The sequence below is a fragment of the Oculina patagonica genome, chromosome 12 (genome assembly GCF_052425735.1).
Source record: "Oculina patagonica isolate OP01 chromosome 12, crgOcupat, whole genome shotgun sequence".
Lineage (NCBI taxonomy): Eukaryota > Metazoa > Cnidaria > Anthozoa > Scleractinia > Oculinidae > Oculina > Oculina patagonica.
The window spans coordinates 26,276,275-26,564,632 of NC_135769.1; the positions used below are offsets into that span (position 1 = coordinate 26,276,275).

The 288,358-nt window shown below is 39.1% G+C and overlaps 15 protein-coding genes, 1 long non-coding RNA gene, 1 other non-coding gene and 1 pseudogene across 27 annotated transcripts; 3 read left to right on the top strand and 15 right to left on the bottom strand.

Moving 5' to 3' along the window:
• Positions 1-5,769: 5,769 nt before the first annotated feature.
• On the bottom strand, positions 5,770-7,348 carry LOC144633525 (kelch-like protein 2; annotated as a pseudogene).
• A 5,713-nt stretch (positions 7,349-13,061) lies between these two features.
• LOC144633526 (kelch-like protein 40) lies at positions 13,062-13,565 on the bottom strand. Its single transcript, XM_078492375.1, has one exon. The coding sequence runs from the start codon at positions 13,563-13,565 to the stop codon at positions 13,062-13,064; it is 504 nt and encodes a 167-aa protein (XP_078348501.1).
• A 4,386-nt stretch (positions 13,566-17,951) lies between these two features.
• On the bottom strand, positions 17,952-28,246 carry LOC144633911 (nuclear distribution protein nudE-like 1-A). Its single transcript, XM_078492838.1, has 8 exons — positions 27,981-28,246; positions 27,731-27,884; positions 27,401-27,549; positions 25,573-25,618; positions 24,629-24,719; positions 22,926-23,212; positions 22,427-22,527; positions 17,952-21,842 (listed from the first exon to the last, which is right to left on the bottom strand). The coding sequence occupies exons 1-8, from the start codon at positions 28,088-28,090 to the stop codon at positions 21,773-21,775; spliced, it is 1,008 nt and encodes a 335-aa protein (XP_078348964.1). The 5' UTR covers positions 28,091-28,246; the 3' UTR covers positions 17,952-21,772.
• Positions 28,247-32,139: 3,893 nt separating this feature from the next.
• Positions 32,140-52,179, top strand: LOC144633099 (uncharacterized). Of its 5 annotated transcripts, none has more exons than XM_078491892.1 (5): positions 32,140-33,423; positions 47,550-48,819; positions 49,421-49,615; positions 50,106-50,163; positions 50,637-52,179. In XM_078491892.1, the coding sequence occupies exons 2-5, from the start codon at positions 47,562-47,564 to the stop codon at positions 50,653-50,655; spliced, it is 1,530 nt and encodes a 509-aa protein (XP_078348018.1). In that variant the 5' UTR covers positions 32,140-33,423; positions 47,550-47,561; the 3' UTR covers positions 50,656-52,179. The 5 variants fall into 5 exon arrangements, with proteins under 5 accessions (XP_078348018.1, XP_078348014.1, XP_078348017.1 ...); XM_078491888.1 differs by lacking the exon at positions 32,140-33,423 and adding an exon at positions 40,448-40,872; XM_078491891.1 differs by lacking the exon at positions 32,140-33,423 and adding an exon at positions 40,448-40,854.
• Positions 35,646-40,302, top strand: LOC144633527 (uncharacterized). The gene is made up of 5 exons (XM_078492376.1): positions 35,646-35,845; positions 37,169-37,752; positions 38,288-38,479; positions 39,596-39,653; positions 40,136-40,302. The coding sequence occupies exons 1-5, from the start codon at positions 35,646-35,648 to the stop codon at positions 40,152-40,154; spliced, it is 1,053 nt and encodes a 350-aa protein (XP_078348502.1). The 3' UTR covers positions 40,155-40,302.
• Positions 52,180-53,099: 920 nt separating the features above from the next.
• On the bottom strand, positions 53,100-68,664 carry LOC144631527 (coiled-coil domain-containing protein 57-like). The gene is given in 16 exon segments (XM_078489970.1): positions 53,100-54,193; positions 54,935-55,210; positions 56,057-56,242; positions 57,015-57,138; positions 57,838-58,038; positions 58,431-58,531; positions 58,948-59,130; positions 60,077-60,443; positions 61,519-61,681; positions 62,384-62,542; positions 63,306-63,445; positions 64,018-64,110; positions 64,112-64,312; positions 64,732-64,867; positions 65,674-65,789; positions 68,019-68,664. Coding segments are annotated over 16 exon segments (3,291 nt in total). The 5' UTR covers positions 68,391-68,664; the 3' UTR covers positions 53,100-53,720.
• Positions 68,665-69,714: 1,050 nt separating this feature from the next.
• Positions 69,715-72,968, bottom strand: LOC144633528 (uncharacterized). Its single transcript, XM_078492377.1, has one exon. The coding sequence runs from the start codon at positions 72,966-72,968 to the stop codon at positions 70,035-70,037; it is 2,934 nt and encodes a 977-aa protein (XP_078348503.1). The 3' UTR covers positions 69,715-70,034.
• Positions 72,969-72,978: 10 nt separating this feature from the next.
• Positions 72,979-75,314, bottom strand: LOC144633529 (uncharacterized). Its single transcript, XM_078492378.1, has 3 exons — positions 74,212-75,314; positions 73,468-73,918; positions 72,979-73,321 (listed from the first exon to the last, which is right to left on the bottom strand). The coding sequence occupies exons 1-3, from the start codon at positions 75,293-75,295 to the stop codon at positions 72,979-72,981; spliced, it is 1,878 nt and encodes a 625-aa protein (XP_078348504.1). The 5' UTR covers positions 75,296-75,314.
• Positions 75,315-76,696: 1,382 nt separating this feature from the next.
• LOC144633893 (putative polyglutamine synthesis accessory protein MT0602) lies at positions 76,697-79,682 on the bottom strand. The gene is made up of 2 exons (XM_078492819.1): positions 79,285-79,682; positions 76,697-79,060 (listed from the first exon to the last, which is right to left on the bottom strand). The coding sequence occupies exons 1-2, from the start codon at positions 79,447-79,449 to the stop codon at positions 77,939-77,941; spliced, it is 1,287 nt and encodes a 428-aa protein (XP_078348945.1). The 5' UTR covers positions 79,450-79,682; the 3' UTR covers positions 76,697-77,938.
• A 48-nt stretch (positions 79,683-79,730) lies between these two features.
• On the top strand, positions 79,731-85,952 carry LOC144633922 (N-alpha-acetyltransferase 60-like). The gene is made up of 5 exons (XM_078492853.1): positions 79,731-79,982; positions 82,361-82,490; positions 83,578-83,674; positions 83,982-84,215; positions 84,962-85,952. Exons 1-5 carry the CDS (start codon positions 79,879-79,881, stop codon positions 85,105-85,107), a joined length of 711 nt encoding a protein of 236 aa, XP_078348979.1. The 5' UTR covers positions 79,731-79,878; the 3' UTR covers positions 85,108-85,952.
• On the bottom strand, positions 85,014-132,688 carry LOC144633927 (uncharacterized). Of its 4 annotated transcripts, XR_013567119.1 has the most exons (12): positions 132,621-132,688; positions 131,639-131,706; positions 131,096-131,133; positions 130,765-130,876; positions 130,499-130,557; positions 130,043-130,100; positions 129,725-129,801; positions 129,472-129,518; positions 128,932-128,966; positions 97,584-97,625; positions 96,655-96,758; positions 85,014-85,135 (listed from the first exon to the last, which is right to left on the bottom strand). It is a non-coding gene; the product is annotated as an uncharacterized LOC144633927 (long non-coding RNA). The 4 variants fall into 4 exon arrangements; XR_013567122.1 differs by lacking the exons at positions 96,655-96,758; positions 97,584-97,625 and having other exon boundaries at positions 85,120-85,135; positions 132,621-132,684; XR_013567120.1 differs by lacking the exons at positions 85,014-85,135; positions 96,655-96,758; positions 97,584-97,625 and adding an exon at positions 128,584-128,681 and having other exon boundaries at positions 128,924-128,966; positions 132,621-132,684.
• Positions 100,413-102,415, bottom strand: LOC144633896 (transcription factor SOX-9-like). Its single transcript, XM_078492824.1, has one exon. The coding sequence runs from the start codon at positions 102,290-102,292 to the stop codon at positions 101,078-101,080; it is 1,215 nt and encodes a 404-aa protein (XP_078348950.1). The 5' UTR covers positions 102,293-102,415; the 3' UTR covers positions 100,413-101,077.
• Positions 131,214-131,286, bottom strand: LOC144634103 (small nucleolar RNA SNORD52). Its single transcript, XR_013567159.1, has one exon. It is a non-coding gene; the product is annotated as a small nucleolar RNA SNORD52 (small nucleolar RNA).
• Positions 132,689-138,089: 5,401 nt separating the features above from the next.
• On the bottom strand, positions 138,090-176,091 carry LOC144633878 (structural maintenance of chromosomes flexible hinge domain-containing protein 1-like). The gene is given in 29 exon segments (XM_078492784.1): positions 138,090-139,924; positions 140,594-140,890; positions 141,146-141,429; positions 141,613-141,724; positions 142,767-142,845; positions 142,847-143,071; positions 143,457-143,567; positions 143,942-144,264; positions 144,974-145,137; positions 145,792-145,969; positions 146,457-146,592; positions 148,106-148,692; positions 151,068-151,427; positions 152,145-152,492; positions 152,884-152,995; positions 154,080-154,304; positions 154,776-155,028; positions 155,466-155,602; positions 156,200-156,403; positions 157,902-158,102; positions 159,364-159,486; positions 160,735-160,815; positions 161,871-162,044; positions 164,100-164,209; positions 164,763-164,874; positions 165,555-165,644; positions 169,274-169,443; positions 171,298-171,846; positions 174,831-176,091. Coding segments are annotated over 29 exon segments (7,755 nt in total). The 5' UTR covers positions 176,077-176,091; the 3' UTR covers positions 138,090-139,160.
• Positions 176,092-195,954: 19,863 nt separating this feature from the next.
• Positions 195,955-210,776, bottom strand: LOC144631959 (uncharacterized). 3 transcript variants are annotated; one of them, XM_078490548.1, is made up of 5 exons: positions 210,329-210,776; positions 207,999-208,064; positions 206,986-207,367; positions 204,444-204,526; positions 195,955-196,311 (listed from the first exon to the last, which is right to left on the bottom strand). In XM_078490548.1, exons 3-5 carry the CDS (start codon positions 207,265-207,267, stop codon positions 196,092-196,094), a joined length of 585 nt encoding a protein of 194 aa, XP_078346674.1. In that variant the 5' UTR covers positions 207,268-207,367; positions 207,999-208,064; positions 210,329-210,776; the 3' UTR covers positions 195,955-196,091. The 3 variants fall into 3 exon arrangements, with proteins under 3 accessions (XP_078346674.1, XP_078346675.1, XP_078346673.1); XM_078490549.1 differs by lacking the exon at positions 207,999-208,064 and having other exon boundaries at positions 204,454-204,526; XM_078490547.1 differs by lacking the exon at positions 207,999-208,064.
• Positions 210,777-222,995: 12,219 nt separating this feature from the next.
• Positions 222,996-253,037, bottom strand: LOC144633880 (structural maintenance of chromosomes flexible hinge domain-containing protein 1-like). The gene is made up of 27 exons (XM_078492787.1): positions 252,844-253,037; positions 250,979-251,138; positions 249,591-249,680; positions 248,711-248,822; positions 248,096-248,205; positions 245,916-246,089; positions 244,338-244,418; positions 242,404-242,526; positions 240,741-240,941; positions 240,221-240,424; positions 239,581-239,717; positions 238,302-238,554; positions 236,923-237,150; positions 235,967-236,078; positions 235,213-235,560; positions 234,141-234,500; positions 232,609-233,195; positions 231,788-231,923; positions 231,123-231,300; positions 230,326-230,489; positions 229,293-229,615; positions 228,803-228,913; positions 228,102-228,390; positions 226,543-226,654; positions 226,081-226,364; positions 225,528-225,824; positions 222,996-224,572 (listed from the first exon to the last, which is right to left on the bottom strand). Exons 2-27 carry the CDS (start codon positions 251,099-251,101, stop codon positions 223,809-223,811), a joined length of 5,901 nt encoding a protein of 1,966 aa, XP_078348913.1. The 5' UTR covers positions 251,102-251,138; positions 252,844-253,037; the 3' UTR covers positions 222,996-223,808.
• Positions 253,038-266,063: 13,026 nt separating this feature from the next.
• Positions 266,064-268,548, bottom strand: LOC144631267 (uncharacterized). Its single transcript, XM_078489659.1, has 5 exons — positions 268,140-268,548; positions 267,834-268,051; positions 267,488-267,578; positions 267,237-267,362; positions 266,064-266,940 (listed from the first exon to the last, which is right to left on the bottom strand). The coding sequence occupies exons 2-5, from the start codon at positions 268,026-268,028 to the stop codon at positions 266,417-266,419; spliced, it is 936 nt and encodes a 311-aa protein (XP_078345785.1). The 5' UTR covers positions 268,029-268,051; positions 268,140-268,548; the 3' UTR covers positions 266,064-266,416.
• Positions 268,549-280,101: 11,553 nt separating this feature from the next.
• LOC144631266 (uncharacterized) lies at positions 280,102-283,431 on the bottom strand. Of its 2 annotated transcripts, XM_078489657.1 has the most exons (6): positions 283,050-283,431; positions 282,738-282,958; positions 282,371-282,461; positions 282,079-282,147; positions 281,698-281,847; positions 280,102-281,383 (listed from the first exon to the last, which is right to left on the bottom strand). In XM_078489657.1, the coding sequence occupies exons 1-6, from the start codon at positions 283,162-283,164 to the stop codon at positions 280,863-280,865; spliced, it is 1,167 nt and encodes a 388-aa protein (XP_078345783.1). In that variant the 5' UTR covers positions 283,165-283,431; the 3' UTR covers positions 280,102-280,862. The 2 variants fall into 2 exon arrangements, with proteins under 2 accessions (XP_078345783.1, XP_078345784.1); XM_078489658.1 differs by lacking the exon at positions 282,079-282,147 and having other exon boundaries at positions 282,738-283,087.
• Between the last annotated feature and the right edge of the window lie 4,927 nt (positions 283,432-288,358).

Consider the following 288,358-nt stretch of genomic DNA (forward strand, 5'->3'; position numbering starts at 1 on the left):
CGTTTTGAAAACGCTCCAATTTTTACAGCGTTTTTAAAACGATCTGGTTTCAGTTGTGTCTCGATCAGCGCCGTGTAAACGAAAGGCGAAACCGCATCGAAAGCGATGCGGTTACAAAAAAATACTAGCCAGCATAGCTTGGCGTTCTAGTCAGTCGGGGAGAGCGAGAAATCGCGCGCGCGAGCAAAGCGGCGGCGGAAGACAGAATTGAATTGGCTTCTTGTCTTTAAATGGAAACTCTTACCTGTCATTGGAAAAGAATAAGTGCTTGGCAATGAAAAGTGGCAAAACTGTTTAAAAAACAATTAAGTCTTCCTCTTTCAACAAAGTGCTGATGTTCTAAGTTCCTTTCAATGAGGAAGCAAGCGAGAGTCCAGCTGCTTAATTGGGCTCCAAGTGGTCTGGGATCGAGTTTAACATTGGCGATGGCGAATGGCGAATACGCACGCGCAATGTCAGCTACTTCAACCATTAATGTCGTTTACATGCAGCTTAATGCATGCTAACAGCTTATGTGTTTATTTTAAGTTTAAACGAAAGAGAATGAAATCTATTTTACAGGCTTATGTAGAGAAATGGCAGGCGACATATCTGTGAAACGAACCTGCGAAATATGCAAACCACGCCTTCTTCAAGCCTGAACTAGTATCCGTATTTCTTTATTACATTTGCGTGTAACTCACCTTAATTATTTTCAAAATGACTTGATATATTCATTAGTATATTGCGCACAAGATATCAGTCGACTGAAAGCACGGACTATTTTTCACTTCGTTTTCTTTTTTCGACCAAGAAAACGATATACTTCGAAAATTTCAAATAAAACTAAAAAATCAACCTGTTTTGAGACTGACGGGAGTGCGCGCGATTTCTCGCTCTCCCCGACTGACTAGAACGCTACGCTGGCTAAAAAAATACGAAACGCGGCCAATATTGAAAAGCGGTAAACAAACAATAATACATAAGATCAGAATGAAATTTTTGTTTCTTCTCTACACAAGTCACACGTAGTATTACAAACATTAGAAGACTTAACTTAAGTTAGGGGTCGACTGAACTTATTTGGGGCAACATAACTTCAGTTTTGTGGCGACCTGACCTAAAATGGGACAACGTAACTTGGGGCAACATGACCTACATGCTCTTGGAACACAGTCTATACTCCGGGTGCCGGAGATTTGTCTTACGCAGCTTTAGGCTTCGGTCAAGTTTGAAAAAGAAGACGAAAAGAAAAAATGAAGGGAATGAGGATCGTGGACTGAAACGTTTGCAAACAAAGTAAGAATTTCCAACGTCTCACACAATGTACAAAGTTCACTGTGAATTACTGTGCTAGTCTGCATCACACTGCAGCTGGCCGGTATCTGATTAGGACGTAGGTCACTAAACATTGGTCGCTGATTGTCCATGTAATGCATGTCTTCATTCGAATGCGGTAGTTCCGAGGCGGTTTTCCAATCAAGAAATGCAGACGGATTCCTATTCGGGGCTACCAGCTTGGTCACAGAATGAAGCATTTGCGTTGCCTTCTCTCGTTCATAGAGGCTTGTTTTCTATTCATCGCTTGTAAGCGAGACGAAGACAAGGCGCACGAAGAATGAACGGAAGGAGAAGCCGTTTCCCGCGTGTCCTCTTTCTCCTCATCATAATCGAGGAATCCTTTGAAAATCCTCATTGAGCAAGAGTTGATAATATGATTCATTTTGGAAGGTATTTCAGTTTTCTGGCTCCATTCTTTTTTGTCAGGATCATAGCATTTAACCTTTCTCTGAAGTGGAACTGGTCTGTTATACAAGGTTTCGTCATACATGGTCAAGGTTTGTGCGGCCAGAACGTACAGCTTGTCATCCACTGACAGGAGTTTGGGAATCGACCTAGGATGTATGTCAGACCTTGGAATAAACTGCCACTCATTTGTTGTTTCATTAAACACTTCACATTCCCACTCATGCCCTTCCATTTGTTTAATTCCACCAGCAATGTAAATGTTTCCGTTCGCTGCTGCTCCATCAGCACATCTCCTCGCTATCTTAATGTCAGCAATTTTCTCCCATTGGTTCTTGTTAAGGTCATACCTGTCGACATCATTAAGGGAAAAAAGCCTTGGTTGATGCTGGGTGCTATACCACTTTGCACCGCCAATAAAATAATGTATTTTCTACTGGTATGCAGTCAATACAGTTCATTAACAGGTTTTTGGTTATTTATTTCGCTGTGTATGACACGCCGCTTGGGCGTGTCCCTTGGGTATCTCTGATTGGTTTGATAAGGTATTTATAGACTGTTCAGAGTTGTTCAGTCCTCTCGCTTTCGCATTCCATGCTGACATTGAAGTTGTAAACCCGCCCGCCCGCCCGCCCATTTCGTTTTTGTTATCTCGTCTAATTGATTGCTTGTCAATTTTATACATGTTTTTTTGTCCGAACAGAATGTGTTGCAGGTGTTAGTTTTTATTTCAAACGGCGGAGAGTGGGCTAAGGACTGCAGGTTCGGAAACTTTTGCAGACTGCAGTAAAACTAAAGTAGTTGAACTTCCCATTAATTACTGGAGCAGCGCCGCTTCCACTAAGCCCGCCGGCATCAGGAGCACGCAATGATGGGGCATCGAAATGATATTGGTAATGTCGATCTGTTTGACGAATTGAATGAGGTAACACAAAAATCAGATTTGAGCGTGAAGTTTCTACTAGACCAGGTGTGTTGCAAGTTATTAAAGGGCAGTCTGGGAAGAAATTTTCATTTCTGTTATTTTTAGGCGTCTCAGAGATTATTGTATCATTTGTTTTAGATGGTTTTCGTCTTCCTTTCAAGAAGATTCCCTCTGAAATTTTTCAAAAGCTATGTGTCATCTTTGCATCATTCTGTATTTGTAGATAAGCTATTTAGTGCCTTTACATTTTACCGGGTTGGCAGAAGTTAAGGCTCCTTCTTATATGGTTTACCCTTTAGTGTTTCGAATTAACCCTATGGAAGAAGAGATAAACATTTTTATGAACAAGGATTTAGTGCGTAAACGGGAATATCACTTTGCCCTATTCTAAAAGGGAGTATTTATGGTTTTGTTTGGTCCAAGTGGCTATTACCTATCACCTATATAGCTATTCACACCCTGATCATCGCACATTTATATTGTTAGGTTTTCGCTTGCTTTTCGTTAGGTGACGCTTAGTTTAGGTGTTTTTCTGTTTACTGTATTTCCTTTTGGGTTGGATGTTTATTCCATGCCTCAAGTCGCTCGAACTGAATATTGAAGGATTCAAGGGGGTCAACATTGTTCTATTCCTGGACGAGGAGAAGTTGATCCATATTGATTATTACTCTTGTGCAGTCTTAGATCCAGTTTACGGAAGTTCAGATTTATTTTTTAGCTATGGCGGAAAGTTTTAGTGGACCCTTGTTAATTTTCGAATGGTATAGTATAGAACACTATCTATAGAACAATTCCTATTTCGGATAGACGGTTATTTTTACTTCGCATTTCTGTATGTCTTCATAATTGTTTCAGAAAAAAGTTTATGGGGAATTGTTTAGCCTGGCTTGGGGGAATTTGTTTACATTGGTGTAGTATTTGAGGACATTTCCCGAATTATGACTAGTTATTACAACAAGGACATTGAGGCTGCGCAGGATTACGATTTCACTAGACGTTTACTTTGGCCCAATTTATTCTCTAAGAAAACATGTTGAGTATTGAAGTGGACTGGACAGGATGAATTTGAAAAGTCATTATGGATTGGCCCGTCTTATTGTATTGTTAGCTCAGATGCTAGTGCCACAAAATGTGGCGTCCATTTAGGTAACAGTGAACAAGTGCGCCATAATGATAACTGGGTGCATGTATACACGTTTGTGGTATGACTTGTCTGGAAAAGTTTTTGTCATTTCAGCAAGGCTCTTATGTTAAGTTGGTTTTAGATAGTTGTTCGTTTGCAGAGTATTACATTCGAGTAGCACGAAGTTGAAGTTTACATGTTATATAGCCCAAAATTTTCAGCTCCTATTGACAGCGGTGTCAAATTGTATGCTATGGTTTCCCGTACGGAGCTCGTTGTGAGGATTATAAAGTCGCATTATTTATACATAAATGGTTGACTAATTTCAAGTCATCATGTTTTCAAGCATTGAATATGGGTGGGAATCCCATATAGTGGTCTACTTTGTCAGTTTGGCAACAACTAGGTATGTTTTCACTTTAGTTTTTGAAACCCATGCAGGACTTACGGAGTGGATTTATTAATTCACTAGGTATTCACTTCTCGTGTACATGCAAGGCCATTACCACATTTATCGTACTGTTCTGGACCTCGTCTCGTTTTTTCCTAAACTTTCAGAATAATTGCTCGTTTTGCAATAGATGGCAAGCTGTTTATAGTCTTTATAGCAAGAGTGTACTGGAACATCGGCGAAATACTGTTTTACTTCGAGCAGATTCTTTCATTTCAACATTGGTAGCTGTTTGTATAAAGTTTTCGCTGATTACAAGACCGCTGGGCCAGTTTCTATTTATGTTTGGTTAAGATTGATTGACGTTATCAGAAAGGAGGTGCTGGCCTGACTTTGGGACGCTTGTCCATTCACTCATCAGAAGGAGGCGCTGGCCTGTTTTTGGGACGCTTGTCCATTCACTCATCAGAAGGAGGCGCTGGCCTGTTTTTGAGACGCTTGTCCATTCACCTTTCAGAAAGGAGGCGCTGGCCTGATTTTGCAGAGCAATTTGTCTGCATTCAGCTTATGTTAGTTTATTTCAGTTTATGTGCTCGCTCGCTTCCATGTAGGTTTATATGGATACAAATGCCTGTCACTTCTCTTTTTTCTTCATTATAGATGTTAACTATTCAAGGTTATCAGAGGAGCCCCCAGCTAGCAAGAAACCAAGCACGAAGGACGTCCTGAAGTTGTTTATGAAGGTTACTTCACAGCAAAAAGATATTCAAAAAAAAAAAAAAAAAATCGTCAAGTTCTTTATAAGATGCGGTATCTTGTCCTCATACTGTCTCAGTTTCAGTTGTATCGCTTTACAAGCCGCATGCGCATCTTACGTAGTTTCAAGTCTTATGCTGCTTTTATTTTGATTCATGTCCGCATTATCATTAATCATTTGGCCGGATAGTTCAATTTGAAATAGTTTTTTAATAGCGGTTCAGCGTTTGTTAGGGTGTTTATCTCTGCTAATAAAATCAACAAGCCTGAAGGACTTGCGCTTAGCTTGCATATGTTTGTTAGGTAGCGAAAGATTCTTCGAAATGATGTATTGAATAGTTTGTTACCTTAAGCTTAGCTTTTGGCATTTTGGCTGTTCATTCTAGTTATTTGTTCCTTACGTACATGTGGAAATCTACTGATGTTTACAGTGAAGGGACTAATGTTTAAATTAAGAGGTTATGTAACTATATTATCTCGTCTCAACAACAGCTTAACATTATTGGATCAATAAGTTTTTTGTGGTTTTTCAATACCGTCTAGCAAAATGGTACCAAGCTGTTATGCGCAAGATGTAGGGAGCTATTGAAGAACTGTAAAGGATCTTGCTCTGAGTATTTTATTGTCATTGATAGCATAAGTTCGAAGAAGCTACATCCGTGGTTAAAAGTAGCGCCAATTTATCACAACGATTACTTTTATTACATTGTACATATAATTATTTTGAAATAACTGCTCACCTTATCCTAACTGATTTAATAAGTATTTTGGTACTTCTATTTTTTCTGGTAGGCGTCAACATTAGCTCCAAACGTTCCTTTTTCACTGTATGAAATGTATCAATAAATGTCAGCTTGGATTGCCTGAGCATCCAACCATCATTCCCTTGGTGTGTATTTTTTGCAGTATTGAAGAAGAAAATAATTTACGTTCGTTTGAGCGTAGCGAATTAGAACGTAAAATAAAATTGTCTTTAGCTACAATGCAAACGTCTTGTCTTAAATTGAAATGACGAAATGACGATATGTCTTCCCATGTGTTTGATTCCGGTTTGTACTTTGTGATGAAGGAAACATGATGATCCTTTTCACAGAGCACTACCTGTAGTTGAGGAAGGCAATAACCCGGGACGCGTATCAAACGCTGACTTAGTTTAAAACATCTCCGGCACTCAGCACACGGTTCAGAAACCAATGCGTACATTTCATCATCATTTCCAAGAAATAATTGCTTGAAATATCTCGTCTCATTGAAAGGCAATGGCATCCAATCGTTAGAGTATGGATTATAGCTCACCATTCGGCATCCATGTGACTGGTTTGCGGCGTTTGCATGCCAGGACTCTGGGCAGTGAGATGCAATCTGTATACCATAGATTTTACCATGACACGGGACAAGGTAGCTATCACCGAAATAAAATGGCATCTTTCCTAAGCTATACCACCGGTCCTCCTGAGGAAAAAAACACTGAATATCTTGACCTGTATATAAACTAAACGCTATTAAAACATGAGTGGCAAGCGACTTTCTAGGGGGGATAGAAAGATAATTGTAGTTTCTAGATCCAATTAAGTTCACAGCGTCAGCCACAAGAGCCAAACACTCTTCGCTGTCATTCACGAGGTCATTTGTCTGGATGTCACTGCACTGCATAGAAAGTCACGCGACACATAAACCAGTCGAACGTGACGAAATAACTCGGCGAAATATTTCTTTCGCTTGCTTTTGTCATGATTAATCCATGCTAGGATGATCTTGAACACATCTTCTTCGGCGGTAACATTTATTTCGTCACTTGAAATCCACATTTGGACTTGTTTGCTCGACATATTCAGAATTTCTTCGCGGCTGGCTGCGCATACGGTGCTGAAATTGGCATGGATGAATTTTGTGGTCTTGGAAAAAAGTTCTCTGCATTGATATGTTTCGGAAAAGTAGTAAAAAGAAATGCAATTTGAAGTGTTCAGCTTCTGCAGTAAAAATCCCTCAGCGAAAGATTTTATGTTTTGAAGGAATAAATAATCGGCAATAACGATCAGGTCTCGAGCATTGTCCTCGGTCACTATCTGAACATTATCGGTGTAGATAAACTCCAGTGTATTTCCCACCACAGACTCGGAAAACATCTCCAGCCGAACAACTCCTTCTTTAAACTCTTTCATGTCGCTGTTCAGCAGCTTTGTGAAGAAAGGACTTGCCTCTGAAAGAACTTGTCTGTGAGCTTTGAATTGTTTGCCATCTTCGACTACCAAAATAACATCGCAAGGCTGATCGAGTGTGTCTTTCGGCATAAAGACTTCACTGGAAACTTCTTTGCTTTGAGTAGCACGCTCAACACTGTCTGCAGGTAGCAAGGTTGCCATCTTAATGCCAAAACGATCTTCGTTTAGTTCCCAAAAATAAATCTTAGCTTGTGATGGCGTTTATATCGTTGCTACCACACGGCGCTGAGAGCGGAAACCACACGGATAAATTTCAAGTGGTACTTAAAGCCGTATTGAAGGACCATTTCCTATAGCTAGATGTTTGAAAATGAGTTTTGATTGGCAGAAAAATGATAATTTTTTTTATAATATGGAGCTTTTTAACATATCAAAGGTGCGTTAGGGTCATTGAATCTTAATATTGAAGGCGCGAAATTGTGGCCTTAAGGCCTTAAAAATAACTCAACAGGTATTGATTTGAATGTTCTTTTCGATTTTTATCCTAGAGTATCTACTCATTGAATACCTGTGAGCGGCGTTGCGGAAAACAGAAGTTCAACTTGTGAAATTCAATCAAAGGGCTTTTGAGCCAGCTTATTTATGTAATGGCTAATTTTGCATTGTCTTCTTGTACTTAATAAAATATTGGTACAGTTGGACGCTGCTTTTGTAAACCATGCTAAAAGAAGAAGTAACAGCACAGGCAGCCCAAGCGATGGCTTCGTTAATTATTTGCAACAGTCGTTGTCGGTTTGACTCAAGCGATCGATAAAATATGCCCCATAAATCGATGGATTTGAGATCTTTCGTTCCTTAATTACAATAAACTGTAAGCCAGATAAATAAAGGTCACTTACCTATTGTTGATTGTGTGTTATTATTCGATGCAATTTTTTCTTCCTTTTCATTGGCCGATAGCCCACGACGTGATCTACCGATAACTGCCTACAAATAATGGTCTGCTCGTGCGCATTAGCGTCTGACAGTGATTTTGCTACAAATAATATTCTGCTCATGCGTAGTTGTGTCCACTTCCGAGAAAAATGGCAGCTAGTTTTTCAGAGATGAAGAAGGGCGGTTGGATTTGTCTACTAGGTCCGAAAAAACAGCGAAGCTACAAAGAAGGCAATGGAATTTCCTCTTATTGTATTTCGGCAATATCTGAAAGAAAGAGAATTGGATGAAGACCAGCTCGTATTATGAAAGGCGAAGTTACGCTTTCGTCTGCATTAATTTAGCAAGATATAGTGCGGTTTCCACGCAGTTCCTGAAGGTACTTTGTGCGAAACAAATTCAGTGATCAATTATTTGCCGAAGCCGAAGTTGAAGTAAGCGGGAACTGCAGGGGCTGTATTTTTGTCACTGGTATTATTGATTGCCTGTCTGTGTTCAGTGACAAGTTTCCGAAAAGTATGTTTAGTTTCTTCTTCATATTGTTTATTACGGTTCACTTATGTCCAGGATTGAACGCACCTACAATAAGTGGACATATCTCATTTTTTTTTAAGATTGAATTGAGCGGCGTCACGCAAAAAGCAAATTCCGCAGCAAGCAAGGTCGCGGCGTACACGGCACAATAAAGGACCATCGACATCAATAATTAAAGGCGTCAAATGGACTCCACTTATCTTAGATTGCTGTAAAAAAAATATACAACGGCGGGGGCAGCTTTAATGACAACTACTTCTAGAAAATAAAATTTCAAATGTGAACCAAATGATTGCCTTCAAGTCATCGAGTCCAAATCTTTTAAGTTTTGTTTTTTAAATATAAATCACGGCGTAGCTTTTAGCTATACAGGCTAAATAAACTCTGCCTCCGAAACTGCCTTTGTTAAATCTTGGGATAGAGAGAAGTTCGTCAAAGGTCCCGGTGTACAGTTGGTAGGATGCATACGAGTAACTGAAATATGAATATTGGCGCCACGAGTCCTTTGAGCAGTATGAGGCGAATTCCTAGAACTAACATTACTTCCTGGAGCTAGTCGATAGCATCAGAAGTTATTAGGTTAAAGACGAGACAGTTTAATTTGTTGGTATCGATTAATTATCTTGGAAAGCAGTCTATATCCTGGGTTCGAGACCTTGGGTTCTAGTCTCGATAAAGTTTGAGAAAAAAGTCGTCAGTACAAAATATATAAGGATCGTGGGCGAAAACTTCTACAAACGACCGGAAATAGGCCTACTATCTTAGCCAGGGTCGAACCTACACTTTCGGACACTAACAGCAATGCATAAACCGTTAGGCTACAACGCCTCACCCAATGTATATAGTTCATGGTGAATTTCCACCCTAGTTACACACTGGGCAGCATCTGATTTGTCCTCATATCAATATTAGGGCGACGAAGTTAACTGAAACTCCGCCGTTGTCGCTGATTGTCAGTGTCTTCATTCAGATGCGACCTTTGTGAGGTGGGTGTCCAGGAAACAAATACGGATTCCTGTTCGCTGGCTACCAGCTTGGTCACAAGATGAAGCATTTGCGTTGTCTTCTCTTCTTTAGACAGGCTTGTTTTTCTGTTGTCTTTCAAGGTGATGAAGGCAAGACGCGCGAAGATTGGGCGGAAGGGGAGGTCGTTTCCCGCGTGTCCTCTTTCTCCTTATCATTATCGAGGAGTCCTTTGAAAATCCTCATTGAACAAGAGTTAATTACAGGACCCACGCTTGTCAGAGGTATTTCAGTTTTCTGACTCCATTCATTTTTAACTCGGAAAATTCCGAGTTTTGGTGAGTGGGCCCGATTTCACTCCTTCCCTCCTTCACTCCTTCCCTCCTTCACTCGATTCCTGTAAACATTTTAATTGAATTAATTAATTAATATCAAATTGAATTAATCAATTAATCTTGTGAAGCGGGTAGGGGGTTGGCTAAAATGCGAACTTTATCCGTGTTACTTTATATGAAGTACACAAAGGCTATATATTTGTTTCTGAAAACCAAATGTTCTCCTTGTGGTATGCATTCTTCCAGGCGTAGACCCAAGCACACGGAATTTTGTGCTGAACGCATGCGCATATATGAAGTACACAAAGACGATATATTTTCACCAAATCTTACTGAGAACTGGTTAAAATTCAACAAAATTTGGGGTTCGATTTATCGCCGAGTATTTCCGAAAAAAAATTAGATGGTACTAGAAAAGAGTGCAATTTGAATGAAATAATCATCTATAAGCCGAGCGGTCATCAACAAACGAAAATTAACAAGCGTTTGTATTTATTCTTGGTCATTACCTTTTATTTTAGTGGCGGCTCCTTAAAAGCCATTTGGTTTAATGAAGCAACGTTAGGAATGAAGTTTTTATTCGTCTTTTCTTCGCTATTTAGGCTGGAACTCGTCCTCCACCAGCTCGCACTGGAATATTATTTGTTTTGTTTGCGTATGAGATCGTCTTTTGAACTGACGAGGGAATTCGAAATCCCGCATGTCGTAAACAATGTCCTCGCAATCTCTTCTACAATAATTATTTCTGCCTGAGACTGTTTCTGTTCCTTTCCTTCGGTTCCTTTCTTTAAGTTTAGTTAATTTGCAGAGTCACTGCTAACGTGACTTTTCAAGAGAAGAAGGGTCAAGAAGGAATCGATCTATTTGACTAGCTGTCGCGACACCAAAAACTGGCCAATCAGAAGCGGTCGTTCTCACGCGCTTGGTAAACATTGTAACACGATCTGACAGAAATCGGCTGCATGTAATATTTTTGTTCAAAAGCGAAAACTTAAAAATACCACGACTTCTCTGCTAAAAGAAACCACTTCAGAAGAGTTTGATTGAATTGAGGATACTCGACAAAAACTGGTAACAGCACATGTTTCGTTTTGGTGACATTTAAAGTTCACCCGCTTGACCTGCTTGATCTTTTCGCTGGCGAATTGCGACGAACTGAAGATTCACTGAATCATCAGGAATCATCCCGTATTCTCTGGCAATTTTGCAGTTGTTCTGAACTGTTTCTACCTCGGCAACAACTTTCAACTTGAACGTTTCGTGATAAAACCAGTAGCTTTTGGCATGATGATCGATAACTGCTTAATTCTTCTGAAGAATGCGTGATTGTTTGAGATTGGATTCTGAACTCAGGTGAATGTTTTGTCACGCTTGTGTACGGTTCTATTCAGTAAATTCATTCTTTGTCAGTGATTTGTTGTTTTTCAATTACATAGTTGTAATTTAGCGATATGTTGATTCGCTGCATGTGGACTGTTTCATAGCTTGAAGGAAAAATTGGGTCTAGCTTATAGCTGAGTGATTTGGGTTTATTTTTTGTCAGTTTAACTGGTTCCAAAAACTAAAAGTCTAGGGTTTCGGCTAATAGCCGAATAAATACGGTACATGCATGCTTTACTACCAGCCGAAATATTGTATTAATGTCAGTTTTCTTGAAATAGACCAAAACTTATTTTTTCTAATGATATTATTATTTTGCCTAACCTTCAAAAACAAAAAGGAAAAATAAAAAGAAAGAAAACAATTTGCAACCGATGGGAACTCTATCACTTGCCCTTTCGGCCTGCTCTCGATGAGCAGCTAGATGACAATGAAACTAAGTGAAGTGAACTGAATTGTGGAAAGTTAAGCATCATTTGTTTTAGCAAATCTCTATTTGTCAGTTTGTTGTTTTCGATTCTTGTTTCATAATAAATTTTCCGAGTTTAGTGGCTCGTAGCCACTTTGAATAGTTATTGTCAGAGTCATAGCATTTGAGCTCTCTCCGGTACGCAACTGGTCGGCTGACCCAAAAAATGTTTGCCCCTTTGACCAGAACATACAGCCTGTTACCAACTGAAAGGAGTTTGGGAATCGACCAAGAATATAAGCCAAACTTTGAAGTAAGCTGCCACTCATTTGTTGTTTCAATGAACACTTCACATCGCCAGGCTTCAGGCAAGCTTCCCGTGAGATTAGCGCCATCAGCAATGAAAATTTTCCGTTTGCCACAGTACCGATAGCAGAGCTCCTTGCGATTTGAATATCAGCTACTTTGTCCCACTTGTTTTTGCGAAGGTCATACCTGACAACATCTGTAAGGTAAGTGTGACGCGCGCCTTTCTACACCACCAATCAAATAAATAAAATTGTCCTTGGCTACAATGCAGACATCTTGCCTTAAATTCATGTGATCAAATGATGTTATGTCTTCCCAAGAGTTTAATTCGGGTTTGTACTTCGTGATAAAGGAAACATGTTTTTCCTTTTCACAGAACTGTATTTCTGTGTCGGGAGTGTTGCACATGCCCGGTCGCAGTCCATGTACTCACACGGTTCAGATACCAAAGCGTACATTTCATCTTCATTTGCAACAAATATTTGCTTTAAGTCTCTGTCCTCTTTGCATGGTAATGACATCCAGTTGTTAGTGTATAGATTATAACTAACTATTTGGCATCGGTGGCACCGAGATGCAGTCTGTTTACCGTAGATTTTACTGTGACAAGGGGTAAAATTACTATCCACAAAAGAAAATGGCATCTTGCCTAAACTGCACCACTGGTCCTCACAAAGAGAATAGCACTGAATTTGATGACCCTTTAATGGACTACAGGCCACTATAACAGTGATCTCAAGCCACTTTCTAGGGGTGACATGGAGATTGTCGTAGTTTTTAGACTCAATCAATCTTATAGCTTCCTCCACAAGATTCAAACAGTCCTCATTGTCATTCACAAGGTCATTTGTCGCGATATAACTGCGTAAAACTGAAGTCAAGCGATAAACCAATCGTACTTGACGAAATAACTCAGGGAAAAATTCCTTTCGCTTACTTTTGTCATGATCAATCCATGCTAGAATGATGTTGAACACATCTGCTTCGGCGGTAACATTTATTTCATCACTTGAAATCCACATTTGGACTTCTTTATACTCGACATATTAAAGACCTGTTCGCGGTTGGCTTCGTATAAAGTGGTGAAATTTGCAAGGATGAATTGTTTGGTCTTTATAAAGTGGTGAAATTTGCAAGGATGAATTGTTTGGTCTTTGAAACAAGTTCTTCGCATTGATATCTTTCGGAAAAGTGGTAAGTGGAAATACAATTTGAAATGTTCAATTTCTGTAGCAAAACTTTCTCAGCGATATTTTTTAAGTTTAGAAGGAATAAATAATCCGCTACAATAATCAGGTCTTGGGCACTGTCTTCAGTCAATATCTGAACATTACCGGTGTATATAAACTCCAGTGTATTTCCCAAAACAGACTCGGAAAACATCTCCAGCCGAATAACTCCTTCTTTAGATTCTTTCATGTCGCTGCTCAGCAGCTTTTCGAAGAATGGACTTGCCTCTGAAAGAACTTGCCTGTGAGCTTTGATTTTTTTGCCATCTTCGACTACCAAAATAACGTCGCATGGCTGATCAAGTGTGTCTTTCGGCATAAAGACTTCACTGAAAACGTCTTTACTTGGAAAAGCATGCTCCGTAGCAGAATGAAACAAAGTTGGCATCTTTATGCCAAAATGATCTTTGCTCTCAAGTCAAAATGATCTGTGCTCACGCGTGCACATTGGAACTGGATCTGTCATCATGAACGTTGGTCATGCTCGGTCAGGCGCTTATATATCGACTAGATACTTTTAAATAGCGTCAGATGTTTAAACCTGGATAGCTTTCACAAACCTAGTGCCTTGAGAGAAAGAAATGCTTGCTACAATGCTTTGCAAAATTGTTGAGAAACTCCTTCAAAATTGTTGCCCTCTATTTCGTAACCCTTTAGTCCAGACTAATATAACAGATTCTTCTTCCTTTCCCCTCCCCATTCCAATTAGGACTGAAATCAAATATCTACCTTTCGATTGTCGATTTTTCCCGTTGAAATAAAACTCCACCACAATAACAACCAAGAGAAAGATCTTTGAAATATAGTACATAGGAACTGAGGTTTCCGCACAGCTAAATAACGTTTTACTGAAAAATTTCGCTTGCTTGCGTCATTCGCACCACTTAAAAAAAAGGCGCTTAAAACGGCCCGCGCAGGCGAAGAAATGCAACAATTGAGTCGATAAACGTTTCATTCAACTTTATTGAGATATTTAGAGCGAAATGTAGTTTAGATATGTAATTTCAAGAGCTTTATTTCAGTAGCCCTTATAGATTTCAAAATTTCTTTTGTTCGTCTCGTGTCAACAACAATAATTAACTACGAACACATAGGGTGGTCTGCCTGTGATGACAGTAGCCGCGTAAATATCTTATGTCAGCGGTATCTCGTAGTCGCTTGACACAGTAAATAACCATCTCAACACGTTAGCAATAAATGCATAACATAGCTGGACATAACAGCTAGGTAACAAGAACGTTTGCAATTCAATTAGACCACTTCGTTGTGAAATACGAATGCAGATTTGTAATCGGCTATATTATTGTCGTACACTTCTGTCAATATGCCCAATTCAGACAATGCCCAAAAACCTGATTTCCTAGCACAGTTTTCCTATACGTTGTCAGTCTCATGTAAAATAGTCCTTAAAAATAATCACATGTTATATGCAAACATCGCACACTGTTGCATTAAAATCAGAATGTTCTAACTGCAGATAGTACAGTAAATGTCTCCTAGACAATGCTTTGCAAAATTGTTGCCCTCTATTTCGTAACCCTTTAGTCCAGACTAATATAACAGATTCTTCTTCCAGTGTTGACCACTGGCCCCTTTCTCAAGTTAAAAGAGATAAATTCAAGTACATAATGAAGGATTTTTTTCCAAAAGAACATTCGATCACGCAGCAGTGGAAATTAACAGAACGTTTCGCTGTCCACCCCCATACCTAAAAAAGCGCACATGTTCGCTTTAGAAAAACGAAATGTAAATTGGAAGGACCAAGTATGATGAATACTGCTATTTCAGCTCCACCAGTAGACAACATGTACAAAACCATTAGGTTTATTTTGGCAGTTTCGGCCGAGCATCTGTACTATAACAATACGTTATACTACAACTTCAAGTAATACGTATTTATTCGATAAAACAGCTCCCTCGAATAAACGCCGCACTTTAGAGCAGAAATATCAATAAACGCGCCACTCTCGAATAAACGCCGCACCATGATGCGTTTATTCGAATAATAGACGCAAAAGGCAAATGCAGTAATAATCAAGTTTGAGCACAGTAACAATGTTTTAAGATACACATACACATGTCAATCAAAAACAAATTATTCTCCAACCTCATACCCAGGGTCTTTCTTCCAGGCAACGAGGTTAGTTATTTACAAAAGAAATTTTCCTAAAAGCAAAGGTTATTACACTTTATTCTGGTGGTAAGAAAAACGGCTCTCTAGAGCTAAGCCTGAGGGCACAAGCTATCAATGAGGCATTTCACGTAACACCCATGAAAAAAGAACACATCCAGAGAGGGAAATGAAGCAGCAGGCTTAGATAGCAGGTTTGAGATACATGCAGATTCCCTTGCCATGTGACGTGATCAGTTAATAAACGTTTCAGCTCACTGGAAAAAACACGAGTTCAAGACGGCACGTTTTTGTTTCGCGTCACGTAATGTGTCACGTCATCCGTTTTATCTTTTTGAGGCGAGCAGAAACACGACGTGCTCAGGTGCATCTTTCTCTCAAATTTCATCGGCTGCTCAAAAATAACGCTTGTCGCTGTCCGGTACGTATATAATATACGTGTAGACAAAAAAGTAACTTAAAACGCAATTCAGCGCATCCCAGACAGTTAAAAACATATTCAAAGGTTACACTTTATTTTGGTGATGAAAAATACAATTTGCGCTACGAAGCCAGAGAGCGCAAAAAATCAGTGAAAAAAAAAAACGAGAGACCGTTACAATATTGAACGCTTATTTGGGAAAAAACGGCTAAGGACGGCACTTCATCGAATTACCATGAGGTTCCTCAAGAGCCTTTGATTATATCTCGCCTCGCTTGTATGGGTAGGTACCTTAGTCTATAGCATCAGGAATTTTCGATGTTGACGATGTGTTCCCGGGTACGACTAATTTATACTCTTGGAACACAGTCTATACTGGTGTTTTTTTTTGTCTATTCTTCGGGTGCCACAGAGTTGTCTTTCGCACGCAGCTTCAGGTTTCGGTCAAGTTTCGCCAGTAAGGGGGACCTTAGTCTATAGTATGAGGAATTTAGGTTAGCTAGACAAGTTAATGTCTTGGTACGACTAATTTACACTCTCGGAACACAGTCTACACTCCGGGTGCCGGAGGTTTGTCTTACGCAGCTTCAGGTAAATTAAGTTTTAGTCAAGTTTGTCAGTGTCCCTTTCAAGGTTATTTCCTTTTTGCCCCCGGGTAGGGGAAAGCGCCGAACAGTCATACAAGCTGCATTGTTATTCGGATACAAGCATAATATGTGACATGTGCTAATCCCAATAGAGGTAACACTTTTCTACCTTTGGGATTCTCACTAAGCCTGAAGAGAAGTGAAATTTCTCAGTTAATTAATAAAAGACAGTGCCACGATAAGATTTGCGTATACTATGCTATAACTATGAGGGAACACACACACTGATCAACAAAATAGTTATAACCCGTCATAAAATAAAAGAAAGGCATAAATTCATTGTCAATAAACCGTAATAAATGGTTTTTATGTGATTTTCTTCCAAGTAACACTGTCAACTTGAAAACGTCGGCCCGACGTTTCCAAGTTTGTAGCCAGTTTCGTCCATAGCCACACCCCATTTTAACAATTTTTACGACTAGGACAGTACGTATTAGCAAGGCCAGGCCACTATTAGTGGATTTCCAATAAAACAACTTCATTGGATTTGCATGTAGGACTTAATCTTCGAAACATTGCCCTTCTAACGCTTATTATGCTAAGCCCGGATTTTTCCGGGTTTCGGAGGAATGGCCATTCAACCAATTGTGACGTCACCAATTTAGATTTAGATTCTTGAGATGTGCGCCATAGTAAAATGACTAAAATATTGTTCATTTTTACGTGGAAATTTTATCCAAAATTTACTGCAGTGTCAGAAAGGTATTTCTAGCAAAGTTTAGAGAAATTTAGCAACGAAGCGCCCAAAAAAAAATAAAAACGTGTTTTTTGGAGTAATTTCAGCCTATTAAGGGTTATTGTTTTAACTAAAACTCGACTCAAGGTCGTGATCATGATGATTTTAAAAAGGCAAGGAAGATGGACTGCATTGTTTATGTGCCACAGGAGCAGACCAAGGAGAGCACACCAACTTTAATAGTCGGAAATGGGGGTACCTTCCCACACCTTGGAAAATTCCACAATCTATGTTTACTTTGAAAGTTGAGGCTCGTATATTTACTGGAAATTGGGGGTGGGGTGACAGTCCCTCAGCCTTCCCACTCAATGAGCTTGTGTTAGTTTTTAACAAAGTTCAAAGGTCTCTGCAAGACACTCCAAATTCACGCCATACTGCATCCTTGCTAAAGAGGATCCTTAACGTGGAGGAGGGGGTATAAATCTCATTTTCCCAGCCCAAATCCAAGTTCCGAGCCTACTGTTTTCCCACTATTCAAATTCCCAGTCCCAGTTCTATTGTTTTTTTTTTTGTCTGTGATTTCCACTAGCTACCAGTGACCAAATCCCAGTCCCAGGGACCCAAATCCCATTTTTTTCTTCAATGAAAACTTGCCCAAATCCCAGTTCCCATTTAACCACTTCAGGCCCCTTAAAAAGACCTCGCTAGACTACTGGGTCTTGTCAGTTGAAGAGTTGGGCACGAAAAAAATGGCAAGTGTTGTGAGCTCCATACCAGAGTATATTAGGTCCACTAGTATGACCCTGCCATATGACATGGCAGGTTTATTTCTACTTAACAATCCATTCTTCCTTGCCTTTCCAAGGGAAAAATGGTTCATTTAACACATAAAACAGTAATCACAGTATAACAAGTTTATTACACCCAGATAATAAACTATGCACAGTCTTAGTAGCGAGGCAGTGTACAAGTCATGGGCCTTTTAACACTCATTGTTAAAGATAAATAATTAACAAAAGGCCTGCATTGATTGGCAATTACAAGGTGGACAAATAATGAAAGACATTGAAAATGGTAAATAATTTACTGTAAGAAAATGAATACTGTCATAATTATCAACTGTCACTCCGGCCTAAGAAAAGAATTCCAAGAAAAAAGAACAGACTGTGAACAAACTGTTTTTGTCATTTTCGGTTTAAAACTTTTGGAAGGCAGACATTTTGTAATTATATCACACTCAAACCTAACAGACTTGTACATGTACATCTCATCACCAAAAGATTGTGCTCAGAGTAATAAATTTAGAATACTTGTACTCGACCATAACAAGGATATTTCTAGGTTAAGTAGTCTTAGTCTGTAACTCACTTATAGAGTTTACTTATGCCACTCACTGCAATGAGTGAACAATGTTATTGTCTGATAACCAGACCAGAGTTTTTACAGCAGATAGAATAACGCACAATAATCGACTACCGGTAGTACCTTGATGATGAAAGACTCGAACTTGTAAATATATTTAATAATAGTAGGGCCTTTCCCACATTCCCTCCGGTGATCACATGCATATTAATTGTTTCAAGTTTAGGCTTAGATGGACAAAATAACTGTTTATAGTTAATATGAAAATTGTCCTTGCAAGCCTCGACTTGAAACCATTGTTCATGGGCATCAAAGAGAAAATGTGAGAAAGGTCTATTATTATGTCAAGCAAATATGATAATTTATGGCATCAAGTACATTTACTGTATACCGTATTTTCTCAATTAAACGCCCCCAGCGTTTATTTCAAACTTGGCTCCGTTGATCCGGCGTTTATTTGAATGGCGCAGTTTATTGAAGCAAAATGTTTATTAAACAAGGGTTTTAAATCATTATTTGTGACATGAATGTAATTTGCCATCATACCTAAAGCATATTACACCTCAAATAAATGCCTGGAAGGCTTACTTACAACTCTAGCTCGGAGACCCGGCGTTTATTTGAGGACCCGGCGTTTAATCGAGAGAATACGGTATGTAGCCATATCTAAATAATTGTATTTCAAAAATCAAAATACACTTCCCAAAGGCATGCAAAGCAGTTTGCTAAGGCAGTTCAAAAATGTTAATGTATTTGTTATTTTCCACTATTGCGTGGATCCAGAAAATGTCCAAAATCCCCCCACAGAGGGGATTGGAAATTCCTAGGGGGTGGGGGTGGGGGTGGGCGTTGATCTCAGAGACAAAAAACTTGAAAGGAAATGTATGAAGCTTAATTGGAATTTCCAGAGGGGTGGGGGGGGGGGGGCGGGGGGTCTTAGGAAAAATCCCTTCCGTGGGGGAGGTATCAATAATTTTTGGAACTACAATAATTGAGGTATCGATAATTTTTGGAACTATTTTGTTGACAAAATTTAAGAAAACTCTGTAGGAGCGTTTTAAAGTAAATCGAGAAAATAGTTCCAGACATTTTATTCATGCCCTCATTTTCATCGCCCTTCTGGACTTGGAAAAATACTACAAATTGGTGCATTTTACCTATTAGACTATTAAATAAGGTGTATTGCTTGTCTGTTATTTTATAGCTGGAAAATGCCTGTTAAGCACATGCCTTTGGTAAAATGGATTTCAACTTGAAATAACAATTACATACAGCCACAAAGATTAAAAGATATTTTTTTAATATTATATGGTTGTTTACATTTATTTTAAAAAATATAAAAAACTTTCTCCTAAATTAGACTACATTGATTATAACATTGGTTGCATAAATTAAAGTTACACTGCATAAAAAAACCGAATTGCAGAATTTAAATTACTTAACACAGCCTTAACTCAAGCAAGACTTCAAATGGAGCTAAATCATGACAATGGAAATACACACCAACCCTTTTTTCTGCAGAAGCTGACTTTGGTAACTTGTTCCATTTAATATCGTGAGCCCTTCTAAATGCAGTTCTTTTGACTAACCAACAAATACCCTTCACCCTCTTTGGCTTTACAACTAGCAGATACCATTCAGTAGTTCGTACGTTTTCTGCATTTTCAATGCAGAAAAGGGCTGAATTAGATAGTACAAGTCTATGATACATTTTTTGTGTGCCTGCAACTTGTTTATGATTGTCACATACGGCATGAAAAATGCCCTAGGATTTTGAAGTGATAATTCTAGCATCAGATAGTGTAATAAATTACCTGTAAATACAGTCAAACCTCTTTGATACGGACGCCAAACAGCCAGAGCGGAGATTCTGTATTATGGAGGTGGTCATACAGTCAAACCCCTATCAAGCGGCCACCCTAAGCAGCCACCCCCTTTTAAGTCGCCAGTAATCGAAGTCCTGAAAGTATTGCCACTATAATACTGACAATAAATAAAACTTTTAATATTTAGCGACCACTTCTATTAAGCAGCTGCTGCCACCTTGCGGCCATCCCAATAAGGAATTGTCTCAGTTGTTTAATTAACAACAGATAATAGTCCGACATTTGAAGTGACAAGTAATAAAAACATTCAAACACACTTATAATCGTCTTGACATGATTCCATTGCCACTAAGCTAAGTGACAACCTTTTCGTTCCCTGGCAATAAAGTGATGTTTTAACCATGCTTACTACAGCCACTTACCATTTTCTCCAAGGGTGGCTGCTTAATAAGGGTTCGGACTGTTTTATAGAGGTAGAGATAATATGAATTCTGGTTTTTATTGGCTCAAGTGAACTGTCCATAATATAGGGGTTTCCCAAAGCTGTGCACTTAGAAAATAATTTAGAGCGTGCCCAAAGGCTCTGATGTAAGAAATCTAGGGTGCCCAGCTCTCAGAAGCTTTCATGATAGCAAAGTTTTAAAAGTGAGCCCAGAGACAAAAGTAAGTGGCCTCTGGCACCCAGGCTCTGCTAGAGCACAGCTCTGGTCTCCATAACAAGAGGTTTGACTGTAATGGAAATAATTTAACAAAGTTGTACCATCTAATTCAGCCCTGTAGACAATCAAACAATGATACCACCAACTTGTTGTTGTCCATGTAGGACACAGGGCTGCACATCTTCAGACATACAGATCAATAATTCTTATCAGTGATTTTATATCTTTATTTCCAGTAAGGACTGATTAGTGTGCTTCCTGATAAAGCTCTATTGTCCAAACCAAAGTTTAAACAATTTAAAGACCACACCATATTTCAGTACATGTACATCGTACAACACCTTTCCAGATTTTTCCGGCTGGAAAGTTATTAAAAATAAATACTTGGAAGTATTGGAAATCTTAAATGACTGCAGAGTCTCTCATACAGTACATGCATGTATCTTTGCACAATTATTATTAAATATTCTTAAATGTCTCACCTTTTTAATGTGGAATTTTTTCCTGTGCTACTGCAATTTGAATCTATGTTACAATAAAATGCTTCTACAGCAAAATACAAAATATCTGTACAAATTCGACACAAATTCTACTCTGAATTTAAAACTATGGATTGAAATGACATAGCTCAAGATTAAAGACAGTGAACTGCTTCCATCTCCACTTTACTTTGTTAATGAATTGCGGAAAAGTGAAGAAGACCATCCATGGCCAACGTGGCTACTTGAGCTGTTTTCAAAACATTATTGGCTCAAATTTTATTTGGGTCAAGGCAACAACTGCAGCGACACGCATCTAGTTGTTTTGAATGTTCTTAAAGGCAGCTCTATCTGGCAATATAATCTGATTTTTTCTTCTTACACACTCCTTTTATTAAACCTGCACCTTGACCAGTCCTTGCATTCCTGGGTTTTGATAGCCACTCTTGGGAATTCTGCTCGGTCTGAAATTATAACAAAGACTGAATATTAGATAGAGAATTATGCTCATTTGTGGCCCGAACAGATATAAACCAAGCTTTTAGCCAGATGGGGTTACAGGTGTTCTATGGATACACACCTGTTAGAGATTCAAATTTATATGAATTGCTCCATTGAGAGAGGTTTAAATGAATTTGCACTCAAAACAACAGAATGTACCTTGCATGCTTCATTGCTAGGTAGGCCTTACAGAAATTTCTGGACAAGAAACCGCTTTTTAAATCCTGGCTAAAAGCATGATATACACATTGTAAACGCATTTTCTCTGCCAAGAAATGTCAACCAAAAAAAGCCAATGATTAAAAATTAGCTCTATAGGGTCAGTGATATTTGGGATTGGTTAATATGTATGCATGTGAAAGTTCAAAACTTAACAACAACCAATCCTTAGAGCTTCACACCAGTGGTGAGTACAGTCATGTACACTTCATCTTCTGTCAGTACTTAGTCGGCAGAAATTGTGGCATTGGCACTTTTCCTGGATAAGCTTAGACCTTAAACAACCAAGCCCAGATTTCAAAATGTTACTTATTTACTAATTTATTACCTTGGAGAGTCGGAGGGGCTGCTGGAGCCAGTTGATCCTCTTGGATTCCGAGGCTGATCTTTAACAAAGTTTCGACACGAAGCCAGTTTTGACTCGAGAGCCTAGATCGAGGGAGAAGCCAAATTTAATTAATGCTAAAATCAAAGAAAATTCTGCTTTACAATAAGATATCAGGAAAAGAGTACAATTGAAAAAGATGTTGCTATACCATTCCTGGGAAACACTTTTCTATCTAGCTACACATGTAGTAGATTTCATAATCACTTGCACAATGGGCAAGAAATGATTTTGACATTTAAAAGTTATGAGGCAGATAAAGTAGGCGATATAAAACACTATTCCGCTACACTCATACAACGTCTCCAAGTTCCCAGAAGGGCAAAGCTGGAAAATCCATTTTCCTTGGACCCTGGGTTAATATCAATAAAGTAACTGCTGTTGTAAATTTTAATAAAAAAAAAAATGACAAGCATATTAAGCAGAACAGTTTAACACTTACCCCAACTTTTCTTAGAAGATCTCCAACAATGTTAAGTGCCGATATTCGTGCAGATGGTGTAAGCGGTGAACTTCCATACCCAGAATGAAGCGGCGATGTTCCTATAGATGCAGTTGTTAAATTCCCATGCATGTCTGCATGGATTGTAGTTTCTGCCTTCACTGGAGTTCCCTCTGTTTTTAATGGCTCCTTGTTTTCTTTGTTACTTTCTTTATCTTTGGTGAATTCTAATCCCTCACCGGGTTTCTTTTTCTCCTTCTCTTTAACTGCAAGTTCTTGTCTGAGATCTAAGGGGAAATATCGGCATCAAATTAATCTGTTATGACAAATCAACTGAAAGAGTGCACCATTCATTGTATCATAAGTTATCTTTATGATGTGGAAAAATTGGCATTTCATTTATTATTCACTTTGATGTGCCAGAAGTGATTCGCAGACATTCAAAAACTCATTAAGAAAATACAAAGGAAATTAATCTTTAATGACAGTCTTTGTATCTGATATAAAGACACGGCTAAACTTTATGTCCATGTAATTTTCTTGGCCAAAGTAACCCAAAATCTAAATATCAGTGCAAGAATAAAGATATCTATATCAGAATTTTTTGAAGCCGTTCATGATAAAGCACTCCTGCTTGTTTATTAAACAATACAAAGATAGTTTACTTTTGACAAATGAAGGTATCATTTACATAGTTGCTTTGGTTTTGAATCTACTGCAGTGGGCTCTTTCTAAAGTCAAGGACATTAACAACTTACTTGATTAGAAGGGATGACTGTTTTCTTTAAGATGCGGTGTAAATTTTGTAAATAAATAATATAATATTAAGGAATTTGCAGTAGTACATGCAGCTTGTACCGGTAGTTTAAAATATTAGTTTGATTTTTTGGACATTTTAGAAAACAGTACAAATTTTGAGTGTAATAATCAGGGAACATTTTTCTTTTAAAAACAGACTTTGACCTTATTTTAATTATGGAAAGGAAATGTTTCTTTCTATATGAATTCCTGTTTGTGCAGCCAGGCATATGATCAGTTAACCAGATATGTTACAACACTGTTATTATGTATTGAGCCTTTGAGAATGTCCGTAGTACTCCAGAAACATCAACTACCAATAATCTCCAGCTGCATTTCCTTTTTCCCTGTATTCTTTTCATTCAAATTTCTATCATGAACTACATTTTTGGCTTGTCTTAACAATAATCTCTAAAACTGTTCATAAGGAATTAACCCCTCAGGTATTTGGGTATATTCAGCTGAACTCTCAAACAGTATAATATCCACAAATAAACAAAATATATTTCAAAGGGCAAATATTGTGATTCAAAGGCGTTTTCAACATGCAACATTATCTCTACATCAAGTGATACTTAGAAGAAGTTAAGTATCTAGTAACTCAGGCAGAGTGTGTAGAAACATTCTAGAAGGATCAAGGGGGCATGGTCATGGTTCAGTTCACCGAACATTGATTCAACAAGAATAGGTTTTATAAACTGCGCTATTCATGCATGAAAACACTAATGTTTACAATAAAAAGCCAAGAAACACGAAACATCCACCTGTAATACAATGTCTTATGTCCACTTACGATTTGCAGTAAAGCTTAAAGTTTAAAATCATTGCAAAATCATGGCATTTTATGACAAGGTTGGAAGAGCATCTCTTATATTATAAAGTAATACATTTAATAATCATCTTACCTCTTGCTTCATCTTTTAGTCTTTGAACTGATTCCTGGAGTGTTTCTTTTTCATCTAGTTCATTTTCAAGGATAGCATTTCTTTCTATAGCCTACAAAACCCAAACAGAACAAAATTTGGTCACTTATAAAGGGTAAAATACAAGCCAGGACTTTGAGGGTAACATAAGACAGGAAAATATTTCTAAAATGTAAACGTATATCTTTAGTATATAGCAACACAATATTATATAGCAAAACATAGCAACAAATGTAGAAATTTCTGTGCTGTTTAATATGCTAGCTACAGAATGTGATAGCCACATTCGAGGTTTGACAGAATAAAGGACGAGCATTCTGGACTGAATTAGAAAGATTGAAAAAAATTTAACATAGCCAGATGTGGCCATGTGGAGCTTAGTGTAGCGACAACATTTTTCCAACTACAAAATTATTAAAAGTGGCAACATGTGGTGTTTTAGTGTCCAAGAAAAAGATGTAAAATATGTCTCCAAGAATTTAAAATTCATCTCACACTATAGATTTTACAAACTTCTGAAAACCAGAACATAGAATCTTGAATTTTGACTCTGTCGCTTATGATCCAGTGAAAACTAGATTGTTGAAGCCGCAAGCAGAATCGGAAGAGCAAACCCATCACAACGCTAGTTTCATCTCACCCCATCTGAGTGCTTCCTTATTCTGCTCGTATTTCTAACAATCTATCGTTTTAATTAGATCGTAAAGCCACAGAGTCATAAGGAGAATCGGAGCTCAGCTTTTAACGCCGTCAGTTTGGATTTTCACTAGATGGTAACACTCTGCTGCTTCTGATTACAACTCTGACTGTGTTGCTAGTGAAATCAAGCCTTTAGACTAGTTAACTGTAGTGTTAGACAGTCATCAAAAGGAACTTAATAATAAAAATACCCTATTAATTAACAGAGTTGTGATCAATATTATTACCTGATTTAACTTCTGCTCAAAATCTTCTAAAGAGCATACTGTTGCCCTAAAAGAAATGAAAAAACATAATGATGTACCATATTTTCTTGATAAGTGCTGGGTACCAAACAAATGCCAGGTCTCCAAGGTGGAGTTGAAAATAGGCCCTTCAGGTATTTATTTGAGACATAATAAGCTATAGGTACACTGGCCAGATACATGTTTGTCCAAAATAATGAATAAAAACCCTTGCTTAATTAACATTGAGCTCGAATAGACTGCAGGAGTATGTAACACTATACATTGTATATCAATGATCAGCAACATTTTGACTATCTTTATAAACTTTAAAAGATAACAGAAAACAAACTGAACCACAAAGTTATTGTGTTGTCGGCCATAAAGAAATTCAAGTGATAACTGCTGTCATCCATTTAAACCACCAATACGTTTTTTGAAAAAAGGCCCAAAATATTGTTTTTCACATTTCTGATCAAAATAAATTTGAATGTGGGTTCGAAACATGGCAAGAAAATTACTGAAGAAATCCATGCCAGCAAATGTGTCAATAATCAAGATAATTTAATTATCACAATGAAATATAATTTTAAAGATGCTGTTACGTCCTGGACATTTCTCAATTTAGATTTTTCCAGGCTCAAGTGATCAGCAAAATTATAGTAAAAATGTAAAAAAAAAAAACAATTTACCAGAATGGTGTCAGAATGTCACAAAGAAAGTCTATTTCTTAGCTTTAGACGTGACATTCAGCACTGTATCAAAGACAAAATCAGACATTCTGGAAAATGCTAAACCCTGTCTACTCTAATCAAAAGGCCAAAATCAGAAATCATATTCTCTAACTTCCTACATAATTTTCAACAGACAATGTTGTCTTTTCATTATCTCATTCCATCAATTAGTGATCACAATAGCATGCACGTTTCATTAATTCTGTTTTCCTACACACACACTGAACTTTTTTTGTAAAACAAAAATTCACTAATTGCAAGTAAACACTGTTTCCCCCTGCAGAGTTTGTCATTTAAAACTTCCACACTTATGGCTAAAAATTAACTTGTAATTAAAAATGTTAACTAATTAAGGTTAATATTTCAGATTTGTTATGGGAAGTCCAACATGAAAATGCCTTGAAATATATCGGGAAATAGTATTAAAAATAGCTAATAGGCGACTAAACATGTCCTGCTTCCTTTGTAATACAATCGGGTCAAATCAACACAATATAATCCTTTAAATTTATGTAAAGCAGTTTCAAACTACATTTATTGAGCAATCCGCTCTGTAGTAATAAACGGGCAAGAGATTTGTTTTGTGGCAATAATTCGCAACAGCTATGCTTACAGGTCTGAGATCTGTCGCAAAAACTAAAATCCTATTTGTCTGAAACTTATTGCATGGCAACAGAAATTGATACGGAGGTTATTTCCTCCCTTACAAGGCCCGACCCACAAGATTGTCACATGCCAGAAATGTACTTTTCGCAAACACAAATTTAACTGATAATATTTGAAGTAAATTAAATTCGTGACATTGAGCGTTACTAACACCTTAGCGCGGAAATAGGTTTTATTTTCTGTCGCTAGCTACAAATATTACAAATGAGACTGTAATAAAAAGATATTGCAACCCGGCAGAACAACATAGAAAATTTTGCGCAAGACAGCCTGGGCAACATCAAACGCAATTAACGCGGCAAAAAAATATCATTAGATCATAACAAGAAATGGCAAAATGATTAAAACTAAGGTGTACGTGTTGTTGTTCGCTATGTCTTTAAGCTGCAAAAACAACCTAAGCACCGACTATACTTTTGTGTGCTTCATACCTTTTCGCTCGCTCAAGATCGTCATTCGCTTGTTCGAGTTCCCGAACATATTTTGAAACCTCTTCTCGAACAGCTTTTAGCTGGGCAACTTCATCTTGTAGCGACGATATCGTAAGATAAGATTCATTTTGGCTTGCATCTAGTCTCGCCTGAAACGAAGAAAAACAGAACAGTTCAAACAGATCCACCGGCTAATTTAAATCAACTCGATCGACAGGCAAGATGGCGTACGCGAAGCGAGTCTTGCATTATTTACAAACTTTCATTTAAACAACAGACGAACTGGCGTAACAAGACTTACACCATTAAAGTTAATATTCTCGCATTTACCTTTAAACTTTCATTCTCCGTTTCCAAACGTGTCTTTGCCGCTAAAAGTTCACGCTGTCTGGCTTCGGCTTGCTCTAACTGCGTTTCCAACTCTGCTTCCAGTTCACGACTACCCTCTTGAAACTCGTCGAGTTCATCCCTTGCTTCTTGAAACCTTTTTCCCACAAGAAACGTTGAAATTAAACCTTCATTCACTTACCCTTTACATCGTATAGTTGTCATCGAAGAATATAACCCCTAAAACACTCACTTTCGTTCTAAATCCTCGGCTATTTGCTTCCAGTAAATCGCCTCTTCCTTCGGGTCGGCGAATTCCAATTCCTTTTCGCCCGTAGAAATATTCATTCCCGGCTGTCGCATAAGGACGGCAAGAAGTCTTAACCCCAAAATACAGAAATATGGTCAATCTAACAATCTACGACAAAAGGAACGAGGAAACGGGCACAATCAAGCCAAAACTTAGTTTACGTTTCGAAAGCTCACAACGAAATATTATCAACAGCAAACCGTTCCCGTGATGACGTCAACTCGTAAGAGGCGCGATGCATTGTGGGACATAAAGGAAGCCCCAGCTCGCCTGATAAAATGTTTCGCGTGTTTTCACGGTTTCTCACTGAAATCAAAACGTGACATTTTTTATGGGTTAATGGGTTTACCAATCAAACACAACAAGTAAAGCTAATCGGTTGATTGAATGTTCACCATTCCATTTATAAAGCATGGTGCCCGCGAAAAGCAAATTTGTCGCTGGGCGTGTCAAATCTCATGGTTTATATTCTCGGTTGGTAAATAAAAAAAAAGAAAGTAAAAAAGTTTGTTTTCTGTATCAAACCAAAGAAACGTGAAGTGATTTACACTTGGAAATCGAACTAAGTAATTCAAGCTCTCGGGATCCTAAAAAACTTGCCCGAAGGCACAAAATTTTAAAAATGTTATTTAGATCACGAAAATGCTTCAACCCAACGCACTATTAACATAAAACGTTCACAAAAGCCAAGTATTCTAAACACTTATTGACAAAAGACATCTTCAAAATTTTAGCTGAAATTAGTCTGCTAAGAGGCCTGTAGTTCATTAGAACCGTTGGTGGTTTCTGTTTTATTAAACGACTTTCTACTCCCCCCTACAAGTAGGTCAAATGCTAAAGTCCATCGCGCTTGCAAAGGCTCGAACCCGGAGCGAAGTCTACTGATTAGGCCACCGCGCCTCCTCTAATAAACCACTTCATCTTCCACTTCAAGCATTTATATGGTTTGTCAGCAACTAAACCACTTGGAATGTTGGAAGGACTGCTCAACGTGAACTCACGCGTTCACAGCACGTGATTTATAAACTTCTTTTCGTTTTTAAAAATTTAACACCGTGCGTGCCAATACGCACGAGTTTACAGTGAAAGATTTGTTTAGTTTTTTAAGCGGTCTCGTGACACTTTTCTTCACATCAGTCAAATATGCAGTTAAACTTGTTGTGGTTACAAGATTTTATCTCGCCGGAACACTCCAAAGCGAAGTCCTTAACATACCAAAGCCCGCGAAATAAAAACGGAAGTGTCAGTCAGGGGGCCATTATAGGCGCGCGCGGTCTTAGAATTTTATTGTTTAGTGATTTATTAGGTTTCTCAGAAAATTCGGCTTATTTATTTTTTAAGTCGCCGCTTCTCATCTGTTGGAAGTAAGCGATCTTCTCCACTTTCTGCTTGCATTATATTAAATTCAGTTCTAGTAGATTTGCATTTTTTCAGCCATTTTTAGGCTGACCTCTCTCGGTTCAATTGTGCAGTGATATCGGGCTGTCGGGCCCTCGCCGACCACAGTGGAACAAATCCCGAGAATCTTAAACAGTATCATAGCTTTATCACGTTCTTTCCGCTGAAAGAGACTTGAGAACCATTAGCCCCAAAGTATCGGAAATTTCGTACGGAATGTGAATGGCATGGAGGCTAACATAGTTTTTTAATGCTTGATCGGGAATTTCCGAATCTGGAAGAAGGCTTTTGAGAGCAAGTACTCCAAAAATAATAAATTGAATATTTCGATATCCGAACTGACAAATTTAATATCTTTGCTCCGTCGTCGTTGGCTTAGCAACTCCACCCGAATAAAGTTTTTCGCTGGGTAACATGCGGCGAATTCGAAGAAATTGTAGAACAGCGAAAAGCAGATTGACTTTAGGTGTCTAAATGTAAATGGAAATTAAGTAACCAATTAAGAAAATTGCTCTCTAATATAAGACCGGAAGACTATTTTTGGATCCCACGACCAGAAAATTTCTGAATTTAGGGAACTTCTTGAGAAGTACTCCAAAAATACCAAGCGGAATATCCCGGAAGTTGAGCGGCATGCCCGAAATATATGCGCGGCTACTCAGCTCGGGCGAACCTGAAATTTAGTCCATCGTAAAATTCTAATTCGAGACCAAGGCGGCGTCAAGGTTTCACTTCCCTTTTAACACAGTCCGTCTGATTCGTGGATGAAACGGATCTCTCATCTCAATATTAACAAAATCTGAGATAGCAGGACTACAGCCAAAAAATCGATGAAACACTTACACCTGTAAGACTTATATCAAATATTGGGAAGGTCCACAAGGCTATATAATGTGATAGACATTTGGTACGTTACATTCCATTTTTGTTTCATTTGACATTCGTAGTTTCCCCGCTGTAAGGATAGCTTGCCGTTTAATAGTCTTAATCAACTTAAAAGGAGCTACGTTACAGACAACTCAAAGTTTGTCGCTCATAATCCGTCTTGATCTTCTTCAGTCAAAACCATTCTTGTTTATTTTTGGGTTTTTATTACTCTGCTGGCTATTTTGAGGTTTCCTTTAATTTAAAACTAATCTGAAAAATGACTTAAAATGCAATGGCATAGCTCTCTTTAATAGCAACACTTGACCACTATTAGATCTTTTATTACGCAGGCAGGGAAGAAATTACCAGTGTATAAGCTCAGAGGCACAGGTTCTTTGCAGAATCCTGTCACGTGATCCTCCCAGTGATAAAAATAGCTAGGTGGTCGGTGGTATATGTGCGGCAAGTAAGGTTAGCAATTATGAGACACTAACGTTTAAGTAGTGTGATAGTGGCTTGAAAGTTCGAAAAATGAAGATTGGTATCTTTCATTTACCATGGTAAATGACAATATCGACCAGCCTTTTTAAATATATTCATAGAGTCTAAATTTTTTAAACCGCAACAAAATGTAGCTTTCGCAACGTCTCACATGATTGACTAGCTACCTTTCAAGAAAACAATAAAACAAACAACATAAACAATACCCCCAGCCCCAAACGAAATGGCAGCTGCAACACTAGAGGACCACTAGAATTGCAAGCTTACGGAGAGCTCTAACACTACCCTGCTATAGCTAATTTCATCACGTTCTTTCGATCGCGTTTTCGCACTTTATCCTGTTGACAAGATAATATTAAAATTATACTGATACAAAGAGTAGCGCTAAAACGAGCTTATTCCGAAGTTCTAATAACACAAAGAGAGCTAGATTTTAAGACGCTGAAATCCTGAAGTCGGTTTCCCATCCTTCAACCCAAGCCAAAATTTGGGCTGAGAGCGGAAGACGAATGACACCCCCACCAACCTCCCCTCTTCGACCTCTTCCTTCATCCTTAGTCCCTTTGAAATCAATAATAAATAAGCACTTTACGCACTTAGAGTCCTATAGAAACGCTCTTTGTGGTCGAGAGATTACGTAAAAAGCGTCCGCGTAGGAGTCAAAATCATTCTAAAACCCGATAATTTTCTCTATGATTGAAATCGGGGAAGGAGTGGTTCTAACTTTTTGAAATTGTTGGTCGCTAAGAACTTAGAAACATAACCGTTTCTCACAGCAACGCGACAAGCTGACGTCATGACTTGCTTGATACTTCCCACCCTCGTTCCCAGAGTTCTCTCTAGTTCCCTCGAGGGGGGAATAGGGAAGACCTTGGGAACGAGGTTGGCTTCTTTCCACATCCATGGTTTAAGCCCGCATTGTGGCTGACGCCGTCATAATTAACCTTGTTCGGGGATGTCATAACTTCTTAATTGTGGGGGCGTGAGAATTTGCCAAACTGCTGTTGCACTCTTTAATTTCATTTCTAGTCCACAGTGTTTGCTTTTGAAATAGAAACGGGGTGAGATATTTAATTAGGAATGCAGTGAATTGAAATGAATAGGAACAAGCAACAATGACATTCTACTCTGGGTGATTAAATCTGACAATTGTTTAACAAAAAAAATGCTTCAGTTCAGAAGCCTGACCACTTGGGCTTCACTGACCAGTATGTTTTCGCTGTCAAAAATGTACTTTTCTCAAGAACATGCTCAATGGAAAACTGACTCTTACGAGTTAAGCATATAATTTTTATTCGACGAGACTTTTTCACCTAAACCTTCATATTGCTTCGTTAAGTTTGCTCTTTTGTATCTAACAAAGTACATAAATGTATCTAGTAAAATACATAAAGGAAATAAATGAAATATAACACAAACAATCTGTTTTATTGTTCTGACATTTTCACGGCCTCTTTGCAATGTCGCTTCGTTACAGTTTTTTTTATTAATATGGTTGTTGCTAACAACATTCATTGTTTGACAATGAATAGAGGTGGAAAACTAGGACATCCCGCCTCTGATCTTTAATTCCTATTGATACTTTAATGGCATACGTCTTTCTTTATTTGCTTGCAAAATAAACGATTTTGGAATAATATCAATACATGAGATTGCGATTTCTCATAATATTAACACTTAAGAAAAAAAACTCGGAAAGTGTAAGGTAATTATAGCCAATACCACTGAGCTTATGTCGGTGTAATTTCAAAGATCTATTCTTTTTTTTTACAATCTTTAGTCGTCACTTATTAATAACTATTGTGATACACTTTCCTAAATAAACAAGCGTGTTTTCATGCATACTAAACATCAATTTGAAAAGAATTATGCCAAATATAGGTGTTTTAACTTCAAAAGATGTAGATCCGGATTTATAATAGTAGAGAATTAATGTTGCAAATTACAGTTCAATAAGACTTTGTGTAATATCATGGCAAAATGGTGTTATTTTCCTAAAAAAAAATGTAGCTTCGTAATTTGCGTCGAATTAGTAACTTGATCGAGCGAAATTCTAATATGCAGTTAGTTTTACTAGTTCACACAGTCGAAAGCATCTGGTGTTAAAAAAAGTCCTTCTAGCCATCCTTTCCGCAATGACGAAAGATCTAAAACAAGAAAACATAATCCAGTTCAAATAGACTGCGAAATGCGAAAGAACAAAAGAACTAGACACACAGCACTCATATAAGAAATTGACAACGTCTGACCAAGTTGTCAAAGCCATTTGGAAAGGACAGCTGAAACCATTCAAAAGCGATCTGTGGTGACAGTTTCTAATGGCAATATGTGAGGAGTCGTGTTAGAATAACTTATCGCGGCAGAGAGCCGAGCCCACGTCTACAAACGCGAAATAAATTTCTATTATATTTGCTGCTTATCATCTTTCTGGCTGCCTGATCAAGCAGATGGTCTGAAGGGAAGTCGAGGCAAGTTAATTTCGTGGAAACCGAGTCCTTTTCGCGGGTCTATCGTCATAAGAAGAAACAAATCTACCTACGACACGCAATTGCTATACGGTTAAAAAAAGAAGACTTTTCCATCTTCGAGGTTTTGTAAAACGACTTTTGTTCCTTGCGAGGTAAGGGCTTTTTATGTGTAGGTAGTTATTTTTTTCAGGAGAAACGATACGAATATTACAACTAATACTGAGAACGATGAGATTGTTTCGCCGACATGGTACTAGTATATTGATTGGGCTGTAATCAGCCCTTTAATGCGCTTAAATCAAGGAAACGAATTTCTGTGACGAAACACTTTCTACATTTTTACGTGCGAGGGTATTATGGTTGGCGGTATTTTTTTTCTATTCGTTTTTCGGCCAAATGATGGACACCTTCACACTTTGTTTAAAGAGGGACTTATAAAGTCCTCGATATAGGGTAAATTCAAGCTGGAATTGTAATTGTCGTGTGAGTGTTCGCCCACCGGACAGCACTAGAAGCATCGTTAACGCTTGGAAAAATGACATATTACTGATGAGGTTGAGAATATACAGTCTACATTTGAATTAGGGTCTAAAAACTACCTCTTAAGGAGAAGGTGCTATGCTCTTTTTTTTTCCTTCGAGTACGCTCCTTTTCACTTTTAGTTCAGATTGCAGTATTTGAAATCGTTGAGGTCAAAAAATAGGGAACATTTCAGCTTGAAAAACTCTTGCAAATATATGTTGTCTGTTTTCTCATTGGACAAGCGAGGATGATCTTTTGCATTCGATCATTATTTCTCCTTGTCAGATCGTCGTAATAATACAGTAAATGGCAACTTAAGTTGTGCACTACCTCTGTGCAAAGTGATCGGTCGTAAAACTTCATAATTGCGTGCTACAGTTTGGATTATGTTACTGTTCTAGGCTAGCCGTGCATTATAAGGTTTCACAAGTAAAAAAAAAAACGAAAACGCCAATTATATTCAGTCGCAGCTGAATATCGCTGTGTCATTTACCAATCGACAGCACGTCAGAAGAAAACTATTACAGTATTAGTGAGCTTTTAGCTTAGAGCGATCGATGGCAAAACTGTTTCGTGAGCCAGGCAAATTCCCCCAAAAAAATCAACGAAACCTACATCTTGTAAATCCAATCGGCACAAATAATCGATGGTTTCTTTTATTCTTTTTCGAGAAAATGGTCAGCAACTCCCGCAGAAGAAATTTTACAAATTTGTCTCGTTATTAAACGGCTGGTTGCCTGTGGAAGTAAAATTAAAGATAACTGAAACATAGAAGGTTGTGAGTTTCAAAAGATTCACTAGTGTATATAATAAGTACGATAGAAGAATAATGCAAAACAGATTTATTGTTTAAACTCGAAAGACATTCTGAATTTCGATATCAGGCTCAATCGATCAAATGTAAAATTCGATTTATGACAATACAATTATCGGCACGGATGCCGGCTTTTATCTCGAGAAATTTAAAAACCGAAACTTCACGATTTTAATTAATAGCATGTTCGCAGAACCTTTTTAATAATCGAAAAACGAGCAAATAAAATAAATATAAACAGTTTTTAGCCGTGGCATTTTAGTAAGTCGACTTTAAAACTCTCAAGCGGCTTTGCGCAAAACTTAATTGGTTTGTGATTTTTAACAGAGAAAAATCTACTTCAAGAATTCAACATGATGCAAATGCTTTTGCTTAAGTACTCCTCAACTCTTTATACTTGGGGAGAATAAACTTAAAAGTGGCTTATATTAATTGCACTTAGCTGTAAATATGTTTCCCATCTGTTTTTATATTTTCTAAGAATTGGGTTCGCTCCGTGAAGCTGTTAAACTTAAAGTGACCAACTTTCTATGTAGGTATTATCGCTCCAGAAAAGTGCAATTTGGCTGTGGAATAATTATTAAGCATAGGTCGATGATATTTCCAAAATATACTTTACATCGAGGGTTTATGTGTGTTTTTTTTTTTTTTTCAGCCATGAGAGGTTTTAGCAGGTACGTGACTAAAACAAAACATGCATGCATTCGTATGGCGAAAACAAAACTCTTGAACTTCAAGAGACCAGACGAGGATTTGGTGCCAAGAATATGAAAGAGGACAAGACCTTTACATTCGATGAAAATCTCTCGGATTCATACACTTAACAGACATATTGTTCCATTTGCTTCGTTTTGCAGTTAAATGATCATTAGAGTAAACGATAAAATGACTTAGAAACTCGATCTACAGCTAACAAAGTTGATTTCTTAAATATATATTGTAATTTGAGGTAAATTTTAAGCGGGAAGTTTCTATGCACGACTTTTTATTGGAAACCCACCTGTACAAACTATGGTCGCATGTTTTGGAAGCGTCACTATGGCAACAGAAAAAGACCACAACTATGCCTTTGCCGACATGAAAAAGCTATTTGGCTGTCTTGTCCCGGGCATTGTGTTCTTTAGAGCTGACATCGCCGCCGACAGAAAATTGTTAATAATTTTGGAACGCGTTCTTCTACGACATTTTATAAAGGAGCTCATGGGAAAATTATCGGCGCCGATAAAAGCGGGCTGTCGGTAATAGAGTGATAAATTAATAACACAGCATGTAAACTCCAGGACACTTGAGGGTTCTAATATGCTGACTAGTGACACTTAATTTAACACCGATATTTTTTCTGAAGATGAACGTTGCACGCGAGGAAAAAAAGTTGTATTCAATGACTTCAATTAGAGTCTAAAAATAGTCAGTGTTGTCGGCTGCACATTGACATAAAACAGGCTGGAGATAAGGCATTCAACTCACAGTGTATTAAACGAAACTCCAAACAAAACGCTAGACAAAGAAGGCCATTCGAGTGGACTTTTTTACGTGCATTTAGTTAACGAGCTCTGATAATACGCGCGTATAATCACGCTACATATACTGAAGTGGCCGACTATTTTGAAACCCCTAATTATGCAGGAGATCGGTAGCCTAAACAGATCTGCTGTTCAAGAAATTGTCAAATTTTCCGCCAATTAGGACAGAACGGGAAAAGTAAATAAATAAAAGTTATTTTTTTCTTTCACATCTCTGTTAGTCAGTTTGCTCGTAATCTTCTACGGCGGACTTAAGTTTAGCCAAGGTTACCAGCGCTTTCTCTTGTTTCAATGAACGTGCAAAGCTTTGGACCGAAGAAAGGCGTGCTATTGATTTCACCGTTAAAGGTAGAGTCTAGACTCCCCTGAGCTGAGAACGCTTTGGCAATTTTTGTCGACAGCCTATTGGCAGTTCGCCACCAGATCCTCGATTGCACCGGATTCTTCTTTTTTGTGTCCGTCCTAAGATGTTATCTTAATTAAGTAGCTGTGAATACACCAGACGATTAACGTTGTAACATAGCTTTTCAGTAAGACGTCAACTGAACAAATTTGCTCTCTTTTTATTTGCAGAGGCCTACATCAAAATGGACTTATTTTTACGACTTCTTCAAATTGCTTTAACATTCACTCTAATCTGCCAGTCAAAGCAGACTACACAAACCATCACTCCATCGATTACTCCATCAGCAAGTCCCAATACCCCTTTAAAAGCAGTGATCAGACGGTCCATACTACAAGCAGTTTCCACCGGTCTTAACCATACTAAGTTATCAGCGTCCCAAACGGGATCGTTTCCCTGACTCAGTTCTTCGAAATCAGCGTCCAATCGTGAGACTATCCTCCTAAAACCAGTATCCCAACTAAAGCAGTGTCCTTACTCAGACCTACGGAATCAGAGTCCAAAACGGAAGGTGTTACTGACTCAAAACTACGAAATCAGCGTCCCAAACGGAAGTCTGTTCCTGACAAAACTACAAAATCAGCGTCAAAAACGGGAGTTGTTCCTGACCGCTAAAATCTACCGAAACACGGAAGCTTGTTCCTACCCAAACTACAAAATCAGATTCACAAACGGGAGGTGTTCCTGACTCAGCTACGAAATCAGCGTCACAATCGGGAGCTATCCTTAAAATCAGTGTCCCATACTACAAGCAGTGTTCCTACCCAAACTACAAAATCAGATTCCAAAACGGGAGGTGTTACTGACTCAGCTACGAAATCAGCGACACAATCGGGAGCTATCCCTTTAAAATCAGTGTCCCATACTACAAGCAGTGTTCATACCCAAACTACAAAATCAGATTCCCAAACGAGAGCTGTTCCTGACAAGTCTACAAGATCACTTTCCCAGACAGGTGGTGTCCCTACCAAATCGGCGAAATCAGTGTCCAAGACCGGCGGTGTCGCTACCAGTTCTACGAAGTCGGCGTCCAAGACGAGCGGTATCCCTACCAATTCTACGAAATCAGCGTCACCGACGGGCGGTGCTCTAACCAAATCTACGAAATTAACACCGCAGACGGGTGGTGTTCCCAAATCTACAAAATCATTGTTGCATATCAGCAGCGTTGCCGTAACAGCCACTACTACAATGACGAGATCTTATTTCACAGTCCAAAGTGAGTGTGACACCTTTATCTTCGGGTATCAATAGACTTATTACCCTGTGAATACAGCCGCCTGGTGTCACTTTCACATATTCTGCACATTTTATTTTCCTAAAGCGGCCTTCACACGACAAACTAAAGTTGGCAACTCATGTTGGCAAACTCAAGTTGGTGTGTGTGAACGACAACAACAGTTGGCAAACAAGTTAGCAAACTGTTTGGTGAGAATAGAGACAAGTTCTATTTTGTCGCCAACAGTTGGCCAACTTGTTTGCCGTTGCTGCGTCGTTCACACACACCTACTCGAGTTTACAAAACACGAGTTGGCCAATAGTTTGTCGTGTGAAGGCCGCTTAATAAAAGTAGTATTGAGATTTTTCAACTGAGGATGTGATTTTCTTTATTCTGACTGCCAGCTGAAATTTGTTACTCAGCTATACACAGCAAAAAAGTGGCAATTTCAAGTCTTGGTGTTGCGATAAGGGAAGTTGATCACCGCTGTGCGGATATGACTGGTAAAACTAGTTTTTGTTTTGTACTGTTTCAGTGTCGGTAAACTGGACAGACTGGTCTGTCAACGGGGACGACTGTCAAAAGTACTGTTCAGAGAAGGGTGGAACAGTGACGGCGAGTCGCCAGTGTTATTCACACTCAAGTACGCTGGAAAACAGTGTTTGTGCCATACACAACGACACGACACAAGTGGGTAATTGCGGTGAACCTCATTGTCCAATCTCAGGTTTGTACCTGGATTTGCTTCACTAAAGTCTGTAATAAAGGTCTTCTTAGTCTTCCTGACTCATATTTATACCACGTAACACTCATTTCATGTAGTGAATACTAAACAGCACTGCGGTTAGCCTGCAGCGCTCCGGTTAGCCTGAATCAGCACTCCGGTTAGCCTTAATAGCGTTCGGTTAGCCTAAGTAGCACTCTGGTTAACCTAAATAGCACTCCAGTTAGCCTACTTTAGCTTGGTTTGCTTGCAGTTAGGTTAGCTTTAATAATAGGGTTAAGACTTCTATCTAAAAACATCAAGATGGTCTTCGGTGGCTTGATACTGTCATTTCCGCTCGGCATGCAGGCGACCCGGGTTCGAATCCACTTGGTCTCAACTTTTTTTAAAAAAAATAAGTTAAGTGTGATTTATATTCGTGAATGAAAAAATAAGAAGTCCCACGACATCAACTGAGCGCTAAATAGTCACTCCCTCTTTGCGACACGACCATGCTAGCTAATCGGCCTGTAATTGCAGTGTCAAATAATAATCTGGGGCAGGTTGTTCACAACAAGATAGAGCTTTTTATCGAGTGCCGTAAAACTAAAACCAAAGTACCCTGCGAGATAGAGATCCATTTCACTTTTGTCGTGCGCGTAAAAAGAAAAGAATCTCTGTCTTGCAGAGTAAAACCAAAGTAATCACTCTGGCCAATCACAATGAGCATAGATATTAAATTCAGTAAACCAATCAAAACTTAAAGTACATACATGTAGCCGGCACGAAGCGCGGGAAAACGTGTGTGAGCGCGCCACGAGCAAGGCAACAACACCCATTTTATTTTGCCAAAATAAATAGAAATAATTATAGCATAAAATAAATTAACTATAATAGGCAAAAAAAAACAACCAGAATAGAAATGAACAAAACGAGCTGAGTAGGCCCGCGCTGAGTAGGCGCGCGGGCGCGGATTTTACGCCAAGCACCAAGCGCTGTAATGCTAAACCAAAGCAAAAGCGAATTTTGCACTTTCGACTCAAGTGAAAACCTTTTATTCAGTTTTGATGTTTTACTAAACCTTTTATTCAGTTTTGCTGTTTTAATTTACTAATTAACGTCAGTGTTTTGTTTCTACAGGCAAAGAAGCCTTCAGAAGTTTCATTTCCGTTGTTGCAGTCGGCATCTTGCTCACCATGTGAGTTCATTACGTTTTGCACGACTTTACCAATTTTCAGGACCGCGATTTTTTAATAGCGTGAATGCTTTAAGGACGTCATTGACAATATAAGAAGAGAAAACCCAGTGGGGACATAAGTACTCGTCGACCATGTTAGTTGTCTGAGCCCGCATTTTTGTCTCCGTAGTTGCTAAGCAACATGCGGTAGTTCTGATTAGATAAGAAGCTCTTCAAGTAGTTCACCGGAAGATTTGCTAAAAAACGATACTTCCTCCCCCTCCCTTCCCTCTCTCCGCCTGAATGAACAAGACCAAACGCCTGTAAGCCAAAATATCACAAACAAATTTAGAAGCAACGAACGTTTTAAAACGGGTCTTTGCGGGTACATGTATGTTTATTCCGGCGCCATCTCCCATCCGCGCTCCAACAAACTAAGGCAGCTTAGAACATCGCCATGAACTGCAAGGCTAAACTGTCATTCTCCTGTCTTCTCTTCCCAGGTTGTCAGCATTTGTTTGAAGATGAAAGCTAAAAAACTATGAAGGGTCGTTTGTTTACAAACTGAAGCAAGTGTACAGAAGTAGAGAAGCAGCATTGAACCACTGAGTCAGAGTTGTAATATAGTCTTTTTGCAGAAAAAACGATAAGAAAGATATTTGACGGTTCACTCCAAAGAGTTTTTTATCCTACGCTAAGTAATTTCAAGTTTTAAAAAACTTGAAATTACTTTCACGATTTTTCTCAGTTGAAGAAATCCTTGTTATTTAACATATTTTCCCCTTAATATGTTATTCAGATACTTCTTTTGCTGTAACATTGCATCAAACTGCTTAGAAATCTTACTCTCAAAGGGAAACTAGCATATATTTAGAGAAATTATCTTGGATTAGAAGCAGCGTTTTGGATTTTTTGGAGCAACTTTTGAGCAACTTTTATTATGAGATTGAGAAGCAACTTTTTTGGATTTTTGAAGCAACTTTTGAGCAACTTTTTAAGAAATTACGGGCAACTTTTTGGGAAATCTCGAGCAACTTGCGGAAAGCCCTACTTTTGGTAGTTTCCCCGTGTAAGAATAGCTTGTTATTAGTTTTAATCAACTTTAATAGCGACACTTGACCACTATTCGTTCTTTCAAACGCAGGCAGGGAAGAAAATACCACTGCATAGGCTCAGAGGCACAGGCTCTTTGCAGAATCCTGTCACGTGACCCTCTCAGGTGGTATGTGCGAAAAGTAAGGTTAGCAATTAGGAGACACTAACGTTTAAGTAGTGTGATAGTGGTTTGAAAGTTCGAAAAATGAAGATTGGAATGCAAGACATCGGGTAAATGACAATATCTTCGAGCTTTTTAAAATATATTCATAGAGTCTAAATTTTTTAAACCTCAACAAAATTTGGGTCAAATAGCAGGTTTCGCAACGTCTCACATGATTGACTAACTACCTTTCAAGAAAACAATAAAACAAACAACATAAACAATACCCCCAGCCCAAAACAAGTTTAAAATAGCAACTGCTACACTAGAGCATCACTGGAATTACAAGCTTACGAGAGCTGCAACACAAACCTTCTATAGCTAATTTCATCACGTTCTTCGATCGCGTTTTCGCACTTAGACTGTCCACAGCCCTCTATTTTTTCGTGTTTTTTTCGATCAATGAGCGGTGAGAACGGCGAGAGAGCTGGACGCGAGCGCAAAACGGAAGAAGCAAGGGGTTGGGGGGCGGGGAGCTTCCCGTCCCCCTCCCCCCGCGCGCTCGCGTGCTTTTTTGCGTTGAAAAATCGAGAGGCTGTGGACAGTCTATTTCGCACTTTATCCTGACAAGATAATATTAAAATTATAGCTGATACAAAGAGCTAAAATTTTATTGCCTAGCGCTAAAACGAGCCTATTCCGAAGTAATAACCTCAAAGAGATCTAGATTTTTAAGACGCTGAAATCCTGAAGTCGGTTTCCCATCCTTCAACCCAAGCCAAAACTTGGGCTGAGAGCGGAAGACGAATGACACCCCCACCAACCTCCCCTCTTCGACCTCTTCCTTCATCCTTAGTCTCTTTGAAATCAATAATAAATATGCACTTTACGCACTTAGAGTCCTATACAAACGCTCTTTGTGGTCGAGAGATTACGTAAAGAGCGTCCGCGTAGGAGTCAAAATCATACTAAAACCCGATAATTTTCTCTATGATTGAAATCGGGGAAGGAGTGGTTCTAACTTTTTGAAATTGTTGGTCGCTAAGAACTAAGAAACATGACCGTTTCTCACAGCAACGCGACAAGCTAACGTCACGACTTGCTTGATACTTTCCAACCTCGTTCCCAGAGTTCTCTCTAGTTCCCTCGAGGGGGGAATAGGGAAGATCTTGGGAACGAGGTTGGCTTCTTTCCACATCCATGGTGTAAGCCCGCATTGTGGCTGACGCCGTCATAATTAACCTTGTTCGGGGATGTCATAACTTCTTAATTGTGGGGGCGTGAGAATTTGCCAAACTGCTGTTGCACACTTTAATTTCATTTCTGGTCCACAGTGTTTGCTTTTGAAATAGAAACGGGGTGAGATATTTAATTAGGAATGCAGTGAATTGAAATGAATAGGAACAAGCAACAATGACATTCTACTCTGGGTGATTAAATCTGACAATTGTTTAACAAAAAAAATGCTTCAGTTCAGAAGCCTGACCACTTGGGCTTCACTGACCAGTATGTTTTCGCTGTCAAAAATGTACTTTTCTCAAGAACATGCTCAATGGAAAACTGACTCCTTTCGAGTTAAGCATATCAATTTTTATTCGACGAGACATTTTCACCTAAACCTTCATATTGCTTCGTTAAGTTTGCTCTTTTGTATCTAACAAAGTACATAAATGTATCTAGTAAAATACATAAAGGAAATAAATGAAATATAACACAAATAATCTGTTTTACTGTTCTGACATTTTCACGGCCTCTTTGCAATGTCGCTTCGTTACAGTTTTTTTTATTAATATGGTTGTTGCTAACAACATTCATTGTTTGACAATGAATAGAGGTGGAAAACTAGGACATCCCGCCTCTGATCTTTAATTCCTATTGATACTTGAATGACATAAGTCTTCTTTATTTGCTTGCAAAATAAACGATTTTGGATTAATATCATAACATGATATTGCGATTTCTCATAATATTAACACTTATGTAAGGTAATTATAGCCAATACTACCAAGGTTATGTCGGTGTAATTTCAAAGATCTATTCTTTTTTAAAAAGCTTTAGTCGTCACTTATTAATAACTATTGTAATACACTTTCCTAAATAAACATGCGTATTTTCATGCATAATAAACAACAATTTGAAAAGAATTATGCCAAATATAGGTGTTTTAACTTCAAAAGATGTAGATCCGGATTTATAATAGTAGAGAATTACTGTTGCAAATTACAGTTTAATAAGACTTTGTGTAATATCATGGCAAAATGGTGTTATTTTCCTAAAAAAAAATGTAGCTTCGTAATTTGCGTCGAATTAGTAACTTGATCGAGCGAAATTCTAATATGCAGTTAGTTTTACTCATTCACACAGTTGCAAGCACCTGGAGTTAAGAAAAGTCCTTCTAGCCATCCTTTCCGCAATGACGAAAGATCTAAAACAAGAAAACATAATCCAGTTCAAATAGACTGCGAAAGAACAAAAGAACTAGACACGCAGCACTCATATAAGAAATTGACAACGTCTGACCAAGTTGTCAAAGCCATTTGGAAAAGACAGCTGATACCATTCAAAAGCGATCTGTGGTGACAGTTTCTAATGGCAATATGTGAGGAGTCGTGTTAGAATAACTTATCGCGGCATAGAGCCGAGCCCACGTCTACAAACGCAAAATAAATTTCTATTATATTTGCTGCTTATCATCTTTCTGGCTGCCTGATCAAGCAGATGGTCTGAAGGGAAGTCGAGGCAAGTTAATTTCGTGGAAACCGAGTCCTTTTCGCGGGTCTATCTTCATAAGAGGAAACAAATCTACCTACGACACGCAATTGCTATACGGTTAAAAAAAAAGAAGACTTTTCCATCTTCGAGGTTTTGTAAAACGACTTTTGTTCCTTGCGAGGTAAGGGCTTTTTATGTGTAGGTAGTTTTATTTTCAGGAGAAACGATACGAATATTACAACTAATACTGAGAACGATGAGATTGTTTCGCCGACATGGTACTAGTATATTGATTGGGCTGTAATCAGCTCTTTAATGCGCTTAAATCAAGAAAACGAATTTCTGTGACGAAAAACTTTCTACATTTTTACGTACGAGGGAATTATGGTTGGCGGTATTTTTTTTCTATACGTTTTTCGACAAAATGATGGACACCTTTACACCCTGTTTAAAAAGGGACTTATAAAGTCCTCGATATAGGGTAAATTCAAGCTGGAATTGTAATTGTCGTGTAAGTATTCGCCGGACGGGCGCTGTAAAAGCATCGTTAACGCTTGGCAAAATGACATATTACTGATGAGGTTGAGAATATACAGTCTACATTTGAATGCGGGTTTAAAAACTACCTCTTACGAGAAGGTGCTATGCGCTGTCTTTTTCCTTGAGTACGCTCCTTTCATTTAGTTCAGAGCAGTATTTGAATCGTTGAGGCCAAAAAATAGGGAACATTTCAGCTTGAAAAACTCTTGCAAATATATGTTGTCTGTTTTCTCATTGGACAAGCGAGGATGATCTTTTATATTCGATCATTATTTCTCCTTGTCAGATCGTTGTAGTACTGAACACAGTAAATGGCAATTTAAGTTGTGCACTACCTCTGTGTAAAGTGATCGGTCGTAAAACTTTATAATTGCGTGTTATAAAGTTTTACGACCGATCACTTTACACAATGTTACTGTTCTAGGCTAGCCGTGCATTATAAGGTTTCACGAGTAAAAAAAAACGAAAACGCCAATTATATTCAGTCGCAGCTGAATATCGCTGTGTCATTTACCAGTCGACAGCACGTCAGAAGAAAACTATCACAGTATTTATGAGCTTTTAGCTTAGAGATCGATGGCAAAACTTTTCGTGAGCCAGGGAAATTCACCAAAAAAAATCAACGAAACTTACATCTTGTAAATCCAATCCGCACAAATAATTGGGTTTCTTTTATTCTTTTTCGAGAAAATGGTCAGCAACTCCCGCAGAAGAAATTTTACAATTTGTCTCGTTATTAAACGGCTGGTTGCCTGTGGAAGTAAAATTCAAAATAACTGAAACATAGAAGGTTGTGAGTTTCAAAAGATTCACAAGTGTATATAATAAGTACGATATTATTAAAAGAATAATGCAAAACAGATTTGTTGTTTAAACTCGAAAGCCATTCTGAATTTCGATATCAGGCTCAATCGATCTAATGTAAAATTCGATTTACGACAATATAATTATCGGCACGGATGCCGGCTCTTATCTCGCGAAATTTAAAAAACCGAAACTTCAAGATTTTAATAGCATGTTCGCGGTACCTTTAAATCGAAAAACGAACAAATAAAATAAATATAAACAGTTTTGGCCGCGGTATTTTATTAATCGGCTTCAAAACTCTCAAGCTTTGCGCAAAACTTAAATGGTTTGTAATTTTAAACAGAGAAAAATCTACTTCAAGAATTCAACATGATACAAATGCCTTTTCTTAAGTACTCCTCAAAGTCTTTATTATTGGGAAGAATAAACTTAAAAGTGGCTTATTTATTGCACTTAGCTGTAAATATGTTTCCCATCTATTTTTATATTTTCTAAGAATCGGGTTCGCTCCGTGAAGCTGTTAAACTTAAAGTGACCAACTTTCCATGTAGGTATTATCGCTCCAGAAAAGAACAATTTGACTGAGAAATAATTCTTAAGCACAGATCGGTGATATGTCCAAAATAAACTACATTGAGGGCTTTAAATGTGTTGCTTAAAGTCCTTAAAGCCTTCAGAGGTTTTAGCAGGTACGTGACCTAAAACAACATGCATGCATTCGTATGGCGAAAACAAAACTCTTGAACCTCAAGAGACCAGACGAGGGTTTGTGCCAAGAATAAGAAAGAAGACAGCACCTTTTCATTCAATAAAAAACGCTCAGATCCATGCACTTATCAGATATATCATTCTATTTTCTATTCTTTTTGCGGCTAAATGATCATTTGAGTAAACGAAAAATGACTAAGAAACTCGATCTTTAGCTTACAAAGTTGATTCCTTAAATATATATTGTAATTGAGGGAAATTTTAAACGCGAAGTTTCTTTGCACGACTTTTTATAGGAAAACCACCTGTACAAACTATAGTCGCATGTTTTGGAAGCGTTACTATGGCAACAGAAAAACAGCACAATTATGAGTTTGCCGACAGTGAAAAAGTTATTTGTCTGTCTTTGTATTCTTTAGAGCTGACATCGCCGCCGACAGAAAATTGTTAATAATTTGGCATGTTTCTCTACGACATTTTAAAAAGGAGCTCATGGGAACATTAACGGCGCCGATAAAAGCGGGTTGTCGGTAAAAGAGTGATAAATTAATAACACAGCATGTAAACTCCAGGACACTTGAGGGTTCTTATATATACTAACTAATGACCCCGCTAATGACACGTAATTTAATATCGATATTTTTTCTAAGCTGCACATTGCACGCGAGAAAAAAAAATGCTTTTTATTATAGATGATTCCGAGTCACCTAGCCTAAAAAAACCTGTCATTGCAGCCCATCGGCAAAAACAGGCTTAAAATAAGGCATTCAACTCATCTATAACAAACCTCTAGTGGATTTGACGAACAAAACGTTAGGAAAACGGAGGCTGAACTTACGGACTCTTTTACGTATACTTAATTAACGAGTTCTGCTAATACACGCGCATTCACGCTTCTTTGAAGTGGCCGAATATTTTGTCCTGATTGTGTCGTTAGCCTAAACAGATCCTATTCAAGAGTCTGTCCAATTTTCTAACGAAATCTTTGTAAATATACTAGGTCACTGGAACGCGCATAACGCATGCGTGAGCATCAGGTAGAGATGTCTTTATGGATACTTGCTCACTCTTGCGACGAGAGTGTCAAAAAGTGGTTTTCTAGAAGAAGCTTCTACTGCAAAATGAAACGAACAGGGTGCAAATGTTAAGTAATTTAAACACTCGCCACAATCGCTTAGTTTTTAACCATATAACTAGGTAGCTGGTGGTTCTTGTGCTATCTGGTACGATTCATTGATATTAAAGGGATGTCACCGATCTCAAGATTTTTGAACAGCCAAAATGTTATATTTGTGTCGTAGAAAGAAACCTAAAAATCCAAAATAATAGTCCATTCTTCTTAAAAATTGCTATATAAGAGCACTGAAACTGTTAACGAGCAACTTTGGCTGCGGATGGCTAGGCCATGGAAAAATATTGCAACTGTCTACTTGAAAAAGTAAGGCTAACGTTTTAAAGTTGTTCCGCGCGTTTTTTTTTTAATGTTATTGTTAGTCGTAGCTAGTGGTTGTTAGTGGTAGCTTGTATTGTTAGTGGTAGCTTGATTTCTTTACCGATGTTCAAAGATATTTGTATTTATGGATTAAGTTTCCTACCACTTACTTCAGGAGCAGTTTAGACCAAAAATCTGCGAAATCTCCGTGACATAGCTCCTTTAATACGGAATGAATTAGTTTCACGCTTGTCCCCACGCGTTACCTCTTGTTCGGTGACTGCCTCACCTTGGGACTGGTGGCAAGGTTACTTTTCAATGATATCAGAAGTACATGATGATATCACGGTCGCATTCAGACTCCCCCGAGCCGAGGGCTCCTGGGCAATACTGTGTATTGAAAGTGTGGACGTCAGATTCTTGATTGGAGTCTATTCTGTAATGACGACGCAAGCTATTTGGGTCACTTTATCATTCAGATGCTAACTGAACGAATTTGGCTTTACCTTTTTTTGCACAGGCCTCCATCAAGATGGACCCATTTTTGCGACTTCTCCAAATTGCTCTAATTATCACTCAAATCTACCAGTCACAGCAGACTTCCTCAAGCATTTCCCAGCCCACCAACTCTACAACGCAGAAGACCTTCACTAACGCCTCGTCGACCTGCTTAAACGTCTCGTCGACCTGCTTAAACGTCTCGTCGACCTGCTTAAACGACTCGTCTACATACTTAATTGTCTCGTCGACCTGCTTAAACGTCTCGTCGACCTGCTTAAACGACTCGTCTACATACTTAATTGTCTCGTCGACCTGCTTAAACGTCTCGTCGACCTGCTTAAACGACTCGTCTACATACTTAATTGTCTCGTCGACCTGCTTAAACGTCTCGTCGACCTGCTTAAACGACTCGTCTACATACTTAATTGTCTCGTCGACCTGCTTAAACGTCTCGTCGACCTGCTTAAACGACTCGTCTACACACTTAATTGTCTCGTCGAGCTGCTTAAACGTCTCGTCGAGCTGCTTAAACGTCTCGTCGAGCTGCTTAAACGTCTCGTCGAGCTGCTTAAACGTCTCGTGGACCTGCTTAAACGTCTCGTGGACCTGCTTAAACGTCTTGTCGACCTGCTTAAACGTCTCGTCTACAGACTTAAATGTCTCGTCTAACTACTCAAATGCTTCAGTAACATCACCAGGACCACCAGCCACAAGCTTATCCATTCGGTCAAGTTCTCACAGCTCCGGCAATAGCCAGACCACTACACTGGTGCCTCCAGTAACAACTAGCACCGCTTTCAGCGTGAACAAGGTCACGTCAACAGTGATAACTCCATTAGCGACAACCACGCAGCCAAGCCCATCTGGAAATCCCAGTACAACAGGGAGAAAAACTGTTAACCAAACCGTGTCGACCATTCCTTACACACCGGCATTGCAGACAACTGGTGTTCATGCCACGTTAACGGAATCAGCGTCGCAGACGGCGAGTCCTGGATCTCCTGCCAAGTCAACGCAGTCAACGTTGCAGACGAGCCGCAACGTTTCTGTTATGTCAAACGAATCGTTAAGTAACGTTTCTGTCGCGTCAACGGAACCAGCATCAAATGGAAGCACTGCCCCCGAGTCTACGAAAGCAACGAGCGTGAGTCTCCCAGGCTCCATTTCACATGATATGACCGCCAAATATTCGTCAAGCTCTGCTGCTAAGCCAGGTAGCGTCGCCGTTACAATCTTTGCCACAAGGACGAAAGCTTCTTCCACAGTCCAGAGCCTGACACCATCTCCAGGTATCAATATACCTAGTTTGCGAATAAAGCGGCCGCATATCATCACTTTCGGCCGCTAGGGCAGCGGGCGGAAGCGATGAGATTAAATTAGAGTGCAAAAATGGCACGAAATAGTGTTGTTTTTTTCTCACCACTAGTTGAAAAAGGAAATTTCTTTATGTTGCAACTGAATCAGAAATGAATTAAAGACTCAAAACTAGATTCGAAATACATTAGCTATATTTCAACAGTACATGCATTAGTTTCCGCAACACCATGTAATATCCAACATCAGTATATACTCAAACAGTTGATAGCGTTTTTGGTGCGCGCTGATTGGCTACTCAAATTCCGGATATCCTTTGCTATTCACCTCCGAGCAACTCGCGCGAGAAAACTGTACACGTTCAAATTAAAGGAATAAACTAGTCAAAAATCATCCTTTCGGGCTATATTATCTCAATGTTATACTAAAACAGCTATTCACCTTAATGTAAACATCCACCACTAGCAACCTCCACTTCGGTGAATAGTTGTAGTCTAGTTGTTAAAAATTGTCTTGTTGTTCAGCACTGCGCCGGAGATAACTGGTTAAACTTGTTTTTATTTTGTACTGTTTCAGTGTCGCTAAACTGGACAGAATGGTCTGTCGACGAGAAGGATTGTGAAAAGTACTGTTCAGAGAAGGGTGGAACAGTGACGGCGAGTCGCCAGTGTAAATCATACTCAAGAACGCTGGAAAACAGTGTTTGTGCCATATACAACATTTCAACGACAGAAGTGTTTAAATGCGGTGAACCTTATTGTTCAATTTCAGGTTTGTCCCTGGTTTTGCTTTGGTAAAGTCTGTAATAAAGGCCTTCAATTTTTAGCCTTTTCTGACTCAGGCCCCACTTCCTTGCAACACGATCATGCGAGATAATAGGCCTGCAATTCCAATTACAGTTTGAAATATGAATGTGTCCAGTTGTTCAAAAAAAGATAGAGCTAAATTTTTAAACCAAAACCAAAGTAATCAATGGACACAGACAATCCAGTGAAACAATCAAAACCTCGAAGCACATACATGTAGCCAGAACGAAGTCGCGACAAAACCTGCCGCAGGCAAGCTGTTTTACTTCCGGTTGGTTGAGAAAATGACGCTGGTTTCTTAAATACAGTAAATCACTCAGCGAAGTAAAGCAAAACCAAAGCAAATGCGAATTCAGTCTTTCGACACTAAAGTGAAAACCGCTCTAAAGCTAACTCCAGGATAAGCGAAAACTTTTAATTCAGTTTTACTGAACTTTATTGTTTTGCTTTTACAGGCACAGAGGCCTACAGAGGTTCCATCTTTACAGTTGCAGTCGGCATCTTACTCATCATGTAAGTTCATTTGGCACGACTTTATTAATTTAGCAACGCAATTTTTTTTAGCGTGAAGGCCGTCATTGCACAATATAAAGAGGAACACAGTCGGGAAAATAAGTACTCGTCGATCACGTTAGCTATTTGAGCCCGCAGTTTTCATCTCCGTAGTTGCTAAGCAACATGCAGTAGTGCTCGCAGTAGTTCTGATTAATTGGATAAGAAGCTCTTCAAGTAGTTCACCGGAAGATTTGCCAAAAAGACGATACTTCCCCCCCCCCCCCCTCTCTCCGCCTGAATAAACAAGACCAAACGCCTGTAAAAAGCCAGAATATCACAAACAAATTCAGAAGCAATAAGCGTTTTCAACATGGGTATGTTTATTCACCATCTCCCCTCCAGCCAGTCAACAAACTAAAAGCAGCTTAGACCATCGTCATGCGTTTGTAAGGGCCAGGCTGATCTGTCATTCTCCTGTTTTCGCTTTCCAGGTTGACAACATTTGTTTGAGGCTGAAAGCTAACTAGGACCTCTCCAGCGTCGTACATTGGGTATCTGAAGGACGTGTACAGAAGTAGCATCCGACCCCTTGAGTCAGAGTTGTAATATAGACTCAACATTTTGTAGAAAAAGGATAAGAAAGATATTGGACGGTTAACTCGCGATGGAAAAGATTTTTAACACTTGTAATTACTTAGGGTATGATAAGACGTGTACATGCGACTAGTTAAACCGGGCCACTTGTAAGAAATTTGACCAATCAAAACGCCAATAGAGAACAAAGGACTCATTATACCGTATTTTCTTAAACGCCGGATTTTCTTGGTGAAAACCATCCAGCATTTTTTTGAGGTAAGAAAAGCTGCAGTAGTAATGGCAAGATATATATATTCTCTTTTTAAAGATGAGTCAAATAAACGCCGGGTCCACCAGGTCAAGTTTGAAATAAACGTCGGGGGCGTTTAATTGAGAAAATAAGGTAATCATCCATTTTACTCGAATATTCAACAATATAACCAACTTGTTCTTGCGACAACCACACGGAAACTGTTAAAACCTGCTCAAAATTTACGATCGAAACGAACCAATCAACCTCAATTCACTTTTTTACTGGTTAACTTTCTTCCCAGTGGCCTGGTTCAAGTGGACGCACTGTAAGTGGATGCAGTTTTTTTTAATAAATGTCTAGAAACTGAAACTAAAGTGATCATAGATGCTTACGAAAATTCATAAACGGTGGAAAAAGTTAGAGCAAAATTTGATTTAAACGATGCTAGCCATGTCAAAGTTCAAATTTGATAGTAAGCTATTTTTAGACCTTTCAAATATTTAGAACGCGGAAGCGAATGTAAATACAATAAACGAAACAATAACAAAACACAGTCTAAAGTTTAGAAAACTGTATGAAATAAATGATTTTCTCTTGAATTCAGCGGTTATTATTTTACTGTCAACAGCTTCAAACACCCTAATGCAGTTTGTTTTCGCCGGGATAAGGAATGCATTAAAATAGCCCAAAATTTGTGCAGATAAAATTTTAATCTAGTTCTCGACACCGATTTTCTTAAGAAATCGTTACTTTTTAGCAGTTATTAAGGATAGGTATATTCATCTGTTAAAGGAAATTGAGTTAGGGTAGTTTATATGGTAACCGCCCTATATGATGGCAAGCGGAACGGAATGCACTATTCTTTAAGGGATTCCGTACCTCATCCACGAACTAACTATATGAAAAATAGCTTTAGTTACAGTGGTGCAACTCTCTGAAACAGCCTACCCTGTAATCTCAGGATGGTAAAATCCTTTTATCAATTTAAAAGTAAAGTTAGACACGGCATTCATGGAAAACACGATTAGTTTAATGGATTTACGTCTTCAATTTTTATTAATTAGTATTCATTAATAGTATATTTGTATTAATTTTTATTATAACTGTAATTTAGAAGTATCTTCCTGATGTTTTTAACCGTGTATAAAGAAATGTAATAAATAAATAATAAATAAAATAAACAAGCAAGTGATATCATTTACTGATTTCTTTTCCGTGGACTAATTTTCGCGATCCTTTCACAATGCGCGCAAAAATAACGAAATTTAACTCCACTTGAAAACTAAAGGCATACTGGATTTCCAGCATTTACGTTTACGTTCGGAGAGTTCGGAGGGACATCAAAACAATTAACCAGCCAATTTTTTTTTTATTCTCGTCACTTTTGTGCTTGATAATGGTGATCTTGAGATCGGAGTGCGAGATCCAGTAAGAGTACGCCTTTCAATTTTAATCCAGTTATGTCTCCAGACCCCTTACGCCTTCCCGTTGCTGAAAAGAAGACTGAGATATTACAAAACAAAGCCGCGAAAATCATCCTGGACAGACCACTTTATTCGTCAGCTTCTGATGCCCTCGTAGCTTTAAAGTGGCTTAAACTAGAATAACGTAGATTTTATCATCCCTGTATATATGTTTATAAGTGTATAAATGGACTTATGAATCACTCTACGGAGTTACTAGCTAACAGGGACATTCATAGCTATAACACAAGGAATAAAGACATGCTTAGGCTACCTCATGTAACCAAAAATTGGGGAAAGCAGAGAGTGTGTTATCACTCTCTGAAAGACTGGAATAACCTAGAGGGAGACACCGGAAATGCACTTGATTTTGTAAATTTTAAGCGTAGCGTTCTAAGTAGGTTTTTAGTTAATTCTTTCAAGTTAGTTTTTAATAATAGTTTTTAATTCTTAGGTATTTTTCGTTTTATTGATTATAAACTTATTAAGTATTTTTAATCTTAGTTATGACCTTTCTGAAAACCACTGTATAGTGAATGAAGGCTTCCTAATAAATGATTATTATTATTATTATTATTATTATTATTATTATTATTATTATTATTATTAAAAGGAGGCTGAAATTGGCGTGAAATGTGATAATCGAAATCTTAAGCACTTGGTTTGAAAAGCTGTACTCGTATTCCCGCTCTGCTCTGAAGATCCCTAACGTATAAAGAATTACATGTAATATCTTTGGTAGAAATTAGATTTTTTCGCTATTGGAAATAAAAATGTTTATACAAAAATTCAAAGGTGGTGGAGAAAAAAAAAACAGTTCAGTGTTGCATAAAATAAGGAGCAAAAATAAACATCAACATTTACAAAACGCGTCGCAACTATAAAATACGCGTGTTTCCTTATTTGCTATTTCACAAGCCGTTAATTTTACCCTTCTCCTTGTTGGAAAGCCTGTTCACAGGCTATTGTGACATACAGTACCAGTAGAAAGAAGGCCTTAACGTCAATGTTAACACGTCTTCATAAGTCACATCACGTGACGCGCGAAAAATACTGGCGCATGAACCTTTCACGTGGCATTCACGCGCATAAGCCACGTGACCACTGGCGCAAACCATTATTCGCGTTATTCCGTTCACTTCTTGACGGTTGTCAATCAACTTGTTGCACTAGGGACAGCTCCCGTTTCGTAGCAACCACTCTGATGACGTTTTCGCTTGCTTTTAATAGCGAGACGTTTACTGTCATCCCCTGTAATACGGTCCACTGTTTATCACAAGTCATCAGCCCTCGTCCCTGACGTTATAATTTCTCACTTTTAATTTCTTTGGTGTGAGCTTAGCCTTTCCAGCAACCTTTTTAGACAGGTCTGGCCGCGGTTTTGAGGGTCTCGTTTGAACTTCCGTTCGCCTCCCTTTCAGAGCGAACACGTCACGCTCAGGCGAATCTCGCGTGGGAATGTGATCAGGTTCCAGGTCCCTCGAGATCGTGGGACGCTGAGGAGAGCTGGGGCGCGCTTTTCTCGGAGTGGGGCTTCGGAAACTTTCCTCCTCGTCCAACATCTTCCAAATTTCTTGTAACGAAGCTTGGCCCTCAGAGGATGACGTAAACAGTGGTTGATCGTAAGCTGGGGAAGACGTCATCTGATTGGCTGGTGGATGGATCACGTGACTATCTATTGGTCCATTACCTTTTGCATTCGGATCACGTGACGCGACGCCATGAGATTCCAAGATAGGATCTGGAACCTTACCATCTGAAACCAACAAATATAGTAATAAGTAAATTGTGGAAACCAGTCACTTGCACAGAATCACACCGTATATGTACCTTCCTCATACACGGACCCACAGATTGCAAGTTTGAAACGCAAGGTTTGTATAAATAAAATTGCTTAAGTTTTACATTTTAGATAATGATTCAGTGCTCGTAATTTTTGATTTTATGTTTGTTTAAACTTAGTAATCTGTTCCTAAAACTCACGCCAAGGGCTGTAACCAATCAGAGCGAATAAAATTGCTTTCCAGCCAATCAGGTACTTTACGCAATCTTTCCCGCGATATTCCGCTGGTTGCATATTTTCCCGCGCTTTTGGCAGGTTACTAATTTTCCGCCCTTGCTACCCGTTACATGATTTCCCGCGTTTTCCGATGATTACATATTTTCCTACGCTTGCCGCCGGTTACATGTTTTCCCGCGCTTGCGGTAGGTTACTTGTTTCCCGCACTTGCTGCCCGTTAAATGTTTTCCCGCGTTTTCCGATGATCACATGTTGTCCCGCGCTTGGCACCGGTTGTTTCCCGCATCCCGCTTATGTGTCCTTGTCGTCATGTTCTTCGACAACTTCCATGCCGAGAACTACAGTCTCAGTTAAGACAGGATTTAAACTACAAAAGGTAGACTTTGATTCCTTAGCAGAACAGCAAAACACTCGAATCCAAAGAAGATAGTACATTTTGCCTATTCACTGAGATTAACGTGCAGAAATCAAACTCACACTCGCCTTCATTTGAATCACTAGAACTTGAGACCACAGTGACTTTGATCTGTTCAGCGGCTTCCTGCTCCTTTTGAGCCATGCGCTGTGCAAACTGGAGCTCGTGAGAAGTGAGCTGGTACTGAAGTTTCTCCACAGCATTCAGCTGACTCTGTAGATGGTCCTTCATCTCCCCTGGGGTTTTTCCACCAGTGGCCTTTCCTGCGGGACCTCGGCTGACAAGGGGCTGCGAGGGCTGGCCAGAAATGGTACCAGGAGGAGCGCTCCTTCGGCCTCCTGAGATTTTAAATGTCGAATTAAGTGCGTTAAGGTTTGCATTTTAATCATTCTTGCAAAAAAAGTCCTCGTGATTGAAGTTTTGAATCCCGAACAAGGGTGCTTATTCAAAACAGATTCCTTATGCAAGCATGTAGGTAACAGCCTGCTATCGGAAAGTTGTCCGGTAAATTTTGTATTTTTGACCCGTGGAAGCTGAGTCTAGCTTGACAATTGGTCAGGGGTGAGAGTCAATTACATTTAATTTAAAAGAAAATCTTAGATTTCACTTTGTGAACTTAAAAACCTCACGGCTCATAACGCAGTGCCCTCTTCACGGATACCACTCCTCAGTGCTGCATGTAAAGACACGTCAGCTAGAATGCAAATGTGTTTTTTATTATTCTCTGAAAAGGCCATTTGCCAGTCTAGGGGTAATCATGTGACCAGAGAAGGAGCCAGCTTGGTCGGACAAATTTTTTCCCTTATTATTTGTTCTGTTTTTTTTGTTGTTGTTGTTGTTGTTTTTGTTTTTTCTTCTTAAATTGCTTTATTTCCTTGTATTAATAACTGTTTAATGTCCAATGTGGAAAGAGAAGTTTTGAGGAAATTTATCATGGAGCACATTAAGAGTTTCTGATTCACGTTAGCCAATCAAAAATAGCACGAGCACTCCTGGATGTTATGTCGTCAGCTTACAAATTCTTGGAGATGTTATTGTGACCTAAAAAGGTAGTGGTTACCAGGACTAATCTTACTTGAGACAGATCCAAAACGTTCTGCATTGTTTTATCGAGTGTTCAGATGCCCTTGGGACGAGGTCGTCAGTCAGACAGATTTGCCAACAAGGCTTGTATCGTTACTTACCGGTAAACTTTGCTAGTTCAGCTCTAAGTCTGTTTCCCATCTGTATGAGTTGTTCCTTCTCTTGTGACAGTCGGCTGATGCGCCTCGCCGCCGCTTGCAGTTTGCTGTGTAACCGGGCCATGTTTGATGTGGACGGTTGAGCGAGGGACACTGGGTCGAGAAAATCTTGGTCGCTTGGTTGAATGCCTTGATAAAATGGAAAACCAGTGTTAATAAACTATAATGTGATGATTAATGCTTGTGGGTTCGATAGACACTTTCGAAATTGCCGAACCTAGCAGTATTCAGATTGCGTGTTACATATGAACCTAGAATAAATGGCCCAGCTCGCCACGAGTCTCCGGTAGCTCAATAGTTGGAGCATCCGATTGGTGTTCGAGAGGCCATGGGTAAGACTCTATCATAACTTTAATTTACTTTAAAATTGATCTAAATCATCAAGTAAACAGTTGTCTTACTAGGTGTATATATTTCACTGGATTATAGTCCGGTCTGCGAAAACTAGCGGGGCAGCCGCCTCATTTTGGAAGCCACAAAAAAGGAAACCTGATAAAACTCAACTTTTTTGACCAAATTTAAGTGTTTTTCAGTAACGTTTACATCCTAAGAAGTTTTCGATGAGATTAAGGGTTTGTATGGAAAATTGTATAGGCCGCAAACGCAAAATCATTACAACGAGGTTTACGTTTAAGTGAAAAAAGTCCAATCACTGTCTTTAGACATAGCACAAAGTTTCAAGACTTTGCAAGGTACAGTGGAACGAACCTCTATATAACGTAGTCCGCGGTATAACGATCGATATTTTTCGCCCCATAAATAGTAAAATATATGGAAAAGAATTCCCGATATAACGAAACCTCGTTTTTGCGAAAAAATTTTGCCAGTCTCTTGGCCTTTCGTTACATCGAGGTTCCACTTTTGTCACTGGGACAGTAACTGACAAGCTAATGTATCGTACCTGATGATAGTTGTTTTCTCAGACGATGAATCTCATCTCGAAGTTGTTTGATGACTGCTGCTTCAGGATTGAATGACACAGCTCCTCTTCCTTGGGATGCAAGTTCAACCTTTAGAGTTGACAGCTAGGGTGGGGAGAGTAACACCAGAAAACAATCAAAGTAAGATCGCACCTCCACACTGACAAACACCGCCCTTGCTACACTAGAGGGTTTTTAAAACAAGCTGGCACCCGCGGGAGTTCCACTGCCTACTTCATGTTATGTTGCCGGTTACTTTGGCCATTGCAATCAGCTTTTGAGAAACAAGCTAAGCTTGTCACAGCCACCTACTCTTTCATTTGCCGACGCCTACTTCAAAACATTTTGAAATCCCTGCTACACTATCAGGATTCCCTGGCTGTAAAACAGTTTTACCTGACCGGAGCTGTGGCTTAATTTTTTGCACATTTTTTAGAGGTCTTTATTATTCTTTTCTTCCCCTCGAGAGTTCTTTATAAACCTCATATTGCAAGCCAAGCACACCATAAAAGTACATCAAGCAGTTTGCTCTCTCCTTGACAGAGGCTTCTTTAGCGAGCGAGGAAAATAGACCGATAAGAGGCTAGGGAGAGGGGTAAATACGCGCGCACTGAGCGGTCTCTGAGAGGAAGAAGGATTCTCCGCGCGCCTCGCCTCTATAAATTTTTCCCTTAGTTTACTGAAGGAGACTCCTGCAGAGGGGAGAAAGCAGTTTGAATTTCGATGAAAAAAAAATTTACTTGCTCTTCACTAACTTGAATATAAATTAAACACTTTTCTAACAGTTGGTGTCAATCAAGTCACCTGATTTTCCAAGGACGTGGCTTCTGCATTTCTTTCCAGTCCACTCTTGAAGTACTCGTCTGCCTCTTTCCTAGTCTGTGCCAGGTGCAGTTGCAGTTCTGTTACTCGCTGTTTGAGAGCAGTAAGCTCGTCAGCAGCTCGCCTGCTCTGCGTTGTCAGTTCATACTGCAACTGATCCAATGATAACTGTTTCTGTCGAACCTATCAAGGTAAAACAAATTATTTAGTGCAGATAAAAGTAGCACCATTGAAAAAAAAGCCAGTACTATAGAGCTTGCGTACAAACTTCATCCCAGGTTATCATTCATGCAAATATATACGAAAAGATAGATTAGCCCTGCTTTCCATTTAATTATTTTCGTTGGTGATCAAATGTCATTTGTTTCGCAAAAGAAACTCTTGGCAGTGAGACGGGAGAGATATTGAAAAGTTGCACATTTTTTTACGTTCGATGTTCGCAAATTTTCCCAATATCTCCTCAATCCCAACCATTCTTGTTCTTGTTTCGTTTATTACTTTGTCTTTTGCATTTTACTTCTTTTATTACTTTGTAAACTATTAGTTTAAGGATTTCTGTGGCAATAGAAGTTTACCTCCTCGTGTGCTTGGTTCAGTGATCCCTGAAGATGGTCCACTGTAGCTTGAAGCTTCTTTACTTGTGCTGACAGCTCCAGCTTCTCTTGACGTAAAGCACCTGATAAACACCAAAAAAGTAACAACACCTTCTCTTCCAGCAATGAATAGCTCATTTATAGACTGCATGCCGTAAAATTCTTGTTACAACGCTCCTATAAGATCGAGGCGTATAACTAGGAGCTTATATCTGAAGAGGGGGGTTATAAGGACGTAAACACCGTTTGGAAATGAGCTGACTTTGAAAAACGTTTTGACCTGTACTCTTTTACAGTAAAACCGTATTTACGGCCTTTTTCTACTTAGTACATTGTTGTGCGAGGACGTTATGGTAATAGTAAGTTAATGGAACATGGAGTTAGGGCTTATATCCCAGGGGCGGAGGGAGGATATTTTTTTTGTTAGCAGACAGAATGGCCTTTGACCGGGGGTACTATAACCGGCATTTTACGGTTTGCTTTCCTGTTAGATTCTTACCAATTGTTGCATTAAGTTCCTTGATGTGAGCTTGTATGAATGGATCTTGTGGTTGAATGCCATGTGTTAGCACTGCTCCTCTGGGAGGTTTGGCTGATTGTGACATGTCGTCCATCTGCTGTCTCAGTGTCCTGTTTTTTGATTTAAGCTCTGTGATTTCCTTTTCCAGTGACTCAACATATTCTGTTCAAAAAGGTTCCAAGAATGAAATATGAGAACAACATTTTTATAAAGCTCTAATTACAGTATTTCTAAAGAACGCCTCACAGAATTTTTCTTTGCCTCGTGTGAAGTGGTCCCAAATTTCCTTTCTAGTGCTAACGCTCAGAAGGAAATTCCTGGCAGGGTTCGTACTCTTTTGAGCTTTTGAAATTCCATGACCTTCTCATGACCTTTTCCATGACTTTTGAAAGTTTTCCATGACCTAATTTGACCATTTTTCTTGGAAAATTTCAAAAAATTATCTTGATTTCGTGTACGTTTTAACCCTTTTTCTCGCAAAAAATAACCTGCCTAATTTATTTTTCATGACTTTCCATGAACCACACTTAAATTCCATGACTTTCCAGGCCTGGAAAATGAAATTCTAAAATTCCATGACTTTCCAGGTTTTCCATGTCTGGTACGAACCCTGCCTGGGTTACTTTACAGCACTTTAAAATACCTTAAGACTTAATTCTCCACTTTCCAGCTTCTAGTAGCAGTGCTGTGTGGCACAACATTGCATTTCGCAATTGTACCCTCTTTGGAAATAGGCCTCTCAACAGTGTTACAAAATGTTTTTTTTTTTTCTTAAAAAGTGCTGTAATATTGTCTTGTTTTGCGAAACGTTTCGGGAATAACCCCTTCATCAGTCGCAAAGTTCAAATTATAACCGTTGTAGTACATGAACAAAGTGCTACACAGCAACTTATTATTTTTATCTATTTATACTCTCAACAGTGTTGCTGAATAAGACCTTATTTATAATCCAAATGATAAGAAGGAACGTTCATGCATTATAAAATCATTCCAGCTTCAGAAATTTGTGTTCTATCGCTTGTGACCCTGCCATATCAAATTTGTAAAACTTTAACAAATGAAAAATAAATAACAAAATGTTAATGAAAGGAATTTGTGACTATTGTACCTGTGGTCAGTGGCACTGAGGTCCCTTCCTCGCCATCACTGCCTTGCACCATAACAGATGGGGGCCTAGTGGCTAACTCATTACTAAGATTCTCCATGTCATGTCTCATTTGCCCAATCACCGCTCTTAAATTGGCATTCTGTGCTTCTAACGCTTTTATCTTCTCCTCAGGGGGCAGGCCTTGGAGACTACCAGTGTCATGCGAATACAATTTCTCTTGCTCTTCTTTGCTGGGTAATTGTATAGGAACAGCTAGTCCGTGTCGCTGAAGGGTTGCAAGAGCCTGGTCCCTAGTCTGAGTCAATACACGAATCAGGTCATCTCGCTGAGTCAGTTCACGCTCTCGCTCTTGGGCAAGTGCCACACTCTAATAATCAAGAAAAAGATTATAAATTTTTCATAAAGTCTTTAGACATTTTAAGTGTGTTTAAATGACAGATCGTCAACATATGTGCTTTTAAAGCTTCTCTTCAACCAACTATGTTGTTCTAGAGAATGAAGAAGTGGATTTGAGCTCCACCCCCTCCTTCCCAGGCCCCCTCCCTTCTGGAAATCCAAGTTTAGCTTCATATTTTTCTTTTACAAACTGCAGGTTAAACCCCGCTCGTTGTTATACCGTCAACTCTCTTTTAACGGACACCTCTATAAGACAGACACCTCCGTAAGACGGACACCTAGTGATGGTCCCTGCCGTTTTTCAGTCAATTTACTGTAAGCAAGCTCCCTAAAAGACGGACACCTCTCTAAGACGGAGAACAGACACTTTGAAATAATTAACGGATGAACAAATGTTTTTTATAATGTTTTGTTAGTGAAAATATTTCCAAACTTTGTAATGACCTAAAGCAGAGTTAGTCAGCGCCCTAAAAATACGTGTATACCAAACAATGAGGCTTCAATGGATTACTTCTCTGCTTACGTGTATGGGCACTAAAGAGGTCGTTTTCTACTTACAGTATTACAGTTTGTAGAAACTCTCAACTTTTGCTTTAGCAAGCGAATACGCCCCTTTTATTATTTTAGTCTTGTTGCATTTTGCGAACGTTTGTTGCATTGTGCAAATGTTTAGCTTTATTATCTCAGAATTACTGGTGTCATGTTACCTCAACGCTCTACAAGGCGGACACCTCTCTAAGACGAACAGTTGCGGTCGGTCTCGAAGGTGTCCATCTTAGAGAGAGTTGACTGTATTTGCCAATGCATTTTTTGGAGGTGGGTTTGGATATACATGTACTGTACATTTATCCTAGCCTTGCACATTTTGACTTTGTGATTTGAGCCATATATAATACTAACGGTCAGGATTTAGTCAGGCAATTAAAATGCAGGATTATGGAGCTTGAATCTCAAATTTTTATAGCTAAGACAGACTGTAATGTAGGGATCAATCCTTGTTTGTATTAGCAGTTTTTCTCATAAGTGACCCATTAGGTAATCCATACCTCATCTCTCTGCTTGGTGAGACCAGTGATCAGGTCTTCCTGCTTTCGGTACACCTCTCTTTCAGTGTCCTCACACCGTCGCTGCCAATCAACTTCAAGTTGAGCTCTGGATCTCTCCATGGAAGACTCTCGCTCCATGGCTATTGTGAGCTCCTTCTTGTATCTGAATGACAATTATAATATATAATAATAGATACCGTAATTACTTCGGTTCACAGCATTATTGAGTATAATGCAGGCGGCTTTCGCTGTAGAACCTCACTAATTATCTAAAAATTATCTTCAGGATGAATTCATCAGGGGAAGGGGAAGATTAGCCTGAAAAAGTTCTTCTTGTTTCTTTCACATTTTAATGAGGTTAAATATATTATTTAACGAGGTTAAATATATTTTTTTATTTTGTTTGCGCTGGTTTGTGCTCTCTGTTTGTGTGGCGTTGGCGTGGCTTGGTTTTTTATGTTTGGCGGGCGGCAATTTCTTTTATGGCTTTTTTTAGGGGCGGGCACCCCCCCCCCCGGCCGGCCCCCCTTTGCCCGCTTTTTCTTGGGTTTTTTTTTTTTTTTTTTTTTTCCCCTTGGGGGGGGGGGGGGGGGGGGGGGGGGGGGGGGGGGACTCCCAGTTCTGACCCTTTTCTTTTGTGGATCACAACTCTGTGTTTTTACTCTTGCTTATATTAAGTTGCTAATGCTGAAAAAAAAATTTTTTTCTATTTTTCCTCATTCCTCCACACTGGGAATCCCACCTCCCATCCTTCTTTTCCTGCCTCCACTGGACTTGTTGTGCCAGTTACACCCCTCCATACACCCCACCCTGCCCCTTCTGCTAGTTGTAGGGTTTGACTGAAAGTTATATTAATTTTACTAACCTGTCAGTGTTTTCCTTGAGTTGTACAATTTCCAACCTCATCTTCTCCTCTTGCTGTCTTAATGCTTCTAGTTCCAAGTCACGAGCTACTGTGGATCGTCCATGGTCAGCCACTTGTTTCTCAAGTCTATGTTCTAGATCAGCTATAATTCCTTGCAATCTGATAGCAAACAATCCAATGATCACACACATATGGGAGGTATAGTAAACTAATTATAGAGTGTCTATTACAAATGCTGTCTATTACATTATGCCAGTTCAAACAAAAGACATCAGGAATTTGTCAGCCACTTGTTTCTCTAGTCTATGTTCCAGATCAGCTATAATTCCTTGCAATCTGATAGAAAAATTCCAATAATCAAACAAGATGAGAGGCATAGTAAGCTAATTATAGAGTGTTTATTACAATACTGTCTATTACATTATGCCAGTTCAAACAAAAGACATCAGGAATTTGTCAGAAAATTGTCAAAATTATTACAGGCAATAAAAACTCAGTCAAGTGGCAACTATTTAGCATGGGGCACTGTAATGACTTATAGCACTAGCTTTTCCAGGAGCCTTTTACAGTTTAGGTCTGGAACAAAGATTGTGTTGTTCCGGAAAACATGGATAACTCCCCCACGGTTCAAGTTTTTTTGGCATTTGAGTTCCCCCCTCCATTCCCCTCACAAAATCCCAGAAGACCTTCATTTGTGGCGTGAATTAGGATATTTTTGAGATCCCCAACTGGCCATCTAGACAAGGAGATTTGTCAGTGACAGCTGTCCCGCTCGGCTCGTGGAAATCCTCTCGCGATATTTTCTGAAACGCTGCGGGACAGTTGTGCACATGTTAGACAAGGAGACCATCTTTATGGAGTTAAAGTTGAGCCTTTCATCACAAGCTATGCTGGAGAATAATATCACTTGCGTTTGTTTTACCTCTGAACTTCCAACTCTCTCTCCTTCCCAGCATCCTTATTTGCCCACTGAAGCCTGCGGCATTCCACCTGCTCGGTCTCTAGTTGATTCTGTAATACACGGATCTTTTCCTCTAGACTTCTTTCAAGCTCACCATGAGCCTAAACAACAGATCAGGGTAATTAGCATTATTATGTACAGTTATGTAAAACAAACTTATCCAGCGCCACCAAATTTTTTTTAAGGTAATAACAAGACAAGTTCAGAACAAAAGAATTGGAGTTTGCTCATCAACAGACCAATCACAGTAAGGGGCGAATGTAACTGTTAGTTTGACCGCATCATGCGAGAAGTGACAAAAAATGTAATGTTGTAATTGTTTACAGTAAAGTCAAACTAACAGTTAAATTTGCCCTAATTGTGATTGGTCTGCTGATGAGCAATCTCCAATTCTTTTGTTCTGAACTTGTTTTTTGACTGGCTTAAAAATATTGGGTGGGCCCGGCTGAGTTCATTTCACTGAACATACAACTGTTTTTTAAAATAATTTTTACCATCAAATAAATGTACACAATTGACAGTATTCTTGACATACTACCCAGTCGCTCATCTCAAGTTGTCATATTTTCCCCCAGCCCTTTAACCTCCATGAAATTTACTTGGCAACAACAATTAAAACCTGGGTTAATGTCACCTTCCCTTAATTCATACGTTCGTTATTGTTACTACATACCTCTTTAGCTGCAACAAGGGCCTGTTCTTTCTCCTTTGCATATCGATCCAGCTCTGCGTGTTTGTGTTGAAATCTCTCCTGCATCTTGTTCATTAGCTGATCTCAATTGTTCAATTTCTGCTTCCAATTCAGCCACCTTAGCTTTGTTCATGTTCTGTTCATCTGTTAACTGCCATTCTTTCTGTTTCAGCAGCTTTTCCAAATCATGAATGACTGTTTCTGTGTCTTCAAGTTCATCTTTTGTTCTTTCTCCACTGGCTCGGAGTAGCTCTAGTTCTTTTGTGAGCATTTTAACCTGTAAATGGAACATTCCATCATACCGGTACTTATTGATGTTGTAAGTTGTAAAATATTAAATAATCCCACATTAAAATAATTACCGGGTATGTCTAACAAAGGGAGGTAAATGTGCACTGTTCAAATTCAATGTCAAAATTTCTAGTTTTCACCACCTCAAATTAATTTAATTAGTGTAGCTATAGGGTTTTTTATTCTTTATATAACAGGGATGCAGCTAAGATTTCAAACTGGGAGAAATTTCTTTGCTATAAGCAGGTACTAGTCAAGGAAAGATCTTGAAAACAGGTTTTTTTCCTCGCTCCCGGCTTTAAATTATCTACATTTTTGTATAACATCCAATCTTACCATAAAACATTTGAAACCACAACATAGAGGAATATAAAACATTTGACATGTACAATTCAAGGCACAAACCTTTAATTCACTTGCAAGTAAGGAATTACTCAAGTCATCAGCTTTTTTTCTAAACTCATGTTCTCTCTTGCGTTGAGCATCATCAAATCCAGCCATTAACTCCTGTCTCTGAGCCTCCACATCTTCCTCAGCAGCTCTGCAGGTGAACATCAGGATCCATTTAATATCTTGTGCACTTAATAACATAGCAAGCAAACTTTGCTGTTTGTTAACCATTGGAACTCCACACTTTGTTGTCTTATATTCTTCATACATTTTAGACCTTCAGATTGAGGGTAGGCTTTCTGTTTTGAGATGTTAAAAAAAAAAAAAAAAAAAAAAAAAAAATTGAGGGTGCAGGTTATCAATGGGTAAAGCTTAAACATGGGTATTACCGCAATCACTTTGACCACTCTGCTTACTTCCTGGTGTGTTAATACAGCTATTCAAAGATGAAGTTAATTTTTAAAACTGGTTAGACTACTGGTAGTCAGTCTTTTCTCTTTATTGGGTCCGAGGAGCAGGCGGTTTTATCAGAGGTGCAAGCAAATTGGCCGATTGACGAAAAGGGGCTTGGGGCAAAATGGGGTAGCACGCACTTACTCTTGTCTTACCCAAATCCCTCCTCGCGCATCCTTAACCCTCGCTGAAGCCTTTCAATCCCTTGCAAATTCTAAGAGAAAACAGACTGCTAGCAGTCTAGAAACTGGTGAAAATTTCTTTGCTATAGGTGGGTGCTGGTAAGTTCCCCATTTCCCAGCCTTTGTAGGTGGTAAAAATACAAATTAATGCAACAGACAGGTTGTTTACCTGGCTCCCAGCTTATTGTATTCATAATTTACTGTATAAGCTTAGGCACAGTATTGAGCTTCCTACACTTAGCTACCAGTGGTGTGAGAGGACCCAGACAGTAATAATTTTGTCAACCAACTTTTTTTTTATTTTTTCTAAATAATTTTATACCTCAGCTGAACCTGTAGCTCTCTCTTGAATGACTCAAATTCCTCTCTTTCCTTGTTCACTTCATTTTCTTTGCTGAGTCTGAACTGGTTCAATTCTTGCTGGTGTTCCCTCAAACGCTATAATCAAAAGAAATTATTTGTAGCATGAAAAACTATGAAACTATTCTTTCTGTTTGTTTATCACCTATCGCAATATTTTATGAAGCAAGTAGGCTTACATTTGGGATCACACAGGTCTCTGAGAGTGAAACTGCAAGAATGATGGGGTGGGGGGGGGGTAAGAGGGAGGAAAAGGGAGGGGGGGGAGTGTGGAGCAGAAGAAAGTACAAGTCGCTGTTCTCTTTTCTCACGAGTTCACAGCTTTTGTACACTGTATTTCCCCAAATGTGAGCCTGTTGCCCAATTTTACCATACTTGTAATAATAATAATAATAATGATGATGACAATGATAGTTAACTTGTAACAGTAATCAAAATTATAACCAAACTCTAGAATCTGATTGGTCATCAACAGGCCTGATTTTAGCCCAAATAGGACAATTTATGTGCCAGTATACATGTCATGGAAGTAATTGGACTGTATACCGTAGAATTCCGGTTATAAGCCCTGGGCTTATACAAGTTCGTAAGGGTTTTTGGGTGGGCTTATAAGCGAAGGGGCTTATATTCGGGAGGGCTCATAAGCGGAAGGAAAAAAACGTTTCGAAACGAGTCTCGGGAGTGTTGATCGAAATACGTTCTTAAGTTAAAAACGCACAACTAAGCAACATTTTGCCCTGTTCAGTACTGTCATCCGGTAGAGGGGGCTATATCCGGGGGGCTATACCGGATGTTTTTTGTTTCAGGTTGATGGGCCTATAACCGGGGCATCCGTTCGTATTCATTCTCACACCTTTTTGGACTGGCACAATGGTTTTTTCGTGTACATCAAACACAAGCTCATTCTTATCACATAATCCAATTCTTCTCTATCATTCTCGTCCCCAGAGTCCAAGATCCTTCTGTCTCACTGGGAGAGACCTCTAGCCCCCGAGAGAGCAAAGTCGCCAAGATGTCACATGAGAGCCGACGGACCAGGTGTGAAGCCGGCAGGCTCGATCCCTGGCAAGACAGAAGGGTGGATTGGGGGCAATAAATGTAATCTACTTGTGATTACACAAATCAGACTCCCACTTTGCTGTCATCTGATTTTGTTAATCACTTGTATGATTACAGACAAAACTGGACTCCACTTAGTCCTATTACAATTCCCAAGTCAACACAACAAGATGAATGGCAACAAGAACCAGGCATAACTAATCGATGACATCAATGACATCAATGAAATCATTGAGTAATCAATGAGTAATCGATGGGTAATCAGTTGATTAGTCACTGATTATTGCCGATGATCAATGAGTAATCGATGACTAATCGATAGGCCACAAAATTTTTGATCATCGATTAGTCATCGATTGCATCGATCAGTCATTGATTGCATCGATTAGCCATTGATTGCATTGATTACTCATCGATATAGTCTCATGGTTGAAAAATGGAACTTTTAAAAGTATTTAATACTTATGCTTGTACACGCCATAACAATCTAACAGTTTCATGGTTACACGTGAAAAAAGTACAGAACTTGAAGTAAAAGTGCTTGCAGCTGTTTCGGTGCGTAATGTAAGTGCTTATGATGGCTGTCTCCCTAAGCCGAAGCAGTTTTACTTTGCTGACAAATGTCCACCGAACAAAATCTATAACCACGTAGTCGATTCTTGTCTCCGTACTTGTTAGTTTCATTTCCAGACTGGTTGGTTTTCCTGTTCAATTGTTTTGTTATTAAATAAAAAGTTGGGTAAAGTAAAATATTGAAATATCATCTGTATTTGTGATAAGCCCTTCACGTCTTGTTATGCCAGAAGGTTATTTGATCTTTTGTGAGGGCGTAATTTCGTCAACAAGAATGCCAGTTATAAAGCAAAATATGACTATCATAGATAAAAAAATCACAAAAAATGGTACAAGAAAGCAAGGAATGTGTCTTTTGTGTGAAGTAGTATAGTTGATGAGTAATCGATGGGTCATCGATGAGTAATCAATAGCATCAATAGGTAATCAATTACATCAATGAGTAATCGATGTCATCGATGAGTAATCGATAGGCCACAAAATTTTTGGGTATCGATTATTCATCGATTACTCATTGATCATCGCCAATAATCAATGACTAATCAACTGATTACACATCGATTACTCATTGATTACCAATTGATGTCATTGATCATCGATTAGTTATGCCTGGCAAGAAAGAATGGCATAAATATGCAACAAGAATCTAGACCTGGGATGAAATAAATTTAAGACCTGTTGGTAGTGCCTCTGTAACTCTTCTTTGGCCTTCTCCTCGTGTAACAACTTGAGTTTAAAGTCATCCAGCTGGATTTTAAGGTCACTGACTTCACCATCTCTCAAACTATTGATGTTTCTAACTTGTGAAAACAGTGCATCGTATCTCTGAAGTTCCTGGTCTCTCTCTTCTAACAGTTTCAAGTTGTACTCAAAATCCTCTTTCAACTTTCTAAATCGTAATTTTTCATTGTTAAGCTGCCGTTCGTTCTCCTTAAGTGCACTTTGCAGTGCTTTATTCTGTAGTTCTTGTGCTTCCCTCCATTCATTTTCTTTCTGTTGAACTAGTTCTTGCAAAGACGATGATGTCTCGACGGAGATGTGCGCCATTTAGATATTTAGTACCGCTCAATGCAGTAATCGCGGTGAGTGCTCTTCTTACATTTGTACGGAGATTCATAGTATTAACCAAGGAAACTGTAGAAGATAGATAAGCACTACAGCATCTCTAGTGTCAGGTCAAAACAAACAAAATGAAGCACGTACAAATTTAACTGAAAACTGCCGCCATTTGCAAATTTGATTCAAGCCCAGACCTCTAGCGCGGTAAAGACATTAGTTACCAGTTTCTATTTTGGGGACAGGGTTGGCCGGAAGACATGGTAACAAGAGTGCCAGATGAAAAAAACAAACTTTTCAGTAATTTTTCAGAAACGTTTCAATAATTCTGGCTGTTAGCATCCATGTAATAGTAAGATATTTGACGAAGGAGGGAACATTGTGCCTGGCCACATCAGGGGGTGGATGAACAGCTACTGGGGTACTCCCAAACGTGGTCTCAGATGGGGCGAGGCTCCACCTGAAAGGGGTAACCATTTCCAGGCTGTAGGCATATAGAGTAGGGATTTCACGAGTTGAATTATACAAAAGGGAAGTCAGAGATACTGTCATTTAGGTATTTAAACTGTTAAAAGGACCTTTCAAAATATCTCAAACAGACCCACCAAATGGTCCAATTCATTTAATATATTTTTTAAAATATTAAATGAAATTGGGGTTATTCATGAGAATAAAAAGAAAAGAGATTCAGTATCCCTTCCGATAGGTATGCAATATTTTCCTACGAGAGATATATGAAGGGGTGCCTTTTCTGTCGGAATGGTACATGAAGACCATGAAAGGGGAAGGGTTTAGGTCTTGGGGTAGAGTCTCCACTTTTTGTCGAGCAGCCGGCCCCTAGCCACAAAAACCATTTCTAATAGCATCCCTAGCTTAAAAATTATAATTAGTCTGGGAGCATGTGTACTCCCGTGGGCTATTTGTGAAGAAAGCAAGCCACTAGCTTAATTGTGTTCAGGGGACCTAAAATGACAAGAAAAGTGATGTTGCCAACTTTGCAACCTGCACGGAGGCATTTTAAGGGATGTTTTAAAAAATGACGTCAAAACCCCAACATGGAAACGAAGCTATGGATAAAACTGTGTCATATCTTTGATAAACACGGCTCATATCCCCGCAAATTAAAAGAATTTGTTAGGTATGCATGAATTAACGATATAAACTATTGTTTTGTGGTCACGTGATCCCTTTGACATGAAAACGAGGCTCACAGTGGTTGATCTTAAGTTGATAATTCCCGCTCAATCGAAAAAAAACTTTAATTAAAAAAAATGCGTTGTTTGTTACAAAGGTTAAAAACGTCCTTGTAAAGAAAGGTTATTTAGGAATATCACGCATTTTTCTTGTTTAGTTATCTTGCATACGAGCTGAGAAATACCACAGGCAACCCATCCTTGAGAAGAACGATTTTTTGTTGTTATGAAAAATGGTAACTACAAATAATTCGAAGAATCTGTTTCTTTTTTTTCAAATTTTATTTATCTGATGTAAATACACAGACTTGGCAAGATATAACACAGATCTTGTTTCAGCACTGTACAACGGCTGCAAATTTCGAGCTACATCTAGTAGTGGAGATAAGACATTAACAAGAGTATTAATCCCTGGGAGCGGAATTAAGTTCTAGTAGCAATCTTATTCAAAATCGCTGTCCAAATCATCATCAGAATCAGATATGTATTCGTATTCGGCTTCATCATCATCGCCATTCTCATGACCATCTCTCTCATCTTCGTCATCGCTGTCACCACCTTCAGGCATATTTTCGCAATCTTCTCCCATGTCAGAACAGCCACATAGGTCTGTGCAGCTCATTTCAGCCTTCCTACACTGGCAGCGCTTGGTAGTACATCTTTCCTTGACACATCTGCACTTCACAAGATGGATGATGGCCTCGGGTGCAGGGGGTAGTGTTGTCATGACCGGAATCCACGCCTTGTCTTCTTCTTTCCATTCCCAACCAAAGTCCTTTGGTGATGGCAAGGCTGGATTGGGGTTCCTGTCATTGTTCCATACTAGTAACTGATAGTGGGTACGAAGAATGGCCTGATGTAATGCAGCTGATGTGGGTGGAAGCCGTTCTGATTTGGCTTGCTTCTTTGTGAAGAGCCACCATCTCAATGCTTTGACTGTGGAGATGTTTGTCTTGGGAAGAAAGAACTGACAGACGAGCTTTTCAACTGCTTTCTGGGACTCGCTGCTTGGTAGATCACTTGCCCCGAGTTGTGACAATGCGTGAATTACATCTTCACTTGCTTCATTGAAAACACTCCAGCACGTAAGTTTCCCCTTGTTTGAGAATGAGCCTGTATTATCCGCTCCTGTTAGGGCATGGAAAGCTGGTAGTGCTGCTGTCTTTGTAGGGCCAAGGGCACGAACTATTGGCTGCAACTTGATCTCGCGGTGGTTCTGACCTTTTCCAGTCACAAACACTGTGTTCTGACAGAGTTCGGGATATCGCCTCAGAGAAAGAATAAAGACATCTGTGTCCGGGGAATGTATCCTGATTTCCGTCGCTCCACTTGCTGTGGCATCAAGGGCGTGCAAGACGATCTTCGTGTCCGCCTCTTCCTGGTCACTCTTCAGATATGACATATCTTTCTTGTTTCCCTTGCATTCGCAACCGTAGGCTACCACAATCCGGGTTCCATTTTGTTCTGCATGCTCAAGGGTCTTTTGGGCAAAATACTCTGCCAGCTCGTTCTTTGTGTAAGCATGGGAAAGTAGCTTCTTCATTGTGACCTTGGCGATGTGCGTGGAAGGCGTTATGCGGTAGTATACTGTATGCTGGTTCCCCTGTCTCTTCCTGCGTGTAGCTTCCTTCAGGGATGACGGGAGATCGTATCGATCAAATATGAGGCGGATCTCATCACTGTCTCCATACTTCTCAAAGATGCGGCAACTGAAGTGATCTGCGAGGTTGGAGCAGCTTTTGATCCAATCCGGCTTGTCCAGGGATTGCACCTCAGCCATCGCATCGATGATGGAAACTTTCATCCTTTGACTTGCAGTCTCTTCACGTGCTGTTCCGCTCTCATCTGTATTGGCTGTGGCTGGTGTCTTTTCCAGAATAGACATCAATGAACTCTTGGCTGGGCAGTGCAGCATTTCTCCATCTGTAGCAAACATAGATCTAGGAACCACTGTAAATTCGTATGTTCCAACAGCTTCTTGGATGTCAATCTCAGGTCGGCTTTTGCATATCACCATCATTCGTGCAAACAGGTTTCTGTCTTCTTGTAACTCTACTATTTGGCCGGCACTTGAAATCTTGATCTTCTTCCCCATTGTCTTCCATGTCTGGAGCTTTCTTTTCTTCATCGGTGACCAAAGATTGACTTTTCCAGTCTGGATTCGATCTTTGACAAATGTTTCGAACAGTTTCTGGCCAATCTCACTTTGTTTCAAAAGATCTTCCTTTACTTTGCGAGGCATTACAACCTTTGTCACAAGGTTAAAGAGATCTTTGCTCTGCTCGATAAAGGGATTCGTGAAATCCTCCATTGTTGTTACTAACTGTTCTATGTTTTTCTCTTCACGAGAAATCACAGAGGCTGACAATGTATGGTGACGGGTTCCTTCCTTTGCCGGAGTGGTCCCAGCCATTTCTTTGGCGTCTTCAGCTAGACGGGCAAGCTCAGGAGCTATGAGGAAAAATTTGGTGCGGGCGTTTGGATTAAGAGTAATCCCAACTAGTCCTCCTGAGACTTTCATCGAGCGATTTATTTGCTCTAGGGCATGGTCCGCACCCAAAGCACAGAATGGCACATCCGGGTTCTTGTTGACGGCCCAGTTACCTTTGCGGAACTCTTCGTAAATTTCTGGGTCTGATTCTGGCAGCATACTCATTTCGGCCAAGTAGAGGGGAATCATTCTTGCGTAATTTATACGGTCATGAGCGAAAAAGTACTTTGTGAACAGCTGCAACGATGTAAGATGCAACTGCCAGTCCCCTGTTCGGATTGCTCTAATGAACTGCATCATCTCCATTACCATTTGCATGTAATGTCGGAACACTTGAAATTCTGGAATCTGGCTGTTTTCTTCCTCAAAGGTCTTCATTTTCCCGATCACACTTAAGGACTTTATGACCTCTTCCATTCTTGAACTAGCTATTTCAACTTCTTTCTTGGGGCTCTTGTCACAAGCACTTCCCAGCTGCCTTGCGCATTCCTCGATTTGCCTAACCATCTGCGGATCTTGTTGAGATAAAAATGCTCTCTGGTACAGGATAAATAGGGCCTGCAAAGTGATGATGTGAGCCTCTACTCCTCTCTTGACATGATTTCCGTCGAGAATTTGCTTTACCGTTGTGGGGCCATACAGATCAGACTCCGACAAACACAAATCGATACCACTGTTCTCAATAAAGGAACCAAGTGTTCTAAGCTGGGCCATGACGACATGTAGCTCCCCAGGACGAAGGATGATATGATTTAGGTCGTTCCTTGCCATTTGAAGCTTCTTGGCAGGCTGGTACAAGCCCATGTCCAGGGAAATGACGGTCTTGTTGCCAGGACCCATAACCTTTGTAGTGATTGCTTGAGCCTGCATCAGAACGGTAAGCATTGTGCTCCACTCATGAGCCAGGGGCTGCTAGTAGAGGCGGAGACCCGATTCTTGCGACAGGTAGGGTTTCATGTACAAGAGAATTAAACCCAGACCAGACAGGTACAAGGGTGCGACCAAGAAAACCATTTTCACCTTCTACATGTGTTTCTCTCTCTCCTGTGGGAGCACGGGTCATATTACGCCCCAGTAGCCAAGCAAAGTCTTTGACCAGTGGTAGCTCACTCTCTCTGTTTAAGTCAAACGAAGAGTACGTGGGACTTTTAGGCTTGGATGGGGGATCTGGGCATTCCAGCAATCGTGTCTCAGGAAGGTCTTTTACGGAACGATCAATCTTTCCTGCATCTCCCAGCCTAAAAAAATGGAAAATGGGGAGGCGCGTCTAATATTTACTTAATCATGATCATGCACCTACAGAATGAAACATGTACTATGAAACTCAGCAAGCACGACAAAAACTAAGATATATTATGTTGCTTCTAAAAATAATATAATTAACCTGAGTTCTGGTGTGGCATCACCAGGGTCTGTCTTCTGGAAGATTGCCATTGCTGTTCCGTGCAGGGTTCTTTTCCCATCTGGCGTGTCTTCAGCAAAATCAACGTTGTCGATTGCGAAAAAAACGTGACGCCCAGGAACCACATCTGGGGGTATAAATATGCCATCATTCTGCTCCATGCGCTGGAGAACATGTTTCTCAATTTCAGCTTCCGCTCTAAGAATACGGTTATACTCAACCGACATTCCGAATCCATGCAAAAAGTTTACTATCTCTTTGCTTCTTATAGCCTGGTGAATGGCCAAACCAATTGCAAGTTGCTGTGGCATTTCTCTCGCTGTTCGTAGAACATCGGACTTCTCGTTTTTCACTTGACGATCTGTCAATGTCATTGAAATGGTACTCTGAGCTAGGCTTGTGGCACGCTTGTGCACTTCGGAGACCTTGTCATCTGTATTCAATGTAAAATGATATCTTTTAATTTGTGGACGATATACTTTTTCACAATTTGGTAAAAGGAATGTTAAATTATTATTAAATTTAGAACCCAAACATTTATTGATAAGCCATCACTTAAAAAAAAACATTTCAGCACTACATGTCGTATATGTCGTCTTAATTTAACACCTTGATTTTATAAAGCAGATTTTTACTGGTATCAAGGTGAAACCGGCATTTAACTACTGGGGATCAGCAATAAATGAGATCTTAATAAATATTAGTACCATGAAAACTTATGTTTACCTGACGTAAATGCCTTTGGACCTTGAACAACCCATCTGAAAAAGCAGTAGAGTTCCTTTGGCAAGTGCCTCTCATCACTGTCGTCAAAACAGCCTTTAAATACCCACTTTTTGCTTCTGTTGATACATTTTCGCAGCATAGCAGCAGCATTATAGATAGCCTTCATACCAGTGTCTTTAGAAACGGCCTCTTCCAACAATGCTATGGATTCGTCTCTGATCTCTTTTGAAGTGACCCGTTCTGGCTCGTTCATTCTCTTTGGTCTATGAAATTCAACCTCTGGAATTTCACTTGATATTAGCTGCTTAAGCGCTTTCCTAGAACATGATGGATCTCCCACATCATTTTCTCGCAGCACACTTATATACATTGCTTCTAGCTCTGCCATATTTAGAGGTTTGCCTTCTCTCAACGCCTTCTTTGTGATATCCAAGAACTCTACTTTAGCAGCTAACTCTCCACTATCTTGATCAGAGCTACCCTCTAAACGACGCAACACATTTGTTACATTATTCAAATAACAATTCTTGTGGTACTTTATGTCAATAGCGTGAGCATCGTTGAGGTCGACCGCCGTTGAAAGTTTTGTCAGCAATTTTGGATCTCCAAGCACCTGAATAGCAGCTCGAATCGATTGCCCTGCTGATTCTGTGCTGACAGAATGCAGAGAATCTTTATTCTTAGCGCCTGTCTCACAAAAGAAGCACAACTCTTTATCGTAGGGCGATGTTTGCGATCGCGTAAATTTCTTTTCTTCCTTTTTCCGTTTAGAACTTGTACTTGGGCCATCGACTTCTTTTTCATATCTTTCTTTAGCTCTCTTTAGCTTCCCTGCATGAGTCGCTTCTTGATAGCAACTTCTGTGCCATGATGCTGTGTTTGCTACTAGCTGTTGTGCTGTAGTATCCCGTAACTTCTCCCAGATAGCACTGTACCGAGAATCGCCATACTGGATTCTTTCTTCGATTGACTTAAGCAACTTTTCGTGTGACACGGGACTCTCGATTAACCTTTCGTCGGTTTCTTTCTGACAAATAAGACATAACTTAAAATTTAACTCACTTTGAACTCCTTTGTCTGCCATTACTTACAGATATCATAGATCAAAAAACATGGCGGACTGCTGTTTTCATTATAAAAGCCGCTGACCAGTGTAAATGCATCATACTGTTACCCAGTCTCTCAGAGTAACGTACCTGAAACCTGTGTCACCTTTTTGAACACATTTTAAACAAGAAACTATTTAAGCATTCCAGAATTTATATCTTATTATTGTTAGCTGCCATATCTTTTGATTAAACACATGAGCAGTGTTTTATTTTTGGGGTGTTAAAATAGGTTATGTGACTTTTCGTTCACTGATATTCTATCAGGTACAATAAGATGGCAGGAAATCACTTAATGAGGCAAAAAGTTCTTTTACACACATTTTTCCATAACCATCCCCTAAAGGCTTGTTGATATTTCATGCAAATAATAACAAATATACTAATTCAAGAATCGGAAATGATGCTATTCTAGGATGGGTTACCTGTGGTTTCTCTAAGCTTAAACAGGAGAAAATTTATTATAAAAACAGAAAAATGCATGATTTTCCTTAATTTTTCCATAAATGAGAATATTTAATTTTCTTTAGCCTTTCAGAACGGAACTCATGTTATGAGAATTGTTTCGATAAAATGGGCATTATCAACTTAAGATTTACTACTCGGAGCCTCGTTTTCATGTCACAATGATCACGTGACCACAACGTGATAAGTTATATCATGTTATATTTAGGTTGTTATTTCATACGTAGCATATTCTTATAATTTTTAGACATTTGAGCCGTGTTTATTGAAAATATGGCACAGTTTAAACCATAGCCTCGTTTCCATGTTGGTGTTTTGAGGTCAGTTTTTAAAACACCCCTTAAAACGTCTCCGTGCGAGTTGCAAAGTTGGCAACATCACTTTTCTTGTCATTTTAGGTCCCCTGAACACAACCAGGCTAGTGGCTTGCTTTCTTCACGAATTGCCCACGGAACCTGATTTTTGAACATATGCTCCTGGACTAATTACTTATCCATTATTCTCTTACTGGTCCATTTATTTTTAAAAAAATGCCCAGTCCTAGGAACATACAAAAAAAGGCTAGGAAAGAAAGCTTCAGCATGAGATTAAAGCTAAAGGGAAGAAAGCCATTTATGCAATCTGAATGGCAACAAAGTGAGGCAATTTTGACACCAAAGTTATGTTTGCATTAATTGTCGTTGTTTATTTCAGCTTATTGAAGCCCAGACTTTATCTGTTCTCTGCATTTCGTTAGCATGAACAACGTGGAACCCCTTATAATTTAAAACCAGATAATTCACCAAATGGCAATACTAAGGCAGACAAAGGGTGAAACAAAAACAAATTAATAATATTTTTGTCAAGCCTAATTTCTTTGGAGCCTAGTGCTACTCTACCTTTATGAGCCCTGAAAGGGGAGGGGGGGGGGGGGGTCTCCTGTATCACTTGTCTGAAATTTAAAATGCCCCGTGTGGCTTTTTCATTGTTACCGTACTTTTTGCTGGCTGACAGAAATTGAAAGAAAACTGTTGAAAGAATGCTGTCATAGTTTGCTGTTGCTACTTTTTGGGCCATGCAACGTGTTGGAATTTATCAGCTGGCAGGGCCTCCTGGATGCATGCTAGTCTTACACAAGTTCTCTGCCCCGCCCGCCCCCCGCTCCCCCAGTTGTTAGCTTGGCCGACAACTTGCCATAGGGTGACAAGCCGGCAGTGTTGTCCACTTGTGCAAAGTTTGCCTTTTGCAATAAATGAAAGCAAAAAATAAATAAATGATAGCATTGCAGTTTCTCTGATATTTTGATCTCAAAACAACATCTTGCTTACAAAAGGTCAGGTTGCAGCTCTTGCAAGGTTTTGCATGAATGACTTTTTACCCTTTGAGACAACAGTAAAACAAACAACAGGAACAATGCCCCTAGCCCCAGAAACAATAGCAACTGCGCATGCTACACTTGAGGGCCAGTAGAATTACAAGCTTTCGAAAGCTGCTACACTTCTATTGCAAAATGGCTTCAGCAACCACCTGTTGCTGCTATATAGATGCAGTAATAAATTATTTTTTTTTATTTTATTAATTATAGAAAAGCACTTTAAATACAAAGGTTCAAAATAGCCTGATAAAAGTCTAGCAATAAATATGCAATGCTATTGTCAATAACAACAACTATACCTTGCGTGGGTGGGGCTGTACTGCTAGGGGGCAAATAAATTAACTTAGACACCTTGCAAGGTTCTAGACCAAAACAGGATATTTCCAAAGCAAGTTTTACATACAGTGAATCCCAATTTCTGTAACGCTCAATTTCTCGAGCTTCCCAATAACTCAAACCAAAAGTCATTAACCTTAGCTTCCTTGATTCGAGCACTTCAACTTTATCCTCTATTTCTCAATTGGAACTGTCTGATTATTCATACCAATAATTTTCATTCCCTTTGAGAACTAAGGATTTCACTGTATAATTAATTCCGCAACCGCTTTTTGGGTAGCCTGAATTTCAGACGTCCCTCACTGGTTGCCTGCTTCTGAGAATCAACCAATAAAAATCACTACCTGGTTTTCAGGTTAAGTGAGTCATCACTGGATGGCATTAGAGGCAGATTTTTTCAGACATCCCTTCTCAGAATCAGGCGACCGGAGAGGACAGGCTACTTTCTGGGTTAATAAGCCAAAATTTAAAAGACCAAATGGATTTCATCATTTACTCTTTTCACATCACAGTTGAACTTCTTGCACTCTCTTGACAAAGTCTTTACAAGCCACTTTATACCCTCCTCTTTGGCTTTGTTAACTCGCATGTGCTTGATCTGAGTCGGCACCATTCTGAGGCCAGTTAAGAAGCCTGTTTCTGGATTTATGTCAGCAAAGTACATCAAAGAAAGATCATCACGGAAGCCTTCATGACCTGTGATTCCTTCATAGTCATTCAAAAAGTCACCACAGCCATAAATAATAAGTCTACCATTGTGCACCTCAATGCCTTTCACATGATGTGATGAATGCCCATAAATGACGTGAACCCCTGCCTCATCAATTGCTTTGTGTGCAAACTTTATGAAGGAAGAGTCAACACTCCAACCCCAGTTTCCTCCCCAGTGAGCTGACAAGACAATAATGTCGCCATCTCTTTTGTACTTTTCAACTTGCTCTTTTAGCTTGCTTACTGCCTTACTTGGCTCATAAAACTCAAGGATGTTAACTCCTTCTCTGTTTTTCCTTGCCCGCCAAGAATCAGGAACTCCGCTAGAGGAGTGGCCAGCAGCAAAGACCAATACCCTGGTTTCCCTCTTAGCCATTGGAAAAACAGCAGGTGATTTTGCTTCCGAAGAATTACGTCCTGCTCCTGCAAACTTGATACCAGCATTTTCAAGGGTATCCAGAGTTTCCAAAAGACCAGGAAACCCCCAGTCGGCCACATGATTGTTTGCCAGGACACAGCAATCGACACCAGCCGATTGGATGACGTTTACATTTTGTGGATGCATACGATAATGTATCCCCTTCATTGGCCATGGTTTATCACAAGTTGTCACTGAAGTTTCCAAGTTGATGATTCTTAGATCTGGCTTCTTTTCTTGAAGTATTTGTATTGCATCCCCCCAGACGTAATCCACTGGTCGTTCACTTTTGTCAGGAAGCGGACCTGTTTGTGTCGTTGCTAAAGACACATAGTCCCTTGCGTCAAGCCCATTGCTCTCATAGAGTATAGGGTCGCAGGAGTGCTCTAGGATCATGTCGATGCCTCGCCCTAACATGACATCTCCCACCATGAACAAAGAAATTGGAGCAGTCATTGTCTGCAAGTTGAAAATTAAATTACATAATTTAGTTTCAGTAAATAAATTAATATAAAAGCAATCATTTCAATTTCAATCTGTGTTGAAACACGTGTGCGATTATTGGAAAAACCTTATCAACCAACTGATGGATCCTGATGGAATAACACGTAACAAAGTATAATACGCAGCTGTGTAAAATATTAATTGAAGCAAATTAACTGATAAAAGCATTGTTTTCTTACCGTACACCTTTGAGAACTATAAAGATCGCGCCTTGCTTCTTTCAAAACTTCAGAATTAGACAACTGAAGCTTGGATTTCGAGGTTCCCATCCAACAAGACCCCACAAAGGTAAACAATATTCGGAATCCGCAAGCATTGGATCTGAGGCACGTTTTTAAAAACATCTACATGTAACTTCTAATTTTGGAAACTTTCGTGATCTTAGCTCCAGTTTGAAATGTAAACAAAACATCGTAACTGCGTTTTTTTCTTTGAAAAACAATACGAAATTGATGTAATTGTGCAGGAAAGTTTTCTATACCTCAATAAGGGGAGTGCTAGATCTAAATTCTGAAACACACATCGAACAATTCCAGGTTATTTTTCTGTTATCCGACTTTGTCCGATTTGCACACGAACACTACCGACAAAATATCGAGGACATCCGAGTTCTTATTTGAGCCGTTCCAGTCTTCCCCAGTTTGTAATCGGCTCAAGATGGCGGAAGCGCTCACGAATGACAGCAAATTTTTCTGCTAGTTTCTGGCCTGATTTGCAGTCAAATGCTGTGATATTTTAAGCTAGCTGGGCTCATTTTCTCGAGAAAAAGTTGAATGACAATCAAGCTGGGGCTCTTAAACGATGTCCAGGTGCGGTTTTTATGCCCGGCCGATGTCGAGGAAGTCAAACGCTTGTGTCGCGAATGGTTTCCAATCGAGTGAGTATAAATTTTATTCTGCATGCAGAACGGGAGTTTTAGCTGGAAATAGCGAAAAATAGTATCAAGCTTATTGATTACAATAAAATTAGTTGGAAGAATGTCAAAAAGGCTTCTAGGATTTAGTTCAGTCGCGAATAAATGTTTCTAGTTTATGCAAAACACGAATGAACTTGACGGGTTTGTGTTTTGACGGGCGACGTTTATGAATAGCAAAAAGCATATTCAACTCAATTCTTTGAACGAGGGGAAGCTCATCTGGGTTTAATTCTCATACCTTTTTCAGTTCAAAGAAAAAGGCGTCATTTTAATCAGGCGTCTTCTTAGATTAATATACATATAATTTGTTTCAATTCACCAAGTGCGCCGTTGACAAAGTTGCTAGTTAAATAAAGACTTCACAAAAAACTATGTTGATTGCGTTAGCTTCACTCGTTTGCATAATAATGAACGAAATTATTCTTTAAAGTAAACCTTTGAACTGTGAAGTTGTATTATGGATGTTCAGGAAAGTTTTTTCAACATTATACACGTAGTGCACTGAAGTGTTGCTATGGCATATGAGAATTAAGCAAGTAAAAATGTCAAGTGCAAAGCACACCACCCTGCGAGCAGAGCCCCTTCTTTTTCCACTGATATACTTGAAAAGAAGGGGCTCTGCAAGAATCGTGTAAAATCTTTGTTGAGCATGCGCGAGGTTTACGCGATGCTTGCGCGTTTAGCTTGCGCGAGGACCACTTAATCTTAGCATGCGCGCGCGGAATGGCGTGTCGGATCGTACAAGACATTGTGAACGAAGTGTTTGTTTTACAAGTTCTTTTCTTTGAAAAGCGTCTGAGTTCCCTCAGTAAAAACACGTCAAGCACCGCTGAGGTCGTATAAGTGACTTTATGGTAGAGATGTGCTATTTAAACCGTGAAATTTCTTCTTGGTTTGCGAAAAAACGAGATCTTAAATGATCCACAAGCTGCACACGCGCAAAAATGGTAGCAGATGGCGAGAGCAATCGTCAGCTCTAGTGCTTTCGAGAGCGTACTGTGGGCTCCGTCTTGGCCATTAGTTTCTCCAAAAATTAATGCCCGCGCAGCAAAAACCGGTTTAATCCGGACTGACCAGCCCAAACTTTGGGGCTGCGGTGACTTCAAAGAAATGACACGATTCACGCAGAGCCTCTTTCTTCTACTTCCCAAATCTCAACCGTAGGGAAGTTAAAAGAGGCTCTGCACGCAGGGTGAAAGCACACAGTCAGTCAAGGGGGTTTAGAAGGTGCTGATTTAGACAGTACAGCTCTATGACATATGACTTTGTAGTGTATGCTGCCCACATCATGCAAACATCGTTTACAACTTTTATCATAGAACATTCTTTGAGACTACAATCAAAACTTACAAATTATTTTGCTTGCGATTATTGTGTATGACACCAACTGTACACAATTATTGTTTATTCCTGTCCTACACAACAATCGCAAGCAAATTGTCAGTTTTGATTTACATGAGGCTATTCATGTTGAAGAGTGTTGTCACCCTCAGTACTGTCATCAGCATGTTGCATGGGACAATTACATTGTTGCATGTGATTGTCTTACAAAACAATCACAAGCAAATTGTAGGTTTTGATTTGGGATTCTCCCATCATTCCAAGTGGCTAATTGCTAAAATAAACAAAAGAAATACAGTTGAACGTTTTAAGGTGATTCCCTAGTATTGCATTGCGCATCCTTACTGCACAGAATTTTACGCATAATTAGGGCGTGCACACAAAGAAAATGGCGGCCTTTTTAATAATAATAATAATAATATTTAATACTTATATTGCGCTTTTTCTATAAAAATATTCAAAAGCGCATTACAATAATTATTATTAAACTAAATTAAAAAAGTTTTCTATGCGGCTTGGCTCGGGCTAGAGAGAAATCATCATTTTCTAGTTAACGAGTTCAGTGACTTATCATTTTTTTCTCTTAATTCGAAAGTAGTGATCAAATTCTTTCTATAAATGAATACAGGTCAATTTCTATGGCAGAATAATACATTATCAACGAAAACGTGTACTTTGCCAGTATTCGCAAAGGAAATATAAGGAAATATATGGCAAATACAAGGTCTTCCTGCTCCTAAACGAATACGGTGACCCCCCCTTTATTATTTCAAATTTAACTTCCCTTAAGGTAAACAACCACCTGGCAAAGTTTGGTTGGTTATCTATGAGCAGCTCTATTTCAAGGGAATTACCTTAAAATTTAATATGAACATCAAAAGGGACCGAGCTGAGTGTCTGAACTATGACCATTGATAAATCAAAACACCCCGCCTCACCCAGGCTTTTAAAGGAATCTTTAAATTACAATATGGATATTTTTCCTCCTATCTGCACAGGTACCCAGATATTTGGTATGAGGAGATAACATCAAGTTCCCGGTTCTTTTCGCTAGCAGCGACCTTGAACCATAATATTATTGGTCTCCTTGTGGCAGAAGTGAAGACAAAGTCTTTATGCAACAAAGAGGTAAAGTAGTACAGGGTATCAAAACTTGTGTAAAGACTTGTATTGGGTGGCCAAACATGCTTACAAGTGTGGACAAGTTGTAAAAAAGCCAACTGTTTCAAGACTATAGGCTTAGCCCTGCATGGTCAATATATAACAGATAATATTATGCATTCAACATGTGTTGACTTACTTTGGTTCACCTGAATGTGAAAAGTTTGCATCAACATTTGTGTAAATATTGATCTTAGCCAAAGTGATGATCAATGCAAGTCATCACAAGTTACACATGTGCATACAAGTCCTGGCCATTCCGCAAATGGAGTTGCAAGTAGATGCAAGTTGAAAACTGCAATCTTGCAGTCTACTTGCTCTCTAATTTCTTGGTCATGCTGGTTAGAGCGGTTTTCACTTGAGTGTCGAAAGTAAATTGCGTTTGCTTTGGTTTTGCATTACTACGCTAGTGATTGGCTTAATAATTTCGCGCCACTTTTTCAGCCAATCAGAACTAAAACCGAAACCAATCGTGACTCGCTTGTGCACGTTTTCCCGCACTTTGTGCCAGCTACGTGTATTTGCTTAGAGTTTTGATTGGTTCACTGGATTGTCTGTGTCCTTTATGATTGGCCAGAGTAATTACTTTGGTTTTGGTTTTGCGACACTCAATTGAAAACTGCTCTTACTAAGGGAGGTGCGGTGGCCTAATGGTTAGCACAATGGACTCTGTATCAAACGGTCCAGGTTCGAGCCCTGGCTGAGATCATTGTGTTGTGTTGTTGGGCAATTTACTGCTGGGGGGTAACCCTGCGATGCACTAGCATCCCATCCAGGGGGAGTAGAAATATCCCTAGCTGCTTAATGCTACAGAAACCAGGATAAGCTCTGGCAAGTATGGGCCACTTGGTTTGAGGCTTTACCTCTATGCTGGTAAAGTGCTATTTGGTAACATTACTCCTTACACATGTAGTTAAGTGCAGTAAACGCCTTAGTTTAATGCAGTAAACAATGAGAGTGTGAACCGCTTGGCTCCTCTTAATCCATGACCTGAGAACGTAAAATCAGCTGAGTTTATGATCTAAAGCATGAATTGTCTACTTCTCTTTTGTAGGATGCTGGCATCCTTTCATTCACTTTTAGTGACGACACCCAAGTGGCTTATATTCTTAGCATTGGTGTGGTCAAAGTTTTTAGAAGACATGGAATAGGTAACCAATCATCATTTATTACAGAATAATAAACAGATTTTCTTTTAATAGACTCCAAAACAGTCTATATTTTTAACATGAGTTTATAATAGGCAAAACATGGCAATAATCCCAAAAGGAACTGGAACAAGTCAAGTGAAAACTTGAGTGAGATTGAGTGCCATCTTCACTCTTACCTTGCCCTAGCAGTGTGAAAACACATGAAGCTGTAGTGTCCCCATTTAGTTGTAAAGATAACAATTGCATTGAGTTATAAACAGAGCATTATCTGCATGATTGTACAGGAAGTTCTTTCCTTGTATTTCAGGGTCCCTTCTATTAGATAGTTTGCTCTCGCACCTCACCACACCCGAGAGACAAAACTGCAAAGCTGTCTATCTTCATGTTTTAACTACAAACTCAGCTGCAATGAAGTTTTATGACAAGAAACATTTCAGACAGTTTCATTACCTGCCTTTGTACTATTCTATTGATGGAATGCACAAGGATGGATTCTCTTACGTACTTTATATCAATGGAGGCGAACCCCCCTGGACACTTGCATATCCTTTGAAATTTGTGGGGATCTTTTTTTTGTGGGGTTTGTTTTTTTAGTGTTTATAGTGTTAAGATATTTATGATTGACTAGACCCATGCCAGTTGCTCCACTAGTTTTGTAGCAAAAAGCAACTCTAATGGAGTATTGCTACCCCCCTTAATAGTATGCTTCTTAATCACAGGTTACACCCAGCATTTTATTTTTCTGGGTGGAGGCACGGTGGCCTTATGGCTAGCACGCTGGTCTCCAGATCAAGAGTCTGCTGACTGGGTTTGAGGCCTGACCAGCATCAGTGTGTTCTGTTCCTGGGTCAATACACATACATTATTATGTGACTCTCATGGTGTCTTTCTCTACCCAGATGTTTAAATGGGTACTTGCAAACTTAATGCTGGTGTAGCCCTGCAATGGACTAGCATCCCATCCAGGGAGGGGAGTAGAAATATTCGTAGTCACACTATGCTTCAAAAACCAGGATAAGGAAGGACCAGCATCTATCCTGATGGACCGCCAGCCCAAATGCTGACTTAACCTTTTATTTAATTTTCTGTAGGGAGAAAAACTGTGAGTGTAAGTGTCTCTCCTGAGAAAACAACTGCACAAAAAGTACCAGCCAGGGTTAAAACCCAGCTCTAGAACACCGCGGTTCCCCTTTTAGGTCAGGTAGAAAAGACAGGAATATTTTTTAACCATGCGTTTTAATCTGAATTTCAATGCCTCACAGCAAGCTTTTCCCTTAACATGAACTACTGATGCCTTAACATTTATTGGAGGAAAACTGTCCCAGCTGCGACTCTGCAAGTTGCCGTTATATTTGATGAGTTGCTGCTATAACTGGCTACTGTGGGTTGCTCCTATTCAGTCCATAAGAGACTCATGCGTTCGCATCCTGTGACGTCCTAGTGTGGCACTTAGTGGCGTTACTAGAAACAAGTAAAATAATCAACAGAGTATTATTAATGATAAAAGCAATTTGATGTACAGTGTAAATTCTGATATAAGGAACTTACTGGTGCTGCAAAGAAATGTCATGGACTGACCATTTTTCTGGTAAACACACTGTCACTGCCATGTATATAGTATGCTCTGGGTACAACAAATCAAGATTTTTTTGCTACCAAGCATACTTATTACACCAAGCGTCACCTCATAAGAATTTTTTGTAATGTCAATTTTTGCAGATATTTAAGACAATGAGATGATTTCCTAAAACTTTCAATACTTTATCCACTTCTCGGAGCTTTATCAATCAATTGTTTCCATTGTCAAGATTGTTGTAAGTTAGTGTTACAATACTCATTTTACCCTCTAGACTGTTCTATAAGTAGGCAGGAATTTTAAGAACACAAGAGAAATGCATAGAGAAGCTTAAGGTACAGCCAAGTGCTTTTTCCACTTCTGACATTCTTAAAAATTTAAAAGTACTTATATTAATATAACTGAGTATTTACTCAAAAATGCATTAGGAGCAATTTTACTTTCTTTTATAATATAAAATGTTCAAGAAGTTGCATGTGCTACAACTCTTGACATAGGGTGATGATTTATAGTGAACGCGAACTGGCAAATTGTATGGCATGTTATTTCTTGAGCTTTTTACAAACCGTCTTATGTAACATGTGGAAGTGGACTTTCATCTTAAATCATTATTTTCCTTACAAAATGGAACAATAACAACTTTATTCGCACCCTTAATTAAATTCAATTTACAATACAGCAGTGCTTGCTAAATTAAAATATGTATTATTGCGCTTTTCAGTGAAATGCGAACTCTGAAATTCAATCCTCGACCAACGATTTACGCTTTTTGCTGCCGTCAATCATCTTAGCGGACCTCTCGGGAAACAGACGTTCACTTCACCTGGGTCAAAGGGTCACATCTCTCGATTGTGATTGGTAGATTTCGATCCATTTTGTTTGTTTCTGTTTTTCATGGTTCGCTAGCTGTCGCCATAATTATGATTGACGGCAGCGAAAAACGCAATCGTTAGTTGGATTTTGAATTTCAGAGTTCGCATTTCACTGAAAACCGCAATAATTAAATTGTTTTCATGTGCTAAGGCTTGCCATGAAGTTCTTTTAAAAGATTTTTTATTTTTCAAAACAATTTGACAACCCACTTTTGTTTCCTATAAGTGATAGCAGAAACCCATATTATGGGTTTCTGGTGATAGTTAACAATTATTCACCAAACTGGAGGTAAATACTTAATAGTGGTGGATATTTTCCAAGCTGCAAAGCGGCGAGGTAAATATCCACCACATTCACCGACACTGAGGTGAATAATTGCTTTAGTATATACCACACAAGTTGAATAACTAGCGGACCGAAACATCACTTTCGGTAAACAAAGCGACGCGCAAAGGCAGTTTGCTTCTCTTTAGCTGTTCTGGGGTGAATAGTACTTTGCAAATCACCTCTGAGTTAACTAATCAGCGTGCGCGGCAAGCACTTTTCACTTGTGCGGTATATACTAATAAACTGTATGTACAAAGTGTTGTTATTCAAATTTGGGTACCATTTATGCAAAGTGTCTATTGTCCTTTTTTGTCTCCATCCCTGTAATTAATGTTAATACACATTTAATGTAAATGAGTTTTTGAAAAGATTTTTTGTTGGTTTCTCAGTTTCTCAAGATTGTGTACACCATTGTAAATATACTGAATTACTTGTGAATAAGAAATCGATGTGTTTACATACATTCTACAAACTTCAGAATGAGTTTGGCGAAGCAAAATAGCTTGTGTACACACAAGTGCTTTTGGTTTCAAATACACCCAAACTCGCCGTTTGAGAGTTTTTAACTGGCTAATTATGTAAACACAAGTAGTTTTCTTTTTCTCTTCTTAAATAAAGTAATGTACAACGTGTCAGCTTGTGTTTTGTTTCTTTTTTGACAGGATCGTTGCTTTTCTTTTCCTACAGAGAACCATTTTTTGTTTTGTTTCTTTGGGATAAGTCAGAAAGAAATCAGTTTTACCAAGCACTTAGATATAGTACTTTATCTGTGCTCAACTCATTTTTAACGGACACCTCTGCCAGACGGACACCTGATGTTGACGCGCTTGAAAAGCACTAAATTAAAAAGGCTTACTGCGGCTTTCAATTACACGCGAGCTATGACGTTCAAAACCTAACTAATAATGTGCGTTTTCCCACGGGGGGTACTCAGGTGACAGGTGACGGGGATAATAGAAGTTTTTTGGAGGTTAGAAATTTTAGATTCCGGGATTTGTTTGGGAAGGAAAATTTAGCAAGTATTTTTTTTTTTTTTTTTTTTTTTTTTTTTTTTGGGGGGGGGGGGGGGGGGGTGGAGGGGGGCGCTTGATTGAAGTAGGAATTTTTGGGTATTAAAAACCAGTCTTAAATTTCTTGGTAGTGCCTTGGCTGCGTAGTTCTGCGAAAAAAGTATAAGCAAACGTCTTTTTATAATGTTTTTCTTTTTGTTATATTTCCCTTTTAGGAAATTTTATGTATCAGACTGAATTGGCCGGGATTTTTTGGGGTTAATTTTTGGTCTAGGGATTTTTTGGAGGTTATGTTAGAAGCCATACTGATTTTTTTGGGTCTTGATTTTTGCCTGATTCGATCATCCCCGTCACTTGAAATCCCAAGTTCCCCCCCCCCCCCCCCTGGGCGTTTTTCGCTGCCGTCATTCATAATTAGGACGATAATCAACGAGCCTAAAAAAACAGACAAGGTGGATCGAAATCTTCCAATCACAACCCACAGAAAGGTCCCCTATGATGATTGACAGCACGACAAACGTAACCGTGAATTGAGCTGAGTTCGCGTGTTCGATTTAGCACCCCCCTTCCGAATACGCGCCCCCCTTCGAATGTGTTTTTGTCAATGAGCGCCCCTATTCCAATAAGCGCCCTTATTCTAATAAGCGCCCCTATTGTGGATAACTTAACAGCCCTTTCTGAAGTAATCGACACCGAAAAGATAAACTCATAAACATTCACCGTACCGTACATGTATATATTTACAGCTAAAATGAACGATTCTTTTAAAAGTAACTGAACTTTCAACAATTTGTTACTGTTACAGTTTCTGTTTTTGTTAGTTTTTTTTAATATTTATTAAAGTTTTGTTTTGAACATTTGGTTGTTTCGCAAAAAATTAAATAAGCGCCCTCTCCCGAATAAGCGCCCTGTTTCGATTAAGCGGTCCTCCCTTTAGGTGCCAAAAGTAAATAAGCGCCCCGGGCGCTAAAATGAATCATTACGGTAAGCGCGTTTGATACAAAAAGACCAGACGCATAAGTAATGCCAACGAATACAAAGAATCTTGAGCTTAGTAACAGTTTCCTATGCGAGGGGACCTACGATAATCTTGGCCAAATTTCGTAAAACTCTGACAAACCTACATACCCTATTAATTCAGCGAAGTAAACATCGACGGAGTCAAGTTTTAAGGCTCGCGCGTGCTAACCGAAGCCGTCAATTTTTATAATATTATAAAGCAGTCCAATGAGAGTAAGCGCAGACAAGTAGTGTTAGATGAAATTATTAGAGATTGTATGATATCATAGGCATTAGGCGGGTGAAGTAATTAACACGGAACAATTTAACTGGAGGTCAGAGAGTTCCCGGGAGAGAGTTGCACATGAGGATGTTATTAGCGAACCGTGCACATTTCGCGAATGAGAGAGTTTTACAGTAATACCATTCATGTTGGTGTACATACAGCTTCTAGTACAAGAAGCCCCGGTTTATGGTTACCGAATTTCAAAAATCCACATTTGATCAAAACAAGGCTTGAGAATTTACATGGGATTTTCATTTACACCGCCATTCGTGACCCCAGTTTCTAGACCGTGCAAAACAAATCAACGTAGCAGTCAGTCATGCGCAAAGAAGAAGAGCTTTACATAAACATTCTCGTCCCCGGAGCTACTTGCTTTTAACGACCACGTGACCAAAAAACGAGAGCTCTGGGAACGAGAATGAAAGCGCTGTGACAAGATTCACGCAAACGCAGTAGACGTTCTTTTTTCATTTTTGGCGGGAGGGACGACATTTGTAATACAAGTAGAGCAACCCAGCAAACGTAACAGAAAAAAATTCTCGCTTTTACATTAAGCAAGTTCACACGTACTTACAGTCCTTGTAACGTAGTCGATAACTCTACGATGTTTAAGCATATTTGGTGGAGGGGCAGTACCACGTAGTGATAAAACATGGAGCAGGGAACATATTGAATAATTAAGACACTTATATTTGATTGGATGTATTAACGAACAATTAAACGCATGCTTCAAGGAAGAATCTTCGTCTCGTGCTCTCGAGTTAGTTTTAAGTTTTGTAAAGAAAATTGGTCGATAGCCTTCCTACATAAAGAAAATGATTGCAAACACCATTCTAATTTACTAGACGAAAGACCATAAATGCACCATGTTTTGGATGCGCGCGCTTATAACGCGTGAATTTATGTACAGTGACAACCTCGTAGACCGGGTTTTCGTTCCCCTTGACCAGCGTTTCGTCAAGCTTGCACATGCACAGTAAGGAGTGAAGACCCAAGGTACGAGATTGGATAAGTAAATTAAAATAAAGAAGCACAGCCCAATCCAAGAAAATCGTGATCACCTGAAGGATTAGTTAAATCGGTAAAATATTTATGTCATCACCAGTTCTTTGGTCGTGACCGATAAGGCCACAATGGCCTTGTAAATGTGTTACTGTGATTAAACTTTTTTAAAACTGCTCCTCGAAACTAAGAAATTCACGGGCAAACAACCTCGTTTCCACGCTCAAGGAACTGATAGAGCCCTGAAAACAAGTCCTTGTGATAGGTTCCCGTATTGAAGGGCTCCTTGTTTGAATTCCTCGACCCAAGAAGAGGGGAACATGCCTGTTATGTAATTAGGAATTGAGCTGTGGACGAATACAATTGTTAAATTCTCAGGTTGACTGGAACAGCAAAGGAGGTACCCTTGAATTTTATACTTTTAGCCAGGAAATGTAAAACGTAATGGTACGTAAGAGAAAGAAACATCATCGACGTACATATGCTCGAGGTGATTTTTGAAGAGTGCGTCATCAACTATAGCCTTACGAGTCCCTAGCTCTAAATTTAGTTATTTTACAAAGAAATGCACGCATTTCATAAGTCTTTAAATAAGTTAGGGTGGTTATTACAAGACAAAACTGCTTTTCTGTTAGTCAGAGCAATTTTAGGACTATTATCACAAATGATAGTCCCCTGAAGTTGAACAAACAGAGGAACATTGTTAACAGAAAATTCCTTGTAATCGATCCCGAAATGAAATATGCTGGCAAAATATCATTATTGTTCGTAGAATCCGAGTTTTTTTTACAAGCAGTGAACAATATTTTCTTCCCCGTTGGTCTGTTAAACTGTGTTATGGTCGGACCGTTAGGCTAGCCGCCTATGGAGCAGCACATTCACAACTGCATTGATTGGCAGTACACGCCAGTACAGGTCTGACGAAATTTGCCCGCCAAACCGACCGGCTGCTCAACGCGTGCCAAAAGATTCGTGTGTCAATCGGTGAGTGAGTCTTCTCTGTTCAACATTAATTAAAGCTTGGTCAAGCCCGAACAAATAGAATAGACAATGTTTGATGTCGAACTTTGCTTCATGAATGGAAAACTTCCAAAATACGGACAACGTTTGTTGCGGACTGTTTATTGCCTTCAAAATACGGACACAGTTTATTGCGGACCGCAGTTCAAAATGGCTTGTTCAGTCAATGCCGGCCGAGCCGGGCTACCGGCCTTTTCAAGGAGGTTTCTTTAAACTATTAGAAGAACACCCGTGTGCTAAAAGCAATTTAAACAACTCGTTTATACCGATCATTTTTGTTAGGCAACTTAACACAGTTTTGTGAGAGGGAAAGAAACTCATACGCGTTTCACTTGTGTTTAAGGCAAGGGTTAAGTTTTACTCATCTTCACTTGGCAAGCTTCCTAAAAGATTAAAATTTTTCCAATAGCTGAGCAACACTAAGGCACTTTGTTCTATTGCATGCTAAATTATCGTTATAAACGCCAGCGCTAAAGAGTTCACAAGCAAACGAATTAAAAAAACACAGCAAAACACGAGACAGGCCGGTATAGCTAAAATAGAACAGACATGTTCTTGACAAAGACATCGTCCGTGAAACAGTTTATTAAAAGTAGCCGGCCGCGGGAGGCCGGGGGGGACCCTTTTATAAATATCAGACTTGCTGCACCGTGAGTGGGAAGGGGCATGTTAGCAGGTTAGTTTTGTCATGTGTTTTAATTAACTTTTCCATGTTAACGCAAACGGGTAGCGGATGTGGTAAGCTCAGTTAGGCTAAAGCAAATCCATCTTGTTGTTGGAAATGACTTTCTTACTATACCATCCCTATCAGCTTTTCTCTAGAAAACCCCCTCCCCCGGTCCAGATTTCGCACGGGGCATACGATATCTTTTTTATGCACAAAGGGCTTTCATTAACGTTTTTAGCATACACTTTAAGATCTGATGAATTCGTAAACTATTACCACTTAATTTTCTCAAAGGTTCTTTAACTCGAAGTGACAAAACAAACTTGATTTTATTGTTTTCTTATCAGCTAAAGTCAGTGTTTAGTCTAAGGGTTCTGTATTGTTTAGACAGACGTGTGCCTTCTCAATTTAATAACATCAACCTTGCATCGACTTGCTCTGTTTTGTCGGGTATTTCTGCAAGAAGTAACCTCAGTTTTTGAAAGTTATATTCTGATCTGGGGAAAACAAACAAAAAGTATTTTTAGGTTTGCAGGAAAAAAACAAAACGCTTTTAGACATTCGTTTAAAAACACCTTTCCAAATATTAAGGTGTAAAAATGTCAAAAATGCTAAAATAACAATACTTCTTAAATATATTTGAGTCTGTTATGAACAAACAATCTGCCTTTGTGAGGATTAGCTCAAAAGCGATTTTCACAGGGGAAAAATACAATACAACTGTTCAAGGGGGTATAAAGTCGCTTTTTCTGGTTAATTTTTAACTGTGAAAAGTTCGACAACTGCAACCATTAGGCGCGGGAAATTGAAAAGCGCTGTCAAGATTCTTCCAAATATGGGACGGTGAAAACGACAGTGCGTGGGCAGTTTGAGAAAGAATGTGATTGCCATGGCAACACTGGCTTCTCGGAGTACAATAAGGTTTCTATTGATCGTGGCACTAACAATGACCGCTTTCTTTTGCGGTATTTCAGTTATGTCAGTGATGTTATTATATACACTAAACGGCCAATCCACGTTTGTTTTTTAGCGGATAATTTCCGTTGTGGGAGGAATATGTTGTCATCAATTCGTTGTTCTTCTCGTGGCAAAAAGTACCATTGAGCGAACATGTCGATCGCGAGAAACTTGCCTTTAGACGTTAAACCTAAGGCTACACGCCTTGCGCGTTAGAGAATGTGGCAAGTGCCGTTAAAGTGCCTTGAGACGTTTGCATTCAGACTCGCGAAGTCCTGTTTGCTTTTTCCTGCTTGCGACATGTAACTCCAGAGCAATTTCTTTCACGGAGGATAACGCTGCGAACCGCGGGACCACGACTTGATTGAAGCATCACCCTCACACGAGGTAGGCAAGGCAAATAATCACCGACACTGCAAAACCTTACGCTATTTAGTTGAATCTTAGGTTTAAAATGGCCATTGAACAATTAAATTATATACTGACAACAGAATTACAAATGTATATTTTACGTCATGGCAAGGTATTTACTATTGCAGCTTTTGCAAGGCTTGAGCTTACGATTGTAAAATGTGAGCTTAACACTTTTAGCTTTTTCATGTGATTCAGGTTTTCTGAGAGAATTCCAGATATATTGAGGTGTTTTTAGCAATGTACGAACACATATTTGTCTGAGTTGTATTGTTCTTTTGTTTTTGTTCTTAAAAAAATCACCGGAGCCAAAACAGCTTGTTTTCTCGATCGTCGGGTTCTGCACCGTCGTGGCTAAAAAAATGTTTTCAAGACAAAACAACAAACACAACAATGGTAAAAACAAGCGAAATCAACGATTATTTTTACTTTTTATCTGAAAATTACGTTTACGCTGTTTTTGCAACTGGTTATGTAGCGCAGAATAAAAAATTCCAGAAGGATGTTCGCCTCATGTAACATTTCCGCAGTGAACTGCAATGACCATCTTCTGAAAATCGAACTTTGATCATAAGTTTTTTTTACTACTAAATTGTCAACAATATTTCCTCTGCGAATTTTTGTCATCATACAGAAGGACAGTTAAAAAGGACCGGTAATAACAAAACAGAACATGATAAAAGAAGCTTCGCGGATTTCTTTCTTCCACGTGCACGCTTTGAAGAATCAATGAAAAACAATGCCTTAATTTATGAGAAAGTTCAGGAAAGCATTTTTCGAACATTGCCAAGTGCCATCAATCTTGCGTTCATTGTTCTCGTTCTTAACTAATATCAAGGTTGTTTTTATAAAAATATGCTTGCGAGGTAAACAAAACAATATACTCGAAATATACGGTAGAATCCCGATTTCTCGAATCTTCAGGGGAAACGAAAATTGCTTCAAGAAATCGGAGGTAAATTCAGTGAGACAAGTTCCATCCAAGGAAACTCAAAATTGGTTCGAGAAATCGTGGGTTAAAAAAAGGCTGGATTCTACTGTACGATCTTCAATACGACACGCAAAATAGATTGAAAAAAAAAAAGCTTTAACGTTCCGCTTTGTAGAACTATTGCGAAAAAGGTCATGCAAGAAATGTCTTTTTCTCGTGCGACAAGGATATGGGACCGACAGCCAAAATCACCGTTTTTTCTAGTCTGGATATGTATTTTTGTAAGATGTTGAAATCGAAGCGTGAGATTCGGAAAATGTTCGTTCTTTAAGCTGTACAGTAGAATCCCGATTTCTCGAACTAATTTTGGTTTCTCCTGAAGGTTAGAGAAATTGCGATTTTTCTGTTTTTTAAATTGCCAATTAAAAAATTAAAAATCATCCCAAATAACTTGGAAAATCCCAAAAGATTAAAAATTGTTATACATGAATCGGAATTAATTTCGCTTTACGATATCATCACATAACGCAGTGAAAATAAAAAAAATATCCATTTGGAGATAATGTCCTGTTGTACCACCAAACATGCCAAATTCTCAGAACTAACTTTAAATGAAATGTATGCGAGTAAGTAAGAAGAATCAATGTTTTGAGCTTCGGGTAAAAAATTAAGGTCAATACATGAAGAGATATTGCTCTACAGAGCAACAGAAACGGACGGTTTGTTCTTAATTTGCGGGGTTCAGATTTTTTTTTTGGAGCAAAATAACATTGATCTTGTCTAGACCTGTCTATGCATAGAGTCGAATAGAGATCCTTGCTTTCGCGAGATTTTTATACAAAATGTAGTTTAATCACGTGCTTTGACACTTCAGCTTTATAATATACGAAAACGAATTCTGAGCATTGTAAATCACGTAAACTGTCTGAGATATGAGCATTAAATTTCTCAAAAATCTCACCAAACCCTGATTTTCTCAAAATGAGCTCGAAAAAAATCGAGGTAAACGCTTCGCAATCGGTTTAGTTGTCTGTTTTAGCAATCTTGAGCAATAAGGCAATTGCGTTCATCTGCGTGTTTATATCGTTTCAAAACACAATTTTGAGCTTTTCATTCGAATTAAAAACACAGATTCATACGTCAGTGAACGACCACATTTATAAGCAGTTCATGTTACAGAATCGTCTAAAGAAGCGTAACTTAAACTTTTAAATTTTAGACCAAATTGAAGGTGGCGAATCGCTTACAAAAAAGCCTGACCTACTAGCCAATTTAGGACTATCTTGTGACAGAATCGCTAAAAATGACGTGACTTACCCTAATACGCGCAGGTAACAGAATCGTCTAAAAGAGTGTGACTTGGCCCTTTTATAAGCAGTTTGTAACGGAACTGTCTAATAGTGTGACATAGCCTAGCAGATTGCAACAGAACCTCCGAAAATAGCACACCTTCCTCCTTTAAGTTCCGACTTAACAAAATTGTCTAAATAGCGTCACCAACCCCCTTTTCAAGCAGATTATAAGAGAACTAGCTAAATTGCGTGACCAAGGCTCTATATGAGCAGTATAACACAATCGTCAAAGTAGCGTGACAGAGTTGTCTAAAGTGTGAACCAGCTTATCAGATTGTAACAGAATCTCCTAAAACAGCGTGACCTTCTGGAGCAGACTGCAACAGGTTCGTGTGAAATAGCGTCATGGCCAATTTTATAAGTAGATTGTATGAGACTGGCCCAAAAATAACTTTTCCGGTATGTATCAGAGACACCCTGTCCTTTATATAGGGTCGTAACCAGGTATATGGGATCAGGGATCACAGCCTTGGGATCGGGATCATAGACCCGGAATCCCGGGTCACAAGTAGGGGACCCGGAAAGGCCAATAAGAGGGGAAAAGAAGGGAATAAGGGAAAAATTTTCCCCCTTTTGGGGGAAAAAAAAAAAAATTTATAGCCCAAATTTTGGGAAAAGGAAAAAAAAAAATAAGATTCGCCCTGTTTATATGTAACATAATTACCTGGTCCAACTAACCTAACCTTTTCAATTTAAAAGCAGGTTGAACACAATCACCTAAAATAGCGTGACCTATCCTTTTTCAAGAAAACAGTAACACATAAACCTAGAAATAGCGCGAGGTAGACTTTTAACGATCAGCATGTAACAGACAGCAGATAGTGATAAGATAATAATCGCATTAAATAGCATGAATTCAGGTTTTGTGTGCAATAGATTACCTAAATAGTATAACCTTATCATTTCAAGACCAGCTTATATATAGCGTGACCTAGTCTAACTGAATCGCATAAAATAGCGTGACCTAGTTTTCCAAGTAACAGAAGCTCCTGCAATAGCGTGACCTTGTCCAATATGTCACAGAATCGCATAAAAAAGCGTGACCTAGTTTTGCAAGTATCAAAAGCACCCAATATAGCGTGACCCAGTCTACTTTGTCACAGAATCGCATAAAATAGCGTGACCAAATTTTGCAAGTAGCAGAAGCATCCAATATAGCGTGACCCAGTCTACTTTGTCACCGAATTGCATAAAATGGCGTGACCAAATTTTGCAAGTAGCACAAGCACCCAATATAGCGTGACCTAGTCCATTTTGTCACAGAATTGCATAAAATAGCGTGACCTAAGTTTGCATGTACCAGAAGCACCTTTTTTAGCGTGACCTTGTCCAATGTTCACAGATTTCTGCGGGCAACAAAAGCACCTAGAATATTATTTTTCGTTATATTAGATTTGATGTAGCGTAACAGTTGCAAGTAAGCAGAAGCACCCTATTTAGCGTGACCTTGTCCAGTGTGTCACAGAATTGCATAAAATAGCGTGACCTAGTGTGCGGGCAGCAAAAGCACCTGGAATAGTGTGACTTTGTTCATTATATCACAGAATTGCATAAAATAGCGTGACATACCTGTTTGCATGTAACAAAAGCACCCAAGATGGCGTGACTTAGGCCATAAAATCACAGATTTGCAGAAAATGACGTGACCTTGTTTTTCCATGTAACAAAAGCACCTAAAATGACGTGACATAGTCCAGTACGTCACAGAATTGCATAAAAAAGCGTGACCTTGTTTTCCATGTAACAAAAGCACCTAAATTAACGGGACCCAGTAACCTGGTTCCTTTAGATTAGTTCCCAAAACTAACATTAAAATAAATTCATGTTCAGTTGCCGGGAATATCATTTTGAGACTTAAATGGTCACGAGAATTTTTTTTGGCCTAATTTCAAGTTTGCCAACTGTAAGAGAAAAGTCCTTACGCAAATATGAACATTCACTGCAGAATTTCGAACTACTTTTGAAGGCGTGTATTACTTGTGGTTTTACGATATAGAAACAGCAATACATATACTACTGTGCAGGATATTGGCGACTTTTCAGTGTCTCGTTTGGCTTGTTTCGACGTGTTCCTGGAAATATTGAACGAGGCTCTCTTATAGCTCTGTAGTCGATATATGCTGGTTTCTAGAATGGTCTAGGGCTGTTATTTTTTAAAGTGGCTCGTTTAGCTCTATAGTGGACACGAAAATATTGTGTACATGGTGAAAAATGTGGCTTCTTATGGGTCATGCAGTGTTACAATGTTTTTCTTCCTATCATGAAACTTTTCGACTTGAACAAAGCCCCTTTTAATTTGGAAGAGGAAAAAGGATACTTTTAGGTTTTTGAATAGCAAGCCCAACATCAAAAATCTCCGTACTGTTTGTCGTAATTTTATATATCTCCCTGAGGAGAGTTTAAGGTTTGGTCAGGACGATAATCGAATATTTCATTCAGTCTCATCTATATCTGTTATCAAAATATTAAGTACAGTACATACTAGGAAGGAAACTCACCATTCGAGAGCTAGAAAGTGTTTATTCCAGTCGAGAGATCCCCTAGAAAATATTTTAGACAGAAATTTTTTTTTTATATACATGGTCTGTTTTGCGCAAGTGAAGGAAACGTATGCCTTGATCGGATTAAAAATAATAATTATAATAAAAACAAAAAATAAAAATAACTTAATGATTGTATAGCGTGTCGTCTGATACGAAGCTAGCTGAATGTAAGAATGTAATTGGGCTTAAAAAGTTTCCCACGAGGTATATAAGTTTAAAGTGATAAATGACACTAGAAAATTTCAAACCCATTAGAAAAGCACGCAATCGATAAATTGCTAATCTTTCTGGAGTATTTCTAAAACGGAAGGAAAGAACTCAAGTACTCTACTTTCTAAAGGATTGGATTTTTATTTTTCACATTATCTTCGGATTGCTTTGAAATAGAATCAATCACATCGGTTCGCAGATCGAAAAGCAATTTCGTCATTTCGTCTGGAGTGCATGCTTGGAACACGAAATTCAAAACACTTGATTCCGCAAAGATTGATGTAACGACTCTCTTGATGAGATGTTTAGTAATTTGATGGTAAACGCCCCTAGCTGTATTGAGTGTAACTAAATTCAAGAGCTTTCCTTTTGACAAATGCAGGACCAGTCACTTTTAATTTCACGATGTATAATTATTCTGGTACTCATTTCAGCAATGTAGACGGGCGAAAATTTAAAAGACGCCTCAAAACTGTGACAAATGTTCTAAGGTTTCAAGAATGTCGTGAAAAACATAGACAGTGATTTGGACGCAGCACGCTAGTAGATACACGGTGATTTAAAACGTCTCACGGCGGCTCCATTCTCCTTAAAACTCCATTCAAGCGCAATGATTTCAATATGTCTTTTATTTCGAATTGACAAACGGTTCTCATTTTAGATGAATCAGATTTTTAGAACTCCTGCAGTTAGGGTGCACGGTTCACAGTTTGAAACGTCAATCTCTACCGTACAAACATGTTCAAAAGCCGTGCAAAGCCAGACACAGCTCGATTTTCACGTCGTGTTTTTGCCATCGTCTTTCGACACTGCAGGGATTTACGACAGAATTTGACTCGGAAAACAAACTCATTCGTGTTTACCAGACTAGTTAGTGTGCCCTCATGATCTGTTATTGTTTAACCTTTTCAGCTAATCCACAGTGACTTGAATCGAAATTGTCAACTGCTCGGCAAACGATTTCGGTCTCGCTTCAAACTTCCAACAGCCATAAATCTCTAGGTAATCCATTACAGCCCACAAAAGTAACAAAACTACATGTACTCCTCTACTACGGTAGAAACGCCTCTTTTTATATAGTGCATTACTAAACACACCAAAATAACCCATACCGGTAAAAACTATTTGTCCGTGAAATCAGCTTTAGACAAAAATCAGAGACAAAATATTGTTTTATAATCAACCCGGCTTTTAGCCTTAGGCGAAACGAAATTCTTGCAGAGAAAATTCGTAAGAGCATTCGGAGTTGTTGCCAATTCGCAGGATTCTCATTTCTCGGTTAGATTTTCAATTAGTAAGCATGGAAAAAAATATCTTGTCTCGAACGGATGCTGTCGTGAATTGTCTGAAACACTCTTGGGGGTCGCTCACTGGATATTCGTGACAACACATTCAATTCGTGATTTCGATACTGAAATCTGAACGGAGCTTTAAACAAGCACGATATACCACAAATCGGTTCAGCATTAATTTTCGTGACACGAGAGCTTCAGCACTGTCATGCTAATACATTTTATTCTAGTTAATTCACGTCCTCAAAAGCTGTTACTGTGGTAATACAAGTCGCACTAAAACCTAGACAAGACTAGACAAATATAATGACACATTTTTTATCGCAATGTGTAAAATTGGCAGGGTACTATGTGCCATATCGGCTTGCGTGTTCTGTATGTACTCCCCGTGTGTTTGCTAGGCTTAATTAAGGGCAGATTTCTATCTCCAACTATGGCCAGTTTTGATCTGTCTTGGGCAAACTGCGTTGTTTTTACTTAGTCTAAGTGTCAAGCTTCACGATTTACAACGATAATTTTTTTTATGTCAAACACCGGTCATCATGATTTCCGGTTCGCTGCCCTTTTGAAAAATTTTCACTCCGCCTTGGCGGTGTTGAGTTGCAAACAGTGCGTCCCTCGAAAAAAAATCGAAAATCACTTTTGGACTCGACTCTTTCTCAAGTGATTTACAATCCAATGCATTTGTTATTGATTTCCCGTCGCGTTTTAATTATTTGCAAATAAAACGATCCGCTCGTTCCTACAGAAAGTTTTAACGCAAGCCTGCCGATTAGCAGCACCGCGATATCCGAACTTGACGCCCATGTCACCTTTTCGCCTTCATATCCGCTCCAAGATATTTTCTATCAGTGAAGATTTAAAACGGTGAAAATACGCGCAGCGCAAACTTTGCTTAAAACATTATTAGACTATTGTATTCTTTTGAAAAACTTGTCAAGGATAAACCATAGTCTCTGTTATGTAAATGCAAATTCGGGCACGTACAAAAAAGCCAATTTAATGTGCCAAATTGTGGTTTCTGCAAACTCATCTGGTTTTCAAGTTGCATAATTTCTCCGGTATTTTTCAATTCCTTCCTGGCTAAAAGTTAAGGTTTGATTCCACTGAGCTGCCATTAAGTATTTGTTTGATTCTCAGAGCTACTGGAACTGTTGTATAAATTCTTAAACACACATTTGCCTTGTAGGTCCATTGTTCAAGTGGAAGCCATTGAAGTGTGACTAGAAAATCAAAGGGAACCCACTGCTAAGCGAAGCAAGATAACAAGTACACATAAATATTAACTCGTGAAAAAATAATTTTATTGGCCAACAATGGAAATATCAAATACGCGAATTCAGCCAAAGGCACGACTGGAATGACAATTTTTTTCTATGATTATTGCTACAAGACGTTTACAAAAGCTATCATCTCTATCGATGCACTATTTACATGAGGATAGAATCGTAAATCAAGTTTCATTTGGGAAGCACTCTAATGTAGAGGAACGTGATTTAAATTAGAAATTGGAAGCTTTGCTGCAACAAAACATGTTACGATCTGGCCTTTTTCAACCGCTTGTCAGCTGATGTCTCGGACACAAATGTTGGCAAGATTTTCTCTTTTTTTTTTTTGGAGTTCCGCGGCACGTAAAAACAACAAATGTAAAAATTTTGCCTGGAAATAAAATAATATCAGTTTCAAGCGCATGAATCGTTTTCGTGATTTTTACAATAATCTGTGTCAATTCAAATCGCGTCGCGCACACTCAGCGTCGATTCTGCTAGCAAGAAACCGTGTGCTTTAGCGTGTTCTGAGGACCCTAAACTTCTGTAATCAGAAGCTATGCAAAGTTCTGTTCTCTCAGCTAGCAAGCTCAAAGCTGCTCACAGGCAGCGAGTTAAATTAAAATCTCCGCTCCATAGGAGCTAATTCGTCCTTAATGTTCGTGATCCTTGAAATCTTTCACTTCCAAACAAGCGTATGCAGACGAGAAGGCGATGATTGTGGGTTCTGCGATGTTGTGGTTGGTGCTGAAGCCGGAATGACAATAGCAGGGACATTGGAGATTGTGAAGGGTCGTGCGCTGTTACCGTTCACTTCGGCATCGAACGGGAATTGAAACGCGCCGTTTTCGGGTTGATTTCTCTGCTGCAGAGCTGACGGAGCGACTTGATTCGGCGGGTAAGACGATGGAAGCTTTTGTAGCTGCTCCATAAACTCCGTGTAGCTGGATGAGACAGAGTTATTATTCGACAAGAACTTGTTGGCACCGTGTGTTTGGGTGAAGCCTTGAGAGAACGTGACCGAGGAGGCGGTTGCAGGGGATGTAGACAGCAGAGGCTGAGTGTACGAGTGGAGATATTGATCGAACTCTGTTGTGTCCACCATTAGATCTGTGGTCAGGTCGCCCATTTCAACGTGAAAGTCGATCGCACTGTTGTTGTTGCTGCTGCTGCTACCGTTCTGCTCTGTTTTCTTGGGGCAGGCTGGAAAGCTGGAAGGAGGACCGTGGATCTCGCTGTCCGGCACGCTTGGATCGGAGAACTTCAATCCACCTTCCAACTTAACAGTGGCTGTCGGGGTGGTTGGAGGCGAAGTTGCTGAACTGCTGGAGCCGGGACTGCTGGCTTCTTCGCTCAAGCTACTTTCTGGGCTCGCACAATTCCCCTCTTGGCAACCAGATTTCGGCAGTGTATCGCCTTTCAGAACTTTCAACAGATCGTCAGCTGAGATTGTGGCCTCCGGTTGATCAGGGCCGCCGTTGCCTTTTTGCTTCTTTCTTCGCGGTTGATACTTGTAATCAGGGTGCTCTCTCTTGTGTTTCAGCCGGAGTCTCTCGGCCTCCTCGACGAAGGGTTTCTTCTCCGCATCGTTCAGCAATTTCCACAGTTTTCCCAGTGTTTTACTCAGTTCGGCGTTGTGAAGATGTGGATACTGATCAGCCAGCTTCCTTCTCGCCGCCTGCGCCCAAACCATAAAAGCGTTCATGGGTCTTTTAACATGCGGTTTGTGTTTATGTCCACCGTTCACTCGCACAGGCAGTGGAATTAAAGACCAGTCGTAACCATCCAGTACATGATTCACAGCACTTGTGATGGCGCTGCTTAAATCCATATTCTTCGCCTGTGTGATGTCGGGCTCGCTCTTCTTGAGATCAGGATTAGTCTGTTCCGTCATGTTTTCCGTCTGAGATCTTTACCACCGCAACAAGTTGTTTTCTAACTCCTTTAGACCAGGACTGAGATTTCTCCAGCCAAAAAATCGAACTTCGTGCCAATTCGTATATTGGCGTATAGATATTCAAAACACAGATATAATAATATCCTGACCAATCAACCGAGACGCCGTATTATGTTATCGCGAACGCTGATTGGTCCAGCCGAAAACCGCAGCCAATCAAAACGTTTGTCTCAAGGACATAAACACCCGCTGGATGTAGGTGTGTTGAAACCACTCGCCAAAGCTCTGTTATTGGCCAAGGGTCTTGAGGCACGTGGGCGGCGAAGTGTTACTTTCTTAGCTACGGCAACTCTGTAATTTTATTTTAGACCTTTCTGAAGGCTGTAAAAAATTTTAATTGAAACTAATTTCCTTCGCGCAGGATACGTAGGCCTGGTGCGCGTCTCATGCGAAACCGTGAGCAGTCGAAAACATACATGCCGTGCGTGCATTCTATAATTATCGCGCGCCTTGTTGTTGACAGAACTGGCGCGCAATTCTCGCATCTCAAATCAAACTCTCGCCATCGCTACATGGTGGGGTGATCTTGGCGATCTTTTACAGTATCGAGTTAAGCCACGGGCGATCTTTTTAAACAGTTGCAATGAGAAAAATCTGCGATCAACAAATGCGAGAACGGTCTTGTTTCCAGGCAAAAATTTTAGCGTAGGAGAAAGGCAAAAAGGATTTGCGTGCGGGAAAGGGTAGAGAATGGGTCAGGAAAATAACAGGAAAGGGCGACAGATAACTTACTAGGTGGAACAAATGTCGTAAGCGTTTGTGGGAGATAATTGGGAGATCTAATTTGACGATGAAGTGTTCGCGCGTGTTTGGTGGGACTTATTAGGACCAATCATTTGTTTATATCTTCCATAATTCAGCTACGCTGCTGGCAAGGTCTCCTTCGATCTTTCTAGAAAAAGGGGGGTCTCGGATCGCAGGTTATAATTTAAATAGAAAGAAGCTTCGCGGGGCTATGATTTTAAGAATATTTGAAGGGTCGACAAACGCGACGAAATTGGAGACTCTCGCTTTCATCGCAATTAACGGTTGCATGTGTAGTTTTAATAAATCCCAGGAAGGGTCACGGAGGGAAAGACGATCAAGCGGGTGGATAAATGAAGAGCAACGCTTAGCAAACGTGCCAAGTCGCCAAGTCGCAAAATTTTACACCAAGTTGCCAAGTGCGACAATTTTTTACGTCTCCAATGCCAATTTGCGTTTTCTTTTTCCGAAATTCAAGAATATTTCGAGCTAAGGGTAAATCCAGATGCTTTCAAGGTCAGACCGAGACTAGACGGGAAACAAAATCCACCCGAAATAACCCGAAGGCCATCGCACTACTAGCTATCTCTAACTTCCAGCGGCAAAATCAAGATACGTCGAGCGGGTATATTATGAGAGCCAGCGCGATAAAATGTGATTGGATTACACGGTGATTGTGCAGAGATAACACGGGTTGAAATCACGGAAAATAAATTGGGTAAGATTTTGAAAACAACCCGATGTACGCGAAAAATATTGACCCACCGCTTGCTGTGTTTCTCACAAACAAGCGGTTCGCGGCGGGCCCATTTGTTACCGCGCACTAATGACATTACTTCCGAAATGCAATGCCGCACGATGCAGTCTGATACCTGATTTACAGTCATGTTATGCTCGGGGCAGAAGTTACGGTTGCGGTCTCTAACGAAATATCTGCTCTCAACTTTAATCTAGGGAGTGCTATAAGCCAAAAAAAATATTTCAACTAAATAAATAGATAACACGCGCCGAAACCAACGCTGCGTGAATTCTCGGTAAACGTTTTAAATAATTCATGAAATAAGTCGACGTGACCGCGTACGAAATACCTCAATCTCTACCCACGCGGTCAATAAGCCGGGTATTTGTGTTTGTTTTTAAATTCATCCCTTGAGAGTGTGTTATCTCTTCGTAACCACATTTGCTTGATCGTTTGTCAAAAAGTGCAAGTGCTCGAAGGTCACAAATAAGATACTGTTTCTAGCTACTGTCCTACTAAAAGCTGTTCTGAAATGTCCATTTGAGACTTTACCGAGGGTTCAAATATATTTTGTGTACAAACTATTTTTGGTGCAAGGAAATGGCAACTTCAATGTTTTTACCGGTTGTTTACAAACTCTAGGGCGAAACGTGCTTCGAAACGGGGATATCTGACGTACTTCCGGCATGGGGGAATCAGGGTACGGCGGTGTATTTCCGGTAGTGTGTTGCCCCTGGATTAGTTCCACCATAATTTGACAAATATTTTTTGAAATTTCCTTTGCAAATTCGTAAACATCTCAAGGAAAAGGTCTTCTGGTTTGGTATTCTAATTTATGTTTTGAATATTTTCGATCAAAAAAAAGAGGAAAAAACAAGTTTTGTTTTTGTTACTAATTACTCGATCACTTAGTTCGAAGGTCCCGGTGTCCATAAAGTGTAGCTGGCCTTTGAGCTGCTGTTAATTTGTTTGGAGTAGAACGCGAGTGGCTAAGTTCTAGATGCAATCAGAGGGAGTACAACATAGCTTCCCAATGGTTTATTGAATTGTAGCAAAAAATTCAACCCCGCGATTTGGAGTTCTTTTTTATCGCCGCTGCGAAATTCGCAACCAACAAAAATTCTGGTTTTAAGTGGCATCTTATCAAGTTTCTTTTTATAAGTTTCCCTCAATCAGCAATTCCGATAAGGTTTCTCTGATTAAATTCAACACCAAGTAGTTGCAAATATGTGTCTGCTTTACAAGAACCACACACACACAACCCCCAAAAGATATAAAATGCCTGCACAGTTTTAATTTGTTGTGTATTCCAATCATTCCGCGGACTGGGCAAGGGTTAAAATGTTGGTGCGCGCTGTAGGCGGTTCACATGTACGGTTTCCACCCATTTTTTAGGTGTAAATTCTCCGTCTAGTCTGGTTTTCCTTCTGGAAATTTCGTGCTATTTTCGACAGCGTAAGGGTTTTATGCAGCAGGGCACCACTCTAAACTGCTGAGTGCCGGATTCTGATCTTCGTGAGAGTGCACCTCTCTACACTTCTGTGCCAGCGCGAAATATATTAAAGCTGAAAATCATGATAAGGTACTTTTTTACCGGTATTTTTACGATCATATTACAGTTGTTAGCGATCGCGGTAAAAACGTACCATCACGCACAGGACAAAATGTTTTAAAATTCTCCCGAAGTACAGAATTTAAGTGCCGGTATGTTCTCAGTTTATCTTTCACAGCTGAAACTAACTGATAAAATGTTTAAAAATGTTTCTCTTCGCCTGTCATGATCGGGGTTAATTTCATATCGTATCGACCGTTAATACCCTTCAGGTATTTTGGGAATCCTTGATGTTATCCGTTATAAGCGTGACTTCAGCTGACGAAAAGTTTCATCATCAAGAAAAATTGTTGGCTTTTTAAATGCCAGTTAAAAAAGAGACCTGGAAACCTTTAAAGAAGCAAGCTACGAATTAAAAGGAGTTGCTGTGCAATATTTCAAAACTGCAACACATGATTTTCCCTGGCACTAATCCCTGTTTTATTTATTGATTTTTTTTTTTCCCACAAATCTTCTTTAATTGAGATTTTATGATAACGCACTGATATGTCCTGATATGCAAGGGAGCACCCCTCTTAAAAATTAACCGGCAAGACACGCAAATGTCTTCGTACTTCCATAGAGACACCGTTGAATGAGAAAACAAATTTGTCTACGCGCTTCTAAAATATTTTACTCAAATGCGAAGAATCCCGTTATTTCTATTTTCTCATGTTTTCTAGTTTGAGTCAAGCGTGTTAGAAATTCTCCGACGAAAATTCTCGAGAGGTCACATTTCAGAAACCACTCAAACAATCTTCCTAGACTTTCTTGGTATGCATGTTATACGGCACTTGTCACAAAAAATTTCGCAACATGGTAACAGGAGGGGACCTGAAGAATGAAAAGTGCAAAAAGAATTGCAAAAGTAGCGGTATTTTCTGTTGAGCTTTTAATTAACGCTTAGTGTCGTAAAAGACCGTAAAGTCCACTGATCCCCTGGCATTTTAGAGTGTTGAAAGCTAATACTGAAATAAAACAGTATCATATTAAACTCAAATTTACTATTACATGTAGTGAACAAGATTAGATATCAACTTAAAACGTTTGTCACCAAATGCAAACCCGATAGATTGCTGTAGATGCAGCTGTAAAAGCACAACTCTATGGGGAGAGGAATCAGGGATCCGGAGAGACCTGCTTCGTTGTCAGGGAAGCCACTTCTCAGTTTAACCTGCGGCGCAAATGCTGGCTATATATAGTCAGTTAAATTAAATTAATTAATGGACGTGTAGTGTATTGTGCAATAACATTTGCTATTTATGAGCCTCTCTATATGGGTATTTCCGAAGAAATCGAAGACGCGAAGATCACCGCGGAAAAACGAAGATCTCAAGATTGAAGCGAAGATCTGAATTGACCGAAATTCGCGTGATCAAATTGTACACTCCGATATAAAGCTATCAAAACTCGTAAACACTACAGAAAATATTTGTAATTTATGAATTTTGGCATTTCACCACATTTCACGGAGAGAACGAACAAAGATAAAGCGAAGGTATGCTTAAAAAAAGAAAATTTGCAAAAAAATATTGCGAAGAAATCGAAGACCGTGGGTACCGATCGAGAGGCTCATTTATACACAACCTGAATTGTAAATCACGTCCGTTAAGTTAAAAGTAAAATTACTGAGCACTAGTATGTACTGTGAACACAATGCCTTGCTCTTTCTACAAAATGGACTTCCTAAAAGCAATGATATGAGTCACTTGATTCTCCTTGATTAGATAAACAGTGTTATTGAAAATCGAGAGAAAATAAGGGGACTTTCTCTTGTGAAAGTGCAACTTTTTCAAAGCTATTTAAAGTGATTTCGCAGTCAAATAGAAGCTACCAGAATTGCACAGCTCCAAGTCTCGTGGGAGGGAGGGGGGTGGTACAAATCTAAGAGTAGGTCTTGACCCAAAAACGTTAAATTCCCTAAGTTAGCGCTCTTACTCCAGCGTTGTGTGCCTGCTCAGGGTGGTGGTGGTGGTCTTGGGAGGGGGGGGGGGGGGTCATGGGGTGCAAATGGCCTGAAAACTCTAGTAGATATTTCGGGGAAAACGCTAAAACCGGATCATATGAGACATATCTATGGTGCAACACTGGGTTAAAAATGGGTTTTGGAATGTTGTTTCTAACGGTGTAGGAAGACTGTGATTAAAGAATTAAAAAAAAAGAAAGGACAAAAAAAAGCTTTCCCTGCTGGGAAAAGAATCGCAAAACACGCACTGTTGCATGACATTTTAAACGCGTGATCATAAATCTTGATTTAAGGCTTTTCAGTTTAAAAACTAAAACTAATTTGCTTTCCGAGATGGATTATCCAAAAACGGGAAGGAAAGAAACTTCCGACCACATGACAATCTTACAACCTGAGTTATTTATCTCTTTCTGTTTTTCACAACTTTTAAAATTTTCCTCGCTTGGGAATTTCTTTTATAATCTTTCAAATGATCACTAAAAACCCGCTTCATTTTCAAAACTTCCCTCGTTGAATTTGCTACATAAGACGATAAGAGGAGTTTATAAGTACAAGACAGGTTGAAAATGTATTAAAGTTTTGTATCATTTGCACATCTAAGTACAGAAAACCTCACTTTAATTATGTGCATGTGTACATAACTGTAAGCCAGTTACCGTATAACACCGTAGGAGGTGCAGATAACTCTAGGAAGCCGACTGTTTGCAAAGTGCCGTCTACATTAGTTGCTGACTAAGCACTTGTTTGTCTTAACAATTCTAAAAAATCACTCTGGACTGTTCAGAACAATTACCCGACAACATTGTGCAATTTTGAGCCCAGGACAGCTACGAAGAATGCTCGGTCACAAAATTTGTTTATTGTGCTCGAAATTTGTATTTGCGGAGAGAGCACTTGTTTATGAGAAAGATGGAGTGTTGTTACCACCCGTTGATATGGTATCAATTATAATTCGGGGCACAACCGAAACTCAAAGGCACCGTTTGCTTTGTTTTTTCATTCAGTAAACCTGTTATCCACTAACTTTGTCTCAAAACAGGCTAAACAAGCTAAACCTTTTGTATTATTTATTAAGCTGCACCCAAAGCGCGAATTATAAACAAAACAATATTTACATTGGACCGGCACGTTGACCACAAGAAAAACACTGATTCTAAATTTACCTAACAGCGGCGGGTCAATTTGTTCTCGCCGATTGTTTTGTACTTAGAACCAAAACCCACAACTTGTGAGTCTTTAATATTGTACATGATGCGTTGATAAAATTGAGATGTAAATTGTTTAAACGTTTCCTAAAATAATCCAAGTTTCCTGCAATTAGCAGTGAAACAATGGACGAACTCCACGCCGGTGATCTCGCGTATAAAATGGCTTCCGGTTGAGTGGTCACACCCGTATACCTCTCAAGAGTCCAAGCAAATTAACTTTATTTGTTGTGGTGGACGAACTCAGGCTAATTAAATGCTTGGCACGTACTGTAGCTATTTTCAGATTAAATGGTGGCGAGAGGTGTTTTGTTCAAATAAGAAATTAAAACCAACTTTTATTAAGTAATCGTGCGCCAAAATACCGTATAACCTCAGGCAATGGGTCTTTTGAGTTCAATCCAAAATTTAATGGGTTTCTACAAACGGAATAAGATTAATCGCTTTTCATATTCCCGCCACAAAGTCCACAAAGGTACCCATGGATGATTTATATATGCAGAATATGACTTAACTAATTTGTTCTGCCGATATATAGACTTATACTCTGATATATAGTTTTACTACGACCCAGGTCTTGGTTAAGGAAGCATATTGTTTAAAACTCCTGACAACACAAAATTTTGCTAATCATTCACAACGTAGCGCTTTACAACAAAAGTAGTATGAAATAATCGTAGTTCAAAAAAGTCTGACAATATTTTTAAGTGTGACAGGATGCAATGCCGTAAGCAATTTTAAAGTCTACTGATTTATAAATGATAATTTACTGAGGGGCGGAAGGGTTGAGGTTAATCCAAATGAATAGTATACCAACATTAATAGTACTCGAAAATGATTTATTGAGTTGAAAATAGCCTACATGACAAGAGTACTTTAAACTCAGCCAGCTTGAAAATTAGCACTGAGCGCCAACAACCGCAAGCTACAAGAGTTGTAGAGTTCACAGTCGGAAGAAAAGTTTGAGAAGTTGCGCACAGTCTACAGAGTACTTGAACGTGTAATTTGCAATTCAAAAGGAAAATAAACAATTCTCCGGTTTATGAACTAAAAGAGAAAGTTTTTGATATTTTTCTCCCATAATAGAAACGTCAAATCTTAAGACGCCCAATGAGTTATGCTCTCCCAAAAAGTAAGAAAAGCAGCTCGAAATGATGAACAACTTATCACCTGGGAAATAGTCAAGATATATGCAGATAAGCATAAAATAATCAGTATGTGGATAACTTGTTCTTTTTTTTTTTAACCGACATGACCGTAACCTAATTCTAAAAGATCCTGAGAATACTTGCAGTTCAATTTTTTTTCAGCTGTTTCTGAACTCTTGTCTTCTTCTAATTGAGTCTTTTTAGCTGAATCGTGACACTAAGCGTTGCGTGACTTGCGACCCAAACAGTGCAGTGTAATGGGTCTGTAGAGCCAGCAGAACTTGAGCGCGCGGGCAAAGTTTTCTCCTCATTTCAACGCCGTAAGATTAAGTGCAAGCCCCAGCAACCAAAGAAAGGCCACCGCGACATCTGACAAAAGTCAGGAATTGAATTCCTTTCCACGTAAAACAAGAACAAAACATTTCTGCCTTTTATGACTCCGGATTAAAATTGTTTAACATGATGAAGATCATGTCTGATAGCGATTTTAAGAGAAAGTTACTCCACACCAATCAAAGGGGGCAAAAGGAATATTAATTCTGCTACTCTCCAAATCCCCCTTCCCGGGATTTTTGTTAGATGGCCCCGATAGCCCCAACCCAGGTGATTTAAATAAGGGCGCAAGGGGTGTGGGGAATTTGGACCCGTGAGCTAATGCAGAGGTTCTGTTGGTAGTCACGCAACAATGACTGGAAGGCGCTGTAAAACCCAAAAATTAAAAACTCTAACCCCACAAAATAACCCTCTACAGTTCCCGTAGAGCAGAAGCAGCCACTAAATTTCACTGAGTCGCGAAAGTTCGACTATTTTTTTAACGGTATGCTAACCAGACCCTTGTCGTCTATAATTGCATTAATAATCAGGTCACACCTTCGAAACATCCTTGCATGCAATCGAATCGTGTTATTTGCACGAAAAATGTAAAGTCACGCAAACAGTGTTAAAACATGGCACGGAACCAGGGTCACGGAACTGCGGACAGACCTGCAAAAATACGGTATGAGCACGGTACGGTACACGCTAGAGTCAGACCAACATTAGCAGCGCTCTTTTGTAGAATTGCCTGAAGTGCTACATAAACGTAGACAAGTACTGAACTATGAACTTAATATTAATTCCATGTAATCGTTTCTCGCTCAGACGCTACTTTACATGCATGCCTGCTTGCTCACTGAGGAGATACAGATACATATTTCTCATGCCGACTGAACTTCTCCACATTCTTTAGTGTGACGGAGGAAATAGATGGCATTCCATCATCACGCCAGGCACGCGAGTAAAGTCCAAACACGCCAATGCAGATAAGCTGTACATATCTGTGGCTGATCTTACAATTTACTGAAATCGCTTGAAGCGATAAAGAGTGTCTGGAAATGCCCAATTCATCGCGCTATTCACGCATGACAAGGTGTCTGGAAAACGATATGAGATTTTTCTTTCTGTTGCACGGAGATCTCACGACACACCCTAATATGAAAAATATGTAATTTTGCAAAATGTCGAAAAACTAATAGTACCAAACACGAAAGTACTGCTGAATAGCCTTCATCTGGATGGTCACACACTAGACTGCTTCATTCAGACTTTAAAATTAGACACTTAGTTGTTTATCACCTGGAAGCCGATACCGGTAATTTGCCGGTACCCTGACCGCCGTAGCGATTTTTACAAACTTTAACAAACGATGAATCCTCCTTTTGACTGTATTATTATTATTGTTGTATTAGAACTGGAATCTTCAGGTTGAAGATAAAGTTAACAAAGTTATACCGGCAATGTAAAAGCTGACGTTTCGAGCATTTGCCCTTCATCAAAATGTTCCTACGTTCTTAAAGTGAGAACTGCTTTTTACAGCAAAATGAAAGGTACCACCTAAAAGTACCCGATCTGAATGTGTTACAGCACATGAACAACAAGTTCACCGATATTTAAAATTTCAATCTCGACACACATCGTTTTCCGTCAAGACTGGGTGTTGGAAACTTCAATGCAAATTCAATTAGCTTGAAATTCTACCTATTGATCGTCCTGCAATGTCATTTTCAGATCTTTTTTTTAAAGAACGTTGAAATGAAAAAGGCATGCATAGAGTTAACCTTGCCTAGCAGCCAATTCAAGCTGCAAACAGCATTGTCAACACCTTACTAGCTTAACTAAATATGGACGTGCACATGAAAAATTTGAATGCATATCAGTGATTTTCTGCAATCTCACTGTTTTTTAAAAATAGGTACATAGCAGGAAGATATTCAGGCTCAAATTGTCCTCAGCCCAATAACAAGCATTCTTAGAAAAATTAAAAAAAAGTCCACTTTTTAGCTTCGCCCTTCCCAATAATTAAATTTATATCTTCGGGTAGCAGAAAGTTTATCGATATTTAAGATAAGTAATGTGTCAAGATGGTATCTGATCAAAGACCACACAGGAGTTGTAATAAAGTCCCTCCTGTCAGCCAGTGAGCTTCGGCGGGAATGCAAAGAGATGGCAAGCGAAGAACTCCCTTGGCAATGTTCCCTATCTGAGCCACCACGATTAGTCTTAACCACTCATAATTTCAGTGAGTCAATCCCCATTACTAGTAGATATCTGATCTACTGTGGAATCAGGAGCTCGAAACGTCGAGGGTAAAATTGCAGTGACCCAATTTTAATAGTGAGGCAAAGCCAAAGAAAAAGGGCGTTTGGTTAGAGTTATCCTAAGGTTTGTGAAATCGATGCTCTGAATGGGGATAAATAAAATAATAAATAAATGGGAATTTACAGTGGCTTCTTCCACATAATGGCTTTTCCGATTCCACTGATTCCAGATTGGAATTTAGTAATGTCGGTTTTTGTGGAGGGAGGAAAACCAGAGAACACGGAGAAAAACCCTCGGAACAAGGACGAGAACCAACAACAAACTCAACCCACATATGACGCCGGGTCCGGGAATCGAACTCGGGCCACATGAGTGGGAGGCGAGTGCTCTCACCACTGCGCCAACCCTGCTCCCGATTTCCCACCCAGAAAAATGATACAGGCTAAATAGCTATACGTGTTGCTAGTAAACTTGGCTGAGATATTCACACTCTGAGAAATTTTTGCCATACCTACTATCAGCACTGACCACTGAAGCCAAATCTGAACCACTGAAGCCAAATCTAAAACTATAAACTATCTGAGCCAAGAACCTACTGATCACTCGACCCCTAGTCACCCGTCATGGAACCACCGCCACCTACCTATTATTCTTTTTTCAACCTACCAATCTGCTCTAGTGCGACACCTCGTTGACTATGTCAACCGAGAGTATGTACTACACTCAATTGCAGAGATTTTCTACTATCAGCACTGATCACTGACAATCTGACTGAAGCATCTCTTCACTTCTGAGCAGTGAACCTACTGAACATCCAGATCACCCTGTCCCCGCTGGACACCGAGCCCTCATATTTTTTTTCCACTTTGCCGCCCTCGAGCCTCGTGGTTTCCATGATATGTTCTTACAGCATAACACCCCTGATCCTATACCTATGATGTCAGTATCCATGTATGATTGCTATTTTATATGTTTTTTGTTAAGATTCTCCTTTACCTGCCAATCTTAGTCATTCCATATATTCACATATCCATGATTTACCGCGTACGAGTTGCTCTCTAATAGCATCCTTCTATCTTTTCACAATTTCTACCTTTACAATCTTTTTTTTTTTTTTTATTATTTTTCTTTTTTCCAATCAATTAATCATTACTATCCCTCCATTGATCTTTTTCTTTTTCCCTCCGAATGTTTCATTCTCCTTTTGCTTTTTCAGTTCAAAGCTACCTTTCCCTATTAGTAATGATTAGTATTTTTTTATTACAAAATTTCTTCACTCATTTACCCTTCAAACTTCGTTTTCTTAGACCTTCCCCTATTGTTTGCTATTGGCTCCATATCACCTTATTCCTTCTCTTGTTATTGAGTTTTTTTTTTTTTATTAAATTTTTCCTATATACTTTTCTTTTTTTATTATTATCCCAATAACAACAGCTTTACCTCATTAAAGTGGAATACATTTTTATTTTTTTAGCCATCCTAATTTTTTTTAAAATTCAGATCCCTTATCGACCCAGAGATATTCAGGTTTCGCTTATATAATATTTTAAACATATCCCTTTCTTTCTTCAATTGTATAGCCCAAGCGATTGATCGTCAATTTAATAGATTTATACCTTTATTCCATTTTGAAAGTTTATCCATAAAAATAATCAGCGCAACTTTCTTTATTTTTTTTTTTTCAATTTGAGACCAATCATTTTACTCAACGCCTTTTGCTTTTAACACCGAGCCCTATTTAGCCTTGTTCAATACCGAGCGAATATGACCCCATGACTTGAGAATAGGGGTGAGTCGAGCCTGTCATTTTTTTCACTTCTGCATATTTTTAATTTGCTTTATTTCCACAAACGCTGTATGCAATATCATGCCTCATCGCTATTTCATCCGTTCTGCCTTCGGTTTTTGAAATATTTGAATATTTCACCTGTATTTGGATCATATTTTACTTGTTTTTCGAGAGGATTATAAGGACCCAAAAAGGCATAGCCATGGGGTACCCAGCCGGTTTTGGTTTTGGCAATTTCCCAATCAATTTATGTATATCAAGAGCGCCTCTTTAATAAATTTTTTTTTCTTCCTGCATATTTGACAAACTGATTTTTCCATAAGCCGACCATTTTTAGCTTTTACCTTTTTAGAGTTTAATGATTTGTTTGTTTTTTACACGATAGACAATACGATTGGCACATTATATATATTGATTAGATATTTAATCGCAATAATGATTTATCCATTTTCCATTTTTATACTCACTGAAATTGCATTTTGGGTCGAGATTTTCATTTTTATATGCACCAGCGGGCTTCCAAAAATTAGATGTCTGAATCCCGCTTTTTTTATTAAATATACCTTTAGCAAAGTCACCGCGCCAATATTTTTTAAATAGATCTTTATCAGCTCCCGTACTGATGATACCCGATGCTAAGTCTTGAGCCTGTTGAAAAAATGGAATTTTATCACCAATCTTTTTGTTAATCTTTTCCAACTCCTCGTCCTTTTTTCTCACTCAAAAAGAGTTTTAGTAATACCACAAGAACCTTCATATATACATTTTTTTTTCTATATATTTTAATAATATTTTTTTTTTTTCACGTACAAATACGATTTATATTATATATATTACGTTACATATTTTTAAATAATTTAATAATTTTTCATTATTCATTTATATTCAAACACTTCTAATAAATTATAATACGAATTCCCCTTATTCATTTCGTTAAGAAAGTATAAAGAGAAGTATCCGATTGTTTTTTTTTCTTATTATTTTTTATGTATAATTAATTCTTCTTTTCGTATCGACTATTCTTAAATGGAGGCATACCAAAACTATCAAAATAATTATTACCTTATCTTTTACATAAGTTCAACCCAATGGCTACCGCTTATAAGATGGTTCAAGATTGTAAATAAATAATGCTTGTCTATGGTTATGTGGTACTCTTTCATCCCTTGACAAAACATCACTGATTGGGATGCTTAAATATCTGCACCATTTTATTAGATCAAAATTACTCATCGGTATATTCTTATGAATGTTCTTCTTACTTTTTTTTTAAGATCTTTTTTTGGAAGCACCAATCCGCCTTTAAGAAATTTATCATATTCAGCCCACGAACCAATATGGAGGACTCTATAAGATAATCATCTTTCTTATTTTAGTTTAATTTTCCACCGTTTTTTGATTTTTTCCTAATATTTGTGGTGAATAATAAGGGTTTTATTTCATTCCTGTCCCTCCTTGAGGGGGAGTGACTTGAATTCCTTTTCCAATCACCTTTCGCATTTTACTTATTTGTGTTTTAGATAAACTCAATGTAATCCTTTACCCTCACTTTTTACTTTATTATGCCGTGTTATTTTTTTTTAAGGTATAACTCAGTATTCCCTTTTTTATTATGCTTATCAATCAATAAACTCACTTCACTTGAATTTTTATTCTCTGCTAGCTTTTTATTTGGCCTTCTTTAAAGGATATATTTAAATATATTTTGTGCTTATCTTGCTCTATATATAAAGTGTTAGATTAAATATTACATAAAAATAAGTTCATTCCCAATTTATCAATTTTCTATAAAGAACTACAGCATAATAAGTCAGTACTCAATTGATTTGTATCAGTCCGATTCCTTATGATTTTAAATGAAATAGATAAAGGAAATATTAATAATTTTTACTGATTTTATTTATTTGATATTCTTGAATTATTATAATTTTTTAAAATCACAATATACTTAGTTTGGAGAAAATATGCCAATTGCACGAAGGTAGATATTCAGCATTCACCCGCATTTTTTAAAATATAAAATAAAGATATTTATTTTTGCAGATATACAAAAAATTTTTCATTTTTAATAGCTTTATATTATCCCAGAAATAGCAGTTTTGGTATGAATTTTAATAAATTCTCTTAAATATTATTTTTTCTGTTAAAAACTACTATTCACTAATTTTTGTCCTGCTGATGTAAAGTTCAAACGTGGTAACCATAACTGAAAATCTAGAACAACATATCGTTTTCATTACCCGCAACTCTTAAATAATTCTCTTCATCATTTAGTGTTTATTTAGTTCGATTTGCATAGGTGGTATCATTTTATCGCGGAGTTCTTGAAAAATGGAAAAACGATTTAACGGTATACAAGCATATACGTCTTTTGATTGTGAACACAATTCAGCTCTTTTAATTGCTCCTACTTTTGGGGCTGTTGTCAAATTGCCCGCTAATACAGCTCTATCGTCGAGATACCAATTGAAATTGTAGCTACTGTACGGCTATAGTCATCAGAAAATTCAAGCAATCCTTTTATGAAACAGATTTTATGCAGGTCATTACCATCGTAAGGTTTTTTACCTCCTGAAGTTATCATAATTGATTTATAATACTGGTACTATCATTTATCGTTGACGTTAGCGCAGGTTTTTCTAGAGCATTGACCGCATTTCGATCCATCAGCCTTTTTCTCAAGTTTATATTTCACGATAAAATACCCATTATACCAATCAAACCAACTAGACCTATCAGTCATATTGAATATATACCCTGTTTTTTCCTGATATAGCCCATTTGCAGGTCGAATAATGGGTGTTTGCAGATTGAATCGGAGATAATCAACTTTTTCAACATTTTCTATGCTTCTGAAACTCATTTATATTATTAGATTAGATAATTTACTTCAATTGTGCTAATCGTTTCAAAATAAGATCCCCAGCTTTTTCACTTCTATTTAACACTTTTAAACTTTTCTTTTTGCTTTGATTATTGTGATTTATTGAGATATTTTACCATTTTTTTAGCATATTGTCCGATATTTGCTAAATCATTAGTTATTAAACCTGATTTTATGACGATATTGATATAAACCTTTTTAGTTAAATTTGACCACTACTCGATTATTTATATATATTAATTTCACCTAAGATATGAAACGCCGTATCGATTCATTTAAATCAATGGGATCGGTTTATTTTATAAACTATTTTTATTTTTGAAAATTTCAACCCGGTTCAATAGTAAAAGGAAAAGATCTCGAATTTTTGACTAAAAAAAATAATACATCTTTGATTACTTAATGATCGGTGAGTTAAATAAATAATAATATCATATCAACAGATGAGTAATATCAGGTTTTATATGTTGCTTCAGCTGATAAAATTTTCTATCAAAACCCAGTATAATTAAAGTCTGATAAGATAAATCTAGCAAATTTCTTATTTTGTTCTAATAATGATAAATCAAACGTACTTAATTGATAATCATCACCTTCTTTACCAGTTTTTTTTTAAATAAGCACAGAGTATGAATACATTCCATTAGGATAACATTTTTAAAACTTTATCACTACCTGTTTTTTTCGATATCTAATCTTATTATTGGTGAATGAAGCCGAAATATTATACCAGCTATACGTCATACTGATTATTTCGTCCAACGCCATTTCATAATTTTTATTTGGATCTAGGAATAAAGGCTGGTCAAGATAAATTGTAAAATCATGTGCTTTCTGATTATAATTATTGGCTTGTCTTTTCGCCCTGAATGAACTAAGTATTAAATGCTTTTCCATTATATATATTTAAATTAGATAAAATAGTTGTTATAAATTTTTTCATATAGACGATTTGTAATTCTTTTCACTCTTAACAGTTCATCCAATATTGTAATACCTTGGTTTTTTAATTCATAACTCGTATTCCCAGCGTTAATGCTTCCGCAAATTATATCCAATTTTTTAATAAGTTTTTCAGGGTCTCTGTAATAAATAGCCTTATAATTATGGGCTAGACCACTTCCATACCATCATCGTCTTCTCTATCAGAATCAGGCGCTGTCTCCCTCCTAATACCCTCTATCTTATCAAATAAGCTTTTTTATAGCTGTTTTTTCTTATATTTAGTTTTAGGGGGGCTTTTAATTTTTTTGATTTTTCCTTAAATCCGAAGCTGAGAAAGGAACTTTGTTGTATTCCATTCTTTGCTTTTTTTGTCTAGTCAGTAACAGCTGATCTTCGATTCTATCAATTTTTTTTTAAAATCTTCGGATAGTCCCGACAGCTCATCATATGACTTTCCTTCATATTTACCTGATTTGATAAAATTTTCACCACTTTTTGAGAGCTTCCCTAATAAAACGTTGACGCGACGCCTTTCTTCAGCTAGATATTTGCGTTCATTATCTAATTTCTTTTGATCAGCCTTTTTGAAAGAGCTAGGTGTCCATTCTTTTCTCTTCTGTGTTGTTGATGGCTCAAAATCAGACATTTCACCTTCATCTTCTTTCTCTCATCAATTGTGGTGGTGTTCAAAATTGGGATTTCATCTTCATCAATTGGTGGTGGTGGTTCAAAATTGGGCATTTCACTTCATCAATTGGTGGTGGTGGTTCAAAATTGGGCATTCATCTTCATCAATTGTGGTGGTGGTTCAAAATTGGGCATTTCATCTTCATCAATTGGTGGTGGTGGTTCGAAATTGGGCATTTCATCACCCCCATCTTCTGTTCAATTGGATATTCTGAAGAGGATCACCCCCTTACCCCTATTTTCCAATTTTTAGTTTATTTTGTCGAGACGAGATGTTACTGTTAAAATTTTTAAATTATTTTCTAAACATTAAAAATATAAAATATTTGATCTCAACTTCCTTTGTCAGCAATTTTTTCCAAGTAATAGATAAATATATTAGTGTAATAATCTTTCCAGAAGTCTTCAATTTAATTTAGAAGTCTTCATCAGTTCAGATCAGCGAACAGGCAAATAAAAAAAAAGAAAAAAAAAACGAAAAAAGAAAGAGAGATAAAATACCAAAAGAGATAGAAGAAAAAAAAAAAAAAAAAAAAAAACGTGGTAAGAAGAAATAAAATAAAATAAAAGAAAAAAGAAGAAAAGAAAAAAAGAAGAAAAAAAACCCAGGCAATCGAAAAAAGATCCAGAGACGCGAAGAAAACGTAAAAATGTACCCTAGAGCAAGAACCGAAGCAGAAGAAAGCACCAAAAAAAGTAGAAGAAAGTAGGTAAAAAGAATAAAAATACTGAGGGAAATGAAGAAGAAACCGTAAGAAAGCAAAATTAGATAGTGAAAGAAAAATAAAATAGAAAAAGGAAGAAAGAGAGGGAAAGACAAATAAACAAAAAAAGGCGAAAAGTAAAAAGGAGAAGGGCAAAACCGAGGAAAAAAAAATCGAACAATTAAATATATGAAAACAGGAATTAGCAAAATTTTTATTGAGAATAATTCAAAAATAAGGAAGCAACACAATAAAGAACAAGCGCAATGCTAAAATGACAAAATGATAAAACAAAAAAATCATATATAACTAAATATATGACTGAACATCGAAAATGCATATTTACATGGAACCATATATCAAGCGAACTTACTGAAGACCAAATTATAGAATTGAAAGCTTATTATCAAACATATCATCGAAAATGTTGGGCTTACAAGCAGGCTGTTAAACGTTTCAAAAAATGGAAATTACTAGGTAACTCTTTGTCTATTCTCTTTGCATCCGGCTCCCTTGCATCAAGTATTGCTACAGGAGGTGTTAGTTTGGTTGCAATTAGTACAATAGCGCTTTTAATACAAGGCTGGATGCATCACCAAAATCTCGATTTAAAAATTCAAAATAGTACATATGCATATCAGAGCTACCAGCATTTACTCAACTCAATTAAAAACACGATGAGATGCGGTGATTACAATCCGTCTAGCGTCATAATTTCAATGAAGAAATTGACGATTATGTGACGGATACCGGTCCGATAATCGACAAGTACCTACGAAAATATGATAAGAAATTTATTGATGATCCATTTATTCGCCAAAATTAAAGACAAAATCTCATCCAATACAATTGATAAAAGGCTAACGTTTTCTTGTTTGTGCTAATTTTGATAAATTCACAAGGTAGATTCATCATCAAAAAAAGCTTTTAATTATGAATTTGTTGATATAAGTCTTTTTCTACCTTTGTTTACAACAGGAATAGCGGATTCGATAATATCAAACACTTTATAAATCCGATTCCTTTGATCACGAGTCAATTGTACCCTATTTCCATAGCAAACTATTTAGATATTTTAATATGTACTCCGAGATATACCGATTTTCGCCGAAACATACCAAAAAACAAGTACCACTGAATAACAAACAGAACCAAACCGCAAGAAGACACAACCAATCCTCACTACAGCATGCCAGCACCTTACCACAAAGTGATCGAAAAGGGAAAGAAAACGAAAAAAAAAAACAAAACCACGGCCAGCGAGAATAAAAAAAAGAAAAAAAAAAAATAAGAAACACAAAACCGAATAAAACGAGCCAATAAGAAAAAAGAAAAAAAGAAAACAGAAAAAAAGAAAAAGAAGAAAAAAGGGAAAGGAAAAAAAAAAAAAAGAAAAAAAAAAAAAAAAAAAAAGAAAAAAATTTAAAACCCGCAAAAAAGATAGAAAAAGAAACAAAAAGTAACGGCCGGAGAATCAAAAGAAAGTAGAACGAAAAAAGCAAAATCGAGAAAAAGAAAACCCAAAGAAAAAGAATAGTGAAAGAAAAAATAACGAAATTCCTAGATAAAGTCGTTGTAAATGAAAATAGTGACAAAAAACAGAGTAGTGTGAAACGACAAAGGCGACCACTCGTAACCAAACCAAAACCCCAAAACAAACCAATAGTACCAATAAAGAAACCAACAAACAAACCTAAACCCAAACCAAAAATAAAAAATAACTATCAAACAATATCCAATGATTACCTAGCTGATGCTAAAAAAATGGGTTTTTCATGGATGAATTTGGTGAAAAAAGTAAGGAAAAGATTAAGGACGGGAGAAGGAAACTAGTATGAAAAAATAAAATTAAAGAAAGCAAAAATAAATAAGAGTAAAAAATAAGTAAATGAAGAAAGATTGAAAGAGATAAATAAAAAGAAAAAGATAAAACGAAAAAAATGAAAAAAAATAATTTAAAAGGAGTAAATAGATATATGAAAAAAGGAAAGAAATGATAGAAATAATAGTGCAGAGAGTAGTGCAGGGCCCCAAAAATTAGATGATAAGAGTGAATAAATATTTTTAAAAAGCATAAAAAAGATTCAGTATTAGTATATGATACCAAAAGAAAAGTAAGACAGATAAAATAATTTTAGTATAAAGATTGTAATAGAAGGTATAAAAGAAGATTAAAGGTGATAGCAGTGTAGTTTTTTAAGAGTGAAAAAAGTTTTTCAATTCAAAGTTTATCAAAGTATATAGAGATGCCTCAAAAAAAAAAATAAAAAATAAATTAAGTATAAGTAATTTCGAATAGTATTCGTTGAAAAGAGGGAAAGAAATTTAATAGTTTTTTATGTATAAGAGGAAGCAATTAGTTAGTTTAAAAAAAGTCAGTATGAGATAGAAGGTGGATAAAATAAATAAAAGATATATAATAAAAAAAAGTAAAAAATGAGTGCTGTTACAATTTATTGAGATGTGGGAATTAATTAAAAAAGGATAAAAGTTTTCAGAAATTTATAAAAATATTGAATAGAGAAGTGGTGGACCTAAACCCAAGGGATGCATTTTCGGAGGTAGAATAAAGCACAAGTATATTAAAGAATAATACGGAATACGTAGATTTCAACCCACTGTCATTTATAAAAAATCCCATTGGACACCCTATAAAAAATATCCCAGAAAAATACGATAAAAAATGGTATGGATAATAAAATTAAATTTTTCCACAAAATAAACTACCAGTAATAAGAAAAAGCTGAAAAGCTAATGTTCCTTTTATATAGTGCAAAAACAAAGCAACAAGAAAGATGCCAATAGTGAAATGAACAGCATTATTGTACATGGACAACAGATGAGGCCAATAAGGCCATTGAAAAAGGTATAAAATTATAAAAATATATGAGGTTTGGATTTTGAGAAGTCACTAATTATCAAAGGATATTAAAAAATTATGAAGCAATGAATACAAAATATTTTAAAAAAAAAGAAGAAATAGAAAAAAGTGATAAAAATAGGTAAAAAGGTTAGGAAAGAGTTTTAAAGTTTTAAATGGAAAAAATCGTATAAAAAGTTTGGAAAAGTATAAAATGTTAATGAGTACACAACATTCTTATAAGTAAAGAATCTTTTTAGCTAGCTGATAATTTATATGAAAAATACTAATAAACAGTTTTTAATGATATTATTAATCTCAAAATAGTAAGGTATAGAAACAGGCGACATGTTAGGTGATTTAAAGATAGTTAGACGGTGAATTATAAATAATCATTCATTTAGGTGGACCAAAGAATTATAGTTTATATATGGTAATAATAAGCAAAAATTGTTATTAAGGGTTTCAGGCTAAACCATAAAATTCTCAGATACTAATCACGCAAATATGATTAAAATTGTAAAGGATGAAATAAAAGAGCTCACATTAGTAAATGAAAGTAAAATTACAAGGCAAAATAAACAAATTGTTAACAGATATGAAGAAAAAGTATATAAATTTGATATGACAAACGAGCCATTAAAAATATCAGATAACTTATAGAAACATATCCTTATGGATATTAAAGACAAACACAAGCATAAAATAAACGCACCTTAATCAAAATTTTAAAAAAGGTATAAGAAGTTTTTTTTTTTGGAGCAAGGGTTGAGTTATGGATGATTTTTTCAGGCTTGTTTTAGCTTTTTTTAGGGTTTGATTAATATTTTTTCAATATTTGAATAATATTTGAATCCAGATTTTTTTCTATATTTGTTCTTTTTGTAATCCATTTTTTTGTACATATTTTGGACCCAATATTTGGACCCAATATTTGACCCATTTTTATCACCATATTTGGACCCAGTACTGGAAAGTAGTATGTACTATATCTCTAAGGCAAATTTGCCTTAGAGTGTAGTACATTACTACTCTGGAGAACAACGCAGTGAATGTTCGCTTCATTTAATTAATAAATTAGCCCCCCCCCCCCCCAAAAAAAAAAAAAAAAAAAAAAACACCTTTTCGAGACTATCCCTATCTGGCACTCAATTCATGTATTTATTTTTAAAAGGTTTGACCTTCCAGTCAAATTGTTCCAGTCTCGGGCAAAATGAACACACGAACGAGAAAAACTGGTTTCAAGAGAAGAAGACGGTAAGCTAAGGCGATCTTTTCTAGTGTCTCTCTGTGCGCAGATGTTTGCCAGCAATCTATTTCTTGCAATTCCTTTGTTCTCCAGTGTGAGGTCTTGGAAAAGCTTTGAAGAGCGCTCAATCTCCCCTAAGTACCAGACTAGCTGACAGACATCAATTTAAAGGTGGGACATTTGATAATTGAACAAATGGCTCGCAGCTGATTTTTCAGACGGAGAAAAACAAAATTCCTCACCACACACATAAACCGACCTGTACCAAGTGTAATTCATTCCGAGTGATGCAAATAATTACATAATTGGATATGAACTGGTTAAATAAATACTGAAAAAATCTTTGCGGGTTTCCTGCACGGGCCGAAAAGACGGGCCCACTCTTCAAAATAAACTGAAACATGCAGAATCTGGTCTTAAAATCGGCTTAGGACTGTACGTGCCCAGGCATTGATACAATATTTTTAGGTGATAATCGTCTTTGTAAACCTCAAAATTGGTAATCGAGTTTTAACACGCGTTTTGGGGGAAATCTTATCGCTAAACTTTACTTTGTAGCGGTGTCGGTGAGATTTGCGGTGTCCAAGAAAAACTGAGAAAGTAAACAACTAAAATGGGTATAAATAAAATGAATGCCAAGTGCAACTTTCTTTGCTATGTATATGGCTCAAATTAACTGTTACAAAATTAAATACACGACTCGTTTAACTCTTTAAAAGGATTAGATTTCTTCAGTCTAATTTCATTTACCAAACGGATGGTATTTTGATTACCTTTGTAGAAAATTTGGCCTTATGTCTTTTGTCAGCTTAACTGTTTTTGGCTGTTTGTCAGTGGTCAGATTAAATGGTAAAAGGTGGAGACATGACTTGTCAATAAAAATTTAATTTTTGGCCGTCAGTCAAACAGTTCTCAGTGAATTGACCACATCCATTATGACTGTCTTTTAACTAACACATAGCTGCTTTCCTTTACGATCTGAAAAAACAAAACAAAAAACAAGCCTTTGCAGGACTCAGGCAACTATCACGTTTGCGAGCAAGCAGGCTCGGCACTCGGGGAAAAGATAGGGGGATGGGGAAGGTGGAGGAAAAAGAAAAAAGAAAGAGAAACAGGTTCTATTTCCCTCTCTTTCTCTGTCAATCCCCCTCTCCCTTGATCTTCCGGGGAGGAGAGCTTGCTGCCAGGCTAAAATCAATTTAGCCATTGTGATGAACAATGCAAAAGAAATAATCAAATTGCGTAGTGGTGCTCAATAGCCATTAAATGTCGACATACCATAATCATTCACCTTCCCGATAGTCATTGTACGGAACTTTTTTTTAAATACCTTTTGAAGAATTTGATTTTTTTACACTCTTTAACATGCCAATGATCATGGGATGTAAAAGTGCTAAAAGGCACTCCCCTTAAAGGGGTCCTTAAACTGTACACTGGAAAACTAAGTGAAAACTTACATGTAAGTGAAGTGAATGAATTGGGATTTTCATTCCTTTAGGAAGTCAAGCAGACATGCACGCACGATTGCATGACTTTTTTCACCAAGACATAGACCTAAGAGTAAATACCAATATTTTTTTTTTTTCTATATTTGAAAGTCTTGTAGAATGATTATTGCATTATTGCACGAAGGAAAAAAATTTCCGGTACTATACAGTTAACCATTATGAGAGCCGGAAACGGCAAATTTTCCACCTCGAAAAAAAAAATTCTTTCTTAGTCTTGCGAAACGACAAGCAAGGAACAAGAGGGCACATCGTCCAAATTTTGCCGAAGTTTCAGCTGCTGTTTTCGGCAAATTTTCGTAGTATTGTTAGGAGCCTCCGATTCTAATTATTCCGATTCAAATACTCTCCGAGCACTAACGAGTACTTCCGAAAGCTGTACATGGCCCGTCAGCTCGGCATCGTGTCGTTTAGCAACTTGTCACCGAAACTGCGGGCTCATGCCGCCAATCTCACAGAAGGGGTGTAAATCGTGCTCTCAAATTTGAGAGTTTAATTTAAATTTTAACAAGTTTATAGAAGTACTTCAAAACTGGCACGAAACTTCAAAAGGATGCGATATAAAGCGTATCCACGTGCCGCAATAAGAAAAGATAATTTCATTTTGTTAACGCTCTTGGAAAAAAAAAAGTAGGTGGGTCAGGTCTACCTTAACAGTGGCCGGAAACCAAATCAAAACCTTTGCGATTGTTTGTCTAAATTACAGGAAACGTGGATTACTCATTCACCTTTTCAAGTGCAAAGCAATGTGCATATATTTCCTACGGCTATTACAAAGGTAATTTTAGCAGCACGGGTGTCTTTGATGCCGACTCGGAAGTTCTAATCCAATATAGACATTGTTATTTCTGCTACAGCTTGTTACATAATACATAAGCTGTGTTTATTAGCAATTCTGCGTAAATGTTATTAATGTTCCAAAGGAAACTATCTCGTCCGCACTAAAGTTCGTTTAATCTTGTTTAGAAAATGTTTATCGACTTTCAAGTTTCAATATATAATGAACCACTTCTGTCAATTAACGAGTTGAACCCAGCCAACAAATCTGTACAAGGATGCCGAGTTTACTCAAGAACATCACAATTCTAGTTCTCGAGTTTCAAAGCCAGGTAGTTTCATGTCGTAGCATGAAAATTTACTACTGCATTATGACTGATTAAAGTAATCGGTACTCAATGAAATATCAGATTTATTGTTAATCAGTTATCACCACAATACAACGGAAGCGGTAAATCCTGACAAAAAATACTTTGTTGTACCGATATATGTAAATTTTTATTTCGTTATTTTTGCACCGATCGATATCAACAGCTCGTTCTGGTTGAAGTATCTCTACTCTATCATGGAAAACTTTAAAAGGGACCGACTTCACTGACATGAAATAAACAGGTTGAGCGGACTGGGGAGCAGGGATGGGGCAGTGGTGACAGCGCTCGTTGTTTCTCGTCTATGCTCCGAGGGTTATCTTTGGTTTTCCTCCCTCCAGAAGAACTAACACCTCAAAATTCCAATTCGATCGGGAATCCGAGGGCCACAGGTTTGTCAGTTGAATGACTGTTATGTGCAACCCTCGAAAAACAAAGTTTATTTATTTATTGTTAACACACCCACAGCTGGATGTTTCTAAATGGTTACCCAAGTTTACATCTATTTAAGGTCGCGGGGGACACCTTAGCCTCATTATTATGCATTTATTTAAAGCGTATGCACGAAGTACAACGACTGACATCGGCAACTCTACGAGATATTCATGACTGGATAAAAATATGGGTGCGTGCGCGTGATTTTTTTTTTAAATAAATTCCTGTTTCTTTGATATTTTAACCAATTTAAAACAACGTTTGGCGTTATACGGTTATATACATTGTTGTAAGTCTATGAGCTAGTTTTTATTCAAATTTGAATGTTTCTGCAACTCAGAGAAATCTCAATAATATTCGGCATGAACAATCGTGTCCTTCATAAAAACGCATTGTTCTCATCATAAAAGCGTGGAATATAATTACCATAATTACATCTCTCCTTTGGAAGCTGATCGTGTTTTGGTCGGGACACCTTCGGAAATCTCAAAGTTTGGACTTTTCCGACAATTTTGTGGCAGAGAATACAGCGCGGATACAGAACTTCATTACTTGCCACTGCAGATAGGTAAACTATAGATATTGTAGTGTGTCATAACAGAGGCGGAATTTTAAAAGAGCGCTTTTAGAAAGAGGTAGAAGGCATTAAATTAAAATTTGCGCATTTAAACCGCCACAACTTGGTGGCAAATTTTAAATTAAAAAAACCGCTTCTGTTATGACACTCTAGAGATATTGACTGATTAGTTTTTGACAAGATCACAGTGTGCTGTCTCCTACTCGTTCCGCAAACTCTGCCACAAAATCATATTCTTCCCAATTTGGCACTAACGTGGCTATTACATCGTCGTTAAGAAAAATCTACCAAATAAAAGATGACATACATAATCTTTTATCATTTCTTTATGTCTCTGTAAAATTTGAGCTTAATCGCACCCAAAACTGCCAAGAAATAAGTAGTAAATAAAATATGAGCGGGAGATCTGTATGGGCTGTTACAATGGCGAGCCGATAGGCGAGCCATTGTAAACGGCCATACAGATCGGACGCGAATATTTTATTCTACTTGTGAAATGAAAACAATAAATTGAATGCAAAGTATTGTTATGCGAATCAGTAGAGATCTGTATCAAAAGTTAATGAATACGAATTAGCTGAGCAGGAGTCTGTATCAAAAGTTAATTCTATTGTTTGATTTGTATTGGGGTTTACAGTTGTGTACATGTGATCTGAATACTGTACTGGGATTGGTTTGCACCCTCATGAATAATCAATGAATTTTACAAGAGTTTTTAAAGATGCAGGTCAAGCAAAATTTTGCTTCATGAATTTATTCATGCTGTAGGTATCCCCCGCGACCTTAAGGTAGCAAATAGTCACTCTTTTTTTCCTCGGATCATTTCGTCATACAAAGAACTAGTTTAACTTTGATTCCTTGTGGTAGAGGGAAACATGTTAAAGGGCTTATAGACAATGCTTTATCAGTGGGGCAAAAACCAAAAAAAAAAAACAGGAGAAATACTTTTATTATATAAACTGCAGTGGTATAGCGAGTGGTAGCAAATCGAGAAAAATGGTATCACACATGTGGATAAAAATGATATCCACACATGTGATATCATTTTTGACCAATCAGCTCGCAGAGTTTGCCGTGTTTCAATGCTCAATAAGCCAAATTTTATCGATATAAGTCGAAAAATCTTTGGATCTTCCTCGGCAATCTTCAGAAATTTTTGGTAAAGTTCGTAAAATGTTTGGAATCATTCATACCACTTTCGGACAAAATTTTGAAAATCTTCGGAAAAATGGTCGGAAATCTTCGGAAAACTTTCAAAACATCGTAATTAGTAGGTTTATATAATAAACAGAATACATGGTTGCTTGGATATATGAAATTTATCTTCTCGTGTTCAAAACCAATATCTCACTCGTTCGCTGCACTCACTCGTAAGCTATCGATTTGAACACTCTAAGATAAATTTCATATCTCCGCGTAACCATGTAATCAGTATTATCCTCTATTTTAATCCTGTTACCACAATAATCCGACAAACCTTTTTCAATACATCAATCTTTATTTTAATTGTTTTAACTTTAAATACATCATCTGCAAATACATTAACTAAGTTCCTTTGAAATGGAAATAGTCTTGCCTGCAAATACAAGAACATACTTTCGGTTAATATTATCAATGTACACACTTCCCTCCCCTAGTAAGTCCTTCATACAGCATTCCTGGGTGGTAGTGTGGTCAGACAGTTCTGGCTTGTCACAAAGTGACAAAGGGTTTATCGTCACTGTCGATATGATGGGGAAAAAAGTTGTACATCATTCCACACATTTCAACTTAAAAATAGTTGTAAATATACTTCTAATTCTATCAAACTAAACTTACCAACTTACATTTCTTGAGACTTTGATTTTGGACAACTTGATGCCTGCAAAATTGAAGCAACATTTTGACATTAAATGATAATTTGATATGTATCATGTAGAATAGCTTCTTTTCCATCAAAACCAGTCAGACATCCAAGGAATTAAAACCATCAGCAAGATGCAATTATCTTTCTGGTGGAAACTGCGAACAAGGCTAACTATCATCATACTGGTTTTGATGTTTTAATCTACATTGTTGCACTACTTGGATCATTTGTAAGGTTTTCCTGGACAAAATAGGAGCAATTATTTCGCAGTCAAAACCAGTCAGGGGATTGAGAAATGTGAAGTCAGACATGAATTCAGTCAAATTGGGATTTGATTGTCACACTAGTAATATCAAGAATAGAATTTTGAACTGAAGAATGAAATCAAATTTCCATTGATGAATTCAATGAGTCATCACTGGGAACATCACTTGTCTAGTGTAGTTTTGATTGTAAAGGATCGTTTGCCTTATTTTTCCAGATCAATAGTTTAGGTTTTAACCTTGTAAAGTGAACTTACCAGCGTCTTTGCTGCTTTTCAAAAATCTCCTTTTCAGTAGTTCAAATCTTAAACAAAAAATGCTAGTTGTTACAAATAATTTTAATTCCCACAAAACAACAAACCACTGTAAAAGGCAACCAGTCAGACATCCAAGGAAATAAAGCCAACATTAAGACGCAATTATCTTTCTGGTGGAAACTGCGAATATGGCAAAGAATCATCATTCTGGTCGCAAATTGTTTCTCTGATTTACATCAATAAATTTACTTACCAGAACACAACTTGGATGCAGTTAGTGTTTGAGCCGTTCAGCATTTTTTCTTGAGAGTAACAAAGCCCTGAAATAAACTGAAAACAACTCTTAATCAATAAATCTTGACTGACTAGATTAATAAAGTGAAAAGATTTTGTTAACCAGTCAGACATCCAAGGAAATAAAGCCAACATTAAGATGCAATCATCTTTCTGGTGGAAACTGCGAATATGGCAATTAATCATCATACTGGTTAGACGTGAACTGCAAAAACTCTGATGCTGGCAGCAACATTTGCGGTTTTGATAGGACATCTTTATGCTCCATTCACCTTACCTCACTACACTTTCTTCAACATTTCTTGATGCTTTGGTTGCAGACAACAACACATCAACTGAAATTTAAAAACAATTCCATTGTAATGTAACCACTGATAAATTGCTACATACTGAAAGACTGATTATACTTGGCTTTAAACAATTTGTTGTAAGCTCACAGTTCCTTCAATCTTGCAAAGAACAGTGCTGAGATGAAAACAAAAGCTACAAAACCTAAAGCCTTTGAAAATAAATTCCCTCACTTTTCACATAACAGAAAATACCCCTGGAACAGACTTGAATCCAAAATGAATCCCTGATGCAGTCAGAGAGGTTTGGCTTGGTCACATAGTGACAAAAGGGTTATCGTCATTGTCGATAAGATGGGGAAAAAAGTTTCACTCATCACCCTGCATCAGTTCTGTTTCTTCCACCTTAATGATATCCGTATTTGTACAGAGGGAGAAAAACTAACCTTTAGCATATCCAGAAAGTTGCTGCCCAGTTGTATTTTTTTTTACTTTCGAGGGGTATCTGCAAGAGATTTTCATCTGTTAAATGGTACAATTTTCAACAAGACACGACTGTCACGAAGCTTTTATTGGAGAGTGTCAGACTGACGTGTCATCTCAGCATCATTGATATGACAGGGATAACTGAAAGTTTCTCATCACAACTCCCCATGTTAAAATAAAAAAAACTGCTATCCAGTAAAGCTCTGCATTCCTTTCCTTTACATACCTTTTTGGTCTACATAACTGAAGTTATCTAGTGCAGTCGTCAAGCTACATCCTTCAACAAAATCTTGGACACGTCACTGTCAGAAGGGGATTGGGTTTTCAAATGCATCTTCCTAAAATAAAGCAAGACAACCAAGTTACATTATCTTCACAAAATTATAAGATTATGTTGTCTAACAAGTATGGTGCAAGTTACTTCAGAAAACAAATGCGTTCAACGTGCAACATATTGCGCACTCAAACAAGAGGTGTCAGAAAGGGGTTTTCATCACAAGTAACATGTCTATATAATAAAGCCAGCCAATTTTTCTTTTCAAAACATAATTTCTCACCTGGTTGGAAATTCACAAATGTCACCACTTGAATGGACCTGAAGAAAAAAAAAAACAGAACATTCCTCAGTTAAGATTCAACAATAGTACATTAAAGGCTGTTGTTGTTCTTGTGATAGATTCAGAAATGACATTTTTCTTCAAGACCATGTCGTTCAGAGACTCTAGTCTAAAAGATTCATCATACTATCACTTAGCTCAAATTCTAATCATCTACTAACATTCTGTGAGCAACACAAAATTCCATGACCATACTGTGATAAAATAAAGTTATTTATTCGGTTGATTTACATTGCGGGCCTCTCAGGAAACAGAAGTTCACTTCAACAGGATTAAAAGTTTGCCATCCTTTTTTAGAGGTTTGTTAATTTGTTGTCATGATTATGAATGACGGCAATGAAAAACACAACTGTTTATTGCGTTTTGAACTTTAGAGTTCTCCTTTTATTGAAAGGTGCAGTAAATATCATAACGTTCTTCTTTAAAGAAACTGCTTTTTTTAGTGATCTGTTGCTGCTAGAAACAAACCAAAAAATTCCTTACCATTGGAGAAGAGAAAACAATTCCCATTGTTGCCGATTTTTATGGTCCAAGACCTCCACACCAGAATACTACAATAGGACAAAAAGAAATAGAAAAAAATTAAAATAGATTACAGTATCTCTACGATGCTTTCAAGTCATGGGAAAAGCCATTTTGTAAGTGCTTTCTTGAGACAAATTTAATAAGCAGCCAGACAAGGCATGGTTGGCCCATTTACCAGCAAGCAGCTCAATGTTTCCGCCGTTATGTGTTCTCAGTCACCAGCCTCAGACAAATGCCTCGATTCGACATCACAGTTACAAAGAAGCTACACAAAACGTGATGCTTCAAAGAGTAATCAGGCTCGTCATCTTGTGTCATCACTAGCTGGAACAGTGAGAACAACTGGCTTTTGGATCCCATGTCCCATGCTAAACATGTCAAGTCCCAAGGGGGTGGAAACAAACTTCTTCATCAGTAAGAAATTATAAAAGCGAGCCTTGAGGACCACGTGTTATTCAAGCTATTTCTGCATTTTTGTCGAAAAAGAATATGCCATTGCATCCTTTTATATTACCTCTTTTTCTGTAAATTATGAAGAAAATAGCGAACTGGCCAAATACTTGCATTGTGATCGAGAAAATTGAACGCCGTAACATCGGTAACAAAGCCTAATTCGAATACCGCATCCACCGATTTCAAACAGTCAAGGCTACATATTTTTATGGGAAACGAAATATTACAGCTTTCCTTTTATCTTAGAGATATCCAAGAATCTTTTAACTAGATTTTAAATATTTTAGGAACGTTTCGGTCGCGAAATGCTGGAGCCATTTGGTGAGCACGTGGCGTGAACGATTCATCCAAAATGAAAAGTTACAAAGCATTTTCGGCCTAAACAACCTTCAGCCTAAGCTTTATGAATCTCTAAGGACTTCCACACTAGTCTGAGTATCTGTGGTAGATGTTCCTATATCGAGTCAAGCTAAAAATCAAGACTTACCACAAAATAAGCCTCCACTACTGTCCGCCATCTTTCGTACCTCGTGCAAAGCCGTTCTACAGACCGCTTTTATACCGACAAACATGTGATCAAAATGCAATGCAACGATTGGTTCTCGAATGTGTGACGAATATCGCTACTGACTTGCGCACTGACGACACAAGGGAGGGACTGGGTGCAAGTATATGTTCGGGGGATTGTGGGAGAGGAGGGGTGTATATTGCAATTTCTTCGAATTTGAAAGCGCCTAGCTGAACGGATTACGGAATTATACAGCCATGATGCCTGAGAATGAACGATATTATTTTTACCAAGCACTGAGTAATGTTTAAACAACAACAACAAAAAACATTGAAAACGCTGAAAACGAACGTGAATTTGCAAGGACTACCGTGTACGCAGGCGCCGTTAGTTTCTAGCGCGCGTATGCCTTGCAAAATATTGGAATTTAGATATAGTCCCACACCGTTTAATCAGCCTTGCAATTTTTCCACTTTACAAAAAAACATGCATTTTTTTAGTGTTACCCTTCAGTGTCTTGGCTCTAATGATGAGCGGTATGGTATGCTGCGCTGGCGTTAATCGCTAACTTCGCTTGTCCATCGCAGATTGCCTTGGCAATACATGTAGGTCAATTTCGATATTTCAAATTCTCACTTGGCTCAAAGGAAAACAAAAGAAATTATTTTTCTACCCCTCGCACCCGACGTGATACCTTTTTTTTTTGTTTTTTTGCGAAGCCTCGGAGCCAAGTAAGGTCCTGATTATTATGGAGAAGAGTTGTCCTGGTAGGAGGGTTACCCTCCATACCGAGCCACCCGGGACGAGAAAGCTTTTCATGCACATTTCCCTATAAATAGCTGCAAACTGTTTACCGTATTTATTCGACTAAGCGCCCTAGGCGCTTATTAAATTTTTGGTCCTTGAGGGTGGGCGCTTATTCGAGGTGGGCGCTTATTCGAGGCTGGGCGCTTATTAAATTTTCACGATTTTCAGCAAATAGCAAGTTTATTTTTGTAACAAAACAATAAAAAATAACACAACGTAAAGGTGTACTTAAGCAGAATTTTAACTGCTCATTGAAGGTTTCTGTAAAATACTCAGAAAACTCGGTCATGGGGCAAGTCTTCTTAAAAGTACTTAGTCAATTTCAACAATCAATACTCCTCTTGCGCACTTTAGTATTTTTGTGGGGTGGGGGGTGGGCGCTTATTCGAGGCTGGGCCCTTATTAACTTTTTCTACCTTCAGGGTGGGCGCTTATTCGAGGTGGGCGCTTATTCGAGATTGGGCGCTTAATCGAATAAATACGGTATATGATATGACAAATCGCGAAGTTGACTCGGGGGGGGGGGGGGGGAGGGCCACTTGCTTTGAAGGTAGGGACTCATCCTTTTTTCACGTAAACACTTTGGCTATTTTTGACACGCCTACCAAACAAACTCTGGACATACAGAGCATGCATAAAACTGGGAAGGTCAAGTTTTGTTCAATTTTTGACCCGGAAAGCCGGCAGGGACAACGTTTCCTAATCTCGTTCCCAGATCTCGCGCACGAAACCCGCGAGATCTGGGAACGAGATTAAACGTTTCCCATATTTATGCTCGGTAAAAGATGGCTTCTAAAAGGGGAGAGGGTAGCCCTCCTACAAAGGGCAAGTTTTCTTCATATTAACAGACCCTACCAATTTTAACATATCGAAGAGCACGACACAAAGTAAATGCCCTGGATTAAGATTCCAACGCAACCACAAGAAATAAACTAAAAGTTTCCACAACACTTTTTGACAATATTTAATTCTAATGAACAGTAACGAATTACAAAATACGCGAGAACACACTAATGTATGAACTAATCCATATTTGTTTTTAATAAATAAATTACATTAATCTAAGGCTCTAGGACATAAATTTTGCACCAAAGTTGGCCTCTCAAAATCCAAAACTATCATTATATACAATACTTAAAACGTTCATATAAATCTCTTTTAGCAAAATGAGAAATTCTTTAATAGGTAATCTAGATATAAAACATTGACAAGAAATACTAAGTATTGTTCGCTGAAAATTACCTTCACTGGTAAAATAATTCTATTAAAGTAACCAGTACAATGGTTGCGGTCCCACTTGAGGGTATTTATCGAATAACGACCGCAACTACAGTACTACAACTGTTACCTCGGTCTATTTCGGTCCGTGTTCACACTTTGTGCCCGAGCATTGATACCTGGGCACCGGCAAAAAATGGCGTCGTGTTCACACACAGAAAACCGAAGTACCATTAAGTGCCCGAGTACAAGGTTGAGACCTTGTTCTCAATTATGGCGTGGGCACTTGAAAAAAATGCATGTTAACATTAGTGCCCAGCGAGAATCGTACTCGGGCATCGTGCGCCGGCACCAAGTCTGAACACCAAGTCTGAACACAGCCTTAGCTACAATCATTATGTGAAAATGCATATGTTATCAATGTATAAGGTGTGAACTTCCATGTAGTTACTTCGATATATGTTATATTAAAAACTAAAGGGATCACATTTACTTGAAACTATAGCTTTTACGTTGTTTAAAAGCAAATTTCATTCCACTTTTCCTCACAATACGCTGAGATATCTATCAAATCAAGTTAATGAACAGAACAACACTTTAAGCGCGCTCTAACTGGCTAAAAAGCTAAAGATACTTCGAATTACTCACTGGTCGATTGATGCCATTAGAACTTTAATTCCATCTCAAGACTGGTCAAAGAGGAAAGCATTCGATGTCAATAAGATTAGCAAATCAAAGTGCACAGACCTCGAATAGTTTTTACCTTGTAGTTATGCCTATGTGCTACTAAAAACCAGCCTTACTACCGTAACTGCAACAGAAGTTTAAGAAATTTTTTACTCAAGCGGCTGCAAAAATATAGGGAAACAAATACTCAGTCCAATGTTGGTGGATAATATGCGATGTTAACTTCAACTTAACTGAATAAGTTAGGTCAGTTTAGACTAAGAATCGTCCATCGTAATCGATATTTTTAATTTAAATACTAGCAAAATGTTTGACGACAAAAGTTAGTTTTTATAATAAATGGTCTGATAATTTACTTTGTAAGAAAGTACGTGGCACAAATTTAAAAAAAAATCAAATTAACAATGTTTCAAAAGCGAGCGATGCTTACTACCGAAATCACTAAACTGTTAGCACCCCGGAAAAAACGCTCGATCGCATTTGAATTTTGGGCTTGCTCACGTGACCATTTGGAGCGGCCGGATTGGTCACGTGATATTTTCGCGGGTTTGTTTTTGCTTTCACTCCTGGCTGAGTACGAAGTGAAGGGATATTATGGAACAGGTTTGCACAAGTGTGGAAAGTTTTTCGCCTCTTCGGCAGAAGACTTCAATTTTTACGGATTCATAAGTAGGAGTGGTATCACCAAAACATTTCAGGATATTTAAGCTGCGATCAAATTCGTCTTCGTTATCTTTGACGATGAGAACTGCTACCTAAACTTCATAGAAGACGGCATCATGGGCGAAGTGTTCAGACCACAAGAGACAAACTACAAATTCTCGAGGACTGTGGTATTAAACCGTTTTTCGTGTGTTAAAAGTTGCATGTTTGGGTTGATCGAATTTTCTTTCAGATTATTCACACAGATAATACGATACGTTATTTTTGCTCAGACAACGTAACTATAAAGACTCTTGAAAACTGTGATTTTCAGCCGTTTGCATTAAGCTTAACATGTTTGTGTTAGTTGCACGTTTGTGTTTACATAAATCGATAACTTCTGTTTTGACATTGAAAGATTTGAGACCACGATTTCAACCAAACTCGGGATTTGTATTTACAGAAATAGAGATGTGTTGAAAGCGAGTTACTAATTACAGAAATATGAGAACTGCAATTTTACAACCCACCAACTTTCAATATTTTTGTCTTTATTTGCAACATTACTGTACTTACTGAAATATTTGTTGTTTACCAATTAAAAGATGGTTTGCGTTAAATTATTATTTTCTCTTGATTATATATAATCTAATGTAATATGCTTCAGGTCTAACAGATTAATACCGCCGGTTTCTTGACTTAAATCGTTCACGGGTTATTTCGTGACTGAGGAACGCTAAGCGATTTACAATCAGCCTTTACCAAAACAACAACAGATGAATAAAACTGAGTTAAAATATACCTGATACTCAACATTGTGGAGAAAATTGGCTTCATCTCCAGTGTATAAATTGGACATTCGATACTGGTTAGCAATACAGTGTTGATCAAATGAGAAACAACAAAGCCTGTTCCATTCGCTCGATTAGTTGGCTGCTGCTTGTAAGTTATCGAAAGTCTACGTTTCATCAGCAGTTAAAGTAATCTAGTTCTGGGTCCTCCAGCCTTTTCGGTTGATCCCTAGCTGCAGCGAGGGAGATTTTTTCCGTTTGACAAAAGGTCTTCCATATGTTTGAAACGATAACACCGCACCGCTCACTTTGTACTTTTATCCTGTTGCTCTAAAACTTCCTGGGTCGAACTCTTTTGAAACATCTCCGCCTCCGCTCAAAATGTAGCGACCTCAAATCCTTTCCAATTGATTTCCCACTGTGGAAAGTTCACCCGTGAGCCTTCCTTTGAAAGCAAAGTTGTTCTGCCCGCGAAAAGAAACAGAATGTCACGTGACCAATTCGGCCGCTCCAAATGGTCACGTGAGCAAGCCCAAAATTCAAATGCGATCGATCGTTTTTTCCGGGGTGCTAACAGTTTAGTGATTTCGGTAGTATTATATTATAGTGACATTTTATCGTAGTTTTTATTTCTAAATTTTTAAAATATTTTTGACATTTTTATGATAGGCTCCGTTTGATTACATTTAGCCAATGAAATTCTGAGACATCTGGGGGCAAAGTAAACATGAGAAATGTTGGAAATCGTGTCGGTGCAAAGCGCAGGTTGCCGTATGAACTCCATATATCTTCCCAACCCCGAAACTTCAAATTTTTAGACAATTGGACAAATCAAAGAATGCTTCAGACAAACAACCCTCCAATCAATCTTCGCAACATTAGTTGAAAATTTCAGAAATTTGTCAAAACCGAGTGCGAGGGAAACTGTTTTAACTTATTTGATGTGGAAATTACAACACCCGACAACGACCCAGTCCTGCCACGTAACGAATTGAGCGGCGAGAAAAGTATTCAACGCAAGGAGAAAGAAAAAAACAAAAGAATATTAAGCTAGCTAAGGGTGATGCTGGCTTTTACAAGCTTCGAAGCAGGGTACATGTAAATTGAATATAAAAAAGAAAACCTTTTGCTTCCCGTGTTCGGCAAACGTTCGAAGGAATACACAATCTTCATCTTCCCAACGAAAAACAGCACAAGAGCATTTTCCAAAAGTCCTCTCCCCCCTTCCTCCCCCCACCCCCTCATCCCCGAGTCTCAACAAAATAACACCAAATTAGAAACAATTATAGACTGTCCACAGCCCTCTACATTCTCGTCCCCATAGCCCTTTCGTTTCTCTTAGCCGGCTTGGCACGAGAAAACGGAGGGTTCTGGGGACATAGGATTTTTGAATAAATTCGAATTTTTTTGATTGGCTGTTTGGAACAAAGAATTCCTAAACGGAAGTCGAAAACGTAACGACTCTCTCATACATTCTTTTAAAACTTCATGACTGCATTCATGAAGACCGGAAGTCCTAGAATCTAGGACTGGAAATCCTGTGTCCCCAGAGCCCTCTGTTTCCTCGTGCCAAGGCCCAGCCGGCTAAGAGAAACGAAAGGGCTATGGGGACGAGAATGAGCCCTCTATTTTTCGTGTTTTTCGATCGTGAGAACGGCGAGAGAACTGGACGCCAGCGCACAACGGAAGAAGCAAGAGGGTGGGGGACGGGGAGCTCTATTTTTCCTTCGCTCGCTTCGCTCGCTTGACGCCCCCCTCCCCCCGCGCGCTCGCGCTTCGCGCTCGCTTCGTTTGCTTTTTTGCGTTGAAAAATCGAGAGGCTGTGGACAGTCTAAAACAATTACAGCTATTGGACTACCAGCGTTCAATCCGATGAATGGTTTTGCTGTTGCAAATTTTTTAAACCATCTGAAATTCCGTTTGTTATCGTTATTTTTTGGAACTACCTAAATTGACAAGTATACTGTAACGTTTTTAACCTGACACGCATTACCTTTTTTTCACAACAAATGTTGGTTTCAGTGTGCTGTTCTAAAATCCCAAAAGGGCAGCAAAGACTGTAATGAAACTCTAAATACCCAAGCTTCGTGAATTCCGTATTACGTCAATACACGCCTTACAGAATCGTCACTATGAGCACACTTACTAACCCTGTACATGACCAACCACTGGTTTCTCCTTAAAATAGTATTTATGAGAATAAAGGAATTGATCAGCATTTGGAATCTTCCTAGATCTATGAATAATATTTCCTAACTAGTAACTGTACGAAATGTATGAAGACCAATGTTGAGAATTCTAACGTTGATATAACATTATTCGTACCTACAAATGTTTCTGTGCAGCCAAAAATAGCGTTAAGCAAAGTATGCGGCTATCTTTTTCTCCGTTTATCAGCAGGTTCACTGCTGTCCCTGTCCATTCCAGGAGGCCTCAACTTTCTTAGTTCTCGTTCAAGTTCGGTAATGCGAGGCGACAAACTCTTCTTGACCAAACTCAGCTGTTCTTCCTTCGCGCGCACATCTTCTATTTCTTTCTCGTGTCTGTCGACCGTCAATGACAGCCTGTCTAGAGCTTCGCACCGCTCTCTCAGTTCACGATAACGCGCGGTCTCGCGGGCCGGTAACGCGCCAAACGCGAATCGCAAATCTTCTATCCTCGCTGGGCAGCGTCTCTTGGGATCCATCAACCCGTCGGAAGCAATCATGTTCCCGTCACGTGTCAGAATCGTGGGGCATGGCTGCCTCATTCTGGTGAGGTGCTCACGATACGCCTGTCCAGACTTCAGGTCTTTCACGACGATTGTCTTTGATAGAAGATTCCAGAAAAGGCTACAGCGAAGGTAACCATTGTCGCTCGTAAACTCGAGAAGATTCACAGCGAATTCAATAGGGCTGCGATAATTTGGCGGCGGATTTGGAAGCTCCAAAGGCAGAGGTTTGCCATCGCTTCCATCAAACTCTCTTTTCATAAAAGACAATAAAGTAGCTTCGCAGTAAGCTGAGTATCCTGCGTCGTATACTTTTCGCTGCTGTTCTGTGGTGCTGGTGAGAGCTACTTGCATTTTAGACTGGAGATACCACGACAGGATGCGAGCAAGTAACGGGTCGGAGACGTACGCAAGTTCTGCTACAATGCCTTAAGGAGAACAAAGCAACATAAACATTAAGGTGGTAATGAGTTTTTTTTTCTGTGATCCGTGAAAGGCCTTTCCCCCTTGAAATGTGAATTTTTTTTTATTCTCGTGATTTGCTAGTTAAGTCTGCATTGAGCCCAGTGACCCATACCGCCGGAGCTTATTCCGGTTTATGAAGCATTAAGCGACTAGGCGTATTTCTACCCCCCCCCCCCCCCCGGATGGGATGCTAGTCTTGTGAAACGTGATTTGCCTACATAGCCGTGAACTATGAACAAAACCGTGAACCGTGAACAAAAGGACTGTTGCTTTTTTCTCGTGAAATGTTACTGTTAACCGTGATCCTTTCTTCCTTCCCAAAAATTATCCATAAAGGGTTTGAAAACAAGACTCCGTGTGGTAATAAATATGCGTGACCAGTGCATGAACATACTGTCAAAGACTTTTTCGCTTAGTTTCGTGACTCTAGGACTTTGTACTCTGTCACGCGGACTGTCGCGTTTTTGAATACGTGATTTTGTGTATGATTTGAGATCGACCAGATTTGAGATTGAGAGAAATTGTATTTCGGGCGGTTTAGAATTCCGCATGTTTTTAGCTGGATTTCTCAGAATTTCGTTGGAATTTGAGCTCCACTTAAAGGAAAAGACAAAAAAAAATCTATCACATACCTTTTATGTATTGACGTATTCTTGCTGGAGGGTGTCCCTGTTGTGTAATGGCCGGCCGGGTGGCCGCTTGCATCGCTTCATACTGATTTAACTCATTTTTATTTGCCTGAAGTATATTGACCACGTCTCGTCTCCTCGGTTCTCCTCGGAAGGCACTTCGGACAGGGGTGAGTGCGGTCGCCAATTCCGAGTGGCTCCGAGTCAATCGTCTTTTGGATTCTGCGACGTTTTGTTCGACATCTGCGATCTGCTTTCTCAGCGGCTGTAGCTCGTTCTGTATGCGCTGAATGTGTTCATCTGGAATATAATAGAAACTGATTAACATACGCATTCAGATAGGAGTTATTCCAGTTAGTAGCTTTTTTTCTTTTTATTATTTAACAGTTGGTATGATTTCCTTGTGGACTTGACCAGCTAACTTTCTGAAGTTCTTCACGAAGACTTGCCCAAGACTCGACTCACTTCCGAACCACAACTAACGACCGACGCTGAGGAAAACATGGAAACCCTTTTTTTTTACAAAAACAAAAGAGAAGACACTGATAGACTTACCTGTACTGAAAGCAAACTTGACAGAGTGCGACTCGACCCCAGGAGCAGAAAACACCAACATATACTCCCCAATGTAATTCCCGACACGACTACAAAGAGTCAGCCTTGGTAACCTAGCTGTGCCACGGTTGAGAGCGATCTGGACCGGACTGTTTTCCAAATCTGGAAGGATCGTGCCCTCGGGCACAGTCCCTGACGGTTGAATCGTCACGCTCGCTGTCAAGGAGACGTTGGAGACATTGCCGTAAGTGTCCTCAGTTGTGATGTCCACAGCCTCCACACCGCTAAAGAAAAAGAAGAAAGTGTTTTTGAAAGATTTACATGCCTCGCCACTGATGGGAGTATAGTATAGCACATATAGCTGAACAAATTGGAAACCTCTTTAAAATGGAGGTCCCATGCATAAACTCTAATGGTAAAGTTTTGTTTTATTTGTTTGACTCAGCCTTTACATACTAAATACTCACCTTTTCCCAGGCCGAGGAAGAATGGTACGGCCCTTGACGTCGGCAGTGCAAGATGCAGTAATTACGCCGGGTGACCCAGCAGGAAAGCGCAACACAAGTCTATGAGCAGGGCCTGGAAATAGATACGCAAATATAAATCTATAAATAAACCAGTGTTCGTAAAGCGAGGTTTGTAATGAGGGAGTGTTACTTGAGACAAAGTGCCAGGGTCGGGATTAACCGGTGTCTATATTTAGCTTGCCTGCGACAGTCAGGGGGGGGGGGGGGGGGGGGGGGGGGGGGGGGGGGGGGGCAAATGAAACTGTCCGAAACAAGCGGGTATCTGTAAAGCGAGGTTCCACTTTCAATATGAAAATTAAGTGTGGATTTCCACTGACGGGTAATTTTTTACGTGCGTAAAAAAATTAAGGACAATGTATGAACGACTTGCGTACACCTTTACGCAAGTCGTTCATGCATTGTCTCTAAATTTTTTTTACGCACGTAAAAAATTACGCGTCAGTGGAAATCCAACATAACAAAGAAACACAGCGTAAGGGCTCAAGATGACAAAGCAAACTGAGAGACTGAGAGCTTTGAATCAAAACTATAAGTGACATATTTAAAATAAGTGGTTTACATGTAACACACTTACTTAACCTCTTCGTGCCCCGGAGGACACTTGAGGCCATAAACATGTAACATGGCTCAATATAACATAACATGATAGGTACACTTCAGAAACTTTGGAAAAAATTTCTCAAGTGCTCGCAACAAGTTAAGAAAAAAAGAAGCAGTCGGGTTTTATTTCTATTACAAAATAAACCCAACAAAATACAAGGACAACTCATCGAAAACGACTACACAACTAATCACAGGGCGCGATATCAATCTCGTTACCAGAGCCCGCGTTCCTTTTGGTCGGCACCAAGAAAGCAGACTCTGGCCAGGTGCGATTTTTTGAGCATGCGTCGAGTGCTCATTATTGATTGTCAGCCAATCAACTTTGAGTGGAAAAAACTCCGAGTCTGCGCACGTCGACCGGAATTCCGCGGATAGCAGACTTTCAAATTGGACTTGGTCAGGTCCCCATTAAAAAAGAAACTAAAGCGAGTTCTGGGGACAAGATTGGCGCTTTCTGTGATCAAAATTCTACACAAGATACTCGTGTTTACCAGGCTGCACCACGAACTGAACTGGATCGCTCCTGGTCACGTAATCAGCCGGGGGCAAGACAGACTTGAGCCTTTCCCTACTGACAGATGTGACAGTACTGACAGTACTGACAGATGATTGACCATTGCCCCGCCTCCTCCAGGTAACGGTTTGCTATTGCTTGAAAGGTGACCAGGCCCTCGCGGTTCTGAGTGGGTTTCCGGTAAACTGACGTGGCGACAGCAGTGTCATTTGGCCGAGTGATTTCAAGGCTAAGATGTCCCACAGCATCCACCCGGACTCCATCTTCTGTTTGGCATTCGACCTTAGTCAAGACAGCAAAGTATGCGAGTGAGTGGCTAGTCCTCACCGAAAAAGGTCTTCAAGAGCTTCTGTGGCATGAAGCCCCCCCCCCCTCGCATAGGATGCTAGTCCATAGTATCTCCCCCCCCCCCCCGGCTCGTCCAACATTTTGACAGTTTACCGTATCTATCTAGGATAGTGAGGCGCACTGTGAGAGAAAACTGAGCCAGGACTCGAGCAGAAAAACAAGCCACGAAAACCTATGATAAGTACTGTGCTAGTTAAACGCGCTTTTGCGTAGTTGGTAAACAAACGTTTAAGAGTCGACTCGTTATCAATTTGTACGGTTATCCCCTCGAGATTCAGGGCTTTTCAAAAGAACCACTGATTATGATAAAAACGTGTACCTTCAATAGTGGGTAGCCGCCCGTGGCCACAGGTGCCTGGTCAGCGGCCACCTGTACCACTACAGCTTTAACTCGGTTACTCTTTTCCAAAGTAGCTGTCACAGTAGCGGCCTGCAAGAAAATAAAGGAATAACAACAACATCAATCTTTAATGTTCTCTTGCCAATACAAAATGGGCTCAAACGGGACAAAATGATTTTTTAACAGAATGAAGTAGAATGAATGGTGCTGAAGATACTAAGCTAAACAGATCTGCAGAATTACTAAGCTGAAAAGCCGAAGATCGTGGAAAAGGCCATTTACAAGGTCATTTTTGGCGTATTTCTATGAGAGTTTTTTCATTGAAAGTGCTAGCGTGGCATAAACCAAACATTGGAAATAATGGCTTGAAACTAGCATCGCTTTATCTTTCAATTATTAAATTGTCAATTTATAGCGGTGGAGAAGTGGCGTAATTCGAAAAAAAAATGCGTACAGAAACTCACCGCTAAAGTTTTGTGCTCTGAACTGAACACCCTAATTTTAACTTGTTGCTGATCTCCAGCCCGGCTACCACATTTCATTGTGTTCGCTTCAAACGTCGCCTCTCCCCTCGCAGTCTTCTTGGTCAGCAGTATTCCGCACGAGGATGGGATCCAGGACAGGTTGAGCGTTGTCCTGAGAGTTGTCTTGTTCCCAGACCTATCGCAGACAAAAGCTTGGATCGGAGCGTTCAGGAAGCAGTTGGAGAATAGTTTGGCTGTGTGCTCGTGCTTCTGCGAGGAATCATCAAATGCCTGGCTTTTCAACTCAATGTGATGCGGGGCACCTGAAAAAAAAATGGGATACAACTCACTTCACGAACTAAAATTAAGTATTATAGGAATATAATGAAGCATTTTAACAACGCGAACAAAATTAACGCGAATTTACGAAAAGTTCTGTTTAGATGCATTTAATTTTAGTGTTTAAATAAATAAAATTAACGCGAATTTTTGAAACTCGCGTTTATCACATGTATCGTTCATTTCCTATAATAACGTAAAATAGAAGAGAATCAAGTCTATGTGAAACCGTCCATTACCAACGACATCAACTCGCAAAGGCATATTGTAATATGGCAAGTGTTTTCTTCCTACTTTTAAAATAATGGAGAAAAAAAAGAAAAGAGAATTCGCCATTCATTTACGCAACACGATTAGGATAAGATGGCGTGGCCTAACCACTCGAAGACAGCTTTTCAGCGGTTTAAATATACGTGATACAAAAACAAACCCGTCACGGTTGTCACGCAATAACGCAAAGCGAAATCTGGAAGGCCCTAACTCCTTGTGGTAATAATTTCGATTATAATTATATTTCAATTTGAAACTGGAAAAAGCAAAAATTTGTGGAACTGGTTAAGTGCCGAGGAATGTTGCCCTGATTTCTGTACAATTCATTCTGCGTTAAAAGAACACTGCAGAAGGATAATAGTATCGAGATCATGGTCTCTCGCTCAGCCTCTGAACACAATTCAACACACAACACCCACTCACCGGGTTTTAGACTGATTCTCTGAGTGTCTCTGGCGAACTTGCCATCCTTGTCGTACACGCACATGGTTATTATACCAGGGTTGCCGGAAATTGTCGCCTCGTTGTTGAACACAAACTCCGTTCCTTTACAGATTAAATTGCCAATAAAAACCGCTGTACTGCCACTGAAAAGGATACAAATGATTCACTTACTGATCAGAGGAAGAGAACGCTCCTAAAACTTTATATGTAAGTAAAATAAAGTGGCATCCGCATCTGAACACTCGTGCGCGGACAGGATTTTTTATGCCCCAGAAAAAGTGGATCTCCTTTTGAAACCTTCCCACCGCACCCCACCCGGGGGCTCCACCTCAGTTAACAGGTGGTGTCTTGCCTATATAACTTCCACTCCGCAAGGCGTAAAACTTAAACCAGGTTCAAATCACTTTCATTTTTTGGATCACGTACTGTACAATGTCTGGACAACAAAAACCATCCAAACCCTGAACCAACGAAGCAGCAGGAAGCCCCCCTGCCCCCCCCCCCCTTCCCCTCCCCGCGCCCCCTCCAAATTCCCCGGAAACTTAGAGGCTAAAATAAAATGCTTATCGTATTTTGCTCCTCATAACTTGAGGATAACAAAAAGATATAATAGCACATAACGAAAGCAAACTTGCTTAAAGCATACGTTGAGCTACGTCAAGGCCCTCAGCCATTACTGCACTACGTTTCCACAGCAACTCAACTATTTGCGATGACCCCCCAACTCCTACTGGAGAAATCATCGTATCACCTCAACCACCAGATATCGCCTTTATCAATGTTGTACAATAGTTTACCTCTTGGATGGCGAATGTTCAAGTGACACCAAAGGCTCTACACCCGCGGGACACTCCGCGGGATTTCCAAGCTTGTCCAACACTTTTATCTTTAGCTTCTGGCTCAGCTGTTTCTTACTGTCGCATTCAATTTCCACAGAACCTGCTTCACTAGAAAATAGCCACTTCTGGGGTTCACCTGTTGGTAAAATAAGACAGCACAGGTTTTTTTATTTAATTAAATACTCGGGTTAAACACCACTCCTAAAAAAAGCATATAATAATATATGCTATGTTAAAAGGACTTTTCCTTTTTGCTGCAGGATACAGGTTTTCCCGCGTTTGTCAACGCGGCCGGTTGAGGTTACGCGTTTTCCCGCGCTTCATTCTTTAACTTCGAATTCTGATTTGTTTATTTCGCTTTTTGCGGAGTAAGAATTTGCTACGCGATAATTTGTGATTAGCTCTATGACAGTCATTTGTAAGTCACTGTCGTTGACAAAATACATTTGAAGATTTCAGCGTAGAAATAATTACGAAAAACACTATAGCGCCATTACTCGTCACTTAATGCTACGGTAACCGGGATAAGTTCCGGCTGTATGGGCCACTTGGCTCGGACACAGACTTTACCTACTATTAATCTGATGACCACATTATTTTTTGTGCTTGTCTAGTCAACATACCTGCAATAGGTTTAATCCTGATTGTTGAGTGACACTTAACATCGTTACATACACACTCCACATTTCCTACGAACGTGCTGGCGGCGAGATTAGCCACAGGGCAGTCAGGCAGATAGGGCAGACTTCTGACTGGTACCTTGAAAGAGCAATACATATCATCAAAATATACTATAGCAAGACAACGCGTTATTTGTCAACTGCAACATTCGAGGAACTTGTCGAAAGTAAATAATAAAGATGGAAATTTTTTTAAGCTCGGTGATAAGTAATGAAGATGAATTTTTCAACAATGACACGAGCATGTGACAAAGAAAAATTCTGAGTCCCCGACGGGACTCGAACCCATGGCCTCCCAGATACCAGTTGGGCGCTCTAACCAACTGAGCTACGAGAGACTCGTGGTGATAGGCCTTTCTCGATTATGCTAGTAAAACTGGCATTTAATGCTACTAGAAATTCTCGCAAAAAGCCAAAAAAATGCTAAAATAATGCCTGATTTCCTTTAAAAATGCCACTTGAATTCCAAAAATGCCTTGTTTTATTTCAAACAAAACGTAAAAACTCTCACATTATATGCTCATATCAACAACAGGTGATACCTAATAATTGTTTGTTTAAAAAAAAAAATAAAAAAATATATATAAAAAAAATTCTTAATTTTTTTTAAATAAAAAAATATAAAAAAACACACACACAAGTAACACAACGCACAAACAGTCGAAACAGACTTTAGGATTATTTATCCTTTTGAGTTCTGAGTGCTGAAAATCTGGATCACAGTCATGAAAAATGACAGAAAATGCTAGCAATTCTTTTTTGAAGAAAAAACGAAAAAAATGCTCGTTTTCCCAAAAAATGCCGAAAAAAATGCTAGCATAATCGAGAAAGGCCTACGTGGTGAGCTAGGCCATTTACTAGGTTTTTCACTTCCTGATTTTTTTTTCATTCGACAGTGGCTGTTAGACTGACAGTAAGATAGAATTAAATTGGCTTACTTTCAAATCAAGAGAAACCTCAAAATAAAAGTTTACTAAAGTGAAAATCACTAGAGGTAAATATAAAATGAAAACGATAGAGACGGATTAAAAATGACACATTGAAAAATTTAGCCTACCTTATTCTTACTAATTTTCTCGCGAAAGCTCGGGACTTTCGGGATTGCAAGAAAACTAAGAGCAAAAGTGTATTAAATTTCGCGATTGCGTCAGTGTTTTCTGGATCAGTCGTCAATGACTAAGGAACAACTGGAAATATACAAAGGCCTGGTTCAATGTAACTACAAGGAGCCTGCAAACGGAAACTTTGGTGACTGCACTAAAGAGGTTTTGGCCGATTTACAAGCTAAAGAAAACGGTAATCAGAGGAAGGGTGCTAGTCGAAAACAAAACGGAAAGACATTTTCAAGGAAGGATAGTTGTAGTTCCAAATATTTAAAATTTTTATTGTTTTGATACAAAATATAGTATTAATTTCGCGTGTTTAAATTTCGCGCAATGTTTTTTTTTTTTTTCGCGCGTATTAAATTTCGCGATTATTTTGAAATCGCGAAAATTAGTACTCGCTAAACTTAGTAAGAATAAGGTAAATTTTTCAACACACGCTATCCATGGCATAGCTAATACGGTTCACAAACTGTACGTTTGCCTTACCTCTCCGCTCCAACTTGTGGTCACTTTAGGCTCAGCTGACTTGAAGTCCTCGTCATCCAGTAGCTTTCCGCTCTCGTCAAACACCTTCAAGAACAAGCCTTTTACAATGGAGCCAGCGGGAGCCGTCAGCTCTAAACAATCTCTGCCTTCCTTTGAGTTCTTATCCACACCATTCGTCGTTATCTCATTCTGGTTTCCTTCGCAGATCAACACTTTGTGCGGCAAAGTGCTAGGAAGAACTTTTATGGAGAACTGTTTCAACTCCTTTAGCACTTCGCTGACTGTGAGTTTACGCCGGTTACTGTCCACAGAAACAAGAGATATTTTAACTTTAACAGTGCACGGAGCTTTACCAGGCGGGAGTTTCACCTTAATCGGGTTAAATCTGCCTTGGCCGTTCTCTATGCCGGCGAGATGTGGGCCGCCGACAAATGCCTCGCATTCTGCATGAAGCTTCGTTCTTCGATCGCTCACGGAACACGGTTGACTCCACTGGTCCAGGACTTGAATGACGAACTCCTGGAATTCTTCGTAGTTAGGGACTTCAGTTGTTTCGAACTGGGGAAGTTTTACGCTTTGTGGTTGACCTAATAATTATAAAAAAGTTAACGCAATTGAGAACATTCTAAATGTGATTTAACGTACAAGGACTACAATCATAGACAAAAAATTCGCTAAGTCTAGTCGCAGCTTTTGGAGGGGAGAGGAACGGGCAATTAAATTTCCTATCTCCCTATTGTTTTCGCTATTTTTCTCCCTCCTCCCTGATTTTTCCGGCCGTTTCTCCCTCCTCCCTGTTTTTTCACCGTTCTCCCTGATTAGTTCTCTAAGAGGCTTATTTGACCTTATTTGATGTGCTACTACATTGCAGTATACTTCGTTTCCAAAGATCTAAGGGACGGACCATTATTTTTTTGGAGGGGGGGGGGGACGGACCATTATTTTTTTGGAGGGGGGGGGGACGGACCATTATTTTTTTGGAGGGGGGGGATGAAAAATAATTATTGAAAAAAATTGTTTGCAGGGCCTGGAAAGACAAAATAAATTGTTTGCAAAAGCGATATGCATAACAAAAATAGTAAGAATTTCGAAAAAAAAAAATGTTTGCAGAGGTGCATAAACTAAAAAAAAGTTTGCAGAGGAAAATTTTTCATCCCCCCCCCTCCAAGAAAATAATGGTCCGTCCCTAAATAGAAGGAAAACACGTTTTCATTATCATCTAGTTCTTCTCGCACTACATTTCGGTTTTGTCACTTGAGCCTAAAGCTTTGATGTTTGCAAAATTTATTTTAAATACCGTATGAAGGCAGGCGCCCATTAATGAGAATTTCGGGGGGGGGGGGTACTGGAGGCGTGCCTCACAGGAAATTTTCCAAATTTAGGTTTTCTCAAGTGCCATTTCCTTGCATTTTGACATCATTCTGAGGTGGGATGCATTTTCCTTCAACAACTACTGAACATGTTCCATGCCTTAGAAATTGAAATATGATTTTACTGTTACTAATAAACTGCGTACCTAAAACGAAAATCGGTTTTGGCGCTACGATTATTACCTGTTACATGCTATATTTACAAGGTTAACTGAAGCGTAACCGGTGTAAGTTGACCAGGGCAGTAGGGTTACCCTATTTGCGACTTTTTGCTTGTAAACCCGGGCTATCTTCTAACTCTTTTGCTAGGGTAACCCTAGCACTAGGGTTACCCTACCTGCTTGTAAACAAGCCCTTAAAAAATTCCGTATTCCATCTCTCAAAGCCGACGCCAAACAAAAGACACAAAAAACTGGGAAAATGAGACGGATGACTGCCGTCATCAGCGCTCGGCAAAGACTGGGCACGGTTCAAATGGTGACCGAACGAGGAGAGGGCAAGAAATTGTCAAGACTACACGTAAAAACTGGTCAAATGCTCTTATCTGTGGGTCGATGAGGCCCTTGAATTAAGAGCGATTAAGGCTTTAAGCAATCATGTCAACTTTAAAAAAATAAATCTCCCTTCTCCCTTCTCACGCTCGCTCTCCCGTCTCCCTATTTTTTTGCTTCCTTTCTCCTTCCTCCCTATCTTTTTTTGGCCGTTTCTCCCTCCTCCCTAAACCGTTCCTCTCCCCTCCTTTTGCTTCGAGCGAACTCACTTAAAATTTGCGCCATTCCCTTCTTCAGTCTTTTGCAGTCAGACACGACAAAAGACGCGGGGAATTTAGCGCAAAGTCTGATACAAACCCACACTCGGGTAAACCAATGGAGCTTACGTTACAGTGAGCTTACTATATACAGTTCATCAAACAACATGCTGTCCAACCCGGTGTCCCCAGCATCTTCAAAAGAAGTTAGCGCCCGTGAAATCACAGTAAACAAACACCTAAACTTCAAGAACATTATCTATTTCACAATGTATCTTCCGGTACATAATCCTCAAGTTAAGGCCATTTAGAAACTTAAGCTTAGGAAGCGAATAATCGTATCAACAATAATCCTTAAATCCAATTATTAATGATCATGCCATAAAGGAGTTTTCACACAGACTGTCTTTAATAATGAAGATGAATTTTTTTCAACAATGACACGAGCATGGGACAAAGAAAAATTCTGAGTCCCCGACGGGAATCGAACCCATGGCCTCCCAGATACCGGTTGGGCGCTCTTACCAACTGAGCGACGAGAGACTCGTGGTGAGATGGGCCATTTACTAGGTTGATATGTGAAACGCGTCCTGCATACTGCGAAGATCAGCAATGTCGAAATCATCAAGTGTGTAGTAAATAATAAAGATGGTAAATTTTAAGCTCGGTGATAACCATCTTTATTATTTACTTCGGACTGTCTTGTTTTCAACTGTATTGCTAGCCTAGCTTTCACGTTGGCTTATAATAAGCCTCCCTCGTACTTTTCTGTACTCAAAAATCACCAACTTGCTTTCGTTACAGAAAAATAAAACCCATAATCTCCTACTTCCGCTGTACTCACCTGCCTTAATTCTCACCGGAAACGTCACATAATTATTATAATCAATGCCAGTGACGTCAACTCGCACGGTCTGATCACGCCCATACTGCACCTTGCCCGAACCATTGGGACTGAGAGTGATACCGCTGACCTCAACCACTCCGTCGCTGTTCGGCTTATACTCGTCCTTGACGCCTTGCACGTCCAAATTTGGGCATGTGACTGTTAATTTGACGAATTCTCCAGTACTGAACATTGTTGCAGCGTTTTCTTTGCTGTCTTTAAATAACAGCTTAAACTTGAGGCCAGGTTCCCCCAGGGTGAGTTGTGGAGTCTCTTTTTGTGTAGGCTCGGTTAGAAAGAAACAGGAAGCAATGTTGGCTGTGAAGAGAGGGACAAAAGAAGAAAGGATTTTAAAGTTACTATTGTTTGGCGAGTTGGATGTTCATGTTATACGTAATAAAATAAGTGTTGCCAGAACCTAATACCTCAAGAGACCGGCGCTTATTTCCGGTTTAGCATGAAGTGGCTAGGAGTATTGCAACCCCCCTGGATGGGATGCTAGTCCATAGCAGTTGACCCCTCCCCTCCCTCCCTCGCTCCTTCTCCCCCTCCTCCTCCTCCTCCTCCTCCTACTCTTCCACCAGCATTTTTGTCCGGTTGCCCTTGTGCCCTTAAACAAATTAAACTATATTTAGAGAGGAAGCCACATCAGCACTAGTTGGTTTCATGCGGGTCCTTTATTCAGATGGAATTGGAATTTGGAATGTTGGTTTTCAAGAGGGAGGAAAACCACAAGAAGAACCCTCGGAGCGAGGCGAGAACCAACAACAAACTCAACCCACATATGGCAGTGGCACCTGCCCCGAATATGACCTGGGCCATACCGGTGACAGTACTGGAGAGCGCTCTCACTACTGCTCCATCCCTACTCAAGAGTAAAGTTAATAAATGTTGCTTAACTAAGAACACAACAGAATTTGATCGCCCAGGGCGGACCACGAACCCCTTGAGTTCAAGACACTAACGATTTAATAGTCCACCAAGTCACCCTCGTTTGTTCGTATGTGGCTACTACTGAATTACGTACTGACTAACCTTTGACAACGATTTCAAACTGTGTGGAAGCCATTTCTCTATCCCCTAGCATCGCAACGTACTTGAGCTCGTACGTCCCCGCCAGAGACAACCAAAAAGGTTTGAAGCCGAACTTCTCTCCATCATGGGGCTGGTCATTTTGAATGGGCGCCATGTTCTCCGGTCCCTCTATCACTTGACGAATGCAGAGCTTCTTGTTATGTAAGGTGACAAGCTGTTTGGGAGGACGTTCACCGTTGAAGATTTTCACCCAGAAGCCAGTGAAATCCTTCTGTGTTTCGCCCGCCAACCACTGCAGTACTGTTTTGGATGTGATTTCATTGGTCAAGTTGTCCTTGTACACTTTCACTGTGAAACAAGATGAAAACCAGTTTGTGATTACAGTCAACTCACGCCTTGCGGACACCCCGCTTTTGCGGACAAAATCCAGATCCCCGGCGAAAGAGGTTTGACTGGAAATGACTCCCGCTTATACGGACTCTCGCTATAACGGACTTTAACGACGCCCCGAGCATGTCCGCTATAACGAGAGTTGACTGTAGTCTCCTTCGCAGAAGTTTTTTGGCTCGTCACACCACGCTTCACTGGAAAAAGCCAGTGTGTCACGCGGCGTAACGCAATGCTTTGTTCCTCGGTCGCGGGGTGAAGCATTGCGTGACTCAAGTTGTAATCTGTAGACTAAAAAATCGTTTTCTTTCTGGTGAAGAGAAAAACTGCGTGACACACAAAAGCGAATTACCTGTTTTGGGAAGCATTTGTTTTTCCTGGCTGAATACCCTCTTCAGAGCGTTCTGATCAGGAGTTTCTAATATTCTGGAAATAGGCTTCTCTTCTACTTGAGACAAATAAACCTGTGGAATAAACAATCGTTACTTAACACAAAAACGAGTTTGTGAATGTTTTTGCCATATTTTCAAGGGGAAAACAGCTGCGAAACGCGACAGAATACATCAAACACGAGAGAGTGTGTTTCATCACATTTCCAAACACAGAGAAGAGAGTTGAAAATACGACGCGCAGCGAAGTATTTTTGACGAACTTCGAGGTGTTTGGAAATGTGATGAAACACTCTCTTTTGTTTGATATATCATATCTGTGGAAACAAAAACTACGGAGAAATCGGGAAAGAAAATCGTAAAAATCTATTCTAATTATTGCATATCCAAACCACCGTCATGGTACTGATTCCGTTTGTTTTGAGTTTAAGAAAGACCGCTGTTTCCAAAGATAATTGACTTAATATTATAAATCTAAAGTTTCTGTCTGACAATGACTTTTTTAAACGTTAGAAACAACGTTTATTAGTGTCAGACAAGTCAGTGTAAACCAATTTATTTTAGATTTATAATACTGATGTCCATCCTTGACTGCAATCTTTTCGTTTAATTGATTTATTCTTAACAAGCTTCTTCCCTCCAAGACTAACTTTGGTTTTTGGCTGTCTAAGCAACTAACGTTGTAAGGCCCGTGTGCATGTCTTTGTGCAGAATTTCATTGTTCCTTTTATCCGATTGATCCTAGAACCAGCAATTTGGGGCTTGACAGTTTCGGCCGTGGCTGTTTTTTGCAGCCGTTACTCAGATCGCTAGCAATGCTGGAGATAAAATAATGCGTGACAATCCAAATAAAGGCCTGGCTAACTAGGCAACATTGTTGCGGAAGCAAATGTTTCCCAGTTTAGCCGCGCGGGAAACATATGTTGCGGAAACAAATTTTGCTTCACGAAAACAAAAAACGTTTTTTGCCTTAAGTCAAAAACATATTTGCTTCACAGACACAAATTATGCTTCAGAAACCAGTTTGCCCAGTTTAGCCACCATGGAAGTAATTATGACTAGTTCATGCGCATGCGTAGCAGTTTGTTTCCTTGTTTAGCCAGCCAGGTAGCAAAACATTTTCCGCCTTAAAAACACCTTTCGCCTTGCGTTTACTAACCTCCTCTGGTTGTCGCTGTACAACAACCTTATCCACGTCATTTTTCTTGCTGACTTTAACAAAGTGCATGACCTTGCCATAGATGATGGGCTTGGTGTCAAGCTTGACAATATCACCAACTTTGTACACTTGTACTCCGGAGCTGGTTGTGACGCGTAACACGCTATGTAAGACATCACCAGACCTCGGCTGTTGAGATGCTGGTAGAGGAGTGTCGAAGCTCACCTACGAAGGACGACAAGAAAATATTTCGTTAGGAGTGGTTTATTAGTAAGAGCATTTTTGATTGACTTTCAAAATGACTGCCGTGTATGGCTTTTCTCTTCTTATCTTAAGGTCATTCCCCAGTATTGCATTGCGCATCCCTACTGCCCAAAATTTCACGCGTGATTAGCGCGCGCGCATAAAAAAGGCGGCTTTTTCCTTATGGCTGGACCTCGCCAATGGGGGAAATCGTCATTTTCGCGAAAACGAGTACGGCAACCTATCATTTTTTCCTGTTGTTTTGAATCGAATAGTAATTTTCTTTCTGTAGAATAAATATGGGCCAATTTTGAGTGTAGAAAAAGAAATAATCGTCGGAAACGTGAATTTAGCATTGTTTTTAACAAGCTTGCAAGTCAAGACATTTGCGAAAAATCTGTGAAATGCGTTTGTCTCGACTGGTTTTGTCCGACATTGAAGTTTCGAGCCCACCTCTTTATCAAGCTCTCGATGGCATTTTTCCAGCCACGATCTGAATTCTTGTGGCAGTCTTCTCTCAGTTGATGCATCTTCTAGCGCACTAGATAAGTCCTTTCTCTCGTCAAGCAAGATTTTCAGCTTGTTGTTAGAGACAGGCGTATGTCTGTTGAAGAACAGGATTCCCTTGAGCCTGCGATAACAACTGTCAGGCACTACATCCTTCTGCTTCTTGGATCGTTGCGCTGGGGAAGTGCAAAATTCCATCCTGTAGAAAAACAGTAAAAAATTCATTGAGGGGAAACCTCTCGTAACCAAAAAAACTGTGTATTTGCGGCAGGTTTCACTGTACGTAATGAATTGTGCAAGACATAGTACAAAAAATTTTGTTTAACACAAGCTGAAAAGAGCAGTACATGTATGTTCAGTAACAATCACTACCACAGTAAGGAGAAGCCATGAATTTAGTCTTAAAGAAATAGTTTTATTTTACTTAAAGGGACTGTGACACGGCTGAGACAAGTTTAAATCATTAAGTTTTGTCAAATACTTGCTATGAGACTTAATGTTTGCAAAAAAACATAGCTTCAATGCAACCAAATATGTTTTCCACTCGGTCAGGCTGCTAATCTGCCACTGTAAACATATTTCTTTTACGTATTGACCGAGTTAACTATTTCAGATTTGCCGGCATTTTCGCCTTACTTGTGAACATAAGAGAGAGGCGCCAGCCTGCCTTGCCAGAAACACTCAAATATAGGCTCTTGTCCGTCATCTTCAAGGTCATCTGGCCTAGGAAGAGTCTCGTGTCCCGCCTCGTGTGGAAAGTACATCAATACTCCCTGAAAAATAGAGAGTAATGCAGTCAGTGTAATAGGGAGGGTGCCACACATCGAGTATTCATTAGCTCGAAAATTTCGTTTGCTGTTTTTGAGGACCACTGCATGCGATCAAGTATTAAGCTCAGAAATGTTACTAAACGAAGGAGATCTTCCCTCAATTTATGAAATATAACCTTTATGAACTGTAGCTAAATACAAAGAAAGCAATGCTTTAAAGGAATTCCAAGTTGCGATACGATTTTCTGCGATTTTCTGCTGAGCCGAATTTGGTAACGTAGCCTCGCGTAATTGGTTAAAAATTCCATGAACGTGCTTAACCAATCAGAGCAAACATGTTCTTAATTCAACTAATCAGGAACGAAAGAAACAAATCCCAATCGTGACTTAGCTTACGCACGTTTTCGCGCGCTTGACGCGGGTTGCACGTTATTCCTTCAATTCTGATTGGTTAATTCCGATATTTGCGCTTGTTCTGATTGGCCAAAAGTGAATCCTTTCGTTTTGAGTTCTCGACAGTCATTATTACAAAAACCGTTGTATCTCCTGCTTCGTAAAACAGTCTTATTATTCTGCATGTGGCAGTCGATGGCAAAATACCTGGACAGTTTGATGGGGGTCCAAACCGGGAACCTTCATTGTCAACGAGAACGGAAACCATTCCTTGGCTCTTGTCTGGTATAAACTTTCCAGATCGTCATCAATTTCACGAAGATCAAAAAATGTCTTCTGGTTGGAATTTCTGCCATCGTCTATCACCAGTCTAATGTTCACCTTTAGGAAAGAACTTCTTCCTAACTCCGCCTGAATACAAAGAAAAACATTTTTATCAAAATCAATTCAAGATGAAAATATCTAATATTGATATCGAAGTATACAAGCTAAAATCAATCAAAATATATCGAAAGTCCACAGAAACCGACAGCAAGCCTAGACCTTGAGACCGATCTATTCAGCTAAAAGTTTAGTGAAAGTGGTTTACATGTATTCAAAGTTTTTAGTGATCTTGTTAATTTAATTTTCGCACACTCACAGGGGCAGTCTATCCAAAATCAGACCGCCCTTGCAACGCCAACCAGACTGCGAGCTCGCCTAATAGTCGGTCCCTGGGTTATACTAACAAAACATTATTAGATTATGAGCTCGAAATTTCTGAGGTGATAGTTGTTGAGGCCGCAGGCCAAAGCGAATAATCTAAACTATGTGCAATTGAACGATTTTCAATTTTTTCTGTATAACAGAGTATAATTAATCTTCACACATTCCGAGATCGGGCAAACTCATGTACCAACGGCTAGTAGTATATGAGTCGCTCAAACAAATCAGATTGTCGCATTTGCATAAGTATACGAGTAGAATTCTAAAAAATATTAGCATACCGTATTTACTCGAATAAGCGCCGCGGCGCTTATTAAATTTTTCGCGCCTCAAGTGCGGCGCTTATTCGAGGGCGGTGCTTATTTGAGAACGGCGCTTATTTAAAATTTGGACGCCACAAAGAATCTTATCTTTTACAGTTATTGAAAAGAGCGTCTTTTGATGGTCAGTATTCCTCTCTTGCTGATACAGAAGTTGCTGATACTGTCCTGGCAAAGTTTGCGGCCTTCATAACATTTAAAGAACTACGTATTGTAAGAGTGTTGAATAAAAAAACTAATGGGAGAGCGATAAAACAATCACTCATAACTGCAAAACATCGCTTTGGATGCAAAGGAATGTTTAAGCTTGTTTTAGAGTTGCTTTGTAGTGCCTTTTTTAGTTAAACGAAATTCCTCAAATAAGCGCCGTATCGGGACTGCGGCGCTTATTCGGGGGCGGCGCTTATTAACTTTTTGTCCAAAATGCGGCGCTTATTCGAGGGAGGCGGTTAGTCGGAGGCGGCGCTTATTCGAGTAAATACGGTAATCAGTGATATAGACTGTGATGTAGCTCCATAACTTCATAGCTGCGATGATTTCCTTCATTTTAGTTGCAGTCTACTTGTGGGAGGCACGGTGGCCTAATGGTTAGTGCACCGGACTCCGGATCGAGAGGTCCGGGTTCAAACCCTGGCCGGGGTTACTGTATTGTGTTCTTGGGCAAGACACTTTACTCTCAAAGTGCCTCTCTCCACCCAGGTGTATAAATGGGTACTAGTGACATAATGCTTAGAGGGGGGGGGGGGGGGGGGTAACCCTGTGATTGACTAGCATCCCATTCAAGGGGGAGTTGAAATATTCTTAGCCACTTAACGCTACAGAAACCAGGATAAGCTCCGGCAGTATGGGCCACATGACTCGAGGATTTTTCTTTTTCTACTTACAGGGACTTTAGAGTTCCCCAAGGAAGGTAACTTCATGTTACCCGAGCGGCCACGGTCACCAAACAGGTAAAAGTGGTAGACATGAGCAAGATTCCTGGCCAGGCTGTTTCCTCCGTCCTCCCGGATGGAATTGACGTGAATATCACGGATACCGGTGATAATGATCATCGTGAACTGTGTGTATGCTGCCTCCCTTTCAATCTGTTAAGAAGAGAACGTTTGGCTTTCGTTAATCACAATTTGTTTCAATCTTCGTCGCTTTTGGCCATCCGTACCTTCTTTTGTATTTGGTTTGTTATTGGAATGTTCCTCCACTGTTTCAAGAGGTTATTTTTATATTTCAACGAATTTGATGGTCATTTCCCATGCCTAGATTTAGCTAAAATCTGTGATACAGTCTCTTTAAAGGAACTGTGTCACGGATTTTAGCCAACTTTAGACATAAGAAAATGGCCATTAAATCGAGTAAAATATAACAATAACCACTTAAAACAGTGAAGGAACATTTAGACAACACAGCAAATACAAAAGAAGGTACGGATGGACAAAAATTGAAGAAGATTAAAACGGATTGCGATATGGGTTTTGAAGAACTGTTTTCAAAATTAATCTCGTTTGCTTGTTAACTTTCAATTATAACGCCCGGGAGACATGTTTGTTTGAAACGAAGCTATGGTTTTGTCATTGATATCCAGAGAAGTTATTTTTGATAAAATAGACTAAACTCGGCCGTGACACAGTCCCTTTAATGTGCTGATTGAAAATTATGTCCATGAGTAAGATTTCTGAGTAGCCCAGTAGCCGTAGACTACCAAGGGCTTTGTGAGGCTTTCAAGAATTGACTGAGAATGTGGCAAATGTTGATACCCATATATGTACAACATGGCACTAGACTTTCTCAAAGTCGTTTGCTCCTCATTTCCAGTTAGATAGTAGTAGACACGTCTAAAAGAGCATGTACTGTAATGTATTTCTGATTGAACAAAAAGAAATGGAAACTCTTTGGGTATTCCTTTTAGAGTTTGCCACAAACAACACGTACAACTACATCTGTACCTGTCCAGTAGAATGAATTTGTGAAAATTCAAGCCCTCTCTTTCCTGTCCCTTCTTCTCCCCCCCCCCCCCCCACCCTCCCCCTTCTACCCAGCTTTTGCTCAGAGTGGGGGCAATCCGCAAATGTATTTTCGAGTTTGGAAATTACTGCCTCTCAAGGTGTAATAGAAGACATTTTTTTATAAAACAAATTGTTTGATAATTGAAAATCTTTCGTAATACTAATTGCTAAGAAAACTATAAAACATTCTATTATTTCCTTCTTGGCTATCTGAATTCCCCAAAGACTTGGTCCAGGATTGGATAAGGACCTTAACATTTTAGCAAAAGACTCCTACTGGAATGAATGTGTGAGAGAGGACAGTTCTCTGTTCGAGCATAAATTCATAATTAAAAGTAATTCTCACAATGTCCTTCAGACATCTCTCTTCCTCCCCTGGCTCCAATGTGGTGGTGTCACTTGGATTTCTTATCCATCTGTAGTCCTCAAAAACAGGCTTGCCTTCCTTTGCTCGCTCTTGTAGCTTTTCCTGCACAGACACATAAGAAGGCATTATTCAATAGAGAACACACATCGACTTATGAAAGGCGTCTAAAAAGGACTATGTCACGGATTTTAACAGATTTTGGACAGCCCAATTTATATTTGTCTTTTAGGAAACCTAAAAAATAATGGTCCATTTTTATTTACAATTGCTTTTTTAGAGCACTAAAACTGTTTAAAAGTGCATTTGGCTGCGGATGGCTCGGATGGAAATGGATTGCAATTTAAAAAAGGGTAGCCAACGTTTTCAAGTTGTTTCCACCCGCCTTCAAAAAGAATTGATATTGATAGCCGAAGTTTGATTTCTATCCCCAAATAATGGTTACATCTTCTGTTGAATGTTCAGAGACAATATTTTTTATGGTTAAAGTTGCCACTTATTTCAGAACAGTTTAGACCAAAAAACTGCGAAATCCCCATGGCATAGCTCTTTAAGTCAGAAAATTCCATAAATTCTTCATGAGAAAAGCGTGCAGTTGATCAGTCAGTAATTTCTTATTTCACCTAAGCATTACATGTACTGTACATCAAACTACTCAGGTGAAATTGAAATTTGAACACAACAAGCAAACTGTTGACGTGGAAAACATGCTGGCCTAGCACACTGGTATCTACATCAAGCTGTCTGTGTTTAAGCACTGGTTAGGGTCATTATACTTCGTTCTTTGGCACTAATATTTAACTCTCATAGAGCTTCCCCCCACCCAGGTGTATTAAATGTATCCTGAAAGATTGTTGGGGCACACTGACAGAATGCTGGGGGTTAAACCTGCCACGGATTACAGCTTAAGCATCCCAATAAGGAAGAGTACAAATACCCTTGCATAAAATTAGACGTATCTCAATTATAGCCTACAATCCTAGACAAAAGTCTTGGGACTCTTAACCAATTTGAAGGAAAACTGACATTGTCAAACCTCCCCCTCTCCAACCCCAATTCAATGTTGATTTCCATCCATCGTGGGACACTATCTCAACATTTTTTTTTGGGGAAAGGGGGGCTCGGAAAATTAAACAATGAGTTCTTAACGCAAAAGCATTGGTCAGTGAGTACTATTTCTTTAAGTGTCCCAAGGACTTTTGTCTAGGATTGTAGTTCAGCAATGCAGAAATGGAATAAAAAATAATTTGACATGTTCTATTGACCAGAATTCAGATGACATAAAACAAGCTGCATGGTGACGTTAAACCCTGCGTCTGTGTTTTTATGAATCCAAAGTGTCCACATCAGTACCTTGGAGATTGAGATCTCAGTGACATATGGGCATTCCTCTCTCTTGGTTATTACTTTAATCCTGTCTCCAAGATAGAAACCCTATAATAAACAATGGTCCAAGTTAAATGTTAGTAAAGCTGATCTTCAACTATGAAAGTCAAGAAATATGTGGGACTGATACAACCATACAGATTAATATAAACAGTACTAAGTAAAGGACTAAGTACTAGATTCAAACAACAACTTTGTTATATTGTGAAGAAATTATTCTACATGACAGGAGCATGGGACAAAGAAAAAATCTGAGTCCCCGACGGGAATCGAACCCATGGCCTCCCAGATACCGGTTGGGCGCTCTAACCAACTGAGCTACGTGAGACTCAGACTCAGATTTTTTCTTTGTCCCACGCTCGTGTCATGTAGAATAATTTCTTCACTATTTATCACCGAGCTTAAAATCTACCATCTTTATTATGTACAACTTTGTTATATTGTTTGTAAGTTCCGTTACCTTCCAGACTTTTCTACAAGAGTAAGTCACATACATTTTCTCTTCTCATTTCACAAATTGAATGCAATGTTTGACCAGATGATTTGGGACTTCAGTAAGATCAAAATCAATAGACCATATTCATATTTTTGGTATTGGACTGGAATTACATTGTAGCTTGCAGTGGAGGCTAATGTGGGGAATATTTGAATGAAATGAAGCTCTTTTTAATGATATTCCCCCTGCCTCCATTGCAAGCTAGTTCCAGTCCAGTATCAAGAACATGAATAAAGTCTATTCAAGAAACATCTATGCACAATATGATGACACTGCCTCCTGCATGCACTGGTGATGAATTTAAGTTTCCTCTCTTGGCTTCACCGACAATCAACATCTACAGGCAGTTTCTTGTGGAGGGGGACAGGGGGGTGGGAGAAATGGGGCAGGAGGCAGGAGAAGAGAGGGCAGGAAGAAGGATTCCTAAGGTGCCCAGGAACCGGGAGAAAATGGGTAAAATTTTGCAACATTTCCCATTAGAAATGGGAACCACCACAGAAGCGGGAGTAAAAGGTACGGGAAGCAGAAGGTTTAGACCCCCCAGTCCCCACCCACCTTCTCCCTGCAATATCAGTATATTGTCAAACATACAGATGGTAGGACTTACTGCTTGTGTAGCTCCAACACCAAACTTGGATATAGCACCATCCAAGTAAGCAGGAATGAGATCTACTTCCTCCTTTTCCAGGCCACGATCAGCTTGCGACAAAAAGTATGTTGCAAAGGCTTTCAATCCTTCATATGTCATACCTTCTCCATTGTCAAAAATAGCCACCAATTTCTAGAAGCAAAGCAAAATAAACTATTAGGTACTTTACACGCTCTTAATATACTATAGGCTTTCTTTCATCTGAAGACAATAACTGTCAATCTCCTGTAAGTGACAACCTTGGGAATTTGAAAAAAATGTTGCACTGTTAGTAGTAACTAGTTTAGAGCTGGTCATTTACAAGAATAAAATCTTTCAAGGGACAACAATAGAGGCTGGTTGCTAACAAAAGCTTTTAGCGTACACAAAGCTTTCTGCCTCAGTATCAGGGTAACACTCTTACCCCAGCTGGAAATCACCTTGAATGCTTAATTCAAGATCTTTATCAATGAATTTTTTTTTGGCTAATTAATGTTACTGCAATTGTGATCAAGTTGTGTATACTTTTATTTAAGACTGGATTAACAGGAATCAGAATCTTTTACTGGTCAGTTACGAGAGCTTACAAACAAAGAAACAGACTACTCGGTAATTCCCAAAGGTGTAATGATGGCTTATGGGAGTGGTGGCTTACATTAACAGAGTTTGAGTGACAGTTTAAACCAATTTAAAAAAACTGGGTTTTCTAATGGTAGTTGTAATGACACGTAGACTGGTCACTTAAGAGAGTGGCCACAAGGACAGCTTTGCCTGTTATTGAAGGACCTGTTATTGAAGGACTGGGCAAACCATGTTTGCCCAGTCTGCACCTTTCAGGACTTCCTTTGTTGGACTTCAACAAAGAAACTTCTAAAGACACTGATTGGAGAAACCGAGGTTTTTGCATACGTTATTTCTCGGAAACGAAGCAATTTAAGCCAGTGAAATTAAATACAGTGCAACGTTGAACACTTGTTAACAAACCCCCACATGAAATTTGGAATTGTTTTGGCAATGTTCACTTCTAGCCGAATCCACTTACGCTCTTCAATTCTTGAGAAAGATGTTCATCAGTCAGTGAAATAAGCTTAGTCGCTGAATTTTTTTACTGCTTCTGGAGGGGGACATGGGGACTTGTGGTGTTGCTACTTTTTATGCGGTGTTGCAATGAATAACATCCCATCTTGGGATGTTGCGGTGTTGTTAAAACCCTATGGTGTGCAATGTTTGTGTTTTTAAACCTACAGTGTTCAGTGAAACAAAAATAATTAGCGGTTTTACAGAACTAAATTTAGCTCTGATATCTTCATTTATCTGTCCTTATTTGTTAAAAGCATGTACCATTTGTTTAATTTGTAACAAAATACAGTAAAATATTGTCTAGTTGATCATTAATACGCTTAAGAGGAAATCCGCCAGGACTTCGAGTAGTTATTGGACAAAATTATGTACCAAAACTATTTACATCTGATTGCAAGCTTTTGTGTTACTGCTTCAAATATCTTATCAAAAGAAATCTTTTCTAACAACACCAAACATCGAAAACAAATTTCAAAGTTCCACTGAATTCCCATGAATCGCTTAAAAGATGTGAGCTTTTGCCCATAGCTTGTGAACTTTGAATATCATTTTCATAAGAAATTGTTGTACCAGAATTATTTCCACCTTATTGCAAACTTTTTTGTTACTGCTTCAAATATCTTATCAAAAGAAATCTTTTCTAACAACACCAAACATCGAAAACAAATTTCGAAGTTCCGCTGAATTCCACTGAATCGCTTAAGACGAATTTACAAAATGGCTACACGTGAGATTTTGCCTATACCTTGTGAACTTTGAAAGGGTAGGAAATAACGCAATAGGATTTAAATAAATTATTCCGGTACTTGATTTTTGTCCAACTTTAATAAATATTACTCGACTTCCTAGTGGATTCCGTCTTAAGCTGCCAATCCCAAGCCATTTTCATTGATATGCAACTTGACTTTATTGTAGTGACGGTGTTTCATCAAATTTTCTTGCCGTGATGTAGCATTTTTTTTCGTGGTGTTGCAGTGTTCAGGGTCCCCCATATCCCCCTCCTTCTGCAATTGACACTTTTACACTCATTGCTGATTGAAAGTTAATAAAGTTATTATTTACAAGTACAGGTGGAAAACTTTGACTGAACTAGGTAGAGGTCATCGGGCTAGGTAGCTAATTGCTTACATCTCTAAGGAAGATATGTATGTCTATTGTTCTTTCCATGTCTTTACAGTTGTTGGTACTTGTGGCTTGTATGCTGTTGTCAATGAATTCACAAAACGCTTGGTAGCTGGCTGCAAAAAAAAAATAATACCAAAGATGAGAATTAACATGCTGACCAGTGCTGTCAATGTTTAGCTTTATTGCAAACAAACATGTTTACCCATTTTAAGTTTTGCGTTGTAATGGTTCTGTTCAATATCATGTCTAATCTTGTCCCATAATTCTAATTGTGAAGCACATTGAGCTTTGGTAAATGCACCATAACCATTATCATCATCATCATCATCAAAATATGGCTTTATATATCTGTAGTGCTGATTCTGAGATTCTGAGGATACCCCTTTGTTAATGTGGATCAGCATTTAGAAAATTTCCAAGAAGTTCCTTTCAACACAATTTTTCTGCGAAATTGCAAAATTTAAGTCTCATGAAAATTGTCTCTTCCATTTGCACAAAATTAAGTTTCCACTGATGAAAATAAGCAGAGGTACATGTAGTTAATACCAGTACATGTCCATGTAGCAATCCTCTTGCAAAAAATAGTTGCTTGGTGTTGGCTACACAGCAATTCAAACTTCATTCACTTTACAGTAACTACAAACTGTAATAAAAACTATTTCTTACCACTGAAATGGTAATTGCCACTTTGAGTGAGTGCATTTGGGTGCACATCATAGCGCATCAGTTCAGAATGTGGCTTGTCCAGTTTGAAGGCCTCTTCTTTTGAGCCACGCACCTGCCAAAGTAAAATAGAAATTATTTTCCTCAGATTACAACAAAAGCTACTTCACACCTGTGGTACTTTTGCCAAAGGCAGATCAGCTGTCAAGAAGTGAGCTTGTTTCAAAGTCACTGTGGTGAGGAGCTTTATAGCTCCAGTTCAACACAATCATTGGCTTATTCAATCAGATGGGAACAATTTCCATTCATACACAAAAGCACTCAAACTGCATCCAATTTGTATCACTGAATTTAAAAAAAAAGCACTTCCAAGAACTTAAAGAATTTTCCAGCCAGTGTGTCTCCGAGGGACTCCCATATGAAAGGGGTAGGTATGCAACAGACACGCTAAGACTGCATTTCTATCTCTTCAAGCACAACCCTTAATGAGACTTTGACAGTTTAAATATTCATTGGCGTTCTGTCCTGAACACCCTAGGTGAGACCAAAATCCATAATTTACACCCCTAAGCAAGATGACTAGTATCCCCATCATCTGCCCCAAAGGATAGGACTATGCTTAGCAACTTCTTTGATGAAAACAGAGCAAGCAGACAATTCTTGGAATTTACAGGATGTTGCCTTAAACTGATACTTGGCCGTACCGTACATGTAAGTATAGCTACACAGATATGGTAAGCTAAAAAAATTTTCTATTCAATATAATGTTAATTTTTAAGAGACATCATCCCTCACCAGACACCATGTTTCAAGTCTGCTGTCTTTAACTTGATGAAAATTCCCTGCATCCAGTTCATTGAAGTCTCCATCACTAATAGTGAAATGCTAAACAAGAGAAAAAGACAAAAGATCAGAGTGTGAATCAAACAAGGCAGATATATAAATTACTGGTAAGTCACAAATATCCCACATACACACATGACAATCTGCTTACATTGGGTGATTCCAGAAAATATCCGTACCATACCACGGACGGCTTTTTGGAAATCCGAGGGCAAGGGGGGTTCATTGAACTGGAATTCCGAAGGCATGGGGGGATACTTACGATTGGAAATTCTAAAGGCATGGGGGAGTTCCAGGTCTTGGATTTCCAGAGGAGAAAACAAGAGTGTGTTCCTTGAAAATGCTTATTTTGTGGACTACCAAGTCGCAAATAAAGCACGAACTGACGACCGCGTAGCGGAAGCAGGATACAAGACAAGTATCGATCGATCAGGCATGTGTTTGCGTTCCTTTACAAAAGAAAATCGCTAAAATGTGGGTTCTACATCAATCTTCAGATGCCTTAACATTGATGAACTTCTTCATTCGCTCTTTGTTTTCTTGTCAAAGCGGATCCACAATTATTTAGTCCATTCAGTGGAGTGGGAAACTCTTTTGCTACGCTTCGAGACGCCATTTTGAAGCACGTGGGTTGGGAGCAACTGCTGACCCCGAAGGCTCAAATCCAAGATGGCGGATATGTCAGTGCACTCGATCGTATTATCTTCCGAGTTTACACACGTGCATCACACGATATTCTTATTTTAATGTTCTGCACCAGTTAAGGGCAATGTAAAATTAATGTAGGTTGTATCTGTTGAACAAGGGTAAGGAGAAAAGTCTTATTTTTTTTACATTTTCATCCCAGAATTTCTTGAGTCATAATGACTGTCTCTATGTACAGATCGAGTCATTTAAAATAATTTGATGTAAAATACGCCACATTGGGCGTATTTGCGAACCCTGACGGGAATTCTAAAGAGCTTGACTAAAAAATGAAAAATCTGAACGGGAGGGGGGGTTAATGATTATGGAATTCCGAGGGCATGGGGGGATAACGCATTTTGGAATTTCCGAAGGCAAGGGGGGCTAAAATATGGAAGCCGTCCGTGGTATGGTACGGATATTTTCTGGAATCGCCCATTACAACCCTGTATCAAGTTGAATCAGGTAAAACGAGTACCCACTAAACCAGGAACCCAGAACATGTGAGAAAACTCTAGACTTAAGAAAACCCCGGAACATGTGGTTGGTGGTTAATGGTTAGCATAACACCTTGCTTGCAAAACCTCACTAATTAAAGATGGTGTTTATTTTTTTTCAGACAAAATCCTATAAATAATATTTATTAAATATTGGTGGCTCTGTGAGCAGGCAAGATGAGATAAGCCCTGCATTGTCATTGGCTACCCAAATGGGCAAGATAGGCCTATCTTGCCTGCTCGGGATTGCCCGTGATTTTTCTGCAAATCAGTTCTTAGTTCATGACGGTATTGCCTAGGAGGTGTGGTGGCCTAATGGTTAGTGCCCCGGACTCCAGATTGAGCAATCCGGGTTTGAGCCCCGGCCAGGTCTCGTAATGCCTCACTCCACCCAGCTGTATAAATGGGTACCAGCGAATTTACTGCTGGGGGTAACCCTGTAATGGACTAGCATCCCATCCAGGGGGGAGTAGAAATACTCCTCAAGGCTGTGCTCTAAGGAAATTTTCTGGGAGCCCTTCGGGCTCCCAACCCTGCCAGGTAGGGTGCCCAGCCCTTCAGGTTGGTCACCCAAACTAATTAATTATTCAATTAATTAATTTATTAATATTATCATGGTTTAATAAGTTAATAACTAATTAACCAATGAATTTAAATCATAAAACCAATTAAGAATTCTTGTTGATTACCTGGATATTCAACAGCACACACTATTAAATATATATTTGTTGCTTCTTGTCAATGAATTCAACTTTGACTTTGTCAGTAACAGAACATTACATCAATGTTAATACAGAGAATTTGTAAGAGAAGGTTGTTTTAAAGCCACTATAAGTTTTATTTCCAACGATCACATTATGGTATAACCCTAAACAAGTGACAGGTTAATGCATTACTGCCCTCTTATCTTGCTTAGTCTCTCTTGCAAAAAATAAACACAACATTTCGGATTCATAGAATAATTATTCCACCCAGCAAATATAGCGGCTTTGTGAGTCGAAAAAGTGCGAATTCCTGTATGCTGTCATGCGGAAACCCATTGAAAATTTTCGCGCCAAAATGGGAAAATTTCGTCCTTTTCGCAAAAATTCCTTACTTTATCTAGTTTTATAAAAAGACGCCAGAGAAGTTAAGGCTTAAACAATTAATTGCAAGCTTTTCTTGTTTCAGCGGTGAATTTGTCGAGAGTTCAAAAAAAAATTAAGAACGTCACAAGAATTTAAGAAAGAACATTTAATTAGGTTGAGTTTCTATTTTTTCGACGGTCAGGCTGAGAGAACCACCGTTTGAATGATAATCTATACTAATCCATTCGATTTGATTAAGAAACGGATTGATTTAAACTTGCAGAAATTCATGAAACTGCAAACAATCTTATATTTATTTATTTTTTGCAATTCACCAAAGGTAATAATTTCACACACGGCGGAGTTGTTTGTTACTATTTTTAGCGGCCACTGCATTTTGACAAACTTGTGATACATCCGACGAAAACGTCGTTAAGAATTTTCGTTTGAGATTACCACAACGAGTCTAAAAACAAATAAATTCGATTTAAGCTAAATGATAATTACATTTTTAATATCAAGATTTAGAGTGCAACAAGTTGTCGCTATTCCTATGTATGTAAACATCTGCAGACGAAGCCCAAGAGGCAGACATTTGCATATACGAAGAAATTCATTTTATGTTAACACCAACGCACTGCACTTACGAAAACTATTAATATACCAAAATAAATGAAAACTAAATCATCTCAAGGAAAAAACTCAAGATTTCAACACATATCTTTTTAATGTTCGTGCATTTTGTCACGTGCGAAGTCAAGCTTGTGTTAAATCATGTGGAACGAACTTGACAGCGCTGGCAAGCGTAAACATTTGACTTTGTAATGTGCGGAAGCCTATTTTCCCACAATTTACATTATCAATCAGCCAAAAACATAATTTTACAATCAATCTCCTGCTATACTTCAGTGTGGAACGGCGAACAAGAGAGCCGGGTGCCCGGCCGGGCGAGCAGTTTTATTTTTCGGTCGCCCGAGACCAAATGTTAGTCGCCTGAGGCGACCGGGCACCGCTAGAGCACAGCCTTGACTCCTAGCTACTTAATGCTACAGAAACCCGGATACGCTCTGGCCTGATGAGCCACTTGGCTCGGCAGCAGGCTTTACCTTTCCCTTATTGCCCATATAATAAATCCTTAATTCACGCTGCTCGTTCTGCCAAGATGGCGGGATATTGGCCTTGTTCTTTTTTTACATGTTTACAGACCTCGACAAAAACACATGAAGAAAAATAACTAGGCCAATATATATCCTGCCATCTTGACCTCGTGCTTGGTCAATACCAGTAACCCATATATACTCTCAAAAACACAATGAAAACACAAACAGTTTGCTACAATCATGAACAGTTAAGCTACAGTTGTGCTAAAGTTGATATTAATTCACCATTTGAGTTGAACACAAGGATACAGTGTTGTACTAACCTCTGGTAAATGAGGGAACAGAGACTTTACTTGAACTCTAAACTCGTCAAAGGTGCAGTCTTTCTCAATCTTCAGTGTCTTGTCATCATTTCCACAAGAAAGTAAAACATTCACCTGAGCCATGGAACCTCCACCAGCCTCCACCAGCCTGGGGGCAAATACCTCACTTCCTGATTTTTAAAAAAAACGTACATGTAAATATTGACTGATTTTGAGTTTTTGTTTAAAGATGACAACAGGTTATTAAAAGTTGTTTTCAAACAAGCTCATCACCAATCGCAGATTTTGACAGGGCCTACATGCACGTCTTGCAGCTTACGATTATATGTTCCACGATGAAACTTGAAATCATGTGATCGTCTGTATCTGTTTATATATTAAAATACAGACAATTTCAAATTAATTCACAGAAATGGCATACTTTTAGACAGTTTTTAAAAAATTAAACCTCTATTTCAATTTTTTTTTATATAAAATGTATATTCTAAAAAAAATAGCCTCTTCAGTTTGCTTCCAAGGTGATGTAGACAAAACCTGAGCAGGTGAGTGTTCTATCAGCCATCTGAATGGAGAAAAATTGTGCTTTCTTGATCTTTATCAGATTATTGAGACAATGAGATGGAGGTTTAATATATTTTATTTTTATGATGTTGCTATGGGATCTGATAATTAACTAATAAAAAGGAAAACCTTTTCCTCTCAGCTATTTTATCAATTGAAACTAAATGTTCCAAACTATAAGCTCATCTGTAAGCTTACAATATTACTAATTAATGATACATATATGACAATTGCTGAGTACATGTATTTCTAGGAAAGTGTTTATCAGCAGCTGTAGCTCGTTCTGTATGCACTTAATGTATTCATCTGGAATAGAATACAAACTGATTATGACGATTATTGATACATGTATACAGTGGAAACGGAAACGGAGCATTTAGATAGGCGTTATTCCAGGAAGCACTGCCCTATTTTCTTTCTTTGTTATTCATGCCAACAGTTCAGGTGTGATATCCTAATGGACTTGACCAGCTCACTTTCCGAGATTCTTCCGAAAAACTGCTTGCACTTCCGAAACACACTTTGAAAAACAATTCTTATCCAAAGATCCCCAAACTAAGGGAGAGCTCTGAGAGCTTTCCCGTAGAACAAGACAGAGACATACGGCTTGCTCATACACAAACCTCCGCAGTTTTGGAGCACGCCAACGAAACGGGACATCTTCCTTTATTAAGTCAAGTCAAGTTTATTGATCGTGACCCTCACTAGTACACAAAGGGTCAAAGAGGCTAATAACGTCAAAACAGACAGCGGAATTGAAATTCCTGTAGCCTGTGTACAGCCGTCCCCTCCCCTCAAAATAAATCGTGATCAATTCCTTTATTCTCAAAAATAATATTTTAAGGAGAAACCAGTTGTTGGTATGATGTACAGGGTTTGTAAGTGTGCTCAAAGCAGCGACGATACTCTAAGGCGTGCATTAAAATAATACGCTAGAATCTTAGGGAATTCGCAAAGCTTGGGTGTTTAGAGTTTCATAACAGTCTTTGCTGCTCTTTTGGGATTTTAGAACTGCACACTGAAACCGATATTTGTTGTGAAAAATAGTTGATGCATGTCAGGTTAAAAAACTTTCATTACAAGTATATTCGTCAATTTAGGTACATGTGTTTTCCATAAAATAACAAGAGCAAATGGAATTTTTGAGGATTTAAAAGAGTTGCAACAACAAAACCATTCATCAGAATGAACGCTGGTAGTCCAAAATTAGTAATTGGTTCTAAATTTCAGTGGTATTTTGTTGCGATTCTGGGGAGAGAGCGGGGAGGGCGGAGAGGCCTTTCGGCCTTTCTTTATATGGTTAGATTGCCAATCAATCAATCAAATCAACAACCGTTATCACTCCTTCATTATTGCCAACTTTGCACTATTAACTGTAATACAAAAATAATCAGTAGACTAAAAAATTCAAATTACTAAATGATAATTAATTTTTATGAGAAAAACATATTTCAAAAACTAACCACTTGCTGATTCTTTCTCAAAGTACACTCTGTATGCTTTGTACTCCTCTTCCAAGATTGTTGTTTTAAGCTTTAACTCTGCAAGGCCAAATTCCCTCAAGATCTCCTCTGTCACTAAACATCGTTGAACCACTTCACCAAGATGGCCAGATGAATAATCTTGCCACAGTCCCTCCAGGATCTGGAGTGAATCACACTTCACGGTTATCAGCAAACTTCCTAAACTAACACCAGTAACAATGACTCGCATTTTTTCCATGTATGCTAAAAAATTATTATGGTCTTCTATGCACCTTGGTGGTGTAGTCTGCAGGTAGTTGGAAACAATTAAACGAAAGAGTTCTTCTCCTGTCGGAATTAGATTTTGTGTTTGGAGAACTTCAGCCCCAGTAGACAAAGGCTTAGTATGTGCTGATGTCACAGGTACTGCAGACATCTCCTGGTGCCTACCATCAGATCTTCCTGATTCTATTCCTGAAACAAGAGTTCTATCCTGTGTGTTGTGTTCTGCAGGTTTTATGGTTTCCACATCAATCCTTATTTTCAAAGCTGTTGGTTAAAAACAATTTTAGTTAAACATTATTATCAACAATATTACATTTACATGTAGGCAATGTTTAATCCATAAATCAAGCTTCATTTTAACTGAAAAACAATGTAAGCCGAGAGCAGTCTTGGGACTGGAGTAATAATAATAATTAATAACAATAATTAAAAATTTATAAGACACCTTTTCCACATGCATGCAGATATGACCAAAAGCGTGTACAATGCCATAAATATTAAAAAAAACTAAATGTACATATAGTAATAACTAAGATAAAAAGTTAGTAAGTTAAACACTAAAATAATTTATTTAAGACACTTGATAAATAAATATAGGTTAAAAACATTAAATATCAAAAGCTATAGTCTAAAAAGATGCATTTTAAGTAAAATTGTCCTCACAATGGATGTGAAGAGGCCGATCATTCCATGAGTTAGGAGCCACAGATGAATAGGCACAATCTCCTAATTAAAAGTCTTTTTCAGTTTCAAACTCTTGCAGGATTTGCCACCAATCCAGGAACAAGATTCTGGTATGTGATCTGATTGGCTATGTTGCTGACTGTTGCCAGCTTTGTGATCAATATTGACACCATAATGACATGCATTGATGGGAAGTGCAGTCACGGCCTTTTAATAGTAAGTGCCCCAAACTTTAAATCGAGCAGTCCGGGTGTAAGCCTTGGCAGAGGTCACTGCATTGTGTTCCTACGCAAGACAATTAACTTTCATAGTGCCTCTCTCCACCAAGGTGTATAAAATTTTAATGGGTACCAGTGAATTAAATGCTGGGAGTAATCCTGCAGTGGACTAGCATCCCATCCAGAAAGGAGCAGAAATAGATGGACAGACAGATGGATGGACAGACGGATGGACGGAAAGATAGGTAGATAGATAGACAAATAATCCTAGTCACTTAATGCCATTAAAACTGGGATAAGCTCCAGTCTGATGGGCCACTAGGCCTGAATGCAGCCTAAATTTACTGTATTTGATTGAGCACCCAACCTTGAATAAGCGCCCACCCTGTAGGTAGGAAAATGTATGGATACAATAAGGAAATACTATACATTAAATTTTCCATAAAAATTATATAATATAATCGTATCTTTAACAGAATCCTGCATTTGGATTGGTTCTGCATGTGCCTATTTGTCATGTTATTGGCACATAATCATTTGGGTGTCCAATTACAGGTATCCAATTTGAACTGGTAATTGGACACCTACGTCATTCCGGTGTAATGCACTTAGACGGGTTTTTTTTTTTTTTTTTGCTGTTTTCTTACTGTTTGAAAAACTGATTGAATATATCTTTGACTTTTTTCAAACAAAAGAGGTTCTCAAAGACTTCCTAACCTCAAAATTTGTTATAAATGTAATTAATTTAGTAATTGGACCCTGTGTCATAAAATTCAGAGAGTATTTCGTGCTTGTAATTTCAAATCGGCTTCCCGCTGTCACTCAGCCCATTTTAAGATAACTCGCCTGATTACAGTACTCCCTAAATTGTATTCCACCGGAAGTTCAAAAGCTCAAAGTCTACGTCTCCAGTAACGGGCCATGAGATATGTTTTTCATGAGACAGTCAGTATGCTATTTCTGCTAACCACTGGCCAATCGTGTTTAAGCATTTGCCGTTTGCGGCTTTTGATTGACTCGCTTGCAAGTCAGGCAAGAAGGGTTTGCGGCTGGTTATTGGCTTAATATGGTACTCTGTCTAGACTGCCCTTTGAAGCATTGTTATGGACAAACACCTTCTTCGTGCTCTTGGGGAAAATTTTTTTTCCTGTTTCTTCTATATTTTTTTTCATAGTCCTTCAAAATGAGGGGCCCTCACAAACCAATAACAACCATGACCAAAAGGCCGTATTTTTTTAAAAAAAACTCTCATTGCACATGCACGCCAGGAACTACCTGGTACCTTATTGTTGCTTATTTTCGCAGGATTAAATTTTCGCAATTTTCAAAAAATCGCGACATAAAAGACCCGCGAAAATTTATTTTTAATGTTTTTATTGTATTTTTTATGTTAAATACGCATTTTTGGCCAAATTGCGAAAATTAGGACCCGCAAAAAATGCCTGTTCCATTTTCGTGAAATTAAGTACCTGCGAACAAAATAAGTAACAATAAGGTACATCATTTTCTCGCATGCAAGGTTTGTTCTAAAAATAGCCTAAATCTGATAGCACGCCCCCTTATCCTATGGGTAGACTTCTAGTTTACCATCACGGAAATGGTAATGAAAACATGGCGATCGAATATTCCCGCGCCAGTCTGAGCTATTGTTCTTGCTCTATTGTTTCGAGGTTGTTTGTTGACTTGGTCATTCTTTGTTTTACCTCATTTACAATCCGCATGTGGGCCAGTTGAAAATCATGGTACAATCATTTGCATTTCAGCACTAAAAAGTATCACGGCATCACAAAACTCTGCGTTCTTATACAATGTATCTACACGACGATGATGAAGTTTTCGGATAAACACACTGCTTTTAGATTTTTAGTTAAGAGAATTGAACCCCTTTATACAGTAAAGGGGTGTAATAAGTGATTCCACAGCATGGGTCCAGCATGGTAGTCGTGATTGTCATTGCTTCCATTTCGCGGGAAAAGATTGCCTGTTGCATCGTCGTCCAAAAACCGCTGACTACATCGTGAATTGAGCGCGTTGCAAGTTGTGAGAGCATTGCTACTTGGGCCCAGACCTCGTTTCTAAACCCCCCCCCCCCCCCCGAGCTTCGCCTTCTGTAACATGATCACAGTCAACTGATATTGAGAAGGCTGGCTCTAAGTAGGTTTCTCTGCTCCAGTCATCAAGTATGCGACTACAAAAAGCTATAAATATATAATAATGAGGCAAAAAGGGTTAGTGACATACCATTCAAGCTTTGTGCTAAATCCTGAATCATCCTTTAAATCTCTCACATTCTAGGAGGTGCACTGATAAAGCTAACAATGGGGTAAAAAGGTTAAATAAACATACCCTTTTTAAAGCTTTCCACTAACTCCAGAAACATCCTTTTAAATTTCTCACATTCATTGCTCCAAGAGTACATTTTATTGTAGTTCTCTTTAAGCAGCTTGGCACTGTTTTGTCGCTCTTCTGGACTTTGGTTGGACAGTTGCTGGATTCTTCGTGCCCACTCTTCCGCATTATCCGATTCGACAGTAATTGACTTACCACCATCTACTTCTCGCAAAGCCTCAGCTATTCCTGATGCGTCAGCAACAAGAACAGGAATACCAGCAGAAATGGCTTCCAGGGCGACCAACCCAAATCCTTCTGTGCGTGACGGAAGCGCAACCATGTCTGACTCACGAAACATCATCTTAAGTTCATCTTGTTCATTGCAATAACCACGGATTGTTATTTGATTGCGGCTAATGCATGTGTTGTGAAGAAACCACTGTTCAATTTTGCGGTGTTCACCAGGAGATGAGCCAACAAACGTTAGCTCAAACATCTTGTCAAGGGATCCAATGGCATTTGCAATAATATCATAACCTTTAAGGGTAAGATCTTCAAAGCTTGCTCGACCAAACATAAAAACATTGAACCTCTTTACCATTGATCTATCTTTGACCAGTTGTGATGATTCATAGGAAAACTTTTCGATAATCCCAGGAGTGACGATCTCTACTTTAACACTTGGAAGACTTCTACTGTACTTCTCTTGTAGTCGTGAACCCACAGCAACAACTAAATCTGCTGCTTTACACAGCTCAATTTCACTTTTATGTTTCTTCTCATTTTCTTCGATAGTATCGAGTGAAGCACTTTGTGTTACTTTGTACTTTCCAAGGTCTTCACAAAACACGTGAACAAAATGCACCCACTTGCACTTTGCAGCTTGGACAATGAAGTAGGCAGGAGTCCCAAATTTCCTTCCATGACCGATCACAATGTCAGGATTTGGAAGTTCCGGTGGTGGAATTTTCAACCAATCTATTGGATCGGTTGATCCGGGAATATTTCGAGCAGTGATTACGTTTACTCCATATTGTCTGGCATCTTCTCTACTGAGCTCATCGCTTTGCGAGACGTAACAGTGAACTTTGATGCTGTCAGTCGCTGTTCTTGCCAAATTAATAGCAAATTCTCTGTTGAAAGTGGACAGACCACCCTTTGAAGACTTCCACTCGTCGCATATAAACATCACATTGATACGCACAGGATCTTTCTGCTCCTCGACGCTGCTTGCTGCATTCGACGTTTGCCCGCACGCCATTAATAATACTTTGATGAAGAGCAGCTTCCTCGTTAGCCTGCGCCGGTTCCTCGTACTATTCAGACTTATAGAACATCTGACTCCATGATTACAGATTTATAGTGATTTATAGTCAACTATAAACCGGGACTATAAATCAGACATTAATTTACGATAAAAGGAACCTTTGTTATGCGGAGTCGGACTGGGTCGAGTGCGCTGTCGCAGTGATCTTGGCATCCCCCAATTTTAGGCACCCCCGTACCAAGATCCCTAGTGATCTTGGCATCCCCTCAGGGGATGCCACTAACAGCGTTGAATACAGCAGACTGGGGCAAGTGAAGCAAACCAAAATTCCACTCAAAGACCATTTTGCTTTATCACAAAGCTTTGTTCATAAATTTAATCGTTCTTAGCAAACAATATTAGCGTCTTTGCAGATATTGGCAAAGGAAAACAAACCGTTTGTCGGTTTGATTCAAGTCCGCGCAATTATTCTTAAAGCCGAATCACGCGCCGGAATCCGTTATACTAACACGCACATGGTGCTTATCGATAAACGTTTCAAGGCAGGTTAATATTTCAAACATAAACGATCGTAAGAGATTCCAATTTGCTCGGTGGATGAAAATTTCACATGCGAAAATGCTTGATCAAGAAACCGACAAAGGACTGTCACGCAATAGAAACTCGATATGAATGCAATCACCAGGCTGTGAAAATTGACCTCTCGAGTCTGTCAAAGATTTTAATAACCTTAGACCAAAGATTTTGTTTTGTTTTTTATTAAATGCTCATTTATTCCATGTGAACTAATCCCTTTTATTTGTATCGTTATTAACAATATAGTTAAGTGACAAATAAAACAGGTATGTGTAAACAAAGAAGACGTAGTTTATTGGGATAACGTAATGACCTTTACTCCTGCACATAGTGATTTATAGGGGAAGCATCGGCGGATGGTGATGCTTGTCTAAATCACAAACTAGGTATTGGGGCCAAGGCAGTCTTGCCCAGTCTGCCAACTATTGTATAGGTCATTCCTATTTCGCAATTACCTTGTTAGCTGTAATATTACTTTAGACAAGTAGTACTAGTGATTTTCCAGCATGCAAGTAGAAGTACAATCATAGCAATACTTCAGTGTCGCATGTCTTAGATAGGCTAGTTGCAAATGCTCTTGCAGCAAGTACATACGTTAAGCAAGCAGCCAGTGTATTTCGCAAAACAAACCGTTTGTCGGTTTGATTCAAGTCCGCGCAATTATTCTTAAAGCCGAATCACGCGCCGGAATCCGTTATACTAACACGCACATGGTGCTTATCGATAAACGTTTCAAGGCAGGTTAATATTTCAAACATAAACGATCGTAAGAGATTCCAATTTGCTCGGTGGATGAAAATTTCACATGCGAAAATGCTTGATCAAGAAACCGACAAAGGACTGTCACGCAATAGAAACTCGATATGAATGCAATCACCAGGCTGTGAAAATTGACCTCTCGAGTCTGTCAAAGATTTTAATAACCTTAGACCAAAGATTTTGTTTTGTTTTTTATTAAATGCTCATTTATTCCATGTGAACTAATCCCTTTTATTTGTATCGTTATTAACAATATAGTTAAGTGACAAATAAAACAGGTATGTGTAAACAAAGAAGACGTAGTTTATTGGGATAACGTAATGACCTTTACTCCTGCACATAGTGATTTATAGGTATTTGATCATCGTCCCAAGAGTACAACGAACAGCCAAGGCACAAAGATGAAGAAAGAAAATCTCGAACGTTGAAAACGTGGTAAGGACAAGACATATTAAAACGTCAGGAGAGAGAGATATATTGGGGATCAGGGGATACCGAAATCCCTAGTGATATGGGTATCCCGTCCTACTACAATGTCTCTGATGAGTATGATGAAGAGAGAATTTACCAATACTAGAAATGAAAAGTAGGTTAAATAGACGAAAAGCGTTCAAACGGTAAAAAAAAAGGTAAGGAGAGAGAATTTGGGGGATACCTAAATCCCTAGTGATATGGGTATCCCCTTCCAATATGTCAGTTATCGATACCCTTTTGTAGAAAATCGAACGCCGTAAACTAAACTAAGGTACAGACAAAAAATGTATAAAAAATAAAATAAAAAATTCTCACAAAGAACGAACTACTATACCTGTAATGAAAAGAGAAATACCTATACTATACATGTAACTGAACAAGTAAGCACAGTAAATCGTTCCTAGTGATATAGGTATTCCCTCCTTGAGTATTCTGAGGTACAGATTCGACCATGTTACATAGACTATAGCTAGCAACAAGCATTCAAACCAGGAAAGCACGCGGAAAGGGCTAAAAGAATAATAATATATAGCCTAGACCCAAGGTAAAAGAAGAGAGATAAACATGCAAATCGTCGACGGAAATCATTCAATCGAGGAAAAGACTTAACATGTTAACAAGTAATGCAGTGGAATAATTTTTGTTAAACGGGGTTGGGTATCACTAGGGATTTCGGTATCCCCCAAAATTCCTCGTCCTCACTTTTGTACCCGTTTGCAAGCCTTTCGTCTAGGTAACTGCTTTTTATAGGTTAATTCTCAGAATACTCATCGGAGATAATATAGTAGGAAGGGATACGCATATCACTAGGGATTTCGGTATCCCCACTCTCCTTAGATGTCTTGTCCTTTCAACGTTTTCAACGTTTTAAAGTTTTTTACACACATGAGATTTTACCGGTTGTGGCACAACTTGCAAAAAAACCGCTCGGGCTCGCCTGGCTCGCTGGCTCGCCAGTCTCGCCTCGCTATTTTTTGCAAGTTGTGTCCACAACCGGTAAAATCTCATGTGTGTGGGGGTCGCAATGCCAAAACTCTCATGTGTGTGGGGCCCGCAAGGCCAACCCTCTTGTGTGCGGGGCTCGCAAGGCCAACCCTGTGCTAGGAATAAATATCAATTGAACAAATATTTTTAAGGTATATACACCGAAAAATGGCTGCCGCAAGATATTCGTCAGAAGTTTTGCAAGCTATGGAGAAAAACCTCCGTGAATTTCAAGAAAACCCCCAAAGAAATTTAACTTTTTTATTGGCCCACACCGATTTTAACGAATGGCTCCGAGTATGGAAAATGGACATACCCGAAACCGAAAAAAACAACAAAGATCTTTTAATTTTTGCAAAAAAACACAAAAAAAAGTTTTATGAGCTTTTGGTAAGCGAAATTGATGACTTACAAAATTTAAAAGCAAGCTTTGGACTTGAAGTCAAATTTTCGAAACAAAGAGACGGTGAGAAGCAATACATGGAACACTATTTTAGAGAAAGTGAACCACACCTTTTTTTAAAAAACGACAAAGACCAAATAAAAAAAGAGTTTGACAAATTTATTGACAAAGCAAAGGGAGAAATTGAGGGTTGGTCAGAGAACGGCTCTGGGTGGGCCATTGAAAGAATAACAAATGCGTACATCAACGTTGCGCGTTATCAGCCATTGAGAGGAGGAACTTATTTGCCTTTGCCCCCAAAGTTGGCAAACAAAAAAGCAATTATTAACGTGCAAAACAGAGACAACCAATGCCTAAAATGGGCTTTGAGAGCTGCATTATTTCCACCAAGAGATGGGAAAAATCCACAAAGAACAAGCAGATACCCAGTTGACGACGACATTAACTACAATGGAATCGATTTTCCAACTCCACTAAAGCAGATTGACAGGCTTGAGGCGCAAAACAGGGACCTTGCAATAAATGTGCTTGGGTGGGATTCAGAAGACAAATGTGTTATACCTTTAAGATTAAGCGAAAAAGAAAATAGCATTCCCCGTATATTCCTTATGTTGATTGAGTCAGGATTAACACAGCACTACTGTTTTATAAAAAGAGTAAGTGCTTTGTTACATGACCAAACTGGAGATCAGCATAAAAAACACTTTTGCATGATGTGCTTGACAGGTTTTACAAGAGAAGACTTGCTCGAAAAGCACAAAAAATATTGCAATGGCGCTAAAGGCAGGCCAACAAGGATTGAAATGCCGGAGAAGGGGAAAAACACTCTTTCTTTTAAAAACTACCAAAAACAAATGAAAGCGCCTTATACGATTTACGCCGACTTTGAGGCATTGCTAAGGCCGATAGAAGGGTGTAAACGCGAAACGCCCGAGGAGCGCCAGATAAGAAAAGACCTTGGTGAAGAAGTAAAAGACATGAAGCCGAGTTACACAGACAAAACAGAACAGCACGAGGCATGCGGATTTGCTTACACAGTTGTAAGAAGTGATGGTAAACACGAAAAAACATTTGTGTACAGAGGAGAAAACTCCGTTGAAGTGTTTTTGAACTGTCTTTTAAGTGAAGAGAAAAAAATAAGATTTGAATTGTCAAAGCAAAAACCCCTTGTGATGACTTGGGAAGACTGGGTAAACTTCAAAAATGCAACCAATTGCCACATTTGCGAAGAAACGCTAATAAAACAAAACTTTTTGGACTCTTTGCCAGTTTGGATTGGAAATAAAAAGGAGCTTAATTACTTTGGACAGATGCACAAAAAATGTTATTACAGAAAGGAAAAAGAGGCAAAAAACCTGGATACCGAAACCCACTATAAGCTAAAAAAGCTTGAAAAAGAAACACACAAATTAGCAGCGAAAAACCAAAAAAACTGCTTAGCGTGCCACAAGCCGCTTATCCAGCCGAACTACAAGGATGTGGTAAAAGACCATTGCCACATAACAGGCAAGTTTCGAGGAGCCGCACACAACATTTGTAACTTTATGATGCGATTAGATCCGAAAAAGGTCCAAATACCAGTTGCATTTCACAACCTGAGGGGTTATGATGCGCACCATTTAATGCAGTCAATTTCAAAGATTTCAAAAGAGGCACAGAAAGAAGTAAAATGTGTTGCAAACAACATGGAAAAATACATCACATTTTCACTTGGCAAACTGCGTTTTATAGACAGCTTAAACTTTCTTAAAGGAAGTCTTGATTCACTTGTAAAAGCGATGCCGAAGGAGGAATTAAATATAACAAAATCTAATTCAACACAGTCGTCTGATGAAAGTTTTGAACTTCTTTGCAAAAAGGGAATCTATCCTTACGAATACATGGACTCATGGGAAAGATTTAGCGAAACAAGTTTGCCTGAAAAAGAAAAGTTTTACAGCAAACTTAATGATGAGAACATAACGGATAAAGAGTACGAACACGCGCAAAACGTGTGGGAAACCTTTGGCTGCCAGACCCTGGGCGACTACCACGATTTGTACGTTAAGACTGACGTGACCCTGTTAGCCGACGTCTTTGAAAGCTTCCGAAAACTCTGTCTTGAGAAGTACGGGTTGGACCCCGCGAATTATTACACGACGCCAGGCCTTGCTTGGGACGCACTCTTGAAAAAGACAGGCGTGGAGCTTGAGTTACTTACAGACTATGAAATGCATCTTTTTGTCGAAAGAGGAATAAGAGGCGGGATTTCGATGGTAAGCAAGAGGTATGCAAAGGCGAACAACCCTTATGTTGAGGGATTTGACCCGAGCCAGCCAAAAAAATACATAACGTACCTCGATGCGAATAACCTTTACGGGTGGGCAATGAGCAAGCCGCTTCCAAAAAGTGGATTTAGATGGAAAAAGGTTATGCCAACAGAAAAAGAAATAACGACAAAAAAAGAGTATGCAAAAGCTGGATGGATTTTAGAGGTGGACTTGGAATACCCGAAAGAGCTGCATGACGCCCACAACAGCTATCCATTAGCACCAGAGAAAAAGAAAATAAACAAAGAAATGTTTTCGCCTTACCAAAACAAAACAATAAAAAATCTTGATTTGCACCCGCCAGACACCGAAAAGCTTGTTTTAACTCTTGAAGACAAAACCAATTACGTCGTTCATTACCGAAACTTGCAGTTTTATCTAAAACAGGGAATGAAACTCAAAAAAGTGCACAGGGTCTTAGAGTTTGAACAAGAGGCGTGGATGGAGCCGTACATCCGGATGAACACAGAATTCCGAAAAGAAGCGAAAAGCGACTTTGAAAAGAACTTTTACAAGCTGATGAATAACTCAGTTTTTGGAAAAACAATGGAAAACCTGAGAAACCGTGTAGACATAAGAATAGTGCGCAGCGACGAAACAAAGAAAATAAGAAAATTAGTTGCAAGCCCATTGTATTCAAGACATGTAATGTTTTCAAACGATCTGGTTGGAATAGGCATGCGAAAAAGTAAGCTTTTTCTTAATAAACCGGTCTACACAGGCGTGACCATCCTTGACGTAAGCAAGTTATGTATGTACGATTTTTATTACAACCACCTGAAAAAAGAGTACGGGGAGCGTTGCGAGCTTTTGTATACAGACACAGACAGCCTTTTGCTTGAGATAGAAACAGAAGACGTTTACGCGGACATGGCAGAAAACATTGACAAGTACGACACAAGCGACTACCCGAAAGATCATTCGCTGTTTTCAACAAAAAACAAAAAAGTTTTGGGAAAAATGAAAGACGAATGCGCAGGAAAACAAATTTCAGAGTGCGTTTGTTTGAGGCCAAAAATGTATTCAATAATGACAGAAGGTGAAAGCAAAAATGAAATTGAAAAAATAAAGAAAGGCTTCCCTGAGGTGGAAATAAAAGAGTGCGCGTGCGCAGGGGCCGGGAAAAGAATGCAGGCAATAATGGCAAACGATGAAGAATTGGTCAAAAAAATAATAAAGAAACATCCGAAAGCAAGTGTGCTAAAATGTTGCAAAATGCTAAAAGTGGACGAAATAAATATAAAAAAGGCAAAGGGGGTAAAAGAGTGTGTGACAAAGAAAAAGATAAATCACGAAAATTTCAAAGAAACACTTTTCCAAACCAAGGAAAGCTTTCACGAAATGCACATGCTAAGAAGCTTTAAGCATGAGTTGTGTTCGATAGTGGTGAACAAAAAATCGCTATCCTCCTTTGACTCAAAGCGATGGATAGCGGATGATGGGATACATACAAATGCTTACGGGTATAAGTTTTGCGAAACAAAGCCTACATAAACATAACGTTTAGAGCTTTTCTGAGCCCAAGGGGCTCAAGCACTAAGTGCTTGGTGGTAACTGTGTATTTGGAGGAATAACAAGCAATTCTTCACGCACGAAGCCGCGCTTTGGACCATCGTGCAAGTAATAAAGAACTGGCTGATTAGGTTTAGTAACAGACCTTTCAATGCTGTAGACTTTTAATGACCAAATCGGATCTGTAGCCCTTTTTACGCCGCCTTCCAGCTCGCCAGGTTGGTAGAGAAAGCGCACATTAACGAGAGAGGGGAGTTTTTTTTCTTTCTTGCCAACAGGCCTTGTATATTTTGAGGACGGTTTGGACGAAACAGCCTTTTCTTTGATTGCAGTAGCAGGTTTTTTTCCAGTAAGACTGGTTACTTCGTTGTTCAGAGCGGCAACAACTTCGGGTAGCCTTTTTACCCACGCTGTCGACCGCTGGCCAGATGGCAGGGTCATCTCGACACCGTACTGATAACCAAACAGGCGCCCTGCCAGTGTTTGATTAAAACGTTCAACAATAGCTTGATCTCTGTGAATGTTAACACGCCCGCGTCTAATATAGGTTTTGTGATTTTCCATTTCTTTAGTAACAGATCCCATGAATTCGCGACCAGGGTCAACTTGCAGCATCTGTGGCCATTTTAGTGCACTTCGCCTGTAAATTGTCTGAAAACCTTTTGCAACCTCAGTTGAATCTTTGGAGGTCAAAGGCTCGGCCTCTTTGAAACGGCTGGCAACGTCAACAACAGTCAGCGCGTATTTGTAAACTTTTCGCCCTCGCGGCAGTTTGTCGTGTGGCAGAAAAAGAAGGTCCGCCTGGTGGACCGCGTTTGGAGAAGAAACATCGAATTTTGGGCGAGGAACGTATCGTGGTGCCGGAAGGTAGATCTGCCAAAGGGCCTGCTTAACTAGCCACTTTTTTGCGGCATCTTCGGAAACCTTGGCCGCCTCGGCTAATTTTTTTATCGCAGCAATTCCCTTCCAATAGCCCTGGGGGCTATAGTAGACTTTCGAGATTTTCTTCGAAAAGTTTTGCTCCGCAAAAATCTTTGCATCCATGCGTATACAAGAAAAAAAGAAACGTTTAAAGAAACCGAAAGGCAGCGTACCCAAGAGCAAGAGCGCCTGCGCCAACAAACATCAGTTCACCTTGTTTCTGCTGCTCGCTTGGCTGATAAAAATCAGAGAACTTGGGTTCTTTCGGAGGAATCATTTGTTTGTCAGGATGTGCCTGGTTGTAGAGTTTGAAAGCGTAGTCTGTGTTCGTAAAGTTTTGTTTCGCTTGCTGTTTGATCTCATTGTTGGTTTCGATCCAGTCGAGAAGCTTCGTGCGGTCGCGAGAGTACTTCGCGTAAGCTGCCTGGTAAGCCTCGAGAGCTTTGTCGTGTCTTTCTTTTTCTTTCAAAGCGGCGTCATCTCCGCCACCCAAAGCTCGAGCAAGATAGTTGCCGCCAATGAAAGCAGCAGCGTTCAAGATAGCTCCGCCAGCCATAATCGCGACGCTTGCCATTTTGTTATTATACTATTCTAATTTTTTTTTAATTGGTTGGGAGAATTTTCTGGTCCTCGAGATACTGTTTAAGTGCAACGCTGCCAGCCATGACGGCTGTGAACTTTACATAGTTCATAAAACTGCTGCTTGGGTCGGATGTGAAGTTTTCTTTTACAACTTTTTTGGCAGCCCAGCCGATTCCGGCGGCGAGACCTGTAATGGTGGCGGCATCCATGAGCGTTTTCACGAGTTTGTTGTCGGACATGGCGGTTCAGTATAAAATAATAAAAAATATTCAATTGAAAAATTTTTTTGTTTATTCTTCACCGTTTTGCGAAGCAAAGTTTGCAACTTCTTCACCAGATTCAACTTCTTTTGTTTTTTTTATACCTCTTTTAAAAATTGTATCCTCATCCTTTTGCACCCGAATAGCGGTTTTAACGCAAGTTTTGGAAAATTCAAACCAAAGTAATGCAATACCAGCCATAGCTGCACCTTTAACAAGGTTGTCAAGAATAAAACCAAGGGACATTGTCGGTATAATAAATGAAAAATAAATGTTCAAAAGAAATTTTTTAATCCATCGGACGGATTCCTCTTTGTTTGCGAGGTCTAATGGCATTTTGGATTGTCGAAGGCGTGTCTGAAGAACGCGTTGCAACCCTTCCAATACTTTCTGCTGTAACTGGTGTGTCATCAGTTATAAGAGTTGGCGGAGCTTTAAATGTTGGACTTCTTTTTTCGTTTATAAAGCCTTTTATGTCTTCGCGTTTCACATAAGTTGTAACGATTGCACCGCCGATACCAAGCAAAGATATCCATTGATTTGTGGTGAGACCGCTTGATTGCGGCTGAGCCTCGGGCGGAGCTGGTTCCGTTACGTCCGGTGGTGTTGCATTTCGCTTTGCAGCAGCAGATTTCTTTTCCTTTTCTTTTGCAATTATTGCAGCAGCCTCGACAGCAGCTTTTTTCTGTGCTTCACGAGCCTGTTTTGTTTTTTCAGCTGCAAGCTTGCCAGCAGCAACTCGCTTTGGATTTTTGGCAGGCTTTGTTGCTGGAGTTGTTGAAGTAACTTGTTTCTGTTCTTCTTGAGCGATCGGAGTTGGTTCGAGCTCGGCCATTTATAATAAAAAAAAATAATATTTAAATAGAAAATTGCTCAGCAAGATTTTTTGCTAAGCAATTGCTAAGCATTGTTCAGTAATTACTTAGCATTTTCTTAGCATTGCTCAGAAAAATCTTCAGTAGTGTTTGTGTCCGCATCTTTGGAAGCACCTTTGGTTTCGCACAGCGAAGTGTGCGACTTTGTAGCTTCGTTTAAATCAATGTGCTTTGTTGTGATGAGCGCAGCATTTGCAACGGCAAGAAAGCGGCCGCATTTCAAAGCCAGACCGCCTGCCAAAGTGGACAGCTCTTTGCTGATGATGTAGTCGTTTTTGAGTTCCTTCTGATAATCATTGACGTCCTTGATATTTACGGCCATACCAACGACTTTAGTAACAAGAAAAATAAAGCTGTCAATCAAGCTGTCGGTTGTTTTGGATCCAACGTATGCCTCATATCTCTTTAAGTACTTTTCAACTTCTTTATCTGTCAAGCGCTTCACCTGCTCGTGTGTCAGTTGCACACCGATTGCTTCTTTGGCTTTTCCTGTTGAAACAAGGATTGCAAGCTGTTCACGCAAAGCAGGAATGTCAGGGCCTTGAATGAGTGCCATAGCGCTTTCTGTACTTTCTGGTTCAGCTCCTAGCAGTTCCATTACGGAAGCTAATTCTTGTTCACTTGCAGCGCCCTTGACGCTCTCGGGAGGAGAAGTTGCGAACGGGTCAGCCATTTATTACTCTAAAAAATATGTTCAATAAGAAAATTTTGTGCCGTAAGGGTGGCGATGAGAAATGACAAGATGCGAAAACTTATTTTTTTTTAGCTTTAAAATGATTTCTTTGTAATCCTCATGGGCAAGTTCGCCAGCGTAATCCTCAAAGATTGCCTTCGTGGTCTTGGCAGAGGGGGTGTAAAAGAAAACGATTGCCGCAACATTTTCGCGGAATGAGGATGTTATGCTTGTCAATTTTTGAGTTAACACCCATATGCTCAAGCCTGCGTGGCGAGCAGAGAAAGCAAGATTCACCAACTCCCCTGTTCTTCCTTTTACATCTTTCGAAGCAGCACAGTCGTCGAGGATGATAAGCGTGTTCGTACCCTCAAAAAGAAATCTTGAAAGCCTTAACCAAGATTCCACCTCGTGCTGCTCGCAAATGAAAACAAAAAATCGAATATCTTCCTCAGCAAAGCGATAATAAGTCTTGTTGTGCTCGAAAGTCGGGCAGATGAGAACGATGTAGTCAAACTTGCCTCGGAAAGGGCCACAAAGCTGATTGACCACGTATCTTGTTTTTCCTGAGTTCGTTGGTCCCACAATGAGGGCGTTGAAGGGTATATTGGCAGGATCCATCTTCGTTCGTATATGTACCTAAGGTACACTTTTTCAAAGAAAAAATTATAAAAGCACAGATTCTAACTGCCTGCCAAGTATATTCATTTGGGCGTCGCTGATTACGTAAATGTGGCAGTTCAAATTACCTGAGCCGCTTGCTTTCCTCTCTAGCTCAAGCTGGACACCGTCCTTTGTGTTCACAAGGCGCGTGCCGCTTCCGTGCATCGAGTGGTCAGCCATGGAACGCAGATCAATAAGAAGGCCAAACTTGTCTTCTGTGTAAAACTTTTGCAGAGTCATGTGCTGCGTTTTATTTTTTTCTTTCATGTAGAATCTTTTAACTTCTCCCCAAATGTCCATTCCTTCGATGCCGTTGTTGTACAGCATGTTTGGCGAGCCGTTGACAGTGATGCTTACTTTTGTAAGGTCCGGGTTAATGTACTTTTCCGAGCTCCTTGCACCTTTGTTATATTGCTCAATAAATAGGAGCAAGATACCTTTCATGGACCTCCTCTGCGGGTTGACCCTTAGATTCAGACGTGTGTCGGAGCCTTTTGCAAAAGTCACCACTTTAACACGCTGGATGTGGTCGTAAGCGAACTCTTTGCCGCCCGAATAAGCGCTGAACGCTTCATCTGCAATTTCCTCGCTTCTTATCATCTCGTACTCCAGCTGGATGTTTGTCAACTTGTATTTTAGTTTTGTTGTATCTGAGCCTCTGACCACATGTTCGGCTGCCGCGAGCTTCAGTTCGAACACAAGATCGTTGTATAGTGCCTGAGGATAAAATGCCCCATGGTCAGTTAAAATCTGGTGATCCAGGCGGATGCGGTATTTATTTCCATATATCTCATTCAGCTTTTTTTCTGCGTCCACACCTGAAGTTTTCTTATCGCCAGCATTTGAGCGAATTTTGTTAAGGTCCTCGCTCTGAATGCCCTCTGGCACCCTGTCGTCGCGCTCCTCCTGCGAAAGGAAAAAATCCTCAAATATTTTGTAGATGTCATAGCCAACCGTGTCCTGCACGACGGTGCCTTCGTACTTTACAACAAAATCGTCGACCAGAGCTCGGCTGACGTTGTCAACCAGAAAGTTGTTGGCATGGCCTCCGCTCAAGTCGATGTTGAAGCGCAGCGCCAGCGAGCCGGGCACAATGACCTCGTTTTCGTTCAGCTTGGGCACTGAAACATACAACGTTTCCTCTGGATTGGCTTCTGTGCGGTCAAAAGTGATTCGTTTTACAGCGCGCTCGGCTTTCAGTGCGCCGAGTATTTTCTCTGTGCGTCCCGGTCGAAGGTTTTCTTGAACAGCAGCCATCTCTCGATTGGTTTTATTGTTAAATTGAAAAGTTTAATTTGAAAATATATATAAATTACGTGATGGCGGAAGGTGGTGGTGAGTTTGGATACGAGGACCATGATTTGGACCGAGATATTGACCACAACAGTGATAACGATGATGAAGAGGAACAAGAGGTCGACACAACCCGACCATTTCAGCCCGGGGAGGCATCCACACCCTACCATGGGGGTGAACAACATGAAATGCAAACGATGCAGCACGAACAGAGCGGGCTGCCAGACACATCCTACGAAGAAACACCTTTTTTGGGAAGCTTTATTCATCAAGATGACAAACCGGCAATGATTGACAGAGCTAAAGATTTTATCAAAAGAAAATTCCCCAAAGTGAACTTCGCAAAATTAGGCCCAATAGGTTTTAGCAAAAAGAGTGGCAATGAAACTACAATTGTATCCTTTGGATCAAAAGGTGGCGAGACCGAAATTTTCAAAAAAGACGGAACTGGCCTTCTCAAAAAATTCACAAACAAGTTTAAAGCCCCCCTTGGGCCAGAAGCGGAATCTCTGATTGCTCAAGACAATGAAGAAATAAGAGAAATGAGACCAAGATTAAGAGAAGCTGAAAGTCAAATACAACAGGCAGAAACAATTGACATGCAGAAAGAAAAAGCCACCCAAGAAGTAGAAGATTTCAGAATAAGAATCGAGCGAATAGATGCCAAGATGGAACAACTTGGGTCAAATGTTGAAAATGAATCAGAATTGCGCAGACTTAAGCAACTGAAAAAAAATCTTGAAAAGGATTTTGAAAACAAAAAAAAAGAAGTTGCTGCTCTTGAAAAACAAGCTAAGCAGAAGGCAGAAGAACAAACACGAGTCGACCAACTAAGGGCAAGCCTCGCTGCCATAGAGAGCAGAAGAAACACTTTGCAAGAAAGGCTCAACGACACAAGAGCGTTGGATGATCTAAAAGAGAAAGAAGCCGAGCTGAAGCAACAAAACGAGGAAGATCAAGCTGTTATAGAGGATGAGAATGCCTCCCCCACTGACAAACAAGCCGCGGAAGAAAGAGTTGCGGAAAGAACCGAGGAGCTCGGGCGTTTACAAACGCAGATTGCAGAAAGAGAAAGGGCGCTTCCACTTCGTGAGAGGATCAAAGAGATCTTCAAAAAACATGGCGTGACATTAACAGCAATACTTCTGGCTGCTGGTGTCACGATTGGTTCTGTTATTGGAGCCATTACAAACGCGTTGAAGGCAACCGGCAAAGCGTTGGGGAAAGGCCTAAGTGATATTGGCTCAAAGGTAGCATCAGCTCTGCCTGGTCTCATTGGCTCGATTGCGAAATTTCTTTTCAAAACCGCTGGTCAAGTAATTGGATTTCTTGCAGAGCACACCTGGCTGCTTATCCTTGCTGTGGTTGCTTTTCTTGTTGAAAAATACATCAAAAAGAGACGTTAGCGCATAAGGGTGTAGAGCAAAGCTGCTGCTCCAACCGCGCCAACAGCGACAGTTGCTTTGTTTATTTCGTGTGAATCATTGGCTACGGCCTTCGTAGGTTTAGCGCTTTGCGCGTTGCCGTCCTTTGGACGGGGACCGTAAAGGTCCCTAGCTGGTGTTTCAGCAGCGCTTGCGGCGGGTGTCCAATTTTTTTTTGCTGTGGCGCTCTTGTGTATAGGATTTGAAGGGTGGCTGTTTGGTGGGTTGATTTTTGATTTTCCTCCCGCCATCAGTTTAAGAGCTGCTTTTTTTGTAGCTTTATTAACCTCATCATTCACTCCTAATTTCATCCCAACAACAGCCTGCTTAAGCTGGTTATTGTAGCCAACAACGCTTTCTGTGTTTATCACCATTCGAGCGGGCATCAGCCAGGCACCTGGGCAGACTGCAAGGTTAAGCCGAACCTTAGCTTCGTCGATGGCTAATTGGTATCTTTGGACCGACTTTGCCAGATCAGGTTGCCTTATAGCGTCTTCAACCAACACGAGGAACTCACTTTGCGCTTCCTTTGCACGGCCGCCTGTTCCAAGTATGCTACTTCGAACGTTGACCTGCGAACCGAGAATACAGTAGACAAAAGCCTCTATCGACTGGTTTACTCTCGACAAACCTGCCTGAGTAAGCCCTTCAGTGCCGTTAGGACAAAACCAGTCTGCCTGTGCATATGCAGCGTCGTCTGGCTCGATGTATTGAATCAAGTTACCTTTGCTTGCAGCTCCCCCTTCGTCCGAAAATTTATCGTAATCGGGGTATTTTGCTCCAGTTTTGTTTGGTCCAATGTTAGTAATCCAGATATAAACGTTACCAAGTCCGTGGTTTGCGCCTGTTGTGAAACGGAAATCGCTTGACGGGTCGACACCGAACTCAGCGCATATTCTTTTGTAAGAAGCCACGTCGTACTTGTTGTCGAACTGGCTAAAAGTGGGGTCGCCTGGCAAGGCGCTTACGCTCTGAATTCCCCCCATCTGAAACAATATTCGCCTTATCGTGAAATAAACGTGAAAAAGATAAAAATTACGCACAATCGGTGGCAAGCTAAGAGCTGAGTGCTCTTCATCGAAAATATCTCGACTTATACCGCAGCCTGTTGTCGCGCACCATACCGCAAAGTTAAGTTGCTGTGGCCAATAGCCCATATTTTGGCTAGCAAGCCACCTTTTTGACTCTTTTCCTGATGTATGCTTCAGTTTTGTTTTTTGAAAAATCTCTCTTAATTTCGTTGTGAAATATTGGTCTGGTGTGACGTAGATGTTGATTTTGCTGTTAAATATTTTTTTCAAACTCGGTGCGGCTTCGTGAAATCCAACCGCGGGAATTGGCAAAGATGAGCCTTTTGCGCCGCTTGGTGACAGCTGTTGTGGAAAACCGCCTGAAATTTGATTCACCCCCAGTGCTTTTTTCATCTCTGGGCTCCAATATTTGCTGTCAGAGCCAAAAACATTTATCAAATGGCCTTGCCCTGCCTTGTAATAAATGTCTGCCGTTGCTGTGTGGTTGTACGCGAACTCAACCTGTGCAACAAATTTTGTTCGGTCAGCGTTTGGATATTTTGCAAGAAAAGGTTTCCATGCATTGTCTTTTGCCGCTTTAGAAATTGTAGTTGCTTCTGGGGTTTTCATCCACTTCATAAAACCTCTTGTTTTTGCATCCATGGTCCTCTTTTATATTAAACATTTTTTATTTTTATTTAATATAAAAATGGTTGTGCTGACTGTTACCACAAAAGAAAATCCGAACACTGTTTATTTTGACCAGCCTATTCCAAAACCAAGCTATATCCGGCTTTTAAGTTGTTCTCTTTACAACAGCTGGAATAGTTTGGAAAAGGATGGAATAGTTTTTTATAAACAAGTGAACAAGGAAGAGAAGGCGCGTTATATACGGCAAGGAAACTTCTCACTCGATGACATTGGGAGTATTTTTGAAAAAGGATTTCCAGAGAAAAACATGTTTTCTGTAACAAAAGGCATTGCAGGTCGTTCATTGATAATAAAAGCAAAAGAGCCCAATTTAAAAGCTTTTGGACTGAACGAAAGTCTTATTAAGTTCTTTAATTTGCCTGGGTTTGAGAATTACGCAAGTATTGAAAAGGAATTTTTTGAAACAATTGAGGTAAATAATGTTTCAAATCCTAAAAATTACTTCATCAACTGTGACCTTATCGACAAGCAACAAAGCTTGCTAAATGGTAAGCCATCAAGCCTTTTAGCGTTTTTTGACATACGTGGAAAACCGTATGAAAAAGTTTATTACCAAAATACACATTTTAACGTCTTGCGCGACGTTTCTGCTGAAGAAAATGTATCATCTCTGACTCTTTCGATTAGAGATGAGAATGGAAAGCCATTCGATTTTAACGGCACAAATCTTACATTTGAGTTGGAATTGAATTAAATTAAATACAAAAATAACTTTTATGTATACGAGACCATGTCATCTGCTAATGTTCTCCCGAGTGCCCCTGCTTATGGTGATCGCGAAGAAACACAACTTTATCCAAGCCTCCCAACAAATGCCGAGAATTTTCGGCTGACTGAAATAAGTAAAATTGAAAAAGAAATATCCGCTGAAGCTGAGCATTACAGGCTTGTGTTAAAAAAATATAAAAAAGTCCGGAAAGTTATTCACTATTCCGTGGTCTGTCTTGGCGCCGTGACGGCAGCTCTGTCTTCTGGAGCTGTTGCGACTTCACTTACTGGTGTTGGAATTGTTATCGGCGCGCCTGTTGCAGCAGTAGCAGGTATATCTGGCGCAGCTTCCACTGGCCTGTCAGTTATCAACAAAAAGCTTGAACGTAAAGTTAATAAGCACTCAAGAATCCTCGCTCTGGCTGTTGCAAAACATGACTCGATAAACAGCTCTGTCTCACAAGCTCTGAATGATAATCTTGTTTCTGACAAAGAGTTTCAACTGATCACACGAGAAATGCAAAAATATCGCCAACTTAAAGATACTTTACGCTCAAACTTTGCAAAAAAACAAACAAATTCACTTCAGCCAGACATCGGAAAAATTCGGGAAGAAATCAAGAGAGAAGAACGCAAAAGATTGGAAAAAAAACTTCTCGAAAGTGCCACCGACATTTCGAAATAAAATTTCAGTCCAATAAAACATTTTTTCATTTTATAAAAGAATGATTGTCTGCGCTCATCTTGTCTTTTACTTTGTGATGGAAGCATTGTCGTTCGAGTTGCAAAAAAATGTTCGAGACATCACAAGAGAGGTTGTTGTTTGCCTGAACGAGGCAAAATAAAAGGTTAAAGCGTGCTTAAAGTGACTTTCAGCCGAGTCGAAAGGATTAAATCTGAGTGTGCAAAAAATACAATTAAGTTGAAGCGAACAGCGAGAAATTGCGTGACCCACAGCGGCATGCAAATTTTTTTTTTGTGTTTGCGTGCGTGGGTGACAAAGTCGGGGTATTACCCGAATGATATTTTTAGACGGTGTAATATCATGACTCATCGCCAATGACAAACACCGGCTGTGGTTTTTGTCAAATACTCTCTGTACTACTGTTTCAATCAAGAGTCTTTTCTACCAATTTTTAATCTTTTGCCAGTTGATTCTCAATTTTTTTGCTTTAGCCGTTTAAAGCTTGATTAACACATCGGCTTGTTTACAATCATGTCGCTTTAGAATATTCTGGACTTCCGGTACGTCACACGCACATGCCAAACATGCCGATTCGCCATTGATTTTCAGCGTTTTTAAAAAAATTTTTTTTTCGTGAAAAAAAAAATCACAAGCGAACAGGAATGTGTGGTGCGATTTGGAATGTCCTTTCTATTGTGCGATTTGGAATGTGCTGTATAAGCAAAAATAATTTTACGCAGGATTTTTTTTTTCACTTCTCTGGTTGTTGAAACAGTTCAATTGAATCTGATCTATCTTATAAAATATTATTTTTTGGCTTTTAGGTTCCAAAATTTGGTTATGGTGTTTGCTTAAAAAATACATCCCTGACGCCATTTCTATTTATCGGTTTATATTCTAAAAATGCACCCATGACGGCATTTCTATAACTGAGCTCTGTCCTCTAAAAACTCCTAAAAAAAAAACAACTAGATTACGTCAAGGGGGTTTTCCGTTTCTTGACAGCAATACACCCACGCAATCAAAGTCATTGTTGTGACTTTCTGTGTTGCTGCAATAATTTATGCACTCACCGGAGCGTGCAAGTCTTGTTTAGCTTGTTAAAACGTTTGCGACAACACTGCTGTCTAATTTTTTTAATTTTTCAATCACCTCGTCTGTTAAAAGGATTGTTATTTGTTTTTCATTTTCTTTAGTTTTTTTGTAGGTTGTAAACGCTTTTCCACGAGATCTTTTCAAGTTTTTCTTTACACTCAAGTTAATTTCTCCAGTTCTCCCTCTTCCCATCTTCGTTTACTCAATAAGAGCATTTGTTCAATAGGAATTATTTCTGGCACAGCAATTAAAGGTTTGTTGTAATTTAATACAATGGCGCCATACAACGATTGGTACACTGTCGGGTCCGGCGAAACTGCTTCAGGAAGTTAGGAATGTGAAAGCCACTCACATTTTCCTCCTTTCACACAAAAGGGCTGGCCTTGCGGGCCCCACACACATGAGAGTTTTGGCATTGCGACCCCCACACACATGAGATTTTACCGGTTGTGGACACAACTTGCAAAAAATAGCGAGGCGAGACTGGCGAGCCAGCGAGCCAGGCGAGCCCGAGCGGTTTTTTTGCAAGTTGTGCCACAACCGGTAAAATCTCATGTGTGTTTTTTTAATGGTAAATGTTCTAACCTTGGGTCGATGCTCGAATACCTATATAGACTAAACCGAAATCACAAGGTAAAAGTCATTAAGTTAACCCAGTATTTACTTACCCTAACCTGCAATAAAACCTTTTGCTGATAACAATACAAACAAAAGAGATAAGTTCACGGAATCGAGAGGTCAGTTTTCACGCCTGGCGATCGCATTCATATCGAGTTGCAATATTGCGTGACAGTCCTTTGTCAGTTTCTTGATCATGTTCGCATTTTTTCTTAAATGTTCATTCACCGAGCAAATTGGAAGCTCTTACAATGCGCTTTTTATGTTTGAAATATTAAAGGTTAGCCGGTATAAGGGATTTCGGCGCGTGGTTCGGTGTTAACAGGTTTTAAGAATAACAAGAAGCTTAAAGAAGCTTAAAACTGGGCGGGAAATGACGTCCACATTAGAGATATCACATTGTTTGTGTTGAAATGAATTGGCCTTTCAGTGTATCGGTTTGAGACACTTTGAAAGATAATTGTAAAGGTGTAATTGTGATTTTTCTGAATGCTTTCGTGTTCGTCCTGTGGCGAAATTTTGATGATATTAGTTACCTTCAGTCTGTAAAGGCGATTCTTTTTGGACGGAGGTCATTTCGTATATTTTTGTATAGAAAGGACGTTTCGGTTGCCGGTAAGGTGGGTTAGAGAAAGTTTGAAAAAGGGTTTTGAATTTTCTAAGTCATTTTCATCGACGCTTTGTCAAGTTATTCATGACGTCGTGGAGTTTTTAGTGTATTATACAGGTCTATATATACATGTATGTCGGTACAACGTGAAAATGGTAGGTTTTTTGGCCGTGGTTATTCTGTATATTCGATTAAAATAAGGAGTTGTTTCAAAGGAGTAAAGACGGTTGTGCAAGTCATACAGAAGAAATGGAAAAGTTACCTTTGGTTTGCTTGATGGTGAGTGTGGTTGCGAGCTTTATGTAGGTAATCGTTGGCTGGTTTAGACGAAGGACAAAACGTGCGGTTGTGTGTCTTGCTGGGAGAGACGCTTTTTTTAGGTTTGTAAAAAATTTATGGGGAAGATGGATTATTATCATGGATTGTTGTCAGGCACAGTTAATGGCTAGAGTGTGAAATATTATGGAAATAGCAATATATAAGTAATATATTATATACAGAGTACAATCATTGCTTTTCATTGTAATCACCAGCTGTGAGTACAGTTCACTGAGATTTTTCATTTTAAATAAATAAAAAGTGTATTTCATTATGTACGTCGAGTGACGTTTGGGCCGTGACGTTGTTAGACAAATCACATGGTTCTAGTTAACTTCAAGTGAGTTGCAGAATTTACAAATTGAAGACTTTTATGCCTGAAACAGAAGTACGCGATTGCGTATAGTTCGTGTGTCGATTAAGAACATTTTTATTTTAAAGCAGAAGGCAAATGGACTGAAGCAAGAAGTGTAATTCCTCTACAGATGTGAAGTATTAATAACTGCACGGCAGTTTGTTCTTTGGCTTTTTGTTTACTTTGTTTTATATTTTAGTTGCTTCGCGAGTGTGATGCATTACTCTGTAGAGGTGAAACGTCAGATCAGCTGATAAAGTTGAGTCAGAATCCATGGGTTTTGTTTGAACTATAATCCTTCTTGATAATTGTGAGATGGTTCTTTCTTGTGGATCCATTTCGTTAGTTGTTGCCTTTAATTCTTGTGTACTTGACTTGTTGTGAACCATGTATTTTCTTGCTCTGCAACTGAATAAAATGAGAGAAAGATCCTTTTAAGTTTTAGAACGAAGATAAGAAGATAAGTTGAGTTTGTAGGAGGCTAGTAAATTTCTTTAAGATGAAACCGGCTGACATTTAATATTTTGGTTATCAAGGACTGGATAGCAAATTGATTTTGTTAACAATAGTTAAGTGTCTGAGAATTATGTTGGAGATATAGAGACCTAGAGTTAGGGAATGGAATGGTGTTGTTGAAGGATAACTGCGTTAGAGTATTCCAAATATGTGAGGCAGCGGGGAAGAAGGCGTGTAATCCCAATAAAAGGTACAGTAAAATAGAATAAAAAAGGGGACCAACACAAAAATCAGAAATCAAATAAAATGCGCAACAAAGCACCTGTCCATATATGTGTCCGATAAAAGAGTGTGTACTGTAAAGCAACATTTAGCCCTATTCAGTACTGTCATCTACCATAGGGGGGAGGGGGCTTATATCCGGATGTTTTTTTTGTTTCCATGTAGATGAGCTTATAACTAGACACGATTATAAGCAGGAGCACTTATAACCCTTATTTTTCGGTATGCGTTGATACTGTTGCATACACTGGTGCATCTAATATTAAGTTCCCAAGAAATTGTCAATTTACCACAAAGCTTCCCATACCTTTCACATCCTGATTGATATGCACGTAGCCACTAGTACTATCATCAGGTTACGGTATTTATTCGAATAAGCGCGGCGCTGTTTATTATATTTTTTTGCGACTTAAATGCAGCGCTTATTGGATCGCGAGTGTGGCGCTTATTAAAAAATTGGATGCGCTATCTGTATGGAAATTTTTTGGTGTCACCATTCGTCTACTCCCGGCACTTCCACAAAATGCCACTAAAATTGTAAGTAAGGCCTTCACAAGAATTCTGAATAGTATACCATTCTCACTCATTAATTATGCCGCTCATTGTCCGGCGTGGATAAGGTATGGGGAAAGATTGTGGCCGAGGCAATGAGTGACAGGGTGAGAAAGCACTATAGTTGTCTATTACGTCGCCGAAGGGGAGGTGGGAGGGTCGAAAATTCGCCCGGACTTCCCGGCTTGCGTATCTCTTTCGAAATGCCCCGAAACTAAGCAAAGGGATCTTTAAATACGGCGATTGTGCACGTGGTGATTAAGCATTACCTAACACAACTATCTATAAACAAATGGGGTTATGTAATCCACGCACTTCTGAATTCCGCGTCATAATTATGAATGAGAATAGTATACCATTCTCACTCATTAATTATGCCGCTCATTGTCCGGCGTGGATAAGGTATGGGGAAAGATTGTGGCCTTCGGCTGCTCACGCACCTTGCTGCTTCAGTACAAACTCAAAAGATCTTCACATTTATAGGAAAGAGTACCCCAAAAATACACCTTCTCCCCAAAACTCAAAAATCCCCTCAAACCCCAACCGGTATGCGAGAGGCCCGGCCAGGCTAGTGGGGTTACTTCCCTACACCATAGCATGTATTTCGATCGTGGCTTATAATGAGAGTAGGAGATTCAAGAAAAAACTGCTTCAAGAAATCGCCAATACCTAAGGCGGGCAGATTAAAACCATTGTTGTTACAGAAAGGAAAACGTAAGACAACAAACGAAAAAAGAACAAAAGGGAAAAAACACCACTAGCCAAGCCGGACCAGGAATCCGTCGTAAACGGATTATAGGGCGTAACTGAGATTACCCTTCTGATCGCGACAAGGCCAGTGGAGGGGGTGGACTGTTTAAAATAATTTTTTTTTATAATATTTTGAATTTTAATTTTAAAACTTCTAGCTTGGGGAAAAATAAAGGATAAACATCACTTCCATATATCCCACGTTGTTCGTGTCTAAACGTGGATAAAACATTAAACTCCGTGGATGAAAACGGCCAACCGGCGAGCTTTGAAAATTTAAACACTGAACCTACAGAGATACACAGATCCATAAAACAAACATGCGTGATACCTGTCCAATAAAGTTCCGCACTGGGATGGGTTACGTAACAAACCTTACGTAACCAACTCGTAAACACTTTAAACCTAAGCTCATTAACACTCTTACTGACACCAGTAAGCTCTGAAACAAATGTCCATCAATCGGCAACTACTTGATTTTCTTGACATGCAAGCAAAACAATTCCAGCCAGATATACCGTAACGAAACACTTAGCACACTAACAGTTAAAATACAGGGTGCCCCCCCCCCCCCCACCGGAATGGTCGATACATGATTGTTGCCAAATACCCACAATACACAGTTCAAACTTTAAACAAAACCGACACAAGGCTCCTGCCAACTAAGCTCTACCCACGAGCCAACCTTTAGACTAAAACCGACACGGCGTGTAACAAATTGTGCTAAACGCAAGAGCAAACATTGAGCAACGTAAAGCCGACACACGGCATCTGACAATTTCTGCTCGACACACGACACACGGCATCTGCAAATTTCAGCTCGACACACGAGCGAACGTTTTAGCTGCAGCCGACATACGGCCACTGCCAGTCTCTGCTCGACACACGAGCAAACGGTTAAGCTATTACCAGCCGACACCCGGCGTCTGCCAGTGCCTGCTCGAAACACGAGCGAACGTTTTAGCTACTACAGCCGACACACGGCGTCTACCAATCTCTGCTCGACACACGAGCGAACGTTTTATAGCTACTACAGCCGACCGGGCAGCCGACACACGGCGCCGGCGTCTACCAATCTCTGCTCGACACACGAGCGAACGTTTTAGCTACTACAGCCGACACACGGCGTTTGCCAATCTTTGCTCGACACACGAGCGAACGTAAGCTACTACAGCCGTAGCACATATGGTAATAAATTGCTATAAACAGAACTACGTAGATATAAGTAGTATACTAAGGACAGCGGTTACCTTTCCCGTGGGGAGGAATCTCATTAACGTGGGGAGGAATTAATTAAGTAGGTGACGTCATAGGGGCGTAAGTGACGTCATCAAAAATGGGGCGTAATCTAAAAATAGAAAAATTGCATCATAGGGCGCAAGGTTAGGGGCGTAATCTAAAAATAGAAAAATTGCATCATCGGGGTATAAAAAATGATGAGATCATAATTTTAAAATAGAATAGGGACAGTATGGCCTCCATCTTGTTTATTTTCGCAAAAATAAAATAATATTTTGATATAGGTTGAAGAATCTACATTTAGAAGTCTTTTTAAAGGCAAAATTATCGGTATATTTAAGCTTTGTGGAGCAGCCGACCGAAAAGTCATGGGATCGATTATGTCTCGTTTCCATTCTAACTCGGGCAATAGTTCGAATGTAGCAGGTTGGCGCAATGTTTTGCTGTGAAAGACCAAAGTCACATTTTCATAGTCCCGCATATTTGGATCATCTCTGGTAAGTTTTTGCTTCTAGTCCAAACTAGAATTAAATAACTTCGTGATCCTCAATCAACTAACGCCAAGATTAATTGCACGCAAATTCGCAACAACTTGAACTAGTAATTAGTTTACGAAATCAACAGTTCACTGGCACTTTTTTGTTTAACGAAATTACCTTTGTAAAGTTCAGTGATGTCATAGTTTAATTTTCTACTTCATGGCGGTAGCGGTTTTCAGCATTTCACAGTACAGGCATAAGTACCGATTCATTTCGGTCAAAGTTTTTTTTTTAGCTTTGTAATTATGCAAGTTGTCTTGTCGCATACATTTAGTACTGCTAACATACCGGTAATTGTTTTTAAAACAATGGGAAAGACTCGATGTGTTCTAGTGAACAAAGCATAACCAATTGAAAAGTTAAAACAATAGAGTGAACGCGCTTCAGTAAACACGAGTTTTCGGTTAATAATACGACACTAAACACACAGATTGTAAGTAAAATAAACTTTTATTTCGATCGTTCTACATGACATTACAAGAAAAAAGATAGCAGTTTCATATAAACAAAAACACTTCAGTTCCCAGCTTTATTTTCTTTCTCCGTGGCTCTAGTTTCTTCAAGAAATGATTTCACATTTGGTTCGTCTTCACGTATGTAAATCCACCTTGTTCTACCATTAGAATAATGACTTATTTTGACGGGCCAGTAATTGTGGTAACCATACATGACTGTAGGGATATAGGGATTGTAAGGATTTCGTGCACTTGTATACATTTCGGCAAGGCCAAACCCTTCTGGAAGAGTTTTGAGATAGGGTGCATCTTGCATAAAATTTCGCACAGCAGGCCAGGTGGTTTCAGACCAAACTAGATCAAACAGTTTCGGCTTCGAAGGTTGAGCTGGACATTCTGTGGTTACACATGAGGTTGCTGCCTTGGTATTCTTTGCAGGGTTAATCGTTTCTACTGTTTCCTCTGGTTTCAAGGATTTGTTGATACTCGAGTAAACTCGACAAGAGCCAAAGATATCGCTCAACACCTGTTTGTTCCCTGCGGTGTCCGGTTTATTATCGACAAAGATGTATCCGTATGGTCTCTCCGTTTCCTGATAATAAGCTGCCATGAAACGTTGGCGATTCTTATCAAACATACGTTCAGCAACAATGCCTATTTGTTTCCGATCGCTAGGACTTCGGAAAAGAGCCATGTACTGCGCGTTCCGACTGATGTCGGTGTTGAATTTTCCCTTCGGGAACATATTCTGAAGTAGCAGTATCACACTCGCGTTTCGATGTCGACCCTGAGTGAACAGCCGGGAAACGATCGGGCTCTCGATTGCCTCTGCCATTAAATCATCAAAGATGATAACGTTGTTGTATTTTGGGTCAATGTCTCGTAGATCGTCTTGAAAGTTGGGAAGCCCACGATAAAAGTGAATATCCCTTCCAATCGCGGATTTCATAGCCTGGTATCTTTCTTGCCACTGGCTATAGTACCATGAAATGCGCCGCGGTTTCTTTGTATCGTAGAGTATACGATTCTTTGTTAGAATCTGTTCTACGAAAACTGTTTTCCCTGATTGACTTGGTCCAACCACAAGGAGTGAAAATTTATGGCGAAACATAAAATCTTGATAAGGTTCAGTTGTCAAGGTAACACTAGGAGTCAACTTCTGTCTCTTGGCAGCAGGTACAGGTAGTGGTGTTTGCTTTACTTTAATTGTTCTTTTTCTTGCCTCAGTTATTTCTTTCAGGGAGCTAGAGGAACAACGAGGTAAGACGCTTGTAGGAATATACTCTTTCTTTGGTTCCCAAGTGACTCTGGCTTCTTTTAAGAGTTGTGTCCTTCTGAGCCCGGTTATGTCATGGACAATTTCAAGATGAGAACTCAAATTGATTACACTGGGCTTTTCGCACAACGGACAGATTCGCGGAAACCTTCTCGGCATGATCGCTAGTGTCAAATAAATGAATTCTGTCGGGTTCATTTAATTTATTTCTTTTTTTGGGGGGGGGGGGGAGCAAGCAAACAAAAAATTGCACGAGAGGGGTACAGAAAGGGAGTACATTAGGGGTACAGAGAGGGTACAAGAGGGGTACAGAAAGGGTACAATAGGGGTACAGGAGGGGTACAATAGGGGTACAGAGAGGGTACAAAAGGGGTACAGGGAGGATACAATAGGGGTACAGGAGGGGTACAATAGGGGTACAGAGAGGAGGAGGAGGAGGAGGAGGAGGAGGAGAAGGACAATAACAATAGAATTTTGGTGGTGGTGGTGGCGGCGGTGGTGGTGGTAGTGGAAAACAATAGAAATGCGGTGGTGGTGGTGGCGGAGTTAAACAATAGATTGTGGTGGTGGTGGTGGAGTTGAACTTTACAAAGGTAATTTCGTTAAACAAAAAATTGCCAGTGAACTGTTGATTTCGTAAACTAATTACTAGTTCAAGTTGTTGCGAATTCGCGTGCAATTAATCTTGGCGTTTGTTGATTGAGGATTACGAAGTTATTTAATTCTAGTTTGGACTAGAAGCAAAAACTTACCAGAGATGATCCAAATATGCGGGACTATGAAAATGTGACTTTGGTCTTTCACAGCAAAACATTGCGCCAACCTGCTACATTCGAACTATTGCCCGAGTTAGAATGGAAACGAGACATAATCGATCCCATGACTTTTCGGTCGGCTGCTCCACAAAGCTTAAATATACCGATAATTTTGCCTTTAAAAAGACTTCTAAATGTAGATTCTTCAACCTATATCAAAATATTATTTTATTTTTGCGAAAATAAACAAGATGGAGGCCATACTGTCCCTATTCTATTTTAAAATTATGATCTCATCATTTTTTATACCCCGATGATGCAATTTTTCTATTTTTAGATTACGCCCCTAACCTTGCGCCCTATGATGCAATTTTTCTATTTTTAGATTACGCCCCATTTTTGATGACGTCACTTACGCCCCTATGACGTCACCTACTTAATTAATTCCTCCCCACGTTAATGAGATTCCTCCCCACGGGAAAGGTAACCGCTGTCCTTAGTATACTACTGATATAAAACACACTACGGGATAAACAAACGGATAAGCAAGCGAAAAAGAAAAACACATAAAAATGTTTTAAAATACCGAGTAAACTATTGCTGTACGCGTTGTCCCGCTACTCCGGCATGATGTGGAACTTGCGAAGCGGCAGAGAATGGACATGCAGTGTAAATCTTCTAGTTAAACAGCAGAGGCAGGGTAGGTACAGCCATGAACTTGAGAAAATAAACGACGAAACAAACTAAAGCACGTGGTTGGGCTTCGGCGACGTAGCGCGAGAGTATAAGAAAATTCGCCCGGACTTCCCGGCTTGCGTATCTCTTTCGAAATGCCGCGAAACTAAGCAAAGGGATCTTTAAATACGGCGATTGTGCACGTGGTGATTAAGCATTACCTATATACAAACAAGAGGAAAACATAACTGGCAACACGTGAACAAAAGCAGATTTTAGCGAACAGATGAAATGCTTCCACACACAACAAGAAAAATTTTGTTCGAAACAACACAATGTGCTGCCCCCCTCCCCTCCATGGGTGGCTCCCATAGTAACAAAAATATCAATAACTTCGAGTCCAAATCAACATAACTTGATCTATTTATCATGCTGGAAAACACGGTGCAAAAATGTATTTTTTTTGACGTTTACTGTCTTTTTATACCACAGCTTTGTGCATAACTTAATTCAAATTGCAGATTTTAGGAATGAGAAACTCTGTTAGCCTATAGCCTTCTCAGCCAGCAATCACTACCAAAGAGCTTTATCAATTTCAAGTCTTAAGCAGCTTAACATAAGATTCCAAACAAACCTACAACAAAAATCGCACTTGACGTCAGCTTCATACATGTACCTGAAACTTTTCGATATTACTCTGATGCTCTACCATTATCAAAATTATCAAGGCATGCAAAATTATCAATGTAAAAAAAAGCATCATACAGTACTGCATTGGTAAGACCAGGTTCCAACTTTAAATCCCATCTTGAGCCTAATCCTTTTAGCTTACTATTTTAAAAGGCTAACTTTATAGAATCACTGCAAGTACCCACAATTACTTATACAAATTTTACTCAACATAATGTTTGCTAAGATGTAAATTTTTTTAAAAAAAGGTTAAAAGGCTATAATATGTACAAATAAAAACCGAACGTTTTTTTACTATAACGTCTGTTTTCCACTTTTCTATATTAAAGGAATTTTTTGTAACATTATTATTAATCATTAAGTGAGAAAAAAAGATACAAAATCAAAAATTCTTTATTTTATTGTTGTAGAAGTTGGACCAAATCATCCCCGATGTTTGTTGTTGATAACTAATGATTTAGACAAAAAAATCCCTTCTATTACCCCACCACAGACAACAGGAAACCAAGTGATCTATGGGGAATGGGAAAGGGACACAGCGTGTGCATCTTTAGTTCTCAAAGGGTCAATTACCACAGCACCTGCCCTTCAACGGAGTTTACACCCCACCTTACCCACCCCTACACATGGTCTAACAAAGAATTCAAACAATCATTATCGCTTTTTGCTTCAAGTTGAACATCATATTGTTTCCAGCAGTTAGAAATATTGACATCTGACGCCCTATTTTTTTTATCAGAAAATAATATTTTGCTTAACTGAAGAAAAATGATCCATAATTCCCTCACAGAAGGAATTTTTCCTAAGACCCCCCCCCCCCCCCCACCTCCAACCTGAGGGAACCCTCTGGAAATCTAATTTAGCTTCATACCTTTCCTTACCGTTTTGGCCTTTGAGACCCCTTCCATCACCAGGAATTCCCAATCCCTTCTGTGGAGGAAGTATTGACATTTTCTGTAAACACAATTGAGAAATAAATTATAACAAAAAACAGCCTTGCAATTAAATTCGGCACATGTGACCGGACAAAAAGGCAACATTTCACGCTGATATACTGCTAAATAATAGAGTGAGTAAAGCACTTTCTCTATGCAACATTTTGGTGTATTTGTTTAGTTCCACACTTCCAGTGGCAGTGCAAAAGCCAAACAATATTGGTTACCGTAATGATTCGATTTAGCGCCCTCCTTCCAATAAGCGCCCCCTTCCGAATAAGCGCCCCCTTCGAATGTGTTTTTGTCAATAAGCGCCCCTATTCCAATAAGAGCCTCTATTCTAATAAGTGTCCCATTGTTATGAGCCTCTATTCTAATAACCCCCCTATTGAAAGAACACATCTACAGTTTTGTAAACGCTATCTTGAAGTCAGTAATAAGGCTTCTAATGTTGCATGTAGAGCTGAGCTTGGTCGATTTCCTCTCCTTATCACCATTAATCAAAGAATCCTCAACTATTTGATATATCTCCAAAAAAAGCAACCGGATTCTTTTGTTAGACAGTCTTTTTTAATTTCATTAGAACTTCACACCGCTGGTAAAAATAGTTTTTACTCTAATCTTATGAAGATATCCGAATATTTTAATTTTGGTAATTTTAATCCTGATTTAGTAGACACCGCAAAAGTGACAATGTTTCTGCAGTTAATGAAACAGAAATATATTTCGTATTGGCAGCATACTCTACAGCATTCTCAAAAACTAGAATTTTATAGATCTTTTAAGAACGAATATGCTACCTCCAATTATCTAGAGTTAACTAGGAGAGTTTCTGGTAGGAGAACATTAGCTAAATTACGAATTAGCAATCATAAGTTAATGATCGAACTAGGCAGATATAACAATACGCCCAGACATAATAGGCTCTGCCCGGTCTGTGATTGTAATAAAACCGAAGATGAAATTCATTTTCTCTTTTATTGTTCCAAATATGCAACAATAAGAGATAACTTTTACAAGACAATACAGCCTATCATCTTAAATGTCAGCCAACTACCAGTGCCTGACTTGATTTTAGAATTAATGAATTCTCCCGATCGTTTTGTGACCATGCAATTGATTAAATTTATATCATCTTGTTTTGATTTACGTAACAAAATACTATCAATGTAATTAATTTTATATGAATCATTTTTGTCTTTTCCTATATATTATTATTTTATTATTTTTATTATTATTATTACTAAATAAGTTTACGCTTTTGCAATATTGTAACAAATTTACAGTCATGCAAATAAAGCTTGTTGTTGTTGTTGTATTGTGGATAACCACCCCTATTAAAGTCATCGATGCATTCTCGTTCGCAAAAGGATTGCGGCCTCTGGGGACGAAAATGTCATCAATGTCGAATAGATAAACTCACGAACATTCACCGTACCGAACATGTATATATTTACTGCTAAAATAAACAATTCTTTTAAAAGTAACTGAACTTTCAACAATTTGTTACTGACAGTTTCTGTTATTGTTAGTTATTTCAATATATATTTAAGTTTTGTTTTGAACGTTTGGTTTTTTCTCAAAAAATTAAATAAGTGCCCTGTCTTAATAAGCGCCCTTCCATGAGGTGCCAAAAGTAAATAAGCCCCCCTGGTGCTAAATCGAATCATTTCGGAAATACTATTAGCTGCATGTGCACTTATGAGTTATGCAGGTGCACTGACATGAAAAGTGTATGCCAAAGCATCAACCAATTCATATCTAACCATAAAGTACTGCCATCAATCTGTAGAAATTGTCCAACAGTTCATCGGCTTATTTGAACATAATACATATGGAACATCTGCCATATAAATGCATTTATTAATCATTATTAGCTGTTTTGATGTTATCTGTTCACTCACAAGAATTGTGATAGCTGTCATTTGCATACTGTAGTGAAGCAAGTAATTAACTAAGACACCTTTCAATACTAGTAGAGAGGCTAATTTCTGTATTCTGAAGCTTGAATATCAAGTTTATAAATCATTTTAATGATTTATTAACTTGATATTCAATAATTAAAATTTTTAATGACCTTGACAGTTGTAGTCAACACACCACAAGGTCAAATTATTTAAACAGCAAAGACACAGAAGCACCATTTATCCCATTGACCTCAATAAAAAAAAATCGATTCAGCACTTGAAAATATTCAGTATAATTATTTATAAGGTGGTCAAGGCATGTCATTATCAACTTCACTGGTTTTGATCAGACGGACTAACTAATGGTGAACTTCACTTCCATTTCATCTCTCCCTTCAGGATATCACCTCCATATGACTGACAGCAATAATAATATTAATAAATAAAATATACCAGAAGATATATCATGTTAATTAATAAGTGTTGGATACATGAAAAAGTTAAAAAAAACTTGTATTGAAAATAATTAACTGGTTAGTAACAGCATACAATAACTGCTAGTAACACTTACCTGTTCCTGCCTCCTCCTCAGCCGCCTCGATTTTCTTTCTCCGACGAAGCGAGAACAAAGCGAGCGCGAAGCCCTTGCACGCCCATGTCCCCAAACAAGAGAGAGGCGTCTGGGTACGAGGCCGTACCTGTTCTCCATTTTAAATAACGTTCCGGATAACAACTTTTCCATGGGTATCATGTGGAGCAACATGCCTGTGCTGTAAAGCCAAAATCTCTGTAAGCCATTGCCAGCCCCATTGCCTTTATCTTCACATAAAAAGCAACCTTTTTCTCCCTTCATGTGAGCTAATACAGCCTTTCCAGATTTAGGTATGCAGATGATAGCAGCAGTGTTCCTTGCACCACTTTGTTCCCATCAGTTGTTGAAACTATTATAACTCCTTAAATAAACAAAAACAAAATTGAGTTATTGAAAAAACTTTTCAGTAATTTTCAGTAATAATAATGGGCCAAGTCCATTACCACCACTCCATTAACACAATCACCTACCTACCCTTCAAGTTGACCTGAGCAAATGCTCAGTACCAGTCATTTTCTTGTTTAAAGAACACCTAGCTTTAATATTGTCTCCTTGTGGCTCATTGGTGGCCACATGAATGGAATTACAATGTATTTATGATGAATGAGATGACTACATCAATATATCAAACTCAAATGACAACACTACAGTGTATTGATTCTGTTCTTATCTAAGACAGCTAATTAATATATCTTTTTTGCCTGATCATGTGGAATTACCACTTCAGATAATTTGTGTAGAGACCTAGAATTAGATGGGATTCCAGCTGAGATCCTGCCTAGAACTAGTTAGGATCCCTGGTGGGATCCCCCCTGGGATCAATGCACAGCTAAAATTCCACGTGGAATTAGCAGCAGGTATCTCGAGTTGGATCCCACCTGGAGTAATTAGCAGGATCCTAGGTGACACCCCACCCAGGTCATTTTAGAATCCTTTAGGCAGCATCCCACGTGGGATGAACATACAGCAACCCAAGAAGGACACAATCTCACCTTGCATTTTTACGTGAGTTCACCTGTCAAATATTCTTTTTAAATTTTCACAAGTCTAAATAACACCTTTAAAAAAACAAACAATTAAGTATAGTAAATATCTTGAAAGCACCACAATTGAGAAGGTAAGATAAAGAATTCATTTCACAGCTACCAACAATGTTATCATCCCTTATCCAGGGCTGTCATTAAGGGCTGTAACCCGTAACACCTGTTACGGCTGATCATGAGCTCACTCAATGTTACAGGTAAACATTTTGATTGGTGTTACTTTACAAGTTGCATTCAGAATGAAATGCTACGGGTGATAACTTCAATGTTTGGCTGCATAAAAACTTAAATATATGACAGTCCTGCAAGTTATCGTCATCCACCTTTACACTTGATTGGTATAAGTATTTTACAAAGGAGTTCCATGGTGGGAGAACATAAGAGGCAGGGGAGTCCCCCCACTCACTTTTCTCCCAGGTACCTGAGATTTTACTTTCTTTCACTTGCATAACAAGTGAATGGCCTGCTAATGCCTGAGGGGAAGGGAGGAAAAAAAATCACTGGTCACAGTGCATACAAACAAAACAACACTAAACAAGAAACCCACTAAATGCAGTGAATTTTTCCACACACGAGTACTATGTATACACATGAACACAACACCAAAAAACCTTGCTGTAGTGATCTACAATTTACAGTTCTGTGATACCCATATTTTGAACGACGACTTCCACCGGGTTAGTAAAGACAGTCTATTATAAGGGGTCATACAGCAGGTCGTCACAAAAGTGCGAGGCAGCAAGGTGTGCGATCCATTCTAGTAAGCCAGCTAAATAGCAGATCAGTTAGCTTAAATATAGCACTCCGATTAACCTTTTCATTTGGAGTAGGTATTTTTGCCTCATATACCTCGCTGCCATGCCTCACACGCCTTGCTGCTTGCACATGAGGGCCTGTTTATATATAGTTCCAGAATGACATATTTCGGAACAAGTTCACAATGAAGTTCGTTGACTGCATACATTCCACATGACATAATCGACCAGCTCAACCAAAGTCGTTTTCACGTGCGTAGTTTTCACTCAAGATCAAAACAAGATGGCGCATGTTTTGCGCAAACATGTTATTTTTAATGCTCATGATGGCTATATCTGCAATTTTAACAAGCAATTTGACCATAGGGCTGCTTCTTCGGGCTAATAAACAGTAAACGCTATAATTAACATTTTTTTGCTCTGAGTTCAAACTGTGACCTCTGTATAATAAATAATTAATAATAAATAATTTACTTATATTGCGCAATTATCAATTTAAAAATTTTCAATTGCGCATTACAATATAGTTAAAAAAAAAACTAACAATTTAAAATTTAAATTCACAAGCTAAAAAAAGATTAAAATGTATATGACTATAAAAAGAAATGTACAATTAAAAAGCTTTTAAAAATAAAAAGGTCTTGATGGCTTTCTTGAAACTTTGCATGTGGTTTCACAAGAAGCGGTTTCATCTCAGAATCAAATTCATTTAAAAACCAGAATGAACTCATTCGGGAATGACTTGACTTTTGTCTTGGTATTATGTAAACAGATAGAGTGAAATATATCGGGATGGGATTAACTTGTTCCGGAATGAGTCATTCATGAATCATGTAAACAGGCCCTAAAACTCTCACACAGCAGCAAACCGCCAGGTTTTTTCTTTTTAAAGAACAAATTGCTTGTATCGGTGTATGACCAATATTCAATAGGCTATCGGTTTTTAAACAACTTCATTCCATTTCGTAGCACATCTATATGTAGCGACTATAATGGGAGAATGCACCATCATGAACTAAGGCAACTATTTTTAGCCATGCAATATCAGCTTCATGCAGTTTCAAAAATTATTTCCGTTTTGTAGCAAGTTCCCCGAGCTTATAAACAGATTTGAAGCAAACGGATATCAGTAACAATTAACCCTCTTTATCTTTATATCACCTTCAATGTTGCACACAGTAGCCAAAATAACTTTGCCTCCAAAAAGCGAACAAAGGGTAAAAGAAATATGTTAAGCTTATTTCAGTAATTTTCTGGCCAAACAAAACCAGATCTAGCAAACACAGCCAAAAACGTAAACCACGCATTTCTTCCAAAAATATACATAATGCAATGCCGATAAAATGCTCTTAAAGAACCAAAAACAATAACCCGACGACCATTGCTTTGAGTATTCTTACTTAACTAAACAGTTCAAGTTGTTTTAATCGGATCGCCGGTCCAAAATCAAAGCGAAAGCTGGCAATAAACGTCAATAAACATAGGAACGCGCAAACTACATTCTATTATAAACACATGTCATACCTGAACTCGTCTCTCATCACCGTCTGCCTTCAGTGCACAGCCTATTTCAACCTCCTCTCACAAGAAATTCTTCCTGTCATCCTTTATACAAAATTCTTTTTTGGTTCATTTGGATTCCAAACGCACATTCAGGCTGCGACTCGCCATTCTCGTCCCCAGAGTCCACGATTCCTCTAGTCTCCGACGGTCAAATATGTCCGCTATTATTCAAAATGGCGTTTTTTGAACAACTTTTTCAATCTTTTCGTCCCGAAAACTTCGCATTCACCTGCTTCCTCCCCTGTCATCCAACTCATTCCTAGCGTTCCTCCTAATTCTACACAACATAACATGACGTCTCTCCTTTTCCTTCAAAATATACGCAAAAAACAAAACCCTCATTAACGAAACAACAGGGAGAATGAGGTATAAATTGTATAATGAGCTACCGAATCTATGAACTGGACTAAACGCCCAGTTAATTACGCGGACTTGAATCAACAACAACAACACACTTTATTTGCATTCCCAATTACAAATGGTATTGCAAAAGTATAGGAAAATAATGATAATAATAATAATACGAATTACATCTAAAGATATGTAAGGGCAAGTAATAGGATCAACTAATTGACAATTGTTGCGATTGTCGATTCATTTCTTAGTGCAAAAGCTTCATGAATGAAGTAACCTAATTTTTTGCAGAGAAAGGCATCTATATTATTATATTAAAGAGAAATATAATTTTTTGATTGGCATCTAAAGAACTAAAATCAGAATAATTACTAACAATGTAGTCTATTAGAGATTTTCTAATTGTATCATATCTACTACAATTAAGTACAAAATGTTCTTCGTTTTCAATTTCATTTGAGCTGCAGTTTTGACAGATTCTCAAATGCTCAGGAAGTTTAGGATAAGAATGTCTACCAGTTTCAATTCGTAGGTTATGGTTGCCTACTCTAAGTTTTGCTACTGCCCGTCGATGTTTAAGATTTGTAATTAGTTCTAGTGAGTTAGAGGGAGTAACATCTGTTTTGAAAGTAGAGTAAAATTTCAGTTTTTTGTTACATCTAATCAATTCATGTTGATGCATTTCTAAACCAGTTTTAAAGTTTTCGATTATTTTGGATTGACACTGTTTAGTTTTTAATCTATCTCCTTTTATATCAATCATAGTTTGTAGATCAGTAGAGAAATCGGTACCATATTGTTTAAGTATATCATAGATGGAGAGCATAAAGCATTTTTTTCCAGAGTCTGCCAGTTGAGTTGAAATTTGAAGGCATTGTCTGGCAACGCTTGAAGTCGGAAGGTTTAGTAAGTGAAGCCAAAACTTGAGTATATTAGAGAAAATAGTTAGTTTGAGAGGGAGTCTTCCGGTTTCATTTCTTGCTGCGACATTCGATGCTCTTCTATTAAGGCAAAGATAAGATTTGTAAAATTGCGATTGAAAGCGTTCGATAGGATCTTTCTCCCATTTGTTAAGGTTGAGGCTATCATATGCCCCCCATATTTCTGAACCATATAAAAGAACGGGTAGAAAGACAGCATTAAATAAGAAATTACATTTGGATATAGAGAGTTTGTTGAATTCAATATACCTTTTAAATGCAAATACTGAACGTCTAGATTTTTCGACTAAACTCTTTTTTGAGAAGGTGAAACTACCATTCGAGCTTAATATTGTTCCCAGGTAGGTGTAATCTGGGGTATTAATAATTTGGTTTCCATTTAAAAAGAAAGAATATTTTTCCCGGGTGCTTTTACGGTTCTGCTTTTGAAAAATTAAAACTTTTGTTTTCCGAAGATTTATTTTCAACAGCCATTTTTGTACGTAATTTTGGAGTGTGTCGATTTGCTTTTGAAGACCTGAAGCACTTTGAGATATAAGGACTAGATCATCTGCATAAAATAGACAATTAAGTGGATCTCCATTTGGTAGGGTAATTGCGTCTGTATCACGAGAGTTATCTAGAGTAAAAGGAAAGTCGTTTAAATATAGATTGAATAGTAGAGGAGACAGAATACATCCTTGTCTTACACCCCTGTTGTAATTAAAGAATTGGGTCCTACGATTTCCGCACTTTATGGCGCATTTGGATCTAGAGTACATATCTGAAATCAGTTGATAAAAGTGTCCACCTAGTTTATAGGTAATCAGCTTTGAAAGTAAACCATCATGCCATATAGAGTCAAAAGCTTTTTGAAAATCAACAAAACAGCAAAATAATTTTCCCTTATTTGCATTAGTTACATATTTGTCAATAAGAGTTCGTAAAGAGAAAATGTGATCCGATGTCCGAAATCCCTCTATGAAACCAATTTGTGAGGGATGTAATAGATTTTTGTTTTTGGTGAGATTTTGTAGTCTATTATTTAAAAGGGCTGTAAATAGTTTACCAAGGCAACTAGTCACGCAGATGCCCCTGTAATTAGTTGGATTTGACTTTTCCCCTGATTTAAAGATAGGTGTATAATAAGTCCCATGGACCAACAATCAGGAAACATTCCTTCATCAAGAATAAGATTAAAGAGTCTTTTCAGTGAGGTCATCAATAGGTGGCCGCCACTTTTTAACATTTCATTTCGTATTCGGTCTGTACCAGCCGCCTTCTTGTTCTTTAGTTTTTTAATGCCGTTTCTTATTTCACTCTCCGTAAAAGGATTGTCAAGTTCATTATAATGCAATAGAGACTGTTGATTACGTTTTAGTTCTTCTATAACAGTCTCCTGTGTTTTGGAAAAGGTTTCTTCACTTGGAGCAGAGTGTAGTTGTTGGAAGTGTGTTAACAGTTCGTCTACAGGGACATTTGAATCAGCTGTATTGGAAGCCGATTTTGACATGGTTTATAAAGTGGACCAAAATTGTGTGGGGTCATTTGTTTTGACGAGTTCTTGTATTTGAGTATCTTGGTATCTTTGCCTTTTATGTTGTAACATGGATTTCGTCTCTTCATCATGAGGATACGTCTGCTTTTTGTTCGAAATACGTCTCAAACGTTTTCGTAAATTTTTGCAATCTTTATCAAACCAGACTTTATCAAACGGTTGTTTAGCTTTGCGAATATTTGCGAAGTCGTCAATACTGTTTGCTAAGAACGATTAAATTTATGAAGACAAAGCATTCTGATAAAGCAAAATGGTTTTTGAACAGAATTGTGGTTTGCTTCACTTGCCCCAGTCATTCAACGCTGTTAGTGATCTTGGCATCCCCTGAGGGGATGCCAAGATCACTAGGGATCTTGGTACGGGGGTGCCTAAAATTGGGGGATGCCAAGATCACTGAAGCTGAGCAACCTCTCGTCCCCAGGGCCTTCTCGGTGACGAGTGTTTTTTTCCAGTTCCTAGGCCTCTATTTTCGTCGCGGTCAACTCGTTTCGGATCACGTGGTCCCGGATACGTCACCGAAACGAGTGGTGACGTCAGTAATACCGCGAAGGCCTGCGAAAAAAGCCGTACAGGAACTAGGCAAGCGGCAAATGAGATTTGGGCTGGTGAAAAAAAGTGATACACCGTTAGGGAATATCTCAGGCCTCAAGATCAATAACACAAAAACCGAGGGTATGTGGATTGGTTCATCCAAAGAAAACAAAGCACAACCGTTTGGCATTAAATGGCCTAACCAGCCAATTAAAGCACTGGGGGTGTACTTCACGTACGACCCAAAACTATTAAAAGAAAAGAATTTCATTGAACGTTTGGATAGTATTAAAAAACTTATCCAAATCTGGTCCTCTAGAGGTTTATCTGTGTACGGCAAGGTTACAATCATCAAATCCTTTCTTATTCCAAAATTTGTTTATGTTTGCTCGGTATTGCCTACACCTAAAGAATTAGTGAAAGAATTGAATCAACTGCTGTTTAAATTTTTATGGAATGGGACGGATAAGGTCACCCATGTTTCGGCAATAAATAAATACGAGGAAGGTGGTATAAAAATGATTGATTTAAATTGCATGATCAAGTCTTTAAGGCTGGCATGGATAAAACGCATATTTAATGACAACAACGGAACATGGAAATCATATCTAAACCACTTGCTGGATCCCATGGGAGGTTTTTTCTTTTTAAATTGCAACTATGATATAAAGGATTACAACATCTTCTCTCAGTTCTACAGTGAAATGCTCTCATGGTGGTCGGAGTTTCGTGATTCCTTTGCCTCTCAACGAGATTGGCAAAATATTACTTGGAATAATAAGGAAATTCGTATTGAAAAAAGACCAGTCTTCTACAAAAAGTATTTTGAGGCGGGCGTGATTCGTATCCAAGACCTACATTTTGATTCAAATATAAACGATGCACTCAGCCACTGGTCAGACAAGATAACCAATATTAGTTATTTGCAATGGACTGGCCTTCGCCATTCTATACCGCCCTTTTTAAAGAATATTATTTCCTGTCCATCTTTAGCTCCTCCATCCTTCTTTATTTGACGATAACATCTTTGACGTCAAAAAAAAGAAATCAAAAGACTATTACTCACTTCTTGTTCGCAAAATAGCACAATTTCCTAATATCATAAACAAACTGCAGAACGATTTTAACTTTTCTATCGATCAGCTGAGACAAATCTTTAGTCTGCCACACTCTGTTGTACTTGAATCTTATGTAAAAGGATTTCAATTCAAAGTGCTCAACTCTATTCTATACACTAATTCAAAATTACACAAAATAGGCTTTAAAACAGACGACCTATGTTCATTTTGCAAGGCAGAACCGGAAACCTTGTACCACCTTCTTTATCAATGCTCCTTTGTTAAACGATTCTGGAGTGAGTTTCAAGGTTACTGGCACCAAATCTCAAATCAGCAGGTTCATCTTTCCCTCCAAGATGTTTTATTTGGAATATTATCCAAACCATGCCCTTTACTCAACTTACTGAACTATTTTATAATCATTGGAAAACTACTTATATGGGACTGCAGAAGATGCCAAATTCAACCCACAATTCAAGGATTTCGTACTAAAATTGCCATTAAATATGAAACGGAAAGTAAGATCAAAAAGAAAGATTATTTTAAAAAAAAATGGGTACTAATCCCAAATTAATTTATGTAATTTCCTTTTTTGTTAGTCACGTAGATGGCATCATTATTTTTGAACTATTTGAACAGCATGACAACTGTAACTGTCTTTTTTTTTTCTTTCTTCTTTTTTAGATATTCTCCTATCTGTTGTATCTCTTAATATTCAAGCTTTGTAGTATTGTTAGTATTAATTTTTGTGAGCAATGTAATCGCGTTTGTATCTTTCATGTTAATAATCTATAAGTAAATAATTTCGGTACTGTTAGTTAATATTATAAGTGTGTTCGTCATCATCGTATTTTGTAGAGTTGTTATCGTAAGCTAACTATATATTTATCTATGATCGTAAGTTATTTGTAGGTAATTTATTCTTCTGTAAGTAACTTTAATGTAAGCAGCGTATATCACTGTAACTTATTTTTTTGTTAGCAATTATTCTAGTCTTGTAGTATTGTTAGTACGTTTAACGGTTATAATGGACAATGTTTACGCGCTTCATGTGAATTGTCGATACTGTTAGTTATTTTAGTACGTTTTGTAATTGTTGTGTCAAATGCAGACTAATAATAAAAAAATAAAAAAAAATTAAAAAAAATAAAAAAATACACCGTTAGGGCTTTCCACAAGTTGCTCGAGATTTCCCAAAAAGTTGCCCGTAATTTCTCAAAAAGTTGCTCAAAAGTTGCTCCAAAAATTCAAAAAAAGTTGCTTCTGATAATAAAAGTTGCTCGCGTGAACTTGCTCCAAAAAATCCAAAACGCTACTTCTAATCAAGAGAATTTCTCTAAGGCTACGTTTACACGGGACCGGTCCGGAACTGTTCCGAACCGAACCGGACCTGTTTACATGAAACCATTTGGAACCGATCCAGGTGTTTACACGGGACCGTTCTGGAACCGGTCCGGAACGGATCCATAACTGGACCTGCAAAATAGCAGGTCCAGTTTTGGATCCGTTCCGGACCGGTTCCAGAACGGTCCCATGTAAACAGAAGGCGCGTTTACACAACAGAGAAATTTGGCTACGGACCCGTCAAAAATTGGTGCGGACCAGACAACTTTTGCAGGGAAACAGTCAAATCAAAACGGGGCCATAGGCGCCTATGGCCCCGTTTTGATTTGACTGTTTCTCTACAAAAGTGGTTAGGTACGGACCAATTTTCTTACGGTCCGCACCAATTTTCTAACGAGTCCGTTGCCACACTTCTCTGTCGTGTAATCGCACCTAGAAGGCCTATCCGGTCCGAAAATCGGACCGGATCCGTTCCGGACCGGTCCCGTGTAAACGTAGCCTAAATATATGCTAATTTCCCTTTGAGGGTAAGTTTTCTAAGCCGTTTTATGCAATTTTACAGCAAAAAAAGTATCTAAAAAACATATTAAGGGGAAAATTTATTGAATAACAAGGATTTCTTTAACTGAGAAAAATCGTGAAGATATCAATGACGTCATTTTTGCTGACGAATTTTTTTAATGTTTTAATGTAAAATGAGCCGAAAGTTGAAATGTCTTCAGATGTTCCTCGAATGTCTTCGGCAGTCTGGAAATTGCCGAAAATGCAACAAGTTGCTCGAGAGGACAAAAGTTGCTCGAAGGAGAAAAAGTTGCTCGAATCATTTATTTACTCTGAGAGTACTACGTGATTGCGTGATGCAGTTAAATGTGTGTGTTCATTGACATAATGTGATTTGCGCGATGCAGTCGTTGTGTCACCCACAAATGACCACTGCTCACCATTAGAGTTCTCAGTAGCTCAGTGGTTAGAGCGTCGACTAGTGTACGGAAGGTCGTGGGTTAGTCCCATCTGTGAACTCAGAATTTTTTTCTGAGTTCATTCTCTCCACACATCAATCCATTATTATGAATCATGAAAAGTTGCCAAAAAGTTGCCGAGCAACTTGTGGAAAGCCCTAAACCCCGTTAATACGGACACCGTCACACCAAAGGGACGGCCGAAATTGTCCGTATTAAGCGGGGTCTCAGAAAAAAGTCACGGACACATGCTTTATCGACACAAAGACGGAGGCAACAGAGTAACAGAACGTTGTTTAATCGCACTGTAACTGTAACAAATTCAAACTGTGAACTCTCTGAGGAAAACTAATAGTTTTTGCAAAAACCTTACGATCTAGTCAGACACTCGAACTAAACTCAACAGTGGAATTATGTGAAAATGTCCCAACTTGAGTATATACCTGTACAAGAAACGCATTTGAACAGCAACCGAACGTTTTCTTTAAATATAATGTAAATATATATAGATAAACGAAGTTTATAGTTTAGATATTTTAAGGATGTATATAAATTTTATTCTGTAATTAACTAATTTAAGTACACGACCCCACCAGCTCTGCTGATTAATTTATCGTGTTTAAATAAAATGATTCATTCATTCATTCATTCATTCATTCATTCATTCATTCATTCATTCATTCATTCATTCATTCATTCATTCATTCATTCATTCATTCATTCATTCATTCATTCATTCATTCATTCATTCATTCAAATAAAGTTACCTTTGTAACTGAAACTCTGACCGTAAACGTTCTTAAACTTTACAAACTAGTACTCATTTGAAAAAGTCGGTAACTTTACTTTGCACGGAAGCTTTTAGCTTGCGATTCAACCAGGCGGACTGAATATTCGACAAAACCTTTGCAAGTCACACTAATAAGCCATTCTTTGTAATAAAATCGTCTTAAATCGTCGAAATCTGTCATTTTTTGACCATGGTGAAGTTACAAATAATCGCGACGATGAAAATTGAGAGTGCACAGATAAACTTAGCCTGCGTAGCAGGCGCCGTATAGTTTCTAGCGCGCGTATGGCAGAAACGCGAAAGGCGCGAGAGGGCCACACGAGGAAAAAATCGAGGAGGCGCCTGCCCGGAAACCCACCGAAACGTGTTTGCCGCCCACAATTAAATTCAATTAAAATTTTGTCGCGGGAGCGAAATCTTAAACCGTGTTCGCAGAATAAAACCAACATAGCGCCAATTTCGCCATGTGAGCGGTCGAGCAATGGCTTCGAAGCCGTCGAAATGCGGCCGAAAAAGGAACGAAAATCAAACTTTCTGCTGTCTTTGCTCGAAAAACTTGAGGATTACTTACGGCCAGTGTGGTGAGAAAGCAGGATTCGCTTCGTATTTCAATCTGTTTAAGCCATCGGGATGCAAGAATATTAGTACGTAGTGCAAGTGCGACAAGTCTCGGGCCGAGAAGATCGGGATACAAGCTGAAAAACGTGAGGGACTTTCAGATATAGTTTGTAGACCAAAAAATAGTTTTGACTATTTGCTCTGCAAATTGAAGAAGAAGAAGAAGAAGAAGAAATATCGTTTATTATTAAAAAACTTTTACACTTGGCAGTCCTTAGACTGAATTACGTGTAAATGAATAAAAACTATATATATTACAAGATTTAAAAAATATTAAAAGCTATTTACATTAAAATATATTAAAAACTATTAAAAACGATCTATACAATGTAATTTAAACTATTGTCTATAATAAAAGAATTTTTAAAACGGTCCGTTTTACAAACAGGCGTGTTAAACACTCTCTTGATCCGAAGTTGGTGGCTGTTGGTTGGTCTTTCAGGCAGCAGATTGACTAGTTTGTGGTTTTTGGTGGTTGCAATGTCATTGGTCAAAACTTCCTGCAGGCAGGACTCGAAAAGCTCTTCCGCAGACATGCACGTGCTCCAGTGTTTACATACATGAGTCAAATTTCCGATGACAGACAGATTTCTTTCGCAAAGCGACTAATTAATCCCTCGAGGCGTTTAGAGCCAATCAAAATTTACGGGATATTCCCGGCCATTCTAGCCAATGGGATAATTTGCGTGCTCTCAGAGAACGAAAAAAAACGTATTTCGGGGGGTTTCCGGGCAGGCGTCTCCTCGTTTTTCCTCGGCCTTCTCGCGATCGCGCACTCTTTTAAACACGCTTAAAACTATACAGACGCCTGCTACGCAGGCGATTTTTCCTCGGCCTTCTTACGATCACGCATTCTTTTAAACGCGCTATTCTCGCGATCGCGCACTCTTTTAAACGCGCTAAAAACTACACAGATAAAGATAAACTCATAGTCAGTAGGGATCAACAGTGTCCGTAAAGCGGGGTTGACAAAGTATGACAGTTTGTCACTCGTGACACGGAACAGCGTCCGTTGTCCGTATTAACGAGTGTCCGTATTAAGCGGTTTAATTTAAGAGAAAATGTATGAGGTTTTCGTCGGGACCAACAAAACTGTCCGTAATACCGGGGTGTCCGTATTAAGCGGGTTCCACTGTACTACGGTTGATTTCATTGGCTAAATTTAAATCCTCTTTTTTAAACACTTAGCCAATCAAATCATGTGGCCCCAGAGCCACTTGTTCCGTGCCCCAGGCTCAGCCGGCTATTAAAGAGGGACAAGCAGCTCTGGGGACGAGAATGCAAGTGAGATCAGATTTTTTTTAACGTGGTCAGGAATTCGAAGCGCAATTCCTGGCCACTTAAAATCTTTGGAGTAATGGTAACTTCCCCGGATACGCTAACAAAAACCAACCAGCCTAGTATTCATCCTTATTATGCCAGTGGCCGAGTAGCAGACTAATATGGTATAAAGTTCTGTTCTGCCGTGGCGCCACCAGACTGTCTATCAAGCCCAGAACCAGAAATAACTTCTACAGTGGTAGAGTTTCCACCTCCTGACAAGAGCTTAACTGTTTTACTGACCATTTCATTGCTGGCTTTTCGTCTGCTTTGTAAATACAAGCAGTTACTTCATGAAGAACTTTCAACGCTGCCATGATCGAATGATAGGGCCTACTGTGAGGTTGATGCACACGGGTGACGTGAAAGTGTCGAAAGTGGTGGGAAATCGAAGAAACCCAGGTGGGGAGGGATTTTCTGGGTAAAAATATGTCGGGGGTTGGGGGGGGGGAGGGGTTGAGAGTGGTAACATTGTCCTACCAAGGAAAACTTTTCTTCATATAAACAGCCTGGCTTTAGATTGCACCTACCTCACAGTCGGGTCCCCGCCTTCGCTTCGGGGGCTACTCCGCTGGTGCCTCGCCCCTTTGCATTCCCAGCCAAACCCCGCTCGTTGCGTAGCGTAACAGACATTAAGTGGTAACATTGTCCTACCAAGGACAACTTTACTTCATATAAACAGGCCCTAAGAATATTAACATATTGAAGAGCACGACACAATGTCAAAGCCCTGGCTTTAGATACCAACGCAACCACAAGAAATAACATAAAAGTTTCCACTTCACTTTTTGACAATATTTAATTCTAATGAACAGTAACGAATTACAAAATACGTGAGAACACACTTATGTATGAATTAATCCATAATAGGTACTAATAAATAAATTACATTAATCTAAGGCTCTATGACATAAATTTTGCACCAAAGTTGGCCTCTCAAAATCCAAAACTGTTATTATGTACAATACTTAAAACGTTCATATAAATTTTTTTTAGCAAAATGAGAAATTCTTTAATAGGTAATCTAGATATAAAACATTGACAAGAAATACTAAGTATTGTTCGCTGAAAATTACCTTCACTGGTAAAATAATTCTATTAAAGTAACCAGTACAATGGTTGCGGTCCCACTTGAGGGTATTTATCGAATAACGACCGCAACTACAGTACTACAACTGTTACCTCGGTCTATTTCGGTCCGTGTTCACACTTTGTGCCCGAGCATTGATACCTGGGCACCGGCAAAAAATGGCGTCGTGTTCACACACAGAAAACCGAAGTACCATTAAGTGCCCGAGTACAAGGTTGAGACCTTGTTCTCAATTATGGCGTGGGCACTTGAAAAAAATGTATGTTAACATTAGTGCCCAGCGAGAATCGTACTCGGGCATCGTGCGCCGGCACCAAGTCTGAACACCAAGTCTGAACACAGCCTTAGCTACAATCATTATGCGAAAATGCATATGTTATCAATGTATAAGGTGTGAACTTCCATGTAGTTTCTTCGATATGTGTTATATTTAAAACTAAAGGGATCACATTTACTTGAAACTATAGCTTTAACGTTGTTTAAAAGCAAATTTCGTTCCACTTTTCCTCACAATACGCTGAGATATCTATCAAATCAAGTTAATGAACAGAACAGTACTTTAAGCGCGCTCTAACTGGCTAAAAAGCTAAAGATACTTCGAATTACTCACTGGTCGATTGATGCCATTAGAACTTTAATACCATCTCAAGACTCAGGCTCAAGACTCCTGCTCAAGACTGGTCAAAGAGGAAAGCATTCGATGTTAAAAAGATTAGCAAATCAAAGTGCACAGACCTCGAATAGTTTTTACCTTGTAGTTATGCCTATGTGCTACTAAAAACCAGCCTTACTACCGTAACTGCAACAGAAGTTTAAGAAATTTTTTTCTCAAGCGGCTGCAAAAATATAGGGAAACAAATACTCAGTCCAATGTTGGTGGATAATATGCGATGTTAACTTCAACTTAACTGAATAAGTTAGGTCAGTTTAGACTAAGAATCGTCCATCGTAATCGATATTTTTAATTTTAAATACTAGCAAAATGTTTGACGACAAAAGTTAGTTTTTATAATAAATGGTCTGATAATTTACTTTGTAAGAAAGTACGTGGCACAGATTTAAAAAAAAATCAAATTAACAATGTTTCAAAAGCGAGCGATGCTTATTATATTATAGTGACATTTTATCGTAGTTTTTATTTCTAAATTTTTAAAATATTTTTGACATTTTTATGATAGGCTCCGTTTGATTACATTTAGCCAATGAAATTCTGAGACATCTGGGGGCAAAGTAAACATGAGAAATATTGGAAATCGTGTCGGTGCAAAGCGCAGGTTGCCGTATGAACTCCATATATCTTCCCAACCCCGAAACTTCAAATTTTTAGACAATTGGACAAATCAAAGAATGCTTAGCAATCAACCCTCCTCTCCTCGGAATTTGTAAAAACCGAGTGCGAGGGAAACTGTTTTAACTTATTTGAAGTGGAAATTACAACACCCGACTTCGACCCAGTCCTGCCACGTAACGAATTGAGCGGCGAAAAAAGTATTCAACGCAAGGAGAAAGAAAAAAACAAAAGAATATTAAGCTAGCTAAGGGTGATGCTGGCTTTTACAAGCTTCGAAGCAGGGTACATGTAAATTGAATATAAAAAAGAAAACCTTTTGCTTCCCGTGTTCGGCAAACGTTCGAAGGAATACACAATCTTCATCTTCCCAACGAAAAACAGCACAATAGCATTTTCCAAAAGTCCTCTCCCCCCTTCCTCCCCCCACCCCCTCATCCCCGAGTCTCAACAAAATACCACTAAATTAGAAACAATTATAGACTGTCCACAGCCCTCTACATTCTCGTCCCCATAGCCCTTTCGTTTCTCTTAGCCGGCTTGGCACGAGAAAACGGAGGGCTCTGGGGACATAGGATTTTTGAATAAATTCGAATTTTTTTGATTGGCTGTTTGGAACAAAGAATTCCTAAACGGAAGTCGAAAACGTAACGACTCTCTCATACATTCTTTTAAAACTTCATGACTGCATTCATGAAGACCGGAAGTCCTAGAATCTAGGACTGGAAATCCTGTGTCCCCAGATCCACCGCGGTCAAACGACAAAAATATGAAAAAATAAAAAAAAAAAAAGCCCTTTGTTTCCTCGTGCCAAGGCCCAGCCGGCTAAGAGAAACGAAAGGGCTATGGGGACGAGAATGAGCCCTCTATTTTTCGTGTTTTTCGATCGTGAGAACGGCGAGAGAATTGGACGCTAGCGCAAAACGAAAGAAGCAAGAGAGTGGGGGGCGGGGAGCTCTATTTTGCCTTCGCTCGCTTGACGCCCCCCTCCCCCCGCGCGCTCGCGCTTCGCGCTCGCTTCGTTTGCTTTTTTGCGTTGAAAAATCGAGAGGCTGTGGACAGTCTAAAACAATTACAGCTTTTGGACTACCAGCGTTCAATCCGATGAATGGTTTTGCTGTTGCAAATTTAGTTTTAAACCATCTGAAATTCCGTTTGTTATCGTTATTTTTTGGAACTACCTAAATTGACAAGTATACTGTAACGTTTTTAACCTGACACGCATTACCTTTTTTCACAACAAATGTTGGTTTCAGTGTGATGTTCTAAAATCCCAAAAGGGCAGCAAAGACTGTAATGAAACTCTAAACACCCAAGCTTCGTTAATTCCGTATTACGTCAATACACGCCTTACAGAATCGTCACTATGAGCACACTTACTAACCCTGTACATGACCAACCACTGGTTTCTCCTTAAAATAGTATTTATGAGAATAAAGGAATTGATCAGCATTTGGAATCTTCCTAGATCTATGAATAATATTTCCTAACTAGTAACTGTACGAAATGTATATAAGACCAATGTTGAGAATTCTAACGTTGATATAACATTATTTTTGTACCTACAAATGTTTCTGTGCAGCAAAAAATAGCGTTAAGCAAAGTATGCGGCTATCTTTTCCTCCGTTTATCAGCGGGTTCACTGCTGTCCCTGTCCATTCCAGGAGGCCTCAACTTTCTTAGTTCTCGTTCAAGTTCGGTAATGCGAGGCGACAAACTCTTCTTGACCAAACTCAGCTGTTCTTCCTTCGCGCGCACATCTTCTATTTCTTTCTCGTGTCTGTCGACCGTCAATGACAGCCTGTCTAGAGCTTCGCACCGCTCTCTCAGTTCACGATAACGCGCGGTCTCGCGGGCCGGTAACGCGCCAAACGCGAATCGCAAATCTTCTATCCTCGCTGGGCAGCGTCTCTTGGGATCCATCAACCCGTCGGAAGCAATCATGTTCCCGTCACGTGTCAGAATCGTGGGGCACGGCTGCCTCATTCTGGTGAGGTGCTCACGATATGCCTGTCCAGACTTCAGGTCTTTCACGACGATTGTCTTTGATAGAAGATTCCAGAAAAGGCTGCAGCGAAGGTAACCATTGTCGCTCGTAAACTCGAGAAGATTCACAGCGAATTCAATAGGGCTGCGATAATTTGGCGGCGGATTTGGGAGCTCCAAAGGCAGAGGTTTGCCATCGCTTCCATCAAAGTCTCTTTTCATAAAAGACAATAAAGTAGCTTCGCAGTAAGCTGAGTATCCTGCGTCGTATACTTTTCGCTGCTGTTCTGTGGTGCTGGTGAGAGCTACTTGCATTTTAGACTGGAGATACCACGACAGGATGCGAGCAAGTAACGGGTCGGAGACGTACGCAAGTTCCGCTACAATGCCTAAAGGAGAAAAAAGCAACATAAACATTAAGGTGGTAATGAGTTTTTTTTTGAAGTGAAGAATATTATTCTACATGACACGAGCCTGGGACAAAGAAAAAATTTGATCCCCGACGGGAATCGAACCCATGGCCTCCCAGAATACGGTTGGGCGCTCTAACCAACTGACCTAGTAAATGGCCTAGCTCACAGCGAGTCTCACGTAGCTCAGTTGGTTAGAGCGCCCAATCGGTATCTGGGAGGCCATGGGTTCGATTCCCGTCGGGGACTCAGATTTTTTCTTTGTCCCACGCTCGTGTCATGTAGAATAATATTCTTCACCATTTATCACCGAGCTTAAAATCTACCATCTTTATTATTTACTACGAGTTTTTTTCGAATTTTTCTTTTATTCTCGTGATTTGGTAGTTAAGTCTGCATTGAGCCCAGTGGCCCATACCGCCGTAGCTTATTCCGGTTTATGAAGCATTAAGCGACTAGGAGTATTTCTATCCCCCCCTCCCCCCCCCGGATGGGATGCTAGTCTTGTGAAACGTGATTTGCCTACATAGCCGTGAACTATGAACAAAACCGTACACCGTGAACAAAAGGACTGTTGCTTTTTTTTCTCGTGAAATGTTACTGTTAACCGTGATCCTTTCTTCCTTCCCAAAAATTATCCATAAAGGGTTTGAAAACAAGACTCCGTGTGGTAATAAAAATGCGTGACCAGTGCATGAACATACTGTCAAAGACTTTTTCGCTTAGTTTCGTGACTCTAGGACTTTGAACTCTGTCACGCGGACTGTCGCGTTTTTGATTTTGTGTATGATTTGAGATCGACCAGATTTGAGATTGAGAGAAATTTTATTTCGGGCGGTTTAGAATTCCGCATGTTTTTAGCTGGATTTGTCAGATTTTCGTTGGAATTTGAGCTCCACTTAAAGGAAAAGACAAAAAAATCTATGACACATACCTTTTATGTATTGACGTATTCTTGCTGGAGGGTGTCCCTGTTGTGTAATGGCCGGCCGGGTGGCCGCTTGCATCGCTTCATACTGATTTAACTCATTTTTATTTGTCTGAAGTAAATTGACCACGTCTCGTCTCCTCGGTTCTCCTCGGAATGCACTTCGGACAGGGGTGAGTGCAGTCGCCAATTCCGAGTGGCTCCGAGTCAATCGTCTTTTGGATTCTGCGACGTTTTGTTCGACATCTGCGATCTGCTTTCTCAGCGGCTGTAGCTCGTTCTGTATGCGCTGAATGTGTTCATCTGGAATATAATAGAAACTGATTAACATACGCATTCAGATAGGCGTTATTCCAGTTAGTAGCTTTTTTTTTATCATTTAACAGTTGGTATGATTTCCTTGTGGACTTGACCAGCTAACTTTCTGAAGTTCTTCACGAAGACTTGCCCAAGACTCGACTCACTTACGAACCACAACTAACGACCGACGCTGAGGAAACCATCAAACCCTTTTTTCTTTTTTTTACAAAAACAAAAGAGAAGACACTGATAGACTTACCTGTACTGAAAGCAAACTTGACAGAGTGCGACTCGACTCCAGGAGCAGAAAACACCAACATATACTCCCCAATGTAATTCCCGACACGACTACAAAGAGTCAGCCTTGGTAACCTAGCTGTGCCACGGTTGAGAGCGATCTGGACCGGACTGTTTTCCAAATCTGGAAGGATCGTGCCCTCGGGCACAGTCCCTGACGGTTGAATCGTCACGCTTGCTGTCAAGGAGACGTTGGAGACATTGCTGTAAGTGTCCTCAGTTGTGATGTCCACAGCCTCCACACCGCTAAAGAAAAAGAAGAAAGTGTTTTTGAAAGATTTACATGCCTCGCCACTGATGGGAGTACAGCACATATAGCTGAACAAATTGGAAACCTCTTTAAAATGGAGGTCCCATGCATAAACTCTAATGTTAAAGTTTTGTTTTATTTGTTTCACTCAGCCTTTACATACTAAATATTCACCTTTTCCCAGGCCGAGGAAGAATGGTACGGCCCTTGACGTCGGCAGTGCAAGATGCAGTAATTACGCCGGGTGACCCAGCAGGAAAGCGCAACACAAGTCTATGAGCAGGGCCTGGAAATAGATACGCAAATATAAATCTATAAATAAACCAGTGTCCGTAAAGCGAGGTTTGTAATGAGGGAGTGTTACTTGGGACACAAAAAAGTGCCAGGGTCGGAATTAACCAGTGTCTATATTAAGCTTGCCTGCGACAGTCACCTCTCGTCGCTTCCGGTCGATTTGGCATTTGGCGAAACGCCAAAGCGGCCTGGTGCGGTGAAAGGCGATTGTATTAGCAACAAAGCACTAAGCAGGTTAAAGATGAATTACAGTCCGTACTGCGCAATCTCGGCTGCAATGTTTATGTGAGCCTCACAAACAAAGCAAAACTAAAAATTACGTGACAAACTTACCTGTTTCTTCATTATTAACGGCAGATGGCCTTGCATAACAAATAATAACAAGTAGAAGAACCTTGACGCTATTTCAAACCGACGTTTCAGCTCATCGGAAATTCTTGAACGAAGCGAACTGTAATGGCGGACTAAAAAAACCTCATGTATGCTGTCAACGAAGTGTAACGTTTCAACAAATTCAAAACAAAAACGAAAACAAACCCCGAGTCTGCGCAGTACGGACTGGAAATCAGCTTTAATGTATGACAAAATGTATGAGCTTTTTTTTTTTTTTTTTTTTGGGGGGGGGGGGGGCAAATGAAACTGTCCGAAACAAGCGGGTATCCGTAAAGCGGGGTTTCACTTTCAATATGAAAATAAAAGCAAATCAAGTGTGGATTTCCACTGACGCGTAATTTTTTACGTGCATAAAAAAATTAAGGACAATGTATGAACGACTTGCGTACACCTTTACGCGAGTCGTTCATACATGTCTCTAAAAAAATTTTATGCTTTGAATCAAAACTATAAGTGACATTACATGTAACATACTTACTTACTTACTTACTTACTTACTTACTTACTTACTTACTTACTTACTTAGTTAACCTCTTCGTGCCCCGGAGGACACTTGAGGCCATAAACATGTAACATGGCTCAATATAACATAACATGATACGTACAATTCAGAAACTTTGGAAAAAATTTCGAAAATTTCTCAAGTGCTCGCATCAAGCTATGTAAACAAGGAGCAGTCGTGTTTTATTTCTATTACAAAATAAACCCAACAAAATGCAAGGACAACTCATCGAAAACGACTACATAACTAATCACAGGACGCGATATCAATCTCGTTACCAGAGCCCGCGTTCCTTTTGGTCGGCACCAAGAAAGCAGACTCTGGCCAGGTGCGATTTTTTGAGAATGCGTCAAGTGCTTATTATTGATTGTCAGCCAATCAACTTTGAGTGGAAAAAACTCAGAGTCTGCGCACATCGACCGGAATTCCGCGGATAGCGGACTTTCAAATTGGACTTGGTCAGGTCCCCATTAAAAAAGAAACTAAAGCGAGTTCTGGAGACAAGATTGGCGCTTTCTGTGATCAAAATTCTACACGTGTTTACCAGGCTGCACCACGAACTGAACTGGATCGCTCCTGGTCACGTAATCAGCCGGGGGCAAGACAGACTTAAGCCTTTCTCTGTACTCCGTGTACTGACAGATGATTGACCATTGCCCCGCCTCCTCCAGGTAACGGTTTGCTATTGCTTGAAAAGTGACCAGGCCCTCACGGTTCTGAGTGGGTTTCCGGTAGACTGACGTGGCGATAGCAGTGCCATTTGGCCGAGTGATTTCAAGGCTGAGATGTCCCACAGCATCCACCCGGACTCCATCTTCTGTTTGACATTCGACCTTAGTCAAAACAGCAAAGCATGCGAGTGAGTGGCTAGTCCTCGCCGAAATGTAGGTCTTCAAGAGCTTATGTGGCATGAAGCCTCGGGGGTATTACTACTGCCCCCCTCCCCACGCATGAGATGTTAGTCCATAGTATCTTCCCCCTACCCATCTATCTAGGATGCAAAGGGGCACTGTCTGTGAGAGAAAAGTGTCTCGCCTTAGAACATAATACAATGAATCCAGTCAGGACTCCAGCACAAAAGCAACCCACGAAAACCTATGATAAGTACTGTGTCAGTTAAACGCGCTTTTGCGTAGTTGGTAAATAAACGTTTGGGGAGTCGACTCGTGATCATTTTAAACGGTTAAGCCTCTAAAAATAAGGGATTTTTCAAAAGAATGCAGTGATTATGATAAAAGAATGTACCTTCAATAGTGGGTAGCCGCCCGTGGCCACAGGTGCCTGGTCAGCGGCTATTTGTACCACTACAGCTTTAACTCTGTTACTCTTTTCCAAAGTAGCTGTCACGGTAGCGGCCTGCAAGAAAATAAAGGAATAACAACAACAACAACAATCTTTAATGTACTCTTGCCAATACAAAATGGGCTCAAACGGGACAAAAATGACTTTTTAACAGAAGGAAGAAGAATGAATGGTGCTGAAGATACTTAGCTAAACAGATATGCAGAATTACTAGGTTGGAAAGCCGAAGATCATGGAGAAGGCCATTTTCGAGGTTATTTTTGGCGTGTTCCTATGAGAGTTTTTTCATTGAAAGTGCTAGCGTGGCATATTCCAAACATTGGAAATAATGGCTTGAAACTAGCATCGCTTTATCTTTCAATTATTAAATTGTCAATTTATAGCGGTGGAGAAGTGGCGTAATTCGAAAAAAAAAATGCGTACAGAAACTCACCGCTAAAGTTTTGTGCTCTGAACTGAACACCCTAATTTTAACTTGTTGCTGATCTCCAGCCCGGCTACCACATTTCATTGTGTTCGCTTCAAACGTCGCCTCTCCTCTCGCAGTCTTCTTGGTCAGCAGTATTCCGCACGAGGATGGGATCCAGGACAGGTTGAGCGTTGTCCTGAGAGTTGTCTTGTTCCCAGACCTATCGCAGACAAAAGCTTGGATCGGAGCGTTCAGGAAGCAGTTGGAGAATAGTTTGGCTGTGTGCTCGTGCTTCTGCGAGGAATCATCAAATGCCTGGCTTTTCAACTCAATGTGATGCGGGGCACCTGAAAAAAAAATGGGATACAACTCACTTCACGAACTAAAATTAAGTATTATAGGAATATAATGAAGCATTTTAACAACGCGAACAAAATTAACGCGAATTTACGAAAAGTTCTGTTTAGATGCATTTAATTTTAGTGTTTAAATAAATAAAATTAACGCGAATTTTTGAAACTCGCGTTTATCACATGTATCGTTCATTTCCTATAATAACGTAAAATAGAAGAGAATCAAGTCTATGTGAAACCGTCCATTACCAACGACATCAACTCGCAAAGGCATATTGTAATATGGCAAGTGTTTTCTTCCTACTTTTAAAATAATGGAGAAAAAAAAAGAAAAGAGAATTCACCATTCATTTACTCAACACGATTAGGATAAGATGGCGTGGCCTAACCACTCGAAGACAGCTTTTCAGCGGTTTAAATATACGTGATACAAAAACAAACCCGTCACGGTTGTCACGCAATAATGCAAGGCGAAATCCGGAAGGCCCTAACTCCTTGTGGTAATAATTTCAAATATAATTATATTTCAATTTGAAACTGGAAAAAGCAAAAATTTGTGGAACTGGTTAAGTGCCGAGGAATGTTGCCCTGATTTCAATTCAATTCATTCAGCGTTAAAAGAACTCTGCAGAAGAATAATAGTATCGAGATCATGGTCTCTCGCTCAGCTTCTGAACACAATTCAACACACAACACCCACTCACCGGGTTTTAGACTGATTCTCTGAGTGTCTCTGGCGAATTTACCGTCCTTGTCGTACACGCACATGGTTATTACACCAGGGTTGCCGGAAATTGTCGCCTCGTTGTTGAACACAAACTCCGTTCCTTTACAGATTAAATTGCCAATAAAAACCGCTGTACTGCCACTGAAAAGGATACAAATGATTCACTTACTGATCAGAGGAAGAGAACGCTCCTAAAACTTTATATGTAAGTAAAATAAAGTGGCATCCGCATCTGAACACTCGTGCGCGGACAGGATTTTTTATGCCCCAGAAAAAGTGGATCTCCTTTTGAAACCTTCCCACCGCACCCCACCCGGGGGCTCCACCTCAGTTAACAGGTGGTGTCTTGCCTATATAACTTCCACTCCGCAAGGCGTAAAACTCAAACAAGGTTCAAATCACTTTCTTTTTCTTTGGATCACATACTGTACAATGTTTGGACAACAAAAACCATCCAAACCCTGAACCAAAGAAGCAGCAGGAAGCCCCCCACGTGCCCCCCCCCCCTTCCGCTCCCCGCACCCCCTCCAAATTCCCCGGAAATTTAGAGGCTAAAATAAAATGCTTATCGTATTTTGCTCCTCATAACTTGAGGATAACAAAAAGATATAATAGCACATAACGAAAGCAAACTTGCTTAAAGCATACGTTGAGATACGTCAAGGCCCTCAGCCATTACTGCACTACGTTTCCACAGCAACTCAACTATTTGCGATGACCCCCCAACTCCTACTGGAGAAATCATCGTATCACCTCAACCACCAGATATCGTACCTCTTGGATGGCGAATGTTCAAGTGATACCAAAGGCTCTACACCCGCGGGACACTCCGCGGGATTTCCAAGCTTGTCCAACACTTTTATCTTTAGCTTCTGGCTCAGCTGTTTCTTGCTGTCGCATTCAATTTCCACAGAACCTGCTTCACTAGAAAATAGCCACTTCTGGGGTTCACCTGTTGGTAAAATAAGACAGCACAGGTTTTTTTATTTAATTAAATACCCGGGTTAAACACCACTCCTAAAAAAAGCATATAATAATATATGCTATGTTAAAAGGACTTTTCCTTTTTGCTGCAGGATACAGGTTTTCCCGCGTTTGTCAACGCGGCCGGTTGAGGTTACGCGTTTTCCCGCGCTTCATTCTTTAACTTCGAATTCTGATTTGTTTATTTCGCTTTTTGCGGAGTAAGAATTTGCTCCGCGATAATTTGTGATTAGCTCTACGACAGTCATTTGTAAGTCACTGTCGTTGACAAAATACATTTGAAGATTTCAGCGTAGAAATAATTACGAAAAACACTATAGCGCCATTACTCGTCGCTTAATGCGACGGTAACCGGGATAAGTTCCGGCTGTATGGGCCACTTGGCTCGGACACAGACTTTACCTACTATTACTCTGATGACCACATTATTTTTTGTGCTTGTCTAGTCAACATACCTGCAATAGGTTTAATCCTGATTGTTGAGTGACACTTAACATCGTTACATACGCACTCCACATTTCCTACGAACGTGCTGGCGGCGAGATTAGCCACAGGGCAGTCAGGCAGATAGGGCAGACTTCTGACTGGTACCTTGAGAGAGCAATACATATAATCAAAATATACTATAGCAAGACAACGCGTTATTTGTCAACTGCAACATTCGAGGAACTTGTCGAAAGTAAATAATAAAGATGGAAATTTTTTTAAGCTCGGTGATAAGTAATGAAGATGAATTTTTCAACAATGACACGAGCATGTGACAAAGAAAAATTCTTAGTCCCCGACGGGAATCGAACCCATACATGGCCTCCCAGATACCGGTTGGGCACTCTAACCAACTGAGCTACGAGAGACTCGTGGTGAGCAAGCAACTGGAAATATACAAAGGTCTGGTTCAATGTAACTACAAGGAGCCTGCAAACGGAAACTTTGGTGACTGCACTAAAGAGGTTTTGGCCGATTTACAAGCTAAAGAAAACGGTAATCAGAGGAAGGGTGCTAGTCGAAAACAAAACGGAAAGACATTTTCAAGGAAGGATAGTTGTAGTTCCAAATATTTAAAATTCTTATTGCTTTGATACAAAATACAGTATTAATTTCGCGTGTTTAAATTTCGCGCAATGTTTTTTTTTTTTTCGCGCGTATTAAATTTCGCGATTATTTTGAAATCGCGAAAATTAGTACTCGCTAAACTTAGTAAGAATAAGGTAAATTTTTCAACACACGCTATCCATGGCATAGCTAATACGGTTCACAAACTGTACGTTTGCCTTACCTCTCCGCTCCAACTTGTGGTCACTTTAGGCTCAGCTGACTTGAAGTCCTCGTCATCCAGTAGCTTTCCGCTCTCGTCAAACACCTTCAAGAACAAGCCTTTTACAATGGAGCCAGCGGGAGCCGTCAGCTCTAAACAATCTCTGCCTTCCTTTGAGTTCTTATCCACACCATTCGTCGTTATCTCATTCTGGTTTCCTTCGCAGATCAACACTTTGTGCGGCAAAGTGCTAGGAAGAACTTTTATGGAGAACTGTTTCAACTCCTTTAGCACTTCGCTGACTGTGAGTTTACGCCGGTTACTGTCCACAGAAACAAGAGATATTTTAACTTTAACAGTGCACGGAGCTTTACCAGGCGGGAGTTTCACCTTAATCGGGTTAAACCTTCCTTGGCCGTTCTCTATGCCGGCGAGATGTGGGCCGCCGACAAATGCCTCGCATTCTGCATGAAGCTTCGTTCTTCGATCGCTAACGGAACACGGTTGACTCCACTGGTCCAGGACTTGAATGACGAACTCCTGGAATTCTTCGTAGTTAGGGACTTCAGTTGTTTCGAACTGGGGAAGTTTTACGCTTTGTGGTTGACCTAATAATTAAAAAAAATTAACGCAATTGAGAACATTCTAAATGTGATTTAACGTACAAGGACTACAACCATAGACAAAAAATGCGCTAAGTCTAGTCGCAGCTTTTGCTTCGAGCGAACTCACTTAAAATTTGCGCCATTCCTTCTTCAGTCTGTTGCAGTCAGACACGACAAAAGACGCGGGGAATTTAGCGCAAAGTCTGATACAAACCCACACTCGGGTAAACCAATAGAGCTTACGTTACAGTGAGCTTACTATATACAGTTTAACATCAAACAACATGCTGTCCCAACCGGTGTCCCCAGCATCTTCAAAAGAAGTTAGCGCCCGTGAAATCACAGTAAACAAACACCTGAACTTCAAGAGAATTATCTATCTCCTTATCTTATTTTTTCACAATGTACCTTCCGGTACATAATCCTCAAATTAAGGCCATTTAGAAACTTAAGCTTAGGAAGCGAATAATCGTATCAACAATAATCCTTAAATCCAATTATTAATGATCATGCCATAAAGGATTTTTCACATGGACTGTCTTAATGAAGATGAATTTTTTCAACAAAGACACGAGCATGGGACAAAGAAAAATTCTGAGTCGCCGACGGGAATCGAACCCATGGCCTCCCAGATACTGGTTGGGCGCTCTTACCAACTGAGCGACGACGTGGTGAAATGGGCCATTGACTAGGTTGATATGTGACACACGTCCTGCATACTGCTAGGATCAGCAATTTCGAAATCATCAAGTGTGTAGTGAATAATAAAGATGGTAAATTTCAAGCTCGGTGATAACCATCTTTATTATTTACTACAGACTGACTTGTTTTCAAATGTATTGCTAGCCTAGCAGTTAAGTTCACTTATGTATTCTGTACTCAAAAATCACCCACTTGCTTTCGTTACAGAGAAAAAAAAACAAAATCTCCTACTTCCGCTGTACTCACCTGCCTTAATTCTCACCGGAAACGTCACATAATTATTATAATCAATTCCAGTGACGTCAACTCGCACGGTCTGATCACGCCCATAATGCACCTTGCCCGAACCATTGGGACTGAGGGTGATACCGCTGACCTCGACCACTCCGTCGCTGTTCGGCTTATACTTGTCCTTGACGCCCTGCACGTCCAAATTTGGGCATGTGACTGTCAATTTGACGAATTCTCCAGTACTGAACATTGTCGCAGCGTTTTCTTTGCTGTCTTTGAACAAGAGCTTAAACTTGAGGCCGGGCTCCCCGAGAGTAAGCTGAGGAGTCTCTTTTTGTGAAGGCTCGGTAAGAGAGAAATAGGAAGCAACGTTGGCTGTGAAGAAGGGGACAAAAGAAGAACAGGTTTTTAAGTTACTTTTGTTTGGCGGGTTGAATGTTCGTGTTATACGTAATAAAATAAGTGTTGCCAGAACCTAATACCTCAAGAGACCGGCGCTTATTTCCGGTTTAGCATGAAGTGGCTAGGAGTATTGCAACTCCCCCTGGATGGGATGCTAGTCCATAGCAGTTGACCCCTCCCCTCCCTCGCTCGCTCCTTCTCCCCCTCCTCCTCCTCCTCCTCCTACTCTTCCACCAGCATTTTTGTCCGGTTGCCCTTGTGCCCTTAAACAAATTAAACTTTATTTAGAGAGGAAGCCACATCAGCACTAGCTGGTTTCATGCGGGTCCTCTATTCAGATGGAATTGGAATTTGGAATGTTGGTTGAGAGGGAGGAAAACCACAAGAAGAACCCTCGGAGCGAGGCGAGAACCAACAACAAACTCAACCCACATATGGCAGTGGCACCTGCCCCGAATATTACCTGGGCCATACCGGTGACAGTACTGGAGAGCGCTCTCACCACTGCTCCATCCCTACTCAAGAGTAAAGTTAATAAATGTTGCTTAACTAAGAACACAACAGAATTTGATCGCCCAGGGCGGACCACGAACCCCTTGAGTTCAAGACACTAACCATTTAATAGTCCACCAAGTCACCCTCGTTTGTTCGTATGTGGCTACTACTGAATTACGTACTGACTAACCTTTGACAACGATTTCAAACTGTGTGGAAGCCATTTCTCTATCCCCTAGCATCGCAACGTACTTGAGAACATACGTCCCCGCCAAAGACAACCAAAAAGGTTTGAAGCCGAACTTCTCTCCATCATGGGGCTGGTCATTTTGAATGGGTGCCATGTTCTCCGGTCCCTCTATCACTTGACGAATGCAGAGCTTCTTGTTATGTAAGGCGACAAGCTGTTTGGGAGGACGTTCACCGTTGAAGATTTTCACCCAGAAGCCAGTGAAATCCTTCTGTGTTTCGCCCGCCAACCACTGCAGTACTGTTTTGGATGTGATTTCGTTGGTCAAGTTGTCCTTGTACACTTTCACTGTGAAACAAGATGAAAACCAGTTTGTGATTACAGTTTAACTCTCGCCTTGCGGACACCCGCTTTTGCGGACACTCGCTATTACGGACAAAATCCAGATCCCCGGCGAAAGAGGTTTGACTGGAAATGACTCCCGCTAATACGGACTCTCGCTATAACTGAGTAAATGACGCCCCGAGCTTGTCCGCTATAACGAGAGTTGACTGTAGTCTCCTTCGCAGAAGTTTTTTGGCTCGTCACACCACGCTTCACTGGAAAAAGCAATTGTGTAACGCGGCGTAACGCAATGTGTGGTTCCTCGGTCGCGGGGTGAAGCATTGCGTGACTCAAGTTGTAATTTGTAGACCAAAAAATCATTTTCTTCCTGGTGAAAAGATAAGCTGAGTGAAACACAAAAGCGAATTACCTGTTTTGGGAAGCATTTGTTTTTCCTGGCTGAATACCCTCTTCAGAGTGTTCTGATCAGGAGTTTCTAATATTCTGGAAATAGGTTTCTCTTCTACTTGAGACAAATAAACCTGTGGAATAAACAATCGTTAGTTAAAACAAAAACGAGTTTGTGAATGCTTTTGCCATATTTCCAAGGGGAAAACAGCTACGAAACGCGACATAATACATCAAACACGAGAGTGTTTCATCACATTTCCAAACACAGAGAAGAGAGTTGAAAATACGACGCGCAGCGGAGTATTTTTGACGAACTTCGAGGTGTTTGGAAATGTGATGAAACACTCTCTTTTGTTTGATATATCTTATCAGTGGAAACAAAAACTACGGAGAAATCAGGAAAGAAAGTCGTAAAAATCTATTATAATTATTGCATATCTAAACCACCGTCATGGGTCTGATTCCGTTTGTTTTGAGTTTAGAAGACAGTGCTGTTTCCAAAGACAGTTGACTTAATATTATAAATCTAAAACTTCTGTCTGACAATGACTTTTTTAAACGTTAGAAACAACGTTTATTAGTGTCAGACAAGTCAGTGTAAACCAAATAATTTTAGATTTATAATACTGATGTCCATCCTTGACTGCAATCTTTTCGTTTAATTGATTTATTCTTAACAAGCTTCTTCCCTCCAAGACTAACTTTGCTTTTTGGCTGTCTAAGCAACCAACGTTGTAAGGCCTGTGTGCATTTCTCTGTGCAGAATTCAATCTTCATTACATCCGAATGAATCCTAGAAGCAGCAATTTGGGGCTCGACAGTTGCGGCCGTGACTGTTTCTCGCAGCCGTTACTCAAATCGTCACGCAATGCTAGAGATAACGCAATGCGTGACAACCCAAGTAAGGATCGCAAGGACGAGTTTTCACCAAAAAGAAACGATAGAAAAAACACTTTTCGCCTCGTGTTTACCAACCTCCTCTGGCTGTCGCTGTACAACAACCTTATCCACGTCATTTTTCTTGCTGACTTTAACAAAGTGCATGACCTTGCCATAGATGATGGGCTTGGTGTCAAGCTTGACAATATCACCAACTTTGTAGACTTGTACTCCGGAGCTGGTTGTGACGCGTAACACGCTATGTAAGACATCACCAGACCTCGTAGGCTGTTGAGATGCTGGTAGCGGAGTGTCGAAGCTTACCTGCGAAAGACGACAAGAAAATCTTTCTTTAAGAGCGGTTTATAAGTGACAGCATCTTTCGATTGACTTTCAAAATGTGACTACCGCTATTAGCTTTTCTCTTCTTATCCCAAGCGGAAAAGACTCGCGCGCGCAGTATATAAAGTACTGCATATGATTGATTCGTGTGCATAACCACAGTTATTCTAGCTGCAAAATGTAGGGGTATCGAATGGTCTTTCCGAGCACTGCAAGCGCGAGCACTGACAAAAGTTAGCCTTGCGAGCAACGAGCACTTTTCAAAAAGCTACCTCCGTAAAAACCGAGCATGCGAGCACTTGGAAAAATATGCGAGCACGAGCAAACGAGCACTTACTAAAATTTTGCGAGCATTACGTTTAGAAGCGTAATTTTGCGAGCACTTCAAAATTTTGGTGCACCATTTATGACCCCTAAATGTGTTTCGTTGACAATGTGTTGAATGCAAATAACTAACAATTATTTTGCTCAATCTTGAGGAATATCGTCTGATTTTAGCCAACTCGGCTTACCGCTTCGTCGGCTAAGTATCGCGCGATATTCCGCGCGATTACGCAGAATAATTGTCAGCTACTTGCACAATAATGCGAGGAAGCCAAGCACTTTTGGATACAGCTGCCAACTTCGTGATTGCTGTACATTTCAAACAGTTTATGAAGCTCAAGAAAATCAAGATGTTTTTAAGCTTGTGCATGAAATCTGCTTCTATGCTCCGTCGTATTGTTATGCAAATATAAAAAGTTATGAAAAGGGATAATAGCGGTGATATGGTTGGTTTTCATTTTATGGCAAAAGCCGTTAGAGAACGTTTTTTAAGACAACAAAAACACCTTCTAAAGCCGAAAAAACGCTATCCAAATAAAGTCGTCACGATACGCTTAACAATCGTCTGGTGACTACAATCTCGGACAAAACGGTTGAGACACGTTGCTAATTCTCACCAATTTTGGTACTACAGCTCATTTTGTCAAACCCCCCCCCCCCCTCCCAAAATTTTAATGTTGTCAATGTTGTTGTGTTATGAAAACAAAGCCTGGTGAATTAACAAGCTTGCAAGTCAAGACATTCGCAAAATATCTGTGAAATGCGTTTGTCTCAACTGGTTTTGTCCGAGATGGTAGTTCCGGACCCACCTCTTTATCAAGTTCTCGATGGCATTTTTCCAGCCACGACCTGAATTCTTGTGGCAGTCTTCTCTCAGTTGATGCATCCTCTAGCGCGCTAGACAAGTCCTTTCTCTCGTCCAGCAGGATTTTCAGCTTGTTGTTAGAGACAGGTGTATGTCTGTTGAAGAACAGGATTCCCTTGAGCCTGCGATAACAACTGTCAGGCACCACATCTTTCTGCTTCTTGGATCGTTGTGCTGGGGAAGTGCAAAATTCCATCCTGTAAAAAAACAGGAAAAAAATCATTGAGCAGAAACCTCTCATAACCAAAAACTGTGTATGTGCGGCAGGTTTCACTGTACGTAATGAATTCTGCAAGACATAGTACAAAACACTGATTTATGTTGTCTAACATGCGCTAAAAAAAAACAATATGTTCAGAAATAATCACTACCAGATGAAGGAGAAACCACGAATTTAGTCTTAAAGAAATAGTTTTATGTTACTTAAACGGACTAAGTCACAGCTGAGTTAAGTTTATTTCATTAAGTTTTGCCAAATACTCGCTATGAGACTTAATGTTTGCCAAAAAATTGCTTCAACGGATCAAAATGACAAAACCATACCTTCAATGCAACCAAACATGTCTTCCGCACGTTATAATGTAAAGTTACAAGCAAACGAGATTAATTTAAAAACTGTTCTGCCAAAAATATTTCAAAAACCCATATCGTAATCTGTTTCAATCTTCGTCACTTTTGGCCATCCATACCTTCTTTTAAATTTGCTGTGTTATTAAATGTTCCTTCACTGTTTAAAGAGGTTATTCTTATAGTCCATCGAATTTGATGGTCATTTCCCATGTCTAAATTTCTAACTGGCTAAAATCCGTGACACAGTCCCTTTAAGCACCTCATCAGTCGTGATTATCCAGACAAAGAAAATAAATATTCCACTCCAAACAAAAACATGACAAGTTCGCGTTTTCCCTAGCCAAGAATTTGGTCTATATTTCACGCAAATAGTTTTGCACAGAACAAGTATTGCTACGAACCGAAGCAATTTGTGTCACATGTACAGGGTCACTGGATTTGTGTTTAGCAATGTTCTCGTTGCCATCCCTCTGTTACACAAACTTCAATCACCCGCGTATGTGGCTTAAAACAAATATAAAAATTAATCTGACGCCCTAAACACTCGGTCAGGCTGCTAATCTGCCACTGTGAACACATTTCTTTCAGTTATGTTTTGACTGAGCTAACTATTTTAGATTTGCCGGCATTATGTGGAAGTCATTGCGCCTTACTTGTGAACATAAGAGAGAGGAGCCAGCCTGCCTTGCCAGAAACACTCAAATATAGGCTCTTGTCCGTCATCTTCAAGGTCATCCGGCCTAGGAAGAGTCTCGTGTCCCGCCTCGTGTGGAAAGTACATCAATACCCCCTGAAAAATACAGGGTAATGCAGTCAGTGTAATAGGGAGGGTGCCACAGATCGAGTATTCATTAGCTCGAAAATTTCGTTTGCTGTTTTAAAGGATCGCTGCATGTAATTAAGTATTAAGGTCAGAAATGTAACTAAACGAAGGAGATCTTCCCTCAATTTATGAAATAAAAACTTTATGAACTTTAGCTAAAAACAAAGAAATCAATGCATGCTTCAAAGGAATTCCAAGTTGCCATACGATTTTTTGTGAAATTTAGATGGAGTCAGTCCAAGCCAAATTTGGTAACGTGGCCTCGCGTAATTGGTTAAAAATCCCATGCAACGTGCTTAACCAATCAGAGCAAACATGTTCTTGTTTCAACCAATCAGGAACAAAGCCAAACCTAATCGTGACCTTGCATTTTCCCGCGCTTGACGCGGGCTGCACGTTATTTGCTTCGAGTTCTGATGCTTCGTAAACCAGTGGTATTATTCTACATGTAGCAGTCGATCGCAAAATACCTGGACAGTTTGATGGGGATCCAAACCAGGAACCTTCATTGTCAGCGAGAACGGAAACCATTCCTTCGCTCTTGTCTGGTACAAACTTTCCAGATCGTCATCAATTTCACGAAGATCAAAAAATGTCTTCTGGTTGGAATTTCTGCCATCGTCTATCACCAGTCTGATGTTCACCTTTAGGAAAGAACTTCTTCCTAACTCCGCCTGAATAGAAAAAAAAACCTAATTATCAAAATCAATTCAAGATGAAAACTTCACGTTAATTTTAAATATGCATGTGAACGTACACCGCACGAAAAATCACGTTTATTAAATGCATGTAAACATACGTTTTCGAAAATTCGCGTTAATTCTATAACGCGTAGATTTTGTTTGCGTTGTTAAAACGCTTCCTTATATTTCTATAATAAAGTATATTAGCATAACCAGTGAAGAAGAACGTGACGCAGACTGTGACATATCTCCGTTAAGTTACTTCATAGCTGCAAGATTTCTTTCATTTTAGTTGTAGTCTACTTACAGGGACTTTAGAGTTCCCCAAGGAAGGTAACTTCATGTTACCCGAGCGGCCACGGTCACCAAACAGGTAAAAGTGGTAGACATGAGCAAGATTCCTGGCCAGGCTGTTTCCTCCGTCCTCCCGGATGGAATTAACGTGAATATCACGGATACCGGTGATAATGATCATCGTGAACTGTGGGTATGCTGCCTCCCTTTCAATCTGTTAAGAACAGAACGTTTGGCTTTCGGTAAAGGGACTGTGTTACGGCTGAGTTAAGTTTATTTTATTAAGTTTTGCCAAATACTCGCTATAAAACCTGTTGTTTGCAAAGAAATTACTTCTCTGGATCTAAATAACAAAGTCATAGCTTCATTGCAACCAAATGTGTCTCCCGGGCGTTATAATTTAAAGTTACAAGCAAACAAGATTAACTTTGAAAACTGTTCAACCCACCAAAATTTTTCAAAAAACTCGTATCACAATCCGTTTTAATCTTCGTCACTTTTGGCCATCTGCGCCTTCTCTTGTATTTGGTTTGTTATTGGAATGTTCCTTCACTGTTTTAAGAGGTTATTTTTGTAATTCACCGAATTTGATGGTCATTTCCCATGCCTAGATTTAGCTAAAATCTGTGATACAGTCCCTTTAAAGGAACTGTGTCACGGATTTTAGCCAACTTTAGACATCAGAAAATGGCCATTAAATCGAGTAAAATATAACAATAACCACTTAAAACAGTGAAGGAACATTAAGACAACACAGCAAATACAAAAGAAGGAACGGATGACAAAAAGTAAAGAAGATTAAAACGGATTGCGATATGGGGTTTTGAAGAACTGTTAGGCTGAACAGTTTTCAAAATTAATCTTGTTTGCTTGTTAACTTTCAATTATAACGCCCGGGAGACATGTTTGTTTGAAACGAAGCTATGGTTTTGTCACTGACATCCATAGAAGTTATTTTTTTGATAAATAGACTAAACTCGGCCTTGACATAGTCCCTTTAATGTGCTGATTGAAAATTATGTCCATGAATAAGATTTCTGAGTAGCCCAGTAGCCGTAGACTACCAAGGGCTTTGTGAGGCTTTCAAGAATTGACTGAGACTGTGGCAAATGTTGATACCCATATATGTACAATATGGCACTAGACTTTCTCAAAGTCGTTTGCTCCTCATTTCCAGTTAGATAGTAGTAGACACGTCTAAAAGAGCATGTACTGTAATGTATTTCTGATTGAACAAAAAGAAATGGAAACTCTTTGGGTATTCCTTTTAGAGTTTGCCACAAACAACACGTACAACTACATCTGTACCTGTCCAGTAGAATGAATTTGTGAAAATTCAAGCCCTCTCTTTCCTGTCCCTTCTCCCCCCCCCCCCCACCCCACCCCCCAGCTTATGCTCATAGTGGGGGCAATCCGCAAAATGTATTTTCGAGTTTGCAAATTACTGCCTCTCAAGGCGTAGTAGAAGACAATTTTTTTATAAAACAAATTGTTTGATTAGTTAAAAATCTTTCGTAATACTGATTGCTAAGAAAACTATAATGAATTCCCCAAAGACTTGGTCCAGGATGGGATAAGGATCTGAACATTTTAGCAAAAGACTCCTCCTGGATTGAATGTGTTAGTGAGGCCCCTCCCTGTTCGAGCATAAATTCATAATTAAAAGTAATTCTCACAATGTCCTTCAGACATCTCTCTTCCTCTCCTGGCTCCAATGTGGTGGTGTCACTTGGATTTCTTATCCATCTGTAGTCCTCAAAAACAGGCTTGCCCTCCTTTGCTCGCTCTTGTAGCTTTTCCTGCACAGACACATAAGAAGGCATTATTCAATAGAGAACACACATCGACTTATGAAAGGCGTCTAAAATGGACTATGTCACGGATTTTAACAGATTTTTGAACAGCCCAAATTTTGTATATTTGTGTCGTGGGAAACCTAAAACTAATGGTCCATTTTTATTTACAATTGCTTTTTTAGAGCACTAAGCTGTTTAAAAGCGAATTTGGCTGCAGATTGCTCGGATATTTATAGCCGAAATTTGATTTCTATCCACAAATAAAGGTTATATCTTCTGTTAAATGTTCAGAGACAACGTTCTTCATGGGTAAAGTTGCCTACCACTTATTTCAGAACATTTTAGACGAAAAAAATGCGAAACCCCCGTGATATAGTCCCTTTCAGTCAGAACGTTCAATAAATTCTGAACATCAAACTACTCAGGTGAAATTGAAATTTGAACACAACAAGCAAAGTTGTCTGTGTTTAAGCCCTAACTAGAGCCATTATGCTTTGTTCTTTGGCACTAATACTTAACTCTCATAGAGCTTCCCTCCACCCAGCTGTATTAAATGGGTACCGGTGAATTGCTGGGGGTTAAACCTGCCACAGATCACAGCTTAAAGGAGAAGTTCACTCCAGAATGGCCCTTTATTTTCTTTACGCCAATAAAAAGTTTGTACAAAGATATGTTATTCACCAAAATTTCAGCCTCCAACGTGCGCTATAACCCTGTGAAATCTTTCCCAAAACTCGACAACTGAACGCCGCCATCTTGGAGCGGGTAATGTATGCGTGACGTCAAAGAGCTCAGCCTGAAGTTTGGCGGGAAAATTTAAATACTCGAAACTCCTTGTTTCTTCGTAGTGGCATTTGTTTGTCAAAATGCCTGTTTGTGCAGCTCCATTGTTCTCAAACAGAGCACCAAAAAATACAAAAAACAAGGAGTTTCGACTATTAAAATTTTCCCGCCAAACTTCAGGCTGAGCTCTTTGACGTCACGCATACATTACCAGCTCCAATATGGTGGCGTTCAGTGAGTTGTCGAGTTTTGGGAAAGATTTTGAAGGGTTATAGCGAACGTTGGAGGCTGAAATTTTTGTGAATAACATATCTTTGTGTAAACTTTTTATTGGCGTAAAGAAAATAAATGGTCATTCTAGAGTGACTTTCTCCTTTAAGCATTCCAATAAGGACGAGTACAAATACCCTTGCTTAAAAGTTGAAGCATCTCAATTACAGCCTACATGTAGTTCAGAAATGCAAAAATGGGATAAATTTGACGTGTTTAATAATCCCAGGGGGGGGGGGGGGGTACTCCGGCTTGTAAATGACAAGGATGATCGAAGGATTTTTTTGGGTTTGAAATTTTTGATTCCGGGATGTTTTTGGGTTGGAAAATTTGGCAAGTATTTTTTTGGGTGATATGATTTAAATAGGAGATTTTTTTGGGTATTAAAAACGAACTAAAGTACCTTGGCGCGGCCTTGGCGTATTTATGGTATGATGAATAAACAAACACAAGCGTTCAATTTATTATGGTTTTCTTTGTGTTATATTATTTCCCCTCCTGGTAATTTAGGGGTAATTTGACAAGGGATTTTTTTGGGGTTATATTTGGTCCAGGGATTTTTTTGGGTAATGTCGGAAGACTTAGGGATTTTTTGGGTCCTGAGTTTTGCCTCCATTCGATCATCCCCGTCATTTACAAGCCGGAGTACCCACCCTGGGTTAATAATATTGACCAGAATACAGATCACATGAAACAAGCTGCATGGCCACAGAAAACTTTGCGTCTGTGTTTTTATGAATAAAGTGTGTCCACATCAGTACCTTGGAGATTGAGATCTCAGTGACATATGGGCATTCCTCTCTCTTGGTTATCACTTTAATCCTGTCTCCAAGATAGAAACCCTACAATGCAAAAAATGGTCCATGTTAATGCTAATTATGCTAATCCTCTTCTATGAAACTCAACTATACAGACAAATATAATATGAACAGTACTGATTAAGTGAAGGAATATTGAAATCAATCAGCAACTTAGTTTGTACGTTTTGTGATCTTCCAGACTTTTCTACAAGATTACAAGTACATGGATTAAGTCAAAGGGATTTTGTCTCCTTGTATTATACAAATTATATGTAAATTGCTATATTAAGCAAGGAAGCCACACACACATCAGTTCCAACTGTTTTTTCAATAAGGTCCTCTATTTAGATCAACTGGAATTTGGAAATGTTGTTTTTTCAGGATGGAGGAAAACCGGAGAAATACCCTTGAAGCAAGGTGAGAATCAACAAGAACTCAATCCACAAGTGGCACCTGGCCAGAATTGAACCCGGGCCACATCGGTGGGAGGCAAGCCCTCTCACCACAGCGCTGTCCCTGCTTCTCACTAATGTAATGTTTGGGTAGATAACTTGGGAGTTCAGTGATTCTTTGAGAACACAAATCAATCCAAGGCACATCTAATCCATGCACAAAAAATTATGACAACAGTGCCTCCTGCATGCACTGGTGATAAATTCTAGTTCCCTCTTGCGCTCTTGGCTTCATAATCAACACCTATGGGCAGCTCTCACTACAATTAAAATTATCAGTACAGTTAACTCCTGCCTTGTGGACACCTCGATATTACAGACACACTGTTATAGCAGACAGGAATTGAAGTCCCGGAGTAATAAGAATTACTTACAATAACTCTCGCTATGATGGACTTTCTCTATTACAGACACCAAGTTGTGGTCCCGAAGGTGTCCGTTACAGTTAGAGTTGACTGTACAGTTGAATCCTAATAACTCGAACCTTCAAGGGAAATCACGTACAAGGTTCCAGATATCGAGAGTTTGAGTTATGGAGGGTAAAATTAATAATGGTAATAGGACTGAGTGAAGTCCAATTCGGTCTGTAATCATATGAGTGATTAACAAAATCGGACGACCGCGAAGCGGGAGTCTGATTTGTTTAACACGAGTATGATTACAGACAGAATTGGACGACACGAAGTCCTGTTACCAATTAATCAAAACTATAACAAAATTTGAGAAAGAAACTAACCTTTGGCTAAATAGTTAAACGTCTTTATGAATTCTGAAACATGACAGTCTACTCAACAAATGCACAACAACAGCGCGCGCAAAATGACGCGTACTGTCCAATTACACAGGCATGACGCGTAAACTGTCCTATTACACTGTCCAATTACAAGCATGACGCGTACACTGTCCTATTAATGCTCAAATCAGGCTGCTAATAACCAATCGCGTTCGAAGATTTTGTTATAGTTTTGATCAGTGAGAAAATGACCTGAAGGGAAAACGAAAAAGGTTTGAGTTAGCGGGAGGTTCGAGTTATCGGGATTCAACTGTTTATCATAAGGCCTACAGATGGTAGGGTCACAGTACTTACTGCTTGTGTAGCTCCAACACCAAACTTGGATATAGCACCATCCAAGTAAGCAGGAATGAGATCTACTTCCTCTTTTTCCAGGCCACGATCAGCTTGCGACAAAAAGTATGTGGCAAACGCTTTCAATCCCTCGTATGTCATACCTTCTCCATTGTCAAATATAGCCACCAATTTCTAGAAGCAAAGCAAAATAAAGCTAGTACTTAATACTCTTACAGTTGTGCAAGATGAAGCGGACCCCCTTGAGAACATTAATTAATTGATTATTTGCAATTTTAATCGGTTAGTCAATTTCAAAAATAGGTAATTAGCACCGATCAATTTTTGAATAAAAGTTTAGTTTCTGATCACAGGCCGTACGTGCTCACGCTTATTAGATGCAACAGATGGTAAGACAAATTCAATCTCACCTTTTGTTTACTTCAAGTTGGGTGACTGTGATAATGGTGACATGTCATCGCCGAAACGTCATGTTTTTATAGTGTTAATATTTATTCTGAAGTGGCTGTGATCAGAAACTAAATTCTGACTCGAACATTGAGCAGCACTTATTCATTCTTGAAGACAGATTCAAATTTTAAATAATCAATTCATTAAATAAATGTACTCTTCACGGGTACACTTCACTTGGCAAGACTGTAATATACTATAGGTTTTCTTTCATCTGATGACAATAACAGTCAAAAATTGTAGTAACTAAGAGCTGGTCATTTACAAGAATAAGCTCTTGTAAGAGACCACAAAAGAGGCTGGTTGCTAACAAAAGCTTTTAGTGTGCACAAAGCTTTCTACCTCGGACAGGGTAACACTCTTACCCCAGCTGGAAATCACCTTGAATGTTTAATTCAAGATCATAAGCAACAAATTTTATTAGCCTAAGGCTAATTTATATTAACGCAATTGGGATCAAGTATACTTTTATGTAACTCCTTGATCATGCTGTGTAAATATCCCACTAGTCTGCCTCCTGCCAGTTGGGATTTTTAACCATGTTATGTTTATTTGAAATATTTGTTTCCTCTGTTTGAGACTTGGTATGCCTGCAGGGGTTTCAAAATGTTTTGAAGTAGGTGTCAGCCACTGGAAGAGTAGGCGGCTGCAACAATGTTGAGCTTGTTTGTCGTGAGCTGATTGCTATGACCAGAGTAAGGCATGGTTCACACTAGCAACATAACAACATTACGGGAAGGTCACGCAAATGCAAAAAACACCTCACATTGATGTTTTATGTCACCAGTGTGAACATAACATAACGACATAGTTGGTTCACATTATAACATAAGCATAACGACATAAGGAAAGAACTGAACTTTTCTTTATGTTGTTACGTCCATGTCGTTATGTCACTAGTGTGAACCAGGCCTAACCAGCAACATATAATCAGGGCTGCAAGTAATTTTTTCACTTGAAAGGACATATGTCCTACTAAGACACTATCTTGGTCAGACAAAACAAAATTGTGGTCGGACGGATTTTTATTCATCACTGTCATAAAATGATTTACGATCAAAAAATTGTCCGGACATCATCCCAGGGGGGTACTCCGGCTTGTAAATGACGGGGATGATGGAATGGTGGCAAAACTCAGGACCCAAAAAAATCCCTATGTCTTCCGACATTACCCAAAAAAATCCCTGGACCAAAAATACCCCCCCCCCCACAAAAAAAAAAAAAATCCCTTGTCAAACACAAAGAAAACCATAAAAAAATTGTGTTTGTTTATTCATCATACCATAAATACGCCAAGGCCATTAAGTACGTTTTTAATACCCAAAAAAATCCCCTATTTAAATCAAGTCACCCAAAAAAATACTTGCCAAATTTTCCAACCCAAAAAAATCCCTGAATCAAAAATTTCAAACCCAAAAAAATCCTTCGATCATCCCCGTCATTTACAAGCCGGAGTACCCCCCTGGGGACATCATGTACGACCACACTTGGGATTGCGTCGACCGGACATAAGCAAATTTTGGTCGGCCAATGTTCAATGAACGACTGTTATTTGCAGCCCTGTATAATCAAGTAACCACCAGAACTCTGGCAGTCACTGGCTTGTTCTGAAAATCGTGTGCCTTGAAACTAACTATCTCAAAGCTACATGTACAGTAAGTGCATGACAACTATTAAAAACATACATTAACATTAGGTCATCAGACTACGGTAGGTAGCTAACTGCTTACATCTCTAAGGAAGATATGTATGTCTATTGTTCTTTCCATGTCTTTACAGTTGTTGGTACTTGTGGCTTGTATGCTGTTGTCAATGAATTCACAAAATGCTTGGTAACTGGCTGCAAAAAAAGAAACAGAATGATAATAGAACACAAAGAAGACATATCATAATACTCATGACCAGTGTTGTAATTGCACACAAGCATTGTGCTTAAAATCTGATCGCGTTTAAAAAAAAGGATGTGACGATGATGATGATGATGATGATGATGATCAATGTACAATGTTCACCTTTGTAGCAAACAAACATGTTTATCCATTTGAAGTTCTACTTTGTTAAGGTTCTGTTCAATACCATTATAAAATATGGCTTTAAAATTCTGAGAAACAAAAAAAATTTCCACAGTTCCGTTTGACAACATTTTTCTGCAAAATCATAAAATTAAAGTCTACTCAATGCGGAGATACACTTTAACAACAACAGGTACGCAGCTTCTTGTGTTGTATGATGGAGTTACAAAAGTTATCTCTTTCATTTTCGCAAAATTAAGTTGCAACAAAAATGGGTAGAGGTAGTTAGTACATGTAGCAATCTTCCTGTAACATAACCAGTGTTCTTCTTACCACTAAAATGGTAATTGCCACTTTGGGTGAGTGCATTTGGGTGCACATCATAGCGCATCAGTTCAGAATGTGGCTTGTCCAGTGTAAAGGCTTCTTCTTTTGAGCCACGCACCTGCCAAGGCAAAAATATAAATAATTAACCTTAGCTTACAAAAAAAGCTACTTCACATTTCTGGTATACCGTATTTTGACAAGGGTAGATCAGCTTCCAAGAAACGAGCTTGTTTCAAAGTGGTGAGGATCTTTATTAGCTCCAGTTAAACACAATCCTTTGGTCATTCAATCAGATGGGAACAATTGCCATTCATTCACGAAAGCACTCAAACTGCATCCAATTCATATCATCCAATAAAAAATAAGCACTTCCAAGTACTTTGAGAATTTTCTGGCCAGTGTGTCTTGGGGGGGGGGGGGGGGAACTCCCATACGAAAGGCGCCGGTATGCTTCAGACACAGTATGACCATGTTTTTATCACTTCAAGCCAACCCTTAATGAGACCTTGGCAGTTTAAATATTGGCATTCTGTCCTGAACACCCTAAGTGAGACCAAAATCTGTACTTTACACCCCTAAGCAAGACGACTAGTATCCCCATTATCCACCCCCCTCCACTGAGGATGGCACTTTGCTTAGCAACTTCTTTCATGAAAACAGTGGAAGCAGACAATTTTTGGAAACAGGACTTTGCCCTCAACTGGTACTTTGCCGTACTGTAAGTAGCTACATAGAAATGATAATGATGTCACGCAAAAATGATGTTATTGCCACCTTCATGGCCATTTTATCGCGTACTGCTTCAAACATGGTGAAATCTAACAAAGCATAATGCTAAAAAATTTCTGTTCAATATATTATTTTTTAAAGAGACATTGTCCCTCACCAGACACCATGTTTCAAGTCTGCTGTCTTTAACTTGATGAAAATTTCCTGCATCCAGTTCATTGAAGTCTCCATCACTTATCGTGAAATGCTTAACAAGAGAAAAAGGCAAAAGATCAGAGTGTACAGCAAACATCTTCCACATTTGACAGATATATTACTGGTAAGTCACAAAATCTACAACACCTTGCTTGCAAAACTTTACTAAAATACAAACCTAATTGTTACAGTAAACATTCAGACAAAAGCCTATAATAATAAACACTATTTATTATATGGCTGGCTCCAAGACTGGGCAAGATCACGTAAATGCTGCATAATTTGTGATTTGCTACTCGAGTGGGCAATATAATGTAGGTCTATCTTGCCTGCTCGGGATTACCAATGATTTTCCCATAAATCAGTTCTTAATGCATGACTTTATGCCCATATAATTATCATTAACCCTTTATTGACCAAGCTTGTCCTATCAAGATGATATTAATCCTTTTTTGCGTGTTTACAGACCTCAGCATAAACACACAAAAAAGGCCAATATCCTGCCATCTTGACCTCACACTTGGTCAATAACCAGAGAGTTTTTATACCATGACTTCTTAAAAACACAAACAGTTTGCTAGATGAACAGTTAAGCTACAGTTGTGCTTAAGTTGTACACCATTTGAGTTGAACACAAAAATACAGTGCTGTAGCACAATGTATTAAAGGGGCTAGGTCACGGTAATTTAGGTACATGTAATTCTATTTAATTTATTAATTAAGAGCTGTAAACTTCAAATTGGTAGTCAACAGCAAAATTCATTTGTTGGCAAAATCATGGCCACATAACAAATAAGGATGATTTTCCAGCATTGTAAATGACACTCACGTACAAATTGATATAAACTCGAAAAAAGTCAGGCTGACGTTTTTCAAGTTTACCTGAAGGCAATCCATTTCAATCTTCTCAAATTTTGCTCATAAATAAAAAAAAAATAATAAATGGGAATTTACAGTGGGATCTTCCACTAGGTGGCTCTTCTTGATCCCACTGATTCCAGATCGAATTGGAATTTGGAAGTGTTGGTTTTTGTGGAGGGAGGAAAACCGGAGAACCCGGAGAAAAACCCTCGGAGCAAGGACGAGAACCAACAACAAACTCAACCCACATATGGTACCGGGCCGGTTTCGAACCCGGGCCACATTGGTGGGAGGCGAGCGCTCTCACCACTGCGCCATCCCTGCTCCCCTGCCCCCTTTAGTTATGGCCTTTCTGTGTTTGTTTTGAGTTATTCTACAGTTTTAAGCCGTTATTATGATATTTTGAACAGTTAAATCTATGACCAGTTGGTCAGTGCCGAAATTGCCTAAATTTGTGTGACATAGCCCTTTTAACTGGCCCTAACTAACCTCTGGTAAATGAGGAAACAGAGACTTCACTTGAACTCTAAACTCATCAAAGGTGCAGTCTTTCTCAATCTTCAGTGTCTTGTCGTCATTTCCACAAGAAAGTAAAACATTCACCTGAGCCATGGAACCTCCACCAGCCTGGGGGCAAATACCCCACTTCCTGGATTAAAAAAATGTACATGTAAATATATATTGACTGATTTGAGTTTTTGTGTAAAGATGACAACAGGTTACTAATAAAAGTTGTTTCCAAACAAGCTCAACACCAATGGCAGATTTTGACAGGACCTACATGCATGCAGCCCACCAAGGTAAGACCATTTTAGTCGCCATGGCGACTAAAATTTTCGAGCTGGCGACTAAATTGGATTCAAAGTCGTCAGCATGGCAACTAAAATTGATAGGAAGGATTGAAAGTGTAAGCTTAATTTAGCGAACAATATTTCTACTGGCGACCAAACTTGAGCAGTCGGTGGCCAAATAACCACTAAGGATAAATAAACTTGGAAGTTTGGCACGTCTAGCAGCTTATGATTTTATATTCCACATTAAAACTTGAAATCATGTGATAGCCTGTATCTGTTTATATATTAAATATACAGACAATTTCAAATTAATTCACAGAAATGGCACAGACCGTTTTTAAAAAATAAAACCTCCATTTCAATTTTCTTATATATATTCTATTAAAGATAATAGCCATGTCATTTGCTTCCAAGGTGATGAAGACAGAACCTGAGCAGACAAGTGTTCTATCAGCCATCTGAATGGAGAAAAATTGTGCTTTGATCTTAATCAGATCATATAATTATAAGACATCGAAATGGAGGTTTTATATTATTTTATGTCATGTTGCTATGGCATAAAAGTGCAAATGAGCAAGGTTAGATATAATATTTTATTCACATGCACACGACAAATTTTGCATATTCAAAAGTGACATGTCTGTTCTTTGCACTCTGATAATTAACTAAAGGAAAACCTTTGGCTCTCAGCTACAAAACTTTAAGCCTATCTGTAAACATATAATATTACTAATGATATATATGACAATTGCTAACTACATGTATTTCTCGGAAAGTGTTCTTAAGTCCACACAGAAGTTTACCGCTTTTTCTCGAATAATTTTCTCACCTCTTTGAATCTTAGTAACCTGACTGTCTAGTCAACCTTGTTTGTTAAATCGATGCTCACTTTATGCCACGCGTCGTTTATAGATTATGTAACTTACATTAGCTCAAAATTACAACGAAAGTCTTATTATAAAACGAAATCTGGGTCTAGGTAGAGTATTAGTTGAACAGTAAATTTGCAAAGAAAGGGAAGTGACAAGATGTTTGACAGATGCACCGCAAGAGATCGATCGGAAATGAACATTTCCTGGAACTAACGAAGGAGCGATTTCCTAAAACTAGAAACGCAAGGCTACTGTAGTAAGCGTTAAAGAATGAAAATTGCAACCTTTTTGTCTGTAGTCCAAGCAACAAAAATGACCAGACTTAGCACTTGAAAATGTTAACAACACATCTATTCAATTCTCCATCTAGCGTCCAGGCGTGAAGTTTACGATCTATCCGAGAAGTCAAGTTTCGTTGCACAATTTTAAAAGAGTGCATTGCGTTCTACCGAGAATTTTAACAGCCGTCGTTATGGCTCTGTGCAAAATTAAAAGCAAATTTGCACTGCCCATAATCAGCTGTTCGAGTCTCTATTAAAACGTTGTAAGTTTTATCGGCAGATCGACATTATGCACGCTGAAAAGATAAACAGTGTCCGATCCGTGCAAAGTTTTAAAGTGAGCTGGCTGCGCGCGAGCCATTTTCGAAGGAATGCAGCCCGCAACTAAACTAAAATGAAATACTTACTTTGTTATAATGGAGGCTCAACTCAACGACACTGCAAACAGAAACCAAAAGGCCCAAACAGAGTGTCAAAGGAGAGTATATGTGTTAACGCGTGATAGGCGAAACCGAGATCATCTTCTGTCAAAGCGGCCTTGCAACCGCGCCTGGTCGTTCGCACTGTTTACAAAGAAAACAGCTGTCCCCGGCCGGCCCGACCGGGCGATCAATACAGTATCTTCACCTTACAAAAAGCTAAAGATTGTCCAACTAAAATTTAGTTCTGTGTGCTCAGCACTTACAGCTACCGGAATTCTGTGGGTTCAGTAGGTATGCCTGAGGGCATACTTAAAAAAGCGACCGCGCGAAACCTGGAGACTAGGTACTTGGTGGGGAATAAATAAACAAAGGTAGACAGTGGGCTTTTAATAATACTCCTGGAAGTAGTAATCACAGAGCAGAGCAGTTATTACAGAGTCAAACCTTAGAAAGAATGGTCGTTTCAGCAAGGCACAAGGTTTAATTTAAATTTCGTAAATTTGGCCGGGCTGGGCTAGCTCACGTTTGGGGTGAGCGTCGAAGCCGCGAGAACGAACAGTCAGTGTCTTTAGAAATCTGAGAAGTGGTCGTGTTTCAACACGTTATATCTTGTGGTTTTCACTCTGATTCTCTCTAGGTCTAAATGAAAAGCATCTCGATTGATTTTTATAGATCGCTTCTTTAAATGCTACAAGACTAACAACAAAACGCAACAACGTTGCGTATATGGACTTGCTCCAAGTCGCTCGTCAGATAAGCAGGAGACCGCTGGATACGGAAACGGAGGGTGCGCGCGGGCATGAGAAACAAAATGGCGGAGGATCGTTCCGAGCTTTTTCTTAGTGTTTGTTTTCCTTCGCGCGCCCGTTCACAGAAATGAATCCCGCGCGATCTCTCTCGCACGATTTCAAAGGTGATTTTACTCAAGTGGTCTTTCTCGCTCGATTTCAAAGCAATTTTATTTAAGTAACTATAGATGCAAAGAAAAAACGAGCGACTTGGGGCAAGTCTACGTTGCGCCCAGTTTCTAAGTTGCACTGTATGACCTCCCATTTTTGCGCGCACTCTGACAGGTGTGGAACGGAATGTTGCACTGTGTCTTACCATTTGTTGAATTTTAATTAAGTACCTTTAGCTCGGAGCACAAGAAAGTAATCTGTCGGATTTCAATCAAGTTATGCATGCACCTATCAATGTTAAGTCGCTGGGGGAGGGGAGGCCGGGCATAGTCAGGGACTTTTGACCATTTTAATGGTCTTTCTTACAGTATTTCTTTGAAGTTAAGTGACTGTTTTGAACATTCACAAATTCTCTGGGGTTGGGCATTTGAACATCCTCGGAGACCCAGGGGCAGTTAGTGGGGCGAAACGAAGGAAAACCGGGTAGAAATCGTAGCGACGAAAGTTTTCGTGCCGTTATTGAAAACTTTCGTCGCTACGATTTCTACCCGGTTTTCCTTCGTTTCGCTCCACTAACTGCCCCTGGGTCTCCGAGGATGGCATTTGAAGAGAAAGTCTCAGCTAAGTTCAAATGCCCGACCTATGTCCGGCCGATAGGTGCATAACGTCCCAACCTTAAAAAAAAAAACAGTTTGGATGCAGGGGACCACGCAACGAAGAAAACTGCTTGGCTTGTCTGCTGCCGGATCTCTTGTTTTAGAAATGCTCGTACCAGACGTCACTCTAAGTGCTTATAAAACCAAATTGATTGTACCAGCCTTGCAATCAATTTGGTTTCTCAACCTTGTTCCCAGGGCTCTCTCTCTCTCTCGAACGAGGTTGGTTACCTTATTGTTACTTATTTTCGCGGGAACTTAATTTCGCGAAAAGGGGTTTCGCGGGACTTAATTTTCGCGATTTGGCCAAAAATACGAAATTAACCCTTTAACCCCTAAGAATGCCAAATAGCACATAATGTCATAACTTGGTCAATATTTGTCCAATTGATTTGAAATGTTCGCACAAAAATTGTCTTGGCAAGATCTGCATTTTGAAAGCATAAAATTGTACCTCCCCCCTAGTTGTGACTTGATTGACCACCCCTATAACTTTTGAAACGTTTTTGCCTGATACATTTGTGGTATGCAATATAACTGAAATTAACCACTAAACTGAGAGCTGCACAATAAGATATAGTTTAGGGGTATACCTAAAATTTACGGAGATAAACAACTTTTTGAATATTTTTCTTTTCAACGTTTTAACTCATTTCTTTTAAAAGCTATAACACTCTTTTTATTTGCTTAAGTATTTTATGGAATTTCCTGATCAATACCTTTCAAATGGAGTCTCACACATAGATATCTGGTTTATACTTTTTAATTTACGAAAAAAGGCCATTTGCTTTAGGGGGTAAAGGGTTAACATAGAAATACAATAGAAAACGTTTGAAAATTCGTGATTTTTTGAAAATCGCGAAAATTAAGTCCCGCGAAAATAAGTATCAATAAGGTACGTTCCCAGGGCCCTCACTTCTCCTTGTTGCTGACCATTTGTAACCAGCATCTTCGTATCTCCATCAATAACACCAAGTGACAATCTGTGGTTCACTACAACAGCCGATGATAATCAATAAAAATCGATACAGATACGGAACATCGCGACCATCGATTCTCGTCATTGATCGGGTTTTATAGATTGCCATGGTAACGCTGAGATTTGTTTTGGATGGAACAGTGACCAGCAAAGTCATCGATTTTTTTTTGACTACTTACCCTCCACATCAAGGAAAAATAATGAGTTAAAATTTACTTTCCACTGGCCCAGGGACAAAACAGCTTTTTACAGTGATCATATATAAGTTCGGGGTTCAGGCTCTTCGCCAAACGTTCAAAACACAAAAAAGGTGAGCTTTGGCGAAGAAAAAAGACCTTCTTTCCTTGTCATTTGCTGGCGCTCAAATTTTCGCCTTTTTTACGCACTTGACTGAGAGCTTGCTGAAGTAGTCTTATCATAACTAATTTGACCCATTCGATGTAATCATTATGGTTGATCACACTAAGCGTAAATCGGGACCTGGTCAAGCTTTGGTAAATTAATTAAAGGCAAAGATATATTACCGGTAAATTAGAATATCGTTACTCGCTCCTTTGCCAATGTAGGACAATGTAGTCAAAGCCCGGTCCACAAAATTTTGAATCCATTTCATTGCTAGTATTATAGGAGAGTCAGAGTAAAATGGTAATCAAAAATCTTACCTTATTTTAACGCGACTCTTCATCGTAAGAATAACCTCCTTGTCGATTCTTATAATGCAGTGTAAATGACGTAAGTCCAGATGGTATCGTAGAATGCATTTTCTTCAAAGGATGCCGCGCAAATTGTAATGGCTTTTGACGTCAGTGATAGACGGAGGGGAGGGGGGGGGGCGGCTGGGCGCGTTCCCCTTCACTTTCAGAGTTCTGGCGGTATCTAGTTTTGCATTGAAGGGACTATATCACGGGGGATTTCGCAGATTTTTGGTCTAAACTGTTCTGAAATTAGTGGTAGGCAACTTAACCCATGAAAAACATTATCTTTGATATTATCTATAGGAAGAAATTACCTTAATTTGGGGATAGAAATCAAACTTCGGCAAAAAATATCGATTTTTTTTTTTAAGACGCACGGAAACAACCTGAAAACGTTAGCCTCACTTTTTCAAGTTGCAATCCATTTCCATCCGAGCCATCTGCAGTCAAGCGCACATGTTTGCAGTTTAAGTGCTCGAATATATCAATTGTTAAAAAAAATGGACCATTATTTTTAGGTTTCCTACGACATAAATATATAAAATTTGGCTGTTCAAAAATCTGTTAAAACCCGCGACAAAGTCGCTTTAACCGATATGATGTCCAAAAATGGCTTTCAAAAACTTTGAGCTATATTACTGGAATCAAGCCTTTTAGAGTGTCCCATAATTTTAATAATATTTTAAGGAATTAAATTCTCCGGAGGAGGATTACACTGACCCCCCCCCCCACCCCCCACTATGCCTACATAAGAGTTTCTTAGACCCCTCTTTCTATAGAGCTCCTTTTTGTACGAACCTGGGCTGATTTCAGTCACTTTGCCTGAAAGAATATATCATGCAGTTTGATGAAGTTAAAATCAATATAGATATCGTTGTTTGGTACAGAACCTGAGGAAACACAAGTTAGAACGATCAACCTTTAACCTTTGAACATTTATCGAGCTAAACCAAGAACAAAGCCGATTTTGACAAATTAAAATCGCGTAAAGATCTTAAGGAATTAGTACATATAATTGATTGAAGAATCGTTGTCCCATGAAAAGTATAAAGCATAAACGATGCCATCCAAATGTTTACTGGGAAATCGGAAAAATAAGCGTCGTCTTTGACAGGAAAAAAAAACATGATATAAGTAAGAGAGGTTGCACAAATCATATTTTAAAGTCTCCCAAAAAAAGAAAATATCTTGATTGTCAACTTTTTTGGCAACTTTTCAAATTTCGAGCAACTTTTTCCCCTTTGAGCAACTTTTTTCTTTTCGAGCCACATGTTGCTTTTTAAAGCAATTTCTAGACCGAAGATCTACGAAGATTGCCCGAGTGTTGATCAAAAGCCATACGAACATTTCCGAAGATTAACGAAGTTTGCCAAAGATTTTCGAGAAACATCCAAAGACATTTCGACTTTCGACTCATTTCGCATATAAAAAAATAACATTGCAAAACTAGTCAGCAAAAATGACGTCATCGATATCTTCACGATTTTTCTCCGTGAAATAAATCCACATTTTTGCATTAAAATGTTATTTAGATACTTCGATTGCAGTGAAATTGCATGAAACTGCTTATAAATCTTACCTTCAAAGGGAAATTAGCATATATATGGAGACATTTTCTTGATAAAACGCAGCGTTTTGGATTTTTTGGGCAACTTTCGAGCAACTTTTTTAATCAAAAGCAACTTTTGGACTTTTTGGAGCAGGCTTTCGAGCACCTTTTTCAGAATTTTCGAGCAACTTTTTTAAAAATTTCGAGAAACTTGTGGAAAGCCCTAGATAAGGTTCTAATTTTCACTGTTCAAAGTTCAATACTTTACCAGTATTGTGATGGTTTACTAAATATTTTGGAACTTTACTAAAAAAAAGTTCTAAGTGTTTAAAAATTGAGAATTGCAGACTTGACGGCGCCATTTCTCAAAGCAATTTGCCCAATCGGATGCCAAGCATTTAATTAAAAGTAAAAATACCCGGTTATTTAAGTAATGGAACTATTTTATCTATCCTTGCTCATACTTCCATTTCAATATAAACGAAATTCCCTGAAATACAAAGAAAAACTGCCTGAAAAGTTTGACCGCGGTCAAGGGTAGAACTAGGGTTCATTTGTGAGGTCTCGGTTCGTGCACTCGGTTCGTGTCGGCGTAAAGAAAATGCACGGATTTATCGCTCAAAATGAAACTTCGATGGAGACAAGAACGCACTTGTCTTTCACTCAACTGAGATTCCACTGCAGTAAAGAATAGGGACGTACGTTCCACGTGACCACGGTCGCTAACAGAACTGGTGAAGCTGCAGTTGTGTACTTCAGCGGTCAGACGTAGAATAGATTAGCAGGTGTTTGCGATAAATGGCGAGTATAACATTGGAAAATGGGGTCACGGCCATTCTTCGTGTTTGTTTTTCTCATCTTCTTTTGTGGGTTTGTTTGCCTGACGATTTTTCAGTTCGGAAGGAGTCAATGCAATGCTAGAGAAGACCAAGTTTTTTTTTTATCCAGGATAGGTTCGTAGATTGTCTTGGTCCCTTCATCCCATCATACTAGCTTGGGTATGCTTTTAAAAGCTTTTTCCACTTTATTACCTCGGATTATCAATAAAATTTTCTGCAGCTGAAAGTAAAGGCATCGCAACTGGTACAAAGACCATGGTCCTTCAACGCGTCGGCTTTTGGCGCGTTTTGTAGACCTTTGTAGTCAATGGCTAATGATATGTGATAGGTTTTCTTTTCTGCAAAAGATGCAATACTATGAGTTTAGCTTTAAGTCCCATTTCCTCGACGTTAAACATATCTCCCACATTCAGAACATACAATAATTGTTTTAGGCGTATATTTATATACGCCTGATAAGTGATGAATGCCTGATAAAAATATTTTTTTCCCTTAGCAACGAATGGATAAAACCAACTAAAGATAACAAACCGTTGCCAACCTGAGCCAATCTAGTTAAAAGCTTTTTGCATACGGAATTTAACAATAATAAAACCTCGATGCCTTTCTAAGAAGTCTTTTTTACGCCATAAGATAACTGTAAATTAAAAATATATGAGCTAGTATAAATATAGACAGCACTGCCACAACACAACACAAAATCCATAAACGGGAAGTTCTTTTAACTTTTACAGCGGAATGGAAACAACCGCCGGTTTTTTTTTCCATTAAAAAAAAGGTCTAGGGCACGATGATAAAACCTTAAGAATTCTGTTTCAGATAACGATATAATATTCTAATATTTCAAACTAAGTTGAACGAACTAAGTTGGCTTATTTCTGTAATTTATGGTTGTTTTTTTGTTAATTTATTCTTGTCATTAAATAGTTTGTTTATAGCAGGTGCAGTTTCTCTGTGAGCCCCCTGAATTAAAAAAAAAACACGAAAAATGTAGATGGATCGTTGAAAAACATTAAAATCATCTTGCTTGGGTTTCTATCTAGTAACAGTACAGAGCCCTGTGTTGATGTTCGATGGTGCGAGAAATGCACTAGGCTGCGTTGTTTTGTTTTCTGTTTTTTTTTTTTAATTTCAGTACGGGCAGGGGCTTTTTTGGCGAGTGGTCTGAGTAGGCATAGATGTTTAGTTGGCATTACAATTTTAAGTCAGATTATTCAAACCATTTCTTTCCTATTCAGCAACTAAATATTTTCCCATGTTTGGAATAAAATGTCCTACAGTTTAATTTCACACTGAAAAGATATGAACAGAAAGGCCAACTGGAATAGTGGCGGACATGGCACCCGGTGTTAAAACAAGTTTGTTTAAATTTACCTTCGTCAGTATTTGTGTGATGCCGATCGCGAATTATTTGCTCGCGGCATGGAGGTTTAGTCTACGGTAGCTTCCCCTCTGTGAATTCTTTTAATTGCGCTGTTGTTAGGGAATTAATCAAGTCTTAAGGCCTGGCTAAACTTGGAAACATTGTTGGAGAAACATTGTTGCGGAGGCAAATGTTTCCCAGTTTAGCCGCGCGGGAAACATATGTTGCGGAAACAAATTTTGCTTCTCGGAAACAAGAAAATGTTTATGCCTTAAGTTAAAAAAACATTTTTGCTTCCCGGACACAAATTTTGCTTCAGAAATGCATGTTGCCCAGTTTAGCCACCATGGAAGCAATGTTGACTAGTTTATACGCATGCGTGACACTTTGTTCCCGGAACATTGTTTCTTTGTTTAGCCAGCCGGGCAGCAAAACATTTTCCTTGCTTCCCGTCAATTTAGCCACCTAGGAAACATGACAAGGAACAAGGTTTCTTGAACAATGTTTCCCAGTTTAGCAAGGCCTTTCGAGTATTTTGTTTTCTTAGTACAGTTCTATATTTCTCTATTAAGTGTTGAAGTATTGAGTCTGGAAAGCAGCAGCTGTTCTATAACTTCTTCCGTGCCCTATCAAGGCAGTTTCTATTTTGACAGCTTTCCACGGTGCAGAAATTAAATCATGTTTTGATGTTGATAAAGGAAAATTAGGAATTACTGATATGGTCTAAAAGGCGTCTATTGGCGATAAAAAAAAACTTGACAAAGATCTTAGTAGCGATAAGTAAATGCTGAGGAATAAAAGCACCACATCTAACAGAAGAACTAAACAACAGATCTTTATGAACTATAAATTTGACAATGAAGATGAAGTATTCAACATGACACGAGCATGGGTCAAAGAAAAAATCTGAGTCCCCGACGGGAATCAAACCCATGGCCTCCCAGATACCGGTTGGGCGTTCTAACCAACTGAGCTACAAGAGACTCGTTGTGAGCTGGGCCATTTACTAGGTTGATATGTCCCATGTCGGTATCTGGGAGGCCATGGGTTCGATTCCCGTCGGGGACTCAGATTTTTTCTTTGTCCCATGCTCGTGTCATGTTGAATACTTCATCTTCATTATTTATTACCGAGCTTAAAATTTACCATCTTTATTTTTTACTACAAACTTGATGATTTCGACATTGCTGATCCTAGCAGTATACAGGACGCATGTCACATATCAACCTAGTAAATGGCCTAGCTCACAACGAGTCTCTTGTAGCTCAGTTGGTAAGAGCGCCCAACCGGTATCTGGGAGGCCATGGGTTCGATTCCCGTCGGGGACTCAGATTTTTTCTTTGTCCCATGCTCGTGTCATGTTGAATACTTCATCTTCATTATAAATTTGACCTTATCGATTCTGACTTGAGCAGATGAAGTAAAACTACCGGAAGATGTAATTATGCTAGTGATGTTGATTTCCTGTCATTATTTTTTTCATACATTTTCCTTCATTTAAATTTTTTTTTTTTTTTTTTTTAAGACTTTATTTAAAATGAGGGTAACACTAAATAGCAAAGCTAACAAACCTGTGGCCCTCCCTAAAAATTACACTAGAATATTATAAAAACACTATATACATTGAAAATTGAATACGAAAAAAAAAAAAAAAAAAAAATATTATGTATATAATATGCATAATAGTAAACGATATATGAAGCTAAAAAGTTAAAACTATACAATAAAATGATGTAAAAGCTGCTGCTCCGAAAACACCCGATCTCTGAGAGATTCTTTAAAGGGCTTCGGCTGTTAGATTCGCCTTTTTGAGATAGGGAGAGCATTCCAAAGGCGGGTGGCAGAAACAGAAAAAGTGCGCCCGCCTTCTGTCTCCCTTCTGAATTTCGGGCAGCGCAAGTTAAAATAAGCGTAGCGAGTGCTTCTTTTGTTTGCTTGGCTATTTAACACAAGTTGGTCGCTTAAAAAGGTAGGGACGTTTCCATAGATCCGTTTGTGGACTAGCGCGCATTTGTTTATATTACATTGTTCGTGTACTGGGATCCATCCCAGTCTATTTAAAAGTTCCACAGATGATGCACGTGGTTCTGCAAAGAGAATGACTCTGGCTGCGCGCTTCTGTAGTTTAAGAATTCTGTTTAGACATTCTTTGTTGCACACCGACCATACTATGCTACCATAATTTATAATAGGTTGTATTAAGGCGTTATAGTATTGTTTGCGTTGTGCTAACGGCAAAAACGATCTTATTTTTCTAAGAATTGCAATACGGGAGGCCACTTTTTTACATGTCTTTTCTACATGTTCGTTAAACGAAAGTTTGCTATCTATGTCAAGTCCAAGTAATGTTGCACTTGATACATTATCTAATGCTGTGGCGCCGTTTCCCGCCTTAACGCACAGTTCAACACCTGTCTTGGGAGCAAGGCGATTGCCAGTGATCATCAAGACCTTCGTCTTCTTCTCGTTTAACAAAAGCTTGTTCGCGTTCGCCCAGGACTCAATCTCCCCTACCGACGTATTGAGAGAGTCATTGAGAAGATGCAGATTGGCGACGTCAGCTGCGGCACAGACAGTGGTGTCATCAGCGTATAGGTCTACTTGAGTTGAAACGTGTAGTGGCAAATCGTTTATGAACAATAGGAAGAATAGCGGTCCTAGTATAGATCCTTGTGGAACCCCGTAAGCCATATGCATTTCCGAAGAAACTTCACCGCCCACTTGTACCACCTGTTGCCTATTAGAGAGATATGAATGGCACCACACTAGCTCTTTGTTAATAACCCCATACACCTCTAACTTCCGTAGTAGCAGTTCATGGTCCACCATGTCAAATGCCTTGGTATAGTCCACAAGTACCATACCCGACACCTTATCATTGTCGAGATTGAATAGTAGTTCATCCACTATCTTGATCAGAGCTATTTCAGTATTATGATGTTTCCGGAAGCCAGATTGCCTGGAGTAGAGAAGGTTGTTGTCATTCAGATAAGTATACAAAGAATCGTGCATGTGCCGCTCAATGACCTTGGACAAGACTGGGAGAATCGAGATAGGACGGAAGTTGCTTGGATCAGTTCGATCACCCTTCTTGAATAGCGGAGTGACCTTAGCTAGCTTTCACCTTTGGGGGAACGTTCCGCTAGACAATGATAAATTAGTCAACTTGGCTATACTCGGTGCAATAGCAGGAATTCGCAATACACGAGCACTAATCTTGTCAACTCCAGAAGCCTTGTTTGGGTTTATCTTCATTATTATGCGAGCAACCTGTGTACTAGTTATTTGAGGAGCCGAGAATACAACATCCGGGTCTTTCCGTGATTCCACATAGCTCAACAGTTTCGAAAGACTAAAAGGTGCCTGAGCCATAGTACTCCTCAGTTTATCGGCAATCGTTGAGAAATACGTATTAAACTGTTCCGAGATGTCCTTGGAATCTTCAACAACACGTTCGCCGATTTCGAGCTTTGTTATCCCGCAGTTGTTTTTGCTAGCGCCCGTCAGCGTTTTAATGCACTTCCAGATCGCGCTCGCATTGTTCCTGTTTTCCTCAAGAGACTTTGAATAGAACTCACGCTTGGCTTCCCGTAAAGAGAAAACTGCTTTGTTCCTGGCTAAACGATAATTTGCCCAATCATCTGGACTGTTCGTGCGCCGCGCCACCTTCAGTAAATGATCCCTTGAGTGTAGCTGTTTAAGGACTGACTTGGACATCCAGGGAGACTGTGTTTCACGTTTGACTCGTTTTTCGCGCCAGGGACAATGCGATTCAAGTACGGTGTTGAACGTTTGCTCCCATGCGTGAACTACATCATCAATATCCTCAAAAACAAATACAGCGTCCCAGGGGGCTTCTTGAATTGACTGATTAAACTTTTCCATGTCAAGTCCTTTCATGTCACGGTAACGTATTGTGTGAATGCTCTTGGGCGGACCTCCATTTTTGCGTGCATACTTTCTTACAGCAAATACCGGAAGGTGGTCCGAAAGGCCACACGTGTGTGCAAGGACGGAGCTGATTCGCTGAGGGTAATTAGTAAAGATATGGTCCAGACAAGTCTTACTAATTGGCCTTGTGACAACAGTAACTAGTTGTTTAAAATTCATACTCGTCAAAGCGCGAGCCAGACGACGAAAAGAAAAATAACGCAAACAGGTGAATGATATAAAAAAGTGGGAACACAAGCCAAGACAAGAAACCCCCAGATTTCTGTTGGAACGAAAGCACACATGACAATTAAACGAAAAAAATTGCCTCGAACTTCCGACGCTGAACACATTAAAAAGGTGCTTTTGATTAAAAACGTTGCTCGAAAGTTGCCCAAAAAATCCAAAACGCTGCTTTTTATCAAGAAAATTTCTCCAAATATATGCTAATTTCTCTTTGAAGGTAAGATTTATAAGCAGTTTCATGCAATTTCACTGCAATCGAAGTATCTAAATAACATTTTAATGCAAAAATGTGGATTTATTTCACGGAGAAAAATCGTGAGATATCGATGACGTCATGTTTGCTGACTAATTTTGTAATGTTTTTATGCGAAATGAGTCGAAAGTCGAAACGTCTTTGGATGTTCCTCGAAAATCTTCGGCAAACTTCGTTAATCTTTGGAAATGTTCGTATGGCTTTCGATCAACACTCGGGCAATCTTTGTAGATCTTCGGTCTAGAAACTGCTCAAAAAGCAACAAGTTGCTCGAAAGGAAAAAAGTTGCTCAAAGGGGAAAAAGTTGCTCGAAATTTGAAAAGTTGCCATAATGTTGCCGAGCAACTTGTGGAAAGCCCTATAACCTTATCTTTGAAGTACTTTTCTTATTTGTTTGTTGTTGTTTTTGCAAATTTCTATCGTTTGACCGCGTTCGAGGTCTGATCGACAGCTCTAACCTAGGCAGCAGGTTCTCCGCCCGGGCAATGGATCCCACTTCCCACCTGACTCGCCCCCAGTCGTCTTTTTTGACATCGTTTTTTCGGGAAAAAGGGCGAGAGTCGTGGGGGACTGGGACAAATCCGGCGTCACTATACTCTTTCTGGCTCTACATAGTTGTTCTTTATACGGTATCATACATTTCCTGTATCATACATTTCATGTGTTTGGCGAGTGAAAGTTTCGTGTTAGCAAATGATAAGCTGTGATATTTTGCTGGTACAAAATTATATATAACATGCCAGTTGATTTTTTTTTGGTAGAGGCCTTTTGGGAATTTACTAATAAGCAGATTTATAGTGAAAAGGAATTGCCTTTTTTTCCTCACGCCAACAAAAAAAGGTGATTCCAAGATATGTTAGTCACCAAAATTTTAGCTTCCAAAGAGTATTCAAACCATATGAAATCCTTGTCCAAAGTAGTACGAAAATCAAGAACCGGCCGTCGCCATCTTGGAGTAACTTAGCAGCCAGGCAATGTATGTGTGACGTCAAAGAGCTCAGCCTGAAGTTTGGCAGCAAGTTGCGTTAAACATTGTTTAAATACTTGACACTCCTTGCTTATTTTGTATTAGATTGTTTTTCGAAATGCCATTTTGTGCAGCATGATTTTGCACAGACTGGGCTCCAAGAGATAGTAAAAGTTAAAGAAGCAATGATTACGTTACGATATTTTAAGTCATTTTTCTGATTACTTCCAAATTGAAGAAAACCTCAAAATAATAGTTATGTGATGAAGAAAAACAACAAAGGATGGTTTCGACTGACGAAGATTAAGACGGATTACGAACGACAAACTTGAAAAAACTTGCCAGTTTTTTAAAGATGGCTTGTCCATGACGTAGCTCGTTTAAGCTCTTTGACGTCACGCATACATTGCTAGGCTGCTAAGTTACTCCAAGATGGCGGCGGCCGGTCCTCAATTTTTTGGACTACTTCAGATAAGGATTTCATAGGGTTTGAATACTCTTTGGAAGCTGAAATTTTGGTGAGTGACATATCTTTGTAGTACCTTTTCGCTCTGGAATGAACTTCTCCTTTAATAAGATACGCATTTGCTAAGAAACCAGCTAACGAGACATTACGGACCCGCCACCCCATGCAAGGTGGATTTGATGTCTTGCACATACAGTGTAGCTTCTCTTACTTTTTATCCTGGGTTTGTTCCAGCCCAATACTTCAGTAAAAATAAAACAAAGCGCGAAATATGATGCTATTTCGAAGAGCAATTTGCTGCCAACAGATGTATAGCTTCAAACTGCTGCTTATCAGCCGTGAGAAAGCAAATACAACAATAACTGCGGGAAAAAGTGACTTTATTTTTACAAAGCGTGGATAACATTTGCCTGTACGTTGTTTTCAGTTTTCTAAACAGTCCTGAGCTTTTTTCCTGTGCGTTGATAATCCAAGAAAGTTAAATAAAACCGAGCTTGGACAAACATACTACAAAAAACAGTCAAATTACTTTTTTTCTCGTCTCACGATTTCATTATCAATTCACGCGAAATCACGGACTTTAATACATAAATGTAACATGTTCTATTCAGGCAAAAAGCGGAATTAATTTAAATGCTGTCTAATATGCAGGCTGGCGTGCTGACGCTACAAATCTGTCAAAAACACAGTGTTTGAGGCATTTTTTTGTTGTTTTCTTAACGAACAAAAACTTTCCAGAAATCACCAGTAGACGCTCCATGATCATGATGATAGTCATCGCACCACATGTTGCCACCTGGAGTCAGCCACCAGTGATATAAGCCATGGACATAGGCAGCGATATAGTACAACCTATCTTCATCCCTGTGGGCGCCCCATTTGCCAGTGTTATCATACCACTTGTTGCACTGTCCAGCTAAAAATGAGTTGTCATTCTCCATCCTGACAAAGGAGCCACAGGCGTCGGGTTCGACATCCGTCTGACCGCTGAAGTACTGGACTACAGCTTCACCAGTGCTGTTAGCGACCGTGGTCACGTGGAAGGTACGTCCCTGTTGTTTACTGCAGTGGAATCTCAGTTGAGTGAAAGGCAAGTGGGTTCTCAGCTCATTCATGGCACTCTTCGTCAGAAACGTCTTGTTGTTGTGATAGTTGCTGATTCCACGGTATGACGTCTCTACTGACAACTGTGGAGAGGATGGGCTGTCAATCACAAGGTTGGAGACGAGAAGCCAGCCTCCTGAAATAAGACAATGTTTAGATATCAAGGGATAAAACAAAGGCAGCTAGGAAAGTAACATAAACGCTTTTATCACAAAAAAAGGAACATCAGTATGTTAAACATTCACACGTAGAAGTGCAGAAAAAGCACAAAATATTTTACGTGTCATTTTATGACAGAGGATGCTCGAGGAAAATCCTCAAAATTGTACGACGGAGGCAGTTTCTGCGAAAGTTATAGGTGTTTTGCATTTTGTTTATTCCTTTCAGGTTGAGGTTAAACAATTTACATTCATAACAGAATTCTTAACTTACCTCCGTCAGTTGTCATGTCACAGAAGACATTTAAAGGCTTTCCACTCTTCTCAGGGTCGATCCAGTACTCCCCGTCTCCTTTGGAGTCTCCAGAGTCCCGTATGTCCTTACAGGAATCTCTTATAGCTGCAAAAGAAAATAAAACGTAGTGTTTTAAAATTTATTACGCCCAACACGAAGCGCCCCCAATCAATTTAAATTGCGTTGTCGCACTAAGTAAGATAGTGGAAGGACAAAGTTTCACTGCTCACGTTTTTCACATTTTTCACCCTTGTATCCCGGATGACACTGCCCATTCTTTGTTTGTTCATTCCGCTCACCTGCGACATCCATGCATGAGACCTGGATGGGTTTCAATGAAATATCAAGGAAAGAAAACTATTCGCTATACACTTGCATTTGGTGGTTACATCAATTAAGGAAACATTATTAGTTTGTTTATTCTCGTATCCTATTTAGTTCACAATTTATCAATATCATATAGATATTTGGCATTGCAAACGGAATAACACCTTGCTCGATACAGCTTTTTCCTGGTGAACAGCAGCTAAAAGTAAGCTAAATTGAAATATGTTAATGTTCGCTTTTTAACCAAACCTGAACAGAGCCATAGTATGTAGATCCTTTCTTCCATTTAAAATGTCCTGGCTTCGTCTGTCGGGTTTTGTTGTTCAGATCACAAAGGCGTTTTGCATTGTTACCATCGGCACGAACGTTGAACGACTTGCAACTGTTATTTCCGAGGCATTTTAGATAACATTCAAACTCGTCAACAACAGCAACCTTGCTCATGACGTGACCAACTAAGACATGGTCTAAAAAGAGAAAAGAAAAAAAGTTTTACCCATGTAAACAGAGTAAATACAAGGAAAGCAGGACGTGTTAGTTTGCAAATTTACTTACCGACTTGAGTTTCAAAAACGCTTCCACAAAAGTCTTTGTTTGCTATCACAAATAAGACTACCAGGAGAATGTTGACACTCAGAATGGCCAACTTTGTCAGCAACAACCCGGCTATTGGGTTGATTGTGTTGTAGTTTGTCGTTAAAAACTTTACCTAGTACTAAACGGGGTGGAGCGCATCCATCCTCGATTCACCGCCTTCGTCTGTTTGAACCAGAGCGGATAAACATTTATGCCAAGGAGTGTTCATTCATAATTGATAGTTAACACTTTCAATTAGTCTTATCAAGCCTTTACCTTGGCTTTTGTATTTTGAATCTGCAATATCAAGGAGCTCGGCTCTTTTGTAAATAATACAATTATTTAACCCAAACAATGACCAGACGCAATAGACAAAGTTCCGAACTTTAGAAAGCCGCAGTCCGTTCAATTCGTTCATGTGATCAGCGTCAGAAATTCGAGGCAATTTTTTTTCGTTTAATTGTCATGTGTGTTTTCGTTCTAACAGAGATCGTCAAAACAATTTTATTCTTTTCACCGTAGAAAGCTGTTAAAATAGAAACTGCAGCCTTAATTAAGGAACGGAATGACATGTCCGGGAAGAAAAAATGTTTTTTAACTTGAGGCATGAATATTTTCTTGTCTCCGAGAGGCAAAATTTGTTTTCGTAACTTATGTTTCCCGCGCGGCTAAACTGGGAGATATTTGCCTCCGCAACAATGTTTCTGCAACAATGTTTACAAGTTTAGCCAGGCTTTAAGACTTGATTAATTCCTTAACAACAGCGCAATTAAAAGAACTCACAGAGGGGAAGCTACCGTAGACTAAACCTCCATGCCGCGAGCAAATAATTCGCGATCGGCATCACACAAAAACTGACGAAGGTAAAATAAAACAAACTTGTTAGAACACCGGGTGCCATTTTTGCCACTATTCCAGTTGGCAAGCTATTTAAACCGTCAAATATTTCTGTTCATATCTTTTCAGTGTGAAATTTAACAATAGGACATTATATTCCAGACTTGGGAAATATGATAGTTGCTGAATAGGAAAGAAATGGTTTGAATAGTCGGAGCGAAAATCGTTATGCCAACTAAACTCTCATGTCTGCTCAGACCTCCGTCGCGCCAAAGAAGATGATTCCCGTACGAAAAAAAAACGTAGCCTAGTGCATTTTGCGCACCATCGAACATCAACACTGGGCTCTGTACTGTTACTAGATAGAAACCCAAGCAGGATAATTTTAATTTTTTCAACGATCCATCTACGTTTCGCGTTTTATTAAGGGGGCTCACAGAGTAATTGCACCTGCTAGGAACAAACTATTTAGTGACAAGAATAAATTAACAAAAAACTGCTATGAATTACAGGGATAAGCCAAATTAGTTCGTTCAACTTAAAACTGTTAGGTTTGCAATCTTATATCAATATCCGAAACAGAATTTTTTGGGTTTTATCGTCGAAAACCTGGACCGGTAGCTGTTTCCATTCTGCTGTAAAGGTTTAAAGAACTTCCCGTTTATGGATTTTGTGTTGTGTTGTCTAAATTGAACACTAGCTCTTCACATATTTTGTTCACAGTTATTTTATGGCGTTTAAAAACAATACTTATAAAAAGGCATAGAGGTTTTAATATGGTTAAATTTCGTATGCGAAAAGCTTTTATAAATATTTAACTAGATTGGTTGGCAACGGTTTGTTATCCTTAGTTGGTTTTATCCATTTGTTGCTAAGGAAAAAATGATATATTTAAGTTCTGCACGGGATGTTCTGAAGGCGGGAAATCTGTTTACTGCCGAGGAAATGGGACTAAAAGCTAAACTTATAGCATTGCGTCTTTTACAGAAAAGAAAACCTATTGCATTTCTTGTCTCCGAGAGGCAAAATTTGTTTTCGTAACTTATGTTTCCCGCGCGGCTAAACTGGGAGATATCAGTTGCCTCCGCAACAATGTTTCTGCGACAATGTTTACAAGTTTAGCCAGGCCTTAAGACTTGATTAATTCCTTAACAACAGCGCAATTAAAATAATTCACAGAAGGGGAGCTACCGTAGACTAAACCTCCATGCCGCGGGCAAATAATTTGCGATCGGCATCACACAAATACTGACTAAGGTAAAATAAAACAAACTTGTTTAAACACCGGGTGCCATTTTCGCCACTATTCCAGTTGGCAAGCTATTTAAACCGTCAAATTTTTCTGTTCATATCTTTTCAGTGTGAAATTAAACTATAGGACATTATATTCCAAACTTGGGAAAATATGATACAGTTGCTGGACAGCAAAGAAATGGTTTGAATAATCGGAGCGAAAATCGTTATGCCAACTAAACTGACACGTACGTCCGCTCAGACCACGCGCCAAAAAAGATCATGCCCGTACTGAAAAAAAGAAGCCTAGTACTATTCTCACACCATCAAACATCAACACAGGGCTCTGCACTGTTACTAGATGTAAACCCAAGCAAGATTTTAATTGTTTTCGACTACCCTTTATTTTACGCGTTTTTCATCAAAGGGGTCGCACAGAGAAACTGCACTTGCCATGAACAAAATATTTAGTGGAGGGGGACAGGAGGCTGGGAGCCCGTAAGAAAAGGGAGGCCATCGGGAGAAGAGAGGGCGGGAAGCAGGATTCCAATAAATAAAAAAATAAAAAAAAAAATAAAATGTCTTTATTGCGCTTATTGAAATACATAACAAACGTTACATGAAAAAAATCGCGTAAATTATATTGAATTATTAAATAGCCAGATCATACTTAAACCTCAATCTATTAAAAAACTATTTTTTTATAAAACGTTCTGTATTAATCCTTGGTAATTGACTCACGTGTGATCTTAGCTCTCTCCTCCGCAGAGGCCTTTTTCGTGGAGAAGGCGAAAAAATACGGGGAGAGGAAATTTCCTTTCCCCTTCCCAGTGTGCCCCGCGCGCTTTCGTTTCGATTTTCTCCAGGCTCCGCGCGCTTACTTTTCACCTTTCCTCGTTCCTCTCCCTATTTCCCAGCCCGAAACACGAAAGAGACCTCTGCGGAGGAGAGAGTGATCTTAGCCTCTTGCATGACTCTTTGACTTCCGGCAAAAGGGCATACAATGGATGATCAACATTGCTCTTGATCTTGGTGAACAATCTGCGGTCACACTTTTCTAAAAGATCGTAAATATTAATTGACTCAGAAGTGTAACGTCGCTTATAGCACCTTTTTAGAAAGCATTGTATAGTCCGCCATATTGTCATTTTAACAACAACCTGAAGAAGATCAGTGAAACTGATCGAAACGTCGAATTTTAAATATTCTTAACCTCGGAAAAGATCCCGGAAAACAGTAAATAATTTTAATTGCATTGTATAGTGTTTAAATCAGCCTGCCTGGTTCCGTAGACTGGAAATGCGTACGTAATCTTTGTCAGAACATGTACAATAGCCTTGAAGAGATGATCTATCGCTACCTGCGTGTATCCATCTTTTCTTAGTGATCTTAAAATGTCAGACACTTGTTAGAGAAGTTCTCCAAGTATTCTCTTAACATGAGATGAAAACTTACAGTCGTTTTGTAGTATGACATCTAATAAAGTAAGACCGTCATTCTGCTCTATGCCACACAGAGGGGGGGGGGGGGGGGGAAATTAGTTGTTACACCTTTTTTTAGCCATACAGAGTTCTTTGCATTTGCTTGTGTTACAGCTCAAATTCCATTAACCTCCGTCCACTCAAAAAAGACATTAAGTGCCTTTTGTGATTCATCTACACTGTTCTTACCGGCGCACAGTCACAAGGATAGAAGTGTCGTCTGCATACTTAGTAAGATCACTATCGGGACAGTGCTGAGTGACGCCAAGATTGTTTAAGAACAGCTTAAACAAGTACAGGCGACTGACGCTTCCTTGAGTAGTACCGGGGTTGACATCCTTCCTAAGGTGACGGAAACCGAGAGGAATTGAAAAAAAATCCGCCAAATTTCGTAATATTTTGCACAAGAAATGGGACAAAGAGGAGGGAACCACCACGGAAAATAAGCCACAGAAATATGCCAACTTAGTTCGTTCAACTTAAGGAGAATAGGAGAATTTTTCAGGTTTTATTGTCGTGCCCTGGACCAGCAGTTGTTTACATTCCGCTGTAAAAGTTTAAATAATGACATCAAACTGAGATGACGTTTTATTTCGTGATTCTAAAATAGCTTTTCACTGGAAAAAACAAATATGGAACCCCACGATCAGTTATAACAATATTGGTCAACATTATCACGTTCTAAACATTATTCCGGAAAGAGCTTTTCGAAGTCAGTAGTAAAATTCCTACACTGTCGGATGGAGTCATAAAAGTTATAAATATACGAGTAAAGATATTGTTACCCGACTCTGTATATAGTTTTGAAAAGTTCGCAAAAGCACCTACAGTATTTCTCTCCAAGCCTATTATCAATATCATGCATCTGGAAACATTGTATGTAGTTCTTCTGTTAGATGTGGTGCTTTCTTTCTTCGGCATTTAATTACTGCTACCAAGATCTTTGTCAACTCTTTTTATTTATCGCCAAAAGACGCCTTTTAGACCATATCAGTAATTCCTAAGTTTCCCCTGCTAACGATTTTATTTTTGCACCGTAGGAAGCTGTTAAAATAGAAACTGCAGCCTTTAATTGGGCACGGAATAAGTTATAGTACATCTGCCGCTTTCCAGACTCAATACTTCAACACTTATTAGAGAAATATAGAACTCTACTAAGAAAACAAAAACACTCGAAAGGCCTGGCTAAACTAGGAAACAAGGCCGGGCTAAATTAGCGGGAAGCAAGGAAAACGTTTTGCTGTCCGGCTGGATAAACTAGGAAACAATGTTCCGGGAGCAAAGTGCATGCGCATAAACATTGATTCCATCCTGGCTAAACTGGGAAACATGCGCTTCCGAAGCGAAATTTGTGTCCGGGAAGCAAAAATGTTTTTTTAACTTGAAGCATAAACATTTTCTTGTCTCCGAGAGGCAAAATTTGTTTTCGTAACTTTCTCTTTCCCGCGCGGCTAAACTGGGAGATATTTGCCTCCGCAACAATGTTTCTGCGACAATGTTTACAAGTTTAGCCAGGCCTTAAGACTTGATTAATTTTTTTAACAACAGCGCAATTAAAATAATTCACAAAAGGGGAGCTACCGTAGACTAAACCTCCATGCCGCGGGCAAATAATTTGCGATCGGCATCACACAAATACTGACTAAGGTAAAATAAAACAAACTTGTTTAAACACCGGGTGCCATTTTCGCCACTATTCCAGTTGGCAAGCTATTTAAACCGTCAAATTTTTCTGTTCATATCTTTTCAGTGTGAAATTAAACTATAGGACATTATATTCCAAACTTGGGAAATATGATACAGTTGCTGAATAGGAAAGAAATGGTTTGAATAGTCGGAGCGAAAATCGTTATGCCAACTAAACTCTCATGTCTGCTCAGACCTCCGTCGCGCCAAAGAAGATGAAGCCCGTACTGGAAAAAAACGTAGCCTAGTGCATTTAGCCTGCGTTGCAGACGAACAAAAACACCGGGGTTTTGTTCGTCTGCAACGCAGGCTAAGTGCATTTTGCGCACCATCGAACATCAACACAGGGCTCTGTACTGTTACTAGATAGAAACCCAAGCAGGATAATTTTAATTTTTTCAACGATCCATCTACGTTTCGCGTTTTATTAAGGGGGCTCACAGAGTAATTGCACCTGCTAGGAACAAACTATTTAGTGACAAGAATAAATTAACAAAAAACTGCTATGAATTACAGGGATAAGCCAAATTAGTTCGTTCAACTTACAACTGTTAGGTTTGCAATCTTATATCAATATCCGAAACAGAATTTTTTGGGTTTTATCGTCGAAAACCTGGACCGGTAGCTGTTTCCATTATGCTGTAAAGGTTTAAAGAACTTCCCGTTTATGGATTTTGTGTTGTGTTGTCTAAATTGAACACTAGCTCTTCACATATTTTGTTCACAGTTATTTTATGGCGTTTAAAAACAATACTTATAAAAAGGCATAGAGGTTTTAATATGGTTAAATTTCGTATGCGAAAAGCTTTTATAAATATTAAACTAGATTGGTTGGCAACGGTTTGTTATCCTTAGTTGGTTTTATCCATTTGTTGCTAAGGAAAAAATGATATATTTAAGTTCTGCACGGGATGTTCTGAAGGCGGGAAATCTGTTTACTGCCGAGGAAATGGGACTAAAAGCTAAACTTATAGCATTGCGTATTTTACAGAAAAGAAAACCTATTGCATTTCTTGTCTCCGAGAGGCAAAATTTGTTTTCGTAACTTATGTTTCCCGCGCGGCTAAACTGGGAGATATTTGCCTCCGCAACAATGTTTCTGCGACAATGTTTACAAGTTTAGCCAGGCCTTAAGACTTGATTAATTCCTTAACAACAGCGCAATTAAAATAATTCACAGAAGGGGAGCTACCGTAGACTAAACCTCCATGCCGCGGGCAAATAATTTGCGATCGGCATCACACAAATACTGACTAAGGTAAAATAAAACAAACTTGTTTAAACACCGGGTGCCATTTTCGCCACTATTCCAGTTGGCAAGCTTTTTAAACCGTCAAATTTTTCTGTTCATATCTTTTCAGTGTGAAATTAAACTATAGGACATTATATTCCAAACTTGGGAAAATATGATACAGTTGCTGGACAGCAAAGAAATGGTTTGAATAATCGGAGCGAAAATCGTTATGCCAACTAAACTGACACGTACGTCTGCTCAGACCACGCGCCAAAAAAGATCATGCCCGTACTGAAAAAAAGAAGCCTAGTACTATTCTCACACCATCAAACATCAACACAGGGCTCTGCACTGTTACTAGATATAAACCCAAGCAAGATTTTAATTGTTTTCGACTACCCTTTATTTTACGCGTTTTTCATCAAAGGGGTCGCACAGAGAAACTGCACTTGCCATGAACAAAATATTTAGTGGAGGGGGACAGGAGGCTGGGAGCCCGTAAGAAAAGGGAAGCTATCGGGAGAAGAGAGGGCGGGAAGCAGGATTCCAATAAATAAAAAAATAAAAAAAAATAAAATGTCTTTATTGCGCTTATTGAAATACATAACAAACGTTACATGAAAAAAATCGCGTAAATTATATTGAATTATTAAATAGCCAGATCATACTTAAACCTCAATCTATTAAAAAACTATTTTTTTTAAAAAACGTTCTGTATTAATCCTTGGTAATTGACTCACGTGTGATCTTAGCTCTCTCCTCCGCAGAGGCCTTTTTCGTGGGGAAGGCGAAAAAATACGGGGAGAGGAAATTTCCTTTCCCCTTCCCAGTGTGCCCCGCGCGCTTTCGTTTCGATTTTCTCCAGGCTCCGCGCGCTTACTTTTCACCTTTCCCCGTTCCTCTCCCTATTTCCCAGCCCGAAACACGAAAGAGACCTCTGCGGAGGAGAGAGTGATCTTAGCCTCTTGCATGACTCTTTGACTTCCGGCAAAAGGGCATACAATGGATGGTCAACATTGCTCTTGATCTTGGTGAACAATCTGCGGTCACACTTTTCTAAAAGATCGTAAATATTAATTAACTCAGAAGTGTAACGTCGCTTATAGCTCCTTTTTAGAAAGCATTGTATAGTGTTTAAATCAGCCTGGCTGGTTCCGTAGACTGGAAGTGCGTACGTAATCTTTGTCAGAACAATAGCCTTGAAGAGATGATCTATCTCTACCTGCGTGTATCCATCTTTTCTTAGTGATCTTAAAATGTCAGACACTTGTTAGAGAAGTTCTCCAAGTATTCTCTTAACATGAGATGAAAACTTACAGTCGTTTTGTAGTATGACACCTAATAAAGTAAGACCGTCATTCTGCTCTATGCCACACAGAGGGGGGAAAATTAGTTGTTACACCTTTTTTTAGCCATACAGAGTTCTTTGCATTTGCTTGTGTTACAGCTCATTCCATTAACCTCCGTCCACTCAAAAAAGACATTAAGTGCCTTTTGTGATTCATCTACACTGTTCTTACGCACAGTCACAAGGATAGAAGTGTCGTCTGCATACTTAGTAAGATCACTATCGGGACAGTGCTGAGTGACGCCAAAATTGTTTAAGAACAGCTTAAACAAGTACAGGCGACTGACGCTTCCTTGAGTAGTACCGGGGTTGACATCCTTCCTAAGGTGACGGAAACCGAGAGGAATTGAAAAAAATCCGCCAAATTTCATAATATTTTGCACAAGAAATGGGACAAAGAGGAGGGAACCACCACGGAAAATAAGCCACAGAAATATGCCAACTTAGTTCGTTCAACTTAAGGAGAATATTTCAGGTTTTATTGTCGTGCCCTGGACCGGCAGTTGTTTACATTCCGCTGTAAAAGTTTAAATAATGACATCAAACTGAGATGACGTTTTATTTCGTGATTCTAAAATAGCTTTTCACTGGAAAAAACAAATATGGAACCCCACGATCAGTTATAACAATATTGGTCAACATTATCACGTTCTAAACATTATTCCGGAAAGAGCTTTTCGAAGTCAGTAGTAAAATTCCTACACTGTCGGATGGAGTCATAAAAGTTATTAATATACGAGTAAAGATATTGTTACCCGACTCTGTATATAGTTTTGTAAAGTTCGCAAAAGCACCTACAGTATTTCTCTCCAAGCCTATTATCAATATCATGCATCTGGAAACATTGTATGTAGTTCTTCTGTTAGATGTGGTGCTTTCTTTCTTCGGCATTTAATTACTGCTACCAAGATCTTGTCAACTCTTTTTATTTATCGCCAAAAGACGCCTTTTAGACCATATCAGTAATTCCTAAGTTTCCCCTGCTAACGATTTTATTTTTGCACCGTAGGAAGCTGTTAAAATAGAAACTGCAGCCTTAATTGGGCACGGAATAAGTTATAGTACATCTGCCGCTTTCCAGACTCAATACTTCAACACTTTTTAGAGAAATATAGAACTCTACTAAGAAAACAAAAACACTCGAAAGGCCTGCCTATACTAGGAAACAAGGCCGGGCTAAATTAACGGGAAGCAAGGAAAACGTTTTGCTGTCCGTCTCGATAAACTAGGAAACAATGTTCCGGGAGCAAAGTGCATGCGCATAAACATTGATTCCATCCTGGCTAAACTGCGAAACATGCGCTTCCGAAGCGAAATTTGTGTCCGTGAAGCAAAAATGTTTTTTAACTTGAGGCATAAACATTTTCTTGTCTCCGAGAGGCAAAATTTGTTTTCGTAACTTATGTTTCCCGCGCGGCTAAACTGGGAGATATTTGCCTCCGCAACAATGTTTCTGCGAAAATGTTTACAAGTTTAGCCAGGCCTTAAGACTTGATTAATTTTTTAACAACAGCGCAATTAAAATAATTCACAGAAGGGGAGCTACCGTAGACTAAACCTCCATGCCGCGGGCAAATAATTTGCGATCGGCATCACACAAATACTGACTAAGGTAAAATAAAACAAACTTGTTTAAACACCGGGTGCCATTTTCGCCACTATTCCAGTTGGCAAGCTATTTAAACCGTCAAATTTTTCTGTTCATATCTTTTCAGTGTGAAATTAAACTATAGGACATTATATTCCAAACTTGGGAAATATGATACAGTTGCTGAATAGGAAAGAAATGGTTTGAATAGTCGGAGCGAAAATCGTTATGCCAACTAAACTCTCATGTCTGCTCAGACCTCCGTCGCGCCAAAGAAGATGATGCCCGTACTGGAAAAAAACGTAGCCTAGTGCATTTTGCGCACCATCGAACATCAACACAGGGCTCTGTACTGTTACTAGATAGAAACCCAAGCAGGATAATTTTAATTTTTTCAACGATCTATCTACGTTTTTCGCGTTTTATTAAGGGGGCTCACAGAGTAATTGCACCTGCTAGGAACAAACTATTTAGTGACAAGAATAAATTAACAAAAAACTGCTATGAATTACAGGGATAAGCCAAATTAGTTCGTTCAACTTAAAACTGTTAGGTTTGCAATCTTATATCAATATCCGAAACAGAATTTTTGGGTTTTATCGTCGAAAACCTGGACCGGTAGCTGTTTCCATTCTGCTGTAAAAGTTTAAAGAACTTCCCGTTTATGGATTTTGTGTTGTGTTGTCTAAATTGAACACTAGCTTTTCACATATTTTGTTCACAGTTATTTTATGGCGTTTAAAAACAATACTTATAAAAAGGCATAGAAGTTTTAATATGGTTAAATTTCGTATGCGAAAAGCTTTTATAAATATTAAACTAGATTGGTTGGCAACGGTTTGTTATCCTTAGTTGGTTTTATCCATTTGTTGCTAAGGAAAAAATGATATAATTATGTTCTGCACGGGATGTTCTGAAGGCGGGAAATCTGTTTACTGCCGAGGAAACGGGACTAAAAGCTAAACTTATAGCATTGCGTCTTTTACAGAAAAGAAACCTATTGCATATCATTAGCCATTGACTACCAAACGCGCCAAAAGCCGACGCGTCGAAGGACCATGGTCTTTGTACCACTTGCGATGCCTTTACATTCAGCCGCAGAAAACTTTATTGATAATCCGAGCTAATAAAGTGGAAAAAGCTTTTAAAAGCATACCCAAGCTAGTATGATAGGATGAAGGGACCAAGACAATCTACGAACCTATCCTCGATAAAAAATAAACTTGGCCTTCTCTAGCATTGCATTGACACTTTCTGTTCTTCCAGGCGACTGAAATGTCAACAAACCCACAAAAGAAGGAGAGAGAAAAAGAACACGAAGAATGGCCTTGAACTTATTTTCCAACGTTATAGACGCCATTTATCCCAAACACCTGCTAATCCATTCTCACAAACGAACCACTGACGTCGGGTTGGACATCTGTCTGACCGCTGAATACAGAACTACGCTTCACCAGTGCTGTAGCTACCGTACCGCGTGGTCACGTGGAACCTACGTCTCTATTGTTTACTGCAGTGAAATCTCAGTTCAGTGAAAGTCAAGTGCGTTCTTAGCTTATCCATGGTGCTTTACATGCATTTATCCATGGTGCTTTACGCCGACATGAACCGATCGTGCGCACAAACCGAGGCCTCACAAATGAACCCTAGCTCTACCCTTGACCGCGGTCAAACTTTTCAGGTAGTTTTTCTTTCTATTTCAGAGAATTTTGTTCATATTGGGTGGAAGTATGAGCAAGGATAGAAAATAGTTGCTGAGTGTAAGCATATTCCACTACCCAAATAAACATGTATTTTTACTTTTTAAATGCTCTGCATCCGACTGACCAAATTGCTTTTAGAAATGTCGCCGACAAATCTGCAATTCCCAGTTTTTAAACACTTAGAACTTTTTTTAGTAGGGTTCCAAAATATTTAGAAAACCATCAGAATACTGGTAAAAGTATTGAACTTTGAACAGTGAAAATAAGAACCTTATCTTTGAAGTACTTTTTTGTTTGTTTGTTGTTGTGGTTTTGTAAATTACTATAGTTTGACCGCGGTCGAGTTCTGATGGACAGCTCTACCCTAGCTAGCAGGCTCTCCGCGCGGGAAATGGATCCCACTTCTCACCTGACTCGTCCCCAGTCGTCCCTTTTGACATCGTTTTTTCGGGAAAAAGGGCGAGAGTCGTGGGGGACTGGGACAAATCCAGCGTCACTAGACTCTTTGTGGCTCCACATAGTTATTCTCCATACAGTATCATACATTTCTTTTAATTATTAATGAGAATTTACTGGTACATAATATGCCATTTGATTATTTTTGATAAAGAAGCCTTTTGAGAATTTTTTAACAAGCAGATTTATGGTGTAAGGGAATAGACGCCCATTAATAAGATACTCCGTTGCTAAGAAACCAAGCTAAAACCAGCCAACGAGACATTTCGGACAAAATAAAACACTCTTTTGAGGAAATTTTCGCTGATGATAGATGCATAGCATTAAACTTCTGCTTATCAGTAGTGAGAAAGCAAATACAACAATAACTGCGGTAAAAGCGACTTTATTTCTACAAAGCATCGATAACATATGCCTTACGTTGTTTTCTAAACAGGCTTGAGCTGTTTTATTTCCTGTACGTTGATAATCCACGAAAGTTAAATAAAACCGAGCTTGGACAAACATACTACAAAAAACAATCAAACTACTAGTCTTTATTTTTTTGTCGTCTTACGATTTCATTATCAATATACGCGAAATCACGGACTTAAATAAATAAGTGTTCTATTCAGGCAAAAAGCGAAATTGATTTAAATGCTGTCTAACATGCACGCTGGCGTGCTGATGCTACAAATATGAAACAGATGTATACTGCTTCAAACTGCTGCTTATCAGTAATGAGAAAGCAAATACAACAATATATATATATATATATATATATATATATAACTGCGGGGAAAGTGACTTTATTTCTACTAAGCGTCGATAACATATGCCTGCACGTTGTTTCAAGTTTTCTAAGCAGCCCTGAGCTGTTTAATTGAATTAAATTTTAACTTTCTTGGATTGATAATCCAAGAAAGTTAAAGAAAAACAGTCAAATTACTTTTTGTCACGTCTCACGATTTCATTATCAATTCACGCGAAATCACGGACTTTAATACTTAAACTGTAACATGTTCTATTCAGGCAAAAAGCGGAATTAATTTAAATGCTGTCTAATTTTTCACGCTGCTGACACTACAAATCTGTCAAAAACACAGAGTTTGAGGTATTTTTTGATTTGACGAAGGATGATCTTCTTTGCCAAGTGCTTAACGAACAAAGACTTTCCAGAAATCACCAGAAGACACACCAACGTTAACGTCATCGCATTCCCATCTTGAGCCGCCTGGAGACAAACGCCAGTAATAGAAGTAAGGAACAAAAGCAGCGTGATTGTACAACCTATCTTCATCCCTCTGGGCGCCCCATTTGCCAATGTTACCATACCACTTGTTGCACTGTCCAGCTAAAAATGAGTTGTCATTCTCCATCTTAACAAAGGAGCCACAGGCGGCGGGCCGGACATCCGTCTGACCGCTGAAGTACTGGACTACAGCTTCACCAGTGCTGTTAGTGACCGTGGTCACGTGGAACGTACGTCCCTGTTGTTTACTGCAGTGGAATCTCAGTTGAGTGAAAGGCAAGTGTGTTCTCAGCTCATTCATGGCACTCTTCGTCAGAAACGTCTTGTTGTTGTGATAGTTGCTGATTCCACGGTATGACGTCTCTACTGACAACTGTGGAGAGGATGGGCTGTCAATCACAAGCTTGGAGACAAGAAGCCAGCCACCTGAAATAAGACAAGGTTTAGTAATTATGTTGTCAAACAAACGCAACTAGGAAAGTAACATAAGCGCTTTTATCGCGAAAAGAAAGAACATCAGTTTGTAAAAAATTGTACGTAGAAGTGCAAAATAAAGCCAGAAAATACTCTACGTCTCATTTTATGACAGAGGATGCTCGAGTAAATCCACAAAATTTTACGACGGAGGTTATTTAATTTTGTGGAGGCCAAAGATTTAATAACTGATAGCCTGTTTTTGGTATATTCCTTTTTAGGTTGAGGTTGAACAATTTACATTCATAACATAATTCTTAACTTACCTCCGTCAGTTGTCATGTCACAGAAGACCTTTAAAGGGTTTCCATTCTTCTCAGGGTCGATCCAGTACTCCCCGTCTCCTTTGGAGTCTCCAGAGTTCCGTATGTCCTTGCAGGAATCAGCAGGCTGATGGGAATACAAACCTCTTATAGCTACAAAAGAAAATAAAATGTAGTGTTTTTAAATTTATTACGCCCAACGCGAAGCGCCCACCTCCCATTCCCCTTAGAGGACAGTAATCTCGTAGACATATAAGGTAATCATTGTAAAAGCCCGCTTTGGTAGATGAAATATTGTACTGTAGGGGGGCACCTTTTCCAATCAATTCAAATTGCGTTGTCGCGCTAAGTAAGATAGTGGAAGGACAAATTTTCACTGCTCACGTTCTTCACAGTTTTTTCCCTTGTATCCCGGATGACACTGCTTATTCGTTGTTTGTTCATTCCGCTCACCTGCAAAAAATAGAACGAGTTTTTTAAAATAATTTAAAACTAAAACTCAACTTAAACACGCTCTTTAGTGGAATCTCGTTAACAGAAACTTAGATGGGCGATCTTTCTGAAAGTAAATTTTGGCAGATAAAGCATTCACAATAGTTGGACTCCTTTTGCAATCAATTCAAATTGCGTGATCAAACTAAATGAAACAGTGCAAGAACAAATTTTCACTACTCACGTTCTTCACAGTTTTTCCCCTTGTATCCCGGATGACACTGCCCACTCTTTGTTTGTTCATTCCGCTCACCTGCGACATCCATGCATGAGACCTGGATGGGTTTCAATGTAATATCAAGGAAAGAAAACTATTCGCTATACACTTACATTTGTTGGTTACATCAATTAATTAAGGAAACATTTTTAGTTTGTTTATTCTCGTATCCTATTTAGTTCACAATTTATCAATATCATAGAGATATTTGGCATTGCAAACGGAATAACACCTTTTTAACCAACCCTTGCTCGATATAGCTTTTTTCCTGGCGAACAGCAGCTAAAACTTTAAACTAAATTGGAAAATGTTAATGTGCGCTTTTTTAACCAACCTGAATAGAGCCATAGTATGTAGATCCTTTCTTCCATTTAAAATGTCCTGGCTTCATCTGTCGGGTTTTGTTGTTCAGCTCGCAAAAGCGTCGTTTTGCATTGTTGCCATCGGGGTGAACGTTGAACGATTTGCAACTGTTATTTCCGAGGCACTTTTGATAACATTCAAACTCGTCAACAACAGCAGCCTTGCTCATGACGTGACCAACTAAGGCATGGTCTAAAAGGACAAAGAAAATGAAAGTTTTATTAATGCAAACAGACTGAATACAAGGAAGGCAGGGCGTGGAAGTTTGCAAATGTTTACTTACCGACTTGAGTTTCAAAAACGCTTCCACAAAAGTCTGTGTTCGCCATCACAAATAAGATTACAAGGAGAATGTTGAGAGTCACAATGGCCAACTGAATAAGCCACATACCAGCCATTTGGTTGTAGTGTGTCGTTAAAGCGTCAGAATATGGCAGTTAAAAACACTATCTAAAAACGAGACGGAACGCATCCATCAGTCCGATCCTCCTTTGTCTATTTGAGCCGCAGAGCGGATGAACTTTTATGCCAAGTCGTGTTCATTTATAATTAATAGTTATCACATTTGGCTATAATTCAATTAACTTGGGCTTTCTTTAACTTTATAATAGTTTCAGTATAATGGGCTTTTGAGTCTTCAACTCTATTCATGTTCCTGCGACTGACAGCTACAATCTTTGACAAAAGTAGTTGACACATTAACTTCGCTCTGCGGTTTTTATGACAAATTTAACACTAGTTTTTAAATTTCATGACTGTCTGCTAAAATACCCCCTCCCCCCCATCCAATGTTGTAAAATGGTAGCAAAGGACTTCTGGAAACAAACTACAACATTGATTGGGGGGAAGGGGGTTGGAAAGGTGGGGCAAAAGGATGGAATTGGTCCATATAACAAAAAATAAGGGCGTAAATTAACAATGGGTCAACACTTTTGTCAATGATTGTCTGAGGTGCAAAACGGAATATATCTTAAGAACAGTGCGTAATGATTAATCGGTTATAACATAAATTTATTTCAACCATCTGTTGTTTTCAATTGTCCAATCGGCATTGATGCTGTATCAATTGGTTTCTAATTACAGGCCATTAACGAATTTGACGATAACGCAATCAAAGGGTCAAAAATGGAATAAATTGAGGCAAAATGTTTACCGCTGCTAATATTGATGAAGAAACTCCTGCATTTACCTGCTTATTTCCGATGTGAAAATGGTTTAAAAAGAAGAAAATTATGTTGAACTAATGACACGTTTTCTAGCTTTTGGCATATAGCATAGAGGTGTCTGAAGACATTTAACTGCGGGGAGGTCACGCACGCAAATCATCGTTCGAGACGACCAAAGAAATATAAAGCCCGCGTTAACTGCCCATTTCATTTCCAAATGCCAGTTTATGGAATAATGAAAGAAATTTCACCGTTAGGCAAATAACTGCTATGTCAAAGTAACAATGCGCTTATGCAATGTAATATACCTTGTGACATATCCAACGCAGTTAGATAAAGCGTGACAAGTGCGCGTGACAGCTCCAATTGTTGTTGTTTCTTGTTTTATTGACGCTTGTTTTAAGCATTTCTTAAAAATGAAAAGCTAACTTAAGATACGGAAGTCTTCATTGTCTCTTTTTCTACTATAAACAGGCTTCAGCAAGGCCAAAAGGTGTCTACCTTTTGAAAATCCACGGTTAACCACGGTTAACCACGGTTAACCATCAGTAAACAAAGAACATTCCTGATCCTTTCTAGACTGATGGTTAACCGTGGTTAACCGTGGTTAATCGTTCAAATTTACACATTTTCGCCAATTGTGTGGCCAAGAAACATTCTAGCGATATATTTTTGACAAAAAGTCGTTTATCTCTGATTTTCTTAGGGAATTTCAGCGACAAATAGGAGTATTTCCTAGCCTCACGATATGGTAGATCTTGTTAAACATTAATCTCAACCACCCAGGAATTTGGTTTCGCGCTCTGGAGAACGAGTATTGCTGCTTTTTCTTAAAATTAGCCGGCTGCTTTGTAACAATGAAACGAACATAGTTAACTGGAGTATCACTGCAGAGGCCTCGCTTAACACTTTTAAACAACAAAATGGATAATACGACCCTAGATAGTCACGCGCTAAGAACCACGCACGGGATCTGAACCCGTTTTGTCTTTGTTTTCTCAACTGAAGACATTATTTTTTACTTCAAATAATCAAAACTACCCTCATGCCACACATTTAGCGCGCTTTCTAGAAAAAATCCTGTTAGAGCTAAGATAGGTAACGGGTATCCTTTCTTTTCACTCAAATAGACCTCAGACAATCTTTGACAAAAGTAGTTGACACATTAACTTCGCTCTGCGGTTTTTATGACAAATTTAACACTAGTTTTTAAATTTCATGACTGTCTGCTAAAATACCCCCCTCCCCCCCATCCAATGTTGTAAAATGGTAGCAAAGGACTTCTGGAAACAAACTACAACATTGATTGGGGGGAAGGGGGTTGGAAAGGTGGGGCAAAAGGATGGAATTGGTCCATATAACAAAAAATAAGGGCGTAAATTAACAATGGGTCAACACTTTTGTCAATGATTGTCTGAGGTGCAAAACGGAATATATCTTAAGAACAGTGCGTAATGATTAATCGGTTATAACATAAATTTATTTCAACCATCTGTTGTTTTCAATTGTCCAATCGGCATTGATGCTGTATCAATTGGTTTCTAATTACAGGCCATTAACGAATTTGACGATAACGCAATCAAAGGGTCAAAAATGGAATAAATTGAGGCAAAATGTTTACCGCTGCTAATATTGATGAAGAAACTCCTGCATTTACCTGCTTATTTCCGATGTGAAAATGGTTTAAAAAGAAGAAAATTATGTTGAACTAATGACACGTTTTCTAGCTTTTGGCATATAGCATAGAGGTGTCTGAAGACATTTAACTGCGGGGAGGTCACGCACGCAAATCATCGTTCGAGACGACCAAAGAAATATAAAGCCCGCGTTAACTGCCCATTTCATTTCCAAATGCCAGTTTATGGAATAATGAAAGAAATTTCACCGTTAGGCAAATAACTGCTATGTCAAAGTAACAATGCGCTTATGCAATGTAATATACCTTGTGACATATCCAACGCAGTTAGATAAAGCGTGACAAGTGCGCGTGACAGCTCCAATTGTTGTTGTTTCTTGTTTTATTGACGCTTGTTTTAAGCATTTCTTAAAAATGAAAAGCTAACTTAAGATACGGAAGTCTTCATTGTCTCTTTTTCTACTATAAACAGGCTTCAGCAAGGCCAAAAGGTGTCTACCTTTTGAAAATCCACGGTTAACCACGGTTAACCACGGTTAACCATCAGTAAACAAAGAACATTCCTGATCCTTTCTAGACTGATGGTTAACCGTGGTTAACCGTGGTTAATCGTTCAAATTTACACATTTTCGCCAATTGTGTGGCCAAGAAACATTCTAGCGATATATTTTTGACAAAAAGTCGTTTATCTCTGATTTTCTTAGGGAATTTCAGCGACAAATAGGAGTATTTCCTAGCCTCACGATATGGTAGATCTTGTTAAACATTAATCTCAACCACCCAGGAATTTGGTTTCGCGCTCTGGAGAACGAGTATTGCTGCTTTTTCTTAAAATTAGCCGGCTGCTTTGTAACAATGAAACGAACATAGTTAACTGGAGTATCACTGCAGAGGCCTCGCTTAACACTTTTAAACAACAAAATGGATAATACGACCCTAGATAGTCACGCGCTAAGAACCACGCACGGGATCTGAACCCGTTTTGTCTTTGTTTTCTCAACTGAAGACATTATTTTTTACTTCAAATAATCAAAACTACCCTCATGCCACACATTTAGCGCGCTTTCTAGAAAAAATCCTGTTAGAGCTAAGATAGGTAACGGGTATCCTTTCTTTTCACTCAAATAGACCTCAGACAATCTTTGACAAAAGTAGTTGACACATTAACTTCGCTCTGCGGTTTTTATGACAAATTTAACACTAGTTTTTAAATTTCATGACTGTCTGCTAAAATACCCCCCTCCCCCCCATCCAATGTTGTAAAATGGTAGCAAAGGACTTCTGGAAACAAACTACAACATTGATTGGGGGGAAGGGGGTTGGAAAGGTGGGGCAAAAGGATGGAATTGGTCCATATAACAAAAAATAAGGGCGTAAATTAACAATGGGTCAACACTTTTGTCAATGATTGTCTGAGGTGCAAAACGGAATATATCTTAAGAACAGTGCGTAATGATTAATCGGTTATAACATAAATTTATTTCAACCATCTGTTGTTTTCAATTGTCCAATCGGCATTGATGCTGTATCAATTGGTTTCTAATTACAGGCCATTAACGAATTTGACGATAACGCAATCAAAGGGTCAAAAATGGAATAAATTGAGGCAAAATGTTTACCGCTGCTAATATTGATGAAGAAACTCCTGCATTTACCTGCTTATTTCCGATGTGAAAATGGTTTAAAAAGAAGAAAATTATGTTGAACTAATGACACGTTTTCTAGCTTTTGGCATATAGCATAGAGGTGTCTGAAGACATTTAACTGCGGGGAGGTCACGCACGCAAATCATCGTTCGAGACGACCAAAGAAATATAAAGCCCGCGTTAACTGCCCATTTCATTTCCAAATGCCAGTTTATGGAATAATGAAAGAAATTTCACCGTTAGGCAAATAACTGCTATGTCAAAGTAACAATGCGCTTATGCAATGTAATATACCTTGTGACATATCCAACGCAGTTAGATAAAGCGTGACAAGTGCGCGTGACAGCTCCAATTGTTGTTGTTTCTTGTTTTATTGACGCTTGTTTTAAGCATTTCTTAAAAATGAAAAGCTAACTTAAGATACGGAAGTCTTCATTGTCTCTTTTTCTACTATAAACAGGCTTCAGCAAGGCCAAAAGGTGTCTACCTTTTGAAAATCCACGGTTAACCACGGTTAACCACGGTTAACCATCAGTAAACAAAGAACATTCCTGATCCTTTCTAGACTGATGGTTAACCGTGGTTAACCGTGGTTAATCGTTCAAATTTACACATTTTCGCCAATTGTGTGGCCAAGAAACATTCTAGCGATATATTTTTGACAAAAAGTCGTTTATCTCTGATTTTCTTAGGGAATTTCAGCGACAAATAGGAGTATTTCCTAGCCTCACGATATGGTAGATCTTGTTAAACATTAATCTCAACCACCCAGGAATTTGGTTTCGCGCTCTGGAGAACGAGTATTGCTGCTTTTTCTTAAAATTAGCCGGCTGCTTTGTAACAATGAAACGAACATAGTTAACTGGAGTATCACTGCAGAGGCCTCGCTTAACACTTTTAAACAACAAAATGGATAATACGACCCTAGATAGTCACGCGCTAAGAACCACGCACGGGATCTGAACCCGTTTTGTCTTTGTTTTCTCAACTGAAGACATTATTTTTTACTTCAAATAATCAAAACTACCCTCATGCCACACATTTAGCGCGCTTTCTAGAAAAAAATCCTGTTAGAGCTAAGATAGGTAACGGGTATCCTTTCTTTTCACTCAAATAGACCTCAGACAATCTTTGACAAAAGTAG

Coding starts and splice junctions, on each gene's coding strand:
- LOC144633526 (XM_078492375.1), bottom strand. CDS start 13,565: ATGCCAACTTTGTTTCATTCTGCTACGGAGCATGCTTTTCCAAGTAAA.
- LOC144633911 (XM_078492838.1), bottom strand. CDS start 28,090: ATGCGACAGCCGGGAATGAATATTTCTACGGGCGAAAAGGAATTGGAA. Junction 25,619..27,400: donor GATCTTGAGCGAGCGAAAAG/GTATGAAGCACA, acceptor CATTTCTTTTAG/GGCAACAGTATGCTCTTTAG. Junction 22,528..22,925: donor ATCTTCTAAGAAAAGTTGGG/GTAAGTGTTAAA, acceptor CCCTCGATCTAG/GCTCTCGAGTCAAAACTGGC.
- LOC144633527 (XM_078492376.1), top strand. CDS start 35,646: ATGGCAACAGAAAAAGACCACAACTATGCCTTTGCCGACATGAAAAAG. Junction 35,846..37,168: donor CCGATAAAAGCGGGCTGTCG/GTAATAGAGTGA, acceptor GAAACACGGAAG/CTTGTTCCTACCCAAACTAC. Junction 38,480..39,595: donor ACCTCATTGTCCAATCTCAG/GTTTGTACCTGG, acceptor TTGTTTCTACAG/GCAAAGAAGCCTTCAGAAGT.
- LOC144633099 (XM_078491887.1), top strand. CDS start 47,003: ATGGAAAAATATTGCAACTGTCTACTTGAAAAA. Junction 47,036..47,549: donor GCAACTGTCTACTTGAAAAA/GTAAGGCTAACG, acceptor TTTTTTGCACAG/GCCTCCATCAAGATGGACCC. Junction 49,616..50,105: donor ACCTTATTGTTCAATTTCAG/GTTTGTCCCTGG, acceptor TTGCTTTTACAG/GCACAGAGGCCTACAGAGGT.
- LOC144633528 (XM_078492377.1), bottom strand. CDS start 72,968: ATGCTTACCGTTCTGATGCAGGCTCAAGCAATCACTACAAAGGTTATG.
- LOC144633529 (XM_078492378.1), bottom strand. CDS start 75,295: ATGGCAGACAAAGGAGTTCAAAGTGAGTTAAATTTTAAGTTATGTCTT. Junction 73,919..74,211: donor TCCAAAGGCATTTACGTCAG/GTAAACATAAGT, acceptor CATTGAATACAG/ATGACAAGGTCTCCGAAGTG. Junction 73,322..73,467: donor GATGCCACACCAGAACTCAG/GTTAATTATATT, acceptor CCATTTTTTTAG/GCTGGGAGATGCAGGAAAGA.
- LOC144633893 (XM_078492819.1), bottom strand. CDS start 79,449: ATGTTTTTAAAAACGTGCCTCAGATCCAATGCTTGCGGATTCCGAATA. Junction 79,061..79,284: donor ATAGTTCTCAAAGGTGTACG/GTAAGAAAACAA, acceptor TTCAACTTGCAG/ACAATGACTGCTCCAATTTC.
- LOC144633922 (XM_078492853.1), top strand. CDS start 79,879: ATGACAATCAAGCTGGGGCTCTTAAACGATGTCCAGGTGCGGTTTTTA. Junction 83,675..83,981: donor TTTTAGAAGACATGGAATAG/GTAACCAATCAT, acceptor CTTGTATTTCAG/GGTCCCTTCTATTAGATAGT. Junction 84,216..84,961: donor CGAACCCCCCTGGACACTTG/CATATCCTTTGA, acceptor TAACATGAACTA/CTGATGCCTTAACATTTATT.
- LOC144633896 (XM_078492824.1), bottom strand. CDS start 102,292: ATGACGGAACAGACTAATCCTGATCTCAAGAAGAGCGAGCCCGACATC.
- LOC144631959 (XM_078490547.1), bottom strand. CDS start 207,267: ATGAAGGGAGAAAAAGGTTGCTTTTTATGTGAAGATAAAGGCAATGGG. Junction 204,527..206,985: donor TGAGGAGGAGGCAGGAACAG/GTAAGTGTTACT, acceptor TTGTGTTTACAG/AAAATGTCAATACTTCCTCC. Junction 196,312..204,443: donor GGCCAAAACGGTAAGGAAAG/GTATGAAGCTAA, acceptor CATTTTATTCAG/TTGCAGAGCAAGAAAATACA.
- LOC144633880 (XM_078492787.1), bottom strand. CDS start 251,101: ATGGCTCAGGTGAATGTTTTACTTTCTTGTGGAAATGACGACAAGACA. Junction 236,079..236,922: donor TACAGCGACAGCCAGAGGAG/GTTGGTAAACAC, acceptor TTTATTCCACAG/GTTTATTTGTCTCAAGTAGA. Junction 231,924..232,608: donor CCACAAGTTGGAGCGGAGAG/GTAAGGCAAACG, acceptor TGCTCTCTCAAG/GTACCAGTCAGAAGTCTGCC.
- LOC144631267 (XM_078489659.1), bottom strand. CDS start 268,028: ATGAGCAAGGTTGCTGTTGTTGACGAGTTTGAATGTTATCTAAAATGC. Junction 267,579..267,833: donor CATACTATGGCTCTGTTCAG/GTTTGGTTAAAA, acceptor AAACCCATCCAG/GTCTCATGCATGGATGTCGC. Junction 266,941..267,236: donor TGACATGACAACTGACGGAG/GTAAGTTAAGAA, acceptor GTCTTATTTCAG/GAGGCTGGCTTCTCGTCTCC.
- LOC144631266 (XM_078489657.1), bottom strand. CDS start 283,164: ATGGCTGGTATGTGGCTTATTCAGTTGGCCATTGTGACTCTCAACATT. Junction 282,959..283,049: donor CGTTTTTGAAACTCAAGTCG/GTAAGTAAACAT, acceptor TTGTCCTTTTAG/ACCATGCCTTAGTTGGTCAC. Junction 281,384..281,697: donor TGACATGACAACTGACGGAG/GTAAGTTAAGAA, acceptor GTCTTATTTCAG/GTGGCTGGCTTCTTGTCTCC.